The 250,207-nt window shown below is 38.2% G+C and overlaps 4 protein-coding genes across 7 annotated transcripts; all 4 read right to left on the bottom strand.

The window, feature by feature from the left end:
- Positions 1–35,546: 35,546 nt before the first annotated feature.
- Positions 35,547–37,113, bottom strand: kctd12.2 (potassium channel tetramerisation domain containing 12.2). The gene has a single exon (XM_084390481.1). The coding sequence runs from the start codon at positions 36,751–36,753 to the stop codon at positions 35,941–35,943; it is 813 nt and encodes a 270-aa protein (XP_084246607.1). The 5' UTR covers positions 36,754–37,113; the 3' UTR covers positions 35,547–35,940.
- A 17,849-nt stretch (positions 37,114–54,962) lies between these two features.
- Positions 54,963–66,804, bottom strand: slc5a7a (solute carrier family 5 member 7a). Its single transcript, XM_084401769.1, has 9 exons — positions 66,408–66,804; positions 65,883–66,133; positions 65,221–65,334; positions 64,951–65,106; positions 64,648–64,796; positions 64,120–64,269; positions 63,579–63,732; positions 57,253–57,470; positions 54,963–56,268 (listed from the first exon to the last, which is right to left on the bottom strand). Exons 2-9 carry the CDS (start codon positions 66,064–66,066, stop codon positions 55,615–55,617), a joined length of 1,779 nt encoding a protein of 592 aa, XP_084257895.1. The 5' UTR covers positions 66,067–66,133; positions 66,408–66,804; the 3' UTR covers positions 54,963–55,614.
- A 5,239-nt stretch (positions 66,805–72,043) lies between these two features.
- On the bottom strand, positions 72,044–80,636 carry arl6 (ARF like GTPase 6). 2 transcript variants are annotated; one of them, XM_084401770.1, is made up of 8 exons: positions 80,562–80,636; positions 76,153–76,298; positions 75,976–76,037; positions 75,791–75,859; positions 75,576–75,670; positions 75,339–75,468; positions 72,987–73,042; positions 72,044–72,385 (listed from the first exon to the last, which is right to left on the bottom strand). In XM_084401770.1, the coding sequence occupies exons 2-8, from the start codon at positions 76,273–76,275 to the stop codon at positions 72,360–72,362; spliced, it is 561 nt and encodes a 186-aa protein (XP_084257896.1). In that variant the 5' UTR covers positions 76,276–76,298; positions 80,562–80,636; the 3' UTR covers positions 72,044–72,359. The 2 variants fall into 2 exon arrangements, with proteins under 2 accessions (XP_084257896.1, XP_084257897.1); XM_084401771.1 differs by lacking the exon at positions 80,562–80,636 and adding an exon at positions 80,442–80,547 and having other exon boundaries at positions 72,196–72,385.
- Positions 80,637–83,223: 2,587 nt separating this feature from the next.
- Positions 83,224–238,621, bottom strand: epha6 (eph receptor A6). Of its 3 annotated transcripts, none has more exons than XM_084392953.1 (18): positions 237,973–238,621; positions 218,757–218,821; positions 193,901–194,570; positions 120,129–120,284; positions 118,150–118,485; positions 93,621–93,745; positions 93,375–93,537; positions 92,803–92,911; positions 91,292–91,362; positions 91,047–91,172; positions 90,432–90,617; positions 89,120–89,181; positions 86,752–86,961; positions 86,190–86,354; positions 85,214–85,407; positions 84,817–84,966; positions 83,991–84,099; positions 83,224–83,734 (listed from the first exon to the last, which is right to left on the bottom strand). In XM_084392953.1, the coding sequence occupies exons 1-18, from the start codon at positions 238,046–238,048 to the stop codon at positions 83,699–83,701; spliced, it is 3,009 nt and encodes a 1,002-aa protein (XP_084249079.1). In that variant the 5' UTR covers positions 238,049–238,621; the 3' UTR covers positions 83,224–83,698. The 3 variants fall into 3 exon arrangements, with proteins under 3 accessions (XP_084249079.1, XP_084249080.1, XP_084249081.1); XM_084392954.1 differs by having other exon boundaries at positions 86,190–86,339; XM_084392955.1 differs by lacking the exon at positions 83,224–83,734 and having other exon boundaries at positions 83,877–84,099; positions 86,190–86,339.
- Between the last annotated feature and the right edge of the window lie 11,586 nt (positions 238,622–250,207).

The raw sequence follows: 250,207 nt of genomic DNA, 5'->3' as shown, positions 1-250,207 counted from the left end.
TTTTTAGTCAACCTCATGTCTTTACAAACTAGTAGGACTTTCTTTTAACCATGCCACACACAAAGACGAAGGTTTGATGAATATCCTGGGATCTTTTTATTTTATTTTTATAATACACTATTTGTGTAATTACATGAGGACTGGTGCACTGTGGGGGGAGAAAGAAACTAAATCTGGCCAGGATGCCACAGACATGCACACCAATCTTCGGCATGCTTTCATTTAGTTTCCATATGGATGATATCCGACAAAAACATAACATAAAATCAATAAATGGAGCCAAATCGCAGAAACTGCAAAGACTGCCCATTTTCATGTCAGTGTCAGGTAAGAGAAAGATACTTGTCTAGATTTCTCTGCTTATGTATGTTTGTTATAAACAGCCACTGCAATACACTCATGAAGTTAGCTAAAATGGGGTTTATTATAACCAATTAAAATTATATTAATATATAATAAATTAAGACATTCGTCATACGTGATGCACAGCACATGCCCTTCTGTAACGGCCATGACCCCCCCCCCCCCCCCCCCCATTTCTGTAATAAACATGGAGATGTTAGTCCCTTACGAATCGGTACATGAAACCACAGACGTTGAGTGATAAGAATTGTAACTCAAACATCGTTTAGAAAACTAGTCCCGTCCGAATGGGGCAAATGGCTGCGTCCGAAATCCGAAGTAATTACTCCACGGCCGCTAAAAAAAGTATGTTCTATATAGTATGAATGTATGAAATACAACATATCTTCTAAATTTCTCCCTCTTTTTTGTACTATGAAATAGTAAATCATATTGGTTTGGAACAATGAGAATATTTTATATTTGCACAACTGTGATAAGAAAATGCTGTTTTGATGAACATATGGTGCTCTTCCTTCCCTCTCAATACAAACCGCTATATCTTCCCTCAGTAGCCTGTTCTTCCCAGAATTGTTGTGGAAGTTATGACCTCAGTGCACTAGCCGCAAGGGTTCACATCACCCATAAAGCACAGCATTCCGCTCATGCGTGCAACCAAGTCTCAGATGTGTCCTCTTGCTTAGTTAGCCAGTGACTCTCGGTTCGTGCAATCTGAGCTTTATATCTGCTAGCTGAGGTCAACAGATTCCCTCTTGAGAGACCAAGAGACAATTGGTATCATTCTTCAACTGATTTAAATATATCCAAATAACCCTGGAATTGAATTTTGTATATGGGGGATATAAAAGCCAGCCTGGGTCAGATGATGCTAAACAAAAGAAGGCCACTCAAATCGAATAAAATAAATTGTACCATCTTACAATGGTGCCTGCCACGGATTGTTTTTATTTGTCCTCTGTCTGCAAAAGTCTCCCTATTTAATTTAGTCTCCCTATTTTAGCCCTTTTTATTTATTCACGTTGACATTTAATCTTTCTTTGTGCTCAAGACCTGTATATTTTTACCATTCCCTTTAGCCATTTCATAAACAAATGGCCTTTTTTAAGGGCACGGTAGCACTTCTGTGACTTTATATGGGAGTGCATCGAGTTTACTTTTTTTTTTTTTTTAAATCTTATTCTTTGCCTGCATGGCAAATTTCCCACTACCCCTAAAGCAGCATAAGGGTTCTCAGCCAAATGTAGGATGTTTTGCTTTACCTTGCATATCCGCAAACAAGAAGCTGCCCGAGATAGCTTGGGAACAGCCTTTGAGAAAATATAAGATGGTTTGGAAAATACCTCCCACCAGTCTGTGCATATTGTGGTCTTTCTGCATATCACTCCGATAGGGTCTCTCAGACTATCTATTACAGGAAAGTCTGAATCCACATGAAATTGTAGATTACTGTACCACAGAGCAGGAATGAATTGGTCTCGGCGATCACTTTCCTGTTACTGTTTTGGTGCCTTTTGTGAAGAGTGTATAGGCAATTCCTGGAAATCCATGTAAACTGCATTGTCTATGTGGAAAATGCGCAGTACTGAATTTCCCATAGGAATGAATGGAAATTCAGGACACTATCCTTAAACTAAACATGTGCAGTTACAAATGATTAATGACTTTTAATGTCCTGTGTCCTGACAGGGTTTTTTCTCTCTCTCTCTCTCTCTCTCTCTCTCTCTCTCTCTCTCTCTCTCTATCTCTCTCTCTCTCCTCTCTCTCTCTCTCTCTCTCATCTCTCTCTCCTCTCTCGTCTCTCTCTCTCTCTCTCTCTCCTCTCTCTCTCTCTCTCTCTCTCTCTCTCTCTCTCTCTCTCTCTCTCTCTCTCTCTCTCTCTCGTAATCTTTTGGTTGGATCTTAGAAAAAGCAGTCCTGGACTGGGTCTCGGCCTTGGCTGCTGGACAGACCGCAGTCTTACAATCCTGCATCATTTCCAGATCTTTTCTTAAGTTAATATTAATAAAAGTCCTTTTTCAAAGGAATAATTTAACCAGTCTTTCAACAACTGCAGGGATGTCTGAAATCACATATTCTCTGAGTAGGTACTTGTTTTAAAGTACGTACGTACTTTGGTGATCATTAGAAAAGCATTTTCTATATGAATGTTATCTGGATTTATTACATCCACTGTAAAAAATTTCCCCGTTAATTTACAGTAAACTACAGGCAGCTAGATTTACCTGTAGAATGCTGTAATTTTACAGTGGACCTGCTGTAATCTGAAACAACAGTTTATTACTGTAAAAATGTTCCCGTTAATTTACAGTAAACTACAGGCAGCTAGATTTACCTGTAGAATGCTGTAATCTAAAGTAACAGTTTATTACTGTAAAAAAATATTACAGTACTGTGCTGTAGAAAATATAGGCTGCACAGTATAATACTGTCAGGTGTTCAGCTGCATATACACAAACTGTGCATTACTATAAAGTGTATTAAAGTACTCTAAAATGTGATCTTTACATTGTAACACTACTAGAATCTGACAATTTAAAATTTGCATTCTAAAATAAAAAACACTGAAAATTGCTTGCAAACAAATGACTCAAACAAAAGATTACCTTAAAACATGCTTTTATTAATGCTAATACCTTTAAGAACAACACTAGATAAACTTTTAGATTTATTCTCATACAACATTAGATAGACTTTTGCCATATGCCTTAAAACAGGCATACATAATTACATATACATACATACATACATACATACATAAATACATAACCTATTCATAAATTACAAATATACTCTTAAGTCAGGCTTCAGTGAACACTAGCCAATTATTTTATATCAAAACAAATAGTTTATAAAATATATATCAGCATTTTATACTTTTGGACTGATGGTTAAAGTCTTTTTCTGCACAGTTTTCCCAGTTATTTTACACACCTCTTTTCTCTGTGCAGCTTTGGTTCTCTTTTCCGGATTTATTCGAATAAAGTATCTGAAAAATAAGAGGAGAAATTTTTCAATTAAAATGATTTGCAGAGTATAATTTTGATTATCTAAAAATTTCTAACCAAAAACTACTGGATAATTCACTGAAGACTTGGAATTAACTGCGGAGATCATACAGAGTACATTTATAGTCAGTAGATTCTAGCATGAGGCACATAAATGTGAATCTTATCCTGTTAAACGAAAGTTATGTGTCAGTCTGGAGTGTTAGCTTTGTTTTAGAGAAACAAAATGCAGACATGTCTAATATGGCATACTTACCAAGAAGGATCAAACAAGGAGACACAGGCAAGCATTTTCTCAAGGTCAGCAGGTTTGGCAGACATCTATTGGTAAAGAAAACAATTTAAGATGACTGACAGTATTTGTATCTGCAAATAAAAAAATGTAAAACTTAATGTGCTACTTGTTGCTTATATTCTACAGAGGCAATAGGCCTAACATATTCAGAATATGAATGGTTTATGTAAAAATTATAATTTTCTCATTTACTTACCCTTATGCAGATTTAAACTCCAATGATGAAAAAGATGATATTTTAATGGAAAAGCAATGTCTGTTTGTCCCTACAATGGAAAAGAAGAGAATCGGGATCAATAATGGGGAACACCATTAGTCATAGTAAATGAAAGATAAAACTAGCCTAATTTATACGGGTCATATGTTTCAATTTGTTTCACCATACATCTAGCGACTGGAGTCCAGTTTTTGATGCTTTGGTCTCATATCTTTGATATTACATGAAACGACTGGTGACTTAGATTAAAGGGATAGTTCACCCAAAAATTTAAATTAGTCCATGATTTACTCACCCTGAAGTCATCCTTGGAGCATATGACATTTTTCTTTTAGACGAATACAATTATAGTTATATAAAAAAAAATGTCCTGGCTCTTCCAAGCTTTATAATGGGAGTGAATGGCAAGTCCATACAAGTGCATCTATCCATCATAAAAGTGTCCCAAACTGCTTTGAGAGGTTAATAGAGGCCTTCTGAAGCGAAGTGATGCATTGGTGTAAGAAAAATATCCATATTTATAAATTTATAGACTAAAATAACTAGTTTCCGCAATGCAGCCATATACGCATCGATTTACGGAGAAAGAGTAACACTTGAACTTGACGCACGAAGTAATGACGAACGCGGTTGCTCAGCCCTGTTTGTTTGAACTGGCATAAGTCGACTTGCGTATAGACATCTGCCGGAAGCTAGTTATTTTAGTCGATAAAGTTTTAAATATGAACATTTTTCTTACAATAATGCAACGCTTTGCTTCAAAAGGCATTTATTAACCCCCCCGGAGCCATTTGGGACACTTTTATGATGGATAGATGCACTTCGATGGACTTCAAAAAATGGTGCCCATTCACTCCCATTATAAAGCTGGGAAGAGCCAGGACATTTTTTAATATAACTCTGATTGTATTTGTCTGTAAGAAGAATGTCATATACACCTAGGATGGCTTCAGGGTGAGTAAATCATGGGCTAATTTTCATTTTTGGGTGAACTATTATTTTAATGGTACTGTACCTTTATGTTCCTTTTGGAGCTTGAAGGTTTGGTCCCCATTCGTCTTCCATTGTTTGGGCAAACAGACATCATTTCTCCACAACAATATCTTAATTTTTCCTCCAAGAGAAAGAGACAACATAAGGTTAAGTAAATGATGAGAGAACTACCATTTTTAGGTGAACAACTATACAGGTGTTAATAGAAGAAGCAATAGGCAAACTCACAGTTCTTTAAAGAATGAGTCCTTGCTTCTCTACAAAGTTAGCCTTCAGGAGTTTATCTATAATGACAAGATAAACATAATGTAAAGAAGAGATACCTAAAAAAAATTGTCTTAATTAAAAAGAAAAATCTGAAAATTATCGGCATTCCATCCATCCATCTGTTATGCTGCTATTTCTGCAGCGGTTTGAACATGCACGTTCACAGTAATCACGCAAGATTTATGAATTTTGATCATACCTCACCATATCTTTTGCTTCAATATAGATTGGGACATGTGTCCGTTGCATAAACTGTGCATGACGGTAGCAAATACAAACCAAATGCAGTCTGAGTACATGCTAACGAGCTCACAGGCATGCTATCGTTTTACTCGGTTACTTTTCCATGATTAAAACACGCTATCCTGTCATCTAATTACACTTCACTGGATATTTATACTGTATGTTAATATTTAGATGTAGGCCTACTTGGTAACTTACATATCAAATCAAAGAGTAGCCTACTGGTAGTTGCAAATAACAGCAGCAGATAATTGACGGTTTGAATCTCACGTAAAAAATTTAACCACATAAGAAAAAAACCACACAATTTCACTCGGATTTTTACTCGGATAAGATAAGGAAAATGTGCAAGTTGAATAAAAGTTGCTTACCCGTTTGAATGTGATGTGATGACAGTCTGTACAATGGGCTAACTTTCCTGTGGTATCTTCCGGATTAAAACAAAGTCGCTTCATCAGACTTAAATCACAAAAACATCACTGGATGTTTAATATTTAAAAGTAATAGGCTAGATAGTTTACATATAAAATAATACTAGGCAGAGCTGCAAAATGACCTCATGCAGATGAACTAAAATGTCTTCCTAAACTCATGTGCATGGAAAAATATGGTATTATACTGTTAAATAACAGTGTCATACTGTTGCTGGTCAACACGCAATTTGAAGCGACCAAGTTTTCCCATAATGCACTGCAAAAAACAGTAACTTGCAGTTATTACATGAAAACAGCATTTTGCTGTTAAATTTTCATGTAAATTTACAGGAATTTTTTTCCGTCATGTTCTCATTGTCATGTGACCTACCAGCATCAGTTTCATCTCGTCACTACCATTCACAACTCCTGTTCTGTGCCGTGGCCTCATGGGATAGTAAAGCACTTCAGAACCGCACTGGAAGTAGTAGTCCATCCGGGGACTTTTAGCATGCTTTATAAATACTGAGAATGTAGACGTACTACTATTTTCACAGTCTGTTTTTCACCTGTATTTCTCTATAGTAGGGAATGTATCGTTTTCAATGTAGCCTATGACTTTTTTCTTTTCTACCATGAAACACAAAATGTGTCATTTATAGCAGAATGTCCAAGCTGTGTTTTTCCATACAATGACAGCTCAGTCAACTCTGGCTTCCTGTTGTGAAGTAATATATCATGCACACTAATTTGGGCACTGGTGAGGACAGTAAGTATACCCTGGATCACTACACACTGGGACACTGATGACTCAGTTTCTGGTGACATGACAATGTCCTCATTGCACAACATCACTACTGGTTTTTATGAACCGATATCTTTACATAACATAAATTATATAATAAAGTACATTATGATAAATACTTTGCTTTTTAAACATTATATGTGCAACATTTCAGCTGTAAATAAATGTTAGCTAGATTGTTTTACCTGTCTAGTGATGTAGGCTATGTTTATGCTGACATTTAAATAATGGTTTGTATTTAAAAAAGAAAAAATCTTTTGCATTGGCTCACAAGATTTGTTTTGTGCTTCAGAAATTCTATTAAGAGAACATAGTGAGCATTGATGCTCCCTGGTTTTCATGTTGCATTGTGGGACTTTTTAGCAAGCAAATGTTTCACTGCACCAATTTTGCAATTGAGACAGCCCTTAAAATCTAATAAGATTTAATTTGATTGGCTGACTTCTGCGAATAAGGGCACACAGATGTGGTTTATCAGTCCATCTGAAAACATGTCATACCTGAATGCTTTTGAGGATGAAATAAGTTGCCAGGTTAGTAACATATTCTGTTTTGTTTTCTGAGTTATGTATGTATGTGTGAAATAGTTTGTAATTTTCTGTCTGATGTTGTATTATAATAATAGCTAACCTCTCACATAAATGTCAAGTATGAGCAAAACTAACAGATTAATGGGTTCACATGTTATTTGGACATCTTTTCCTGTCTAAGTTGCAGTATGTGTCTTTGTTGTTTGCAGTCAAAGTTTGGGTTACACAAGACTATATTTTAAATGTCTTTTGTCCTAATAAATGGTCTCTCTTGAGCGGTTTCAAGGGTTATTTCGGTCTTCTCAGTTTTGGGGTATATTCCCATTATATATATTTTTTTTAGGTTTTGCAGAAAGTAATGTTCTGATAAAATGTTTTAGCTGTTTGAAATTGTATCAGTTGAAGAGGGCTTTTGGGACAAGCTCTCATTTTAGAGTTAAATCTCTAGGTGAAAGAAGGAAAGCAGAAACAAAATTAGAAAAAATAAATAAAATGGGAGAATGAGAGAAACAAAATCCATTAAATGTAGGACAGTGAAAAAAAAAAAAAAAAAAATGGTGGAAAATTGAAAGGTTGCAGACTCTGTACCGAAAGTAAAATGTAGAATTGACCTATAGGGAGATTCATAAAAAGAGTTTGAGCTTGTTCCGGAGAACTGTTTGCATTCTCATGTTTGTGGTCTGAAGTCATTCTCATTAGCATCTTGTAACCTTTTCCTTTCATTCATTTTCCTCTCAATGTTTTTGCAGAAATTCTCTAGTGTATTTGTGATCATGTTTGACCCTCTTTGTTTGCACACTTGGCTAATATCCATTCAAGAACATGAACTGGTCCATGTTTTGGTACTATGCTTCAGTATTCTCCCATCTCAGAGGCTGATAAAGGTCCATGTCTAAATTGCGGGTACTTGACAGTAACCAACCTGTATGGTATTGTATAACACCTGCTCTGTACGGAGTGTAGGAGGGCCATTCTGCCTCAAAATATGCTTTATTATAAAATGACTCCATAATAATAGACCAGCTGTTCATTTCATGACATAGACAGGTGTGTGGTAGAGAATACAGAACTTATCTGGAAAGAGACTCAGTGGTTGTCATATCCTGCACTAAAATAGAGTCAGAGGACACAATGGATTGACTGTTCACCTTACTGCTTACACTGACCATAATCCAGTTATACAAATCTGCTATAAACACTGCACGCTCTAGTTACTACTCTACTATTATTAATAATGCATCCTCTCGACCTAAAACAGTTTTCTGTAGTTAATAAACTCACCAACCCTCCTGCACCTGTCATAAGTAACTCAGCAGACCTCTGTGAGTCATTCTTGCATTTCTTTCAAAATAAAATTGATAGCATTCATAATAATTTCCCATCCGTGATCTCTCCTGTCTCCACACACAACTTCCCTACTGCTTTTGCACCTGGTGCTCTCACTGATTTTTGTGAGCTTCCCGCTCCCCCCCGCTTATATCTCTGAGCTAATCAACAAAGCAAACGCATCTTCCTGTCATCTTGATACTTTACAAACATACTTTACTTAAAAAAATGTGCACCTATTATTTTACTGCCGATTTCACTTCTCATCTCCCAACTACTAAGTACTGGTGCTGTTCCTCTGGAATTAAAAACTGCTGTTGTCACTCCTGTCCTAAAGAAACCTGGCCTCGACCCCTCTGTATGGCCATCTACAGACCGATCTCAAATCTACCATTCCTTTTGAAACTGCTTGAGAAAGTGGTCACTGCTCAACTTCAAACACATTTGTCATCTAACAACCACTATGAATGTTTTCAATCCGGTTTTCGCACCCTCCACAGCACTGAGACAGCACTTCTTAGGGTTGTCAATGATCTCCTTATGGCCACTGACTGAAAGGCTCCACCAGTATTCTAATTCTTCTAGATATTTCCTCTGCCTTCGACAATCTCTCACAGTATTCTTATCTCACGACTCTCTGCTCTTGGTATTTCTGGAACTGCCCTATCCTGGTTCACCTCCTACCTGTCTGGTCGCCAGCATTACATCTCTATCCTCCAGGCTAAGTCCACTACTGCCTCTGTCCCACACGGTGTTCCCCAGGGTTCTGTTCTTGGGCCTCCTCTCTTCATCATCTACATGCTCCCATTAGGTAAAATCATCCGTCATCATGGCTTTAAATCATGGCTACGCAGATGACACCCAACTATACATCCATTCTCAACGCAATGCTCCTTTCCCTACAAATTCCATATCAGCTTGTATTGATGATATAAATGCTTGGATGACCAGTAATTTTCTCAAACTCAACACTGGTAAAACAGATCTACTTCTTATTGGTTCACCTCAAATTACATCCCGTTTCTGTGTTGACAATGATAATATTACTGGAGTTCTGGTTCAACCTTCCACCACTGTCAAAAACCTTGGTATAATCTTTGATTCCTCTCTTTCCTTCCTTCCACACATAGCTCGCTCACTAAGTCTGCCTTCTTTCACGTAATATCGCGCGCTTGCGTCCGTTTCTGAATATCAGCGATGCTGAGACCCTAGTTCACGCTTTCATCACTTCGCGGCTTGACTACTGCAATTCTCTTTTCTATGGCTTACCCAATTCATCAATAAATAAGATCCAATATATTCAGAACTCCGCAGCTAGGGTCCTCACATACACAAAGAAATCTTCCCACATTACTCCGATTTAATATAATACCTGGGCATCATAATTGATGACACCTTACATTTTAATTCGCACATTAATTCCTTGAAACAAAAATTAAAGAAGCTAGGATTTTATTTTAGAAATAAGTCTTGCTTCTCATTTAATGCAAGGAAGAAGCTTGTGTCTGCGACTTTCTTACTGATTCTTGACTATGGGGATGTAGTGTATCAGCATGCTCCTTATCTTCTTGCTTCCCTGGATGCTGTGTATCATGGTGCCTTAAGATTTATTATGGATTGTAAATTTTTCTACACATCATTGTGCAGTATATAAGTGCTTGGTCTTATCTTGCTGTTTGAAGGCAAATGCATTGGTACTTATTGATATACAAAGCAATTTTCTTCGTTTTTCTTCTTTTTTTACCACCTTATCTTTGTTGTATAATTCAACAAAGCAGTTGGTAACTATTCATTGCGTTCAGTCTTATTACAATCTCTATGTATCTCCAGTACCTAAATCATTTGGTGTCTTTCAGCAATTTTAAAACACTTATGCATGCTCTAGAAAAAAGATTTAGTGATTTGCAAATGCTTCTAAGATTGTACTTTTAATGATATCTTATTGTGTGTTGTATTGTTTTATTATGTGTATTTGTTAACTGGGCAGCCTATCTTGGCCAGAACACTCCTGTAAAATGGAGTTTAATCTCAGTGAGGTTCTCTCCTGGTTAAATAAAGGTTAAATAAAAAAAAATAATTATAAAAATAAAAATAAATATTAGATATAACCTTCTATTTTAATTGGCAAAATATAAAAATGGCCCATACTTTTCATACAAGAGATAAACCGTGCACCCAGTATGTTTTCTCAGTCCCAAGGCCTTCTATGTGCCATACATGTATAGGTGTCTAAATGTAAAACAATCAATAAAAAAAAGCCTGATAAAACATCTGATCTAACCTTTTTTATATTCATATCCAGTTTTTTGGTAAATATTGGTACAATTTCTTAGATATCACTGGCTCTCGGAGCTCAAGATTCCCATCTTTGGTGACTATTTTGAGTGTTTAGGATTTTTTCTTTTACAATGTACTGTGGCTGCCATGATGGAAATGTATAACTGTTCCAAAAAAGCACTGGTAAGAAAATATATTGACCGGACCTCTTGAAACTTTACCCCTGACTTGGAGAATTCATAAAAAAAAAATAAAAAAAAAATAAAAAAAAAAAACATTTTAAAGGATCATTTGGACCTGGTTTGGAGAGTTGACTCTTTTGAGATGGATTTTTTTTTTTTTAACAATTACAATTTAATGTAATAATGAAAAATTCAAAAAGTAATAGGTTTGGACAGTGAATAGACATTTAGATGCCACTGCAGCAAGCACCCACATCTATTATACATGTGAATTGTGTTTTTTTTTTGTTTAGTTTTATTTTTGTTTGAGTGGTGGGAGGGAAATAAAACACACACACACACACACACACACACACACACACACACACACACACACACACACACACACACACACACAAAAATGAGTAGGAATAAATTGAATGTAAGTAAAATGTCATAAGAACTGTATTGAACTGGAAGCTGTTCATAAATTATATTAGCGATCTCATAAGCTGCACTACAAGAATGAAGGAATGAACATCATGATGACATAAAACAGTGGTTCCCAAACTTTTAAGGGTAGTGTACTGTACCCTCTTAACATCTTTCTATGTACCCCCTCTCTTCCACTTAGACTACAGTCACTTTGCCATTAATGGACAATATTATTCCCTTTAAATTGTATTTTATTCCCATTTTTACTTAATGTTGCAACAAGGCAAAGTTTTTCTAACCCTATTAAATGTATTTCATGTTTTATGTCAAATTCTTAAAATTCAGTTAATCAAATTATTAATACAATAATTAAAGCAATAAATTAAATAAAACATTTCAGTCAAATATTCATAAGAAAAATTCATTTTAAAATCGGTATCAAGTCATATTTGCAGTGCAGTGGCACAAGCTACAGATGTATTTGCATTGTATCCTGCTCAGAGATGGCATTAATGCAATTACAATGGCATAAATATGAAAATTAAATAAAGTCCAATAGAGAACTATGAAATGATGATGCACTTTTAAATATTAAACTAAAACTGCTATAGTATAGGTGGTGGTCAGTCAGTCAGTCAGTCAGAGAGGGAGGGGAAGGGTGAATGGGTCATTAAATCATTGACTCTCCCGATTCGTTCAGAGCCGTAGATTTGTTCACTAACGAAACACTGCTGTGTGTTGCTTGAAGATGCACAACAGCTCTAATGTGGCTTTTGTTTGAGCTATTATAGAGCTGACAATATTGTGTTTAAAATGTACGTCACTTAATATTACAATTTAGTTTTTTGAACTGTTGCATAATATCAGTGCCTCATTTGCAATCTTGTGGATATTCAGCATTTTTGCTCATGTTCTGACTGCGAAAGATGAGGTAATTTGATTGGATGTCATGTACATATTTGGCCTTTTACGGCACTACTATTTTCCTGTTTTTACACTAAAAGCAGCATTTTGCATGACAGAAATACATGCTCTCTTTTAATGTTATTTTAAGGTGGGATACAAGTGAACGGCAAAATTCTGCTTTTTGTTCGCGTACCCCCTTTCTCACCTCACGTACCGTTTGACCAGTTTGGGAACCACTGCCTTAAAATCCCGGAATCAACTGAAAAAAGGTTCAATTATGTAACAAATCTGGAAGATATTAAAATACCAGAAGACTTGTGGTCTTTCCCTTTGGTCAGTGTTTATTGGTTTTGTAAAGTTAGTGGGAGTGATGCATGAATAAAAACACACAAAGGCGATTTTCATTGTTGTGTAACATTCCAGTTTTGAAAACTGCAGCATGAGCTGGTTTTATCACACTACAAATAATCAATTGAAATATACATGCACAAGAAATGGAAGAATGGAGCGGCTCCATAACCATGCAGGCTATATTAACGTGAATGTGTTTTGTGTGCATTGAAATGGCTGTGTTTAGCAGGTCAAGTGCTCTGCCATTTCGTAAAGGTCACAAGTTAGCATTATGGATCAGTGTCTTCTGTTGACCTGAGATTGTTGTTCTCACTAGGTCACTGATATTTAGAATGAGAGTGTCACAGCTTCAGCCACGATTGGTTCTCATTTACTCGTGTGTGTGTGTGTGTGTGTGATTAGTGTGCATCAACCCACACAGAGCTCATTTCACACGTTCTTGCAGTGTGGAGGGTTCACAGTGCAGTGCGGCAAGACATTCCAGCCCTCTCTGGTATCTTTAATTGCTCATTTATTTTCTCTCATTGCTCTAAAATATTCCCTGCTATATCTCTTGATTTTAAAAGGTGCTTTTTAATAGGGCTGCACTGAGGACTCCATTAACACACTGTGTTCTCCTCTTATCCGTTTTGAGAGAGAAAATAAGAGAAGGGCCATGCCAAGGGCTGGAGGAGGAGATAACACTTTTTTATACAGTGACCTCCATTAGAAGAATAATTACTTGGGCCCAGAGTCAAGACACTGCGATGCTTGGTTAGATGGTTTATTGACAAAAAGTAAGAGAAGAAAATTATCCAAAGAGGAAAGAGATTCAGAAGCTCAAAATATGCAAAACATTACATGCCCAAACGTGATAGAATGCATTAGTGTGCACTTATTTGTGTTACTTGTGCTTAAGTTGCACTTACAGTGAGCATTAGGATTGCATGGCTTTTTGTGCTCTGCCCATAGCGCTGCATTGGGAATGCATTGCGCAGTTAACTTTCTCAATTCATTAAGCTGTGTTGTTGCTTTCCATTCACTCCTAATGCTCTCCATGAATGAGCCCTGTGTACCATTGCGGTAAGTTGTTAAACAAGGTCAGTTTTTTCACACTGGTTAATTAATCAATCCCTAGTCTCAGCCTATGTCACGTCCACAGACCGTTGGCTGAACGTCTGATGCATAAGGCACCCAAAATTGGAACGACACTCTTACGAAGTCATCTTGACTTGCGAATAAACTACAATGGAAACACATTTACCGAATAAATCCCTCGATGCGCAACAGAAACTCACGTGACTTTGCCTCAACAGTGGATTGGTGATTGGATAACAGGACTAACCAGTGGGCCAGTGTCATTGCACAGCATCTGAAATGTAGATTTGATTTGAATGCCTGAGCCAAAGTCTGTCATCAGAATGATTCGGTATAATGACCTTCCAGAAGTGTCTCGCATGATTGGATTCCCAAACACCAGGCATCCGAACGCAAGCTAACATGACAGCGTTTATTGTGTTTTGTCTGCGCGCTCTGAGATGCAAGTCATTTATGATTAAAAAAAAAAAAAGCCCACAGTGGCTTCCCCCCGAATGCAGCAACTTCCATTTTTGTTACAGATATTTTGCGCCAATTTTCCAGGAAGTGACTATCTTGTTCTATTGGACACATGGGATGGAAACGCTAATGAGAAACATTGCTAATGAGCGCTTATCAGGATCAACTAAACGCTGGATTTTCGAAAGCATGTAAAGTTCACATCGTAGACTCTTTAAAAGACATCCAAGAGGTTTGATCGAGACACTTACTCTGTTAGGGACATTGACTTTACATTTTCACGCCTCTCGACATGACGTTGAACAAAACAAAAGTTTTCATTTTCATTTGTTTAAGTAGGCTAATTTTATGTGCTGTCAGCATTTTATAATTTTTTCCCTCGTATTTGTATTAATTGTGTTAATTTAGTACTTTAACTTCAGCTTATTTTATTTCAGAAAGTTGCCATGGCTAAATTTCTAATTTTCATTCATTTTCATATGTGTTGATATTTTTCCATCTAATATTTTTATTTTTATTTTAGCTTTATTTCAGTTAGCAAAAACAATGTTTTAATAGATTTAGTTTTAGTCAACAATGACAAAATTTTAATCACTTCCACCCTGAACTAGGTACATTAAATTGCTATTTGTATGTGGATTCCCATTTCTAATGAACAGGTTTGGCTATATTTCTGCAGTGTCTGTCAGGACACATCTAATTGCTGTGTCATACATTGACATTCTAAAATACTGTGGAGGGCTTTTTTAAATTATTATTATGTGTCTTGTTTTTTTGTTTTTGTGGCATGAAAATGTCTGCAAAAAGCAAGGCCAGTATGTATAGAAACAGTTTACTGGGTCTTGTGTAGAAGGACATAACAGAACCCAGATCTGGGATTGTAAAGTGCCACATTCTACCACTGGGGCCGTTTACACATCACTGTTTTAACTAAAAATGGTTTTGGCCATTCATTTACACGACAGCAGCTTTTTGCGGGCCTGAAAATGCAAAAAAAATTTATAATAATTTGTTACATTTATATAGCGCTTTTCTAGGTACTCAAAGCGCTTTACATGGAAGGGGGAATCTCCTCAACCACCACCAATGTGCAGCATCCACCTGGATGATGTGATGGCAGCCATATTGCGCCAGAACGCCCACCACACCAGCTTAATGGTGGAGAAGAGACAGTGATGAAGCCAATCAGTATATGGGGATGATTAGGAGGCCATGATGGACAGAGGCCAAGGGCCAATTTTTTTTTAATGACCATAGAGAGTCAACAGGTTACAACGTGCAAGTTTTTGAAAAAGATGCCATTATTGTATATGTGCAAACTACAAAAATCAGTGATGTCATGCGCATATACGCATTACGTCTGTAGGCCTGTAGTTTTTCTTTACAAAGTGACCTTGCCAACTACTGGCCTGGCATGCATAATACAGCATTTTTAGTCGCTTTCGCAGATCCATTTGAACAGGGATCGTTTTGACAACGTTGTCATCTGTACGTGCACAAACGTAAAGGAAAAAACTTTTTGTCGTGTTTATACAGTTCAAACTGGTGTTCAAGATGTTTGCAACATCTGGAAAGCACTGCTTTCTAGTGTAGCCATCTTGGTATACATATACAAACATGGATTCATAAACGTTTTGTGAATATTGCTTGTAATCATTCTATCATTTGACAAAGGATATCACAAAAAAAAATCACATTGTCCAAATAAAAATAAAACCACAGGGTTTGTGGGTTTGGAGCAGGGGATTCAAGTAGCCTGAAGGAATTGAACTAAAAAACAAAAGACGTTTTGTCATTGGTTGTGACCTTGAACCTCTTTGATAAGAGACAATGGTGCAATAAACATGTATCACATCTACGATCACTTTTATGGACTTTTTTTTTAATAACTAATAGATTTCAACTTTGGGTTATATGAAGATCACATCATGACTGTCGTAGAAACTTTTTACCTTGCCTTTATTGTCTTTTCCATCACAACAAACAATTGTGTGAGTAATAAAGATTTATCTCTGTACTTTGAGGAGACAAAGGTGTCAATGAAAAAAGATTGAGAAGAAAATAATGTGAAGAAAAATGCTCATTGTTGCATTAACTATATGTTACCTGATTGAACCTTATTGTAGTGTTGCCAAAAAAATCTCTATTCCTTGTGATATTTGTAAAGTATTGCCATTACACTCTAAAAAATGCAAATATGGACAAACCCAACCATTGGGTTAAAAATGTAATTTAAAAATGTAACCCAACGGCTAGGTTTGACCATATTTGACCCAAATTTGGGTTGAAACAACCCAGCATTTTTTAGAGTGTATAACAAATGGTATTTACTGAATACACATTTTGCTGAAATATTGCTGTCAAATTCTTTGAACATTTATTTTCACTTTATATGATTATCATTTGTTATATATATATACTGTATATTATATATCTGTGTGTGTGTGTGTGTGTGTGTGTGTGTGTGTTCACTTTTGATTGAGAGACTAAACCACAGGGAGTTTACAATTTACACTGGCACAGTCTTCCCATAAGAATGTGAGGGAGTGACACAGAACGTGCTGAGACGACTCTAGTACATGGCCTGATCATGGTGTGCTGTAACATTTCAGTGGTTTAGTGTGGGGTCTGGTGGACTCTGTTGACTTGGGGTCAGTGACCAGCCAACCACAGTCTTGGGTTGTTGTCATGGCAACAACAGCCCGAGAAGGCAGACAGCTGAGGGGAGTCTGGAAAGGTATGTAGATGACTCACCTCTCTGTGTGTGTGTGTGTGTGTGTGTGTGTGTGTGTGGGAGTATTCTTCTGAGATTTTCAGCTGACTTCTCCACTGAAGATTTGGCCGTGCTTCCCTTTGTTTGGTCAAAAAGCCTGCAGGGCTACAGATATCACTATGCAGGGCATATACAAATAATGTTATGTATCAAACATTCCCAAATTAGATTTTCATTCAGCTAGTTCTTTGTCTATCCCTCGATACACGTCATAAGAGACAAACAAACAAAAATATAATGACTACTTTTATTCATAAACATGATTAGAAAATGTAGCTTGTTCCACTGTATTTTAATTTCAAAGTGCAGAAGGAAATAGCCAGGCTCTATTTCATTAGTGTGTCAATGCTGATGAAATCTAATGTAATTGTCTCTTGCGTCTGCCTGTTGCACTGTAATGTTTGTCCCTGCTGTCTCCGGAACAGACAATGGTCAGCTAAACCGTCTGTTGTTATTATTTTGCTCAACCAGGCCCATTTTGACACTTACTGCCCTCATTCATACAGAGTTTTTGTTTTTCTCATAGCAAATCACTGTTTTGGCCTTTTCACCAAATTCTCTACTTGTTAAATTTGGCTCTTTATGGGGACTAACCATGGAGTCAAAGCCAGAACCTCCAAAGGCTTACAGGAAAATAACTCATCTTGCATAGAAATCATGCATTTTTTTTAAGCCACATAATACAAAATGAAGACTAGCACTTGGCAAGCATTTGTTTGTGCTTGGATTCTCTCTCTCTCTCTCTCTCTCTCTCTCTCTCTCTCTCTCTCTCTCTCTCTCTCTCTCTCTCTCTCTCTCTCTCTCTCTCTCTCTCTCACACACACACACACTCACTCTCTCTCACACTCACTCACTCACACACACACACACACACACACACTCACTCACTCACTCACTCACTCACTCACACCCACTCTCATATATTATCTTGTTTTCCCTGTGAATGAGTGTGTGTTTGTGTATGAGAGAGGATGTAATACAGACATATTGCATCTTTAAATACACAAATTGGATAGCTGAGTGTTTTCTTAGAAGCATGCATCTGGAGAGAAAATGTAACCTATTCCTTCTAACTTGTCTTATTATTGTGGCACTGGCATCGTTTACAAACATAGCCAGGGCCGTGCACAGTGGGGTGGCCCGGTGGCTAGAGCCACTGCCCCTCTGCCCTCATCGACTGAGGTGCCCCTCTTCCCCACCGCTCTGCTCCGCTCAAAGCATTCCGCTGATTCCGCTAATCCGCTCCAGGTTTTCCTGCTCGCTCCGCAGCATCACTCACAGTATAGGAAGGTATGCTATACCTTTTACGCATTAAAAGGTAGGCTATGCAAGACAGTGGTTGAATCTGCGAAATTAGTCATTTGTGTTTTTTTTTTTTTTTTTGTATTTATGTTGGTAATGTTTTGCTCTTGGTCTTACTAGTGCTAACAACTTGTACAACATATCCACGTTCTTAGAATTAGCTGCTTGTCTAATCAAATTATTGTACTCTCGATCAGATCTAATACAAATAACAACATTTTCTGTTGTTGGCACACTTTGTAGACAAGGTAAACTGGATAAACCAAGCCCTGGGTATTTTTGAGAAAATGAAAGCTCAGACGGGCGAATCTAGAAATCTTCCCCTTATGTCGTCATAAGGGGAAAGGTCACCTCCCCTTTCTCTTCTTTGCCTTGGCCCGCCCATGAGAAAATGAGCTGCGCGAGCGTGATATTGGTTTTTCCTTGAGAGACATCATGGCTTGCAAACGAGCGAAGCATGGCAGTTGCTCAGTGTTTGGATGTACAAATGAACACAAAAGTATTTTTTTTAGTTCCTTCATCCGAGCCTCTGAAGAACCAGTGGGTTATGTGAATTTCTGATGTGTAATTGTTCAAGCTCAGACAGATAATCTTTCTCTCAAAGTCGTTCAATACTGTTTATGCATCAGTAAATCAAGCCAGTGACTAAACGATCAACTTCACGTCGTTTCTCTTACTTACTTAAACTGTGATTAATATATATACAGAAAGTGATCAAAGAACAATCCCTTTCCAATCGCCCAAGCTGTCAATCACACAGCGCGAGTTTATCTGGACACTTGCCAAAACTCGTTATGAAATCAATTATGCTGTTACGCTGCACAACGAAGCTCTTACTGTACTTACCTCATGTTTGCATTGGTGAAATCATTAGTGAGAGTGCAGAAACTGCATAGCAATGATAAGATCTTCATTCACACGATCAACAGACTGTAATCTGCTCAATGCTCATCACTGCAACCTTTTATGTGATGGGAATAGATCTAAATACTTAAACTTCTCACGATTCGTTAATCTCGATAGCTGTAATAGTAAAAACGTGTAATAGTAAAAGTATTCGAGAGAGTTCCACATGTAATGCTAGATATTTCATATGCAAGCATGTCAGCCAATCACAGCAGTGGGCGTTTACACTGAAGTCTCACAGCAGCCAATCACAGCAGTGGGCGTTTACACTGAAGTCTCACAGCAGACACGCCCCTTCAAACAGAGCGTTCAAATCAGAGGGTAAAATCAGGCTAGGAAATATGTCTTTCATTTCTAAATTATAACAACTTTTGATCTTAAAAACATACTAACATTATAAGGGCACCCCAGGAAACATTCTAAAATAATAAAATAATCCATGCAATGGGACCCTTAAGATCTTTTAGGACATGGTACCAAATAGAAAGGTTTTGCTGTAAAAGGAAAAGGTAAATACCAAAATGTAGAACGGTAAATAGTTTCTGTTATTATCACCAATGTGTAATTGTGAATCATAAAAAATTAGGTTATCAAGATCTTTCAGGACATAGTACCAAATAAAAAAGTGTTGCTGTAAATGGAACAGGTAAATATAAAAATGTAATACAGCAAATAGTTTATGTTATTATCAGCAATGTGTAATTGTGATGTTCTATCAAAACATCTACAATAAAGTCTATAATGTATTTGAGCGTGTGCTGTGTTCTCTTTTAATTGTATATTTTGTAATAACTGGATAATTTGTGTTAACAAGCAACCACCCCCTTAGTGCCCCTTTTTTTGGTTTAGGCCACTGCCCCTCAAAATGTCTGTGCACGGCCCTGAGCATAGCAATAGTGAAATGATAGTAATGCTATTGTGAATCTGAACGCGACGAGAAGAAAAGACACTGACATGAAAGGATCTGAACAAAATCTTTTTCTTTGATAAACTACTTTTTTTTGTCTCTGATTTATATCTCTCCTTGGTGAGTACAAATTTCTTTATAAGAAATGTATTTAGGTAATGTGGATACTGTTTTTGGAATCTCAATGTGAAAAATACATTTGAAAAAGTGATGAGTGATATGAGTGTTTTCTAATACAATCTGTGAGTGCATATAGTTATGTTTAAATGTTTGAAAGACGTAGTATTTGTTGAGATTATATTTTTTCTGTTGTGAACTGTGTGCCATGTGGTGCTAGCTTTGCTAACTCTGTACATAGACTGTAGTGTTAATCAAGCACATGGTGACTAGCATATATGTGTTGCCTATATCCAAACAATTGAAACAGACATTTTGGTCATTTGAAACAGTTTATTTGAATGAGTCACTGATGATTGTTTTGTCTTTGTTTTTGCAAGGCCAGTTTTTTTTCTTGTGTTTTATTTTTTGTCTTTTGTGAGTGTCTGAAAAATTGCTGCTGTGATCCTGAATCCTGTCCTGGATGTGGATTCTTATCCCTGGTTTGGACTGGCGAGCCAAGGTTTCCTGAGATTTCCCTTAAGAATTTTTTTTTTTTTCTTCATGGACTGAACTGCGATCATTTTTGATGAACACTGCTACTCCAAAACATTTTTTTGGAATTTGAAAACAAGACATTGAATTTGAAATTGAGAAACTGAGGTTGAATTTAATTGATATTGGGAAATTTTTACTCTGTGTTTCTGTGTTTATCATTTTTTTTTAAATACTGTGTTACTATTATCTGTTTGTTTTTCTTTTCTTTTTCTTTCATTCTCTCAATTTCAAAAGACACAACTCATGCAAAAGAACAAACAAATAGAAAAATACACTTACCTTTTAATTAATTAGCTGTATTCCAGTGGTCTGAGTGGTTAATTTTTTTTTCTTTGCTAATTTTTGCTTCAGTGAGTCGATCCAAATCTTCTGGTCCATAGTTTTGCCTTTATAGCGACCTAGTAACTGAGACGAGTGCTACCTGCCGTGCGCTACATGAGCAATACATTTTTACATCATTTATTAATCTTTGTCAATGTTAGTTAATAAAAAATACTAGCCTGGTTAAAACCAGACCATTCTCAGTAGTAACTGAGTTATGGTCTGGCAAAGCTTCATTAATAACTAATTTCCAAAGGGGCGTCACCAACGGACGTAGCTCAAATGCCTCTGGGCGCAATTGGATATACCTAAAACCAATCAGAGCGATCGTCATCGTGTAAAGCCATATGCTGCATCCCAATTCGCCTCAGTTACACTATGCCATAAAAGTATGTACTCTTTTTGTGAAGTAAAGGTATTTACTTTTGAATGTGTAGCAAAAAAGTAGTCAAGCTTTGGGACATACTACTTCATCATCTTTATCGGACGGATCTGTCGTGTGCATCCTGTCACTTAAACTGCCCTGTCAATCATCTTGTCACAGTTAAAATCCTCTATTAAATCTAATTTAATTTCCTACCGTTTCGGAGAGAAATGTAGTAGCACGTTCATCTGCCAGTGGGTCTTTCATGGAGACTGTCCTCATGTGTTTGCAATTTGAATATAATAATGCATTTAAAAGTTGGTGCGCTTCACCAACGGACATCGCTCAAATGCCTCGGGGCGCAATTGGATAGACGTTTCTGATTGGTGCCTCGATTTGGACGGATTAGAAATCGGCTTGAATGGGCGCTTTGCCAGACTACTTGCAGAGCAAATCTAAATTTGCCGGAAGTTTGTCTGGGTTTTCCCAGGCTAAAAAAATACAACTGTTCATTGCTGGTTCATGTTAGTTTACAGTGTGTTATACAAAGTTTGATTTTAAAAATAAAATAAATGTAGAAATAAAGATTAATAAATGCTGTAGAAGTATTTTTTTATAGTTCAAGTTAACAAATATGTAGTTAATGTTAACAAATGAAATCAACGTGTTACCAAAATCTTTATGGTCACCAAGGCTTAAAATTCATGTTTGATCATCCATCCATCCATCTTCTTCCGCTTATCCAGGGCCGGGTCGCGGGGGCAGCAGTCTACTGTAAGCAGGGATGCCCAGACTTCCCTCTCCCTAGACACTTCCTCCAGCTCTTCCGGGGGGACACCGAGGCGTTCCCAGGCCAGCCGGGAGACATAGTCCCTCCAGCGTGTCCTAGGTCTTCCCCGGGGTCCCCTCCCGGTGGGACATGCCCGGAACACCTTCCTGGGAAGGCGTCCAGGAGGCATCCGGAAAAGATGCCCGAGCCACCTCAGCTGGCCCCTCTCGATGTGGAGGAGCAGCGGCTCTACTCTGAGCTCCTCCCAAGTGACTGAGCTTCTCACCCTATCTCTAAGGGATCGCCCAGCCACCCAGCAGAGAAAGCTCATTTCGGCCGCCTGTATCCGGGATCTTGTCCTTTCGGTCATGACCCACAGCTCATGACCATAGGTGAGAGTAGGAACGTAGATTGACCGGTAAATCGAGAGCTTCGCGTTGTGGCTCAGCTCTTTCTTCACCACGACAGACCGGTACATAAACCGCATTACTGCAGAAGCTGCACCGATCCGTCTGTCAATCTCCTGTTCCATCCTTCCCTCACTCGTGAACAAGACCCCAAGATACTTGAACTCCTCCACTTGATGCAGGAACTCTCCACCAACCTGAAGTGGGCAAGCCACCCTTTTCCGACTGAGAACCATGGCCTCAGATTTGGAGGCGCTGATTCTCATCCCAGCCGCTTCACACTCGGCTGCAAACCGTCCCAGTGCATGCTGAAGGTCCTGGTCTGATTGGGCCAGCATGACAACATCATCCGCAAAGAGCAGAGATGAAATCGTGTGGTCCCCAAACCTGACACCCTCCGGCCCCTGGCTGCGCCTAGAAATTCTGTCCATAAAAATTATGAACAGAACCGGCGACAAAGAGCAGCCCTGCTGGAGTCCAACATGCACCGGGAACAAGTCTGACTTACTGTAGTCAATGCGAACCAAGCTCCTGCTCCGGTCGTACAGGGACCGGATAGCCCTTAGCAATGGGCCCCGGACCCCATACTTCCAGAGGACACTCCACAGGATGCCGCGAGGGACACAGTCGAATGCCTTCTCCAAATCCACAAAGCACATGTGGATTGGTTGGAATGTGGAACCCTTCAGCACCCTGGAGAGGGTATAGAGCTGGTCCAGTGTTCCACGACCGGGACGAAAACCGCGCTGTTCCTCCTGAATCCGAGGTTCTACTATCAGCTGTATTCTCCTCTCCAGTACCCTGGCATAGACTTTCCCGGGGAGGCTGAGAAGTGTGATCCCCCTATAGTTGGAGCACACCCTCCGGTCCCCCTTCTTAAAAAGAGGGACCACCACCCCGGTCTGCCAGCCCAAAGGTACTGTCCCCGACCGCCACGCGATGTTGCAGAGGTGTGTCAGCCAAGACAGCCCCACAACATCCAGAGACTTGAGGTACTCTGGGCGGATCTCATCCACCCCCGGAGCCTTACCACCGAGGAGTTTCTTGACTACCTCTGTGACTTCAGCTTTGGGTGATGGACGAGTCCACCTCCGAGCCCTCAGCCTCTGCTTCCTCAATGGAAGACATGTCGGTGGGATTGAGGAGATCCTCGAAATATTCCTTCCACCGTCCCATGACATCCCCAGTCGAGGTCAACAGCTGCCCACCTCCACTGTAAACAGTTTTGGTAGGGCACTGCTTCCCTCTCCTGAGGCGCCGGACGGTTTGCCAGAATCTCTTCGGGGCCAACCGGTAGTCCTTCTCCATGGCCTCACCGAACTCCTCCCAAGCCCGAATTTTTGCCTCCACAACCACCCAGGCTGCAGTCCGCTTGGCCTGCCGGTACCCGTCAGCTGCCTCAGGAGTCCCACAAGCCAGCCAGGCCCGATAGGACTCCTTCTTCAGCTTTACGGCATCCCTTACTTCTGGTGTCCACCACCGGGTTCGGGGATTGCCGCCTTGACAGGCACCAGAGACGTTACGGCCACAGCTCTGAGTGGCCGCGTTGACAATGGAGGTGGAGAACATGTTCCACTCGGACTCAATATCTCCAGACTCCCTCGGGATCCGGCCGGGCTCAGCCCAGAGGAGCGACGTGGGGCTGCCCTCCCGTGGGCTCACCACCTGCAGGAGGGACCGTAAGGGGCCGGTGCTTAGTGGATCTGGCGGCAGTCGAGGGCGGGGGCCTCGACAACCCGATCCCTGGATACGGAAACTAGCTCTAGGGACGTGGAACGTCACCTCTCTGGCGGGGAAGGAGGTTCAGAGGTTCCGACTAGAGATAGTCAGGGTCACCTCCATGCATGGCTTGGGCTCTGGAACCACACTCCTTGAGAGAGGATGGACTCTTTACTACTCTGCAGTTGTCCATGGTAAGAGGCGGTGGGGCTGGTGTGGGTTTGCTTATAGCCCCCCAACTCAGCCACCATGTGTTGGAGTTCACCCCAGTGAACGAGAGGGTCGCTTCCCTGCGCCTTCGGGTCGGGGATAGGTCTCTCACTGTCGTGTGCGGCCTTCTTGGGGTCTCTGGGAGGGGTGCTCCAACTGGGGACTCCGTCGTTCTACTGGGGGACTTCAACGCCCACGTGGGCAGCGACAGTGACACCTGGAGGGGCGTGATTGGGAGGAACGGCCCCCCTGATCTGAACCCGAGTGGTGTTCGGTTATTGGACTTCTGTGCTAGTTACAGCTTGTCCATGTTTGATCATGATAAATTAATAATGTTAATTTACGCAACAAATTTTTTTTTATGAATATATGTAGAAATCAACATTTAACCTACATTAATAAATGCTGTTCTTATTTTACCCAATGCATTAAAAATGTAACCTTACTGTAAAGTGTTACTAAATAAACAGTTGTATAAAAATGGAAAATCAAATCAAAACTCAATTCAGGATTGTCTCTATCCTTAAAATCAAAGCATCCTGTGATGCCCATGCCTGCAGATGTTGGTCACTAAGCAGTTATAGTCCCCATAGTACAACCCCATTTCCAGAAAAGTTGGGACATTTTGTAAAATGCAATAAAATCAAGAATCTGTGATTTGTTCATTCTCTTTAACCTTTTTTTTTAACTAATGTGATAGAAATATTTTATGTAATGGGTATTTTCAACATTAAATGTACAGAGAAATGCAGACTAAGGATGCTCAGGTCAAAGGCCATATATAGTTAACCAAAAAGTACTTAACACAGTAGAACTAACAGTCATATGACTAGCTCAGATCATTGCAAACCAATCACCAGAACAAATCACAGTGAAGAAGACTTGAGTGACATTGATTTTTACTCAACTGTATGATATAAATTAACATGTACTGTATCTTTCTATTCAGGAGATTCACTTGGTTGTTGTGACCAGTGATCTCCCGGCTGTGAATAAAACTTAATTTCTACAAAGAGCAACTTGGAAGTCGTGTCAGGTATTTGCTGCGCAGCTGAGAAACAGATTCTACGCTCAAAAGAAAACAAAAGAATATCAAAGTGTGATTGAGGTAGGAATAGAAGTAGGCCTACTAAAGAGTCTACGCTCAAAAGAAAACAAAAGAACATCTACGTGTGATTGAGGTAGTAATAGAAGTACTAAATATTCTACACTTAAAAGAAAACAAAAGAACATCAAAGTGTGATTAAGGTAGTAATAGTAGCTTCATCGACGGGACGCTGTCACCTTACTTCAGGGAAGTATTGTATTGTATTGTATTGTATTGTATTGTATTTTTAACAACTGCAAGTTGTTAAATTGTCCGTGGTAAAGAAGTTCGTATTAAGTATTTCCACGACACTGACAAAAGTACAAAGAAAAGTTTTCCAATGTTTTCACTGACCAACATAATTGTATTTTGTAAATATGAACACGTTTTGATTTTGATGGCTGCAACACACTCCAAAGTTGTGACAGAGGCAAAATAAAAGTGAAAAGATAATCCAAGTTAGATTATCCAAGTCTTTTGAAACAGTCCACAATGAGCAGGTGAATTGGTAATAGTTGAGGGTATTGTGTTTGGGTGTAAAAGAGCTTCTCAGTCTTTGTAAGCAAAGATAGGTCATGGCTCATCACTTTTTGCCAAATATCATGAGAGAATTGTCAGACAATTCAAAAATCACATTTCTCAATGCAAGATTGCAAAGAATTTGTCTTTCATCATCTTCCATACATAATATTGTCACAAGATGGAGGGAATCCAGAGACATCTCAGTCTGTGTAGGGCAAGGCAGGAGACCTCTGTTGAATGTGCGTGACCTTTGAGCCCTCGGATGGCATTGCATGAGAAACCATCATGCTACTCTGTTAAATACAGCCAAATGTGCTCAACAGTATTGGAAAGCCGTTTTCACTTAAACACAGTCTGACACTGCATTAAGAAATGCCACTTGATTCTCTGTTATGCAAGGAGAAAGCTATACATCAGTTCTATGCGGAGATGCTGCCGAGTTCTCTGGGCCCGAGCTGATCTCAGATGGTCTAAAAGACAATGGAAATGTGTGCTGTGGTCAGATGAATCCATTTCAGCTTGTTTTTGAAAAACGAATGGGACCAACCAGACTTTCTTCAGCAAAAGCAAACATATGTCATGGTATTGTTGGGCATCAGTGCAAATGTCATGGGCAACTTGCATATGTATGAAGGTACCATTGACATGGAGGCATATACACTCACCTAAAGGATTATTAGGAACACCATACTAATACTGTGTTTGACCCCCTTTCGCCTTCAGAACTGCCTTAATTCTACGTGGCATTGATTCAACAAGGTGCTGAAAGCATTCTTTAGAAATGTTGGCCCATATTGATAGGATAGCATCTTGCAGTTGATGGAGATTTGTGGGATGCACATCCAGGGCACGAAGCTCCCATTCCACCACATCCCAAAGATGCTCTATTGGGTTGAGATCTGGTGACTGTGGGGGCCATTTTAGTACAGTGAACTCATTGTCTGTTTACGCCAAATTCTGACTCTACCATCTGAATGTCTCAACAGAAATCGAGACTCATCAGACCAGGCAACATTTTTCCAGTCTTCAGCTGTCCAATTTTGGTGAGCTCGTGCAAATTGTAGCCTCTTTTTCCTATTTGTAGCGGAGATGAGTGGTACCCGGTGGGGTCTTCTGCTGTTGTAGCCCATCCGCCTCAAGGTCGTGCGTGTTGTGGCTTCACAAATGCTTTGCTGCATACCTCGGTTGTAACGAGTGGTTATTTCAGTCAAAGTTGCTCTTCAATCAGCTTGAATCAGTCGGCCCATTCTCCTCTGACCTCTAGCATCAACAAGGCATTTTCGCCCACAGGACTGCCGTATACTGGATGTTTTTCCCTTATCACACCATTCTTTGTAAACCCTAGAAATGGTTGTGCGTGAAAATCCCAGTAACTGAGCAGACTGTGAAATACTCAGACCGGCCCATCTGGCACCAACAACCATGCCACGCTCAAAATTACTTAAATCACCTTTCTTTCCCATTCTGACATTCAGTTTGGAGTTCAGGAGATTGTCTTGACCAGGACCACACCCCTAAATGCATTGAAGCAACTGCCATGTGATTGGTTGATTAGATAATTGCATTAATGAGAAATTGAACAGGTGTTCCTAATAATCCTTTAGGTGAGGATTATTAAAGACATATAAAGACATATATTGCCATCAAGATGACATCTTTCCTGGGAAGCAAGACAATGCCAGGCCTCATTCTGCACATGCTAAAACTGAATGGTTTCTAGACTCTCTGCACCATAGAAGAGATGTGCCTGGCGGCCTGCCTGCAGTCCAGATCTGTCTCTTATGGAAAATGTATGGCCCATCATGAAAAAGAGAATCGGGCAACGATGACCACAGATTGTTGAACAGCTGTCTTGCATCAGACACGATTGGGCAAATATTCCACTTGCAAAACTCCAACAATTAGTATCCTCAACTCCCAAATGATTAAAAAGTGTAATTAAAAGGAAAGGTGAAGTGACACAGTAGTAAACATGCCTCTGTCCCAACTTTGTAGTGTGGGGAGTGTGTAGCACTACAACTTTGTTGGAGTGTGTAGCAGCCATCAAAATCAAAACGTGATATATTTACAAAATAAAATTAAGTTGGTCAGTGAAAACATTGGTAATATTTTCTTTGTACATTTGTCAGGTAAATGAAGGTTCAAAAGAATGAACAAATCACAGATTTTTGATTTTATTGCATTTTACAAAATGTCCCAACTAATCTGGAAATGGGGTTGTACTAATATACTGCCTCATGTGAAGCCACTGACAGATGGGAAGACACAGCTGTTATTTATGAAGGCCAGAGGGTTAAACCTAGAATCTTCCCATCTCAGACTCATACATGTCAGATCTCATATCCGTATGCTTATTTAGATCATCCTGTTGTAGCACTGCTTCAGTACTTATCTAGAAAAGATTCATTTATCAAGGCAAATGGTCTTTTTAAAGTCATTTTAGACTAAATCTCTATACGTTCAACTTTAGCTCATAGCACCTTTTGCAAGAATACACTGGGAATGTTTTTGTTATATTCAAGGTCGAAGCAGTGTGGATATATTGCTGTACTGACTGCAATAATTTTAGCCATGAGCTCCAGGAATATCTAATAGAGGCCTTTGTTAACAGAGAGAGATCATATCATGACTTTTAAAGTTGGAGTGCGCTGTCTCTGATTATCTTTTGTGAAATATGATTTCACCCACAAACAAGCGGCCCTTTCACAGATAAGCACTAGCATGAGTAGAACTAATATAAGCAGCATGGCACATTAATTAACGTTGATATGAATAGTTCCTGTGATTATGCAGACAGCCATCATTTTCATCCTAAAATCGTATACGTCACAAATTGCCATGGAGACTGCTGACTGCATAGCCTTTGTGAAAACCTCCATCTCTTGTGATCAGAATTGTTGAGCTAACCCTACAGCTGAAGAAATAAGAAAACTCTTATCAGTGCCGGATATAAGCTACAGCTCTGAGAAGATGTGAGCATCTGCTCAATGTCTTGTGTAGTAGATCCCCCCAGCTAATACTATCCAGACACAGACACATTTGGCATGCTTCATATGATGGTTAACTGGCTTTGCATGGGCTCATGCTTCATCTCTGTTCTGCCACAAGGGTTGATATGCAGCATACTTAGGGGTTTGTAAATCTTCAATGTACTGGCTCTGCGTTATAGAAGAACTTCTGTTGAAGCTGTATTTCAGTCCAAAACAATGCACGATTCATGGCTTTAACAGTCAGACATTAGCCTGAGGTTTCAGCAGGCCTACACTAGGGCATTTGTTTGCATTTATTAAAGTGCCCCTATTATGTTTTCTTTTTCTGATATTCCATTTCTTGCAGTGTGCAATATTGCTGTTTGTGAATGTAAATGTTCTAAAAAGTTGTTAAGTCCAGGTAAACACGATAAAAAAAAGTTATTGTCTCCCAAAAGAAAGAATTCACTCTGAACCTTCTAAACGAGTTGTCTTTAATTCAAATCCCACTGCGTTATGGTTACACGTCACATAAGACATTTGCATAATGCCCGCAAACAACTTGACCAGTCCTCAAATGTCATTTTACTGACAACTGCTTCTCAAATCTCGGAGTTCAACCCGGGATTCGCAAAATGCTTGCTCTTGAAAGATGGGTCAGTACCCAGTTTATTTGGACCAGCTTGCTCCTCAGAATCACAACCTGTAAGTATGAATAATTATTGATGTAGATATTTTCTACCGGGTGTTCAAAATACGAATCACTACAGACAATCAGAGCAGAGTAGCTCACGAAAAGGAGGGATTTAGAGAGATTGATTCATCCATCGAGTCGTTTGAGAATCATTGAAAAATGTGGTGATGTACAATGTTTATTATGAGAAAATTTCAGAATTATTATTATTTTTTTACCTTTGATGCATGTAAACCTGTTTTAGGAGACCTCCAAAACAAAATTCGTAACCTTTAAAATAGCATAATATAGGGGCACTTTAAGAAAGAGACTGTATAGAGAAAACAATGTTTTATTAACTTTCTAAGTCTCTGAAGTGTCTTTTTTCTCTCTTTCAAAAAGGTAACAAAATTGTTTCAGATATCAGAAAATACCATGGTACTTTGATATGTCTGAATGATTGGTCCATTCATAAACTATGGTTTTTACATGATAATCTCCATGATAATTTGGTACTTCAAAGATAATTCCAAAAACTGGTACTTTTTTGTAAGTGTTAGCTCATTTATCCAACTTATTTTCTTTTTAACACCTCTGGTGTCAGCTGCTTCAAGTTATTTTAGCTGTGCAAATTTTTGTTTTTATCATATTTTCATTTATTATCGTAATCGTAATCATAAACAGACTGATTTTGTAGTGCAAGTAGTTTTACCATTTAGTGCACTTTGTTATTCTTCTAGTTATTCACCTATAGTGGCTAATGAATCAAAAGTCTTGCATATTCACAGTAGGTAACCAGTAGGTAACCTTAGTTTTATGACTGAACTATGCAATTCTGAAAAATGTTCACGGTCATGGACTGATGAGATGGCTTCACTCATATCAGACATCTCTTTTGTTAGTAACTTTGGATAAATGCATAAATATAAATTTATTTTGAGAGTTCAACTACTGATTGAACTACTATTCATTTCTTCAGTGTTAAAAAATGAGGAAAAAAAGTCATTTTTCCTCAATCCTATAAAGTTCACAAAATTAGTAATTGAAATTAATTGACATTTAGCACCGGAATCGTTCTCCTTTTTGTCTCTCTTTGCGTGTGTTGACGTGTGAAAAAAAAAAGTTATGGAGAGATGATGAATTATTTGAGAGAGTTATGGCAAGTGTTCCGATATTCATTACTTTTCTGTAATGTACTTCTCTGTGCATGTGTGAATTTTCTAAAATGAGGTAAGGCAGCGTGTGTGCATGTGCATAAGTCCATATCTTTTTAGATATCAACACTCTTGAGTGCTGGGACAGTAGATTTCCTGGCCTTTTTAGAGTCGGCAGGGGTTCCTTTTTCTCCAAAAGAGCCCTGTGTAAGAGCCAGCGGGGCTGCAGGATGCTGGCAGGTGTGCGCCTGAGCTCCTGCTTTTGTTCCTCACCGCTGATTGATGGCGGCGGCCTTTACCACGCTCAGAAAGACCAGCGTGAGACTAACCGGACCTCCACGGAGCGGAAGCTTGACTTGGCAGAAGACACAGTGAGAGGGAAAGCAGCAGCAGCGACATTTACAGAGGACACCAGCACCAGCGAAAAATTCCCATTTGGGAATGGTTTAGGAGCCGATCCCTGTCAAAAATTCAATTATCTATTATATCCTCACACCAGGCCTCATCTATAAAATGTGCGTATGAACTTCCACGCCCATGTTCATATTTATAAAAACAGTCTGAGCAGACGTACGCACTTTTCCTTGTGGCAGAGAGTCGAAGAACTGCAGGTATTTGGAAATCTAAGCAATTCTTGGCAGTCGCGTTTCTTAAGTAAAGGATTTGGAGCTTGACCAGTGCTCTTTAATATGTCAATTACATTAATTAGGCGCCGTTTACAAGGCGGAGATCTGAAACCATTCAGCCATGCACAATGGCGTTTTCATTTTTCATTTGCGATTTATAAATTTCACTTCTGGAAGAGAGGCGTACACAGTTTTTTTTTGTGTGTACGTTTATTCTCAGATCATTTCTCAAATGTGCATACGTGTGATTCAAACACGATCAAACAAGATCAAATGTAGGACGGTTTCTACGCAACATTTTATAAATGAGGCCCCGGGTTTGTGAAGAGTGGAAAAGTCAACTTGCATCCATCTTAGCCGATACCCTCTGCCCTGATGTCTTTTATAACCGATCCCAGGTCAGATTCCTCCTCCATGGTGGATATATACTAAAGACAAGTACAAATCTCATGTCAGCTTAGTAGACCACATTCTGTCCTAACCATCTGTGAAGGAAAAGATCAAATCTGCTCTTTATTAAACCCACAAGTCTATATCAGTGGCTTTATCTCATATAGATTTTCTTTGATGTGCTCAGTGATGTTATATTAAAATGCAATATTGACCTGTTCCTGCTGAACACAGTGAGATGTATTCATCGAATCCACCTCATTTAAACAGTCTGGAATGAAAAAATGCCTGATGCCCTGTGGATTTGCAAGGAGCCTCTTTCTATTGCCTATATTCTCCATAATCTTTGTGTAATAACATAAATGGGCCCTATTTCAAAGCAAATCTGTTCTATGAAAAGAAGGCTGACCAAATTTAGCCAAAGGCAATTATTAGTTAGAGGAAAGAACAAGCCTCCAAATCCTTCCTCCTGAGACTGGTGGATTTAGTGGACTTTGATTCGTGCTGCACTTTATCTAGGGTATAGACCCTTGGCTATGTTCGGCTCCAGAAGCTTTGGGATGTCCCCCACACTGGGACCAGCAAAAGACTCCCTATTTTCCAAGCCTCCTTGTGACGACTGCTATAGACACCCTGCCAACAAAATGTTCTTTAGTCTGCGCACTACTGGCAAATAAGCCTCTGGGCCTGAAAGCCTAATTTTACAGACTCAATATCAGCTCTTTGAAAGAATATGAAATAGACGGTAAACATTGTAAGAGTATAATAGTGCTTAATGCTAAGCACATAGTTTACCACAATTACCATCCTTTTTTGAAGATGACATGAGCCGACTCGTATTCGGTCTGTAGACACGCAAGTAAAGCAAAAAGCTCATTTGAATAATGACAATAATGTCTGCAACATAGCCAATTATTGGTGCTACTGGCTCCTGCTGTTATAAAGCGACTTTGTAAACACACTAAAAGTGGTTGTCATGGTGATGACGTGAAGTCTTCACCATCCTTCTGATTCTTTTCTGTGAGTCGGCTGGAGTTCACCATTACAAGTACCCTCATTAAACCTGGCAGTCTTCGAAGGATATCCAAAGCCTTTTGATTCACAACCCAGGCATTCCTATTTTAGCCACTGACCTGTGTTGATTATTAAACGAGGCGAATGAAGGTACGAGCCTCCTGAGCATGCAGCAGGACATTCGATTATATTGATCTGGGCTTGTCGCTATGGAGTTGGTTTACATAGAGGCTCCCTGCGGTTTATGACAGAGGCTCACGGAGCGATAGGTCAAAATGCTAGAAAGGTTCTCTCGACCGTTCATAACTGTGCACTCAGGTCCTTCTCTAAATAAACAGTATGTGCAAATATGTAATATACAGGAGCTTATTTATATTTGTCTCGGTCAACAGAAGGATAAAAGGCAATAAAATCCAAGCATCCATCTCACATGTGCTGCAGCCCTGCTCCAAATCTGTAAAAGACTATTAGTGCGTGCTGTCATTCATTGAAACGTCTTTCTGATGAGTACTTTCCTCTGTCCATTCATGTATTATGTTTCAGTCTATCTAACTTCCCAGCTATGTTATGTGTTGTGTTCAAGAGATAGTTCACCCAAAAATGAACATTCTTTCATAATTTACTCACACTCAAGTTGTTGTAATTCTGTAAGAACTTCTTTCTTCTGCTGAACACAAAAGAAGATATTTTGAGGAACGTCAGTGACCAAACATTTAATTGGACCCCATTGACTTCCACAGTATATGGCAAAAAAAAAAAAAAAAAAATACTATGGAAGTCAATGGGGTCCATCAATTATATTTATATATTATATTTTTTATATAACTCGGCTGAAAGAAGAAAGTAATATACACCTAGGATGGCTTGAGGGGGAGTAAATTATGGAAAATATATATATATTTAAGAATGTTTCTTCCTGTTTACATAAATGCTCTGGCTTACATTATAAAAACATTTTATTTTCTCATAACACCAATGTCCTGTCAGCGTTCCCTCTGGAATGTTTGTATTCATGTTGTTAATGTACCACAATTGTCCCACTAAGTCCCAGAAAAGGTTTCAAACTTATTTTTTAGACTAGACAAAAGATATGACTAAAGATGCAAAAGGTTAAACATGATTGGACAAAATACATCTATCTATCTATCAATCTATCTCAGAGGATTTCTTTCCCCAAATGTTCCTCATAATCCTCCATCTTTAGTGTTTAATTTTGGATGACTGAAAGAATGAATGAATGCATATGTCTAAAAGAATTCAAGAGAACAAATAGAGTGTCTTCCAGCTAAGGAATGCATTGACCAGGACCATCTGCTGTCTCCTCTATAGCGTATGTCTCCGGTCTGGCAGAGAGAGACAGAGTATTCCTCTGAATTATTACAAGCAGCAAGAGAGTCCCTCGGATACTGTTTGCTTGTACTTCCAGTGAAACTTCAACATGGTAATCTTTTCTTAAATCTAGACTTTCCACATATATCAGTGACTCTGACTTAAGTGTAACCATGATAAAGCAGTCTGTTTTAACTTCTGTGTTTAGAAGTATGGTAAGATCTATTTTCACTGTAGTTAAAACAGAGGGAAGTACTTTTGTGTGTTTTGAGGAACAGATAAAATGTCATGATAGTGTGTCACTTGTGTGGGTGGAATGCACCAAACCGGAACCATGAATTGAAAGTGCAAAAGGTATCCACACTAAAGTTGCATGAAACAACATTTAAAGTCTTCTGTCATTGCAGCATCATAAGTGACAGTTAAAAGTTGCAAAAACAGTGTTGCAATATTGGTAATTGCAAAGTGCTTTATATGTATATATACATATATACATAGCCAGCCTTTTTTAGATTCTAGCTGGAAAGTGCTGGAATGTAAAATGCATTTTATTTTGTAATATTGTAATATTACAATTTATAATTAAATAGATAATAATTCGAATTCCACTCATTAACACTGACACACACTTCAGAGTTAAAGAGAGGGCTCTTTGTTTTCTGTTCTGTGTATTTTTTTTCTGCTTATCTGCTTTCTCTCTTCCTCTTGATACAACTTCCTCTGAAGAGAGAATTTGTTCCCGTCTCTGTGAGACTGACACTCTCCAGGTGGTCCAGCATTGTCAGTAATATACTATACATGATACCTGGCAGTTATAAATAAAAGCATGTTTATGATATTTTGACCACTGCTATTTGCATATGTTTGATTGCATCTATGTAACACAAAGAAGTAAAAGCATATTTTACATAATTCCCTTTATATGGTGTGTGTGTGTGTACACACAGGACTGCTGGCAGACACAGGCCTAGTTCCTGTTCTCTGTCTCCTAGTTGTCCATCTGTTTCCTCAGGCCAGACAGTTCTCCACTCGCATTCACATCTCCTTTTTGGAGCCTGCACTAACCCAGCTCTTGCACCATCATCACCAAAGGTGTTCAGTTAACACACACCACAGTTTCTGTGCTTTAAATCTTCACACTGTAATTTCACACGATCTGTGACAGGATATCAGCTGTGGTTTAATCTTGCACAAGCTAGTTTTAAACTAGTTGCCCGTAGCTTGTTTGTCCATGGAAATTTGATGTAGGACACATTCAATTGGAAAACTGTATTTTAATTATAGAGTGTTCCACTCAAATTATTTATTCAGAGTCTCCATTCAAATATGTCTTTCATGATTAGTTTATTATGTGTGTGAAGCTGACAGACATCAAAACAAAACTGTTAATAATCCCTTATAATCTGAGGGGAAATTGTATATGCAGGAATGCAATGAAATTTTAATATCACAAATTATCAAGCACTTGAGTATAAAGGTTGATTTTGTGCTGCCTCCCAAACCTTTTGTAGTTAAATACTGGGAATTGTATTATGGGAACAGACATTACTTACACACACAAATATGCACAAAACGTCTGCTCAGCGATTGACGGTCCCAAATTTTTTGTTTTTCTTTACATAGAACATTGTGGCACAAAACACATTCGTGGTGCGTAACAACTGGAAAGGTGAGTGTCCGAGAAACGTGTTTGAATAACAGTTCCAAAAAGTGAGTCCACTTCACTCCCTGCTAAAAACGTACTCGGTGTAACTCGTCCAGATTTTGTCCTCGTTGGGGTCGTTACTCGCGTACGCGCAGGTGCCCGTGGAGCTACAAGCAACCATGTGGAAGCCCATCTCCGCCAGCCTGTCAAAGGCTTGCTCCAGGAAATTATACTTCAGGTAATACCGAGACGTGTACCTCTCTGGGAGTCTGTCGGGGTCTCTGCTCTCGTTCAGAGTCTCCCCGAAAACTTCTTTGGCGAGAGACGTTTTGCCGCACACGGTGATTCTCGCGACCCTTCGAAATTTGGCGTCCTGCTGGATGTCTCGTCCTATGGTGTAGGAGCCCCTGTACCCGATGGTGATGTAGCCGGTTTTCTTCGCTTCCAGAGACGGGGAGCGAGGTCCGGTGCTGGAGACACTGGTGCCGGCGTGCGCAGCCTCCTCGGGATCGCTCTGGCACACCTCCTCGCTGACAGAGTTCTCCTTACTGACCGCCGGTCTCAGGCGTCTCGCCAGCTCTTGAAGTTGGAAATATTCCGCCTCTTTAAGAAGGCTCGCCTTCTCTTTGAAGTAATCGGGCAAAACCAGAGTCTGGTCTCGCAAGTAATCCAAAATATATCTGAACAAAAAGCCGTCCCTGTCCAAAAAGAAGCGTCCTTTGCTGTCGGTGGTAAGTTCCGTGGGGGTTTTCTGACTGAACATGGTCCAGAGCAAAGAATTCGGCACGGAGAGTAAAGTTGAGTGCCGGGTAACGTAAACTTGCCCTCCGACATTGAGCTCAATAATTTCGGAGAATCGCTGTGAAGCGTCCGCGCGACTTTTATCCATCTCTGCACAACTGCGCGAGACCTCCGGGGCAATCACGGGACTGAAGAAGAGTGGAAAGAAATATTTCAGCTTTGTTTATGTAGGCAAAACACGGTTACGTAGGAGGAGGAATCTGACGGCTGTATTAACTCTTTACTACCACCCTGTGAGAAATACAATAAAATATTAATATTAGGGCCTAATAATAGCCTAGTAGTAGCATAGTATCAATAACGATAACAACAACAACAACAACAATAATATTAAATGAAACTCCCTGTGATTTGCCAAGAAATTGTAGAAATTTTCTTAATCTTATTATTTTGTATTTGCTTTGTGATAAGACATTCTTGTAGAGGACTTTCAGAATGTCTCCTTTTTACACACAAAACTGTTATTCGGTGTGATTTGAGGAGGTTCCAAAGATCAGGAAATTTACTGTAATGAAGCATTGGATTCAGCGTCACAAATTTGATCCTCTGATTAGTGACAAAGAAATAGGGCAGAATCTGAAATTCCTATTTTAAGATGTCCTCGTAACAGTGAAATTATACAGTTAAGCACTGAGAAATATTAACTAACAACATGTACTTATTATAAGGTTATGATTAGGGCTAGTTGCATGTATTTAGTGTTGACACATATGATTTACACAGCCAACATGTACAGTAAGTAGGCTTACTAGGCTATAACAAGGACGCTGTTAAATAAAGTGTTGCCATGATTGCAATAAATTATGTAGGCTACTTAATACGCACACAGGTGCCTTAATGTGAACAGCTTTGGACTTTTTTTCTTCCCACAATGAGTTGGCATTTCCATCAAACATTCTCTACATCTATAACTATTTATCCAGTAAAAATGCCCAATTGTACATCAAAACATTGTCTTTGCAGAGTGGTTTTCTGATCCATTTCAGCAATATGCCTATACTTATGCTTTTAGTTAATTATGCTGTTCTAAAGATAACTTAAAAAAGAAAAGAAAAAGATATATATATAGGTAATATTATATTTCCTTTAACTCTTCATGTATTATTAACCAAACAGGTAGCACTTTGGTTAATAATTTTGCTGTTTATGCAAAACTTCTAGATAGTGGGAACAGTCAGAGCAATGTCTATAACAGCAGTGCTTCTATAGCGACATCTAGTGGGCAAGAAAAAGAAGCACTTCATTGTGCAAATTACTTGAAACTACTGAATTAATTAGCACAGCGTTGAATTCTTGTTGTTCAGTAATATACATTTTTTAATAATAGTTGTATAAGTTACAATATAATAATAATAATAAAAAAATGCGAAAACAAAGCTTTTTAACAAAGTTACACCTCTGAAATGTTACTTCTAACAGTCAGTATAAGACCATAAATGTAAGACCTAAGTAATAAATAAAATTGTGTGAAAGCTAGAAAATAATAAGCTACAAGACACGTCTGTAGACTACATCATATTTTGAAATGAAAGTAAATCATTTTAAAATGTTACAACAACAAAAAACTTAAAGTGTACACAGATGTATCCCGTAGGCCCAGTCTCACAGACAGGGCTTTGATTAGGCCTTAGTTCAATTAGGGCATTTAAGTGGCTTTTATAAATGTGCCTTAGAAAAAAAGTAACATTAGTGGTGTGCATATTGAGACAAAACAATGACAGTGACATATTTTAATATAAGTCAGTGCAAGTTGCTTTCAGTTAAACCAGCACAAACATGCATTTTAGTTTGAGACTATAGGCTTAAGCCGGGCAGTAATGTAACACACTGGACTTAAGATCCAAAATCAAAAAGATTCAGGAAATACAACGCGTATATGCTGGTTAGCCATATAGTCTCCTGTAAGCAAAACATTTTAAATGCAAAATGGTGTCTAGAGAACGGTCCACACACATCATTGACTCCTAAAAAACCTCTTGGTAAATTTCCCAGAAGGCTCATTCCGTGTGCTGGAGTGTGGGAATAATCCTCCATCATAAGACCATTGAGACACACTTACGACTGTGGGCAGATGGGAAACCACTTTTTGTTTATAAACCATTTCCTTCATCTCAGTTTGCTACAGTTTATGCCTTCAAGCATAACTGAGAGAAAAAAAGGACTTTTTATTTTATTAGGGACCAAGTTAGGCACCTATTTTATCCCCTGGCATTCTTCTTCTTCTTCCTTCTTCTTCTTCTTCTTCTTCTTTTTCTACTCTTGAATCTATGGCAGCCCATAGCATAGATATCATATATAAACGCTAGATGTCTTATGGCGCAGTCACTTCCGGCATCATCGTTCGGCCATCTTGTGACAGTGCTCTGTGCATTAAGGTGAATGATCAGCACGCACACAAATCCTCTTATCTCGCTGAAATCTTGACGGATTTACAAACGGTTTGGTTTCTTACAAACGTTATTAACGTGGCTATAATTCCGAATGCTTGAAAATGTATGTTATAATTTTTCATATGTATGCAGTGTATGTATGCAGTGTCATAACTACATCTCTGACGTTTATAACAAACCAAACCGTTTGAAAATCGGTAGAAAAATGAGCAAGTTATGGTTATTTAAAAGTACATGCACCATTGAAGTAGTGAGCGAGTACACTGTCGCAAGATGGCCGCCACGTGCAGACATCGACCTCCATTGGCCAGCAGTGCGCACGAGACATCTAGCCTTTATATATGATATCTATGGCCCATAGAGCCGCTTATGGGAAATTTGGAGTCTTTAACTCAATCCCCTCTAGCGCCACCAACTGTCCAAAGTTGCACTCATGTTTATGATAATAACTTTTGAAACGTAAGGGCTTCAAAACACTTTTTCCCATTATCCTTTGGCTCAGGTCGATTCAATTGCAGATTCATTTTCATTAATTTTCAGTCAGGAAAATCTTTCCGCCATTTTGAATTTTCCGAACTCATCCTAGACGGTTCATCAGATTTTACCAAAATTGGCTCAGATCATCTTCAGACCATGCTGGCAAAAAGTTATTAAAAGCTTTTTGATAAACTTCTTGAGAATTCAGTGAAAAGCATGCCAAACTGGATGCGAGGCTACATGTATATCTGCAACACTTTAGCGTATTGAGACAAGTCTTGGTGCATGTCATCACAAGCATGACTTGAGGCTCCATGCAGCGTTTCGGCACAGCACCACCTACTGGTGAGGAGATATGAAAAAACGGTTTGCCATAAAAACATAAAACAGGAGTCATCTTCTTAGATTCCTGAATCCTTGCCGAGTCCAAGAATACCAAACATGCTACATTTCACCTCATGGTTTGTCCGATGTTGTGGTTTAGCATTTTGTTTTTCTATTTGTAAGCATTGATATTTGTATGGATCTACGCACCCAAAAAATGGTTGACTTGAGCTCAGTGATTCATACCTTTTTTGACTGGTTTAGCATTTAAAAAAAAACTTTCGTGAATATCTTCGAAACCGTTATTCCAATCGAGACAAAACCACTGGAAAATCGGAAACATTGCGGGTTGACTAAACGCTAATGGCCAAATGTCGAAATTTTGATTGTAAATGGCAAAAAATGCAATCAAAGTCGAATGTGGGTCATTTTTTCTTGCTCATAAATATAAATGTCTGTAACTTCCAAACAAAATTAAATATTTGACTTATGTATGGGGGCACTCTGAGGACACACACAAAAAAGTGGTGGGACTGCGCCACTTGGTGGCTCTATAATTGAACAAAACATGAAATTGGATCTAACATACAGTACCGTTGGTCTGATTGACTTCTTTGTCTCAATTGCTATCATAGTCCATTGTGACACTGGTGTACCTTTATAAACATGGCCGTCATTTCAATTGCAAAACGGCAACAAAAAAAAAACCAAAGCTGTAACTCACCAATGGTTTTGAATATTGACTCTAAACTCTCTGTGTGACAAGCAATTAAATCACATAAAAAATGATTGTATTTATGTTTTTTTTTAACCATTTTGTAAAAAAAAATCTAAAATCGATCACTTTACATTTGGTCTTGATGCTCCATGCCATGTTTGGTTTGCTTCTCATTTTGCCTCTGTTGGCCCCAATAATTGCTGCTCGCAGCTATATTTTAGACATATTTTAAATTTTGTATCTAAATGGAGAACAGAAACTGTCAGGTTTAGTTACAAAAAATAAAAAAATAAATAGGCTATACAGTTTTCTGTTATAATATCCTCTCCATTTTCATTTGATACCAATTCATTATAAAAATATCTCCAAACAGCTGAATATTTTCTTCTTCTCAGTAACAACTGTCAAAACAAATTGAGATTTCAGTGAGCAGAGCTTATTAAGCAAATGTTGCAGTTTGTGGCTGTCTCATGGATCATGCAAGGAAAAACTGTGCTAGTTCACCCCCTTGTGGCTGAAATGGTACATTGCAACACACGTCAACACTGGACTCACATGCACTAAAAAGTAGGTTTAGCTACATTTATGTCCTTGACAGACTTTCTATCACTTGTGCAAACACATCATTGCTCACTTGCAGATCTCTTTCGATTCAGCGCAGCAATTTTGAGACGCCACACACCGTGTCAGAACTGAACCACCAACGGTTCAAAATGGAGTATGTAACCCTGAGATGTCTGAAGAAAGCACACTTAATTAGACAGCTGCCTCCATCTGAGATATGCATGGTGTCATTCTGGTGAGACGGACATAGGAGTGCAGTAATTTCATGAAGCATGTTTCCAGGGCATCTGTGTGAGAGTTGCAGTATTGATCCAATGTCTTTCCTAAGGTCAGGCACTGTTGGGAGAATCAGATAATTGGGCATCAGTGTAGATGAATATCACAGTGATGTTTTCGTTCACTGAATAGTGTCCGGTAAGGTGGATAGATTGAGCATGTAGCACTTAAACCTTAAATTTCCCCTTGTTCCGCCTTCACATTATTTCCTGGGGGAAAAAAAAGCTGTTCTGTGAGTCAGAAATAATGAAGGTCATCTTCAGATTAGCTATTTGCTATAGTGGTACATTACTCATATGATTAAATAATTTGAGCTTGGTGACAGACCTTAATAATTTAAAAGTTTAACAGCTAAAGCCGGATGGTCAGTTATTTTGACTGCAAATTATTAATGTATGGCATTCTAATGTAATCAGATTGACACAACGAGTGTACTGACAAGTTACCTTTTTCAAAGAATGTCCATATCCTGAAGCGTTATATGTAATATATATAATTAGGGCAATTCATCAGATGAGCCGCAAGACTCCTGTACTGTTTTCTAATTGATTTCATTTCTCAGCAGCTGGTTTGTTCCATACAGACTGACAGCCTCATTTGTAAACATAATGATAAGTCAATGAATCACCTTCTACCAGTCTGGCTTTTTATACAGTTTAGTCAATAATTCTTTCTGGAGTTAATTTGAACTGAAACAATGCAAAATAAAAGAAACACAATGATCTGGAGTCTTTAATTAATAGTGATTAAAAATTATAATAGAGTAATACTTATACTATTTATTATTATTATAACTACTTATCACTGATCAATTATTATTTTAATTAATGTTTATAATAACTATAATTACTTTAAGTAATAATATAGTTATGATTACTTATACTTAATATAAAAGACTCATTTTATTGCAAGAAAGGACTTGCATTGCTTAATGTTCTATTTAGCAATTTTACAATTCACTTAACTGTACACCAATTTAAGGGGTAATTAAATACTTTTTTCTTGTATGTTTTATGAAGATATAAATGTAGATTATTAAATTACCATATTTCATTTGTGCTTTCGTGTGTTTTAAGTTAAATATTCACACTATTTGATTTTTGCCTGGAAAATAAAGGTACGAAATGCTCACTGGTCAGCAGCAACCTACTGGAGATCAACAAAGCAGTCTTTTAAAAACTCCCAGAATGCCCTCTTTCTCTAAACTGTCTATCAAACCCTTTTGTCAGGTGACACATAGGACTGTGGGCTGAATTTTAATGTAACTCTTTGCCCTGATATATCAACATGTCAGTCTTTTCCTTTCCGCTCGTCACGGTTTGTTTTTCCCAGTCAAACCCTTGTCATTTAAATGCAAAAAAAATCCCATAAATTTGTTTGTGATTCCCTGTCTAGCCTTGTCATGCACAAGCAATCACTGCTTGGTGTCGTGGTGTGTTTCTTCTGGTTTTTTAGACAGAAACAGTCATGACGTTTGCATGTTCAAAGGCTTGAGAATCTGCAGATTGTGACATGCGTTTGTTGTATTTAATGACATTCGGAATATGTTGTAATATTTTCTATCATATTCTATTCTTGACAGCATCTAAAGCCATAAAATACTAACATGGGCTCAGCTGGACGTACCCTGGTTTTATAGGGGAGATTAAAATATGTTCTCTGTGCCAGTGAATGTGTGAAATATTATCCTTTTATATTCTATGCTCATAAACCAGAGGGCAGCATTGATCAGCTGTGCACGCTTGTCAAATGAAGCCTCACTACAAGCCAAGGAAAGAACTGAAGTTCAGTAAACCCCTTTGAATTACACGCGCACTCTGTTACAAATATCATCCTACTATTTCACTCTGACAGTGTATTCAGCCTTTGTTGGCTTAAAGTCATATTGACCTCTGGCCTTTGAGAAAAGAGCCTTTTCCCCTGATGTCTGCCATTTGGAGATGCCTGTTAATTTCAGCACAGAGAGTCTCGGTCAAGATGTGTTACTGCAGACATATGAAAGTCTAATCAGTCTTGACATTTTCAGTTCTTTATCTGTCTTTCCTCTTCTGCATCTCCTCTGTCTGTCTGCTGCTGTGGCGTGAAGGTAAATGAGTCCTCATTAAGTCAATAGTGTGTGTGTGTGTGTTTGTGTTTTGGTTGGGCTGAGATATGTTTTCGCCAGCATCCCATTTAGTTTTGCTTCGGCTGTTTGAGAGCACTGCATAAAAAGAAGAGAACATAATTTGATGTATAGTCTCATAACTAATAAGCAAGTCCACCCTGAGGTAGGATCTCAAAGACAAGCAAACCACATTATAAATGTGTTTTCACTTACACAAACTGTCAGATTTGAAAAAAAAAATTGACAAGAAAGTCCCTCATGAAGTGTAAAATATTTCTTTGAGGCTCCATTCGCTTTCCTGCATAATAGGTGGTGTTTTCATATACCTTCCTTTTCTCTCTCTGGGAGATGTTAGTCACACAACATTACCTTCCATCACTTCTCATGAGAGTCTTGGCATTTCAGAGTCTAAACTGCTGAAGCAACACAGTGATTAAAACAACAACATAGAAAACAAGAGAAACCGACAGCAACAGAAAGAGTTGCTTTAAAGATAATCTTTATAGAATAGTTTATAGAATAAAATAAAATATAAAACTTTATAGAATACAAATTGCACTCAAAATGTTGCTCCAAACCTAAATGATTTTCTTTCTTCCATGGAACACAAAAGGAGTGCATATTTAATAATATGATGCCTCATTTGCATATTTAAACATTACAGTTCAGAACACTTGTTATACATACATATATACATATATATATATTTAATGTGCAGTTATTAATGCAATCAATCAACTGGGAAGTATGGTGATATATAGTTAATTCAGTAACAATATACAAGCATTAACTTACATTAAATAACAAAGAGCAATACATTTGTTACATTTATTCATCTTTGTTAATGTTAGTTAATAAAAACAACATTTGTGTCTGTTCATGTTCATTTACTTAATTATATTAAATATTAACAGATACAACTTTTGATTTGAATGTATTAATAAATGTTGAAATTAACATCAATACATGCTTTAGAAATATTTTTTTTATTGTATACAACTATTAACAAATGGAACCTTATTGTAAAGTGTTACTGTAATTTTTTTTTGTTATCCTTTTCACCTGGGTTGTCTTGCCTTCTTTTGAGTTTATCAAACAAAGTGATCATATGGCTTCAGAAGACTTGGAATATAGTGCAAGAGTCATATTTAATGATGCATTTATGGTGCTTGTTGTCATTTTTTTGCACTGACAGCTCCAGGTTACTATACTATTCACATTTTATAGAAAAAGCAGCATGAACATCCAACCTGACATCTAATCTACAGTACAGTCTACGGAAGAACGAAAACTATACTATTGTCTACTAAAAATTATATTAACTAACTGTTAACATGATAACAAGACTGTTTGTTTTTGGGTGAACTATCCCTTTAAATGAACAACATCTGATTATGTGTCTAACAGATGTTATGAAATCCTTCCTCCCCTTTAGAACAAGGGTAATCAATAGTGAGACTGATGGCAATGAGTGGTGCAAGTATTTGAGCTATATTAAGAAGATGTCATTCCTTATGCCCAAGGGAGCTGAGGGGAGTCCATCTTGTTTGGCGACATTTTATACAGTAATTCTGCCTGAAATCTGAGACGTTACTAGTTGAAATTAAAGCCATAGCCTATATGTCTCACCATTTCCATTTAAAAGACTGTTAATTCAATTTGGAAAATGTTAAACTTACATCAGACTCTTTGAAAACTGGCTTCAATCTTCATTGATGCTTTTTGAGAATCACTATGAACAAAACCGATTTTATCTAAATCTGTTTTGAACATTCAGATGTGTGCTCAAGCATCAGGCTCTTTAGAATTTTCACCTGTGAAAATCAATACTTTTTCAGAATTTTATGTTTACTCTTGTATAGAACAAAATCAACCAATATTTAAATCTTTTAAAGCGATATTTCACTGCTGAAAAGATGAATGTGTATTTAAATTGGGCCATTTATGTAGTAGAAATGTGAAATTATTTTAGAAGTTGGTGCCTTCTAGACTGAGAAAAGCCAGAACAATTTATTTTTGGCTCATGTGGATGAAAGACAACAACTCCCAGAATGCACTTGCTTCGCTGCCCTATGAGGCCACTCCCAAGCCACGCCTACCGGTTACAGAGGGCAGTATCAGAAGAAATGATACAACTAGGCTACTAGTTGACTCAAAACTGAAAAAAGCGCCATTTTATCGTGAGATCCCACCCCCTATGGGCGGGTTGAAAACATGCGGAACTAGCTCCTACTACTGGCTGTGGTCTCTAGCCTCTGGCCAAAAAAGCCTCAGATGACACAAAATGACGATTTTTGTGTGTAAATGATGTGTGTATAGTTAAAAGTGCTATTTGACTTCCAATACATGAGGATAAAATGACTATACACACATAAAATGTTTCATAATATTAACCAACATCTGTATAAATGCATACATACATATTCCTACCGTTCCATCAATAAAGATCAATACTTAAGCAATTTATCTAATGTACCATTTCAGCTTGCTTTGACCTTTAGCACATTTGAACCCTGATCTCCTGCTTCCTCCATCTTTTCCCATGCCCACGGTCTTCATTCTCAGAGACTGTTCACCTTCTCTCAGGGTTACAGCTGTATCCCTTCGTTTTTCAATCAGTGCTAATGGATCTGCTGGCCTGCGTTCAGCTCAGTAAAAAGCTTCTGTACACTCATACGCACATTCATACACACTCCAAGATGCTTTCTCTGCCCCGAGAGAGTGGGCTAGCATGCCAATGAAGGGAAATAACCCTAAGGATGTTCTCATTAAGTGTTCTATCTCAGTGCGTCATTTCCACTACTACTAAAAAAAAAAACTGTCAAGGTACGCTAGCAATTTTAGAAATAACTTTTGCTGGTTGTGAATATTATGGAAGCCTGCTTAGGGTTTTTTGATTAGAAAGTGCAAATCACTGGAAAAAGCTCTTGACCGTTCTATAGTGTTCAATGTTTGTAGCATTCAGACAACACAAAAGCTTGTTGGTCACATTTGACTGGAATATGCTCATATGTCAGACCCCCTCCTTTTTGAGTGATACGCTACAGAGTGGTGAATAGCGACACATGCTTGTTGCCTTTAGGGGCTTTCTTTGTGGTCCAAGCACAGGGATCTCACAAGAAGAAGGCAAGAGCCCTGCTACTATTGAATTAAGCTATGTGTGTGTGTGTGTGTGTGTGTGTGTGTGTGTGTGCATGTGTGCGTGTGTGCATTTTTCTATCCCGGTGGGGACTTCAACCTGAATGCACACAATGGAATGAATGGAAACAAGCTTATAAATTATACAGAATTAGTTGTTTTTTTTGAAAATGTAAAAATGCAGAAAGTTTTCTGTGACGGGTAGGTTTAGTACTGGCCTTACAGGATTTGTCTTCTTGTAAAAGAGAATCACAGTCTTAAAGATTTAGCTCCATTCAAAGACAGCAGACATGGCCAATATAACAGATGAACAGTCTGTACTAGAGTAATCTGAGGGAAATGATGGTTGGATATCAGTTCTAACTCAAATATATTTGAATAATCCAGCTGGAAATCACATTTTGATCAGTGTTTTTGAAATTTGATCTTGAGGTACAGAATTAGCTATATTCAAATATATTTGAGTTAGAGGAACTGATATCCAGCAGCAGAAGACCACATCGGGTGCACCTCCTGCCAGCTAAGAACAGGAAACTGAGGCGACAATTCACACGGGCTCACCAACATTTGACAGTAAAAGATTCTCGATTTCTGCTGCGACTTTCAGATGGTAGGCGTAAACATCACGAAAGCATGGATCCATCCTGCCTTGTATCAACGGTTCAGGCTGCTGCTGGTTGTGTAACGGTGTGGGGGGATGTTTTCTTGGCACACTTTGGGCCCCTTAATAACAAATTATGTTTTATTAACAAAGTTTGGTTGGAACACGTTCAAATTATCTATCCAATCAATTCCAGTCATCACATCATTCCAACCAGCTGTCAACAATCAGTAATCATCATGTCTACCCAATCAGCATGAGTGGAGGCCTATATACACAGTCGACTCAGCTATGTTCCTCGACAGTTTTCAGCATCCCTCCACCACCCCGTCTCCTCACACTCGCCTGGCTACTTTCCTAACCAGAAATACGTGGGGGGGAGTACTCTGGGTTCGGGCCAAAATACCAAGCTCTGAGCCCTCTCAACGGACAGCACGCCAAATACACATTCAACTTTACCCTATCTGAATATTTGTAAGTGAACTCGTGAATTGAGCATCATTTGAATGCCACAGCTTACCTGAATATTGTTGCTGACCATGTCCATCCCTTTATGACCACAGACATCTTCTGATGGCTGCTAACGCTAAACAGGATAACAGCCAAATCACAAAGGCCAAATAATCTCATACTCATATTTTTTTTTTTTTTTTTTTTACATGACAGTTCACTATACTCAAATGGCCTCCACAGTCACCAGATCTAAATCCAATAAAGCACATTTGGGATGTGCTGGAATGGGAGATGCATGGATCTGCAGCCGACAATGTGTGATGCTATCATGTCGTATGGACCAAAATCTCTGAGGAATGTTTTCAGAATCTTGCTGAATATATGCCATGAAGAATTAAGGCAGTTCTAAAGGCAGAAGTATTTAAAGCAAATATGTATTTATATAAAAAAAAAAAAAAGGTATGCGATTGGCTGACATTTAATCAAACATGCCAGTTCAGTGTCATTAAGATTTTAACAAGTATACAAGATTTTGATAAATCAGGTTCATTCAGCTAAACTAAATAGCTCTTATAGATCTAGTGTCAGATTCTGTTTCTCTGAGGCTATAGCCGAGCATTGTGGAATTGACCCTGTCTCATTTCTCTGCCATGTACTGCAGGGACTGTGTCGCACTGAACGTCTCACACACTGCAATTATTGACTTTGCTAAAGGGGATGAGATAAAGGTCCACTCATCTAATCTAGAACCACTGAGACTTACTGAGAGAAACAGAGCCGGTGGTGTGTGTGTGTGTGTGTGTGTGTATATTTGTCCATATAACTTGCTCTCGCTTTCTATCTTGGTACATTAGTCTCTCTCTCTCTCTCTCTCTCTCTCTCTTATCCCTCCATCCCTTTATCCCCCTTTCTTTCTTTGTTTTCCCTCCCTATTACTCTCCACCCCTTCTCTCTCTTTGGCTCCCTCCATTTTTCAATTAGATGTCCAGCAATTACATTACTGAGGCCATCACTTAAGGAACACATAAATAGTCCTGAGTCGCCCTGCTGGCTGAGAGTAAAAGAAAGAGATGAGATAGTACACTTTCACGTCAGAGATGGAAGGAATCTGCTGCATCATAAAAATTTGGGTTATCATTACTTCATGCACTTAAATATGATTTAAATGCCATAAATAACACAAATAAACTAAAAATGACTATACTATACCTTACAGAAACTATTAAAAAAATATGTTCATATAATAAATATAATATAATAAAGTGCACACTATTATCAGTGTCTATTAATTGTGGTACAAAACATATAATCTCCATAATTGTCATTCACCAAATTGCCAAGATGCCATATTTAATTGGATAAAGGATCTTATTAAAGGATATTTAATAAAGGATGATAGCATATACATACAAAAAAACTTAATTTACTCACCCCCATGTTGTTCCAGACCTGTTTGACTTTCTCTCTCGTGTGGAAAAAGAAGCTATCGTGAAAAATGGCAATATAGAACCTTAAAGGATTCTGTCAGTTGCTTCAAAACAAATAAGTTAAAACAAAACTAAAAATTATACCATGATGGGAACCCCTAAAAGGTTCTATATATGAATCAATTTTATGAATTAAACAGCTTTATCCCTATATAAAAAATTGAAATGACCCTTTAAGCATGAAAGTATTATTGCAATCATTACGAATTTTTTCTTATAACCTTTAAGGCATAAAGCGTTCTTTAAAGGTCAAGAACCCAGGGTTTTATATAGAGCCCCCCCTCAACCTTTTTTTTTTTTTTTTTTTTTACCTTGAATATCCATGCTTTCCCCATTGGAAATTTCTTTAGAAAGACATTTTTGAGTGTTGTACCAGTAACACTTTGAACAGACACTGTGGCTGACAGTGGAAATAAAGAGTTTTGGGACATTGCCTCTGGCTTTTTGGCTTGTTAAAGAGTGTCTGTGACTTTTTTGTTGGTGTCTTATGTAACACAAGTCATGTAGGACAGTCCCATGTGATTGTCCCCAGGGAGGACTGCGTTGAAAAGATTACGTGACTGAGAAACTGCATAATCAGAATGACAGCGGAAGTGGTTGTGACGGGTTTTATCATACAATAGTTTGGTTGTCAGAGATTTTGCGAGTAGATTTTGCGAGAAGAGACATGGAGGGAGAGAGGGGAAGTATAAGTCAATAAAGTGATCCCTGAGGAGTAATACACTTTAATGCCTGGATTCCTCCTCTGGGTCCTTTAAATTCATAGCCGTTGTTACAGATATTGATTCTTCAAAACAGGGACATCAACCTGTTTGAACAGATCTGAATGCACCAGCTAAGTGACCAAGACTATTGGAAAGCTAATGATTGACATTGAGATCTAATCCACTTGTTTTTTTAATTTTTTAAATAGTGTAGTATGGCCAGCAGGACACAAAGCAGATGCTTCTATCGCTGACAGTCACGTCTGATACTGATGTGCCCTCAGGGTCACTTGTTCTAGTCACTCCATGTCAAAAATAAAAGAAGAAATAAAAAAGGGTTACTCCTTGTCACCACCGATGACTTTGCTGTCGAAAAAGAGAAAGAGCGGGCGGGAAAAAGGAAGATATTTGGCCTGCGGGAACAGGATGCACCCATATAAAACATGTTATGATGACATTCCAGATCTTGAGGGAGAAGATATTGAGAGGAGAAACATTCTCAACAAACCCAACGGCATATATTTATATTTCCTTTTCTTTTTTTTTTTCTTTTTTTTTTCTAAATGGTTATATCAGTGTCACCCCATCCCTAACTTGGAAAGATATACAAATTAATGTTAAATTCATGAAACACATACATAATTATTGTGTGTCTGTAAATAGTTTGTAAAGCCTTTCTGACATAATTTTCTGATTAATGAAATTCTTCTCATTTTCAAAAGGTAGTAGGCCTACAATTCTTTTTTTTTTTACGTCTGCTCCCAACCACATGTACTGTGGGTACGGAAAGTATTCAGACCCCCTTAAAATTTTCACTCTTTGTTATATTGCAGCCATTTGCTAAAATCATTTAAGTTCATTTTTTTTCCTCATTATTGTACACACAGCACCCCACATTGACAGAAAAACACAGAATTGTTGACATTTTTGCACATTTATTAAAAAAGAAAAACTGAAATATCACATGGTCCTAAGTATTCAGACCCTTTGCTCAGTATTTAGTAGAAGCACCCTTTTGATCTAATACAGCCATGAGTCTTTTTGGGAAAGATGCAACAAGTTTAAGTTTAAATATAAGCACACCTGGATTTGGGTATCCTCTGCCATTCCTCCTTGCAGATCCTCTCCAGTTCTGTCAGGTTGGATGGTAAACGTTGGTGGACAGCCATTTTCAGGTCTCTCCAGAGATGCTCAATTGGGTTTAAGTCAGGGCTCTGGCTGGGCCATTCAAGAACAGTCACGGAGTTGTTGTGAAGCCACTCCTTCGTTATTTTAGCTGTGTGCTTAGGGTCATTGTCTTGTTGGAGGGTGAACCTTCGGCCCAGTCTGAGGTCCAGAGCACTCTGGAGAAGGTTTTCGTCCAGGATATCCCTGTACTTGGCCGCATTCATCTTTCCCTCGATTGCAACCAGTTGTCCTGTCCCTGCAGCTGAAAAACACCCCCACAGCATGATGCTGCCACCACCATGCTTCACTGTTGAGACTGTATTGGACTGGTGATGAGCAGTGCCTGGTTTTCTCCACACATACCGCTTAGAATTAAGGCCAAAAAGTTCTATCTTGGTCTCATCAGACCAGAGAATCTTATTTATCACCCTCTTGGAGTCCTTCAGGTGTGCTTTCATGTGTCTAGCACTGAGGAGAGGCTTCCGTCGGGCCACTCTGCCATAAAGCCCCGACTGGTGGATGGCTGCAGTGATGGTTGACTTACTACAACTTTCTCCCATCTCCCGACTGCATCTCTGGAGCTCAGCCACAGTGATCTTTGGGTTCTTCTTTACCTCTCTCACTAAGGCTCTTCTCCCCCGATAGCTCAGTTTGGCCGGACGGCCAGCTCTAGGAAGGGTTCTGGTCGTCCCAAACGTCTTCCATTTAAGGATTATGGAGGCCACTGTGCTCTTAGGAACCTTAAGTGCAGCAGAATTTTTTTAACCTTGGCCAGATCTGTGCCTTGCCACAATTCTGTCTCTGAGCTCTTCAGGCAGTTCCTTTGACCTCATGATTCTCATTTGCTTTAGCAAATGGCTGCAATATAACAAAGAGTGAAAAATTTAAGGGGGTCTGAATACTTTTCGTACCCACTGTAAATAGTGCGTAAAGACAACACTATTTTGATGTGCATTTTGATAACACTATTCACCATAATAATATAAAATCTAAATTTAGAAGTTTTCAGAAAGGTCGATTATGCGAAAAAAGAACTCATGAAAGAAAGTTTCATGAATGAGTAATGCAAACTTTAATCCTACATTTCATAATTTTTTGGTTTTGTTTTTGAATTGTCACTTAAATACAAAAATCTTCTATTACAGTTTATTTTAAGGAGTTCTTATTACAGTGTAATTACACAAATAAGTAATGAGCAATATTAACATTAAACTATAATGCACTTATTATAGGGTTAGGGTTTGGTTAGGGTTAGTTGCTTGTAATTATGCATAACTTACTCTAATTAATATAGTAAGTACTTGTAACATGTAACAAGACATTGTATAATAAAGCGTTACCAAGTCTTTTATTGTCACTTAAATGCAAAATATACAGTACATTTCTTTCAGTGCTCAAAATTGTCTATTGCTGTTCAGGATAGTCAAAAAGTTTGTGATTCTTTGCTGACATTTGACCTCTTCTGTAGTCTCTTATCTTTCTCATTACATTATACCTACTGTCTTCTGGTAAGGCCCAGAACTATATTTCCCAGCATGCCCAATTATTCCCCTAGGTTTAATGAGAGCCAATCTAATTACACCTGCCTCCTTCAATAGAGAGAGGATTTCTTGACAGATACATGAAGACCCTGGCATTAAGAGAAGTGCAGAGGAGGCATGTCCTAAGATTGTCTTCTATGGCACACTGGGGACTTATAGCCACTTAACAAAGAATAGAAAGGTAAGGAAATTCTCACTGGGTATAGTTGGTACAACATGATCTGTATCCGTTGCTAATTTGCAGTAAAGGAAATTGTTAAAATAAATAATGACGGGTGTGAATACAAATGAACGCCGCCTGCTAGCTTCCGTCACAGGCTGTGCTTCTAACCGTCGTTGTGGGAGATTTGATCGATTGAAGCATGAGAGAGGACAAATGTCCCTCACTTAGGCTGATTCAATTAGACGCACCATATTTCAGCTGAGATTCTTGAACCTCAAGCATTTCATTACTGATTTGTGAGCAGAGATGTGATCACCAAGAAAACCAGAGTCCGCCCACAAATGAAGTAAGCTAGTGATTTAAAAATGAATATCACTGGTGAGTATTAAGCACAGAAGACATCTGGAAATGACTAAAGTGCTAACCATGAAATGTGTTCAAACTGTGTTATTTGGCGAGTAAGTAGTCTTTGAGGTTTTTCCACACACTTAAGATGGCCACAAACACCTCATCAGTTGGAGGGATAAAAATGGCTTGAATTTTGGCTAAGCTAACAGTACCGCCCCATTGCGGTCATTATTAATCACCACAAGTGCTCTTCACTGTTCTTTTGTGAATGAGATCTCTGGCATATCCAGCCTTGACGATGTAATGGGATTAAATTTTGGACAGCAAGGACAAAATGGAGGACAAGCTCGGGACGTGGTTGGGTGGGGCGAAAACAGCGTCATCGTCCACCCCCAGGACATTGACGCAGTGTATGAAAAGACGCATAAGAGACCCGGCCCAACCCCCGCCTTTACTTCCCTCCTCCTTTTTCACCCCTGCCACGCCCCGCCAAGAGCAGCAGAGCACTTAGAGTAATGTAAATAACGTACTGGCTATTTTTAGAGTGCCTTCTCTTAACAGTGACATTGGAAGTTGAAGAGAGTTAACGTCATAAATTGTCACGTTTTCAGACACGCGTTTTCGTAACTACCCGCAGATCCTACAGCAGTCCGCAGACCTTTTTGGCAGGCGAAAAGACTTAGAAAATGGGGTTGGTGTCACAAACGGGAATAAACATAACGTATTCAAACACAATTTGTCAAGTTTGATGAATTTAAACAAAACGGAAAAAGTCTACTTAGACTTTTCGTGGACTGTAGGCCTATTACTTATAAAGTAATAATACACAACTATGAAAGTCTTAGCAATAAAATTTATTGTCTTTTAATAATTCTATGTTTAATCTGTAGGCCACAATTAATAAATAAATAAATAAATATAGATTTGTGTAGCTGGCTCCGAGCAATTCAAATATATATACTTGTATATAGACAGTAAAGTACTTTACATTAGTGGAATACTGGACAGTTATATTCATTGGAATATAAATACACACATCACACAAATTTCTGTATTGCTAAAACCAACAAAATAACACAGCAGCTGGCTCATCCTGGAACCAGGTACAACGACTTCTTTTGACATCAAATCACAAAATATAACACAGCACAGACCCCGGAGGTTATTATTACATCTTGTAAATCATTTGCAGCTACATTCATTTTCAAGTACAACCAAGTGACGAACTGGCTTTGCATAATGTCCAATTACCTCCATTTAATCCATGTAGCTACAGTAGTTAAGGCTATTGAAATATTATATATATATATATATATATATATATATATATATATATATATATATATATATATATATATATACATATATATATATATATATGTACATATATATATATATATATATGTACATATATATATATATATATATATATATATATATGTACATATATATATATATATATATATATATATATATATATATATACACACACATATTTCCATGTTCCTTGTTTTCTGTTCATCTTAATATTGCACTATGAACATGAAAAAGACATTTGCCACATGTACACTTATGTCACAGTTGTTAAAGGTATTTTGTAGATGGGAAGCACATCACTTGTTATAATATAATTTTGTATTTATGGAACAGCATATAACTGTTTAGCTACATTTATGATAGGACGATAGGATAATCTGCACTAATATCTAGAATGGGAGTTTGACATACATAATGGCATGACACATGGACTTACACCTATTATTTATTCATATATAGCTATAATTTGAAATATTATAATCACTGTTACATTGTTTTTTTTTTGTGTTTTTTTTTTTTTTTTTTATCTGGACTGATCTGTGTCCAGATTCACTGGAATTAAAAGGAATATTTATAGCAAAAATGAAAATTTTGTCATCATTTTCTCACTTTCAATACTGGAACACACAAAGAAATACTTTGAAGAATGTTTTAACTGCTCCCCCCCCCCATACAAAGGTCAATAGGGTCCAAAACAGCCCACTGCATTTAATTGTATGACCACTGAGACATGTTTCTGTGTTCCACATAAGAAATAAAGTCATGAAGGCTCAGAGAGACATTGAGAAAATGATGACAGAACATTTTTGGGTTAACAGTCCCTTTAATAATATCATTTCCCCCGGATTATCACAGTATCTCAACATTTTCTTTAGAAGGGAAAGGAGAGTTACTCAGGTTTGTACATACCAACAGGAGTCGAAGAGCTTCTCAGGGTAAGCAAAACCATCAAGTCAGTTTTTTCCTAATATTACTCACACCACTCGAATCTCTGCTGTTTTCTTCTCTCTCTCCATTTTCAGTTGCTATTCAATTCCCTTCTGAAAGAAGTGATGGCAATTCCAGAAAATTATGTGGAGTGAATTAATTATGTAAATCAAATTTCTTTACTTATTGTGTGAAGCAGTCCTTCACATTATGGAGCCACTAGAGAGTCTCAGGATCGACCATGAAGTCTCTACTCGTTCTCATGACTTGGTGACTCCGGGCTGGAGTCTTCCTCTTCGGTCAGGGTTTCTTTCCTGGCGAAGGTAGCAGCTAAAGTAACACTAAGTCTTGGCTTGACCGGGGCCATTTCATTCAGTCCAATGATGTTCCTGTTCACCAATGTGGTCTTGTCCATTATTTCAGCACTGTGCTTGGACACCACTGCATCCAAGAAATCATATTTAGCCGACAAAGTGCCATTCTCAAACAGATACTTAAACAGGTGTGAGACGGCCACGTTGCTTAAGAACGAGGCCAGCATGGAAACTGTCTTAAAGGGAAACCTTTGCATCACCAGGTATTCCACTTCATTGGTCACATGATGGACCTTCTTCTCAATGGTCCATCCGGGGTAGTAGATGAACGGAGGCAGTTTTAGATAAGGTTCCCCTCCGCCAATGCGCAGGATCATTCCAAAGACGTATCCAGCCACCGCGCCATAGGTGTTTGTGCCACGGACAAAAAGAACACAGATGAGTTGGGGGAAGATGATGACGTAGACCAGGTCAGAGCTCAGGTACCATAAACCGTAGACAGTCCCAGACAGGAGAGCCATGGCCGTCGCTAGACCCCCGAACACAAAAATAGTGATCCGCATGACCCACACAATCTCACGGTCGGAAGCCTTGAGGTCAATACAAAGAGGAGATGAGAATTAGAGGGGAAATAAAATGAGAACTGAGAAAGCTACACATTTCTATTTGATTAAGTTGATTAATATGCCGTTTTTAATCACTTTTTACATACAGTGTCGTTTTGATGCATCCAAACAATACAATTTTGTTTTGGATGCCATTGACTTTCATTATGTGGACAACAACAGATGAGACATTATGCAAAATATCTTCTTTTGACTCTCGCAAAATAATGAAAGTCATACAGTTTTTGAACGACATGGGTGTGAGTAAATGATGACCGATTTTTATTATTATCATTATTAATTGTATTGAGTGACCAATCCTTTCAATTACCTTATTCCTGCATTAGTATGCATATTTATCATTTTTAGAGAAGTCAGTTATTCTGACAGTGCAAAATAAAAAGTTCTTACTCATTACTTCATGTTGTCCATTACAAATATCTAAATATTATTAAATCAACGCCGTAAGATAAAAAATATGTAGAAAAAAATGGAAAAGGTACTGGTAATTTCTACCAATACATCATCTGTTAAGTTTTTTGGACATTTCTTTTAACACTAAAACACAACACAATGCATTACGTGACTCAAAATATGGGTAAAACACCTGTGAAAAATCAATACGGAAAGTTTCTTCTTATTAACAAAGTATATAGTGCCTTATTTTCTCACACTTTTCTTAAGAGTAAAGATACATTTACTTAAGAAGCAAAATGGCTTAAGACATAAAGTAGTTTTCTAAAAAATGGGGTCCATCAACTGTCTGGTTACCGACATTCTTCAAAATATCTTCTTTTGTGTTCATACTGGTTTGAAACAACGTGAACTTTAAGTATAAACTCACTTAATTTTGATGATTTTGCTTCTGAAGTAAATAGATCTTGATTTAAAATTATTTAGATATTTGTAGATATTTCTTTTTTTTGTAGTGAATGACTTAGCAGTTAATGAAATTAGACTGGCTCTCACCGATTGCCGGAAAGCGAGCTGGTAGATGTTCCTAGCGAACATGGAGCTGGCTGATAGGATGGATGAGTCAGCGGATGACATCACTGCGGCAGAAACTGCCCCAAGACCAAAAAAGGAGATATAGGGTGGGCACAGGTGCTGTAGCACGATCGGTAAGATCATGTCGGACTGGTCCCTCTGCATGGGAGGAATTGACCCATAGGTTGTTTGGTTCCAATCTGTGGGGGTAGAACATACTTACTACATACTTTGTGTAATACAACAACATATATATATATATGTATGTGTGTGTGTGACCCTGGATCACAAAACCAGTCACATGTCGCACGGGTATATTTGTGGCAATAGCCAACAATACATTGCATGGGTCAAAATTATCGATTTTTCTTTTATGCCAAAAATCATTAGGATATTAAGTAAAGATCATGTTCCATGAAGATATTTTGTACATATCCAACCGTAAATATATAAAACATTTATTTTTGTGAGTGAATGCAGCACAATCGCGAACATACATGGAAAACTTTAAAGGAGATTTTCTCAATGTTTCGATTTTTAGGCACCCTCAGATTCCAGATTCTTAAATAGTTGAATCTCGGCCAAATATTGTCCTATCCTAACAAACCATACATCAATGGAAACCTTATCTATTCAGCTTTTATATGATACATAAATCTCAATTTAAAAAAATGTAGCCATGTGACTGGTTTTGTGGACTGGACACACACACACACACACACACACATATATATATAGAAACATATATTGTATATAAATATACATTGTTTGCATCATACATAAGGTAATGTATATTAACATTCTATTTCAAATTCTTTTTACTTTCAATCCAAAATCAACACGCCTTGTGCTTGATTAGCCGGTTATTCCCAATAAGTTAAGTAATTTAAGTGACTGGCTGTGTCTTTGATGCTGAAAGTCTGTTGATTAAATCTGGGTGCTGTGTGCCTCCCTCAGATGTAATATTTACAGGGTTCACATCGTTAAATGGATAATCTGTTAATAATGTATGAAGGAGACCAGCTGTTGTTATTTACTCATTTCTTTAGTGATCTGAAGGGAACATGGTTTCCACCCAGGGCTGATACAGCCTGGGGAACACCTCCCACAACACACCATAGCAAATCAGACTGTTTCCCTCAATAATGAGAAAAAAGTGATTACATAATTAGAATTACTGACGGTATGTACTAAATACAGTACATGCTCAAAGGGAAAATGGCTTTAGGACAAGGAAATATTATATACAGGAAACAATATGAAAAATGCTTTGATGCACATTTTTAATTTGGATGAGCTGTGAATAATTATCCAGGGCGAGGGTACAGTATGTGTCATGTTCTGGAGGAGAAAAAACAATAGAAGTGTGTAATTAAGAGCACTTTTGTATTATCTGTTTAAAGAAAAGATTTCTGACTTAGTAAGATCTAAAAAGTCCAATGTTGAAGCCATGCTACAAAGCTTTTATTCCTGAAATAGTGAGCCTTCCCATTTTTTTTTGCACTCCAAAGTCTCAGTCTATTGATCTGTAAGTGGAGACAGCCTGTAAATCAGACTAATTAGACTGCTGGGGTGAATTTGTTTGCAGATGCTGTTTATTTAACCCTTAAATGCATGAAGGTTTTGCCAATCATTATTACATATTCGTGTCTTTAGCGTCCCGGATTGATATCTATCTTACTTGCTCTGCAGTAAATCGCTGAGCCATTTCAAGTTTTGCTGATGACACTTCCTATTCTTTTGTTTTCTGCCTGCGGTAACTATGAGTGAAATGTCACTTCACATATCAGACATTGCCACCTTGGGGAATAAAGGTGAATTGCACTTGTTCAGTCATCAAATATTCAATTATGGTTGTGCAGAAAAAATATACTTACAGTTACACACCTTGGTTGGCAACCCTATCTGATTAAAAAAAATTAGGCATTCTTTTATAATTTAATTTTTTTCTCGTTATATTGTTGAAAATTAATTGATTGAGGAATACTAAGAAGATTGATGTCTTTAAAAAATGAATGAGGAGGAGTGTAGTGAATGATGTCCCGTGTCACTAAAGACCTGAGGTATGCATTTAAGGGTTAATGCAAAACTATATATGCAATAAATGAACTGTTATTAAAGTTGGTATGAAACAAAGTTGCAATAATATTTTATTCCTTATAGCCTGCAACAGTGCCCACCCCCATTTTCAGCAGAAATTATTCTGGAAGTATTTTTTTTTTTTATTAATTATAATTTTTTCCCATAGGGATTTAAAAATATTCTCCATTAAAGAGTTATAAGTCATGAACCAAGCCAATTAATGTTAATGTTGATGTTGATTGAACATTTTAAATGTATAATGAAATTAATTTAAAACTACCAGGTGATGTATTTATTCACCCAAACACCTGTTTGGCACCTACAGATGGTGGACAACCAGAATGAGACTTTTACCGCCGCCGTTCCCGCGGCGGCAAAATTGGGATGTGTATTTGCTGCCTTTTACCGCTGAGTGGCGCTGTAATCACAGACTTTGAAAAGTGTCAGTTTATTCTCTTTATGACGTAATCTGCCGCGGCAGTAATCTGAGTTGAGGCCACAGATAAATTCAAGATAAATATTGTGGTTAAACGAATTCAAATTCATTAAATTTAAACAAAGTAGACACACGTTAACATTGTGTGCCCAGTTTTTCTATAATTTAGAAAGGCTATGTCAATAGGTTACTTGTCATTTACTTACATAAAATTAAAACATTTTCAGGACTTGCAGTTACTAACCGATGTTAGTCGGTTTAAGCATTCTTTGTTATATTCAGAATTAAATAGGCTTACATGTTGTTATGATTATCAATTGAATTATTTAATAAATAATCAACCACAATGCCTATTAGCCTAGCCTACTGCCGCAGCAAAAATAAACCAGTCGAATTTCAAAGTCGTTCGCGAAATGGCAAGTGACAGGGCAAAACAGCAGCAACTGCGGCATTTTAAAAGGTAAGTTTCCTATCTGTTTATTTTAAAAAAAAAATTTGAAAAAAAAAAGAAACATGGCGCAAGATCTTGTAAAAAAAAAAAAAAAACGTTTTTCATTATTTGAACAAAAATGAGACTGATTGAATATGTAAAAATATAAACAAACAAAGCAGAGAATAAAACAAACTTTTAGGGAAAAAATATAGGCCTATTATGCTACAACAGAATTGGTTAACATTAACGAAAGCAAAATATGTAAAAATACATTTAAAACAAAATAAAACAAAACAAATTCGTGGCCGAATTCAAATCGGTTCAAATCCCGAACAAACAATAGTAGACCGTGTAGCCGACAGTGTTTATGTATTTCCGTTCTTGATGCCTAAATATGCATCTGTTTATTAAAGTCAATCGTCTTGTTTAATTATCAATTGTACATTACAACATAAATTTGCAACATTCCAGTTGTGCCGCTGCAAAGACGACACATCTGATGAAGGAAGACTGTGAGCCGATTGCACCAGAAAATGAAGAACACACACTGGAACGTTAGGCTATGTCGCTACGAGTGAATCGTGGCCGAGTGGTTGAACTTACGTTACGATCATTTAGATGACACGGGTTCGAATCCCGAACTAACTTGGACTACTGATATTTTTATATTAGCCTATTAATGCGTTTAAACGACAAACAATAAAATCAGAACCAGTATTCTGTTGCGTTCATGGTTTCAGTGGCAGTAACAAGTAGCTTTTGTTCCTTCAAAGATACAACATGCCTTGCTGAATTCACCTTACAATAAAACGAGGTGGGTCGCGAATTAAAGAGCTCTGTATCTGCTAAATTGAAATTGTGTGTGGAAAACCTTTAAATACAATCAATAAAACTACAATATATAATTTAATAAGATATAGGGCCTACTGTACATAGGCTATGGACTTTTGGAGATTAATCCTTAAAAGAATTTAGCCTTTGCCTGCTCATCAGGCTGGCTCCGACACTCTCCATATGAAAGACGGAACATTAACACCTCTGTCCTGCACCCCCACGATAAAGCAATTGCCTTCTCCAAACCCCCCACAGGCTAGCTGAGTTTGCAAAACAAAACAAAGAGTTTGCCACTCTTCGTGGTGTGCCAAAACACTTAATTATAAACTTCAATATTTCATTCAAAACAATCTCAAAACGCTTTGTGACATTTTGAAAAGCCGTGGATGCATTACTGCCACTGGAACCATGAACGCAACAGAATACTGGTTCTGATTTTATTGTATGTCGTTTAAACGCATTAATGCATTAATAGGCTAATATAAAAATATCAGTAGTCCAAGTTAGTTCGGGATTCGAACCCGTGTCATCTAAATGATCGTTACGTAAGTTCAACCACTCGGCCACGATTCACTCGTTGCGACATGGCCTAACGTTCCAGTGTGTGTTCGCTCAAACGCTCTTCATTCAAATGAACGCGCCGCCGCGTTTGTCCAACACTAATTCAACATGCCAGAATAAAACCTGGCTTTAGAACAATGCATAGCGCCACTCGTCGTGGTGTGCCAAAAAAATTACAATAATTTAGTTTCATTTATTTCAGTGTTAATGTTTGAGTTAAAAAAAAATCCTCTACAAATTAAATTAACACAAAGTCGGCTATAAGAGTCCTTTATAGGCTACGTAAAAAAGCAAAGGGCTTACAGTCTTAACATTTAGGCTACTTTGCTTAAATTCGATACATTTATTTTCAGTAGGGCCTAATAAATTTGTAGGGATGTAATTTCAGTATGCTTTACCAACGCTATGTATTCAGTTAAAGTTCCAAGAGGTCTGGTCTCTATATTTCCTTCCCAGGCCCAGCTGACACTAATATGCAAGTGCACAGCAAAATTCTATTCTAAAAAAAAAGTCTATAGGCCTACTATACTGCCTGAATTTAAATAAGTAAGATAAGCAAATATAACAGACACTAATCATGGAGGCGCCCGCGCGGTCACTTGCATTGCACGTCAGCTGGAGCGCATCTCATCCTAACTTAACGAAACTCAGCGTATGCCTCACACAGACATGATAAATACATCAAATACACAAAGCTTGAAATGTCTTCAAACGAAATAATTCAAAACGAAAAGAAAAAGGCTACTCTCTGATTATGTCTATATGTGCATCTCTAGGTGCGTTCACTACAAATATGGCGATCGTCAACTTCAACTTTGCAGTCGACACTGTCAGAAAACACTAGTTTATTGATAAAAATCAATGCACGCATCACCGTATTTACAAATACACATCTTGCTTGTTGTCGAAAAAACGAAATATTATGTTGAAATAACATTATTATTAATAATACATCTTTTAGAATATTTGATTAAATGCTGATTGTTGCGCTTGTTCAATTTAATAAAATTAAAACTTTAATTGTGATAATTAAAATAATTGAAAATGAAATATTTAGTGGCCAAGTTTTGCTAATTTATTATATAGGCTATTATATGCCTATTGCCTATATTAAGTAGGTCATATTAAGACAAGGCATGTATTAGTTATTTTAGCTGTTATGAGAAAAATAAATCTAACGAAATCTAAAATCTAAATCTAATAAATCAAAAAAATAAATAAATCTAACGCCAGTTCAACATGCCAGAATAAAACCTGATTTTTGAACAATGCGTAACGCCACTCGGCCTGGTGTGCCAAAACACTACATTTTAAACTTCAATGTTTAATTCAAAACAATCTCAAAACGCGTTGTGACATTTTTTTAAAGCAGTAGCCAAGCCTATATACATTAAGGGCATTGAAACCAGGATCTTAACTAAAACGCGTTCCGAGTAATCTCTCAAAAATTATGCCACACTACTCCATGTATTTTTTTTTAAGGACTGCTTTTGAAATCACTATAAATTACTATGCAATTGTATCGCTCACGAGAGCTCTTCATTTATCTAATTCCTCAATAGAATAGTAAAAATATTCCGCGTCATTGCTCCTAATATCGTCTCTATTTTTAACTTTTGATTCTATTTTTTCAGTTCTAAAATTTATTCTATCTTTGGTTCTATTCTGTTGTAGCCTAATAGGCCTATTTATATATATGAAAAATATGCCTATTAGGCTTAGGGTTTTATATTTAACCCACTTACATTTTAAAATACGGCAATTGCTGCTGTTTTGCACAATGTCCCTTTGCGCCACCTGGCGGTCATTTCGGGAACGACTTTGAAATGCGGCTGGTTTATTTTCGCCGCGGTGATTTCGCCGCGGCAGCTGGCGCGGCGGTAATAGGCATTTTGGTTGTCCACCATCTGTATTCACTATTCCACTCTCATTGAAAAAAATGTCCAGTTTCAAATACCTTACCTGTGGAAGCCCCTATGGCTCCGATCAGGACGGAGGGAATAGCCATGATGATACATCCAAAGGCAGCCAGGAATGAGAGGACTTGAGCATAGGTAGCTGAAGAGGCAGAAAGAACCCTTTGAAAATACACCTGCCAGGGAATCCCCCCCAACATCTAAAAACAGAAATGTCATTGTAAATACAGACACCAGACATCATGATACAGATGCATAACATCAAGTGTGTTATAAATTAGGGGAAAAAAATTAACTACAAACATTAAAGGTTGTGTCAGCAATTTCAGGCCCAAAAAAGGCCCAAACATAAATGATCACATTCATCTAATCTTTCCTAACTGGATCGCTGATACAACCTTTAAAGCTAATCTCTCTCTCTCTCTCTATTTTTTTTTTTGTTGGTCTTATTTAGTTTTCCGCCCTACGAATGATTGCATTGTTCAATAAAGTGAGAAATTAAGTTTGGCCCTTCAGAATCAACAATCATCCATCGGCAAAATGATTGTGTCTCCATTCCATCATGCTACAGTGAGTTGTCCACTCACCAGAAGGCAGAAGTTGTCAGCCCACATCCATTTGTCAGCGCTATCTATCTTCCCGAGCCATGCAGTCTGATTAGCATGGAGCTGCTTCACTGCTGTCACTCCGATGTCAGACACGGCTGGATTTGAGAGTGCAAAAGGGACGCTCACCCACTACGAAGAGAACATTTTCCACTCTATTACCATGTAATAGACTATCTATAACATTGTAACACACCATATTGAACTTAATGTGTTGCATGTGCAAGTGCAAAATATAATAGATCAATTTTAATCTTAATTATTAAATATTTAATTTTAATTTCCACAGCAGTGCAATAGCTAATCAGTTGCTAATGTTATATTATAAATTGAATTCAATTAATAATGCAATAAAAAATAAATAAAATACTTGTATCTACGAAAAGTGATTGATGAGTTGTTACTCTCAAAACAGCTGACAGTCACTACTGCTGAAGACATGCAGACATCAATTAAGGGGACAATGACATCACCGCAATGACTTCACCATGTGGCTCTGTGAATCCTTACCAGTCCTAAAAAAATGCAGAAGAGCTGGACAACATCAGTGTAGGCCACTGAGTAGAGTCCTCCAATCAGCGTGTAGAAAATGGCAATAAGAGCCGAAATAATCACAGACATATTGATGTCGATGTCAATGATCACACTCAGTGTGGCCCCTGTGACATAAAGAAATATGCTTTTCATGACGTTTAATTAAGCAGTATTTACAATGTATTTGTGCAATTTGTACAATTATGGTAGAGCCTGCAAAATGTCCTGATTGCTTGAGAAAAGGTCTGCATAAGATATAATTTCCCACTCTATTCTTACCAAGGGCAGATAAAATGGCGGCTGACCAGAACATTTCCCCCATTAGAGCAGGGATGAATAGCAGACCACCCATCCTTTTTCCGTACAGTAGCTGGAAGGGGTCAAGCATGGTGACGTAACCCCGGGAGCGCATGGGTTTAGCAAAGAAAAGGCCACCTTGACATAAATCAATTCATAGAAATTATATGTTTGACAGATATGTTCATGTTAACTTGAAAAATAAAAAATGTCTTTCACCGCTTATCATAGCTGCATAAATACACAACATACCCAAGACAAGGCTGAGTGCATATCCAAAGGGAGCCTGTGCCCATGCCAAGCCGTACCCGGGAAGATACACATTTTCTGCAGTGCCGTTTATATAACCTCCTCCGACCCAAGTTGCTGGAATGAAAGAGGATTTAAAAAAAGAATGGTCTTGAAAGTATAGGTTCTCTCTCTCTCTCTCTATATATATGGTTGTGTATGTGGAGATACCATATTTGGTAACATAAATAATTACAGAATTAACACTACACACTACATGCGCTATATAAATGTAATGAATTATTATTATTATTATTATTATTATTATTATTACATGCACAATGGAACATATACAAATATATAATATAGCGATATAATAAAATATAAGTTTATAATATATTTAATTTAGGCCAACAAATTTCAGATTTTTTTTTTTTTTTTTACTCTTTCAACATACTCGATTTATAACGATAAGGTTCATTTGTCCCCCAATAATTTATTTTGCATGTCTACTTTAATGTGTAGAAAGACATCAAGAAAACCTTTTTACACAGACAGAATATTTTTGTTAGATAACTAAATCTTTAAACTGAAGAATGTAAAAATAAAACGCCAGTCACGTTATATCGCATATAGTCTACATAAAGTAAAATTTACTTTTCTATTAATTTCCCTCTGAAACTCACCAGTCATGGTAAATGCGCCGACAAATAATCCAATATCCCTTCCACCGACCATAATAGTCTCACTGCGATCAGTTCCTTCCATCACGCCGGAATTCTTGTTCTTCCATGCTGCCCAGATTCCCACTACAAGGATCAGCAGGTAGAAGATGACAATCGCCACCAACCCCTCCACATGGATGTTCATCTTCTCTCTGCTAAAGTCGTTGTATTTCTAAAGAACCGAAATGCATTGAGACCTAAGGGAAAGAGACCTAAAGAGATGCATAAGAAGAGAGAGAGAGAGAGAAAAAGTCTACTTTGCTTCTCAACACAAAGAAGATCAGGATTCAGAAATATTTTGTTGTTGCACAGAAGATTTGAAATGCGTAGCATCTTATCTCTTAATAGTCTAAATCAGCAGGTTGTTTCAGTCACTTCAAGCTTTGTTAAATTGCATGCTAAATTAATGGATTTCATGTTTCTTGTTTAGATGGGGGGAAAATGACAACTATATCATAATTGAACATCATATGAAAAGTGCCTCACCTTTGTGAATCAGCCGCTCAACTGCCACCAAGAGTGCGAAAAGAGCCCAACTATCGCCTCAGGAGAGGAGCAGTACAGCACATTTCAGAGTGAGCCAAACTTACTGTGAATCTTATAAGAGCAGGTTTCGTCAGAGGGTCGGTGAACGTCAGAGAGATGTGAATGGGGGCTATTTATGAATAAAGATGTCAGATAGCGCAAATGAGCCGCGCGTCACAGGAGGTTCTCAAGTCAACTGAAAATCGCAAGACGGGGGGGAAACAGCTGTAAATCAAGAGTAGTTGAATATATCGGTTCCATTCATGTTTTTCTTGACTGGTGTTTTAAGGCAGTCTGTTTGAGTTAAGCGCTCTCTCTCTCTCTCAGCAGTAGCAGCAGGTCAGGCGCTGTCCAGAGTGCTGAACCAGATCTCGCGCCAGGGCTTTTAGACGCCACCCAAACTCTCCACATTCAAGTGTATTGGGTAGACAAAATTGAAAAGTCAGGAGGGTGTTTATAGTCAAACTGAACAGCACTGGCACGCTAAATAACGTTGAACACGACAGTAATCTAACGCAATTGTGCGGTTTTCTACGTTGTATAGCCATTTTTTTTTTCTTTTTTTTTTTTTTGCTGTATTTCCACACGTTTACGTTTTCTGTTTTTGACTTTACTATATACAGGCTAAACTTTTTTCATAAAGCGTTAATAAAAGTGCATCTTTGTTCATTTTGTTTCGTAGAGATTTTTGCAAGTAGGGAATCAACGAATTCCTTTTATCTAGGTACCTATTCAAATTATTAAAAGACTTTAGGCCCGTTTTACTCTTTTTGCAGGAGTGCTCTGTTTTACGATTTCTTTTCTTTAAAATCCGTAAATGATATTCTGACATTCTGCCACCCAGTGGCTAAATTTTATGCTGTTGGTGGTTTTCCTAGTGGCTTAAATTGCTCATTTTAGCTAGCTTTAATGCATTGTTCATCAAGGAAAGAAGAGAGAGAGAGAGAGAAAAAAAAGGGTTCCACTTTATTTCCATAGTCCACTTTAGACATTCTACTAACTATTAGTAACTTTGCAACTACATGTCAACTAACTCTCATTAGAGAATTAGTAGACTATAGTAGACTGTTAGGTTATGGTTAGATGTTAGGGTTCGGGTTAGTGAAATAAGTTGCCTTTTAGTTGCCAAGTTACTTATAGTCAGTAGAATTAGGGGACCATCACAATAAAGTGTTAGCAGATATTAAGCATACAGTCAACTAATACTCTAATGAGAGTTAGTTGCCATTAAGACTTCAGATGCAAAAGCCTCTAAGAACGTCTAAAGATTTTGTTTAATATTAACATTTTTATCAGGCTCCTATGTATAGGTTTCTACCCAAGTACCGGCATTTCTGAATGGGCTGAGGCTGGGATTTAGTGAGTTTGAAGTGAAGTATTTGATGAACTATGTGCGGAGAGCATTCACTCAATATTAGTATCTCATTTTTGACAGAGGTGGCTTTTAGAGGCTTTTGCATCGGAGGTCTTCACGTGTAGCTGCAAAGTTACTTATAGTTAGTAGAATGTCTAAAGTGGACTATCGAAATAAAGTGTTAACAAACAAAGGCTACATAAAAATGAATTAAGGAAACGCAGGAGAGCATGTACTTCAAAATCACCTTACTAAGTCAAAGCTACGATTTCTATTAACATTCATGTTTTTGTGGTAGGCTATCCAGTTTGGTCATGAGAGCTTTTATAGACACTGGACATTATTTCCTGAGGACGGGCTTTCCGCAAATAAATCTCCAGGAATCTGAGACTTTTTAGATGCTAATTCCACCTCTGCACGTTTGACAGTTCTGCAGGCTATTCTAAATAAAATCACATTCATTTCCTTGAGAAATAAGAATCTGTTAGCTTTCTTAAAAGAGAGAACGCAACTCTCCAAACGAGCCAATTTAATGGAAAAAAGAAGCCAGATATCTTCTACCTAGCCTATATCAGACAAGTCGACTAATTTAACTGGTAACATTTTGACAGCTTGCCAAGCGAGTCCCAATTATAAGCAGACGGTATACTTCCTGTACAGATGTCGAAGTTCTTTGTAGTTTAGAAAAGGCCTGGTCAAGATCCCTCAGCAGTTTACAACAGCAAATGTGGCACAGGTTCTGAAGATCATTTATGTGGTTCAGATAACATAATATTTTGAGTGTCTGTTGATTAAACCAATCTCCTTCATTGTATTAACTCATTTATTTTTATTTTCAATGAACACAAAATTAAGGCAACCAGGTTAGTTAGGCACCTTTTTAAGTTAAACCAACAATATTTTTTTCAGTGTACGGAGGATGACTATGCGCATTTTAAAATCTCTTAAAATGTTTCTGAAATAAACAGTTGATGTTTTCTTCTAGATCCCTCGCGCCTGGGAACAGTCATGGCGCACAGATTTTGCTCAGCTAATGAGCATACTTCACATCTGTTTCGTGTTCTTTGAAGTGTGTCGCAGAGAGATGAACATGTAGTTTTTCATGGACAAATGAACAGCAGATTTGACAGAACTGTCAGCAATAATAATAAGAAACAACAATACAATATAGGCTATATTAAACGTAAAAATGTACACTTAGGCCTAGCCTACTACAACAAAGTAGTCATAAAAGGTATGATCTTCAAAATGCAACTCGGGTGATACATTTGTGAAAGAAACATTACCTTCATACATGTTTTAAAAATTAAGTTAAATGAATTTATATTGTGTATATTTCAGCAGTTGTTTAACTACCTGTTGTGGCTTTCAAAAGTGAATTACAGAGTAGACCGATGCTGCCACCTAGCGGCAGAAAGTAGCTGTAGTGAGAGCGGGTGCTAATTTCAGTTGTCCGTCTGTAAAACGTCTATCGTTCATTGGAAAGTGCGAAAAAAACAGAGACTACAGCCTTCTGTTCAGGGACCGTAGCTGGAGCAGCGGAGAAAACCCGGTATTTACACAGAGAGATGGAAAGTGGCAAGCAACGGGCACTTACAGGGTCCCGCATCAGCGTCACGTCTGTTACGCATGGCTAAACGAGACGATCTGACTCTGTCACTTCTTCTCGGGGATCTGCTGCACAGACTGTCTCTGGTGCTGTCCCTATTCTCTGGCAGAAGAACATTCTGTCGTCATTTACACTCAAGTTATCTCAAACCTGTGTGACTTTCTTTTTTATGCGAAACACAAAAGAAGATATTTCGAAGAATGATGGTAACCAAAGTTTTTTTTTTTTTTTTCTTTCATTATATCGAAGAAAGAAAACAAAACAAAACACTGGGACATTTCTCAAAATATCTTCTCAAAAAAGCCAAAGAGGTTTGGAACGATACTAGAGTGAGTAATGACATAATTTACATTTTGGGGTGAACCATCGCTTTTTAAATGAACTTAGAATTAGCTTGACTACTAGGCCACATGGGCTTTGCGGTGCACAAACAGACAGCTTTGGTGGTTGGGAAGATTCATTCTTCTGCTCAGACGAATTCAACCTAAACTTTTGACGGACAAAAACAGACAAAGTAACTGCCCATATTGTGTCTAAAAAGTATGCTACTCATTATCTTTTTGTATACTGAACCACAGTAATATCACACTCGCGGTTGGCAACGCTTAAGTCATCCTCATAAACATAATTAAATGAGATGAAACTCCAGCTGAAGTCTCCAATGACAGCACAACGCCATTTGGCACCACTTTAGTATTTCAGTGACTGGAAAAGACATAAATGTGTGCTATTCCATTAAAACGGCAGATGGCTCCATGATTAGATGAGATGCTGCCATTTTCAGTAGCCTACATATCTGTGCTGATGTTGCGGTTCTAATGAGCAAGGGCATTGGATTTTCCACAGCTATAATCATGGACATGGTTCAGCCACCCAATAACAGCTGTCCCTCACACAGTTCAGACTCAAAGAGCTCTGGCCAGACTGATTATTTAAAGAGAAGGATGAAGCTCTGTGCCACACTGGCATTGACTGGTCAGTTGACTACTGAACAAAAATATATATATTAGAGAGAGAGAGATTCCCTTCATACAGAGACTAAGCCCCAGAGTTTCTGTTTATTCTTTAAACATTCTATTACAAGATCCCTTAGTGATGAATAAAAACAGCAAGAAAAAAAAAAAAAACCTTGCTAAATATCAGTCAAATGTTTAGAAAATAAATTATTTTGTGAAAATGTATCATCTAGACAAAACACAGGACAAAAAAATGCAGCAACTATTACTTTACATATACTCGAGAAATATAATAATATTGGAAAATAAATAACTCCAGAACAAAGAGGAAATGTTTCCTTTGTGACGGTTTGAAGTGTCATACTTTCTGAAAAAAAAAAAAAACACTGTCCATTGTAGGCAACATGTTTCTGCATGAAAACATAAATCATAGCAAAATAGTGACAAATCAGCACTGCTATACATTACTACAGTAACAAGCTTTCACAATTTTACATTCCAGAGCAATGACATAAACACTGCACAGGAATGTTTTCTATGTATTGATAAACAAACATAGCTACGATATAAAATATTAGCCACTGTACTTTTCTGTCTGAGAAACAGTAAGTTTCTCAACAGAATTAGTCTACAGCATTGGCAGCCAAGAAGTGTAGTGTAAGTATTTAAAGTTTAAAATATGATGCACTTTGACAAATTTATTGCATATTATATAATATATTGTTGTGGAATATTTATGAAAGAAAATTCATCAAGAAAGAAGGTGCGATGACCTATGACGAATTGTCAGACCACTTTACTCCTGATAACATCATAGCTCAGGTGATCAAAAGTGGCCAGCATACGTATTCAAGTCATGCCAAAAAGATCGTATTTATGAGTTGAACGCACATGAACGCCACCACAAAGTCGTAAATACGAGTGGGAAGCTTGGGATTTTCTTTAATCTTTACGAATTGGGGACGTGTCAGAGAGAAACGTGGTGGAATAGCACAATATTTATAGGTAATTAGCAGTGACATTGTCAGGCTTTTTTATGTACAACAAATTAAGCTAATTTCCTGCACAAAATATAATAGCATTGTAATTAAACAAAAAAATATAATGATAAATTTTACAGTGGCTTCATAAATAATAATAATAAAATAAAAAATTAAAAAGCAAAAAACACCCAATGCACATTATTTGAATTTTCTAGAAGAAGAGTTTAAAAACCTTGCTGTATTTTTGTTGTAGTATGTATGTTTGTTAAGACACCGTCATCTTCCTCAGACGAAAGGTGAACACACCCGATGTCGTAAATACGACTTCCCAACTCATAAATACGAACTGGGGTCAAAATGTTTTGTGATTTGATCGCTCATTTGGAGGTAGTCAGAAATCCATTTGGCCATTTTGGCCACAATTGCATTTTTAGTGGAAATTCGAATCAGTTTTTATGAATCTGCCAATTAATCAATGCGCAAATAGGTTATACTTCACTAGTTATGTGCAGCTTTAAAAAAAAACAACTGTCCGAATAATGTTTGTGGTGAGATTTAAAAAGGAAAATCTCGACTGACCACTTGCAATCAGAGGCCAGTTGCATATATACATATAGCCACTATGTTAAGATTGTGTCTTAATAACTAGTCTGGACCAACTAGCAGGTAGTTAGGGGTAATCAATCTTACTTTTTGGATTCAAATTAAACTAATCTATACTCTTATGTAACTGACTTTTAAAACTTGAGAAAAAAAAAGTTACTGACTAATTAGATGACTAATTTATGAGACTAGTCTATGCAGTTTATGCAACCGGCCACTGATCAACTGAAACAGATGTTCATACCTAGTGCAAACATGGCCATAATCGAAGCCAAACAGTTTATTACTCTACCAATCTAACTGATTTTAAAGTCAGCATAGACAGTAGGTGCCCAGAGGTGAAGATCTGTTTTGTCTGGCTCCGCCATTGCAGCAGGTGACCATGAATCTTTAATTTTCAGGAGGGTTTTACGTTTTCATCGTTCTGATTTGATCTGTTAATGAGAAGGGGGAAAAAAGGAAAAACAGAACAATGATTTAATTCTTTATACATTTTGATAACTGTATATAAATGTTTCCGATGAGGGTGAGGCCCTGAATTGCTGGACTGATTGGGATAAACTACTGGGTAGAGGAAAGTGAGACGTCTGTGAACTTCATTTAATCTTTACTAACTTGACTGAATATTCAAATGCACCTCAAACAACAAGGAGAGGGGATCTGAAATAGTTTAGCATCAATTTGGGCTGTATCTCATCTTTGAGATATACATTTTAAAGGAATATTTGTCTTTGAATTTCTCTCAAAAGGCCACATTGAAATGTAAAAAGCTGCAAGAATAAATACAGCCCACAAGGGAAATCTAGCAGTTACACATAACTGTACAATTAACTAAGAAATCACAACACATCTGCTAATAAGTACTTACTGTGCAATTTGTTCTACGGATGAAACGGAACACAAGAATGGAAATGGCATTGAACGTTTTAAATGGTACAGTTCTTTTGACACACTTCTTAAACAGTATTTGAGCTTATCTCTGAAGAAACAAACAATTTAAAGACAAACAGAAAATCAGCATGGAATGTGCATTACCTTGCAGCCAGTCTACACCCTCCTGAAGGCCTTCTCCTTTCACTGCATCGCTAGCACTGTAAAAGTCATTTATTTCATATCAATTTTATGTATGCTTTGTATATAAATAATATATTCACACAATTCCATTCAAAAGTTAGGGGTCAGTAAGATTTAAAAAAAGAAAAAAAAAAGAAAAAGGAAATTAATACTTTTTTTCAGCAAGTACACAAGTGCTGGTTACAATTTAGATCAAATAAATGCAGCCTTGGTGAGCATTGGAGAGACTTCTTTCTAAATTATTAAAGGGATGGTTCAGACTAAAATCAACCTAGGGTCCTTTGCACCATGACCTCGAGCCAAACACCCCCCAGAAGCCTTTTTTCCCTTGGTTGAACATTATTAAAGTTAGAGCTTATTTAGAGATATAAGCCGAATGGCTTAGTGCAGGCGCTAACGGATCCAAGGATGTATCTCGTAAATTACCCCACTAATAATGCCCAGAATGGTACCAAACTTCTACAGTAGTACAAATAGGTTCTGTACTCATAAAACGAGGCATTGGAAAGTTTGTAAGTACATCAGGAGTTTATTTAAATAACACTTGCCTGATGGCTCATGCTACCGCTAACCCGACACGTCGAGGTCACTTCCGTGATTAGGGAAAAGCACGTAAAAGTCCTGGCAGAAAGCGATGCATAAGGATGTAGTGAAACGATGAATTATAATTTTTTTCCGAAGTGTTGACAACTTAGTGTTAACTAATAATTGTTGCAAACTGGTACTACCAACAAAATATTAGTGCATTCCTGGAACTGGGCGTCGTTACACTACATCCTTATGCATTCTGCCAGGACTTTTACGTGCTTTTCCCAAATCACGGAAGTGACCTCGACGTGTCGGGTTAGCGGTAGCATGAGCCGTCAGGCAAGTGTTATTTAAATAAACTCCTGATGTACTTACAAACTTTCTAATGCCTTGTTTTATGAGTACAGAACCTATTTGTACTACTGTAGAAGTTTGGTACCATTCTGGGCATTATTAGTGGGGTAATTTACGAGATACATTATAGGAGCCATTAGCGCCTGCACTAAGCCATTCGGCTGATATCTCTAAATAAGCTCTAACTTTAATAATGTTCGACCAAGGGAAAAAAGGCTTATGTGGGGGTGTTTGGCTCGAGGTCATGGTGCAAAGGACCCTAGGTTGATTTTACTCCGAACCATCCCTTTAAAAAAATCGTACCGATCCCACATTTATATAATTAGCTTCTGCTTAGTCTCACACACACGCACTTCATGATTTCTTGTGACTTTCCATAGACATAATGGTTTTTAGTGTTCAAACTGTACCCTCCCCCTAAACCTACCCATCACAGAAACCTTTCTGCATTTACATTTTCAAAAATCATCACTTAGTATAATTCATAAGCTGTTTTCCTCATGAGGACCAAAAAAAATTTCCCACAAGGACAAAGACTGGGTATAGTGCCATCTTTGTGTTTTTTTTTGCCCCTATTTAGTCCCTTTTACCAGGACCCCACACACACACACACACACACACACACACACACACACACACGCACGCACGCACAAACGCACAAACGCACACACACACACACACACACACACACACACACACACACACACACACACACACACACACACACACACACACACACACACACACACACACACACACACACACACACACACACACACACACACACACACACACACACACACACACACACACACACACACACACCTCCTCATCAGCTCTATTTGGTTGGGGCAGGTTTACCCTGAGGAGATCACAGATGTACTTTGTGATTGTGTTATTCCCATATGAATTGAACACGTCTGTAAAAACCTCACGCAACCTTTATAAAAATTAAAAAGCAAATTGCCTACCCTGGCTAACACAGGGTTCCTCTGAGAAATCTAATTCTGTCCGGATATGAATGCTTGTCACTGTGGTATGTAAGACTTTTCCTCATTTATTATGACATTTATTGAATACTGTAACTAAAGCTAAATCTCTTAATGTGCTGCAGCCTGCCTGGTTTATTAGCTTGGTGATTTATGTACTTCAGACATCCCATCCAATGTACAAAGAAAATTAAATCAATAATAAGAGTCCCTTAATTGTGTAATGTAATTAAAGAGTTCCTTTAATTACATAATGTTAGAATTATTTCACTTACATAAACCTTGTTAATTTTTACATGACCTTCCATTTCGCCCACATCCAGACAAATAGACCCTTCGAACTGCAGACTTGCTGTTAATAACTAACTCAAACACTAAATCCTGTCCGAAAAGTGCTTTGGACCTATACAAATCATTTCAATGCAAGCAGAACATTTCTTACCAGATATGCCATGGTTTGTCCTTAATGTTTTCCAGACACAAGAGCTGAGAGACCTTTACTGCTGACAACGCATCCCTGAGGTCCATCTTGTTGGCGAAAAAGAGTATAGGTATCCTTCTGTGCTTAATATCTGAGTACACATAAGAAAAAAACATTTATGGGTATTAGGCTGCTTTTAATTCAGATTTGAAAATGATGACTAACATATTGATACATGAAACAGACAGAAAGATATACCAGGGTGATTCAAAAGGGTATCCAATTCCTCTTTTGCCACCACCATTCTTAGTTTATCTCCACTGTCAATCACAAAAATGATGGCCTGACCCTCCCTGAAAACAACATAACACAGAATAAACACAAACCACACAGACCGATTCCAAAGTGGGCGATGATGACACTCCATTAGCTCAGTAAACATAATTAAACAAGCTTGAATAGGAGAAACTCACTTGTAATAGTGCTCCCACAGATTTCTGTACCTTCCCTGTCCTGACATGTCAAACACTGTGAAAGAAAGACTTTGGGGAGAGGAGGGAGTTACTGTGTTAGTAAGATTTGGAAAAAAGACAAATGGTTTTCAGAGACTAACCCCTCACACTTTAAAGATACATAGTTAGCTCTTGTAAATATTCACCTCGAGGTCCTAAACTTTTCTATGCTGAAGCCTATAGTTGGGACAATGTCTTGAGCCTGAGCCTGAAAGGGAAAAAAAAACCTGTGAGCTCACATTTAAAACAGAAAACAAAAAAAAAAAGAGAAAGGAAAATACAAAAACATATATTTTGGGTGTACAGACAGGAGAGTAACATACATTGGATGGCTTTAGCTGGTTGATGATGGTAGTTTTTCCACTGTTGTCCAGACCTAAACACAGCACGTTCACTTCCTTCTTCTTCAGACCCAGCCACCCTGCAAGCTTGTCAAAAAGCCCCATTTGCCTAGTTGGATGGGGCGCTTCTGGAAAGAGATCACATCAAAGACAAGCTCCATTAGATTATTCATTAGATGCATCCAGAGGCCGACAAACACTTGGGACAACAGAAACATCTCTTCTTTTTCACAGTCTACGTAGGACACCAACTGTTGAGGGGAGATCTCAGTAACTCAAACGAAGAAGAAAAAAATATATAGACAGACAGACAGATATATAGATAGAAAGATAGATAGACAATATAGACAGACAGACAGATAGATAGATACAGTGAGGAAAATAAGTATTTGAACACCCTGCTATTTTGCAAGTTCTCCCACTTAGAAATCATGGAGGGGTCTGAAATTGTCATCGTAGGTGCATGTCCACTGTGAGAGACATAATCTAAAAAAAAAAATCCAGAAATCACAATGTATGATTTTTTAACTATTTATTTGTATGATACAGCTGCAAATAAGTATTTGAACACCTGAGAAAATCAATGTTAATATTTGGTACAGTAGCCTTTGTTTGCAATTACCGAGGTCAAACGTTTCCTGTAGTTTTTCACCAGGTTTGCACACACTGCAGGAGGGATTTTGGCCCACTCCTCCACACAGATCTTCTCTAGATCAGTCAGGTTTCTGGGCTGTCGCTGAGAAACACGGAGTTTGAGCTCCCTCCAAAGATTCTCTATTGGGTTTAGGTCTGGAGACTGGCTAGGCCACGCCAGAACCTTGATATGCTTCTTACAGAGCCACTCCTTGGTTATCCTGGCTGTGTGCTTCGGGTCATTGTCATGTTGGAAGACCCAGCCTCGACCCATCTTCAATGCTCTAACTGAGGGAAGGAGGTTGTTCCCCAAAATCTCGCAATACATGGCCCCGGTCATCCTCTCCTTAATACAGTGCAGTCGCCCTGTCCCATGTGCAGAAAAACACCCCCAAAGCATAATGCTACCACCCCCATGCTTCACAGTAGGGATGGTACTCATCATTCTTCTTCCTCCAAACACGTTTAGTGGAATTATGACCAAAAAGTTCTATTTTGGTCTCATCTGACCACATGACTTTCTCCCATGACTCCTCTGGATCATCCAAATGGTCATTGGCAAACTTAAGACGGGCCTTGACATGTGCTGGTTTAAGCAGGGGAACCTTCCGTGCCATGCATGATTTCAAACCATGACGTCTTAGTGTATTACCAACAGTAACCTTGGAAACGGTGGTCCCAGCTCTTTTCAGGTCATTGACCAGCTCCTCCCGTGTAGTTCTGGGCTGATTTCTCACCTTTCTTAGGATCATTGAGACCCCACGAGGTGAGATCTTGCATGGAGCCCCAGTCCGAGGGAGATTGACAGTCATGTTTAGCTTCTTCTATTTTCTAATGATTGCTCCAACAGTGGACCTTTTTTCACCAAGCTGCTTGGCAATTTCCCTGTAGCCCTTTCCAGCCTTGTGGAGGTGTACAATTTTGTCTCTAGTATCTTTGGACAGCTCTTTGGTCTTGGCCATGTTAGTAGTTGGATTCTTACTGATTGTATGGGGTGGACAGGTGTCTTTATGCAGCTAACGACCTCAAACAGGTGCATCTAATTTAGGATAATAAATGGAGTGGAGGTGGACATTTTAAAGGCAGACTAACAGGTCTTTGAGGGTCAGAATTCTAGCTGATAGACAGGTGTTCAAATACTTATTTGCAGCTGTATCATACAAATAAATAGTTAAAAAATCATATATTGTGATTTCTGGATTTTTTTTTTTAGATTATGTCTCTCACAGTGGACATGCACCTACGATGACAATTTCAGACCCCTCCATGATTTCCAAGTGGGAGAACTTGCAAAATAGCAGGGTGTTCAAATACTTATTTTCCTCACTGTAGATAGATAGATAGATAGATAGATAGATAGATAGATAGATAGATAGATAGATAGATAGATAGATAGATAGATAGATAGATAATATAGACAGATAGATATATAGACAATAGACTGACAGACATACAGACATACATATAGATAGATAGACAGACAGACAGACAGACAGACAGACAGACAGACAGACAGACAGATAGATAGATAGATAGATAGATAGATAGATAGATAGATAGATACAGATAGATAGATAGATAGATAGATAGATAGACTAGACAGACAGACAGATAAACAATATAGACAGACAGGCATACAGATAGATAGACAGACAGACAGACAGACAGACAGACAGACAGATAGATAATATAGACAGACAGACAGATAGATAGCTGGATAGATAGACTAGATAGATAGATATACAGACTAGACAGACAGACAGATAGACAATATAGACAGACAGACATACAGATAGATAGATAGATAGATAGATAGATAGATAGATGATATAGACAGACAGATATACAGATAGATAGATAGATAGATAGATAATATAGACAGACAGACAGACAGACAGACAATATAGACAGACAGACATACAGATAGATAGATAGATAGATAGATAGATAGACAGACAGACAGATAGATATACAGATAGATAGATAGATAGACAGACAGACAGATAGATAATATAGACAGACAGACAGATAGAGATAGATAGATAGATAGACAGACAGATAGATAGATAGATAATACAGACAGATAGATAGATAATATAGACAGACAGATATATATATATATATATATATATATATATATATATATATATATATATATATATATATATAGATAGATAGATATATATATATATATACAGACTAGACAGACAGACAGACAGACAGATAATATAGACAGACAGACAGACAGATAGAGATAGATAATAGATAGATAGACAGACAGATAGATAGACAGATAGGCTAGATAGATAATATAGACAGACAGACAGATTGATAGACAATTATGCTTGTCTCTTATGCTCACCAAGGCTGCAGTGCATTCATTTGATCCGAAATACATTTACTACAAAAATAACTGATTTCTATTTTAACATTTTAAAATGTAAATGTACATTCAACTTTTTGTGATGGCAAAGCATAATTTTCAGCATCATTACTCTGATTTGGTGCTCAAGAAACATTTATTATTATTATCAATGTTAAAAATAGTTGTGCTGCTTAATATTTCTGTGGAACCTGTGATTGTTTTTCACGATTATTTAATGAATGGAAAGTTCAAAAGAATGACATTTGTTTGAAATATAAATCTTTTGAGACATTATAAATGTATATATAAAATGTGTGTATTATTTTATGCAGTTTATTTAGTATATTTTAATTGAATATTTGTCATGCTATTTATTATATTTTAATTCATAATGTGTTGTGCATAAACTCACTTAATATGCATAAATATATTTAGATTTTAGTTTTTTTTTATATATAGTATAGACCTTGAATTGTAAACAGTTTAACAATAACACTGATTTGTTGTTTTAATAATAAAGGCTGTTATAATCTGAGTGTTTTTATTTGATGGAGATGTGTTGGCTCTCAGCGGCCAGAGGTCTGATAAGAAAATAAGCTTGTTTGCTTCTTTTTTAATAATCCGATTTAAGTGAATTAACTTGAGCTGCGAGCAGACACACAGCTAGCAAGCAACATGCACTAAAATCTGCAGTAAATTAACCCAATTATTTTACGTGCAAATATTAACGTTACTTGAATTTGTTAACTTGTGATATTATATAGACGTATCTTGAGTCTAAAGAAAACACCCACCTGTTGTGTATCGGTCTAAATGAAAATGACATTTAAGTCGCATAATATTATAGCGTTAACACAACCATCCATTCATCAATGAATTAGTCCACAGACAGCAGCGAAACTGACACCGTTTTATCCGCATCTGTCACAGTTTCGCGGGTCAGAAACACATGAACGGACAAGAGCAACTTAAAAGCGTAATCTACGAGAACAGCCTGTAATCCTCTCAGCTCATTAGCACACATGCTAGCGCTTAACATGTACGAGGAGGATGCTCAAATAATTCTAACATTTCGGTCTTCTGACGCTTGTTTAAACACTCAAATGCATACACATTAAGACAACACAAGGTTGACATATTTTCTTGTAATTCAAGGTTATTGTTTAACGTTACATATCCGTAGCGGACGACAGCTAACTTAGCTGTCTGGCTGTCTGGCTAACCTGCTCTATAAATCTGCTGTAACGTTACATGGGAAGATTTTCTTTCTTACTTTTCTGCTCCGCTCAAGTGTTGTCTGCGTCTTGGTTTTGAAAAGTAATTTCGCATACAAAAATCTCAGTCATCTGATTGATGATGTGTCCATTGCAGATGCAGAGACGTAAACACTTACCTGGCGTCTTGAAAACTCTCACACGCGACACGCCGCTGCTAGGAGACCGATGACGCTCTTTGGCTCGAGTCGTGTTTACTTAATAGCGCCATCCGATGGACAATGTGTTTTTTCTCCTTTCTTTCTTTCTTGAAAATGCATTTTATGATTTAGTTTTCCCTACCTATATTTTCTATTATAAAAAAAATTATGTACTTTTAAAACTATGATAATATAAAATAAGACTGATATAACCATACACTCATTCAGTGTTTACCGTGTGAGAATGGTTATTGTTTGCTATATTTCCATACACCCAACAATTCAATTAGCTATAATAACACAAGACAGCGTTAGTGAAGAGTTTTGCAAGAGACAGCATTAGTTTCAAGAGTTTGAAAATAATATTTAATTTTGCGTATAGGATACATAAAATAGGAGCTGTTTAAATGAGCCTTAGCGAAATGACGAGCCTATAAGCAAATAGAGTGGAAGTGAAATTCATGATGATGTTCATAACTTTAAGAGGAAAAATGACACTTCCATTGCTGGACATTATAGACAAATTAAACATATTAAAGTGTTTTAATAGAGTTTGTTTTCTTCCAAAATTATAAAAGTCCACAGGGCTAAAAGTTCTGATAGTTGAATAAATCCTCATTATTAAAAAAAAGGTCAAGTTTGGTTTATTAAAATAAATGAATAAATGACTGTAACACAGGTAAGCTGAAACAATGCTTGTCTCACAACAGTTATTAATGTGTATATACCCATCTATGTTTTCAGTGTCATACTTAGCAGACCAAAGCAACTCATATATTAATCAGGATATATTGATTTGATCAGATTTTTCATTTCCTGCATCAATCCCATTTCCCTTAACAAGAATTAGTTAATATTTTGATTAGCATTGATACATATATATATTATTATTTAAAATAAATATATTTATGTTAAAATTGTTTTTCATGGTGTGCATGGTTTAATCATGATAATCTCAAATAACGGCCACTATAAAAAAAAAGTTGCTGCCTTCAATTTTTAGTTAAAGCAATGTAAAAAATGTTGTCATAACTTATCGATCATATAATTTTACAAATTAAGTTATGACAACGTTTTTACATACCTTTAACCCATCAAAATAAGTAAAAAAAAAAAAAAAAACTAAAATTATACAAGAACACATTTTTTAAGTCAGTTTAATGTAATTTAAGTTGAAATTACTTAAACATCCAAGTTGATTATACTTAAAAAAATTAAGGCAGCAACTTGTTTTTAATACAGTGAGCCAACTATAGTTCAATATAGAAAGGGGTGGAGAGAGAATAAGAATTGTTGAAAACCAACATTACACTCATTATTGACAATTGTGTCACAGTTGAGTTTCAGCAGACATTTTAAAAAGGCTGTTGGTGTAAAAAATAGTAAAATCTGTCGTTGCAACCTGTTGCTTTGTCAATTTAGGAAGATAACGGTTTACAACAATGGAAAGGAAAAATCTTTGTAGGCTGAGCATGCAGCCAGGTTCAGGTACAACTTTGTTTGTTCCTCAGAACTGTTCAAATGAAACCTGTATTAGAAGTTTGCTTACAAATGACCTAACTAGTGTTACAACTAACTTGAATAGCATCTTTATGATTTCGTTGTATTGGTAACACTTTACAATAAGGTCTCATTATCTGAACTAACAATGAGCAATGTGTGTTTTACAGCATTTATTAATCTTTATTAATGTTAGTTAATAAAATACTATTGTTCATTGTTTATGTCATGTTAGTGCATAGCACATTCAGTAATGTTTGATTTTAAAAATGTATTAAATGTTCAAATGAACATGAATGAAGATTACCAATTGCTGTAGACGTATTGATCATTGTTAGTTAATGTTAACTAATGTAGTTAACTAATGTCATCTTACCGTAACATTTTAGAAAGCAAACCCACAGTTCATATTTGGAATTTTTTTTTTTTTTTGATTGTGATACTCAAAACACAACACAAAAATATATGTTATCATTTATTTTTACAAACATTCAACCTATATCACCTTTATCTCTCTGTACTCTTTATAAATTATAAAAAATAATGTACAATTAGTTTACTATGAACAATACATTATGACCTGATTACCCAGAGATTTCCCTTGCCCTGCTTGAAGTAAGCACTCGGATCTCTTGCGCTTTTGACATTTGCACATTGCAACTTGAAGTTTGTCAAGTGGCCTCAGTGTCCCGAACATGTGTTCAGGTACAAAGAGCCTGTCAAAGAATGGGGGCATATATCAGCTACAGAACATGGTACGGTATTGTGCGTTTGTTTGTCTGGTGGAAGCGAAGGAGACTGCAAATGTGTATGTTGCCATTGAAGTTATGTGTGTATGTAGGCCTGCTGTGTTGGGAAAAAAAGACTTGCCAACATGCAGAGTGCTATATTGTCATGCTCTCTATATGAGAACATTTTACTGCAACCCGTTACCTCAATGTTTCTCCACTGACAAAAGTTTCATAATCGCAAGGCAAACTGATAAAATATCAGAGGTGTCTATAGATACTGTACACCATAGCAGACTGAACAAATGTGTGCAGTTCTCAAATCTCGGTCTGAGTGGATTTGTATAAGTTTGTTCAATTTGACTGTGGTGCACAGGAGTAAGAAAATGGCTTACAGTCTTCTGAAAGGTCAGACTTTTACCACCTCGCCGACAGCCTGAGGAAGTCAATGGTTTTGTGTGGCTTTTTTTTTTTTTTTAAACAGAGCAAGATAAAGCTCTCACTTCCCTACCTTGGCTCTTTTCTTGGTTTTCTAAAGACTGCACATATTGCTTAGAAAAATAACTAAACAAAATGCAACCAAAAAAAGAAACAAATTCACATATACATATAAATATCAGGATAAATATCAGATGTGATAAACAATGTATAATAGCCATTTAAAGCTGAAGACATTCAACAGATCCATAGTCTCTCGTTTTAGAGGCTCAGGAAGAAGCTCGATGAATAAACCAGAAAAAATCTCTTAAGACACATAATTTAATACATTAAAATAGCAAATATACTATTCAAAGTTCTCAGATTTGGAGTCCAGTCAATCACAAAACTTGCAGGATGATTGACAGATGACATCTTCGTAACAAGTAAATGGTGCCATTGTTCCATTGTTTACTGTGGTTCCTCTGGGTAAATGGTCCAGTTTTCCTGTTACACACAGTTTACCAAGAAGACAAACAATTCATGACATTTAGCATGTTTCTTCAGGGTCTTTGAGATTGCTTTCTTATGTATGTGTTTCAACTGGAAATCTTCACTGGGTTTTGATAGAAACTGAAGCTGTGGAGCACTTCTCATGACAGTCAGTCAGCCCAGACCTCGAAAGAGTGTGTGTGAGGTCTAGCGTTGCTGGGATAAGCGTTTGTATGAGTGTATGTGTATGTGTATATGTGTATTTTCATACATGGAAGCCATTCTGTTGAATGTGGAGGAACTGCAGTCGTAGTGCTTGTATGCTGCTCACTATCCTCCTCTGGTGGCCAATCAGAGACACTCCGATTCTTCTTACATCACTGTTTAGAAACCAATGAGGGTGAGGCATTTGAAACTGGGTTACATAATTGGCAAGTTCATGAGATGATTATAAAGGGTGTGAATATGAATATAAAAGTAATTTAATCCATTCAATGTTAGATCTACGCTACTGTCTAGTGTAGAGTGAGGGAGCTTAAAAGGGATAGTTTACCCAAAAATGAAAATTAGCCCATGATTTACTCACCCAGATGCGTACAGCCGTCTTCCCGAAGCTAGTTATTTTAGACGATAAAGTTTTAAATATAGATATTTTCCGTAAACCCCCAGAGATGCGTGGAACACTTTAATCATGAATAGATGCACTTTGATGGACTTCCAAAGACATACAGCCATTCATTCCTATTTTAAAGCTTGGAAAAGCCAGGACATTTATTTTATTTTATATAACTCCAATTGTATTCGTCTGAAAGAAGAATGTCATATACACCTAGGATGGCTTCAAGGTGAGTAAATCATGGGCTATTTTTCATTTTTGGGTGAACTATCCCTTTAATGAATATTAATTAGTTTGTTTTAGATGATTTACCTAGGCTAATCATTCATGTTAGCCGTTTATTATTATTAAATATGATTATTTTAATCCTATAAAGCCTACTGCCTATTATAATACATGAATTTCTAAGGCTCATAAGACTGATTAGAAATACGATGTTACAATGTACAAAGCAATGAACAGAACTCGCAGTAGCACTCACTCAATACTCATGGTGGATATGGAATCCAGGGTTGTGTACCCTGCTGCTATGAAGCTGTTCTTGTATTGACTCATTTTAATGGAATCCAACCAATCACCGATGGATATGAAGAGAGGGTAGTCTGGCAAATCCTCAGGGGATTCCGGGAAGCTGTTTAAACATGCAACAAATTCTGTATGTGAAACAACAACAGTCTGACACGCAAGGAAATTCTAAAAAATCCTTTACAGGCTTTTCCACGAGGCAAGAGGCAACAGTCAAGTTTAATCAGAGTTTTCTGTAAGTAAATACTAACAATTTCAGTTTAAAATGGTCATTTCAATACTGGCACTTATTGTGATTCTAGTAAACAATTAAGTAAAATGTAGATTTTATAATGTTGTTGTGATCGTTCTACCTATTTACATCCTCCACCAGTGTGAGCAGGCTGCTGGGATTGCGGATCAGCTTGTCTAGGAAGCTGACCACGTCACTAAACTGAGGTCGTCGACTGCGTTCCTTCTGCCAGCAGAGAAGCATGAGCTGGTGCAGGGCCACGGGGCAGCCCATGGGTGCAGGGAGCCTGTAGCCCTCCTCTATAGACAGAATTACCTGCAGAAAGATACACAGAACCTTACTGGGATATAAATTCTACAAGTTCATTTTATTAATGCAATTTTAGGGAGGCCATCAGAGGTCTAAAATACTTCAGCCAATTACTGGATCCGCCAATGTTTGGGTGTATAAAATAATTAGCGAGAACAGTAATGAATAAACTAAAGGCATAACACGGTTCCACATGTTATAATTGCACAGAATATGTGTTTTAAATTGAATTATAATTGGCCACATCCCAAGGGAAGATGATTTAAAATTGCAATTAAAACAAATAATAAAAAAAAATCAGAGAAATCTAACAGGAAAAGGGATTCTGGGAGATGAAATATATTTTCAGATGTATTTTAAATATATTTTAAAAATATTATGTGTGTTAAATTATACATATACATAGATATATATATATTTATATTTGAAAATGGCCAAATAAATACATTGCAAATACTAGATCTTGAAATATATTTACATTGTTACATGTCATTTTCTCATTATATTTATATTGTTCAAAATATATTTTAGAAAATACATTTTACATTTAACCAAACAATTTATTTTTACACTGAAAATATATTTTCTGGCACAATTTGAAATATAACATAGGTTTAAATGATTAAACAACTTTGACCTAATCTCCAAAAAAAAAAAAAAATAATAATAATAAAATAATATATATATATATATAGTCTAATTATGGTAAAAACAACAAAAAACAAAACAACAACAACAACTGCCTGCCTGCCTAGAATTTAGTAATAAGAATAGCCCAAGTTACTCACATCTTGATTGGACATCTCCCAGTAGGGCCGTTCCCCATATGACATCACTTCCCACATGACAATACCGTAGCTCCAAGCATCACTGGCTGAGGAAAACTTTCTGTATGCAATTGCCTCCGGAGCAGTCCAGCGGATAGGGATTTTACCCCCCTGACAAAACAAAATCTTTTCTTTTCATGATAATAGCAAGCAGCCAATAGATTTGTGTGTATAGGCAATCAAAGGAGATGCAGATTGCTTGTTATGTAATGATGAATCATAATTGAGTTTTGAAGCAACACACTCAGACCCCTGTATAAAAAAAAGTTCAGAAGTATTCAGACTCATTTAGCATCTTATTATAAATCTAATTACTTAATCACTCCTCAGAATAAGCCCTTAATCTGGTGTTATACTGCTTAGATCAACCCAATCCCATTCAATAACACACAACAAGCAGAGTAGTGCTAAGCTCCAGAGATTTTGGATCAGCTTTGGCTGTCTAAGACGCACAGATTGTTATTAACTCTGAACAGTCCTGAATTTAAATGAACCAATATTGAAGTGGGTGTATGTGGCTTACTGTGGTGGTGTAAGCTGCCTCCGGGTCGTCCTCCAGCACCCTGGACAGACCGAAGTCCGACACTTTACACACCAGGTTGTCATCCACAAGAATATTTCGTGCTGCCAGGTCCCGGTGGACATAGCCGATGTCGGACAGGTACATCATACCGGAGGCAATGCCACGCAGCATACCAACCAGCTGGATCACGGTGAAGTGCCCGTCATGCTTCTACAAAAGGCAAGAAGAGGAGCCAAAGGATGGGGAAAAAAAGAGAGTTGGAGATGTCTATATTTTATCACAATGAACAAAAAAACATATTAAACTTTAACCAGACCTGATTGCAAAAACCAGAAAGAACATTAGTTTTTGTTTGGGTAGTTAACGCATAAAATGTTCATTGGCCTTTTTTAAACATCAAAAAACAAAACAAAAAGGATTTTATAAATAGTATAAAAGACAATATAAAATAGGTGCGTTACAGCAGGTGCTATGAATGGATTAAATTGCCATTTATCCTTGACTATTTCATCTCAAATGGTTCTGCGGTGTGATACATAGCCTTCTGAAAATATAAATATTCTCTCAATAAAAGTTTGGTCATGTAATAACATGTAAATAACTGGAGTTATGAACCGATAACGAAGAATCTTTTTCACAACTGGATCTATTTTTTCAAATACTGAAACCAAATGATTTTCATGATGTTCGGTGTTATTTAAGGTGCGTTTGTGGTGGAATGTGGATGAAGCCATAATGAAATACTTGCTGTTCAACACTACTGAATCTAAAGCCTGGAACATACAGTGAACAATGTAGCCCGATTCCTGAACAAATGACTTGTATTAGCAGGTTTGTTTAGTAAATCTAAAACAGAACCATTTAGTCTGATACACAAACATTTGACTCTTATGAACTGGATATTTAATCTGTTTTTCTTCAAAATAAATAAACTAACTATTAATATAACAGTTAAGAAAACAGGAATCAGAAACAATTATCATACCTACTGTAGTAAAATAATAAGCAAAATGGCATATATACCAGTGGTTCTCAACCTTTTTGACTCCAAGAGCTCACCCATCCAAAACAATTCAAAGGCCCCATGACTTTTCCAGTCATTTGTTATTCATTGGATATCTGGCATAGTTAGAAAAATGTATGTATTCAGCAATATTATTGATTTGACTGTACTGGGACTATTAGATGAGAGCTGAGCTGAGCTGACACTGTTTTCTCCAGAAATACTTATAGTACTGAATACTGAATTTAACTAATTCCATAATTGATGAACTTTACACAGTCATTGAACAGAAGTGAATAAACACTGAACTGACCTCAGTGGAATCACTATTTTCTTTTTAGAGCTGCTTTACAGCATAATTGAACTATGTTTTTATCAGTGAATCATTATTTTCCTGTTTATCCCTGTAAAGCTGATCTGAAACAATCTCTATTGTATAAAGTGCTATACTTGTGACTTGACTTCACTTGACAAATGCTCATTGAGTTATGAGACTTTGACTGCGATTCCAAATTCAGAGGCTGCATCCTTCGAAGGAATCGGACTTCGAAGGAAACGCTTTCAAAGGGCACGAAGGTTGGACCTGTCTAATATGTCTAGATATGTTCACCTTGGTGCATTTATGTACATAATAAAGAGCATAAACTATTTAAAATCACATCTTGGCAAGATGCAAGTCATCATTTGAACTGCTTTATATATATATATATATATATATATATATATATATATATATATATATATATATATATATTTTTTTTTTGTATCATTAGATACATTAGACTATTTGAATTTTCAATTCAAGTTGAAACCCAATACTTACATTTAAAAGTGTTATCCGGCAATTTCCGGCAAAATCTGTCGTCATTGACGCGCGATGAATTCTGGGGTAGAGTAGGACGCGAAGGATCCATCTGTTGTATTATTTATTGCGCTCGAAACGAAGGCCGCATTTCAAGGCCGCATTTGAAGGACCCTTCGAATTGGGACAGCCTTCGTTGCGCAGCGGTGAAGCAATCGGCCTTCGAATCAGATTTTATTCCTATAATGGTGTTTTACAGTTATAGAAATCACACTTTTAAAATTAGGAACCCTGGTTCCCAAAAAAAAAAAGTTGTTGAGGAGTGAATTAAAATAAGAAATATCTTGATTTTTAGTAATTTTGTATTATTTTATTGCTTGTTTTGCCTTAGTTTGCTTTGGACCCCTGTTTAAGAACCACTGTTTTAAACTGTCACATTGCAGGACATGCAAATTTCCAAAAGCATTTCATATCAACAATACATCTGCTGGCAAATTACAAAATGCTCTTTGTAGTTTATGAGGAATGTTGAGTGTGGTATGCCATATTTCTATTGAATGTACCCTCAGAAAAGAGTCCAAGGAGCCATTCTCCATGTATTCCACCACTATCATCACAGGCCGACCTACAAGGAGGAAAAAAGGACACCTGTAAGTAATGGACTAAGTTACAGAGAAAGAAACGGGACAGACATTTGACCACAAGTCAAACCCAAAAGTTCACTTTTGCCTTCATCATCAGTACTTAGTTTCAATGAAATCGGTGTATTATGCTGCTACATAACGGATTTAATATCTAGTAGCATGGTAGTGAATGGTAGAATAGATGAAAGACATGATATAACACTAGACCCTCAGACTGAGAAAGTAGTTTTTTTCTGCCTCATTACGGAGGTTGAAGGCAGTTCGATGTCTGGGGTGAAATCATTGATTGTGTGCGTGTCAGACAGAATCTGTGAGTGTAGCAAACTTAGCGGAGAAACATGTTTGTTTTTTTACAGAGAGAAAACAGCTTTTGGCTGATGATGATCCAAGTTATTCTGTAATCAGTTTCAATTTGTATCTTCCATCAGCAATACACATCTTCACAATTTCCGTATCTGTTTTATTTATGCATTGCCTGCCATGCGTTTCAGACACAGCTGTGTTTGCTGGAGTTTTATTAAACTCATGAATAAAGGGTATTACACTACAGTTAAAAAGCTTGGGGTCTGTAAGATTTTTGTTGAAAGAAATTTATACTTTTGTTTAGTAATAATTCATTCAATTGATCAAAAGTGACAGTAAATGCATTTAATGTTTTCTAATGATTTCTATTTCAAATCAATGCTGTTGTTTTGAACTTTCTATTTATCAAATAATACTGAAAAAAATGCATCACAGTTTGCACAAAAATATTAAGTAGCACAATTGTTTTCAACAAGAAATATTTATTGAGGACCAAATCAGCATATTGGAATGATTTCTGAAGGTTAATATGAACCCGAAGACTGCACTTAATTTAATGTCTTTATCCAATTGATTTGTCCAATGTATACAGTATGAACTGACAAAACTAAGAAATAATTTAAAAAAGCCCATGCAAAATAAATAATTAAAATAAAAAAAATAAAAAAAATGTACACATATTTTTCTTTAATATTACAAATAGAACATTATTGTTATTATTAAATATATTACAATATATTAATGTTTTATTTATTTAATATTTTTGCATTTTTGATGGGGAAAAAAATATAAGAAACTTTTCAAAACCATCTTTTTGAAAAGAAATCTTACGGACTCCAAACTTTTGAACAGTAGTGTATGTTATCAGTGACCTATTAAATAGCCGTTTGCATCTTCAGAATGCAAAAGAAGTCCGAAAGTTCCTTACTCTTCGTGACCACGCCCTCCAGCCTGATGATGTTAGGGTTATCAAACTGTCCCATGATGCTCGCCTCTCGCAGGAAGTCCCGTCTCTGACGTTCAGTGTATCCTCCCTTCAAAGTCTTTATAGCCACGGGAATTTCCTTTTTTCCTGGGATACGGAGACGGCCACTACACACCTCCCCAAACTCGCCTGCAGAACACACTAAAGTCCATACTCACTGTCGTAGTGTTTAGGGTTACCGCTTGCACTTGTATCCACTAGGTGGCAGTCAAACTATATCAAACAAACATGTTCACTCTCTTTTTGACAATTATTTCCCACTGAATTATTTCCTACTTATCTCACAGAAGATTAGATTCTAATCATTTTGTCTTCTGAGAATAACAAAGTGATTTTTCAGAGAGACATTTAAGATCTTAACTGTGAAAATGATCTTAAATATATTTTAATTGGACACAAAAGAGAAACCAAAGCCAAGATCTAGAGACTAAAGGAGAGAAAGATAAATGAAGAAATTTAATGACACATTTTCAGTTTAGATCATGCTGCAAAAATAGTTGGAGTGGATTATGGGCTGCTGAGGCACAGAGTGAAGTGAGCTGTAAAAAGAGCTCTGACCTGCTCCGATGACCCTTTCGATTCGGATACGAGATGGATCGATTTCCTTGGCAAACTCATGAACGGCCTGTGAAGGATCCTCATAAGTGTCTGGGTCAATGTAAGTCTTTAATCCTGGGAATGGCACTATAAACACATGTCAAAGGTTGAAATCTGGATTGTTTTATTTTTGGGGAGAAAATATGAATAAATAAGAACATACGTTCAGTGTGTATGTGAGTGAGTGTGTAATTAAGGTCTCATACCGTGACCATTTTGATACTGCGTTCTTTTTTTGTCTTCTGACTTTATCTTAGATTTGATGTACCACTGACACCTGTTCAAGAAAAGAGAAATGTAACTGATCAATGATTTTGTTGACATACTGTCCACATTTAACACATTTAGAGACTGTCTGTGGTTCTGAAGTCAGTGTTTCTGTCTGTGGCCCTGAATGGACAGCACTCATGATCGGTAACCGTAAAAACTCAAGACATATAGCCCTAACCCTCAAATGTTGAAATTAAAATGATGCTACTCCAGAGAGAACTTCTCAGAAGTGTTCATCTGTAATTTGATTTCTTTTCTCGACAAATGAGGACACTGATTCTGTCCATCATCAAGAGCTCTTGATTTATTTGAGAGCTGCTCACAAATCTGCAGGAGCAGCTGAACCACGGTTCCATCAGCCCCTGCAGCTGTGCGAGGATGTGATGGCACAGGGTCTGGCTGACTGAGGTTTCACACAGCGCGCTGCACATGCTGATATTGCGAATCACAGGACTGTGTGGCATGTTTAAGCTTGCTGTCAGTCTCACAGCAGGCCATTTCATGGCAGCACACACGGCCGCTGCCGGGAGGCTGCAGCATTCCGACTAATTAGGCAGCGACATGGCTCAGCCAATCGGAAAATAGAAAGGTGCTCCGTGGCCAACAGGCCTATTAGGAGATGGATGGATAAGCAAGGAGCTAAATTAAGGGTAAATTAGTGAGTGAAAGAAAATGCATATCCATGACATCCATAGAAAGACAGACAGGCATAGATAGATAAATAGATAGATAGATAGACAGACAGACAGACAGACAGACAGACAGAGATGGATAGATAGATAGAGAGATATATAGATAGACAGACAGACAGACAGACAGACAGAGATAGATAGATAGATAGATAGATAGATAGAGAGATATATAGATAGACAGACAGACAGACAGACAGACAGAGATAGATAGAAAAATAGATAGATTAGGGTGACCATACGTCCTGTTTAACCAGGACATGTCTGGCCAGGATTTCGAGATCGCCCAAAATGCCCGGGATTCGGCTTTTGCTTTCTACAGTCACCATTCATTATGTTTACATTATTTGACACTGACACGTACGTGCCAGCTTTGCAGGTCATGCATTCTTGTTTTCGAGACGAAAACACAGGAATTTTCTTAGCAATGCTAAAACGCACATCAACCGATCACTTGTTTAGCGTTCATGTAAACACTACATTAAGATTCACCAATCGGAATTAATTCAGTCCTACTGAATCAAAAGTTGTGCATGTAAACAAAATGAATGGCGATCTCGAAATGCCATATGTCCTGGAATATGGTCACCCTAAGATAGATAGATAGATAGATAGATAGATAGATAGATAGATAGATAGATAGATAGATAGATAGATAGATAGGTAGATAGGTAGATAGGTAGAAACACAACATCTGTTCATCAATCCTGGAGCATAGAGAATCAAATCTGCCCTCTCATTATTTGCTCCCTAATTACCTGCCAGTGATGAGAAGGAAGAGGGTAAGAATGACGAGGAGAGAGAAACCCCCCACTGTGGCTGTAACAATCACCAACACCTGGCCCTGATCAGCTGCCTCCTCAGAGTCTGACATAGTGAAAGATAGTGAGTGAGTGTGTGCATTTGTGTGCATTTCAGAGAGAAAGAGAGAAGAAAAAACAAAGAAGCACAAAACAATAAAGTCACTTTTTCACACGTTCACGTGATCGGTTTGGTCAGTGGGGTTGTGTGACAGTTGCAGACTGGCATTCATGATGTCCACAAGCTCATTCTATCAGACTCAGAAATAGCCTTAATGCCAGGAGAGAGGTTGGTAGGTGTTTACATACATTCTGTGCACTTAAATAAGCCAAACAGCAGTTGAAAAATATTCAAGGACTGAAATCATAGGGTATTCATGGCAAACAGAAAATGTTCCTGTCAAACATTTTTTTTTAAACTCTACTCACGCAGCTGACATGGTATAACCACAATCTTAGAAAATTGGACATAACTGCAGCATTTTAGGCTAACAGGTATTGAAATGAGGCATTTTTAGAGAAACGCTTACTCTCGTCTCCTGTGGCGAACTCAAACTTGTGGCTGTAACTGCTGAAGCCAGCGAGGGTACGAGCGCGCACATGGAACGCGTAAACCGTTGAGGGCTTTAGTCCCGTCACTATTGCGCTTGGAGATTTTGTGCGTGTAGAGGAGTAACTTAACTGTTCCTGTTCCTAAACATAAAGAGATTTTATTTAGCATAATGATCTTATGTAACGTTTATTATGTAAAGATGTTTTCAGTCTTGGTGAGTTACCTTTTCATAATATTTGATCTCGTAGTCCAGGATGGCAGCATGTGGCAGTTCAGTTTCCTGCCAGGAGAGGGCGATACTAGTTTGAGATGCCCAGTCCTTTCTCACCACACCTACCAGAGATGGACCTGAGAGGTAAAAACAACTAGTTAGTGAGGGTGATTTACTAACTAAAACAATGGGGCTTTCCATACGCATGTGCTGAAAATGGGTTTGTTACTCCAAGCTTTTCTACACAGGTAACTTTACTCCCATCTGGTGCTCAAAAAGATAAACAGCACCAACAGAGCCATTGTCTCGTAATGTCATGGGCTATAGTGGGTCCTTTTACAAGATGCTTTAAAACAATACGCTAGGGTGTCTCTAATTCAATTGTATATTAATCAATGCTGTAAACTGATTGAAAATTTTAAACAGTAAATGCACATAATGTAAACCCCACTTAAATGTCTTTGTGACATATTATGCCCCTTTTCACAAGATGTGATATAAATCAATGGTGTCCCCAGAATGTGTATGTGAAACCATACGGAGAGACTCAGGAAGAGGCTGCAACTTTTAGACAGCACCTGGACGTTTCTGAATGTTTAGTGGATACATTTATGCAGTTGTTGTGGAATTACACTGATTCATCTCATTGACTTGCATGTACCGTCATGTTTAACTTTTACACAAGTTGACATGTTTCCCTGAGGTCTTTATAAGACAGCTGTGTTTTGGTCAAATAGTGTTCTGCACTCGTCTGTGCAGCCAACGACAGAACAGTTTGCATGCTTTGCTCCAACTTTTGCCATTGTGTTAGAACTGGTTACACTGTTGTCGCTTGCGAAACCAAATGGCGGCGGCGCCGTGGGTGGAAACGTGCAGATTAAGGGGCGGTAATATCATAATAAGATCCCCTTCCTACGTCAGAAGGGGAGCGGAATCTGATCGGCTTATTTTTTTGACATGCTTGCAGAGAAAGGCTTACCAAACCAAAGTTACTGGGTTGTCACTTTTTTATGCACAGAGGACCCGATTATAGCATTTAAACATGGACAAAGTCAGTTTTTCATGATATGTCCCCTTTAATCAAGAATTGAATGTTTATTTACTGTAGGTGCAATCTCAACATCTATTAATAAGAAAGTAAAACTTCTAGAACTGCATGCATCTTGAGGAAGAACATTGTAGCCGGAGTTACTTCTCTCTGTTTATGTCTATGACGCAGGTATTGGGCTACTCCGCAGTGTTACGACCCATATCAGTCTAATACACTTATTATAGGTGTACCATTGTGATTCAGGATAAGACAAAAACACGGTTTGAAAAATGGATTCTTGATGTACTCGCTTACTATAATTTTTTTGTAAAAAGTTGCAAATAAGTTGCAGCTTTAACTTTTTGTGCATATAAGGCATCACTTAGGTAATGTGGTTTTCAGCTAAAAAGCTTTGGTTATCATAGCACATTTGATTGCAAAACAAGTCAAGCTCTGATACTTTGTTTCAATTTAAGAGAAATGTGTTTTTTTCTTTTAACACAAGCTTTTGAAACTTTTGCTTTGAAGCTCTGCTTATACTATGTGAAGATAATGCACTCAGTCATGGCTCAGTCAGGTGGAAGAACCCAAGAAAAAAAAAACCACACAAGGAAAATCCATTAAGGCTCTGTGTCTAAAGCCATTTGCAATTAGCACAATTAGTGAAGTCTATAAGCCTCTGCACTTAAGATGATGGTACGTGCACATTCATACTTAAACACGCTCGAACAATCGTGTGCACCACAAAAACTGTTTGCTGCTTCTTTCTAATACTGTATGCTTTAACAGAAACCATTTCGCTTTTTTTCTTCCCCTTTCACCCCATCGACTGAAATGACGCCCACAGGTAGGTGGAGCCCATCTCTAATTGAATCCTGGAGCAGATTAAAGTAGTGGGTGAATGGCATTAGCCAGCTTGATTGAATTTCTCCCAGGTAAATATTCACTCTGGAAGCCCACAGAGACTGCCAGCACGGTAATCACAACCTCTGTCAAAGTAATCAATCTCTCACTGTTAAAACAGCTGGGAAAATATAAGGGGTGGACAGGGAACAGGAGGGTTTTAGGTATAGCAAAGTTGCAGAGAGAGAGAGAGAGAGCGAGCGGATTTAGGCAGCCGGTAAACAGCAGAGAGCGGCGTTCAGTGATGTGCAGTATTGGGCGGAACTGCCTGAGATCCTGTGGGATATCAGCAAAGTGATTTGGAAAGAAAATAAGAGAATAAGACATCGGTTTTGCTAAGGTTACCACCTGTGACACAATCTCTCTGTCTGTTTGTCTCTCTCGGTAACCACAAGGGCTTTATCTAAATGTGCAATGCTGTCTATCTTCCATCTACTACGTCTCTACAAATTTGCGCGTTGGAGATATATTGGAACGGTGTTTGATGAAAACCCCATGTTGTTTGTCTGATTTGACTGCGGCGGGAGAAGCTATACGTGCTGGATCTCTCTCATGAGAGACAGCTCATCTTTTATTGAGAAGGGACGGACAGTGCAGCCTGTGACATCTGACTACTTTAGACATGCGTGAGGAGGAAACATGTAGGTTTGCACAGAAATATTGAAGTCAGAGCGACTGTGGAGAACATGCAGCACCTTAATAAATGATGAAGCTTCATCATGTCTCTATTTACAGAGGTAGAGATTGATTTCAGAATGGAATATTATCCAGGAACAGAGAGGGCAAAAAAAAAGAAAGAAGTATATTTCTGATTCTGTGACTGCCTGAACTTAGCTGGAGTTGTCAGCCAGTGAAAGGGCAGGAGGATGAACTTGGCTGCAAAAACAAACTGACATTATGACTCAAAACAGACCCAGTGAAGGACAGCTGAGGGTTAGTTCACAATTTATTCAATATTTATCTTTATCTATCTTAATCATTCATGGCACGTTGGACAATAAGTCAGAAACCATTCTGAAACACAAACACTACCGTTAAAAAAAGTGGGGTCAGTAATTTATTTATGTTTCGATACTTTTACTCAGCATAGATGCAATTAATTGATCAAAAGTGACTGTAAGACATTTATAATGTTACAAAAATGTTGATTCATCAAAGAATTCTGAAAAAAGTTTCACAGTTTCCACAAAAATATATATATTTTAACATTGATAATAATAATAAATGTTTCTTGAGCACCAAATCAGCATATTGGATCATGTGGCACTGAAGACTGGAGTAATGGCTGCTGAAAATTCAGCTTTGTCATGACAGGAATACAGTAAATGACATTTTAAAATATGTTAGAAAACAGTTATTTTAAATGGTACTTGTAAATTACTGCATGTTTGATCAAATAAATGCAGCCATGGTGAGCATAAGAGACTGTTTTAACATTGACAGAGGTGTAAAGCGTACCTGAAAACCATACTTAAGTAAAAGTAGAGATAACTTGCAAGTCACCAATGCCAATACTAAAGTATTTTACTGGTACTGGATTTAGGCTCAAAGGTCCTCAACACCTAAGAGACATGCCAGTGAAGAGACTGGGGAGAAAAATCACATTGTTTCTGAAATCGAAATAAAACTGAACAACCTAATATTGCAATAAATCAAGCTCGACACAACAGCCTCTTAAACGTCTACAAACACAGTCTCAGTTAAGCTCAAGAGCTCAAAAAGGGCATAAGTAAACCAATATCCTCTAAAAAGGTCTCTTCGGTATAAGGGATAAATAAAACAATATTAAGTCAAATTAAACAGTCAAAGCCAACTTGCACTGGATGTTCTGGTTTCGGCCTCATCACTGGCTGAAGCCATGTCCTTATCTCATATATGCGATTCAGTAACTACCTGCTTATGCACTCACATTCACATAAAGTAGCCTTGTTGACAAGTTTGGCTGAGAAAGGGCAAAATGCACAAGATACAATGTACCTTCAATGCTCTGTAGATGGCGATATCATTTATTTTGTAGCAGAAATGAACTGTTGCAGAAAAAGTTAGGTGCCATGCAAAATGTAATGAGTAATTACAAATTAAAAAATGTAACATGCTGTATACTTGATGAAAATGCAGTCAAGTAAAAGTGGCTAATATCTTTGATACTCAGTCAAAAAAGACAAAAAGATACTTTTAGCGACCCCAAACGGAAGTGTAATTGATATGGACTTAAAGTCTCTTTTTGAACTATTGATTGGTTTCGCATGCAATCCAAAAAGACAATGGTATTATTTTGCGGTACATTATCTTGTTTTTCAAAATTATCACATATTTTGGGGTTTATTGAATAAAAGGAAATTAAACTTCATGTTCAACGTGTCAGAAACTTTCATGCTTACTGCTAGGCCATAACTCTGAAGAATTCAAAAAGTTTTGATGATGTTCCTGACAAAAACTTAAGCATTTTTGTTAACTGAATTGGTCTTTTGCCAGTGTGGTATGCTGAATTGTCATAACAAGCCTTAGTTGTTAATTAGCCTGAAGCACCAAGGATCATCTGAAACTGCAAACACAAACACATCCAAACATATACGTTCAAAAAAGAAGAACTAATGTATAGTCATTATGCGGAGCTGACCTGCAGTTTTATTTTAATTAGCTTTCCTGCTCTGCTAAGGGGATCTCACATTGACTCTTACACCTGCACAATGCCTAAATGATGACTTTCCCTCGTAATCAGAAATCATACCACACTAGTGAAGCAATCATAATAATATGATAATTGGATGTTGCTTGTTTTCACAGGATACATTTTTACCTTGCATTCTCTCAGAGAGTTTCCCAAAATGACAGTAAAAGGAAACATTAAATGCACATGCACACACGCTTGTGGGCACACATAGTGAACACGCAACCTAAATTCTTGTTTTATCGGAGATAGAAACTGTCCTGACACCTATGTCTTGTCGATTTCAAAAGATTTCTTGCATTCATGAGAGGAAACGAGGAGAAAAGAGAGCCCTGTTAATGCACATACTTATTCTATTTCCCATTGCTGTTTGACAGACACCACCCCCCCCCCCCCCTCCTCCTAGAATTATATACAAGATTAAGCAGAAATGCTTCCTATAGCTCCTATAATCTTCTCCTCTAAGTGTATCTCATATAGTCAAGTTACATTAAGTGAACACACTCTTCTGAGAGTGCGAACCTGAGCTCACTACAGCTAAGCAGAAATGTGTAGGTGGAGTTGTGGCATAGTGGTTAGCGCACAGGCTCCAGACATACTGAACTGTGGTGTGCATGTGAGAGATGTAGGTTTGAATCCAGTTTATATAAATAATAGAATACAAAACAGTTGATGGACGCCATTGACTACCATGGAAGTCAATGGGGTCCATCAACTGTTTGGTTACCAATATTCTTCAAAATATCTTCTTTTGTGTTCAGCAGAAGTAAGAAATTCATACCGGTTTGGAACAACTCGAGGGGGAGTAAATGATGACAGAATGTTCATTTTTGTGTGAACTATCCCACCAATAAAACAAGATCAAGTATATGAAGTTCATTTTCTAAGTGAGTCAGGTGTTAACTAATATATTAACAATCAGGGTTAATCAAGTTTTGTAGTGTAAGACTGAATTTAAACATGTGGAGTGTTTGCTTTCTGTTTACAGCAGCTGAGGTTTTATCTCTCCGACTGTGAATGAGTTTACCCGGTGCTCTGAGATCGGGAAGATTCAACACAGAGTTTGACAAGGCCATGTTTGATTTGTTGTCGGCAATGAAAACAACTCCAATTCAGATTCAGAGATGAATAATGAGAGAAGTATTTGTCTAAACACACTCAAAAATCATCCACCCCCAGATACACACGTGGGTCTCTCAGAGGCTCACAAACAGCAGCAATTAACTGGAGAATGAAGCAGCTGCAGTAAATATGCAGTCGATACGGCAGAACTCAGGATGAGTGCCGATCATGTGATTACAAAGGCATGTGAGATGTGCACAAGCTTATTCTTTCTGTAATGACTGTGTGCATGGATGTATGGGTCGGTATGTTTATGAGTGTGTACAGGGAGTATAAAAGTCTGTGTGTGTGTGTGTGTTTGCATGATTTGAGAGTCAGAATACATTTTTATAGGCCAGTCGATATTTGTTTCAAATAAACTGACTTTTTGGTAAAAGCAGTGAGGCATTACTACATCGAACACAAGCAGTTTGAGCTGAAGGGAGTCGGGTCATCATAATCAATATTAATTCACTCTTTTTGTAGTTCAGGGGTAATTAACAAGCTACAGTGAATTAGTGTCCCACCTCTGTCTCTTCAAGCTCATTGCCGGTGATACGTTTCAGAACAAATGTGAAATTTATATGTTTCCGATACCAGTATAAATAGGACAACAGACGGTGCGGCAGTTGTGTGAAATACAATGCGATTGAAACCTGAAAAAGCCAATCAAAACATCAGCTCAGTTCAGCTCCTAAGCCAGCTGTGCCAAGCAAAAATAAGATGAAAAGAGCAAGAGGCTGGAAGTGAGTGAGAAAGTAATAATAAAAAAAAAAACAGTAGATTGTCTCTAGGAATAATTGTTTGTTCCGGTAACAGATTTGTCTTGGAGTGTGGAAAAAATAGATGATATTCTGTTCCCCTCCCCTGTCCAACCAGATCTTAATTACGGGACCTATATGGGCCATTATGTGCCAACACCTGGCCTCATGGGGAAAATTTGTACATTGCATAATTTTTCACTTTGAGCTGTTCCCACTGCCAGGAAAAATAAATAGCTAAATATATAAATAAAATCAGAGAGCCACAGAGAGAAAGTGAGAGAGTGAGGGAAGGAGGTGGTAAAAAATAACATAAATAGGCTCTCTAATCCCCCTTTTCTCTCCGCTCTGGGTAAAGACAGAACAACAAAGATTAGAAGAAAATTGCAGAAGTGTAAATACGTTTGCAAATCTAGATGTCTAGAGAATAAAGCGAAAAAAAGCTTTGAACACCATTCTAAGTGAACTGAGCGAAGAAAATAATGACTTGAAAAACAATGTACTCTACATTACTGTAACAGAAGCAGGATTGCCTTAAACTACAGAGGAAACAACTAATTAAATAAACAATCCCTGTATATTACCCAGGCAGCACTCCTTTGGCCTGCAAGGATTAATATATCATTGAAAGAAGAGTCCAAAAATCCAATGAAAACATCCACTGGAAAGATCTACGTTCTGAATTACATGTCTGATTGTCAGACTAGAAAACATGCGTTTTATTCTGCTGACAAGCCTAAGTCCACCATGACCACCAATGAAAACACCTTACACAACTAAAACCAAAAATAGCTGATGGAAAAGTCCTTCAGTGCATGTCCACGAACAAATGCAAAGTTACTAACGGTAGGCTCACACAGATTTTCTGAGATGATTTTGATGGAAAATTCTGTACAGTAAACATGGTAAAATGTTCTAAATGGAGCTGACAGTACAACAGTAGCTGCATCTATATGGACCCTAACAATCCAATTGTAATCAAACTAGTAGCACAATCAGAATAAAAAGTCTCATGTAAACACGTCAATCAGAATGAATTGGCCAGATCTGATTAAAATTTCATTCAGATTGTAAGGGGTGGTTTATTCCTTTTGTAATCTGATCAAGAGTACACGTAAACAATTGATCGGATTGAAACCCGAAACTGGAAAGTGCAGCGCATGTGCAATGACAGAAATAATGTCATGACGTGTGACGCGCGGAACGACCTGTTCTTCTTGTTGAATTGTGTAGTCTGTGTCATTCTAAAATTCTTCTTACACTCATCTTCTGTGAAGTGGAGCACGACAACATCCCAGCAGTCCTTGTTTCAGACTCTCATCCACAGATGACTGGTTTTGGGTGCGGGAAGGGACTTTTTTGCCGCTTGATAAATATAAGTCTGCTTTTTAAAACAAAGAAAAGGAGAATGGGTGGTATGCAACAACAGCGGGGAACTCTTTATATTCGTGCAGTGTGTGCACATGCCAACAGATGAAATCCAATCAGAAGCTTGTGACATAAATGCACACATCAACCCAATCACTTTTTTTAGCGTTCATGTAAACACTATGTTCGGATTCATCAATCATCATGAATTCATTCAGATTGAAGCAAAAAAAAAAAAAAGTTTCCATGTAAACTTAGCTACTTTTATGTTTAGCTTTCAGCATTAAAGCATTTAGCATTACAAAGTTAATTGGTAACGCATTACCATGTCTTCACTGGGCATGACCGTTGTTCCGTCGCTTTGTGTTGTGTCACAACAGATTAAGGCTGTCTACCAGTGGCGAGGCCAAACATTTTAAAGTGAGTGGACCTTGGTGAAATAGGGTGGACCTCAATGCCTACTCTCAAAATTACACAATTTTACAATAAATGGGATATAAATAATTTGACAGTTAAAATTAGTTAAAATGTTATTTATTGTCAGCCAAAAGTTTTATGAAACAACAAAATGCATTTATACATAAAATAACCAATAACCTGCTTCTGATTGCTTTTAGAGGGAAAAGCTGCATAGACTGCTGGTCTAGGATCAGTTTTCTCTGTAATAATAGCATATTGGCGATTTGGCAAATTATCTAGTGCGTAGCCTTAAACCACAGATTGGTGGTCTGTGTTTGCACTCTGGAGAGCGCCAATGGTTTCTATTCACAATGTGTTTTTGCAGCGTATAGCAGTGGCCAATTAGAGGTGTTTAAGTTAGAAGCCACTCACCTCTCAAAGCCGAGTCTCAAAGCCGAGCCTCCCAAGGAGTTTTTGTTCAGTGCTGAGTACTGAGGATTTCGTTCTCAAATCCTCTCATTATAACAAAGTGTAAAAAAGGCTATTGTTTGCTGTCACTCTAACCTCTCTCTTTTAAATCTCACCCTCTGTACATCGAGGCACACGCATACGCAGCACCTTGCCTGAGCCAATCAGTGTCCAGAAACCTTGACCACGTGATCTTAGTGATCTCCACGTAGTTCAGTACAGCGGTGACAGCGGCATAATAAGTGTTTATATTTCACCTAACTGATGAAGCTTGTTTCCGCCACAGAATAAAAAGGATTTATTTTAAAGGATAATTGTGCCATTCTATCTCACGATTTAGAGACTTTTTTTCTCAGAATTGCGAGATATAAACTCGCATTTGCATGTTATAAAGTCAGAATTGCGAGATATTAACTCGCAATTGAGACTCAGTTATATAAGTTTATATCTCACAATTCTGACTTTATAACTCGCAATTACGTGTTACGAAGCTTTCTTTTCAATAACTGCATAGCAGCGACTCAATTTTTCCAAAAAGACGCTTTGGTAGTATGCTAATGGAGGTTTGGGCTGTTAGTAAGATCCGAAAGTAGTTGTTTCATGTCGTGGCCGCACTACCACCTGGGGTGTGCTTTTTTATTCCACTTCTCCTTATATTTTTTATTCTTTTATTAATTTTACCTGTCAATGCTTCAGAGTGTCTTCACTCACCACCATATTTTTTATGCCGTGTCCGCTGCAGTGTGAGAACTGCGCTCAATACATCGCTCAATTCCGCTGTAAGTCGATGATGGGCGGGAAAAGGTAGAACGATAGAAATGATAATGCACCAATTCAGCAAAGAATCGCGAGTTTACACCACCCCATTGGACACACAGTAAAATGGCAAGCTACCATGACAGTAGATTACGGAATTTCGAAACCAAAAAAACCCCCAAAAAACGAGTATACAGAAATCTGAAAGAGATCTATGCAGGGCTCCGGCTTTGTGCGGGTCTGCTCACAGAAAATCGCACTGAATTACAGAAACATCTGAAAAGGCACAGACTGAGGAGGCCAATTTCACATTTTGATAGACTAGAATCAGACAGATAAAATCATTATGATGTCTGATAGGATTAATCTGGGCTTATTAAGTTCATAATTGCATATTAATATGCCATTTTGCCAATGCTATCAGTGGGCAAGCAAATACATCTTTATTAGAGTTTAAACAGGTGACTGCCATTTCACTCTTACGGTCTGTGTTGTTGACAGAAATTGAACAAGAATTGCAATCCATCCATCATCCTCTTAAATTCGCAATGGAAAACAAAAACAGAAAAATTGGGGAAGAGATAGAGAGAGAGAAAAAAAAGAGAGAGAAAGACAGATGGCACCGAAATTGCAACCGTTCGTCTCTGTTCTCCAATTTATTGACAATGCCCAGCACATATACATTAGCATTCCACCATTCAAACAATATGTGTGCAATCACCATCAGCCTGCCACTCACTTGCAAAGACACAGTGCAGTTAACTCTCCATTATAAAGCCCTTCAGGGGAGTAAGAAAGCTCTGCTCAGTCCCGAGTGCTTTCAGGACTGCCGTGGGGGTCAGAAGTCTGGATGTCTGTCTCTGTGTTCTGTGGCACACAGTCTGTCAAAATGGAGGCAGTCACCCTCCTCTTTCCCCTTTCCTTGTATCTTTCCGTCTATCTGTCTATCCCTGGAGGACTGTGAAGTGTCAGTCTATGTCTTTTCCTCTGCTCGGCTCAGTAAGGTCTATGGACATTTTGGCCTCAGATACATTCAAGACATACTCCTCACCCCCTCTCTCGGTCCCATACAGTCAAATATATTATTTTCAATCAATTATGAAACTGATACTGACATGCGCGTGCGCACACACACACACACACACACACACACACACACACACATATATAGGCCCTATATTAGTTTGAGTTATTTTAGTAATAAAATTATTTATTATGAAAATACGATTTTTATTTATTTTGGCAAATAAGGTTAAATGAATTTACCTTGGAACGCGCAGCTTTGTATGATGCATTGATGTAATTTCCACTGAAACAGGAAGCTAAGGCGGAACATATTGAATGGCTCCTCCCCCTTTTCAAATAGCCAATAGCATTTAGTTTACCTCACAGACTGCACGTCGTACTTGACAGCACCATGGAAGCGAATCCGAGCGCTGATGATATGTTGGATTCAATAGTAGAGGTGTGAATAAATTCTAGCCATTTCATTCTTAACCAACGTACAGTTGGAAAATGGAATAAAACTCGAGCGTTTGAGCAACTGAACACACATCTCCAACCCATATTGCTCTGTGACGTGTCAACGATCGCTTTGGCCAGGTGGTATTTATAGCATAGGGGGCGGGACGCTTTAGATTCTAGAAAACATTTGATTGGACAGAAGATGTGATGAGAAGCTGAAGTCCGTGGTGATGCAATAAAAATCCGTGATCCATTTTAGCGGAAGTGTGAGAGTGTAAGTTTTGAATGCTTATATCTCCTAAATGCGATGATTAGGGTTGGAGCTAAACTCTGCAGGGCAGCCACACCATCATTGCCCATCCTTGCCCGACACTAACCCTACCCCTAAACCTACCTATCACAGGAGAACCTTATGCATTTTTACATTTTCAAAACACTTCATTTTGTGTGATTTATAAGCTGTTTTCCTCATGGGGACCAAAAAAAAAAAAAGTCCCTACAAGGGCAAAATCAATCCTTGTGGGGACATTTGGTCCCCATAACATAAAGAATACCAGGTGCACACACACACACACACACACACACACACACACACACACACGTACGCACACACACGCACGCACACACGCACGCACGCACACACACACACACACACACAGCCCAACCCCCTGTCACTTATCTATCCCCTACCACTGGTCTGAGGTGCTCCGAGCCTCCCAGCTCTGTCTAAAACTGACAATGAAGGGCTCCGTCGAGGCCACTGCAGCTAAAAGCCCCTAAAACACACTGGGATGTAATGTTAAATAAATGACAAACGGCTCAGGGATGAGGGTGTTCGGTCAGTACTCAGGGGCCATATTGTCTGAATGAGGACAGCTTGAGGAAGTAGTGTAAACATCACAGCATTAAAAAATCTAAATTACTATGGATCTAAATAAAGTAACTTATCTTACAAGAGATTGCCGTCAATTGCCAGCATGCAAAATGCAATAACTTTCAATTTTGCTATTTATTTTCCCTTTTCTTTATTAAAGTTGTGTCCATTTGGAATAGTGTGTATTTGAATTACAATATCATAGAGCATTATTTGTCATTTTTTTCATGCGCAGTCTCATCGCTAAAGTAGATTACGGCTGGCTGAGTAATTTTTTTAAATGAGATTTGGCCAGCTAGTTTAATATCTCAGATTGCCATTTTATTTGTGTGGGTCTCATTGGTGACGTACAAAGCTTGAATAATTTACGTTTTTGTACACATTTTTCTTTATGAGAAAAGCTTTTTATTGAATAACCTCTATATTTCAGTGCAACTGACATTTTTATACCAGAGCATCTGAGAGTGGTACTTTCATTAAAAAATAACAGTCGCCGCCTAGAATTGATTTGGTATGAAATTCTACAGATCAGTATAGACAGATGAGAGAAAATGAGTAGGCTAAAGATATAGACGGACAATCACACAAAGACTATAATTCCCTATACTTGCTATTGCCACATAAGTTAGTACAGCAAGACTATAGCATTACAAACATTTACCATGCATGCTGGTAACAACCCTACATGGAAAAAAAAAAAACCATGTGAATTAACCATTTTTTTTTAAATACTGGTTTATCTTGGATAGTGCCAGGCCAACATGTCCATTCAGCCATGTTCCACAAAAACAGCTAATGGAACTGATTAAACAATTAAATATTGTCAGGTTCAGCTAGTTAAAAAGACAGTTGGGGAAACCAGCAAACCAGCATCCCGAAAAGCAATATTTGCCCATTTAACCTTTTAATCTTTGGTAGATTTTCCACTAAAATACATAGTACTAACATATGCATTATTGACTAATACCCCTTTATCACAGTTTTATCATACCAGTAACAGCAACTATGGTTTGGTTATGTGAAAAATGTTGTTGTTATAATACATTTTTGGAATCCCTGCTGGGGAAAAACAATGCTGTTGGCTGGTTTTAGAGGGGTTTTGTGTGTTTATCAGCTTGACCAAGCTGGAAAATCAGAAAGACCAGGAAATCTAAGCTGATTTTTTTTTAGCAGGCATGGTGTGGGAAAAAGGTTATGTAACTACACTGTGGGAAAACAAAACATTAGCACCCCAAGGAACAAGTGGTAGCATCGGTTTCAGAGAATTAACCTGTTAAAAACCTGCACTGCTGCAGTAATGCTTGTGAGTGAACATTTATAAATACTGGAGGACTCGAGGGAAATGTGTGTGCGTGCTTGTCTTGTCGGCCTGCCAACGTGTCAGCAGTGTGCAGGTCCACATGGATATGCATGCATATATCAATGTGTCCAAGCATGTGTGTGTGTGTGTGTGTGTGTGCGCGCTTTGTGTAATTTAGAGTTCCTCTGACATTATGCAAGCCGACAAACATTCTGACACCTTGCTTTTGACGATTCAATCCAAAGCCTAAAAATAATAAATAAATATATAATTCAGAGTTACAGTAGGAACTGCACAACATGTAGCCTCTCAGTCCCTGGAGAGAACATTTTAATTTGATATGTCTCACACACACATACTCATCCACTCTTCAGGAATACCTCAAACACACATATCTAAAACATGCCATCCACCCACCCATTCAAAAGCAACAGCAGCACAGAAACAGTGCTCAGCATTAATGTCTGTTTCACTTTCAGCTCCCCACTAGTATTTCTAACATAACATTTCAGTCTGACAGTATATTTGTGCTGGAACTTACTCTGGCTGTGGGTTTCTTCTTAAAGACATGGATGGGTCAAACAACATCTGCCAACCCCAATATTGCTTTATGTTTACAGTGAATGACTGCACAGTGCGTTGACCAAAAATGCATTGAAAACTTCACCATAGAGCTTAACACATTCACATTACTGTACAGTTGCATCATACTGTGAGCTTTAAGCCCCTATTGGCTGAGCTTATTTAAAGTTGCAAGTTTGTGTCATTAGCAAGACCAAAGATACTTGCACAAAAATTACGGACACGGCTTTGATTAAGCCAGCATTAGGCCATAGTAAGTAGCTATTATAAACGTGTCTTAGAAAAACAAAACAAAAAAAACATTACTTTTGAGGCAAAACAATGGCACTGACTATGTCAGTGCAAGTTTCTTTCAGGTAAAACAGCTCAGACATGCATTTTAGTCAGGAACTAGGCTTGTCTGTGAAACCGGGGTATAATATTTTAAACATGTCTCCCCAAGCATCAGCCATTATTTGAAGATGAAGATGTCCATTATTTTTGGAGGAGCGAGGAGGATTTTTCTTGAAACCCTCCCAAACAACATGTGGTTGTGTAGGGGTTGTTTGATCATTTTTTTTAGGCTTTCTGACCCCCAAGACTCAAGTAATCTCTGCAATTCTCTATCTGTGATCATTGGAGAGTCTTTGGCCACTCAAACTTTCCTCCTCACCGTGCATTAAGACAATATAGACACACGTCCTCTTCCTGGCAGATTCGTAACATCTTTAGTTGATTATAACTTCTTAATTATTGCCCTGATGGTCAAAATGGGGATTTTCAATTCTTTAGCCATTTTCTTACAGCCACTTTCTATTTTGTGAAGCTCAACAATCTTTTGATGCACATCAGAACTATATTCTTTAGTTTTACTCATTGTGATGAATGATTAAAGAAATTTGGTCTTTGTGTATTCGTCATATTTAAACTCCTGTGAAACAAGAAGTCATAGCTGGACAATTTCATGTTCCTAGTCACCCTGGTGTGCTAAATAAAGGTAAATATTAATGGGAATATACTTCAGAGATATTTTACTCGTAAAAGAATCTAGGGGTGCCAATAATTGTGGCCGACGTGTTTTGGAGAAAAACATTTATTTTATAATGTGATTTCCTCACCGCTTTCAATTCTTTTACTTAAATGAAAGGTTAGATTTATATATGTGTGTGTGTGTGTGTGTGTGTGTGTATGTGTGTGCATCTATAATGTAAATAATGTGTAGTTATGTAACCTTTTTCCCACACCATGCCTGCAAAAAAAAAAAAAAAAAAAAACTTAAATCAGACTAGAATTTCTGGTAATACTAATACTAATACTAATACTAATACTAATAATTTAATAGTGTAACAACTCCGGCCCTTTTAATTGAAGTTAAAATTATAGGAATTTTATTGTGTGCTTTTGTTAAAAAAATAAAATAAAAATAAATAAATAAATAAATAAATAAATAAATACATAAATAAATAAATAAATAAATAAATAAATAAATAAATAAATAAATAAATAAATAATTTTAACATAAAAAAAATACACACTGTAGTTTTAAATGGTATATGAAACACTTTGACAACTTGTGCACATTAACTGAAGACTTTTGTGTTCAACTAACCAGTTCGGGTTAGTAGGGGTTCACAGAGGCATAAAGAAGTTTAAGATCTATTAAACATGCTTCAATCACTCTGTGAGAAGCTGAGAGTCTGATATTTTTGATGTAATATGAATGTGTCTGAGTGGCAGCGAGAGTTCACCATTAAGGCTTGTTTGGATCTCTTGAATCATGATTCATTGGCTCAGCCTTCTCCATGGCAAGAACCGCCAGCTCATTAATACTGCACTGGTTCTGGAACTGGAGGTTTGTTGGCCCCTTGCCCCATCATCACCCTTGTGGGGTTCTCCGCAGAGCCCAGCTCAATCCCAGGGTCACTCCCCTCAATCTGACCTCTATTAACATTTGATGTATGGCTAAATAGACACAGTGGAGAAAGATTTGCTACTACGAATCTTACTGAGATATATTGTAATGAGTTCCGGGTTTTAACTTCGGCTACTTTGATGTGATTTTCAGTACAGGTTGTTGTGAATTTATAGCATTAAGCATTTGTACAGATGTAGAATAACATACAAGTACTGTGGCAAGCTATTGCAAACATGCCATTGAATACTGCAAAATTATGTTGGAATTTTACGTATGATCAGGATCACCTTGCTTACTCTAACCTAAACCTATACTTATTGCACTAAATAAAGCCTTAAATCAAGTAGTATTTACAGTATATTAAAAACGCAGACCTTTCCGATCTTTCAAGGGTTTAAGTTAGGTTTTAAATGATAAAACAACAGGTATTCTCTTCAGAATGACAACATGTGTTTGGACACAATCTGTTTTCCAAACCTAGTGGAACATATTCATAGTTAATTAGATTTTTAAATAAATAAATAAATAATACAATGTCAGTCATTTGATTTTGTACATCAATCATAATTCATTTAATACCTTTGCAACATAAGCATAACTAATTATGTAAATACATTAAATGGATAGTTCACTCAAAAATAAACATCATCATCATTTACTCGCCCTCATGTCATTTCAATTCAAACCCATATGACTTTCTTCTGTGGAACACAAAATAAGATATTTAGAAAAATGTATCCATCAATAGCCGCATTTCCACTGTCGGGCCAGTGCGAGCCAGGGCTTTAAACGGGTCGTGCCGGGCTAAAAGCCCAGGGCCTGTAGCACCGAGACCAAAACACCTGTGTCCCACCTATGTCTAGCTTAGTTCTCTCTGTGTTTATACTCCCTGTGTCGTACTGTTGGTTGTAGGTTATTGGTGTTTCTGAAGAATCTCCTTGTATTTTGGATCTCCTTGTCCCTCATGTTTGGATTGCACAACACCATGACATCGGCCAGGACACGAATAAGCTGGTCTCAACTACAATACTGTTAATGATTTTTTTCATAAGGGCAAAAAAAGCATAAACATTCTTCAAAATATTTCTTTTGTGTTCCGCAGAAGAAAGAATTTAATGCAAGTTTAGAACGTCATGAGGGCGAGTAAATGATGACAGCATTTAAAATGTGTGTTTCTATCCATTTAGGGGTCCCTGATCTAAATCAGTGAAAATCGTGTATTTTAAATCCCAACTTCATCGCACTCCAAATGATTCTGAATATTTTAGATGCTATATATACACTGTGCTGCTCCATTTCTTCAGTAAAAATCTGCATCTCCTTCCCCCTCCACAGGTGGTAGATTGAGGGCTTGAAGGAAGGGTGTGAAGCTCTTAACTGTGATTACACCTCATGGGGGAGATTGATCATATCAATCAATCAGTCTTTTTTTCCTCACTGATATTGATGCTGATGAGCTCTTGTCTTTACAACAGAGTATAAGACCACCTGGTCTAAATATGACTTTTGACCTCTAACACTTCTCCAGACATAAAATCATTCATCATGTTGCAGTACTTCATGCGACAAAACAGTTGACTATCTCTGCTATTCCAAAGCACAATCCAGCCAATGAATGTGAGTAGTGAATCATCAGTCAGAGCACAGGAAATGGCCACACAGAGAGAAACTGATAAATACGGTGTGAGAATAAGTCCTGAGGTTCGAGAGAGCTGTCCTGTGGAAACTTGGAGAGATTCTAATAATGAAGTTTGGGCATATCTGCGGATACGGAATCCAGATAGAGGAAGACAGCAGGCTTTTAGATAAAGCTGTGTGTCTCTATTAGTGTGAAACTGAGCTTAGGCCAGGAGATATCCCACATTTGATGTGCTGAGACAATGCCTCTCCAGGATGAAATGAAATTTGCAGTTATCATCATCATGATGAACGATGAGAGTCTGGCCAGGATGGCAAAGTTATGAATACGTTGTGCCAATAGTTTTTTTTTTTTACAGACAGGGGAAACATGCTAGTAGGTCTATGGCTCAGAACATCAGGAGATGGAGGCTGGAATCAGCCCCCAGTCTGTGATTTAACCAGTCAAGATGCTGAATGCAAAAAATTATCAAAAACACAGCAATATTGTGAAATATTTAATAAAATAATTTATATTTTTTATATTTTAAAATGTAATTTATTAGTGTGATAGCAAACACTTTCAGTTGTGCTCCTTAATATTTTTGTGTAAACTGTGATACATCTTTTTTTCAGGATTTTGTTTTAAATCGAAAGGGTAGAAAGTTCAAAAGAACGATCCGGGTTACTTGACTGTAACCCTGTTCCCTGAAAAAGCGGAACGAGATGCTGCGCTGCTTAGCGCATTGGGAACGTCTTTAATCGTGACCAGCTGTGAATATTGTGTGTAACATGTCAATAGAATTGACCCGGAGGTATTAATAGTCTCGGTCGGTGACGTCATTGGTACGCACCCGCGACGCGAGGCTATACATAGATGAGCCACAGGTGCATCATCAGGATATTTTGTCTGAAGAGCAGTCCCGGGACATCTTCAGCACGGCAATGTAGCGCAGCATTTCGTTCCGCTTCTTCAGGGAACAGGCTTACAGTCAAAGAACCCGAATCGTTCCCTTTCAAAACAGAGCATGTGAGCGGAGTGGAGCGGTGAGAATCTCCGCTCATCGCTCACTGAACGGTTCACCCCTCCGCTCCCCCGCTCAAAGCTACATCAGGCCGCTCCGCTCATTTTCGCTCAGCGCTCAACCCAGTTTGCTTCGCGCTCCACTCAAATCACCCCCCGCTCGCTCCAAAAAAGGAAAAAAAAATCTACATGTATATCACTTGTAGCGGTCCCCAACCTTTTTTGCGCCACGGACCGGTTTAAAATCAGACAATATCAGACACGGACCGGCCTTCAAGGTGTGTGGCGGATAAATACAACAAAAATGATTAAAATGATAGCCTACGACTGGCATAAAAACTGGGGTATTTTTTTAAATAGCCTATTATAATAAACGTGAATCCAATGTGTAGGCCTACTCGCAACTTTATTAACAGCGTCCTCTAACATCGCGCAGGCAAATGAGAAAGTCTGAAAACAAACAAAATGCCCCCAAAAGAAAAAAAATCTCTATGTTTTCAGTGCTGATGCGTTCACGTAACATGTAAGGGCACCTAAAAGCTGTCACAACGAACCGGCAAAATGATTATGAATATGTAAAATATAGCAGAAGACATTTTAATTTTTTTTATGTCTGTCGGCTGGAAAGATGCTGACTCGTGATCTTCGCAGTAGTGAACGCGCCTGAGAGAAATGCACATTTCATACGGGAGAGCAGTCTGTTTTCTTTCGTTTTGAATTGTTCTGTTTAAAAGTAGACATTTCAAGCTTTATATATATGTCTCAGGTGTGTGAGGCAAGTAGGCTATACGCTGAGTTTCGGTTCATTCATGAGACAAACTCCAGGTTCATGCCGGCGCCTTCGTATCGTGGTTATCTATTTTCTAATATATTTACTTCTTATTAAATCCAGACAATGGTTGACGAAACCTTGATTAAAATTAAGATACAATTAATACAAAACGAAATTAATTTTAAAGACAGGCTTTGTGCTTTCTGTTTGAGGTCTGAGTGAAAGTTTTAAGCAGTCTTAGTGCCGCTTTCAGAGCGCTCACGTCCGTAACGGAGAACTGTCCCGTCCAAAAATTTTTTTTTTTTTTTTGTATAAATTTCTAAATAAATGTGACTTATAGTCCAGTGCGAGGCTAGGCCTATGTTTTTTCTTCTTCATGGCGCATTTTTTGACTGATGCGCCTTATAGGCTACTCCGGAGCGACTTATATTGATAGGCTACACCTGTATGAATTCTCATTTTACTTTTTGAACTCCATTATTGAGCCGAGTTTTGCCTGAAAATAGTCTACTGTTGATGACTGTGCAAGACAAATGGATTCAGGGTCAGGCTTGACTGAGCATGCTTCAGACTCGTGGTGTGAGCGGAGCGGAGCGAAATTGGAGCGGGAAATGCGACGCTCCGTCCTTTTGAAATTGCCGCTCTGCGCTCTGTCCAAGATCCGCCCGCTCGCGCTCCCCGCTCGCTCCCGCTCCACTCCGCTCACATGCTCTGTTTCAAAAGCTACAATTGATGCTGCACTGCTTAGCGCATTGGGAACGAAACTACCACACCGCCGTGCTTGAATGTGTCTGGACCCTTACGGTTGTGTAGGTGTGCTCACAAGAATGCAAGAAGGCCTCAGACGTTAGCTTGTAATGTCGACTCAAGGACGTGAGAGCCCGGAGTGGCATGAACATCCAAACTATAAAATCTTATGAATGTGTACGGAGAGGACCAGCCAGTCGCATTACAAACAAGTTGTAAGGGGCCACCCCTTGCCAAAGCACTAGAGGAGGCGACCCCCCTGGTGGAGTGAGCCCTAAGACCCGTTGGCAAAGCTTGACCGTGCGCATCATTAGCAAGAGCAATAGCATCCCTGACCCAGTGTGACATGGTCTGCTTGGTGGCGGCCGCCCCTTTGTTACGGCCCCCATAACAGACGAACAGTTGCTCTGACTTACGCCACTGGCTAGAGCGGCGGATGTAGGCCTGTAAAGCACGGACTGGACACAGTCTGTGAGATCTCTCCTGCTCCGGTGTTGTGAATGGCGGAGGGCAGAAGGTCTCGAGAGTGACCGGATGTACAGTCGAGAAAGGAACCTTAGGCAGGTATGAGGATGCAAAATCACTTTCACCATTCCTGGGGCAAAGTCTAAGCAGGATGGCAAGATCGACAGAGACTGCATATCCCCGATTGTTTTTAAAGAAGTTATAGCCATATGAAAAAAAAAAAAATTTGAGTCAGAAGTTTGTCAGACGCTGATTCTAGAGGTTCAAAGGGGGTCTCAACCAGACCCTTGATGACTATAGCTAAGACCCATGAAGGGATCTTGGTTCTTACGGGAGGCCTCAGTCATCTGGCCCCACAAATAAAACGAGCGAGCAGAGGATGTCTCCTGTGTGGCACCTCATCAACCAAGGCATGGCAAGCCGAAAAGAGCGGCCACATAAACCCTGAGAGTGGCGGGGCATGTGCCTGTTGATAATTTTCCTGCATGAAGTCCAGAACTGAAGCAATCTGGCAGTTGACCGGATCTGCATTATGTACAACACACCACCTTTCAAAGACACTTCATTTGCTGGCATAACTCTTTCTAGTGGTGGAAGCCCTAGCACTGAGAATGGTCTCAATAATGTCAGTATCTCTGACTGCCGCTGTGTTGTCAACCCACACTAGGACATGACAACCTCTCAACTGAGGGAGAAATCATTTCAGGGCCAGAAATACAGTCATCAACTCGAGGCAGTTGATGTGCCAATCGAGCTGATGACCCTCCCATTCCCCTTGAGCTGGATGACTCCCCAGCCCATCAGGGAGGCGTCAGTCGTTAACAGTTTGCGACGACAAGGCGCCCCTAGAGTGGGACCCAAGGCGAGGAACCGGGGTCTGAGCCACAGAGATAGTGTACGAAGCCCGTGGCACGTCACTTTTATTTGCCTTTGAGGATTGGCCCTTGGATGAAATCCCCTGGCTTTTAGCCACAACTGAAACGGTCTCATGTGCAACAGCCCCAGAGGAATCACTGTAGATGCTGAAGCCATGTAACCTAAAAATTTTTGGTACTGACGAACAGTGCGATCTTGGACTAGCCTGACTTTGCTCATGGTATGCCGAATGGTCTCGATTCAAGCGGGAGACAGTTGTGCCCACATCGTGGTCGTTCACAAGTCGTTCTCTGGGCAGGAGAAAGAAAGCTTCAAGTCTCAACCCTAGAGAAACTAGAAGAGCTAACACGATGTCTCTGTGTTGAAGCACCATCTCTTGCGATTGTGCTAGTATTAACCACTCGTCGATGTAATTCAAAATGCGAATGCCCTGGAGTCGTAATGGAGCCAGTGCTGCATCCATGCATTTTGTGTATGTGCGGGGTGTCAAGGCTAGACCGAATGGAAGAACCCGAAATTGGTACGCTTTGCCTTCAGATCGATCGTGACGAACCAATCATGATGTTGAATTTGCGACACGACCATCTTGACAGTTAACATCTTGAGCGCTTTGACTGTACGGTTTAAGCCTTGAAGATCTAAGATTGGACGCACCCCCCCAATCTTAGATCTTTGGACGCACCCCCCCATCCTTCTTTGGAACCAGGAAGTATCTGCTGTAATAGACTCTCTCTCTGGAATAGAAACATGTTCTATGGCCTCTTCGCTCAGAAGAGTTTGTAGCTCTTGTGACAGTACATGCATCAGCTCCGGTCTCACGGAAGTGGAGACCACGCCGTTGAAACGCGGAGGACGACAAATAAATTGGATTCTGTGTCCTATTTGTACTGTGCTTAATACCCACGCAGAAATGCCTGGCAGAAGTTTCCACGCTGCCAGACTCTCTGAGAGTGGTATCAATTTTAACACTTCCTTTTGAGGGGATGTTAGATGTTCCGTGTCCTGACAACATCTAACATTTCGCTGGAAACCGCTGCCCCCCGAAGCACCAGAGGCAGCAGAGATGGAGAGGTTTTGTGGGGGTAACGAGAGGGGGCAGTAAGATGTTGTAAGCGCCCCGTCCCGCGGGGGGGGTACCATCAGGACTTCCTCTGTTTATTGATGATAGTCCTGAGGTCTGGCCTGGGAGGTTGTTGAGTGTGGCGAGCCGGTCCCCAATCTTTGCGAGGGGGAGCGCGGTTCGCCACACTCTGCTTTTTAACATCCCTAGCTTTTGAAGGACCGGGGAGAGGTTGGGTGGCCGATGGCCCCTCCCCTTGAGTGAGGCGAGGAAGGACTTGGACAAAAGCTTCCTCATGCTTTTTAACCTCTCTGAACCTGGTGACGACTGTGTTGATGGAGTCGCCAAACAGGCCAGAGGGTGAAACTGGGGAGTCTAGTAGAAAGACGCGGCCTTTATCTTTTATTCCAGTTAGATAAAGCCACAGGTGCCACTCCGTGCTAACCAGCGCCGACATTGAACGGCCGATTGCACGGGCCGTTTGCTTGGTAGTACGGAGAGACAGATCTGTGGCTCTACGCAGTTCAGTGAACGCTTCCTCATTGATGGTACTGCCCGCACTCAAATCCTTCAACAGGTCAGCCTGGTACGCCTGTAACACTGCCATAGTGTGCAGCACAGCACCAGCCTGACCTGCAGCTTGATAAGCTTTTCCCACGAGCGCCGAAGTTGTTCTACATGGCTTTGTGGGGAGGGTAGGTCTCTTTAACGAAGATGCTGAACAAGGCGAGAGATAGCCCGCGAGCGTCTCTTCAACCTGCGGCATTTCCTTATACCCCCGCGACTTCGCACCCACGATAGTCAAAAAATTTGACGTCGAGGACACAAAGACGCGAGAAGTATATGGTTTACTCCATGACTTTGATAGTTTGTCATGGAGGTCCTCGAAGAAGGAGAGAGACTGGTGTTTTGGTCCCTCTCCCCTGCCACCGGACAGAAACCTATCCTCTAGCTTAGATTGTTTGGGGGTCTCTTGTTCGCGTGGCCAGTCAAGCTGTAACCTGGCCACCGCGCGAGTAACCACCTCGAGCAATTCCTCGACAGATTTATTTTCACTAGAGGAACGCTCAGAGGTAGGCTCCTCGTAGTCTGTAGAACCAAGAGATATATCATCGCCCCCCGCGTGAACTGAAGAAGCACCGGGCACGCTTCGAGATCACGCGATGGTAATGTGAGTTTTGATGCACACATGCACAGAATGGCCTTTGAAGACAAAAGACCTGACGATGCACCTGTGGCTCATCTATTTATAGCCTCGTGTCGCGGGTGCACGCCGATGATGTCACCGACCGAGACTATTAATACCTCTGGGTCAGTTCTATTGATGTGTTACACACAATATTCACAGCTGGTCACGATTAAAGACGTTCCCAATGCGCTAAGCAGCACAGCATCGATTGTAGCTTTTGAAAGGGAACAGAATTTATTTAAACCAGTAATCTTTTGTAACTTTACAAAAGTGTTTACTATCTCTGTTGATCAATTAAATGTGTCCTTGCTAAATAAAAATATTAATTTCTTTGAAAAACAAAAACAAAAATCTTACTGATGCCAAACTTTTGAACATAATACTGTTTCTAGCATGTCTCTCAGAAGATTTTTAGCATGGTAATGAATATGACAATGTCAATGTATTTGGTCTTGGCAGAAAATATCTGCTATGATGCTGCTGCCGCTGATGTTGCTGCTTCTACAGAGTATATGAACAGAGTATAGGAACTTGCCACTGCCAATACATACACCAATACGCTGCTGTGAGCATGTACACATGTAAGACAAACTGCTTCAGCACATGTATGATATAAAAATTACCCATAGCAGATCTTTAAAGGTGGAGCTGGGGGAGGTGGAGGGTTTCAGGGGACCTCTGAAAGTGCACTGCAATCTGACTGCTATAGTGAACGCTAACCAGCTATTTAAATGTTGAGCAGCAAGGTCATTGGCTGCAGATGTGACATGAACCAATCAGCTTGTGCCATGAAGGTAAATATGTAAATATAATCAGTTTGCATTTAAGACCCATCAGCCAGCGCCATCTAGAGTTTCATTATAAAACTTGTTTATTTATTTATAAACTTGTTTAAGTATTTTCCCTTAATAAATACTTTTTTTCATGAACAGTTGGAGGACTTGTCACAGGCTGCAAAACAACATTTTCAGTTTTCCTCCCATGAAGCCCTCCCTACACTATACCAGTTATAACTTTATTAAGGTATTAGATTTCTTTTTCATTAGTGTATTATTTTTAATGCACCGGAATCACATGCACAAATCTATTTAGTCCATTCCTATATTCCTCTGTAATATGAGCCTTGTATGTGATCATAATAACATAACTTTACACATAAAAAAGCCTATAATTTCAATGATCCACTGATGTCAGTTCAGTGTTAAAACAGCTCTACTCACCAGCCTGCTCTGTGCTCACGGTGATATTGGCAAGCTGTCTCATGGATCTTCCCAAGCCTGACACTCCATTCAGAGCCTCGATTTGGAATGTGTAGTTGGCATGTGCCACAAAGTCCTGGACCACCACAGAGGTGCTTGCGAGGCCTGTGGGTCTGGGTACGAAGCGCACATTGCTGTTGCATGGCTCACAGGCCTGTCCATCAGCTCCACATCGAATGCATAAGACGTTATAGGTTATATCCTTCCGACCACCTGTGTCACTGGGCGGAGTCCACTCCAGGAAGAGGGCGGTCTCATTGATGTTAAAAACCAAATTTCGAGGAGGTGAGGGCGGTCCTGAAAGGAGAGACACCTGACACATTAGCAACCATAATTGTCATGCTGGGAGAAATCCATCTGTGAGAGGGGGGAAAAAAATGCCTATTTGTGCAAAATATTATGCAGATTAACAGTTTTTAACTTTTTCCCCCTCTCTCAAAAATGTGCTTATGCTTTAACTAATGAATCCCTCTAATGCCTTAAAAATCATGCGAGAGCTTTTGTCATCTCTCTTTCCCACCCTCCCTCTGGTTTAGCTGATATACAAATGTCTCTGCTCTAGTACCCTGGTTCTGTTTCCTATAGAACCCCGGCTCAGAGCCAGGTAGAGGGAAGTCTGCGTTTATCTTCTGTTTCCCAGACTCAGCTAATGATGATAATGAGAATATGTCCTAGACATGATTATCATAGTTAATGATAATTGCACCCACTCGTGAATAACAAGGAAGCAATTATTCCTCCTCTCCTGTTTTTAATGCAGATTGCTGCTGGTGAGGAAAAGATTGAGTTTGGTGAATAATTCGAGTAAGCACTATGATGGGAGGGAGGGAGGGGAGGGGAGTAGAGGGGAGGAGAGGGGAGGGGGGGATGAGAGGAGGATGATGAATCAGAAGACTGAAATAAGAGAAATTCTGATCAATAGAATCAGAAACAATAGAGGAAGAATAAACAGAAAAGAGAACGAGAATGATGAGATAATTAGAGTGATCTGACATGATCTGTGTCTTTCTTGTTTTGCACTGATACTCATCTTTACCTTTTTGAAATCTTATTTTCCCTATTTATTTCTCTTCTGGGTAACTGAAACCGGTGCCATGAAAACTTTCACCCATCTTGTATCACATCGCAGGCTTGTTCTCTCTCATTTCATACGACCACAGCTGGAGTCATCCTGTGTCTCAGTTATAGATGGTATAGAAAATAACATGAGAAATTTCCCTTGATCTTTTGACATATAAAAGGTATTTGTACCATTAAAACATCCTCCTCATTATAACAAAAAAAACATTTATCTAATCAAGCTCCAAAAACAGCTTGTTTTGAATTGTGGGATTTGTGATGTCACACAGGCGAAAACATATGCTGCTTCCAAAGCAAGACATCGACGGATAGATCATCACACCATAGGACCCGCCCACTGGCATTCAGTCGCTTAATGGCTGACATTTTCCTACACTGGATGTTAACGCGACAAAAGCAAATACAGCCCATTATAATGACTGACGCTGTCCACACTGGCTTCAGTATACAGGTACGAGTTCAGTTTCTGACATGCTTGAGTCTGTCGACAACAGCACAAATGAAAGAGTGCAAGAATACTTGCTTTGATACATCCCGTTTAAACAGTTCATTTGTGTCTCTGCACAGACTTCAGAAGGATCCCAGTGTCGGAAACAAGTGGATGGTTTATATTAACGACATCCCTGATCGCGTCGGAGGATTGCATGTTTGTTCGGAGCATTTGACTGCAGATTTTTTTTTACTTGTTGCAAAATTCAGTACATTCACTGATATTCATAACAAGAATGCTCTTGCTTGTGTCAAATTTCTTAAATATTATTTGTCTATTTAAACTATCTGTGTTTTTAAAATGCTGTAACCACTTTTGAAATTCAAATGTGTAGTAAAAAAAAAAAAACGATAAGAATGGGCTGACTAACGTGTACAGGCCATGGTGGGAGGGTCCTTGCTGGATCTGTAGTAGCTCTTCTCGCAGTGACACTGTGGCGAACCATCGGAGTGGCTGGAACTGTGCGGAGGGCACTTTGAACATTTGATGTTTCCTGCAAAGGCTTTGTAGAACCCAGGTCTGCAGGCTGTGTGGAAAACATAAGAGAAAAGTTAAGGTGGTGCATTCCAGGGTTTAATGAAAGTACAAACAGACATATCTGATTAGGGCTGTCAATCAAAAACATTTTACTGAAATTAATTGCCAATTATTTAATCAAATGAATCACAATTATTCGCATTTATCAATATTTGCTGTATACTGTATATACACCCCCCCACCCCCCCACTCCCACTCCCCACTCCCCACTCCCCATACCCTTACTCAATGAATGAAATTGATCAAAAGTGACAGTAAAGACATCTATAATGTTAGAAATGATTTCCATTTCAAATTAAATATTTTTAACAGTATATCTTTTTTTTTATTTTACATTACATTATATTTATCAACCGTGAAAAATAAATATCATGGTTTCCACAAAAAATATAAAGCAGCACAACTATTTTTAACATTGATAATAATAAAAATGTTCAATAAAAATGCAAATCTTCACATATTAGAACGAAGAAGACTGGGATAATGGCTGCTGAAAATTCAGCTTTGCCATCACAGTAATAAATTACGTTTTAAAATATATAAAAATTGAAAACAGACATTTTAAATGGTAAAAATATTTCACAATATTACTGTTTAATTGTATTTTTGATCAAATAAATGAGGCCTTGGTAAAAAAAAAAAAAAAACTTCTTTCAAAAATCGTACAGACTCCAAACTTTTAAATGGTGGTGTATAACAACGCTTTGCAATCATGTTCACACAAGACACACAAAACCACGGGTATATTTGGTTCACAATCACAAATCACAAATCGCACGGGTATATTTGTGGCATTAGCCAACAATGCATTGTATGGGTCAAAATTATCGATTTTTCTTTTATGCCAAAAATCATTAGGATATTAAGTAAAGATCATGTTCCATGAAGAAATTTTGTAAATTTCCTACCGTATATAAAAAATAAATAAATAAAACATTTATTTATGTGAGTGAATGCAGCATAATCGCGAACACAAATGGACAACTTTAAAGGCGAATTTCTCAAGATTTCTCAACACCCTCAGATTCGAGATTTTCAAATAGTTGTATCTCGGCCAAATATGTCCTATCCTAACAAACCATACATCAATGGAAAGCTTATTTATTCAGCTTTCAGATGATGTATCACAATTTATAAAAATGGACCCATATGACTGGTTTTGTTGTAGGGTCACATTTTAGCATTCCATCTATGTGAAATTAATTGTCTTTTTATCTGAAATATTATATTGTATATTTTATTTATATAAATATTATATTACTTTAAATTGATGCTCAAAATACACATGCAGATGAATAACCCTAAATACAACCAATTACAATATGGACACGTGAGGCAGATAAAATGTGAGGTGATGTTTTCAATCTGTCTGTCTCCATGGAACTGCTATCTTAAGAGAGACATTAAAAGCTTCTCCTTCTCCCTCTGTCTCCCTCCAGTGTGCAGCCTAACTCATTTGATCTTTTATATGCTCCAAACCATAGCAGTTCTTAAACACTCCCTGTCTTGGACTTAGACTCCACACTAAAAGACCCGCCAAGGCCCAGGAGAGCAGCCAGACGAGACTGAGTTAAGTGGTACACACACAAGCACACATACTTACACACATCATAAATGTAAGATAGCAGATCTCTTTCTGAAGTCTCTCTCTCTCTCACACACACACACACACACACACACACACACTAGTTTTACTTTTATTTAAATTTACTCCTCAGAGGTTAGTAATTCTCTACAGCCACAACATTACAGGCATTGATCTGTTTCTCTCTGACTCCAGACACCTTCTCCAGTAACAGGGCCATTCCCAGAGAGCTTCGAAGCTTTCCCAGCAGCCTTTTGTCCTTATTGTGATGCAGAGAAACAAGGTCTGTGCGCAGGACCTCTGTTAGCATCTTTTAAAATCGGTAAAGGCGTTTGGCAGTGTTCCTAGCAAGGAAAACAACTCCAATGTATAAATCATTAATGGGTTGTTCTTACTTTTATTTAGATCTGTTGTAAACAAAGTCAACTTCTATTTTACGGAAATGGAGAGCATATGTTATGGAAGCACAAATTCGACAAGTACTCAAACAAATTAGCCACCATCCAGATCTGAGAATGTTTATAAAGGAAGGAAAGAAAAAAGGGATTTGCTCTTTCAGGATTTGCTCATTAAAGTCATTGGAAATGCTAATTGTATAGTCTAGTTTAGTTTGTGCCAACCCTTGGTTTTAGGCACGATTGAGAGTGGTTCAGCTTTGAGCGGTTTTCATCGCCATAGTAACTTACACTCCACAGCTAACCTGCCCCGGGGCAGGTTATGTTCTGAGTAAGAGATCTCAAACCGAAATTGGACCAATCAGCTGTAAGCAAAGTGACACATGTCTGATGTAAAAAAAAAAAAGCCACTCCCCTAGATTATCTTGCTCCAAATTAAAGGTCACCATAGTAACAGATTTTTAAAGACAAAATTGTCTAGCAATAATTATTTATTATAATTATTTTATATGATTTATACATTATTTATATTATTATTATATCCCTAATCCATTAGACATGAACAATTTTAGTTTAACAATTATTTTTAAGCATTTAGTTAAATGAATAATATACAATATAAATAAGATTTGGAATCAATAGATAAAGCTTTTCAAAAAATGACTAAATGTGAACTTACATATTCCAGTCTCTGTATGCCTAATATAATCAACTATATAAACTAACTTCACAAGTTTCTTCTTGCTGTGTAAATGTATTTATGTACTTCATATTCTTCCATCTCGTTATCTTCGGCAGAAGAGAGAGATGAATGTTGCTGATTCTCTTGCAAGAAGTGAATTGCAGTTTTGTTAAGTTTCAAGGCATGTGATTGGCTGTTCACTACTGAAGTCACACTTTCATGTGCACGCGCTCCATGAATTCAGGATCAAAACCTGAGTTGACAGAGAAAGTTGATGATCAACGTCATGGTACAAACAAAGCCTGAATTGGTTTGGCTTTTTCAATTTTAAACTAATCCTGTAACCCTGAAATTAAACATTTCATTTGTTCCCTATAATGTCTGACAGTGAGAACACATTCTCCATACGTCACAGGAGATTTTTTTTCATAAGTCATAAAAACATTTCCATAACAGTGTCTTGTCCACCACATCTCAAGTAATGTATTGTGTTTAGACGTTTTGTAATACAATGCCCGACTCCTTTGTCTTGTTAAGGCTAATTTCACAGCTAGCTTTTTATGATCCCAAACAAACACAACTAAAATATACGTTTTTTTCATAATTTGCCAAAAAAAAAAAAAAAAAAAAAAATACAAAAAAAAAATTCTAACAAGTAATATTTACCTTGAATTTGTAATCTAAAGCATGCTCTCCACTGACACTATCTTCTTGGTAAATAGGTATAGTAACTTTTGAAAAAAAAAAAAAACATTTTATGGGAAAAATGATTTGATGTGGTGGAAATTATGCCACAACTGTAGGGCAATCATTTTTTAACTATAACATTTTTAAACATGTTATAATTATTTTTTTAATGGTCAATGGTCAAATAATAAAATATATACAGACATATATACAGACATATAACAAAAAGAGAATAATAATATTGCAAACTTAAAAAAAAAAACATAAAAAAATAAATCAACCCCTGGGATATAAGTATCCAAAAAAAAATAAAAAATAAAAATAAAAATCCAAAGTTGAAGAAACATCTATTTATATTTATTTATTATTTACCAGTATTGCTCCAGCTATTTATGCTTTTACTATCTGACCCGAACCACAAGTATTGACATTTTTACAAGGCCCATAGCCGCTCTAATTAGGCCGACAGAGGAAGTAGATCTGCCTCAGTGAAGTGAAGACCAGTGATACCAAGAACGGTACGATTCTGCAGCATTTACCTTTCCCCAGAGGATTCACAGGCAGCCATGCTGCAGAACGGTTCAGCTCTCAATATCAAAGGATGCAAAGCAGGATGAGGCAGCGCTGGAGGCAGGCGTGATAACAAAGTGGTCGTTTAGATCTAGGAAATTAGTTCAATTTTAATTTGCTCACATTGTAAAATGACTCCCGGTGTGGCTCTTTGTGGAGCTTGTAATTTCACAGGGGGAGAGAAAATAACATTGGTATGGGTGCACTGGGAAAAAAAAAAAAAAAACAAAAAGAAAAAACATAAAAACAATACTACATTCACCTTTAATTAAGCTTCATTTTCAGTACAGTTCATTTGGGTTTTTTTTTTCAAATGATTTCTGTTGTTTTTGGAACAATTAAGACTCATTTATATACCACAGTCTCCACTGAATTTCAGGTGCTAAAACAGTAGTTTCTTAGACTTAGGCGATTTGATTTCGTCCTGCAGCTCAGGCTGGAAACCTGTAAATGTTTCAATCCTGCGTCCGTTACTGCGGGGACCAATCACAAACTGACTTATCCACCTGGCGCGCTATTGGCTCTCGCACAACCGTCAATCCAATTCCTTTTAACCTCTCGATGATGCTCAATGGCTTCTTTAGTTTAGCAAACAAATCGCTTGAGTGGGTGTAAATACCACTCACTTTCATGTTTTGTTCACATTGCTCGATGCCATTGCTGCTTCTGCAAACCGCTGATCAATGCTACAAACCAACACGTTTGTTGACACGTTTCCTGCCTGGAGTTTTCGCATCGCTCAGCAAAGTACATCACCTGGATCTCTGGTCTGGTTGAAGGACTATCCAATTGCGTACAGAGTCATTTGAACTATGCCTGTTGATTACGCCTCTTGGGCTGTAGAAAATACAGAGCTTTAACTACTATACAGTAGTTTCTGCTACTTTCACCTCAAAGCAAGCCAATACCTTCTAAAAAGCCAATTAAATACAACCCTCAGTGCCAGTTAATGGACTCCGTAATGGCTATGTCAATATGAATATATATATTTCCCCCTCAGACAGACATGTATTGAGTATCAGCTGACATACTGTCTGAGCAGGGAGTTAGAACAGCAGGGAGATGAACAGGAGACAGTAATTTAGAAAATTGATCCAATTCCCTGCAGCCACGCTTTAAACTTTTCTAGAAAATGGCCGTGGCTTTGGGAACGAACCTCAGGAAAGTTGTTCGGTTGCCTGACCTACAGTTCAGGTTTTGCCTAATGGTTATGTAGTGCATAATAACAACATCGAGGAGGTTTAGGTGGTCCATTTGAAAGAAAGTGAAGGGTTTTATTATTCTGAGTGTGTCTGAATTGTTACAATGACAGACAGCGTAGAGAGTAAGTCGCTCTCTCTCTCTCCCCCAGCAATCATCACATCTCAACGGCACTTTTCTTGCCCCCGAGGACAAGACCTTTATGACAGGAAGACAAGAGAGTGTCTGTGTGGAAGATATAGTTCTAGAGATTCTTTCTCTCCTCTTCTCTCTTCGTCTTTTCTCTGTGTCTCTTTTTCTCCTTTTCGATGACAGTTTTGGGGCATTTTCCAGCGCCGCTGTGTTTGTGTGTATGAGGTGTAAGGGTAGGAGGACACGGGAACTAAGAGAAAGAATTTTAGGGGAGAGAGAGAGAGAGAGGAAGAGATGTAGTCCCACAGGTAAACAATTTCATCTTTAGCACAGGGGACTGCTGGTAAAAAATGTAATTATGATTTGGTATTCGGTTTAAAATTCTCATTCGCCTTTAATGAATGTTCTCAGAGCTAGTGACCTGACGGTGCAATGCAGTCTAGGCCTCATCATCTCTCTTTTCTTTCTCTCTCTCTTGCCTTTTCTTGGTCCCTTTATCTCTTTCCTTCATTCTCTCTCTTTGTCCCTCCATCCGCCCACCTCCCTCTCTGTATTTCTGTACTCTCTGTTGACAGTCTATCTGGGTATGGAAATAGGCAATGGAGATTGCCTCCAGCAGTATGTCAGTCCCCAGTGGAGGAAATAGACCCATGATAGCACAATTACTTAATACACAAAAAAAGCTGAAAATAATAGCTTTGGTGTGTGACGGAAAACAAATCGGAGAGCTTTGATAGCAAAAAAAAAAGAAAAATTCAATCAGAGGTCCATTTCGGGCAGCCCCGGATCCTGCTGATTCCACTAATTTGTGTTATTCCCCACCCTCAGCATTTAGATATACAAATCCTACTGAATGGTCTTCCTGAATGCTAATCATAACTGTCAGTTAGCAGTTGGCAAACAAAGGGTAGAGTGACAGATTGCTGGAATATACTCAATGCTTCCTCACATGACAGTTTTACAAAACGTAGAGTATTAAGAGTCATTATTCAATTTGGAAAGGCAGTCTATAATAGACTGCTAAATGTGCTGCCGTCCTCCGACTCGCTGCCCGAAGCGAATATTGAACAAAGAATTATAAGCATTGAGTTTTAGGACAAATGATTCATTTTTAATCTCCGGTTGGTATTTAAATGTTATGAATGTGATTTTCTACCTCTGCGAGGGAAGAAGCGTGTGTATTTTCTGCCTTATGCGGAGCAATAGCCCTTATTGAGCGGAAGAGGAATTCTGCTTTCCATTTATCTGTGTCAATTTGATGTACATTTAACTGGCTGCTAATGCAGCAGTTGCAGTTTTGGTTCTATATGAAATGTTACTGTGGAGTTGTTGATATAGCAATCTTTCTCTATCAACATGTGCTACTGAGGAAGACACTTAACCCTGGGTTGCTCCAGGGGGGCTATATGACTGCAAACAGTTTACTCAGTAGTACCATAGGGTGGAATGATATATAGGGCCCTATCTTGCACCCAGCGCAATTGACTTTGTACACCGACGCATGTGTCATTCCTATTTTGCACCCGCGCACAGCGGACTTTTCCCTCCACAGACGCACGTCGGTTAACTAAGAAATACACTTGCGCTCCCCGGGGCGGTTCAGCCCAAAGAGGAGGCGTGTTCCGGCGCAAACGTTTCCTGGTGCTATTTTTCAAGTTTAGAAAACAATTCCACCACTGACCAGGAAAAACCTAGTTTAAAGTCAGTGGCGCGTTGCGCATGTTATTATATGCTATTTTAAGGGCGCATGCTTGGCCATAATCAATGTAGCGTGTGCACAACGTGCATACACTTCGATTCTCTCATCTACACAGAAGCAGCAGTTTTCATTTTTGCAAATCATACATTATTACGATAGATAGATAGATAGATAGATAGATAGATAGATAGATAGATAGATAGATAGATAGATACACAATTTATTATAAAAGCATACATCTAGCTTACACATTTACCCAAATTATCATACGCCTGTTTAACCGAAGTTAATTTGGGTGTGTTTCTCCATCCCCAACGTCACTTCTCTGTGTTTTACGGCCCTGACGAGAACGTCGGTCTCCTCGGCTGTGAACCGCTCCTGTCGTGCGCCTGGCAAATCTGCCGTTATAATAGGAATCCGCTATAGAACAAGCGCGCCTGCTCTTAAAGGGAATGCGAGATGACGTTCTGATTGGTTTATTTCACGTTACGCCCAAACCACACCTATGAATAACGAAGCTACTTCAGACCAACCCATTTTAGATTTGCGTCGGGCGCAAAAGTCATTTGTCCCGCCGGGAAAATAGCAACAGCGCCCAAGACCCGCCCACAAAGTTACTTGCGTTTCGCGCTTGATACTTGCGTTTCAGATCGTTAAAATAGGGCCCATAGACCTATAACATAATAGAGTTATGTGTCAAACGGTAGAGATTATGCTACAGTACAAATAACATTTATTCCATAGCATGTCTGCAGCAAAAAAAGTAATAATCAGCAGTAATAATAAATAATTAAAAATACTAAATTAAAAATAAATTAAAATAATAAAGAAATAATAATAATAATAAAAAAAAAGCATAAACACAAAACATTAGCAAAAAGTGTAGACAAAACTTGATTTTAAAGGGAGCAAATACATGTTGGCATATCATGCCACACTGCATCCCATAGATACAGTATAACAGCAGGTTGTTTACGGTTGACAAGTAACATCACAACTTGCATAATATATTAAAATAAATTAGAAATAGAATCCAATTATCTGTTGTGCAACCCATGTTTATTATTGCTTTGAGTACTGTCTGTAATTTGAGTTATGAATCTCTTTTTGTACTGATGCCAAAGTTATTAATCTATAATGCATTAATGTGTGGATTGTCTATCAAGTAAAAAAGGATCAATCCATGATGAAAAATAGACATTGCTGAGTGTTTTTGGAAAATATGGTTCGACACTTAGAAATACATTTACACAACTTTTTATTAATTCATGATTACTATAACGGTGGCTGTAGTAGTGCACGACGAAGAGGGAAATAACAGTATTTCATCAAGGAAAGCAAGAGAACACAGGATACTAGAGGGTAAGATACTAGAACTAAGGGTATAAATACACAGAGATAACAAGGTGAAATCAGAAACTATAGAAACTAACTAGTAAACAGAACTCATGTGTCTCCCTCATCTACTTTGCGATCTGATCAACCAAAACACATCTTAATACCAGGTGTAAACAGGGGCTAAAGGAGGTGAACAAGGAGTCTCGGTCATACACTATCCAATGCAATGGGAGAATATACAGGAGGAACCGATGCCACATCCTTCCTGTTGCAGAGCCCCCTCCATCATGGCTTAACCCCGAGAACATTGGCTCTCAAAACACCACTACACATACAAAGGACTTTGATCTCTCAATATCACACACCACAAACTCTCCATCCACAACCAGAATCCACACAAAGTAGTCCCCCACTAAGGTCAGTTACGCACCTTACAGAACACGGCCAGGTCGCATCTGTAAGCCGAATCCATGGTATGAACAGTGAGCTTTTTGGCACTGATTTAATTGACACTTTGGTTCTTATTTTGAATGCCTGTTAAATGTGTTTATTATGGTATTTTCCATTTTGTCAGTATCATTTTCTTGTCAATGTTTTTTCCTCATTCATACAGAGATCACTGTGAGATCTGTTATCGTTCAGTTATTCACTGCAATGGATAAATTGTTATAACAGAAGTCATTCTATCATAGTTCTATCAAGATAATGTCATACCCTATAGCATTGTTCATTGTTAAGTATGTTTATTTCTTTTGATAGGAGATAAATGTGATAAATGATCCGTACAGAAGTGCAATATGATTTGTGTATTCTAATATGCTGCTCTCTAAAAGTGTTGGGCTTTTTAAGAACGTCCTTGTCCCTTCAGTGTGAATGTGCTAGGAACACACAAGAGCTATGTGACGTGTCGTGTTTGCGACACAAGCTCTGTTAATAAATCATCATCGGCTTCACATGTGGTGGCCAGAGTTCATTTATGGAACGTACAAAATAAAATAACTAGCAAACAGAACTCATGAAAAGCAGCACAGGAACAGAATGAAAAGGAAACCAAAACAGACCAAGACCTTTACAATTACTAGGAAATATTTTTGCAGAGCAAAACTAAGAACATTTATATTCCCTATAGCAATTTGCATGCATTTTAAAAATGCTTCCATTACTTTACACAAATGTTAAAATGGCCTGATATAGGTTTGCATCTTTTTAAATTATTATTATTTTTTTATTTATTTTTATTTTAGTTTTCAATATCATTGTGTAGATCACCATGTATTTAAAAAAATTTTTGATTTAATTTCCAGCAACTGGATTGTATTGTATTTCCAGCAGGTCTTGTTTGTTAACATTAGTTAATGAATTAACTAACATGAACAATGAGCAACTTATTTTTACAGCATTTATTAATCTTTGTTAATGTTAGGGGAGAGCCGGGACGATTGAAATGCGGGACGGATGAAACACTGAGATTTCCTTGAAAACCACTCACATGACGTGAGTCAAATTTCGTCAAATTTCGTTAGCACGTACAGCACGCAATGCCTACCATACCTGCGAAAACATTTCTTCTTTACGTCGTGCCATTTTGGAGTTAAAGCCGCAAAGCTGGTTTTGAGTGCTGTAAGTGAATTCTTTCGTGCGGTACTTTTTTTGGACTGACAAGTTGAATTTATTGTTTCATGTGCTATTGTAATGATAATACGGCAGGTGTATTAGTACTGCAACACACCCTTAAGTGTGCATTATCAGAGTTTTTTAGTTTAAGGGCAAAAGAGGTTTAAATGACAGGAGGCGCTGTCGGGACAGTTGAAACGAGTGTTTCAACCATCCCGACCGCACCTCCTGCCAGTTAAACCTGGTCATAGCCTATACTGTTCATAGATTCATATACTGTTCTTAGACTTGTGTTTCTTTTAATGCAAATTCATTTTCAATTACGCAACACATATTATCTCTTTAATAATCATCAATTGTCCAATCTTCAATCAATTTCATTTATTGTCTTCTGGTTGACCTTGCTTTCTTCATTTTAACAGGCTATTCAACTAGCAAACACTCAATATGACTCAAGGAAGAAATGTAAAAAAAATAATTGTGAACGGATTTGTCTGTCTTCGTCAAAATAGCCCATTAGAAAGATTACAAAATGCGCATAGGCTTATCGCCTATTGTTTGTTGGGCGACAGAACAAAAATGGTTAATATGAACCTTTAAATAAAAATAAATTACAAAATATGTTTGTAACAATATGTACATAAGTTACTTGTCAGGTTGTTCACAAAAATAAGCATTAGATGAATAGTTGCCGTTTAAACTGTTATGTTTCATCCGTCCCACCCCTGTGTTTCAACCGTCCCGCTCAGGCGGGACGATTGAAACAAAGCACAACTCCCGTTCAAAGTCAAATTTTACTTAAATCATTGTATATATACCGAATAACACATGATACTAAGAGAACACATATGTGAGTTGTTAATCACAAAAAAATAAAAAATCTATCTGTAACCTTATCTTAGAAAACGACATTTATCTGAAAAGTGTTTCAACTGTCCCGGCTCTCCCCTACTGTGAATTCAGACATACTTGTTTTGTCACATACTGTTTTTGACCTACTATATAGCAAGGAAGTATCCGATTTTGGATGAAGTCTAGGGAAGTACAAGACATGACCACATAAGGTCAAGGAAGTCACATGACAAGAAACCAGGGCCAAAACTTCAGAATAAAAAACATGAAACATGACCATGAAACAAAACCCAAAACTAAACGTGACATTCATGTTAGTTCACAGTGCATCAACTAATGTAACAAATACAACTTTTGATCTTAGAGTTAGGTTAGGTTAGATTAATAAATGCTTTAGAAGTATTGATTATGTTAATTCATGTTAACAAATGAAACCTTATTGCAAAGTATACTTTATATACCATCAGCCTGATATAAAATGACTTAATGGGCCCTATCTTGCACCCAGCGCAATTTACTTTGTACACCGACGCATGTATCATTCGTGTTTTGCACCCGCGCACAGCGGACTTTTCCCTCCACAGACGCACGTCGGTAAATTAGGAAATGAATTTGCGCTCCCGTGCAAACGTTCCCTGGTGCTAGTTTGCAGGTTTAGAAAACATTGAAAACGTTGCGCATGTTATTCATATGCTATTTTAAGGGCGCATGCTTGGCCATAATCAATGTAGCGTGTGCACAACGCGCATGCACTTTGCTAATCTCATCTACACACAGACGCAGCAATTCTCATTTTTTTAAAACCATACATTAATACACGGAACAATATTAACACACAAGGGAAATCATTTTTGTGTCCATGAAGATGTGAAAAAATAGGCATAAATCTAGCTTACACATTTACCCAAATTATTATACGCCTGTTTAACCGAAGCTAATTTGGGTGGGTTTCTCCCATCCCCATACAATGTATTTTACGGCCCTGGCGAGAACGTCGGTCTCCTCGGCTGTGAACCGCTCCTGGTGTGCGCCTGGCAAATCCGCCGTTATAATAGCAATCTGCCATGGAACAAGCGCGCCTGCTCTTAAAGGGAATGTGAGATGTCGCTCTGATTGGTTTATTTCACGTTACACCCAAACCACACCTATGAATAATGAAGCTACTTCAGACCAACCCATTTTAGATTTGCGTCGGGCGCAAGAGTTATTTATCCCGCCGGTATAATAGCAACAGCGCCCAAGAACCGCCCACAAAGTTACTTGCGTTTCGCACTTGATACTTGCGTTTCAGGGGCCGTATTCACAAAGCATTTTATCTTACCACTAGGAGTACTCCTAAATCGCACTAAAAGATTTTAGCTAGGAGTTTTCTCTTAAAAGTTATTCACAACGCCTTTCAGACCTACTCTTAATAAAGAAAAATGACAACTCCTAAACTAAGAGTGAGTCTTCGTTGCTATGGATGACGTCATTACTCATGCACGAGCTTGACTGAAGTGACCACCTTGATTGGCTGATGATTGTAACGCGGGAATGATTCCAAACACCTCCCCTACGATGATGATTGACAGGTGACAGGTCTGAGAATGCATGCGCTACACAAGTAGTGCGAAGGACGGAAGATGATGAATAACTGAATAAATAGCCTAAATGAATAAAGAGTAAGGAAAAACAAATAGCCTAGTAGCCTAATGAAACATATGGATTGATGCAATATCTTTGCAACATTATTGAATTAATCTGTCACTATATGCCTCTGCCTACGTTTGCAAAGAGAAGAACATTTTAATTTGATTCACAATGAAACGTTACAATTAGTTTACATGCAATGAGTAGCCTAGTTTTGCTTGTTGTTGGTGGCGTTATTGCATCCCTAGTTATGCCTACAATGCAAAATTGTTCCCTCGCGATTGGAAGCTCCTGTAGCCGCTGTATACGCATTTCAAAACATCGCAACGTGAAATGCCACAAAAAGCGGTTTGTGAATAGGTCTTAGTGAGTTAGGAGTCCTCTCGACTTCTTTTAAGCTGTCCCAGGCTTAGGTGCTACTTTTAGGGCTAAAATGCTTCGTGAATTACTCTTAGTCAAAAAAATTAGGAGTCCTAAAGTTACGAGTGACACGCCCATTATTTTTAGGAGTTGCTCCTAAATTCGCCAGTTAGGAGCTACTTTTAGCCTTAAAATTCTTTGTGAATATGGCCCCTGGTCGTTAAAATAGGGCCCAATGGCTTTAATGTGTATGAATGGATGAAAAAAAGTAAATCTTCAAACTACAATGGCCACATCCACAATTCTCTGAAACCACATTTGACAGATGCTGATGGACAATGCTCTTGTACTCCTTCAGCTCATAAACATGTCTTCGCCCTTTCTCTAAATTTGTATTCTGCTTTCTCCTTGGTTCCTCCTTTTCTACCTCACTCTCTTCCTCTGTCCCTCTTCTCCTCTTCTACCACCCTCACCCCACTCACCTCCCATCAAGCATAGCTTTCTTTTTCTCTCACCGCCTTTCTCCTTCCATCATTAAACTTTAAGCTCTCATTGTTTTTTCAGCCCTTTTTGACCATGAGTCCATTTTTTTTCTGAGTGGAATAAAGGAGAGGAAAAACAAAGTTAATGAATTCATAATGAGAAGCACCGAGGCTGGAGGTGACACAGGGGGAAAATACTTCCCTCCCCCTGATTGATGATCATAAAAGCACATTCAAATAAACCAAACAGAGTGATTTATTTCCTACTGTGTAAGACCTCAGCCACTGGCCTATACAGGAAACGTATTTGACAGACACCGAGAGACAAAGCGCTCGACTGCAGCCATCAGTTAAGGCTTAACTGCAGGGTCCTTAGGCTGCCGTGGATGGACATTTGCTTTTGACAGTTCAAGGAAGTGTCCGGTCATATGGGAGAGCCAAGACAGCTTCAGGGGTTTGAAAGATGGATACACACAAGCCATGGGAATATAAGTGCACTTAAGAATGTATGACAGGGTAAACGGCGACCTGATGCATACCCTAGGTAATCTACATTGCTTAGCAGTCTCCACCAATTAGTTTCATTATCTTAGTGGCCATCCTATGACCTAGTAATAAAAGTGCTATTCCAGAGAGAAAAAAACTCTACAGCGCAAAGTTCACCCATCTGACAAGCTTAATTAACATGTAACAGGCTTAATGAGCTCCTCTACACATACTGGCATTCAATCGATTTGGATTCAATTATCATTTATGGTGCAATCAAATCTAAGCCTGCTTAGAGAGTGTAATAGGTTCTTAATTGAGAATGATAGTATTATGCATTGAGCATTTTAACTTTATGCTGTTAAGAAATTTAAAGGCACCATTAGACATGTAGAAATTAGCAAAATACAACTTAAAATAAAATAAATCTGAATGTGTGAGCATCTTGACGTTTGGTCTCGACACAATATTGCACTGTAATGTCAGCTTGTTTTGTGTCTTGTGGTTGCTTGGGGTGAACTTTTACACAGCTATGATATTTGATGCTGTTCCCTAAACACGGTACATTATCTCTCCAGTATACTGAATTCTGCATTACTGTATTTTTAGAGAAATGACATCCTAACTGTGGATAATGAGATGTATAATTGTTGTATAAATTTGCAGACTTGTCTGAATGGCCCCAGGTTTCAAGCCCGGTGCTCAGTACGCTTTACTGCAGGGCTCAATCCATAGAGAACAAGGAGAGAAACAAGATGAGGATAGCAACTGAAATGAGTCCAAACAAATATCTCTTCCTGATGATCTGTAAGGTTCTTTCTGAAAAAAATAAATAATAATTGAATAAATGAAACAGAAATGTTTACCTCTAAGCACAGCAAGCTTGAGATATTCCTAGATGTTCAACCTCTTGTATGTTGACTGTTTTAATTTAGTTGGAAGCAAGAAAAAGTGGTTAGAGTCTCTGGATCGTCCACACAGAAGGTGGCGTTAATGCGTGAGATTTAGTCAAATCCGCCAATAAACTGAAGATGATGTAGAAGAATCTGACTAAAAAGCCTACATGTAAACATCTCAATCGATCCAATTGAGCTTGATTTAAATGACCATCTTCATCAGATTGAAAGGGGTGGTGTACACCTGAAATAATCCAATCAACAAGTAACAACAATAAAAAAAAAAAAAAAAAAAAACTACAACATGTAAACACCTGAATCATATTCAAAAATACCTTGTGCACGTGCACAGTGCCATGACACCTATGTTTACATATAGTAAGTTTTACGCCATACGAACGTGCATATGTTTATTTAGGTCTTACGAACTGGGCAGTGGATGAGCAGAACATTTACTAAATATTATTTCTTAAAAAAGCTCTTTTCACATATTTATCATCTTTATTTTAGATTTGTCAAGGCAAAAACAACGCAGTAGCTCCAATGAGATTATCACAGTGTCTTTCTCCAGTTCTGAATGGGGCAACTGGACACTACACACACGCTGAAATTTGTGATTGCAACATTAACGATTTATACAAACCGAAATCTGATTTTCATTCCGATTGACAAAAAATAGTGCTTGTAAACATACCTAGTGTTTTTGTAAATGCTGGGAAACAGTGGCACTCTCTCAGCATCCAAATATGCCTACTTCCCTAATCCCTACTGTCATTCAATCATACCTTTAGCAACCAAACAAATGTGTAAAACTTTTCTCTCTATTTAAATTCCCCCTGCAGTCAATAATTGTATCCCTTAAAACTCATCTTATATCACCAAAATTACATATTTCAAAGTATTAGTAACATATTTGTTTCCTTGAAAAAAAAAAAGAAAGTCTTCATTCCTTAAAATAGTTTTAATGTAACTCTACACCCTTGCCTCATTTAGTATATGCCATTCAATGAAAATGCCAATTAGCCCCGCCTCCACTCACTCACACCAGCTCAGAGATCCACTCGTTGACGATCACACTTTGACTTGATTGATTACAAGGTAGTTTGTGACGTCAGAAACACCAGCGATTTCAAAGCGCAATTTTGAGACGGTCTTTGGTTCACTACAGTTTTAAGGAGAAAATACTCAGCAATGGTGGTGACTAATGGTTTGTCTTAAAGCACATTAAAAACAACACATAGACATTTAAACAACATTAAAAGCTTGGCTTTCACCACAGAAGGACTTTAACATGTTTAAAAACAGAAACAAAAACAAAATATAAATAATGTTGTTGTCCATTATTTTAAAAATAGAGCCAAAGAGCAACTGTTATAGGCCTATGCTAACAGAGAAAGAAGAACGTGTACCCTCTTAACACCAAATCCATATCCACAGTCTTAAAATGAAGAACGTGTACCCTCTTAACACCAAATCCATATCCACAGTCTTAAAATGTTTTTGTGAATTAAGGGCCTGTCTGATGGATGGACAGGTGTAAAAATAATCCCAAGTGCCCACAGGCAGAACGTATAATAAATACAGTCTTAATGACAATTATGAACTAGAGTCTGGATGACTACTTAAAAGTCAGCAACGTGTGTAAATGAGAGAGAAGTGGAGTGATTTTGCCCAGGTAATGCTGGGTACACACCAAAAGATAATCGGGCTGATTTTGGGCCGATTTCCCCCCTTCCGACAATCCTAGCTATGTCCCGATTATCTTGATGGTTTAACAGATTATTTTATCAGATTTTCCCTTGGTGTGAGGTGTGTTAAGAGTGTCCGAACCTGCTCGGAAGAATGTCGGAGCCGCTCCGATCGCGAATCGTAAATATTAAACATGTTTAATATTTACGATCAGAAATCCTGATGTGTGGGGGGAACCCCGAGGACAAACGCGCGCACGCTCTGGAGATTATCACGTGAAACAAAACAATATCCAATCAGAAAGCGAGATGATGGAAGACACGGTCATTCTCTCTCTCTCTCACACACACACACACACACACACACACACACACACACACACACACTTGCAGGAAGCTTAATGTTAAGATTTAGTATTCATAAGTGTACATTTCGAGGAAACAAGCCTTTGTTTTTCATTTTAAGTGCAGAAATTTTACAATACCTAAACACAATTGGGTTTGAAAAATAAGAAAGCTGCAAAGTGCGTTTCAATCTGTAAATATTTTCAAATTTTTGTTTAACTTTTAAGTTTGTCACTGTTTATGTATTTGTCTTTTTATGTTTGTTTATCGGCTTTACTCTTTGTACCCCCCTGACTGTAATTGTAATTCTTAAAATCAAAAAAAAAGAAAAAAAAAGATAAAAAAAAAAAAGAAGATGCTGAGTGTTAAGGGTTCAGTGAGGTTCTATAGACTAGAGGGATTAAATAACTTTTTCTAAAGAGACAATAAATCCAATAAAGAATAAATAAAGACAATAAAGAATGAATATATTTCTGTATAAAAGGTTATATACAATGGTAGGTACAATGGTTTTTTCACGTGAATTTTCTGTGAAAATCATTCCAAACACTATCGCAATTTCTTCCTGCATGTTGTCCGTCATGCTTATTCTGAAGTCTCACGATATTTTGCGAGATTTCCTGTGTTCACAGTCGAGACTCTGGTTGAAAATCTGTTTGTGTGTGGTGTGCTGTCTTTGTCACATCATGGCACACCACACACTATAGGAGCAAAACGCTTAAATCTAGGATTTTTTTGTCCTCATGTTTGTGGTCTGTCACATTTTGAAAATCTTATAAGATGTCAAAAATCTTTTGGTGTGTACCCAGCATAAAGGTATATGAGAAGAGAGGGAGGCAGACATAGAGATGGGAATGCCTCTAAACGTAATCATTTCAAAACGATGAACTGCCACTCAAAGGAGGAGAGAGAGGGGGGTAATTGGGTGTCATTTGCAAGTAATTATGTGAATCTGAATGTGTGAACTCAAATGTGTGCAGATTTCCTCATTAACAATTGTCTCTGAAAGTGAAGAGCTCACGGATTCAGCATTGTCTTTGTGGTTTATAATCTTTTAAGCAAGATCTAAGAGCCCTCAACCATGCTAAATACCACACATGAGGTACTGTAATGTGTTCTCTCACTTCCTTTGTTACTATAAATGTCTCTTAAAGGGCAGAACTGGCTCATCATTTGTAGTGGGATGCGAGCATGCCAAAAAAAGAACAAACAAATAAATAAACTTCAACTATTTATTTATAAATTATTGATGATAACAATAAGACCATGGTGGGGATATGCCTACTGCAAGTCTATCATCACATATGTATGGGCTATTGATGATTTGCTGCTTAAAGGGACACTCCACCCATTTGCATTAAGCTTTGCATTGTTAGAAACCCAGTCATACTATTGAATGGTCGTGCAACACTCTCTCATTTTCCCCTGAGACGGGAGAAATCCGTTATTTACCTTTTACACTTCCTCCTACAATGACGCAAAAATCGTCATTTTGCCTCATTGTAGGAGGAAGTGTAAGAGGGGGGGATTTCTGTTGAGACTACAGACACTCGTTCCTCATCTTTCCCAGGGGGCGGGACCCGCTCACGCTACAGACCTATTACAGATCAGTGGGTGGGACTTTACTCTCTGAAACTGAAAGCAATATCCTCCATCTTGTTTGAAGCTAAGCTAACAGGCGCTGTGGAGACAGATGTAAAGTTATGACAATAGCGGAGGAGAGTACTCAAATATGATATAGAAGAAGAGGATTTCGGAAGTCTGATGCTTGAATCAGGTGTTTGTGGCTACCTTTACAAGCCGCATTATAGCGAAGAGCAGCCGAGGCAGAAGACCTGCCTGCCGCGGACGAGGAGCCCGGACTGACTCGAGTTAGGGCGGACTGGTGGCGCCGGTGATCTCACTATGCAACTCATAGACTGTAAGATGCAACTACGAACACAGAGATAGAGTTCGTCTGCGGCAAAGAATTTCAACGATGACAATTTCTCCTGGACGAAATCTCTGAATCAGACGAGGACACGGACGTTTGTGTTGAGAACATCCAGGTACCATGCAATAATTCACCTTTTCGAAAGAAATACAAACGAGGAGTAATGAGTTCGCCAACTAACTAGACATTTTGTGTGAATGTGAAATGAATTTCAAGCTCTGGTGGTAGCTAGCCTTGTAGACGGAAGAGTGATTTCTGGATTAGTGGGAGTGGCTTGCGGAGCTGTGCAATGTGGTGCATTGTGGGAGTTGTTGTCTTTCATACAAATGCGTCTTGAAGTTATTTTTTGTCTTTCCTCGGTCACGAAGGCACCAAATTCAAAATTTATTTTACATTTCGACTACATATATGACCCACTTTAAATAAAAAACAATGTTCAAATGGGTGGAATGCCCCTTTAATGATTCAAATTAGTCAATTGCATATTTCAATATCTGCTAAGAAAACCCCACAAATGAAGAACATTTAAGAGATTACACCATTATGGCAGACAACTGAATATATATATTTTATATTTCCATATTATTAAACATAAGTCCACAGTATATTTTTATACCATTTGTGGTATTTTCAGTGGTATTTTCAGTTTTACCATCTTGTGTCAAAGGTGCCACAAAATGTTACTGTAAATTTTTAACACATTATATATTTCAATTTATTAGATTCATTATTTAACTAAATGAAAATGTTAAAGTGACAATTCTAATATTTATACTTTTTTTCTCCATTTAGTCTTAATTGCTAAGACACAAGACAACACAAAGCTGTCTTAAATTCTAGGTGCTGATCCTGTCTCTGGACTCTTCCTGTCTGACTTGGTTACCCAGTAAGCCTCCCCATCAAACCCTGGATGCATGCAGGCATACACAGGGATCATTTCAGCTCCCATCTGCTTTTAGTATTGCAATATGAATTCTAAATATTGCCTGGCCAGGAACAATAAGAAGGGAAAAATCGTCTATATTTACATAAACAGCCTGGACCCATCACATTTCACAATCCAGATATATATTTTACAGAAAGCAATTCCATTTCTTCTGAGAACAACATTAAGGGAAAACTAATCCAAAACCCTACATTTTAGGTTGCACTTTTTCTAATTTAACAGTTTTAGAGGAAGGGAGGTGACGCAGATGATAATCATTGCTTATTTTGAATATGAGTATGATGAAAGTTATGCATTTAGAAATTGCATTTCTTGTTTATCTTTCCACCCGAAACTCACAATCATCAGTTTGAAAGTCTGACTCTGCGGCAATGAGGGAAGGCTGAAGCGAAGCCAAGGCTTCCATCCGGAAAACAAAGAGAACATATGGGACAAGAGGAAAGAGCAGATCGTTCATCAAGAAATCCTGATGTATTCTGAGGAATATCCATCATAAGGACAAACTGCTGGAAAGAAATAAATGGAAAGAAAGAGGAAGGTTGCATTTATCTATTCCATAGAGGAGATCTCCCAAGGACATACCTATGGATGTCTCTTAATTTACAGATCTCTGATTCTGATGACAGCTGGATGATTAAAAAAAGAAGGAATAAAATGGATCCGAAAAAGCTAGGAGATTGTTCTTTGGAATGCTATTTACAGAACATGGGCATTTTTCCGTCATGAACAGGTCTGCCTATCAAAATAGTTTGTCTGCTTTTATCTAATCACATGATCATGTAAGTTTGTCTTTGTCTATACAAACATGAGTAGGTGCATGTTATCACAGACATTTTCTTAAACATTACACAACATATTAGGGGTATCGCAACATACCTGTCACAGTTATGTTGAGTTAGTTTGTTTTCATGGACATCAGTTGGTTTTCAACCGTCACACGTGTTCCTTTGTTTTATTTTCCCACCAGTCATCAGTTGTCATGGACACTCATCCAATCATCACACCTGTCCGTTATTATATCATAATCACTGTTCCTCCTTGTTCACTCTTAGTTGTCGATTATTATTACTGTGTTTTAACATTTAACACTGTTATGGATTTTGGACTATTGGAGTTGTCTAAATAAACCTTACTTACTTTTCATTCATCTTTGTCTTCCTCATTGAGCCATCCGTGACAATACAGGTATTGACATATTTAACCCTTTTGAACCTAAGTTTAAAATATTCTAGCTGACCCCCCCTGCATGTCACGTGACACACCGCAGCCACAACAGCACTGTATGACAGATGTATCGCTTTTATTTTGAGTTCAGAAAATTGGATCTGTCGGATTTATAACACATAAATTCATTCACGTCTCATGAAACACATGAAAGCAAGTGTTAACTGGGAGAAGAATAAAGTAAACTATACATTTACCTATACAAAGCGTATCTTCTATGAATAAAACACATCGCCATTTTATTATTGAAAGCATTATCATTTCTGCTTCCTAGACATCAGTGTGTATTTAACAAACTTTAAATGTATTTTTTTGCTAGTGCTTATGTGTATTTAAATGTCTGAAACTCAAAATAAAAATTATGGTCGAAATCATTGAATAGTTGTGATATATGACAAGCGCGTCCGTCTCTGATTGGTTCAGAGATGGCACAGCTCGGGACCAACCAAGATAACGGCAGAGGTTGTTTGATCCCAAAACAACGATCTAAAACAGACCACCTTCTTCTTAAGGACCTCTGAATGACCCCAGAGTTGAAATCTCTTAAAACCACAGAGACTGAGACTTTACATATCAAAATACATAAAATCATCCCAAAACAATTTTTGATGGACTTATAATCAAACATCGTTCAACTATTATCCTATATCATGTCTACAACCTATATATGTGACTATTATGCTTAGATCACATAAGTCAATTGTTATAACTATTAGATGTTCTCTCTGCTAGAGCTGGAAAGTCAAGAGATCACAGATAACGCATTATTTACAACTAGAAGGGAAGAAGATGCCACCTCTGAAACAAAGACAGTGTCTAATTGGTCAGAACTCATCCAGGAGGATGGACAAACATTTGAGTTTAAAATCTAGGACACGAACAAAGCATTAGTAGATACACTGAGTAGTCATGGAGAAGCCATGACGGAGTAACCATACAGACGAGTAAAAATGTAGACGAGCAGACGAACGAACCCAAATCAAGATCAGAAGAACATGGGTTAAACAGCTTCATTCAACCCATCTAACTACTCTCGTCTCACTTTTCTTTCTGTCATGTCATATTTTACATTGTTGCAGCACCACTCTTGCTAGTCTGTCTGTAAATCTCTGTTTAGTTCCTGTCTCTATGAAGCCCCTTCTTCAGAAAAGCACAAAGTGCTCTGGGGTGCGTTTCCCGTACAACAACGTAACTCGCTGCTGTACTACCATAGTACGATGAATCGTTGAAGAAATCAACTTGCTACTGTAGTCACAACTGTTTCCCGAAACCGTATTGTCGCAAATTGGTTGTTCAACCACGCTGGTTAATGACGTCAAGCAGGTTGTGGAGTATTAACTTATTTAATGAATCTGTTTGAGATCGAATCAATGAACGATGTTTTGCTATAATGCTGAGGACTATTTGTCATTTTTCTCAGTTATTATGCTTTATTTTCAGATTCAATCAAAGGCTCATCCTTACGTACTAGAGCACATTTGCACATGCGCACTCTTCAAAAACACTGCTTTAAATCACTTTACAAACTTAAAGAAAGACGTAAATAACATTTGTATGTATAACAAATAAAAGATATAGATTGTTCTGAATGTCATCTTGTTTATTTGGCTCAAGATAAGGATTTATTGAGTCCACATGTCATGCAAACAAGAAACTATGCTTCTAACCACAGGTCGAGAGCTGTCGTTCCAACCATGCAACTTTGCAATGCTGTTTGCGAATGTTCGTTAGAACGATGGTTTCGGGAAACACCAACTCGTTGAACTATGCAGATAACAACGGAACTTGCAACCATAGTTGGCTAACGATGCTTTTTGGAAACACAACCCTGATCGGCTGGACCAGTCTGTTGTGATCGGTCAAATTGTTTCAGAAATGTCACACCCCTTACCATAACCGTGTTATATATACGGGGCGGGGGAAAAAAACAGCATCTCTTCGACATGCCAACAACACACTACTAAAGCAACTCAACCAGGCCTTTTTTTTTTTGCATATGCCAGGTGGGAATTGTTTAAATGAGGAATACTGTGACATGTATTATCCTGGAAGTAAACTCAAGACTTCAATCGAGGCGTATCAGGGATTTCAGAAACAGTGCTTCCTGATATAGAGAATATCTCCCTTTGGAGTGAACTTTTTCATGCTCAAATAGCAGAATTACATGCTAAATATAAATATAAAAAAAAATAGGTTCTCTTAAAAAAGAAATATATATATGTATATATATATATATATCATATTAATACTAAATACATGATAGTATCATAACCCAGACCCAGTAACTCTGGTTGACACAACCTGGAGCTACTACTGCCACACAACATCATGTCTGAGGAGATGACAGATAAAAGCAAGATACTATAGGCTACCTGAAAAACGTTTGCTTGCCAGTGAGGAAGATTTTTGGATTCCGTAAAAAAGATGGGGTGTTAAGGGGCTTTCGCACCGGGTAGATCTAGGAACTAGCCACCAGGGTGGTTCCCCGCTAACTAATGGTTCCCCTAGGAACGTTTTCCTGGTTGTATTCACACCGCCAGTAGGAACTCTGAAGTGACGTAAGCCACGCTTGATGTTGTGACTTTTTTGACAGCGCTAGCCAGAGTCACACAGTGCTCGCATTCTCCATGTTCATTAGTTTAAGATCTGTCATGTCCTGTCTAATACACTATTAGATAGAACTGTTATACATAGAAAGTAGACAGTATGTTAAAAGGTATTAGCGTATGCCGTGTGGTTGATGTGCAGTGTCGATAGCTGAGCAGAAATAAATAATCACGTGTACCACAGTTAGTTGTGGGAAGAAGGAGGTGGGACAAACATTTAAAGACTTTTAATAATCATAAAAATAAACAAATACAAAACAAAAGTAAGGGCAGCAGTCCCTCACAGATGACTGCTGCTACATATAATAAAACAGAAACAAAACAAAGTCCAGGCCTGTCCTCTCTCGTTCTTTACTGTTGTCACTCCTTTTATGCTTCCGCTCCTCCGTGAGAAATACCAGACCAGTGCGTCGCGCAGGTATCGCTCATCAGTAATCACCCTCTGCCTCGTCCTGCTCACCACATCATGTTTCTCTTGGATTTTCTCCTCAGCATAAAGGTTAAGAGGACCACAAGAGGACTATCACGCTTGGGCTGCGTGAGGCACGTTCAGGAAGACCAGGAAGACGGATAACGATTAAACTCTATTTATTATTTATGAACAAGACACGCACCAAACATAGCAAGCAGTAAAGATGTAGAACCAACCAGGAAGAACTGAAACTAGGAAGACTATATACACAGACAAATGACCAAGGCTGAGTCCCAATTCGCCGACTTATACTACGACCTAAAGTATGTACTTTTTTTGTGAGGAAAAAGTACATACTTTTGAGTGTGTAGCAAAAGAGTATGCACGTTCTGGGACATACTTCGATGACGTCATGCAACGTGAACGAGAACGTGGTTGCCTAGTTACGCACACCGCGACTGTTAACAAAACATTTTACATTTCATTCATTCTTATGTCCAATATAATTTTATTTACTATTCCCATCTTTTTTTCCACAATACATTTACAATGTGTTCTACCAAATTGAGGAGTGAAGCAGGGCGTCGTCGTAGATCAACCAAACGCAGGTCGTTTGTGAGGCGGCTGGTTCTGACGTTCATGTGCAATGTGTGTAACGAAAGCTACTTATTTTCTGAGTTAAAATATTTAAAGTTTATAGTATAACTATTGTTTAACGTATTTTATACTTAATTTTATACTTATGTATAATACTCAAAAATACCCCCGATGAAAATGAACCATGCTTTTACTATAGTAAAAGTGTAGTAACCATGTTTCTTTGGTTGGACTGATAAAGTTAACATTTGTACAGCCACAGTATTACTACAAATAAGTCAGTGTGTTTAAACTATGGTTAGTGTAGTAAAAGGTGTTTATTTTCATAAGAGTTTATAGTAAGGTATAAATCTAAGACAGAAACATCAAAAGAAATTCATAAAAAAAGACACTTGCATGACACTGTACTAGAGCCTTTTTATTTACCCTACAAGATAAACACGGTACTTTTTTGGCACAACATAAACCCATTGATATTACGATACAATAAAATATAACTTTAATTAGGGTTAAACATTTTAATTGTTACACTTAAAAACTGAGGGCGCATCTCCGCTGCTGCATCCGGTGTGTTAAAAATACAGTCGTATTTTTAAATTTCCCGGTCTTTCTCCTCTGCTATTGACGCAGCTCGGACTCATCTCTTCAATCGGACTCGATTGTTCACCACACCGGCTGCCATGTTTACATCACCACCATCACCACAAAGCTCCTCCCTCCCGCACGCAATGGGTTGTGGGCAATATTAGCCGTTAGAGTGTGCATTGATCTGCACTTCGAATTCTAACCGGAAATAGTAGGCCATCCGGGTATCTTTGGAATGCTCATTTCAACATACTACGATTTGGGACATACTAATTCTAGTTTCGCATACTATTTAGGACGGATAGTATGCAAATTGGGACTCAGCCTAAGTGAAAATAGGTGCACACGGTGAGTGATGATGACTGATGTGGATGATGACAGGTAACAGGTGAAACTGATTAACAAGAAAACACTTGGTGCACAAACACAGAAGGCAAAACAAAGTCCAAGACAGGTGTCACAGTGACAAGGACATGTTCGTAGAGTTCATTTCTGGAGTAAATATATAGGCTATAATCTGTGTGTTAACACAGCCTTTTTAAAAATGGCAGGTGCTGGTGTTTCGCATGCGTTCGTCCAATCAGCGTAAACTAACGTCACGGATAGCTCCTATAGTGCTGGTTTTGACCTGACTCTGAAGTAGGAGCTGAATTAGTTCCTCCAAAAGGAGTTCCTAGAACTAAAATTGTTCCTAGTTCCTGCAGGGCAAACACGCCAAAATCTGGGAACTTCTGCCAATAGTTCGGGGAACTATGAAAAGTTCCTCCGGTGCGAAAGTCCCTTCAGACACCCCAGTCAGCTCGTCCTACTACAAATACGACATATCCATGCAGATAAAGAGTTTAAGCTTCACAGAATGTATTTATTTTAAATCTGGAATGTAAGAGCAAAGAGTCTCAGTTACATTTCTACATTGAAAGACTTTCTTCACCTCTTAATAATACCACTTTGTTATATCTAATTTGTCTTGGATCTCTGGTTTAAGCTTCACTGATTTAAACTATGCTCAAGTATCACCCTCAGCATTAAAACAGTGGGAAATTATGGTGACGTTACTCTAATCACAAGCTACATTGACTATGCAGCATAATCAAATGCTTTTAGAGAAAAGGTGACAAAAAAGTTACAGTTCATAATTATATTCTGATCTGCTGCTAGTGAGAGGCTGTAGAAAAAAGAAAAAAAAAAAGTCAAAAGGAATATCCAAATAAGCCTTCAACCAAATCAGACTAAAGTACCCACATAAACCATCTGACAGGAGACGTAATGAACAGCAAGACAGTGAGCGCCAGTGATGCTTGCAGCTCTCCTTTTTGCAAAACCACAATCCGACTGGTTTTTGAAGACAGTTGTGAGGTATTGTTCAGAAACTATTGAAATCACAGAGAAAGACATAAATCCTTTTTTTTTTTTTTATGAAAGTCATTAAAAGTAAGAAAGACCATTCTTGTGCTATCTTCCCTGTCATAATCCACTCTAGAACAGCCTTGATGCCCAGAGTAGCTGTTAACATCTCAAAGGACAAAAAAAAGTGTGGTGGTAATTAGGCACCGTGCTAATATCCATTAGTACTCGCTGTTTCATTACAACTTCGAAAGGAAAACAAACTGAAGCAGTTTCATGAAGCATGGAAATTTAAAGGGACAATGTGTAGTTTTTTAGGTATTTTATTATCTAAAATCAATATTTTTATTCTTAAATATGTCCTCAATGGTGTACAAATACCTCTGCCAATGATCTGACTTATCCTCGTAAACGAATAATTCATTATCTTTATATACATGGGACGGGTAGGTCCACGGAGGCTTCCATGTAGTTCCGCCATCTTGAAAAACTATAATAGCAGAGAGTGACAAAAAGTACTAGGCCAACGTGTTTCCACAACGCGTTTTCGTTCAGAGCCAGCCAGTCACGTGGCGTGACTGAAACCAGCAGAAGCGGAGGAGCAGAGCAGTGAGAGGCACTTGTCACTGCCCCAGCAAGTTTAAAAGGCTCCACTGTACGGTTATTTATAATGGAGGAGGACCATACATATGCTGAGTCACAGGATAAGGAGTCCTCGTCGTCGAAAAAGTACAAAATAGACCGTAAAAGGAAACGTGACCGGAGATTACAGAACGACGCGCGTTCACGGAGATGGATGCTGGCGTATGACGTAGGACGTAACGTAGGAAGCGGCGTGACGTAGAACGAACGTAGAGTTTTGTTTTGCTCTGCTCTCTGGCTGCGCTGTCACGTTCGTTCTACGTCACAACGCTTCCTACGCTACGTCCTACGCCAGCATCCATCTCCGTGAACGTGCGTCGACCGCTACCGGAAGCCAGTTATTTTCGTTTATAAAGTTTTAAATATGTATATTTTTACGACAAAACCGCACGGATTACCCTCAGAAGGCCTTCGTTTATCCCCCTGGAGCCGGATGGATTACTTTTGTGAAGGATGCATGCACATTTTGGGACTTGAAGGAGGTGGACCCCATAGCTTCACATTATAATCACTGAAAGATCTAAGACATTTTCTAAAATAACTGAAAATGTGTTCGTCTGAAAAAAAGATTGACATATACATCTCGAACGGCTTGAGGGTGAATAAATCATGGGTTAAATATAATTTTTGGCCGAACTATCCCTTTAATGTCGGGATAGATTTTTCCAGGTGGAAAGAGCTAATGCAGGAGAAAGCTTTCAAAAGAGCAATGAAGTTGCCTGCTTGCTTCTCGACAGGTAAGTCAATGTTACGGTCTAAATTACAAGCTTTTTTTCATTGCTTGGTTGTGTACTTTAGACAGACAGTAGAACTCGATGAAGTGCTATTAGAAGACATCCTGTCATAGCTTTTTGGTACACAACGGCTACCGTAGATGCAACACGAAAAACAAGTAATAAAAACTCAGTGAGTGTTTTAGCGCAATTTTCGTCATGGGATCACAACACTAAGAGATAGTAAATGAAAGAGAAAATAAGTTGCTCGAGAATATAACTTTCTCTTGAAATTCAAATGAACTTTCTGAAATCAAATCAGCAATGGATAATAAAAAAGGCACAATCACTTGGCTAGTTGAACATCATTTTTTTTATTAGCTCATTATTTTTTACATCTTGTGTTCACTCAATATCCTCGATTTTCTCTGTATCAGCTTCCTTTTCTGCTTTGTCCTCTTCAGATTCTTCCTTCTTTTCTGCTTGACTATTGGCTTGTGACTTTGTAAACTCTTCTTCTGCTTTCGAGATATTTGCCAAAACATCCTCTGAAAGCCACGAGTCATCGTAGAAATCAGATACGCCTGATGAGGAAGCCGTTGGTGTGGATGTCGCCATCTTTTGTCGCTTTGCTGAACGTTCTTCCATTTATTTTGCAACAACCTCTTGTCGTTTTCTCATATATTCTTGCTCCTTCTCCAAATCTTGATCGATACCTTCATTGATTTCTTGCCGTAATTCAGTGGAATTAATTGTGCTCATGACTCTTGTGAATACCTTCTTTACGTATTTCTGTGGAACAATAGTTTTATAGGTGAAAAGGCAATATTTTTCTTACTTCCCTTCATATAAAGTTTTAATAAATTTTTGAAGCATAAAGGAAAGATTTTTGATCAATTCTTTTTTTCTAATATTATTGTAAATTTTAGAAGCTATCGATTGCAATTTGTTTCAACTCGATAGCTATTATGGTTGCAGAGAAATTTGCAAAAAACTGATTTTTTTCTGGAATTTCCAGGAAATCCAAAATCTTTTCCTGGATTTTTTTTGTGCGTTCCCGAGATTAGAGCTTCCTTAACATAATGCCGAAAACCCGAAGTCTCTAGGTGGTCTGGTTGAGGAGTAGATAGAAGTGCAAGATTGGCAGACAGAACAGAAATCATGAGTTGTTAATCGCAATTTTGTCCGGTGGAAAATTGCGCTAAAAAGCACGGCGCTGGAGAGCACTATTCGTTTGAATGCAAAATACAATTTCACCACTAGATGGGAGAAATTCCTACACAGTGTCCCTTTAATCCTAACAATTTTGTAGTAACATCCAATTTCTTCAGTAAAAAAACTAACAGTGTAGTCAGTAGCCTTAGCTCAAGCAATAATATTTATTGATTTTACATTTATTTATAGCGTTTTATCCAAAGCAAGAAGATACTGCAAAAAGACAGTGTTTGTGTCATTCCATTTAATCCTCAAAACATGTTTATAAGGGGACACAAATCCTCCTTAAGGGGACACAAATTCACAAATTTCCAACACTAAACCAATTCTTCATGGTGATTTAGACCAGTCACCAAAATAGATTGAGAAAAAAGAAAGTCAGCTTTGATAATTTCTGTGGATAGGACAACAGTGATGCAAACTCATCAGAGGTGTAAAAGGTGACAAAGATGTGACATGAAAACCTCTCAAGAAGATAATATTTAAAATACCTGCTTTAAAATATGGGTTTACAGTACATTTTTGCATGAGGATATAGGGGAAAAGTCTTGGTTATGACTGTAATCCTAGTTCCCTGAGAAGGAAACAAGTCTTGAAGCACGTGTGAAAACAGTCCAATGGCATGGCAGGACGTCATCCCATAGAGGAAGCTAGAAACGCTCCACTTCAAAGGCATATCGTTTCCTTGTGGAGGAAGCTCTAGAGTTAAGGGTGGTCAACCTCAGTTGACAGACCAGAGTTCAGGAGTTAAACCATCAGGGGCTAAACCTACATTTTCCACAGGTCTGGGCAGAGGTGGAGGATAGCACCTCCTACCTGAGACAGAAGTTCCCTCCTGACGGGAATCTCCCAGGGAAAGTTGTTGAAGAGATACATCAGGTCCGAGAACCATACTCTGGCCAGCCAGAACAGGGCTACTAGGAGTAAACTGATGCCGTCCTGGCAAACTCTCTCTAGAACTCCTGAGAGCAAAGCAGGGAGATAAATGCGTATATATGCAACACCAGACAGTGTTGATGATTTATGTATGAGACTGATGGATATGTGAAAGTATGTGTCTTTAAGATCTATTGTGACAAAAGATTTGAGTCTTGGTTAACTTCAGAATTAACATTTTGAACCTGTATCTCCTCAGAGACTGATTCAACTGTTGTAGATTGTAATATCTCTCTCGTTTGTAATATGGGACGCAACCCCACATCCTTCTTTGGAACAATGAAATACTTGCTGTTAAACACAGAGTCTTTCTCTCTGGGGGAGGGACACGTTCTGTGGCCTCTTTTACCCCCCCCCCCAAAAAAACAAAAAACCTTGACCTCTTGTCCCATCACCTGAGCCTGCTCGGGACCAGCCACTGTATGTAAAATCCAGCTGAATCAAAGTGGACGAGAACCGAACTGGATTCTGTAACCTTTCTGTAAAGTCTGCATGACCCATTGAGACACATTTGGCAGAAGTCTTCAAGCTGCCAGATAATCTACTAAGGGAACCAGCCTCTCGAGACTGGTCTCTGGCGTCTTTCGAGTAGTCTGTTCGGTGCCCTGAAGTGGACGACCGGCAGGGACCAACCGAGCTGGCATCTATAAAAACCCTCCTCAGAGGGGACATGTCTCCCATTGCTGCAATGTATCTGGGCAGACGCTGAGACATGAACTCGCTGGAAACCACTGTGCCCTAAAGCACCGGAGGTGGCAGGGTTGGCAGAATGGCTCCCTGAGGGCACAGAGAAGCAGGCACCCATTGGTGTGGTGTGAGCCACTTCTCCCCAGAGGAGCCTGCCGCCAGAGGCCTGATACTCTTTGGACATAGTATCTACTGGACATATACTCTATGGACATAGTATGCATAGCATTGACATAGTATGCCGGCCATTTGATATTTAACTTGGCCACAGCTCGAATAACAACCTCCACAAGCTCCTCATAAGCAGGGGAAGGAGTTGGCGAGTCCTCTATCTCCCCTGCCTCGACACTAAGCACATTCACCTCCTTGGAGCTGGATAGTGTCAGTACTGGGTGTTCACTTGGGGCTGAAGAAACCGCAGAGCATTCTTCCACATCCAGAGAGAAAGCACTGAATATAGCGGGTGATGGCAGCATCGGGACCAGAGTGCGAGGAACACGTGACTGAGCACCCCCCTCAAACAATGCCAGGCGGAAGCGGATCGTCCGCAGCGGCAGACGTTCACAGTGAGCACAGTCCCCTCGAAAGCTGACTGTGCGTGCTTCACTCCCAGACAAACAACACATAAATCATGTGTATCCCCAGCCGTTAGATAGCATAGGCAGGGAGGAACACACGATTCGAATTTCTTGCTTGCCATTCAAATACATTTATATGTTCTACGGGACAAACAAACAATAAATAGGACAGACAATACCCATAGAGTGTTTGCTGAAGGCACAGAAGCTGACATTGTTTGGTCAAGGTGTGCTTTATAGCTTCCTGGTCATGAAGTCACATGCTACGGGATGACGTCCCGCCATGTCATTGGACTGATTTTACATGTGCTTCAAGATGCAAACACACAGAGGCATTCCCATAGCGTCAACATCTGACGCAGTGTGGAATTTCCTCGAAAGCGAAACTCACCCAAAATGTATTGGGGGGAAAAATATGATATAAATATCACAATGAGATAAATAAGTTGTCAGACACATGAAGGAGGGTGAACCAATAATACTGATGTAGGATGAAGATCCATAGTTGCCCTCCTTGTGATTCGCAGAGGAGTTTGAGAAAGCGAGTCTGAAGGACATGAGATGAGTTGAAGTAGGAGCATCAAGTGAATATCAAGATCACAAAGAAGGATGAGTCTTCTGGGACGAGGGTAAGAAGAGTATCAAGTTCATCTATAATGTATGGCCACAGCGTTAAATTCAAAGGAGTGGATGGTTAGATCAGGAAGGGGGAGATATGGAATTTCCAAGATGATGTGATAAGACCTGCACCCTCTCTATGACCTAAAGTGAGAGGCAGTGAGAGGAAATGCAGAAGATATAGTATTGCATGCAGTAGCCAAAGTGACTTGACACTTCATTCCTACTAAAAAACAGAAACAGCAACCTTGCACTGTGGTGAATCTCTGTTTCTCAAAGTAAAAGTATACACTTATTCTTCTGTTAGAACTTGAGTATTAAGTGAGCTGGAAAGTGTATTTTGTAGTTGAAATAACGTTGCATGTAACTTTACACATGTTTTTTTTTCTTCTTCTTCTTTTTTCACACTTATATATAATATAATATAATATAATATAATATAATATAATATAATATAATATAATATAATATAATAACCTGCATATCTTTTTTTTTTTTTTTAGAAAATTCATTGTTTTTTGGTAATCAACACTGTCACAATTGCTGTTTATTAAATGTAAAAAGATAGCCAACTATTTTCTGTCATCTTCAAAATACAAATGAGGATATATTTTTACTGAAACATAAGAAACTTCTGTCTATCCTTTAAAAGATTTTTCACCCAAAAATTAATAGTTAAAAAGGTTCTTACAGAGATCATAAAAGTAATCCATATGAATCACACATTTTACACCAAGTCTTATGAAGAGACATTATCACTTGATGAACAGATTTAATAGGCTTTTAATAACATATACATGATAATGCTAAATGATAATATAAGTAAAAAGGAATTAATTTTGATTTGGTGTTGATGAAGGGATACTTGAGCCCTCCTCAATGGACTGTGGGGGGTACATAAGACAAAAGGGTTGGGAAAAACTGTTTTAGGTTTTGGCATTTTAAAACAAATTCTATATACTTTTTTTTTTTTTTTTTTTTTTTTAGCTGTCATGAGACATTTTATCTTAAGCAGCATGCCAATTTATGTGTTGTACACGGTTGCATCTGTAACACATGCACATAGGCATGAAAGAATATTCAGCAAACAAACAGTCAACAAACATTCCCTATATATAACGGTATGTTATGTGTTCCACTTTCATCTCACTTCTCATATCAAACCCAAATTCAGGTAGTACTGACTTGATTCTCTATACTTTTTAAACTTTGCCCTCTCTTGCCACATCATTTCATATTATGTATTTGATCACAAATTCCCCTTGTACTAATTCAAGTTACTGAATCTGAAGTTGGAGTCGTTAGGATATTGTTTTCCCTGCACTGTTTCTATAGTCGGCTCTTTCTTTCTTTCTTTCTTTCTTTCTTTCTTTCTTTCTTTCTTTCTTTCTTTCTTTCTTTCTTTCTTTCTTTCTTTCTTTCTTTCTTTCTTTCTTTCTTTCTTTCCTCCAATGTGTAGCAGTTAATCCTAAGTCACCATGTGCATGCACAGAGCCAATTGTATTTTTTTTCTACCAGCCTCAGCTGTTTTTACTTCACAATCACTCACAAGCTTATTCTGCTAAGGCTGCATGAGAACAGAAAAAAAAGAGAGAGAAAAAAAAAACAATCCCCAAATATCAATTACTGGTTATAGATGGAGAGGGAAAAGGAGGGAGGGAGGAAAAGGGAAATGGAATCTATTGGCTCCGTGTTAAAAGGTCTCCAGCATTCTATGAGAATGATACAGATTTATTGGGTTTAATCCTCAGCTATGAGTTAAGGAGGCATTAGTGGAATTATTTGGACATTAGTGTTAATGGAACAGGAGTCTGAAAGGAGCTGAACTTGAAAAGGTTGAAATAACCTCTACACAGATAGAGGATAGAGGTGGGGCCAGCGATCATCTGGCTTTGCACTGAGTGTATTTCTTTATTATAAAGTCAGTGTCCCGTTACATTCTCATATGAGTGTGTCACATTGTACCTTTGCTTTATAGTGGCTTTATTTTTCTTTTCTATTACATCTTTCTATATCCTGTACACTTCAGTCTATATATCATGTGCCTTACTCTATCTCTCTGACATACAGTGTAACTGTAACTAGCTGAGTAGAAAATTAAGAAATTGCTCTCTATCCCTATTCACTCACGCTCTATCTCTTAAAGGCACAGGAAAATAAAATGTCTACCATCATTTATGTGTATGTTGCGTTTTTTTGTTGTTGTTGTTTTGAAATTAAAAGCAGAAAAATGAGAAATATATGGGATGAGTTGACCTTTGGTTGACCAATCAGTGAGAAGGGGTCATGCCTGGTGGAAAATGTAATAAAAAAAGTAATAATAAAAACAAATGAAGCTCAATTATAAAAAAAAATTTAAATTAAAAACCCTTATGATATTCTTTCATTGTATGGACACGGCAAAAAATATATAAATCTAAATATCTTCTTTTGTATTACACAGAACAAAGAAATAAAAGCGTAAGTTCTGCCAGGAAGACTCAATTATTACGTCACTTATTACCTTATTACCTTACCTTATACCTCATTACCAGTCATGATCTAATACTCGTAGTATAAAAGATCGGTACTTACACGTCTGAGTTTGCAGATGCTGACGGCAACATTCACCTCCATCCTCCCCACCACCACCAGGATGGTCCCTTCCCCTACATCCTCCCCACCACCACCAGGATGGTCCCTTCCTATACCTCCCAGGGGGTCGGCTGCGCCCCTGCCTTCGTCTTCAGGCAGGATATGCAGATTCCGTTACCCTTGGATTGCGAGCTACGGACGGGGCCTACGCCAAAGAACTGTATAACTCAATATTTGCTTGCTGGGCTGTTAATAAATGTATGCTTTGCTACGTCATTTTGCCTCCCGAGTCTTTCTGGTAGAAATGCAAACAGGTTTTTGATGACATGAGGGTGAGTAAAAGATGAACATTTTTTAAATCAATTTTGGGTGAACTATTTCTTTAAGTAGCCTAGTTATCCCTTTCACTCTTCCAAAGGAGAGTAAAGAGAAAGAAAGAGACCTGAGACCACTGAATCAAGCGATCAATACCTTAGTAAATGAGAATCACATGTTCACAACAGGCTTATTGGTCAGGTTCGTGCAGGTGACCCGTGTTTAGTGATTCTCCTATAACTGTCTTTCCAGGCCTCACTTTACTCTCAAGGGGCCCGTGAGCCTTATTTAAGAGCCCTGTAGTCACAGATCTCTCTGTGGTGCTTACCCAGAGGGAAAATAAAAGCTGTGTAGGCGCTTCCATTTTAGGTTTTTCGTAGGCTGTAGTAGTTCCAGTTGTTCTTATTTTACAGTATATTTCACATTTACATTTGCAGTAAATGTGAAAACAATAGTATTTCACATAATATAATAATATTTTACATATGGCATTTCATTATTTTGTATACAGTACACACAAGTATTCATGTACATTTGTTTACTCAAACATGATATGTGCCTTTTGAGGATTATTGATTATTTCTTAATTAAAAACATGTCTTTCATAAATGTATTTCAGAGAAAGGTGGGGGATTCACTAAAAATTATACTGGATCCAGGATGTTCTAGCACAAGTTCAACCCTGGAAACAGGTTATGGCAAACAAGGTCTCAGTGTTATGGAGTCAGTAAGTCAAAAGATAGCCCTACTACCTGTAACTGGGTCAAAGCCAACAGACAATTCTGGATCAGTTTAATTATGAGGAATTAATCTGTGCTACTGCTTAACAGAAAACTAAAGGATACAGTTCAAGTCACAATGAAACAATGACAGATATTTTCTTCTGTATTGTAATGTACATCCGACTGTAATGGAATATTGAAAAATGAAAACAAGTAGGATGGAGACTTCTATCCATCGGTTGTTGATTGGATTTTTTGATGTGGGTGTTGCACTCAATGAATGCGAGCTCGCAGTCGATAGTTGAGGGGCGGGGTTTAACCGGATAGTTCATCCAAAAATGTAGTCTAAAGCGCAACTTATGCGAGTAAGGCAAAGTACTGCTGATATTTACGCAACGCCATGATGCACTACGCTACTTTCGATGTCACAGCACTGCATATGGCTGTTTGGCCGGAAGCTAGAATTTTACTTTGTAACATGAACTATCCCTTTAATTACTCACACTCATGTTGTTCCAAACCCGCAAGACATTCGTTCATCTTCGGAACACAAATGAACATCTTTTAAATGTCTGTTTGGGCAAAAAACATAATTTACCACTTTATTTACAAAATATTAATCTTAAACACAAATTTACTCAATAACGTTTGCTCTCGGGTCAACACAACATGCATGCATCATGGTGCTCTCGTGAATGCACGTTGAAGATTAATATTTTCTAAATAAAGGGGTAAATTTATTATACCCCTAGTATAAAGTATACATTTTTTTTGTGCAAAGCACTCATTTCGCTTCATAAAATCGAGGTTACGCCACTTGGGCCTCATGGATTACTTTTACGATGTCTTTACTATCTTTCTAGTATGAAGATAAAACAGTAGCAAAACCCGAGAGCTTGCTAATTTGAATGTGAGAACTTGTAAAATTAATATTTGTATTTGTAAGTTGAAATTTATACTTGCAGCTCTGATGTGAAAAGCTGCATCTATCGATTTGCACACACAGACAATACTCAGAACACCTGTGTTTTGAATTCGAAGTTGCAGATTAATAGTTACAAATGTGTAAAGTGTCATTTACATAAACAAAATGACAGGCACAATTGTGTACTACACATTTATCTTTGTGCTTTAGTTCAGTTTCGTTGTACAACCACAAGTCGGCACTCACAACCTCTCATATCTGGCAGTCCAGCTTCAAATCCTAGCGCTTTGACTTTTGCTACTCTTTTTGCGATATGCCTGTAGCAAAACTCACTCGTGCACTTGTAAATGCAGACTTGAGAGAGCAGAGTCGGGGGCGGGGCTGGGGTCGGAATGAAGTCATTTTATTGGTCGATGCCTCACCAATGAACAACGCCAGCCACAATGCAAACATTTGTATGCATATGTATCAGCTATTTTTTAAAACGCTTGGAAAATATTTTTATGAAATATCATTAGTCTTACTGGAATAGTTTTACAGAATATGAACGCAACCCGTTTAATTGAGACAGTGGTATTAAAAGACCAAACAGGAAACACCATATAGCCTATACAGAAAAAAATTGAGCACAGAATATGAACGCAACGCGTTTAATTGTACGTTTTCCTCGAAACCCAAGAAAACGCTTAATGAGGCTTAATGGACCAACAGTTATAAAATAAAAATTAAAAACAATAAAAAAAACACATAATTTGTTACTTTATTAATAAAACACTAGGCAGCAAGTTTATTTGCACTGAACACACATTTGCTTATGAAGAGTTCAGATGCTCGTATATTTAAATTCAATAATTTCACTTAAATGGCAGTGAAGATTACCTATTAATTATCATTCAAGTGAAATTACTGAACTTAAATATACGAGCTTGATAAAAATGATCATTCTATAAGAAAATTTCAAATGGCATTTAGAGGCTTTTGCATCTGAACTCTTCATATATATATATATATATATATATATATATATATGTGTGCCAATTCCATTGCAATATGAAAATGCACCTAAATTATCTGATAATAATGTAAAATGTATACCTTAATATGCAATGTAAGTCGCTTTGGAAAAATGTAAATGTTTTAAATATTCACCCTAGCCTAACTGTTGGACACACAAAAACAAACGAAACATAAATAAATTATATATATATATATATATATATATATATATATATATATATACGTACGTGTGTGTGTGTGTGTGTCTTTTACAGTCTATGGTATACATATATATATATAGGGCATATATATATATGGCATACGTCATATGTTTTACGTCATATTCTGTGCTCATCTGCTTTTCTGTAGTATGCATTAGCATTGTGTCTACTGAGTTTGATAATTTCGTTTATTTATTTTAATATCAGTCTAATGCATTAAGCCATGTTAGTGTTTCAGTGCACGCGGGTTTCGTGACATCATCGAACTCCCATTTCATTGGCTAGGTGCCAACCAATAAAACGGCTCCTTTGACCCCCCCTCCTCCCGCCCCCCTTTCCCTCTCACCGCCTCTGAGTTTCAAGTGCACAAATTAGTTTTGCACCTAATAAATCGCGAAAAGAGTAGCAAAAGTCAAGGCGCGAAATTTGAAATTGCAGTGACAGATTTGAGAAGCTGCAAGTGCTTAATTGAGGAAGTACCGCGAATGTGAACGTAAGATTAAACGCAAAATATATATTACAAGTTTGTGTCTGTCGGTGTATTTCTGTGAATGGCATTTTACACATTTGTGTCTACTTGTCTGCAGCTTCAGATTCAGAATACAGGTTTGTGACTATTGTTTGCGAGTGCAAATTTCAACATTCAACTTCAGATTTTTATTTTACAGGTTTTCACATTGGAGCTGTGAGTGTAAATGTTCATGTACAAGTACGAATATTTATTGTACAAGTTCTCAAATTCACATTTACATGCTCTCGAGTTTTGCTACTGTTTTACCTTCATATTCTAGTGCTTGAAAGTGGTAGTTGCGTAGGCTGTCAATGGAGGGACAGAAAGCTCTCAGATTTCATTAAGAAGATCTTAATTTGTGTTCTGAAGATGAACAAAAGTTTGGAACAACATGAGGGTGAGTAATTAATAACAGAATTTAAATTTTTGGGTAACCCTTTAAGTCTTATGGGTTTGGAACAGCATGAGGGTGAGTAAATGATGATTTTCACGTTCAATTACTAAATTGATGAATTTTCATTTTATACTGAATAATTGCAAAACAAAAAATAAATCAGGTGCTTATTGTGATGATGCCAAGTCAAATAAGCATAAGCCTTTAGAGACAAAGGCTTAAAGACAACATTCCACAGAAAGCATATGCTTTTCTTTTCAAACACATGTACATTACCATAAACAGTGACTCATAGCATTCATGTCAGGTCATAACATGAGCATTCTGTTAGGACAGTGGGCTGGGGAAAAAAACACAGGCTGTTCTGCCAAATAAATATTTTCATTTACCTTGAGCACCTCATTATCACAACACTCTATAGAGCTCAGAGTCAGATGTGCTCCTTTAAGAGCACAACAGAGTGTCTTAGATCCCATGTTAATTGGCTGCAATTTCCTTCCTATAATCTCGCACAACAATAGTCATACATTAGTATTCAAAGCTGCCTGCGGTCTTTCTCGCCTTCTGAGAATGAAAATAAATCAAAGACATCATGACTGTTCAAAGCTGTCAGCACACGTGTTCAAGAGAGCAGAATATAAGTGATATTGTTTGCAAGTATAGTTTGCTCCTATTTGTTTTCTTAGTCTACAAAGAAGCAATTGAAGGAATACAGCAGTTTGTGTTTTAAATGTTCTGATATAGTTATAATTTTAACACTTTTGCTGCTGCTTGAGTTTATATAATTAAAATGAGCCAATTCAACTCAATTCATAGTTTTTGAACTGTGTGCAATCAATTTAAATATTAAAAAAATAAAATTTGCTTAATTCATTTTGACTGCAAGAACAATTTTCATTGGCCATAACCACATTAATGGAAAATCAGTTCCAGACCCAACATGTACACAATGAAAACTGATTTGAGCATTATTTTTTATTATTTTCATAAACATTGTAAACTATCAGATTAATGACTACAAAAGTGTTAGTGTTGTTGTTTTAACTAAATTGCACTCAACAGGTTTCCTTAAATGTTTATTTTTTTGTAAAGTTTGCTAAAAGTTTTGTTGCTTGGAGTTATATATTTTTAATTAAAAAGTATCACAGATTTCAGCATAATCAGATTTATTATCAGAAACCTATGCAGCGAAAACTTATATAACATGACACTTGTTTGTATAAACCTGCGCTTCAGTGTGCTGTATAGCAATCAGTGAGGAACGAAAGCTCCCCTGCCATCAGTAAGCACAGTTTTCCCTCATTTTTAAACATCACAAATTTATCTCTACCACGTCACAGGCAACATGATGTCTTATTTGGGTCATGATAGAGCTTCTATATTATGCACATGAGCTTGGGGGTCTGAAATTGAATTGACAACAGGGAGAGAGAGAGCGTCAATTGAGATGTTGAGTTTGTCTGACAGAAATTTTGCTCTGAAGAGAAAAAAGAAGGCGCGAATTTGTGGTGCACTGCTTTTGTTTGTGTAGACAGCCCTGTTTGCGCATTCTTCTGTTCGTTTGGGAGTTTTCATTCGTTTTTTCTTTCCCTGCCTCTGCTTCCCTCCCTTTCTCTCGCTCAGACTGCTTTGATCACTCTGGCCTTTGAAGCAGCGCTCGGGAAAAAAAAAAAAAAAAAAAAAGAGGAAAAAAAGAGGGGGGAAGCAGAAGTCATCCTAAGTTCAGGCTTCAACTTGGTGCGACGCAACTGCTGGCAAACTGCAAATCTGCATAAGCTGAATATTTTTGCATATGTTCACCTGGGTGAAGGAGGAAAAAAAAAACCTGTTTGCTCTTATTAAACACCTTAAAATTAAACACATTATACATCGGTTTGTCATTTAAATCAGAAGCGCACAGGCTCAGGTTCCTCAATGGCGCTAAACGTCTGGGTTTTGTCTTGTTTTAGCATTTGTCTCTTGCAATAAATGATACGGTTTCTTCCGCTCTCTTGCATATTCACCTGTCAAAAGACTTTAAGATTATTTGCAGAGGAGCTCTGCAGGAATTGAGCTACTTGCTGAGTAATTCCTCCACTTTATAGGCTAAAAACTAGACTTCACCCAGCTCAATTAGAGCTGTAGAGTTCTCTTCATTCCTCTGCCTGACATGTGCACAGGTAACTTGGCTACTGAATTATTCCACACCTCCAATTACTGCACAGCTACAAAAGACTACAGCATTCCTTAACATAATAGTCTCGATACTTGGCTTTCGGACTCAACTGATGACAAAAACGAGGGTCTTTCTGCACATCCTCCTTATTCTGCTGGTTCTCACGAACCATGAAAGCATGAATCACTCTAAAGCTTCCTCCATTTATCCCTTCACCTCTGTCAATGTCATCTCCTCAGCAGAGGGATGCCTGCAGTGTGCAATTATCACATTGGAAAGTTCTCCAGCTCTACATCTTCATTCGCAGCTCTGAAGAGTCTGGCTGAGCTTAACGAATGAGTAAGCCGAAGTGAGAGGATTCTTCCGCCCCCGTGCCGCCTGAAGGAAACAGGTGCCTTGTAAACTGAGAGATTACTCAGTTAAAAAGGGTTTTGGGTTCTGTCAGATGGAGGGAGGATCTGGAGCTGCGGGCTGGCATGGTGGTTTGAATGCTATACGGAAGCTGAAGGGTCGAGTGGGGAGCGCAGATCCACTCACAGGCATGAAAGCTCTGCAGGGGCAGCATGGAGCGGCACTCCAGCTTGTTTGTGCAATGCAGCGCTGCCTGTGATGGATGGCCCTACAGCAGAGTGTGCAGAACAGGTACAAATGGTGAGAGGAAAGCAGAGCTTTGAACACTATACAGAAGGAGAGGGGGAAAGGAGGGTAGGGACACCGCCAGACAGTGCAAGTCTATCCGGGAAACATATCCAATGCTAAATCAATCCATACAAGGTTAAATTCACTCTCGTACACTTTTATTCAGTTAAATTCTACTCTAAAGAAGTTAATTTAATGCTGGTACATTTTAGTATGTAGACTCAACTGATCTAAAGTCTTCTGTTTCTCAGTTAAAGGTTCTCCACAGCCAGACTGATTAAATGCAGGATCACCTCAATTGGAGGTTAACGCATGTGCTCCAGACATGTTGAGCTGTGTTGATTTTGTGAGTTGGTTTCAGGCTGGCCTATGATGTGTCCTAATCGTATTCCCCCTCTGTCTACTTAAACAGCTTCCCATACTTGACCTACTGGGTCACTGAGGATTTTAAAGATATAAACTCATGATATCTAATGGAACAGCTTATCCTCCACTAACTGAAGATTATACTAATAATACAATAAAGCTTGACACGCTTTAAGCTTGCTATTAAGAATGGAAAATCACAAGTTTGTGAGAAGTCATCCAGCTAACCAAGTAAGCATTTAAACTAAAGTCTCTTTCAAAGCCCTCTTGTCGTTACAAATCTGTATGACTTTCTTTCTTCTATGGAATGTAAAACAATATATTTTGACAATTGTCTCAGTGTTTTTGTATACAATGAAAGTCTTTGGTCACCGAAACTGTTTGGTTACCAATCTTTATTTATTTATTTTATTATTCCATAGAAGAAAGTTAGACGGGTTTGGAATTACATAAAGGTAAATGATGAAATAATTAGACATTTTTGGATAAACTATATACTTTAAAGCTAAAGACTCTTTATATGTCATACGGTGTAACCATCAAGTGAAAAGTAATAAAAAAAAATCTTATTTTTTGTACACCTTAAGCCCTATTCGGATGGGATTAGTTTTACGCAGAGAGGTGGGGTAAACTAATTATTACCAGAGCTTCTCAGTGATTTTAGTCCCTCCGAATGTGCCATCCCAGTAATCATTACGGACAATGTCAGTAAAGATACTGTGATTCTGTAAAAAGGTCCAGAAAAATGTCATTAGTGGTCCAGTGATACTAATCCTGTCCGAATGTGAATATCTGTGATTGCCGATGTTGTATTATGTTAATGCTTATCATGTGCTACTGTTTCAACAACAATCTTCAGCATGCTTTCATTTCATTGCAATATGTATGCAATAAATGAAAACATTTTATTATAAAATGAACAGACTTTGCCAAAAAACAAACAAAAAAAAACAAACAATAAGAGTAAGATGCTTGTCTTGATTTCGCTGCTCACTTATGTGGGTTTATTATTAACAGCCACTTCTATAAACTGGTGAAGTTTACTTAGGGTTTTTATAATACATTAAAATGATATTAACAAATAATACATTAAAAGACATATACGTCATATGTGATGCACACTAGCACAGCACATGACCTTCTGTAACGCCACATTTAGAAAACTCAACACTCCCACCTCTGTAATAAACACAGAGATGTTAGTTTAGTCCCGTCCGAATCGGTACATGAAATCACAGACATCAAGTGATACATTTTTTTAACTCAAACGTCGTTTAGGAAACTAGTCCCGTCCGAATAGGGCTTTACATAGCACCGCTATAGGGCAGGAAGCTTGTATGTCCAAAATCTATACTTTTCAGAAATTGGAAAAAACTTTTTATTGATTTTTATTGATTTTTACAAGAAAACACTGTGTTGTAAAAGTTGACATTGTGGCTTTATATATGGTCAGACACTTGCAAGTGTCATTATATTTTCAACATTTTATCAAAATCAAGCTCAAATGGAGTTACGAGGTTTTAGACAAGCAACTTTCTGAGAATTTCGGACATACACGTTTTAAGTCCGTCATTAGAATGGCCGCATCTAAGGTAATAAGTGGATCGCATTATGTTTTCATCAACTTATAGGTTATGCATTTTATTGTAGCTATGTGACCATGTGAGTGCCCACATCTTAATCATTCTTTTCTTGTCATAAAATGGTCAAATTGTCAAACTGACATTTTTAAAGACTTTTAAAGTCAAGTCTGCAGGGATCCTCTCTCTGCGATTTTCTTTTCTTTTTCTGGTTGCAACTCATGACACTGATTTGGTGTTTTTTCAAATATTTATAATATTCTAACAAAACTGCTTGACAGATTTTTTTTCTTTCTTCTAAGAAACAGAAATACAAAATGCAAAACATAAATAAATCATAATGCACAGCCTCCTCCAATAAGTCTCAAACCATGTTTTGTTTCTTGAGTTTCTGTCTTTCTGTCTGTCTGCATCTATGTTTATCTCTCTCTCCTTCCTGATGCTATTCACCGCACCAGCTCTATCCCTAAACACTGCTACTAATATTTACACATCAGATCAGCATGATGAATGACGCAAGTTTGACGTGGCAATAATGGATGGGCGAGCTATGATGGCCTATGGCCAGCCGTTTATCACTCTGAAGGGACTCAGTGGGTCTTCAGAATATCAACACGAGCAGCTTTGAAAGGGAGCAGAACTGCTTCACATTCTACGTCAGATGACTATATGGATTTATACAGGATTTATGAGAGTGGCTTCAACAGGATTTGGTGCACAATGTGTAGGAGTCTGAGGGGGGATGTGTCGAGTGCACAAGTTGTGGGTATTTATGCATGTCGGTATCTGTATATAACTGGTTTCCCACGGAGGTATTAGATAGATGAGAAGAACAAAAACAAACAAGTTATTCTGTAGCTACTGTGTCTGGTTAAATATAAACACACACACACATACACACACAGTGCTTGTGGGTAAACAATGTACAAACAATGTCTGAGTGCTGATTTCATTTCATTCGCATCACTCCACTTGTTGAGAATTAAAGAGTCTGCGTAGACAACAGACAGGCATCCTACGGCAATGATATTTCATTAAAGGTAATCAACTTGTATTTTTTTAAACAGCAGGCCAGAGGGAACATTTACCATCACCTATAAAACATGCCAAGATATCCTCTCCTCCTCACTAGGGAGTACACAGCCGGTCGAAATTTGTTGACAGCCTTTTGAAAATAAATGAATCCTTATGTAATTTGCATTTCCACATGCAAGTGCTCTCCTTACAACCTAAACCTGTGATCTATTTTCAAATATCGCTGTCTCTGTGAAAACCAGTGTTTGGGAATAACTACTGTATATGACTAACTGCACTTGACTATATGACATTTCTGTGATCATTTGCTTACCCTCATGTAGCTCAGAACCTTTCTTTGAGTGTCTTTCATCTTCAAAACACAAATGATGATATACTTTTTAGTGAAACCTGAAAGATTTCTGTCCCTCCATTGAAAGTCCATTCCACCAAAACTTTGACACTTTAAAAGTGCATAGAGACATTTTAATAGTAATATTATTTCGATAGTCTACTTCAGACATTCTACTAACTATAAGTAACTTTGCAACTACATGTCAATTAACTCTCATTAGAGAATTAGTAGACTGTAGTAGACTGTCAGTAGACTGTTCGGTTATGGTTAGATGTTAGGGTTCGGGTTAGTGAAATAAGTTGACTTGTAGTTGCAAAGTTACTTATAGTCAGTAGAATGTCTGTTGGGGGACCATCACAATATAGAGTTAGCAGATATTAAGCAGACAGTCTACTAATACTCTTATGACAGTTAGTTGACATGTAGCTGCAAAGTTACTAATAGTTAGTAGAATGTCAAAAGTGGACTATTGAAATAATGTGTTAACATCCATATGAATGCAGTCGACTGTGGAGGGTCGGCGTTTAAAGGGATAGTTCACCCAAAAAATGTACGCACCCTCATGTTGTTCCAAACCGGCTTTGGTTAGTCTTCAAAAACACAAATTAAGACATTTGAAATGAAACCGGTGAGGTTTCTGTAAAGTTCAGGTAACCAAAACCAATAATATCCATAAAATGTAAAAACCATCATAAAAAATATAGGCCATAAAAACATTGTGAAACAAATCTATATAAATCAAGCAATTTAATTCAATTCTCGCTTTATATGATCAACATTTTTTATTTACCTTTTATACACATGTAAACATTGATCAAAGCACTTATATAGAGCACATCAAATATGTGACCAGAGCCCGTCTACGGAGAGCCTGCCCACTCCCTATTAAGCTCTATTGTACCGAATTTTGGTTGCAGTTCCACCAGAGTTCCACTGGGGGCGATCGCCATGAGTGCAAAATGAATGGGAGTCAATGGGGCTAGACAGCTAAATTTGTCTCTTTCACCCGATTGCCGTTGAGAAATCTCAGATCTGATTGTAGATTTTGCAAGTTCAACATGGGTTTTAGGTCGAAAGTTGAATGAACGAGTACTTATGTCCTTTTGATTTCTTACAGGTTGAGTTGTTGTTGCCCATAACACGCTAGCATTTTGCTAATGAACGCTGATTGGTCAGTGAAGGACTGATTACGACCAGAGATACCGCTTGATGGCATCGTGTCATCCGCAGCGGGACCAGAAACAAACAAAACAAAAACTCTTCTAGCATGTGTATTTACCTGTGTCAGCGGTGTTGTCGATGCCTCGAGTGAAAAGAAAGTGCAGAGCGCGAACGCACCAGAGTGAGTGAAGGATTGCCGTTAAGCAGTATCTCTGGTCGTACATGTGTATGACGTCATTGACACTTTAAAAGACTTTTTAAAGCAAATAAGTGACTCAAAAAAATCTAACACCCAGCAATGTGTAATTTATTTGCATCTCCTTTCGAATACAACATTCAAATTACTAGACAAAAAATTATATCCTGAGAAAAGTGGATTTTTATTGGTATAGCACCATAGACCTCCATTCATTCTGCACTCGTCCTGTGAGCGCCCTCATATGGAATCAGAGAGGAACTGCAACCAGTTCAGAAGCCGGAAGTGTACTGAGAGTGAAACTTCTCGCCATATTAGACATTCTCTGATGTGACCCTGGATCACAAAACCAATCACAAGTCGCACGGGTATATTTGTGGCAATAGCCAAAAATACATTGTATGGGTCAAAATTGTTAGATGTTTCTTTTATGCCAAAAATCATTAGGATATTAAGAAAAGATCATGTTCCATGAAGATATTTTTTAAAGTTCCTACTGTAAATATATAAAACATTTATTTTTGTGAGTGAATGCAGCACAATCGCGAACATAAATGGACAACTTTAAAGGCAATTTTCTCAATGTTTTGATTTTTTTGTACCCTCAGATTCAAATAGTTGTATCTCAGCCAAATATTGTCCTATCCTAACAAACCATACATCAATGGAAAGCTTATTTACTCAGCTTTCAGATGATATATACATCTCAATGTAAAAAAAAAAAACAAATCTCATTGGTTCTCGCACATCAAGCAAGCACATATAAGCTTTCATTTAACTAGTGCTGGGTAGACTACTTACAAATTGTGGTCCGTTACGGATTACATGACAAAAAATTGTAGTTCGTGAAGATTACTGTAAAGGTTCCACTGAAGTTACCTCAGTTTTCTGAACCCAAGTGTAGTTTATTCCATGATTCAAAAGGTTTAAAAAACAAAATGATACATTGAAAGAAAACAACTTTAACATACACTTGACTTGGTAAAGTATGGGGTGGCCAGGACATGAAAACCACAACAGTGAACTACAGCATCAAATGATGACAAAGCTAGAACAAGACACATGGCAACATAAGGGCTATAAATACACAGACTACTGATAAGCAAATGAGCAAGTCTTGAACGCAATGAAACAAGCAGCCAATGATAGCAAAATACAAATGAAAACAAAACCACATACATAAGTCAATGTCCGCCACTGCTTTTGGATCAATCTAAAACAAATTGGGATTGTACATTTACTAATCTGCAAGTATATACTTTTATCTAAAATAAAGTAATGCATGTTTATGCATTAGAAAAGACATGGTAGCCAGCATTGAATTGCATGCAACTGCTGTTTATTGGTGAGCAGGGCTCACCAAACCCACTTTTCCACAGTGTAGCATCATGGCTACAAACTTGACCTAATATAAGCAATAACATTTTGAAACTTATTAAATACGTAAAAATGGCAGATAGCAATTAGTTTACTAGCATACAGTTATGAAAGTAATTTATTATTTGCATAGAAATACAGACCAACCCAGCCATGCAATTGCAATATCCACTAATAACCTCCCCGGGTACCTAAACGACGAACCATGATGAGTACATTTTTGAGACAGTTTGACTTGCTTCAGCTTCACCAAAGACAAGAAAAATGTCATCCACATGGTATGAACAAATGTTGCCAACCTTTCCGCTAAGAAAGCACAGACCAGGCACTATCAGCCAGATAATGATAGATGTCTAGATAAGATACTTCAGGTAAAAACGCTTGTTTTGACAGATCTGAGATTTAAAAATGGCACCACCAGAAATACCTCAAGACCAGACATGTGCTGTAGCATTCAGAAACTTTTGTTATTGTTCACGTCCTTCAAATGGTCTATAATTATAAAAGTGTCACAGTCATGTTCTGTTTCAATGTCTTGTTTAAGTTCTAGTCTTATGTTTCATCTGTCTGTATTTGCCTCTTTGAATCAATCATTAGTTGTCATGGTTTCTACTTAGTTCTCACCTGTTCCCTGTTCTGTTAATGTTCATTCTCCTGTGCATATAAGCCCCCTGTGTGTTCAGTTCATTGTTTGGTGTTAAAGTTACATTGTCATGTGTATGCTATCACTCACTTTGTGTAAGTCTATTATTATCGCTCATCCTGAGTCATGCATCATTCTTGGATTTAATTACACACAACCCCTGACAATAAGGCTTTCTAATATACAATTGTTTGTAAATATATTTTTCTTGTATAAAAAAAGGTTTGTTAAACTTATGATCAGAAACAAAAGATTAATTAGTAGACCACAGACAAGAAACATGTCAGGTTGGCTTTGATGTAAAGTAGTAATACAATATGTATATATATATATATATATATATATATATATATATATATATATATATATATATATATATATATACAGTATACACTCACCTAAAGGATTATTAGGAACACCTGTTCAATTTCTCATTAATGCAATTATCTAATCAACCAATCACATGGCAGTTGCTTCAATGCATTTAGGGGTGTGGTCCTGGTCAAGACAATCTCCTGAACTCCAAACTGAATGTCAGAATGGGAAAGAAAGGTGATTTAAGCAATTTTGAGCGTGGCATGGTTGTTGGTGCCTGACGGGCCGGTCTGAGTATTTCACAATCTGCACAGTTACTGGGATTTTCACGCACAACCATTTCTAGGGTTTACAAAGAATGGTGTGAAAAGGGAAAAACATCCAGTATGCTGCAGTCCTGTGGGCGAAAATGCCTTGTTGATGCTAGAGGTCAGAGGAGAATGGGCCGACTGATTCAAGCTGATAGAAGAGCAACTTTGACTGAAATAACCACTCGTTACAACCGAGGTATACAGCAAAGCATTTGTGAAGCCACAACACGCACAACCTTGAGGCGGATGGGCTACAACAGCAGAAGACCCCACCGGGTACCACTCATCTCCACTACAAATAGGAAAAAGAGGCTACAATTTGCACGAGCTCACCAAAATTGGACAGTTGAAGACTGGAAAAATGTTGCCTGGTCTGATGAGTCTCGATTTCTGTTGAGACATTCAGATGGTAGAGTCAGAATTTGGCGTAAACAGAATGAGAACATGGATCCATCATGCCTTGTTACCACTGTGCAGGCTGGTGGTGGTGGTGTAATGGTGTGGGGGATGTTTTCTTGGCACACTTTAGGCCCCTTAGTGCCAATTGGGCATCGTTTAAATGCCACGGCCTACCTGAGCATTGTTTCTGACCATGTCCATCCCTTTATGACCACCATGTACCCATCCTCTGATGGCTACTTCCAGCAGGATAATGCACCATGTCACAAAGCTCGAATCATTTCAAATTGGTTTCTTGAACATGACAATGAGTTCACTGTACTAAAATGGCCCCCACAGTCACCAGATCTCAACCCAATAGAGCATCTTTGGGATGTGGTGGAACGGGAGCTTCGTGCCCTGGATGTGCATCCCACAAATCTCCATCAACTGCAAGATGCTATCCTATCAATATGGGCCAACATTTCTAAAGACTGCTTTCAGCACCTTGTTGAATCAATGCCACGTAGAATTAAGGCAGTTCTGAAGGCGAAAGGGGGTCATACATCGTATTAGTATGGTGTTCCTAATAATCCTTTAGGTGAGTGTATATATATATATATATATATATATATATATATATATATATATATGTATATATATATGGCGTGCAGTCCCTATATATAAGCTGCAAATGCTCTGCATACCCAAGCCATTCATGGACTCGCTGATTAGTATTAAGTTAACACTATAAATTACTATAAATACCTTTGTTTAAGGTGTACCATAAAGCTTACATGATAAAATGTTAGTAATACGTATGTAACTCCCAGTCATTTATTTATTTGCAAAACGACGATAATTTTCTTCAAATCTGCCACTCAGTTGGTTCCGGGTAAACTGATTCACAGCAGTTTTGCCGCGTATGCTCTGTTGTTATGGATCGTCATCACATCCCGCATTCTCATTGGTTTGGCATATACATTTGAATTGACGCCTGCCATGGTGTATTTGTCGTCTATGATATTAGATGCGCGTCGATGCGCATTAACGTTTAGTGCCACCAAGCGGAATTACAAAAATACAACACTTTTTGTCTTATTCTGTATAACCTGAAATACTGTCTGCTGCAGATATATAGAGTGATGGCACTTACTAAAATGGTAAGCGTTTCCTTATTCCCCTTCACCTTGGCTGCACTGCTTTTAACAAAGAAAAAAGTTTAGAAGAATATTTGAAAAGAAAGCGTCCCCACCTTCAGATTCTGAGCAGCGTTTGAAGCTTCATGTGCCTGATATGACTAAGCAAAAAGAAAGGAGGTGGAAGGAAAGGAGAGAAACACTATAGGCATCTCCTGCTGTGCGGGTGTCCACTCATCTGCTGTTTTGGTAATATATAAGAAGAGAAAAAAAACAGCAAAGGGGGACAAAAAGAACAAATAAAATAGGAATGCCACTCTTAAGTTGCTCTCTGAGTGGCATTAGTTGGTAAGATTCTGAATTGTCTCTATAATTGGGGTAAGACAGTATAAAGAGACAGAAAGTTTAAAGTTTCAGCTTTGCTTCTGTTCTGCTGTATAATGTGGAGTAGTGTCCATAATTCAGAGGTCTGACTGAGGCCTGAAAGAAAGAAAGAAAGAAAGAAAGAAAGAAAGAAAGAAAGAAAGAAAGAAAGAAAGAAAGAAAGAAAGAAAGAAAGAAAGAAAGAAAGAAAGAAAGAAAGAAAGAGATGCAGTGAAAAGAAAACAAAAACACAATTATTATAAAAATAAAGCGGCCCCAGATGACTGTGGCAAACTTAATTAAGTGTATTTTGTACAATTCATCATTGTGTCTTTAGCCTCAGTGACCTCACAGGGAGAAGAGGGACTGAACATTTGATGCTGTGAAAACTACACCAGAAAGAAAAAAAGTGTCAGCGATAGCTTGCTTCTGCAGAAAGGATTCAGAGCGCTTAGGGTCAAGCTTGTGTGCTTGAATGCCAGGAATGGCTTTATTTAGCAAATGGTTTAATTAAAATGCACAATGAGGGAAAGAGAGACAGAGACAGACTGGCAGAGGAAGAAAGTTAGAGGGAGAAGGAAAGAAAGAAAGAGGTAAATTAGCTGTGAATCTAACAAATGACTGTAATTAGCTGGTAGCTGCATGCCGAGATGCAGAAATGGGGCCAGTTATAACTGCAGCTTAACTGGAACACAACAATTCTGGAGTCCATATTGAAAACAAATGGATTGAAATCTTTCCAAACAGTTGGATGTCTTTGGTGATCTGTTCAATGCATTTTCAAGGAATCTGGTACAGTCCAACATATGGCCCTAAACTAAATGAAGGAGTTTTTTTTCTTTTTTCTTACTCAGCTAAATATAGCTGGTTTAGTTTCCATTCATTGTCTATGTGCTTTATTGCACTTGTTACATGTTCAGCAGCAATAGCTGCAATGTATACATTAAGCCTAGACGCTGCTCCAGCAGTAAAACACTCCTGCAGAAATTCCAGCGCTGGACCCACAAGGTAGTGAACTGGATCCACCCTGTGTTGTTTGCACTATAGAAATGAATGCCACATCGAAGCAGAGAATTGTGAGATTTTGTTATTTTCTAGTAATTAACATTAAATAAAAATCAAATGTTATCCAGTAACAATTACAAATGAAGCAATCATTTGGTAGGTGTTAATTTGGGACCAAATTATGTTTTGTTGTTGTTTTTTGCCAAAAAATTGAAGAAAAAATATGGATTATTATAATACATTATTACATGTTTCTGAAATTAACTTTTTGTCCAGTTTTACAGCAGCCATTTTTTTTTTTTCAATTCAAATACACAAAATAATTCGGTATACATGGAACTGAAGAAACATGCAATAACCTCTATAAAAAATAAAACACAAATAAAATAAAAAAAAACATAAAAATGCCTGTTACGATGTAACCTTTTGTCAAAAGCCCCTTTGTCAGTAGCTGTGGGAACTATGTGGAACTATAGAAACCCTCTGGTGTAACTATTGCCTGAAGTCGGTATAGAATCACACTAATTTATTGGAAAATAGTGCTAGCACCACAAACTAAACAAAAGGACCAAGGGTTCATATGTAACTGAGACGTTCCCATTTATTGGTTTATTTTGACACTGTGCCAGTAGCTGATGCTATGGGAGCACTATACCATCATGCCATAGCTGCCAATTCATCAGCCCAATGATACTCCTTTGACCAAACCTTTGATGATGCAACACTTCTTGCAGAGCATGCACAAATGCTTAAATGCATAGTCAAGCGTAAGCCTCGTAAGCCTTTGATATTGCATTCCTCACTCAATGTGACATCCTCTGCTTCAAAACCTTTGCCATCGAAGCAGACAAATAACTGGTCAGATTTACACTGCTGGCTTGTACAGTCAAGGTAAATCCTCAAAACTGTAACTCTATGCAACCTCTCTTTCTCCTGCAAATCATAGGGATGAGGAGAGACTGCAAAACAGTCTGTGAGTGAAACAAAGAAACTACATTGGGAAGATAACCACATCTTGGCCTCAGTAAGACTTTAACGAGACTGGGAGCAAAATGCAAACAGATAGGGATCAACAACAACGCCTGCAAGCCCCTAATGAGCGCCAGCAAGAGAAACTTCTTGAGAGTCAAAAGGTAATTTGAGGCTGACTCTAATGGCTGATTTATAACCGATATTCTGCAAGATGGTTTCTCCAGAAGAGAGACCAGATCAGAGAACCACACATGAGAAGGGCAAAACGGGACCTCTAAGAAAAGATGGACCTCTTCCTTCCAAACTCTACACAGAACAGCCAGAAGTAAGCACACTGGTGGAAAGGCATACAGATTGCCCTTGGGCAACACCTGCACCAAATCATTTATTCACAGAAGTTCTGAAGGAGACACAGTGAACCAGTTCTGCTCTGCCAAACTTTTCAATTAGGTTGACAACCTGAGTGTGCAACCTACACTACCAGGGCCAGGGCGTTTTGTTACCAAAAACATGCTAGAACGCATCCCTCTTCGGTGGTTCAGGTATAAAACCACATAAATATTGTCCATCCGCACCACAGCAAGGCAGCCTTTCAGGTCTGAGAGAAAGTAATTCATCACTAGGCCGAATGGAAGAATTTGAAAGTGAACCTGAGAAACTCCCTCCCTTGTCTCTGAATGATCTGAATTTGAAAATGTGCATCCTTTAAATTGATTGTAACGAACCAGTCTCTGGATAAGTTTAAGCGTCAACATATTGAAACTGCAGTTCCTGAGAGTTTGAGATATGATGTAACCCTCTTTCCTTTCTGGCACCAGAAAATACCGTCTGTAAGATCAGAATTCGCTCTGGGAAGGAGGGACCACCTCTTTAGCTATTTTTTCCAGAAGGAAACATATTTCCTGACTTCCCAATCTCAAACTAGTGTGATGAGCACTCCACTGAAATGAGGCGGACAATGCCAAAACTGGATAGTATACCCACCGTTATATGTTTTTCAGAACCCAGCTTGATATGCTGCCAAGTCATTAGCGAGGCACATCAAACGCTACACTGAGTCGAACTGAGTCAGACGACCATTTAGACCATCATAAGATTTGACTGCCTGAGGTCACGTCTCTGAGCAGTGCATGAGATATGAGGGGCATTTAATTGTTTTGTGGCAGACCTTCTGACACTGAGTCCTTAAACGACATAGCAGCAGGGAACATCCAATTCGGAAAATATGTGGTTTGAGCAGATGCAAGGGACCCTTCGTAAAAGACTGCGAAATCAAAGCAACTAGCAAGAATGTTCCTTTTCATGGATGTACGTCAGTTTCAGCCAGAAATGGTGTTTGGTTGTAACCAAATTTGCCATTGCACAACAAATACTGTAGCACGAGCCGTGTGTTTGATAGCACAAGTGCTAAATCATTGCCCTCCTCAGCTATTTGACTGCCTCAGGGGTCAAACCCTCACCCTCGTTAGAGATGCGCGGATGGGCTATTATTTCATCCGCAACCGCATCACAAAAATCATCATCCGTCCGCCATCCAGCCGCACCAACGTTTTTGACCAATTTTCAAAACCGCACCCGCCCGCCATCCGTTGATTTGTGTATACATATATTTTTCATTTGATTGGTTCAACCGCCCGCCACCCGCCCGAATTTAATGAAAATATTATTTTTCGTCACGTCATCCGCCCAATCCGCGGTTTATCCGCGGAGTCCGCGGCTGTAACCGCCAACCGCGCATCTCTAACCCTCGTCCATTTCCTTAAGGATATCCACCTGGAATGTCTGCAGAACCGACATGGTGTGCAGCGTTGATATCCTGGAAGAACGGCAGCAGCCCGCAGAATACTTGGACTCTGGCTGGACAGCTTAAGCTTGTCCACAGCACAAGAAATTACATCCAAAAGCTCCAAATAGGCTACAGAAGGGCAAGTGTCCTGACGACTTGGGGGAAGCTCGTCAGTCTGGCCAGCAGTGATCTCCTAAGAGTCAGATGTGGCGGTGGACAACACATCATTAAATTCAAAAGAGATCGTTTTGTGAGCTTCTGATCTCGGAAACAAATCCTCACGTGCAAACTCCACTGGACTCATATTCAGCACACAATAAGTAGAATGTGAAAGAGATACATTTGTAGACTCAATCCCCATAACTTAAAGTTCAACATCAGATTGACCGGATGCAAGCCCATGTGGTGCAGAGCAAACAACACAAGTAAGAGTCAATTTGTCTAGAACAAAGCATCTTCATCCTAAATTATTCATAGTGTGGGCAAGTGTTACTTGAGCATGACTGAAACCAAGTTTCTTGTCCTCTTTATAATAAAATGAGAACACATAGCCACAGACTTATGCCATCACCATCACATACATCACATCCACCATCACATCTGACATTTCCATTATACTGTGTGGGGTTCAGACAATTGTCACACCAGAGGGTGTACTCATATCTTCAGCTACTGACGCAGCATCGAAGTGAGTCTATAAAAAAGACATCTCTTTAGCCAAGCATTCACATAATACATGTCATTACCTTGTACTCCAGTTATATCAGATCAAATGCACATGATTATATTTCCTTGAAAAGTTATGAACATCAGCAAAGCTAATTATTTTCCATTTGCTTTTCTGTTTTATCTCAGGATGCCCATCTCAAGGTAACTATACGCCAGCTCCAGTTTGGATCCAGCCTCTTACGAAGACTTCAGATGACCCAACACCTGTGAAGAGATGAATCCAACTCCTGCTAGGACTTCAGATAACGCAAACTCTGAATCAACAGGCACCAATGCTAAATTTTCTATATTGTATTCATTATATTCGCAGCTTGTAATAATTATTTCAGTGAGATTATTGTTTTTGCCTAAAATGAATGCATCACATTAGCTAACTGCATAATTTGTATATGTACATTTCTAAAATACATAACTCAGACACAGTCACCTCTGATAACAGATCACTCTGAATTGTAATGTAGACATGCATTTTCTGTAAAGCTGCTTTGAAATATGTATTGTGAAAAGCGCTATACAAATAAATGTTAATTGATTTACAGATTTAAAGTAAACTAAACTCAAAGCACTGAGATGGTTTATTTGGAGTGTTATTTTGAATCTTAAAAAAAAAAAAACGTTAACACAAATAAAAAAATCCTTACATTTGTTCGTTCTACGTAAACAATAGCATGCTTGAGCAGCAGAGCACCACTGAATCCTGCATGATAACAGGAAATAAGAGATTGATGGCTTTTGTTTTGTATGCTCAAGATATGATCAAATGTGTTTCTTCAAGCGTGCATCTTTGTGTCGATGCAAAAGCAATTCTTGTCAAATGTCAATCTGAACTCTCTTAAAAAGTCATCTGCCACATTAGATTAACTTTGACACGTGGTAATAAGAGAAATGGTGGGATGCTAATGCTTTGCTGCTGAATTTGAATAAGCTATCTGGCATTTACTTGATTGGTTCGATATTTCCGTCTTGCCTCTTTCAGTCCTGGAGCAAAGTAAACTTAAAGGTAGAACACACACATTCAGTATGTACCTTTCCAACAATCCCTCACAGCTGGCAGAACAGATCATTGATGCAACACAGTGGAGAATCAAAACACAGCAGGAAAGGAGAGCAAACGGCAGACAAGTGTTGATATAACGGATTAAATAAAAAAAAAATGGTGCATGTTGGAGACACCTGGCAGAAAAAAAAAAATATATATATAGAGAGAGATATGCCAAAGGAACCTAGTGTTTATGATCAGAGGATAAAGATACAGGAGACCAAAGTATTAATGCAATACAGATAAAACAATATTTGCCTTGCTTTCCGGTTGCAGTCACCGCTGATTAGGATCAAGACTGAAGAAAAGTCTTCCAAGGCCCAAGTAAACAACAGGCTTTGGGGACAAAGCGCCTTTTGCAGGCTTAAGAATCAGCCCTGCTTGTGTTTTCCATCATCCATATCAAAATATATAAATCCAAAAGCTGGTTATTACATTTCCCAGACATCTGTGTACACACAATTTGGATAATTGCACAACCTGAGTATAGATTAATGTGAAAAATCTGACAGATTGGTATATTTGCTAAATCAAAAAAAAAAAAAAAATGGCAGACTATGTAAAACATATTTTATACAGAACCGACAATTCTTGATTTACTGGTGCAAAATCAATAAGAGAACCTCACGTCATGGTCAAGGTATTTCACACACTCAAATGAGTAATAAAATAAATAGGCGCATTAAAAAAAATTCATAGCAAAATTGTAATATGTTCATTTTAAGTTCTGCATGTATTAAAGGGGTCATATAATGGTACATGCACTTTCACAAGTTGATTGTACTGAAATGTGTGTTGGCAGTGCCTGTACACAACCATCATATAATGATAAAAATCCATCCAGTGTTTTTATTTTTTTTTTATCTCCTTATATGTTTTCCCCTGTCTCAAATTGAGCCGTCTGACCGTGTGACGTCACACGGTCGGACGCCTCTCCCACGATTGTTAATTGACAGCAGCGTTTCAACACAGACCCGCCCTGAGCGAGCTGTCATCATAGTCCGCCATTGTTGATACGCTGGAGCAGAATGGCGTCTAAGCGATTGTGGTGTTCTGTTCTTGGATGTAATAACGAACACAGCAGTCATTTTGATGTTCCTAAATCCGAACCGCTGAAGACGCAGTGGCTGAGTTTTGTTTTCGAAGGGAATATTCCCCACGATCAACGTCAATGCTTTCATGTTTGCGCGAATCATTTCTTACCAGACTGCTTTATAAACGAGGGTCAGTATAAAGCTGGTTTTGCTAAGAAGCTGCTCCTGAAAAAGTGCTTCAGCCCTGACAGTTGTACAGTACCTAACACGGCAGAGATAACGTTACGCATCACTGACAAGCCTTCATTTACCGAACAAAAGTTTTTCATGACCATTAGCTGTAACATCAATCTGTCAATGAACTAATGTATACATCAGTAAACACATAGCGTTCGTATCTCACTACTCTACCCTGCCAGTAAGTTACATACAAAGATAGATCAAAGTAACATTACGTTAACCAATCATTCAGAAACGTCCTGTTCGAGTCTTAATTGTCTAACTTCTTTGGGGCCGTCTTCTTGTTCCAGGTCCGACTCTGGTTCAAATTGATACGGTTGCACAAATGTGTCCTCAGAGACTCCCGCTGCCATTCTTTCTCCAAAATATACCCTCAACTGTTGTCAAGGCAACACTCCACGTGTGTTGTGTCAAAACGCCCCACAGAACAGAGAGGCGGTGTGAGCAAAGCTCATTATCATTTAAAGACACATGCACTTAAATGGCGTGCTGAAAACAGAGCTGTTTTTGACCAGGTAAAATTAGAGGTTTTCTTACAATACTAATATATAAAGTATATTTCAAAATTTTAATTTAGACCCTAAAGAATCATATTAACTTGTACAAAAATGGCATTACATGAAAAATGTCATATAATGCCATATTATAATGGCATTATATGACTTTATTGTATTGTGTTAAAGGTGAACTGTAATTACTTCGCTATTACAAAACCAGTCACATGTCGCACGGGTATATTTGTGGCAATAGCCAACAATACATTGTATGGGTCAAAATTATCGATTTTTCTTTTATGCCAAAAATCATTAGGATATTAAGTAAAGATCATGTTCCATGAAGATATTTTGTAAATTTCCTACCGTAAATATATAAAACATTTATTTTTGTGAGTGATGCAGCACAATCGCAAACATAAATGGAAACCTTTAAAAGCGATTTTCTCAATGTTTCGATTTTTTTGCACCCTCAGATTCCAGATTTTCAAATAGTCGTATCTCGGCCAAATATTTTCCTATCCTAATAAACCACACATAAATGGAAAGCTTATCTATTCAGCTTTTATATGATGTATAAATCTCAATAATAATAATAAAAAAAAAAAATACCCATGTGACTTTGTGGTCCAAGGTCACAAAAGTGCAATTTCTTTATGTATATAATAATAAAATGTGCAGTATACGACTAGAGCAGGGGTTTTCAACCAGGGAGCTTCAGGAAACTTCCAGGGGGCTCCAGTAAGCCTTACAATTATTTTAAAGTAGTTATATTATAATCATTTAAAATAATGAAAAAATTACAACATTAAACTGACATCATATTGACATCGTACGTACATATATATATATATATATATTTCTTTTTTTGATTTTTTTTTTACAACAGAAGTATAAACTTACATATCATGGCCTTCGAAAATTGTCTTGGACAAAAGGGGGCCTCAATGTCAAAAAGGTTTAGAACCACTGAACTAGAGCACTGTAAGGAATACTGTATCCCACAATACAGTGCACAAATAATATCAACTTTTCCTATCTCTTTTAGGACTCATTATTTGATTAAACTACCAAGAATAAAAAGCTAATTAAAATGCTAAATATTTTTTTTAAATCTTTTCTTATTGATTGCCTCGCTACATGGAACAGTGATAGTAGCAGTGGATAAGGGAATACTCATGTTTCTCTTCTTTATCTAAAACCTCCTCTCATATAGATTATTTCTTAATTTATGTTTCTTTATTGCCTAGTGTAGAAAGTTGTATATACGATAATGTGGTTTTGTCGGATCATTCCCCCACCTCATTATTTTATTTAGACACTCAAACATCTAAAAGTTCCCCTAGATGGTGCTTGCAGCCTAGATGGTTGCAAAACTCTGAATTCATTAAATTTGTTGGTGAACAGATAGACCTGTATTTTACAATACAGATCTCAGCAGCCATTAGATGGGAAGTCTTTAAGGCATTTATTAGAGGCCAAATGATTAGTTATACTAGTTCCAAATTTAATAAAGATAGACAAAAGCTGCTTGAGACACTGAAATCAGAGATTTAGAGAAAATAATAAACCTAGATAAATTTGTACGAATTAAGCAAACAATTATTAGCATTAAAAGCTGAATATGAGGAACTTTCAATGCTAAAAGCTGAAAGTAGTGTATTAAGACTGAAGCAAACTTTTTATGATCAGGGTGAGAAACCCAGTAAACTGCTGGCCTGGCAACTTAAGAAATTTACACCAGAAAGAGCTATTAATGAAATTAGTAATGGGAGAGGAAAAATTACAATGGATCCGGCTGAGATTAACTGTACATTTGTATCGTTTTGTATCAAGCCTTTACTCAAAACTCATTTTTGAATGGGTTAGATATTCCCTCTATCTTCGAAGCGACAAAACTTAAGCTAGATAGGGAACTGGAATTAGAAGAAGTTTCTAATGCTATTCTTAAAATGTAGGGCGGTAAGGTGGCGGGTCCGGATGGGCTCCAAATTGACATTTATAAGGAATTCAAAGATAAATTAATAGGCCCGTTACTGGATATGTATGTAGAAACTTTTCGGTGAGGATCTCTTCCTCCCTCGTTGATAAGTGCCCTGAACACTCTTATTTTGAAGCCAGGAAAGCTACCTGTAGAATGCAGGTCATATAGACCAAGTTCACTTTTGAATACAGATGCAAAATGTATTGCTAAAGCCTTGGGGATGAGACTTGAGAAGGTCCTGCCTCTGCTGGTACATTCAGAGTGGCTTTGTTAAGGGTTCCACAATGTTAGGAGGGTACTCAATTTGGTACATGCCGGGGACGGTGCCCCTGTTACGGCCATCCTGTCGCTCGATGCCGAAAAGGCATTCGACAGACTTGAATGGCCATATTTGTAGAAGGTTCTTGAGCGGTTTGGTTTGGGTGACAATTTCCATAGATGGATGGGAATTCTATTAGTTGATTCTACTGCGGAGGTACTCACCATCAATCTTATCTCACAACCATTTAAATTAAGTCGTGGTTCCTGACAAGGCTCGCCGCTTTCGCCTCTACTCTTTGTATTATCCATGGAACTGCTAGCAATAGCAATTAGATCACACCCTATAATTCACGGTATTCATTCAGCAGTTTTAGAACACCATATTGCCTTACATGCTGATGATACCATAGTGTTTCTATCAGAGCGTGAAAAATCGATACCTTCCCTTTTAAAGCTTATGGGCACGTTCAGTGTTTTTTCTGGTTTTAAAGTAAATAAATACAAGTCATCAATCATGTTTCTAAATGAGTAAGAGAGAATGGGGGCTACAATTACCAAATGTATTGAGGTTGTATTGGGCTGCTTAAAATATCGCTGCAATGTTCTGGTTCTCTAGAGATACGAATATGCCTTGGTTACAGGTTGAAATGTTGGCTGCAAAAGGCTTGACACTTGACCGCTCTTTACATTCAGCACCCCTTAAAGAACTAAAAAGAAAAACAGACAATCCATTTGTGAAGAATACCATTATGATCTGGTACTAAGTTCATACATTTCTCGGAGAGGCCCCATTGTTGTCTTGCTTCTCCCCGATTTGGGGGAATGAATATTTCACTCCAGCTAAAAATTATATGGGGTTTAACTATGGTTGAATAAGGGAATAGTTAGACTGATGGACTTATATGAAGACAATATTTTAATCTCATTTGACAATCTGGTATCAAAGTTTCATATACCCCGGAATTTATTTTTTAAATACCTGCAGCTTAGAAGTTTTATTTTTTCGAAACTAAATAATTTTGTGCAACTCCCTTCATTATCCACACTGGTAACCTTTTCCAAACAAGACTGTTTCAGTAAAGGGCGAATTACCTAATTATATAATATACTGGTACAGAATCATAAAGAAAATTCTGAAAATAAAAGACGAGCATGGATGCAGGATTTAAATAAAGACATTTCATTAGATGAGTGGGGTACAATATGTTTAAAAGCACAGACTCAAACTATAAATACTCGTTTGAGACTCTTACAATATAATTGGAGAATGAGAACTTATATCACTACTAGTATCCCTGACTTATGTTTTAAATGCAATCATTTCCAAGGCAAATTTTTTCATTGTGTGTGTGAATGTGGTGAGGTGCAAAAGTTTTGGAGGAAAGTGGCTCAGTATGTATCTCAATTTACTACTACTCCTATCTCTTTAAGCCCGGTAATATGTGTATTGGGTGTCTATGTGGACAATTGCTTTCTGTCCGTCAAAGAGAAAAAACTGGCGTATTTGTGCCTACTACAAGCCAGGCGTTCAATTGCCCTTTGCTGGAAGAATACAAGTTGTCCTTCCCTTGGACTTTGGCTGATAAACTTGATATCCAGTTTGGCCCTTGAGAAGCTTACAAAATTTGGGAGATGTTCTTGAGATTTGTTAAAGAAGGAGATATTGAAGAGGCTATATATGTGTGAAGTTGTAGTATATGCTTAATGCTTAACAGGAGTGTGTGATATAAAGCAGCACTGTATGTTTAAGGATTTTTTTTTTATTTTTTTTTTATTATTATAATTATAATTATTTATTGTTTTACCAACTGCCAGGGTAATTGTGGAGGGGGATGGATTTGAGTAAGTTATGTTTGTATTTAAGTGTATGTTATGATTCAATAAAAATATGTTCGCAAAATGCAAAATAATGATACGCATCTCCAAGATGACAACTGGACTACACTCACTTAAAAAATCCAATGTTGTGAGTTACAACAATTGTCATGTGACAAATTTGTAGAACAATATAGCTTCTGAAATGGTTTGCTGTCATTGATACTGCATATTAGAGTATTTAGCATACTTAAAATAGTAAACAGTTTACAGTGTGCTAGTGTCCCATTTCAAACACAGCATTAATAAAAATGTTTCTGAAACACTCATACCTTTTGTTCATTTACATTTATTCATTTTTAGCATTTATTCATTTATTTGTAATAAACATGGGCTATTAAAATGATTTATGTTTTATGTATTTATTATTTATATTTATTTTGAATTATGTTTTTTTAAAACATACGCACATAGGGTTACATCATATCAAAACGTGGATTACACCTGTGGTGGGAGATCACACAAATGGCTCTTTATAAATAGGCCTATAAATAACTCTGAAAGCACAGTTGAATGACTTAACTGAAATCGAATATGGCACTATCTGTCCATCGTCATGTGCACACTGATCAGGACATCTGCAACTTTTAAACCATCCAAACTGCACTCTACTCGTCTCTGACAGCTGCCGAAAGAGGTTTGAATCAACAATTAATCAGTTTTGACTGTGCTAAGTTCTGCTCATGTTCTACAATATGTACTTCACGAAAGATGTACTGTACTTCTATCGGAAGTCAAAGCACAACACAAAGGTGAGCACAGTATTGTTGTTCCAAAATTTCAGTTTGGCTGTGGTGTGTGCATTAATGTGTGTGAAATACCAGCTTATTCCGAAAACTTACATTGGGCACTTTTTGCACTTAAATTGGCTTAATTTTTACTGTTGACATTCAAAATTAAGCATGTGTTTTTCCGAGGGTTAAAGTCATCGGGTAATTTCTTTTTTCGTTTTGACCGTTTCCACCTGGGCATTTTATTTGCTGATTCTCTTGAATGTATTTGTGCTGTTTTGATCAGTTTTCCTGGGAAATGTATTTATTTTAATTTTATTTTGTCATCAGTATTTTGTTTTAAGGAGATAAAAATGGTGCTTATCAACCTTGATTGACATGGCAATAAAATAATATCTTATTATTTTGACAGTTTTCTTAGACTTGGAGTGGGCGGGTTTTGGTGAGCAATCTGGCAACACTAGTTATGTAGCCTAAGGTATAGGCAGGTTTTTAGTGTGTTCATTTTTATTTCCCTAAACAGCATAATAACCCTTTTATTTAAAGGCTTAATTTATGTCCTCTAGTCTGTTGCATTGCAAATGTCCCGGTCTGTGTAAATCGTTTAAACGAGTGCTCTCACTGATACACTTGTTGTGCTTTGTGGAGTTTTGGCGCGTTTTATAGACTCGATATTGTTTCTTATTCAAATGTGGTGTAGAGCAGTGGTTCTCAAGTCCTCGTGACCCACTGCTCTGCACATTTTGTATGTCTCTCTTATCTGACACACTCAGTTCAGTTCATGGAGTCTCTCCTAATGAGCTGATGATCTGGTTCAGGTGTGTTAAATAAGGGAGACATACAAAATGTGCAGAGCAGTGGGTCACGAGGACTCGAGTTGAGAACCACTGGTGTAGAGTATTTTAACATAAAAAAAAAAAAAATCACACACTTCATATTTAAGAGATTAGAAATGTACAATGGAACGACTGACTTATCTATAGGCTTTTAAGTTGAACAACTTGCTTGGCAAAAAGAGCAACACACAAAGAGAACGTGACAAGCTTTTTAAACCCTTACGGCTACAATCTCTACTAGCAGAGCTGTGAAACACAGGCTGGCAGCGGGCAGTGAGATTCTAAAGCGCCACAGCAGTGGGAGGCGACCCAGAGCATTAGCCCAGCAACAGTATATACAGTCTCTCCAGGCACATGTCAAATGAATAGAATGTAAAAATCCTTCATGATACATTAGGCAAACAATATCAGGATGATGTACTGCATCTGATGGGATTCTGAAGTGTGCAAACAGTGAACACTTCTGATGTCCCATAATGCCAAGGGAGCTGAAGAGCAAACAAATTCAGAAAGTTGGCAGAGAACCATGTGAGGAGTGTTTAAGAGCTACTAAGGAAGTTGTTCATTGTGGTTAAAAACAACTTTTTTAATAGGGATGCACAGTATATCGTCACCATATTGCTTAGCCAATATTGGATTTTTTTATTGGCATTCTCTAATATTGAATATTTAATTGTGCATGCTATCCCAGAGGAAAGAAAAGACAAAAATGAGGGTACTTCAACATCAAATGGAGACGTTTAGTCTCCTGTCTGACTCTCCTGAGTCTCCTGCTTCTCACCCTTGGTCTCTCACAATTGTCTCCTTTTAAGTTTTAGAAGGGATCTTATCATGTGCTCAGATTTTTCTCTTAAACTAAAGACCCCAGTGGTCTCATATTTGTCCCCTCCTAAGTTTCTGACAAGATCTCAACAACATCACACATAGGCTTAGACTTTCTCAGCTAGAGGAGCTCTCACATTTGTCTCATTTCATGTTAAGAAGAGACTGCAACGACTTTACAAATTGTGCATTAAGTCAAGTATTTTAAATGCACCAAAGTAAAAAACAATACATTTAGAGTTTACGCCTATATTAAGAGTGAAGTTAAGCAGAAATAAGATTAAAGTCACTCTTAATTGCTGACACACAATAAGAGAATAGAGATGTAGATTTAATGTGATCATTGACCACTTTGATTATTGATATATATTATATGGTAGCAATGTTTGAGTTCATACTGAGACATTTGATTTGTAAAGTTGTTGAGAACTCTTGTAAACTTTAGAGGAGACAAGTGTGCTACCAGCAGAGTCTCTAGCTAAGGAGACAAATCTGAACATAGTCTGTGATGTTCCTGAGATCTTTTCTAAACTTTAGAGGAGACAAGTGTGAGAGATCAGAGTCTCTAAGGAGAGAACTCTGAGCACTGTGTGTGATGTTGCGGAGATCTCTTCAAAACTTTAGTAGGGTGCCATACGTCCTATTTTTCCTGGACATGTCCTCTTTTTGGACCTAAAAAAATGCGTCCGGACGGGATTTGTAGATCGCCCAAAATGTCTGGGATTCGGCTTTTGCTTTTTACAGTCGCTGATTTTGCATTGCTTTAGGTCCCGCCTTCTCTCACGCCACCATTGGTCGGTCGGTCATGTACGTAACGCAAACTGCATCTCAATCATTAGTCATTACCCTCAGCACCACGGCAACAGCCAAGAGACAGAGCAGCGCTTGCTTGTCAACAGTGGCACATGGCTCCTGAACAGCGTTAAAAAAAAAAAAGCCCAAATGTGAATTCACAGATGATTTACAGAGAAAATTCCTGTGGTTTCGTCTCGGTCGGGATCCGTGTGAAGCAGAATGCATGACCTGCAAAGCTGGCACGTACGTGTCAGTGTCAAATAAAGGTGCTAGCGACCTAGAAGCCCACATAAGGAAAGTATACAAGAGAACATCAAGAGGACTGAAATAATTTTTTACTGAAATAGTGTAGATTTTTTATTTTATTTTAACCTATGGTCATGAAAATAAACTTTTGCGGGCCAAAAGTTGAATGGAAAGGACTAATTACTTTATGTATTAAAGTACAATAACATAGTTGCAAGGTTGTGAATGCATTTGTCAAGTATTTGTATTATTATTATTTATTTATTTTTGTCTCAGGAGACAAGTGTGAGAAGCAGGAGACTCAAGCAAAAGTCTCCATTTGATGTTAATGTAACCTCATTTATGTCTAGCAGAAATATTTGAGATGTGAAAGAGAGCACTTTTTCTTCACTATGGGTAGCTTCAATCTCATTCATCCACATCATTTAAGTGAAACACAATACACATTGTCATATTTGAAGTTGTTTAGTGTAGACAGTGTTTTGTTGCACAATGATTTAATAGAGAAAATCATGACCTATATTCACATGTATCCAAAATGGGTTGTTCAAGACAAAATGTTCAATGATAAACAAAACAAAAAAGGTTATGCAACAACAATGAAGTACTGGTACAATAACTGGTACAAAACACTGGTAGTGTTACTTTTGATTAAAAAAATTAAATAAAAAATTATATATTTATATATATATATATATCAGTAGCGGTTTTAGGCACGGGCGAACCGGGCAATCGCCCGGGGCGGCATTTTTGGGGGGGCGGCGCCGCCGGCACGAGAAAAAAAAAAAAAAAAAAAAAAAAATCTGCGCCGCGAAGCGGTTTTCTATTATCTATCATTTCACTGTGTGGGGAATTGGCAAATTTGCGCCCCCTGCAGCTGCAGGCGCCCCTGCTTGCTGAGAAGATGCCGCGCACAGAAGCTGTTTGTTTGAGAAGGGGAAAGGGGAGGGGGCGCGGAGGCGCGGGCGCGGATGACAGTTCACCTCTGGGTCTCTCTCTCCCAAATGGAACGGACAAGGGGGGAATCCATATAGTTATCTAAGTCAGTCACACCTCGACTTTCTTCCAAATAACGCACATTTCATTCATAATATTATAAATACAGGCCTCTATATTTCGTGCACATTTTTGTTTTTCTGAATGGTCTGAATAAAAATAGGTAATACAAAACGATTACTTGGTCACCACCACCAAGGTGAATTGGTTTAGTCTTGACTTCTGGTCGTGACTCGTGAGTGACAGTTGGTATTGGGGGTATCAGGGGAAATCTGTTGATTGTCGATGTCGAGTGCCAAATAAGAGATGGACAAGAAAGGTCAAAGCCATCAGGTGTCCAATTTAGAAACGAGCGAAAGATAAAGGTATGCAACTATGTTTTCTCTGTATGATTACGGTATCCATGTCATGAATGAAGGGGCAATATTAATTGGTGGGTATAACTCTTATTTGTTATCCTTTTTGCTATGATTCTTGCTATGCTTAACAATAATTCGGTTTTAACTCAAACACAAGATCTAATTTCACCATAATATTGTGCTTTGCAACAAAACTGTGACAAGTTCAGTTATTACACTGCAAAAAATGCTTTTCTTAATTAGTATTTTTGTCTTGTTTCCAGTCCAAATATCAAACATTTCTTAAATAAAGATGCATAACGCTAACAAAGTGGTAAAATGACATAAGATATTAAGTCTTGTTTTCTGGGGAAATCATTTTTTTATTTATTTCCCCAGAAAACAAGACTTAATATCTTAAAATTGAGTGAAACACTTAAAATTGAGTTTTTGCTTAAAACAAGCAAAACATGATGATCTGCCAATGGGGTAAGAAAAATGACCCGCTCGAAGGGGGTCTCGCCCAGGGTGTAATTCAATGTAGAACCGCCACTGATATATATATATATATAATCTTGTCTAACATCTTATAAGTAACTAATCCCTTAACTTGTATGTTCGGCAAACCTGCTACATATAAAATGCTGGACATTAAAGATACATTTAAACTAGTAACCCTTAATATTCTGAAACGTATAATGGTATTTAAATAATAGTTTCAGTATTTACGATATAAAAATTGAAGACATCTGACGACAAAACTGATAGATAATGAGACATATAAGAGAATCACCACTTAGTATCTTGAGCTTAGATAAACCTCTGTCAGAGCCATAGCCTTGTAGCCAGCACATCGACATCGAGACACAACTGCACCTCAGACAGCACGAGTTTGAGTCCCAGCTAAAGGCACTTACCTGCTCCTGTTCCCTTCTCGCCTTTCCCATTGTTTCCTGTCTCTCCTCCTACTGTCCTGTCCATTAAAGGTGAATAACCCCAATGGCATAAAATAATAATAAAAAAGAGCAACCTTTGCAAGACAATATAGAGATCTCCCACGCCACAAAGCCCATTCTCATTTTGGACTTCTTTTTCTCAGGACTTTCCCATGTCTCAGTTGTGTCTACTTTTATTTCTCCTAAATAATTTTAGGAGAAACATCTGAGACACTACTGATACTTAAATTAGATATATTTGAGAATCTCAACTAAGTATCCTAAGCTTAAAAAGGGAAACATCTGAGCAATAAAATATTCCTATAATTGAGTCTTGAAAGAGATTGCAGCAAGACAATAAACAGATGTCCTATGTTTCTTCTACCACATTCTGTTTTTATTCTTTTGCTCTCAAATATTTCTCATGTCTCATTTGTGTCTATTTTTATTTATCCTAAGAAATGTTAGGATAAATATTTGAAATGTTATTGATACAACAATGAGAGATATTTGAGAATCACAACTAGTCTCTTGAGCTAAGAAAAAACAACTACTGAGCAATACATTTTTCCTCTGCTATTTTCCCCACATTACCTCTGCCATCATCTAACACTTATTTAAGGCTAACCTTTAGCACTGATAATTTAAGAACACTATTACATGTAGCCTACTCTTTAGCAAAAAAATTCTAGTGTCCATATATGAATATATTTTTCATCTTTTATAATGCTGCAATGTTAAAATTCACACATCTGATTTTAATTTTAATTTATTTACATAAAATAATATATAATCTTTATATCTGCCATTTATCAGCTAAGATTGTGTCACATTTACTGCTGCTTGGCAAAATTTTGCATTTAAAACATTTAAATAATTTCATAGGAATCCACATGAACAGGAGTTTCGAGTGAGTGGAAAGACATTTTCTAGTGTAGATTTTACACCAAGTTCAAGTTGGTCACATACATTTGCCGCATTGTCCAAAAGAAAGCTGCTTGCTTTAAAAGTTTAAGTATTTGTGAGCAGTGCCTCATGCATTGCTATACTATTGACAGTGGAATATTATTATTATTTTTTTTGTCCAGGAAATTTTGCACACATTTTGGTAACGTGGCCCTGCACCTTTTGCAGTCATAACAAAAAATAATAATTATCGGCTTATCAGTATTGGCCAAAAATTTTACAATCATTGCATCCCTACTGTTAAAAAAACACATGAGAACTTTTTTTTTTTCATGATGGTTATAAGAACATACAATACCAACCTGGAACTTACACAGCTGGATCCCTAAAGATCAAACTTCACCAACAGTTGAGAAGTTTTTTTTGAAATTCAGTACATACTCTGAAAGTCTGTCTCTCGATTTCTCAGCTTCTGTCCCTGACTCACACAAACACACAAACACCATGCTGAGCAAGTGGTCTCTGATGGGCAGGGGAGAGCTGATTATGGATTCACTTTGCAGCGGGAGCCGCCCTGACGCTGGGGATTTGATTAGGGCTTTGACAGGTGCCAGTGCGATTGCAGCCTTAATCTGAGGAGTGATCTGCTTAGATAATGTGCAAAATGGAAGAAAGAGACAGAGGTGGCAGGAAACGGGGGGAGGCAGGTTACAGAGATGCACTGAACAGCCCCGTGACAGCAGAGCTTTGCTTTTGATGTACTCACTAAGTCTAAATCATATCGCAGACAGCATGCTATCTTGAGAGTGATACTTCATCTGGTGCATCTAACAAATCCTGAGAAAGAGACTGAAAATGAGTGCATCTCACACTACAGAATTTTTAAAGCACTTGAAGAATGGTTGAAATGCTCAGTTACTGTATGATAATGAGGGGAATGTAATGATGCCTCTGACTGCCATTGCCATCTCCTATTCTCTCACATGTACAGAAAACCTCCCCACAGGCTGCGGCAGCATGAACCGGGTCAATCATTGATGTCTCTATCATGGCTGTCCCTTTTCTCATCTACTTTCATCTGCTGTCAGAAATGGGGCTTTTCTCAGTCAATCAAAAACAAAGTAGAGATGGGCGGTGTGACCAAAATCTTAGGTACGAGTAATTTTATACCTTGTTAACTGTAATCAATGTCCCACCAGCAAGTGCTGTTGTACGGAATATCACTTTGATGTTGCTTTCATATACTATATACAGGAGCTGATATCGACTGGCACCCATTTCAGAAAGAATATGGCCTGTTAGTCCTTATACTTGTTCTCCACCAGTTACAAGAAGAAGAAGAAAAGTAAAGTCTCAAGCTTTGCACATTGGCAAGCAACGTTTAGACTGGAATACAATATGCGAGTGCAATGGAGTGACAGTAATTTTCCTTCCCGTCTGAAATTATTCTTTAATCACTTCGGTTTTTACTCAAGGTTGCCCATTTCCGAGCGAATCTGAAGCCAAAGAAAAAATACACTGCATTTGCTCCTGGCCCCCGGCAAAATCACAGCTCACATACCCTGATATGAATTATACACCGAGAACACAGGCAAGCTGAGTGATCAAATGAAACAGCCCAATGGTTTTATACTTAAAAGTGCCCCATTATGCTATTTTAAAGTTTTCTAATGTTGTTGTGGAGTCTCCTACAACATGTTTACATGCATCAAAGGTAAAAAAAAACATTTTTAATGATTCTCAAACGACTCGTGCTTGAATCAGTCTCAATCCCTCCTTTCCGCGAGCTACTCTGTTCTGATTGGCCAGACAGCTCAGTCTGTTGTGATTGGCCTACCGTGTACAACGCGTCGAAAACAAAAACGCCCATTGCCATAACAACGTCAGCTGTCCTGAGGCTTCCTACACTGTAAACTAAACACAGTAACGAACAATGCAACGATTTGACCATATCAATACGAGCGCAAGTCCGATGATTAAACATTGGAAGAACTAGTTGTTTAACCCGAACCTCCATCAAAAGGACGACTCGAGCAGGACTCAGTGTTTCTCAGTGATACACTACTCAGTTTGAGGTACATTATGAGATGTTGCAACTGTAATTCCTCACCATCATTAACATTAACAAGTGCATGTCCATCAACAAACCGATTATTTTACTTGTACTAATTTATTTACCGAGTATTTTTCTAATATATTGCGGTGAATACGTGGAAACTGTATCAATAGCAGTGCATGTATGCAATGTATACATTAGCCAAGCTCTTGAGTGAATGATCTGATGTAACAAACGTTGGTAAAACAAATATTTCCTCAAAGTAGTGAGTAGTGAGAATGACAGACAATCTGCATTAATAGACACAGTTATACAGGTAATCGTGGCCCACAACTGATTAGCAGAAGTATTTCAGTAAGACAATGATAACGTGAGTTAGCCAGTTAGCAGGAGACCTACACAATATAAAACTCAAAACTACGTTTTTTGAACACCATCTTTCAAGAGTAAAAACGGTTTGCGAATCCTGCATTGAACTCCGAGATTTGAGAAGCAGTCGTCAGTAAAATAAAGGGAACACAGCAAAGGTTTAGGATTATACTGCTGTGACATTGTGGTAAAGATGAATTTTAACCACTTATCTTAACTATTCACATGCTCATCCTTGGGCAGTGAAAAAAAAAACAAAAAAACAATTGGCTTTACCTTCACATTATAGAGCACAGCACTGTCTTCTTGACATGATGCTATCCAGTATCCACAGGAATCAGCTGTTGGTTTGAGGTTCAAGTTTTCCCTGGTGTCTGCGTGCAATAAGTGGGCGGGCAATATACTAATGTTTCGTCTTGACGTCACAACGAAACGGCTTATGACTCGTTTAGAAAACGATTCATTTAATTGACTCAGAGTCGACTCTTACTTTTGAAAGACAACAACTTTATATATGGAGTCTTGGAAACACACTTGACTAATCAAGGGTAATAGGGCCAGAGGTACCAGAACTACTATAATCATGATAGAGTTATTTTTTTTAAATTATAGCCTATATGACATAGTTATTTTTCAAAACGTGTTATATATAGCAAACATATTTTTGGATAATCCAATGAAAGACTTACTCACTTAATTACTATTTAATCAATTATTAATTAATTTACAGTTGTGGTCAGAATTATTGGCACCCCTGGTAAATATGATCAAAGATGGCTGTAAAAATAAATCTGCATTGGTTATCCTTTCGATCTTTCATTCAAAAATCGTTGTAGTAAAATAACTGAAATCACATTATGAAATTGGTACCCCTAGAATTTTTATGAGTACAATATCTCTGAAATATATTCCCATTTATATTTACATTTTTTAGCACACCAGGGTGACTAGGATCATGAAATAGTCTAGCTATGACTTCTTGTTTCACATGAGTATAAATATGAGGAAACACAAAGGCCAAATTCCCTTAATCATTCATCACAATGAGTCAAATCAAAGAATATAGTTCTGATGTGCAGCAAAAGATTGTTGAGCTCACAAAATAGAAAGTGGCTGTAATAAAATAGCTAAAGCATTGAAAATTGCCCCATGCCCACGGTTAAATATACAGCTGGATCTTTAATGTTGGGGGCCTATTATTTTGCTGGAGGTCCATGGACATGGTTCAGATACATGGTATCATGGATTCTTGCAAATACCAACAAATAAAAAATCAAAACCTGACAGCCTCTGCTAGAAATCTTATAATGGGCCATGGTTGGATCTTCCATCAGGACAACGATCCAAAACAAACATCAAAATCAACACAAAAATGTGTCACTGAGCACAAAATGAAGCTTCTGCCATGGCCGTCCCATTCCCCTGACCTGAACCCTATTGAAAATGAGTGGGGTGAACTGAAGAGAAGAAGCACCAGCATGGAGCTGGGAATCTGGGAATCTGAAGGATCTGGAGAGATTCTGTATGAAAGAATGGTGTCTGATCTCTTTTCAGGTGTTCTCCAAACTCATCAGGCATTATAAGACAAAACTCAGAGCTTTAATCTTGGCAAAAAGATATATTTTTATCTATTTAATAAAAGGGTGCCAATATTTATGGCCACCGTGGTTTGGAGAAAAGCATTTATTTCATAATGTGATTTTCCCCCCACTTTCAATTATTTTACTTCAATGAAAGGGTTAGATTTTTTTGTGAATTTTTTGAATGAAAGATCAACAATAAACAATGCAGATTTATTTTTACAACCATGTTTGATCATATTTACCAGGAGTGCCAACAACTCTGACCACAACTGAATTTAATTGACCTTGATGGACCCAGACCAAAATTTAAAATTATGCATAACAAATGAATAAAAAGTCAGGCATTAGTACAAAAACAGTGGCTTTGCAATAGGCTATAATACCACTGTTAAGGTTTCAACACAATCAAATTCTGAGTCACGTAAAAATGTATTGCAAACAGATATGCACACCTGTGACCACACATCAGTTGAATTCTATAATAATGTGACAAGTTGCCAATGCCATGTTGCTTGGTAAACATTGGCAACATTACACCACATCCATACTGGACACGAGTGGCATGTCAAAATGAATCAGTCCCTTCATAATCAATAAGGCTGCACTGGAAGCACTTGTCCACCATACAGTTTGCAGACAGAGTAAACTTTAGTTTTCTGCTTGGTGACATATTTTTTTATTTAAAACCACAGATTAGATTACAGATTCCTGCGGTTGAAAATTTTATACATATACATACACTACCATTCAAAAGTTTAGGGTCAGTAAGAAAAGTGACAGGAAATGTTTTAAAAGATTTCTATTTCAAATAAATTCTGTTCTTTTGACATCACATCAAAGAATCCTGAGAAAATGTATCATGATTTCCACAAAAATTATTTATCCGTTTCTTAAAAAGAGCACCAAATCAGCATATTACAATGATTTAAGGATCATGTCATGCTGAAGACTAGAGAAATGGCTGCCACAACAGCTTTGACATCACAGAATAAAATATATTCAAATAGAAAACCTATTTTAAATTGCAATCATTTTTTTTTTATTTTTTTTTTTATCAAATAAATGCAGGCTCGTGAGCATAAGATAGTCTAGGCCTACTTCTTTCAAAAAACATTTAAAAATATTACGACCCTAACCTTTTGAATGTAGGGTATATATACAGTACATATATGTATACATACATTACTGGCTAACCCTGTAGCGGATAGAAAGAGATTTAGAAAGCAGGATTTAGTGTTAGAACTTACCAAGACAGAGACCGTCACTTTCCTCATAGCCAATGCTGCAGACACAACGGCCCAGCGGCACCAGCCAATCACCATCAGCGCCACAGTACAGCTTGGGTGTGTCACGTTCTTCTGCATTCTCAACACACGCCCCCCTGACCTCCACCAATGAAGAGGAATCCACCCGCGGGACAGTGTCGGGAAAGGCGGCAAGGTTTCTCAGGGTAGACGGACATTTTTTGTAATAAACTCTCACAGACACCAGGGCGATACATGCGCCCACATCCTGGAAGGCCAAGTAGAAACCCTTACGAGATATTGGTCCTACTTCCCGCACTTCGGTATTCAGCCTCAGAACACGATCGCCCAGATCTGTCTGTGTGAAACTCTCATCGGCGGCAATAGTATCGATTTTAGCATACTCGTTAGGATGAAAATGAGCATTGGCACCATGTGGCTCATCTGTCTCAAAGTAGTGGAGGTTAAAAGTCTCCTTACAGGTGCCAGAGACCCAGGGGATGCTGTTGCAGTCCCGCAGAGTGAAGCGAAGCTCTACATAGATCTTCTGTGCAGCCTGACGGGGTATCCAGTTTGTACGGAGCCAGTTGTTCTGGTTGGGTTCCATTACGTGGCACACCTGGAAGGTGTGGATGGGCCGGTTAAGCTCATCCATCTCCGTGATGGCATCCCACTGTGGAGAGCAAAGGACAAAGGAATGAGAAGATAGATAGTGGGATAATTGGAGAAAGCAACATAAAGTAGTGAATGCTCAGGAAGGCTACTCTGCTTATTGAGATCTCTCTCCCAGAGAAATCAACTTGAAGTTAGCGTCATACAATTAACATAGAACAACTTTTGTTTCACTGTAAAATGAAACAAACATGGAATCTAATAATTCATTTATTTACTAAGGTGATAACTAACTTTTTTGACATACACAATATATATTTTTTAATAATCATATATATATTTTTGTCCTGTCTTATATTACATAGAGAATGTAGTTATGTTATATATTATTTAAATTATATATATTTATTATATATGTATTAAAATCAAAATGTATTAAAGATATTTAGTCAATATCCAGTGGACTTTGAATAAAATGTAGTGTCCCATTTTTTGCCAACCATATAAATGCTATTATTATTGTATACATTCACTGTGTTACTTAAAGCTGCAGTCCGTAGTTTTTCCTCTTTGTCGCCATCTCTGTTTGGAATCTGCAATTGTAGTTATTCGCGGAATTATCAACTTTACGTGGGTTGTGCATCGGCACGGCACAGCGCGGATGAATCCAATGTTTTGAGGAGAATGTGCGGCTGTTAGTCACCGCGCCGGTGTGGATACTGTCATTCGGATTCACAGATTCTACTTTTTGGAAGTATGACCAACATAATGATTTTCACCGGAAAATGTCAACTGAACAACCATGAAGTAAGTAACATCCACTTTTGTTCTGACCAACTAAGGGAAAAAAGGCATTGCAGTAAATCGCACTGATTAAATCTAACGATTGCTTATCACATCAAACCGTGCAAATTATACTTTGTTCTCAAATTGATAATGTTAAAGGAGAACTCCGGTCAATTTTAACATTGAGCTAATTTTTTTGTAAATTTGGAGTGCTGTCAATACAGAGAACAACGACAAAAATCGGTGTTGCCTACACCATGTTATCCTCTTTTTAAAATTTGCACCCTGTTGACTTCAATGGGGCAAGTTTTAAACCTGCTTTTAGCCTCTTAACATCCTTGATGTGTCATTACAAGTGCACAGGTCATGTGAGTGGTGATTCCTTCAGAGTGATCACGGGTGAATCTGACTGCAGTAGACGTGAAAGATATTAATAAATATGATGTTATTTCAGCCAGCGCACATACCTGTATTTTCTTCCTGTTTTCGGTCGAAGTCCATAGTAATCGATTGTCGAGTTCACGCGCGTGATCATAGGTAACTAAACCTATGCGTGTGAACTCGACAATCGATTACTATGGACTTCGACTGAAAACAGGATGTAAATACAGGTATGTGCACTGGCTAAAATAATATCGTTTTTATTAATATCTTTCACATCTACTGCAGTCAGATTCACCCGTGATCACTCTGAAGGAATCACTCACATGGCTGGGCACTTGTAATGACACATCAAGGATGTTAAGAGACTAAAAGCAGGTTTAAAACTTGCCCCATTGAAGTCAACAGGGTGCAAATTTTAAAAAGAGGATAACTCTGTGTAGGCAACACCGATTTTTGTCGTTGTTCTCTGTATTGACAGCACTCCAAATTTACAAAAAAATGAGCTCAATGTTAAAATTGACTGGAGTTCTCCTTTAACAACATCAGCATTGCGTGACTGCATTTAATGTGTATTATAGCTACCTGTAGTTCAGTTTCCATTTCTATGCAGTCTAATTTCTAATTGTCATACCAACAAATGAATGTTCCTTAGAACTGGTACTCTTTGAAATAAAAACACACGTATCTGTAATCAGATGCATTTATCCTTGTTTTCACATGGGCCCGGTTGCATTATTAGCATTATTAGCATTATTACAAGCTTACCGTTTTGAATTGAGCTAAGGCAAGGAGATAGTTTTGAACACTGGCTGGTTATGTACTTGCTGAAAAAATTATTTTGGATACTTTTTAACCCATAAAGTTACAGACGGGAGCTTTAGATAGCTTGCTGATAATCCTGGAATGTCAGTCAAATAAATTCTGATTTCCCTATGTGTAAAATACAGGCTATACAAAATGCATAAAATGGTTATTTATATATGCATGTTTGCTCCTGAATGTTTCTCTGTGCGTGCAATCTTCACGTGATGTGCGAGCTACTCTCTGTACAAAAATAAAGCGGACATACGGCGGCCCGCCCCCAGACTTTATTCAGCCCCTAGTCATTCAGGCTAAGGCATGGGAAGTAGGTACAAAATGGGTACTGAACACAATAAGACCTCCGCGCTTTCATGCCGTGGTCAACACATCGGTAAGGAGCAACCGAAGTGCACTTCCTCCGCAAACGAAGTGTTAAACCTGCTAGCAAAGGGGGCTGTAGAGACAGTTCCCTCTTCACAGAGCGAGTCAGGTTTTTCCACCCGTTACTTCCTCGTGCCGAAAAAGGATGGCGGTCTCAGGCCTATTCTAGATCTCAGACACCTGAACAAGGCCCTCATGAGATGGCCATTCAGGATGTTAAAGGGGTGGTTCGGGATTTTTGACATCGGACCTCATTTTTAAGTCAGCCTGGTTGTTATTCATCAGTGGAGACATTTTTTTTTATTTTTATTATCCAGTCCTTATATTTGGATAGTTAGCCGATGCTAGGCTAGCGCGAGTCAATGGTATATGTTAGCCAGCCATTAAAAACCGTTTTACCCACTCCACAGAGCTCCAAACGCAAATCAATTATAACACTAGACTATCGATGCAAATGTCCGTTGAGAGAATAATGTTAGAAATCAAACTTACCTTTCATCACATTGCATTAGTTATAATTTGTTCCCTGTAATCATAAGCCTTGTCTACAGCAGCAGCGGAGTGATATTGATTACCTAGGCAACCGAGTGAGCTTCTGTTCTGTGTTTACTTTTTGCCGCATTACTAACCGGAGCAAAGTAAAATTCCGCAGCTGCTGAGAAACTAGTTCCTTTGGGATCATTGAGATGAAAGGTAAGTTTGATTTCTAACATTATTCTCTCAACGGACATTTGCATCGATAGTCTAGTGTTATAATTGATTTGCGTTTGGTGCACTGTGGAGTGGGTAAAACGTTTTTTAATGGCTGGCTAACATATACCATTGACTCGCGCTAGCCTAGCATCGGCTAACTATCCAAATATAAGGACTGGATAATTTAAAAAAAAAAAATGTCTCCACTGATGAATAACAACCAGGCTGACTTAAAAATGAGGTCCGATGTCAAAAATCCCGAACCACCCCTTTAACGACCAAACAAATCCTCTCGCAGATTCGCACAGGGGATTGGTTTTTGTCAGTGGATCTGAAAGATGCTTACTTTCACATCCAAATAGCCCCCCATCACAGGTCATTCTTGAGATTCGCCTTTGAGGGGCAGGCTTATCAGTACACAGTCCTGCCATTCGGTCTGTCACTGGCACCTCGTATGTTTACGAAATGCATGGATGCAGCTCTCTTCCCCCTGAGACAGCGGGGAATGCGCATTCTGAAGCAGACATGTTCGCTTTAACAACATATTATCAGTTCACTTCTGGCATTGCTAACTTGACATCGCAGCTTGTTCATTATTAAAGGGGTGGTATAATGCCCTTTTCACAAGATGTAAAATAAGTCTTTGATGTCCCCAGAGTGTGTATGTGAAGTTTTAGCATAAAATACCCCACAGATATTTTTATATCATGTTAAAATTGACAATTTTTGAGGGTTATCAAAAATGCACCGTTTTGTGTCTGTTCCTTTAAATGCAAATGAGCTGCTGCTCCCAGCACAGGGGGTGGAGCATCAACAGCTTGTGTCCTTTTACCTCACACAGACATGCACTGAAAATTTCTAAAACATTTAGCCTTTTATGTTCAAACCGGATTCAGACAATGATGGAGAGACTCAAGAAGAAGTGACAACATGTAGAATGCAACAGGATGTTTCTGAATGGTTAGTTGATGAATTTATGTAGCTTAAGTGTAGTTATCTTCTAGTCAATGATTAGCATATTCTATAGTCTTGATAATCTATAAATCATGTTCCGGGGGCGGGGTTTATGTAAATTGTAGGGTTGGTGATGTCACTAACCCGGGAGGAATGTCGTGTAGTCCCTATACCAGTTTGTTGTAGTCAAAAAGTGATTTCTTTAAAAGCAAATATCTCCCTTTGCTTTGAACTTTGAGCATTGTAACTTTGCAGATGTTGTTTATGCTCAAACAGCAATAATACACACTAACTAAAGTTAGAAAAGTGAAATCATAATCAACCACCCCATTAAAATAAAACACAGTCAACCAAACAGATAAAAAGTTATTCTGCTTAATTGAATTCGTCTGTTGTACAATATAAAGACTGTGCCATCAGTCACCACCTAGGTTACTTGCTGTTATTCCAAACTCATTTCCCTTGCTGTGAAGATGCTGATTTAGCCTATACGTGTATATTGGGACTCGACTGAAGTACGAAGCCTTCTTTACATTAATATAGTTGTTACATTGCAAATATGGAAATCACCACTTTTTGCCAGGGTCGATATTGTCCCACCCACTTTTTAAAACAAAGTTACGCCACTGATATTAACCCTGCATGTCCTGCTTGTCTCTGTGTGAATGAATGGCGCAGACGCGCGGTTTCATTTACCTCAAACACACACACACACTGAAGCACGAGTGACGCTCACGGCGCTGTTTTCAGTCTCTGCTGCCTCACGATATGATGACATGATGAAATTCATTTCCAGAGCCACTCTGAGAGTCACTTCATGAGCATTTTACCGTTTCATTTGAGAAAAAACTATTGTCATATCATACACACACAGAAACTCAAAGGTCTTCACGTCAACCCATCAAAATAAAAGTTCGGTTTAACTTGAAGAAATTGACAGAAATAATTATATTAGGCTACTGTACAGTAGGCCTAGATTTAGCTACGTCTCCATGGGATTTTTTTATAAGCAATATTTACGTTTAAACAGCATGTAGCCTTTAATGCTTATGTATTGTTTACTTATGATTACCATCATAAATAAAGTAATTGAATTTAATTTAATATTTTTTTCAAATAAAATAGAAAAATAGTTCCAACAGATTTGCTGTGGTACCGAAATTGGTACCGAGAACCGTAACATTTTAATGGTATCGGTACCGACTACTGGAATTTTGGTATCGTGACATTCCTATATTGATTTATATCCTAATTTATTATTATTATTTTAAACTTACTGGGCGAGGGCGACCACGGTAGGCTAACAGCCGTCATTTAGCTGATGCAAAGCGTATACGTGAATTTACAGTATATCAGAAGAAAGCCCTGTCTATGCTCTTCGGTACGGGTTGTGTCAAGCCATTTGTTAGTCTGGTTGTTTGATGAGAAAAAGATGAAAATTTGTTGCAATAAATGCGTTAAGAATCCCTCTATCTTGTGATGTGCTACACATAGACTATGTTGGGTAATGCTGAGGCTGTGAACACAGCAAGGCAAAAAAGGATAGATTTACTAAAAAATAGATTTACCAAAGCCACGAGCTACAGCCGAATCAAACAGTAGTGACAGGACGTCTAGCCATCACATACTGCTCTGCTTTGAGCAACTTTCTACATTGGTCTCTCTTTCACACTTCTTTTTCTTTCCAAACACATTCTTTTGCCAACTTTTAGTCTGCTTTTCCAAACACTTCCAAAATCTTGTCAACATGCTCACACTCTCTTTCCCATGTTCTCACTTTCTTTTTCACAAAATCTCTCTATATGTTATTTTCCAACCATTCACTCTCTTTTCTCTCATCCAGTCTTTTTCTTCACCTTTTACACTTTACTCTTTTATTTACTATTCCTTTACTACAAATCTCTATCCTCCAATCATCTATTTCCTCTTCTATGTCTTTTTATTACTTATCTCCCTAATCTTTCTCCCTCTGATAATTAATTAGCAAGGACGCACTTCATTAGCACTAAAGCCTTTACTTATTCACTTTCATTATTGCAGTGATAAGCTAAGCCTTCCCTAATAGCCTCTCAATCAGAAGCTTGCTGTATCATAGCCCCTGATGTGTGCCGATAGATCCTCACAATAGACCTCTGTTTGCAACCATAACGTTTGATTGAAAGAGCATCTGTAGAGTTACATTTCACAACACAGCAGGTCAAGTCAAAGTTTACTTTATAATGTATGTCATTTGCATAGCTTAAACAGAATATACTAAGCATTAAAATGCTTGTGACAAGGCCCAGGTCCCAGACCCACAGACATAAGATATGTTAAACAAACAAACAAATAAATAAATAATGTACAGTAAATAGTGTAAATATTTATTTACTGTCAGACATACAGTAGAAGTGGTCACAAGGGATAAATCTAACTACTGTACACTGTAGATATGTGCTATACAGGTATGCTTTCTTTCTTAAAATATAATTATTTTGGTTACGTCCTCCAAACTAAATTCCAATGTTTTCATATTTCTTGTACTTAAAATTCCAATTTTATATTCCTTGTTACACCTGACAGATGAATTGAGAAAATGAAACACCCATAAATGTCTTGATGGTCATTAAAGGTTGTGTCATTGATTTCAGGCCCAAACATAAATGATCACATTCATCTAATCTTTCCTAACGATCCGCTAGCTGCCGGCTGCCTATGACGGCTACACGCGAAAACCCCACAACACCCACCCCTGTCGGTGATTGGTTGGAACACTATTTATTTTGGTTTTGAGTGGTGTTGAAACCAACTGTTTATGTGTGCAGATCTCAGAGCCTAGGCTGCCTACAGAGACGCGTTTTTTTGACGGCATGCTTATGGGGTGTGCAGCTAGCGGATCGTTAGGAAAGATCAGATGAATGTGATCATTTATGTTTGGGCCTGAAATCGCTGATACAACCTTTAAATGGTACTTTGCAAATGTATTAATATTAGCTGTTATGTCTATGTCTCTTTTTAAGTTGTTTTTTGTTCCAAACATTATCAACATCATACAGTATGTGAGAAACTGCAGATGTCATATGACCCATTGTGACTTTGTACTTTACATTTCTGTTCAGGCAACTTTAACGCAAGGAATATGTTCCATTTACAGATACCAGCCAACTGGCAAGTAACTGATTTATTTACTCACCACAGCCAATTGTTGCTCACATTTGACACTTGTTGAGTGTTCATTTTGGACTCTGTAAGTAATTATTATCTATTGTGCCCTTATTTTTTTCAGTAAATGTTGGAGCAGAGGAATTCTTAGTTTATCCTGATTCTAGTAGAAGCTATTAATAACAGATATACTGTAATACAAACCAGGGCTCGACATTACGCCTTTTCATGTGTCTGTCATTTATTTGTCTGAGTAAAACAGTTGCCTGTCCAGAATTGTTTTTTCTTTTTTTCTTTTTTTTGTGTGTTGTCCGGAATGTTTTTGTTTTTGTTTTTGTGTGTGTTGTAAATATAATTTATTCTGAAGCAATATTCTCATCAGTGTTCAATCAGCTTTGATATATTTGATACACCCCCCCAATTTGATCAATAAATGCAATTTTTTAGAATAATAAGACACTATAGGGCTCTTACCCTAGGTAGGGCTTATCAAATAAAATAATTTACACTGAAAAATTACAATTGCATTCAATAATAATATGAGATTGTTTTAAATATACAAATAAGAAACGTTGGAAGGAATGATACTTTTAAACATAACACTAAACCGCCAGTAGAGTCGTTGAGTCATTTATTCAAACGACTTGAATGAGACAGATGTTTATGAATGGGTCATTGAATCTTTGACTCAACCGATTCATTCAAAATGCTGAATCATTCAGTTATGAAAACACGGTTGATTGTTGCTGTGAGATGCGCTGTGGGTCTGCTGTGATCTTTGGAACTATTTCCGCTGCTGAAACAGAACAAAAACAGTCAATATTGCATCTAAAATGTAAGTGACTTAATTTTAACTGTTTATTGAACTGTTGTATGAAATCAATGTCACATTTTCAATCGTGATGGTATTCAGGAAAACAGCACTCGTCGTGTGAGTTTGCTTAACTGTATCATATGTTAAAAATATAAAAAACTCCTCATTTAGATTTTTTTTGTATGTTGTTAACTGAGTTTCTTTTGTGTGTGCTACCCTCATTTGTTTAGATTTCTCCTTGAGAGGCTGCGCGAGCCTCAACACCTTGTTATCGTCAGTAGGCTAATACATTTATTATCCACTATCGATCGCAACTTACAATAAATATAATATTGTATTATATCGTTTTAGCTATTCCCTAGTTATTTTTATTATTATTATTATTATTATCATTATTAATATTTTTGTTATTGACGTTCTAATCAAGCTACTTGTCCGGTAGGGCAAGTCAAATAGTCTTTCACTTGGTATGCAGTCTCCATTCCCTGGGCCTCAGCCCCTGTCTTGACAGGATGTCTGCTCCCACATTTAGATGGCCCAGAATATAGATTGCTCTCAGCAAGAGAATCCTCACTTGGGCCCATAAGAGAATCCTTCCACAGACCCTGGGTTGACCGGCCCTCCATCACCGTCCCCCACCCTGTGCAGGACACATCTGTCGACAATATCTTGCGCTGACATGGTGCTCCTAACACAGGACCTTGGGCTAAGAACCAAGCTTTCTTCCACATGGCCAAGGAACGAAGGCACCTGCGCGTAACCTTAATTATGTGAAAAGGTTTGCCCCTCGGGGAGAACCCCTTGGTTCTGAGCCACCACTGTAGCTGTCTCATATGCAGCAGGCCAAAAGGTATCACATTGGACGCTGCTGCCATGAGCCTCTGGAACTGTTTTACAGTGATGCATTGGCCTAACTTTATTCTAGACGCCATGGCCAGAATCGACTCGATACGTGCAGGAGACAATTGTGCCCGCATCGTGACCGAGTCCACACTACTCCTAAATATGTCGTCCTTTGGACAGGAGTGAGCACGCTTTTTTTCACGTTGAGCCTCAGCCCCAAACACCTCATGTGGTCAAGCATGACATCTCGATGCCGTGCTGCCATTTCCTGAGACTGAGCTAGTATCAACCAGTCTACTATATAGTTGGGAACTCTTATACCCTGCAGTCTGAGTGGCGCCAGGGCTGCGTCCATGCATTTCGTGATGGTGCATGGGGATAATGCTAGGCCAAACGGAAGAACCCGATATTGGTTTGTTTTGCCCCCGAAAGCGAACCTCAGGAAATTCCTGTTTTCCAGAAGGATGGAGATATGGAAATACACATCTTTTAGATCTATCGTGACAAACCAGTCCTCGACCTTGATTTGACTCACGATAATGGGAATCATTAGCATCTTGAACTTGAATCTCCACAGAGATTGGTTAAGGTGTCGAAGATCTATAATGGGACGTAACCCTCCATCCTTTTTTGGAACTATAAAATATCGGCTGTAGAACCCGGTGTTTCTCTCTGCAGGAGGAATGAGATATATGGCCTCCTTTGCCTCTCGAGGCTGGTGTTCGGTGTATTTTGAAGAGCAACTTCGGTGTCCTGAAGCAAGCTAACCGACTTGATTTTTCTACAGGCCTCTCCGTGGAGAACGAACTCCCCACGACCGCTAGCTTGACAAGCGGAAGTCGAGGATTGTGTTCGTCAGAAATCATTGTGCCCCGAAGCGCCGTGAGCGGCGGGGTTGACAAATCGATTTCCTGAGGGCTCCGCAGAGGAGTGGGTGTAATTCGCTGCCTCCTGAAATCTCGCGACGACAGAGCTAACAGCATCGCCGAAGAGACCAGGAGGCGCAAGCGGATGTTGCACCAATCAGGATTGGACTAAGTTGCACATGTGACTTCAGGAGCGCTGACGCTGAAGGGATTCCCCAAAGTGTCGTCATTTCGACGCAGCGTGAGTTCCCTCGAAAGGGAACTACGTTGTAGAACAAAACATCGAAGTATTGTAAAGTTACATTATTTCACTCATAAATTGAAAAACCCCATAGGAAAATATAGAGGGAACCAGTGGCAAATTGGTCGTCTGGGTTTTAACGTCATCCCTGCAGCATTCTATAATTTAGTATTGGACCTTTATTTTTTTTGGTCTTAAGTAACTGAATTGGTTTTGTTGTGACCAGGATTTATGGTCAATTTACTTAAGAATATGTGTTTATTGTCATTGTCTTGTACATTCGTAGGTTTATAAAATACCCTGGAACCTGCGGAGTGTGAACGAACATTATTTTATGGTTGAAAAAAAAAAAAAGAAAAAAAAGAATAATACTTCAATGCTGATGATAATGTTTAGCAAACTTGTCATTATCCCCTGACAGGTCTTATAATGTTATTCATAAAGGCAAGAAAGATATAAATTTATCTCAGTGAAGCACACTGACTGTGGGTAGTTTGATATATGTCCTGATACTATAATCTCCTCTCACCCTGCCACTGCCTTCCAGCCTTTTGTTTCTCATCAGCTTTTTTCTTTGTGGTAAAATGAGGCATTTAGAAGAACGGGGAGGCAGCAGCGTGCTTTCAATCTCCTGCTAGAAAGTGACCGGATACATCTAGGAACACTGCGGCGGGGATGAGATATCAGCACACGGCTTAAGATGCTACACGCACTGATAAAAGTGGCTGAGATGGATGAACCTAAAATCGCTGGCTACACATCACATTAAGTTGGCAGGGGTCCACAGAGGAGTATTCTAAAACGGCACAGATCGGTGTGATAGAGACAACATGGAGGAAATGCATCTTGGGGCTGAGGGGGGATTCATTGCTTTTAAAATGGTTTAAAAATGGTTTCTATCAGCAGATGTCTAAGATGCCTGACTCTCCTTTGATATCTGTCATCATTATACCACTTGGAAACTGACTGTGAAAAAGGTATATAGCTTGTGCAGCCGCTGACTAGAGCCCACACGCAATCATCAAGATACTGTAATGCATATGAAAAGCAATATGCTTATAACAACACACACATAAAAAACACAGTTGAATCTGTCAGTGGTGGTCCTCTGTTTGGAATACAGCTTGTTTCTGACTGTATTTGACCTCCCTGGCTGTAAATTAACCTTTTCAGCAAACGGCTCTGAACTATCTAGCATGTCAATATGCACGCTCAATAGCTTAAAAGCACCTATTATTACCATTGATTTCTGTTTGTCAGATCCAGCTTAGGATTGATCATTTAAACCTTTGATTTTTCTGCTCGTCTTGCATTGAAAGTGCACACTTCAAGACTCCATAATAGAATTTATACAACCCAAATAAAGGTCTTCTATCAGGGGAGTTGTGGGGGTCTATCAATTGCAAACGAGCCCTGGGCAAATGAAAATACAATTAGGTTTGAGTGTGAGTTTAATTATCTTTTAATTATTAAGTACACATTAACCTTGGGTAATGGAATTGCTTTGTGAGAGAGATAACAACACTACCTTTGACTCAATAATTGATTAATTGACTTCCTCTTCAAACAGCATCAATGAAAACCCCAAGTGAATGACAAGCATTCATTTCGGTGTCATGGATCTCTTAACCTTGTGCAATGCCCATAGCTCAAACACTGTATTTATATATTCATTTGCTTGTTTGTATAATCTATATATTGTTTATTATTTATTATTGAAAGTTATTATACAGTGTAACCGACACAAAAAGTCAAGTCACTCCAAAATTAAATTAAAGTGGTTTACTAGATCACATAGAGAAAAACAATATATATATATATATATAAGAATGAAAAACAAACAAATAGGGCATGGGAAATGAAAAATACAGAAACTCATAAAAAAATCAAAAACATATCACAAAGGTTGAATACTATAATTTTAGAATCTCACCTACTCCTATATATTATTAGTTTCAGTAATTATAATACTGATTCTTTTGCAAGATATCTGAAGGTGGTGAAATCTCATTTTGAACATGCAGTCTGGATTACAAAAAAGGACATGAAAAATGTCTCATTTAGCTCTGTGTAAAGTCAGACATACATCAATATGCCTTTAGGTCATTTCCTGTTTAATTTTTCTTTTGTCTTATTTTGCTTTCATTATCCCAGACTGTTTTACAACCTAGACTCAGATACAATCTCTATTCTGATATGACTTTATTTCCGAATGAAAAAAAAGGAAGAGCAAATAAAAACATTGTTTCTCATAAGAGAAACAAAAAAGGAGAGGAAGGGAAAAATAGTAAGCGAGTGATAGAGAGAAAGAGTGTGAGATTGTGAGACAGGAAAATGTCATCTACCCTTAACAAAGAAAGTAAGTAAGAGGGACAGTGGATAGAGAGATGGAGAAAGATACTGTTCAAATCTAACATCTAGAAGCTGCAACACAAAAGGTGGACAGTGATGAAAGACTGCATTTATGGCCTGTGTATGGCCCAACAAAAAAAGGTTTCTCTTCCATCATGCACCAGCAAAGGACAAAGGGAACAAGAGCAGGCCAGGCCAACGGGACCTGTGACATTAGGGTCACTCTGGACAGTCCAGAACAACACTACATTATGGCCTACTTCCACCCTGAAGCCTTCTGCACAAAGAAATCTCTACATTCTTTTGTTAGTATGACTCCAGTACAAGAAACATCCCAAGAAAACACCAAAGGGACACGTTTGACATTTCGTTCTGTCTGTTATCAAGGTTCTCCTCCCTAGTGACAACTGGAATGGCCACAGCCAAAGTTTCCTTTAGGAAACACAACATAATGGGGGGAATTCCCTCATAACTCTGATATTCATGCACACTGTCTGCATTGTTTTAGCAACCAATTCGCTACAAAAATTATGCAAATACATTATTAGCGCAAAACCATCCAAAGCTTTTGCTGAATGCAATTTGCATGGAGCATTTCCTCATCTCGCTGAGCTTTGTAAAAAATCGCAATCTAAAACAAACCTAATCTGCATAGAAAGAAGGTATGCTGTCTTCAATTAAATACTCATTTAGCACCCGGTTAAACTGGATTTCAAGTGCTTACTTAAAGGCACTTACACATTCAGGCACTTGTATTCAGCACAAATCAAACAGATTGCTCAATGTTCAATTTATTGTATTACCTGAAAAGCATCGAACTGTTCTTGAGAGCAAATATAGGATGTGTCAAGGCTGACCAGGCATGTAAATGAGAACCAACAGCAATTTTTCACTGTCTGTAAAGCAGAGGCTGCGTTCAATTTTGATGTCAAACTCAACACTGCATCTTGGATCAACGCTATGGGGAAAGCCATCAGCATGACTGGTGTCTGAAGCACGTGTAAACACACTCAGTTTCATTTGCTGGCGACAGCCCGTGATGTCATAAGCAGAGTGCCAAGAAGTATAAAAGGGTGCCCATGGCACACGCCATCAACCTTTTTTGTCTTCAGGAGATGCTTGTTTCTATGTGCTTGTAAGGCAAAAGCTACTGGTGGAGCATGTTCGACTCCTCAAGGTAGCTGGATGTGCTCATTATGGTGCATTCGCAAGACTGAAAAAGACTGATAAGCTTTGTTCTTTCTTGATTCTCTCCCGAGGGAGCATGGGAGGAGTCTGACGTGAAGTCCTTTTACTTACGTGACTCCTGATTAGGGATGGGTATCGTTAAGGTTTTAACGGTATTACTACTCTTACCGATACTCCTTATCGATCCGGTACTTTAACGGTATTCTTATCGGTTCTTTTTGTCATATTAAAACAAAGGAAAAAATAAAAATATTTATGCTCCTCTGAGGCCTAGGTCCAGGGCCAGATTGATAGATTGTAGAGATCCTTGATGTTTGGACCCTACATCACCATCATGGCTCCCTCCTGTCCAACCATGCCAAATTGGTACAAAACTTGAAACTACTCTTTCTGTCGCCTGTTTCATACAGTATGTGCGCTATGTAGTGCTTGATTGCAATACATGCATACCAGCACATTTTCTGCAAAGATACTTTAGTTTAGATAGGAGAATGGGGACATCTCTGAGGACATCCTGCCCCCTTCACATGCCCCACAAAGTAAGAATGGCATGGTTCAGTGGCTGTGGGCGGAGTTTGACTGTGTCTGTATTTTCCTCTATGTTAGGATTTAAAGTAAAATTGCATGCTCCCGTGCGGATGGTTGCTTGGGAGTTGATACCCCCTTAGAGTTGATTCAGGGTGAATGGAGTATGTAGGGCAATTATTTCCCCCTACTTCATTTACCTCAATTCCCAACCATTGTTGGGCCTTGAAGTTGGGATATATGCTCCCCTTTGGGTGGATGTTGTATAGGCCTCACTAGTTTGACCCATGTTAAAGCGCAAGCTATGGCGGGTCCTTGAGAAGTGCCTTTATTTAAGTCAGGGTTGAGCTGCTCTCCCCCAGTGTACTGAGATTTTTTCAGTAGGGCATAGCTCCCCTACGGCCTCCTTGGGGTTTGGAGTATGTGAATGAGAGTTACTGACAACCTGTAGCTTGCCTTTCTTTTGTTTGCCTGCCTGTCTGAGTAATGACAAGGGACATATTTCTCCTTTGGATGGCAAACTAATCTGTTGAGTCAAGGTATGCTATGCCCACTATGTTTGTGCATATTCTCACCTAGTGAGGCAGGCATCCCCACGGCATGGTGGAGTGGGTAATTTTACCCATAACGCTGATCCAAGACGCAGTGTTGAGCTCCACTTCGAAAGGGAACGTCTCAAGTTACATCTGTAACCATGGTTTACTGAGAAGGGAAAAGAGGCACTGCGTCTCTTTGCCACATCATTTGGTCTGCCTGCACATCTCCTTCAGACAATGAAGTTGATGACATGTGCTACGGGTGCTCTTATACTTCCGGACACTCCGCTTATGATGTCATGGGCTGTCGCCAGCCAATGAAATTAGAGTGTGTTTACACGTGCTTCAGACACAGGTCACCGATGTGGGTGTTACACTCAAAAGTGGAGGCAGATGAAAGTGAGCTTGCAGGGGTGAGTTTTAGTGGACTAAATGATTGAAAGAGTCTATTTCACTGGAAGGCCTAGTTATGACATTTTGATTAAACATTACAAGGTCAAAACATTTAAAAAAAATAAAAACACTTGCATGGATTAAATGGTTCACAATAATATCTATGACATGCATTTAGAAAATATATATGGTCGATTTGAATTTCATGTACTGATTACCACCATAATAATACATGACATAAAAAATAAAAAAGCCACAAGATTAAAGGGATAGTTCACCCAAAAATGAAAATTCTGTCATCATTTACTCACCCTCAAGTTGTTCCAAACCTGTATGAGTTTCTTTGTTCTGCTGAACACAAAGGAAGATATTTGGAAGAATGTTTGTAATCAACAGATCTCGGTCCCCATTGACTTCCATAGTAGGAAAAAAATATACTATGGTAGTCAATGGGGACCGAGATCTGTTGATTACAAACATTCTTCCAAATATCTTCCTTTGTGTTCAGCAGAACAAAGAAACTCATACAGGTTTGGAACAACTTGAGGGTGAGTGAACAATGATAGAATTTTCATTTTTGGGTGAACTATCCCTTTAAGTGGCCTGTCCATACAACTTGGCCAACGCTGATGTATAGACGTGCACATAAACACAAAAACAAAACACCTTCAGTGTTAACTAAAATAATTAAATAAACATTACCAAAAAAAAACTGAAAATGTCACATGAATCATTCTAAAGATAGCAAAATAGGTAACCAAATTGAGAAGAAACAAAAATTGTATATAAATTATAATCAAATGTGATTTGTCATGCAGGGACTTATGGGAAATAATAGGGTAGTTTTACTTGCAAAACCCATACATTGAAAGCAGATTTTCACATACTATTTAGGGCTAGTGGTGGAATCAGAGATGTAAATTGCTGATGTTATATGTCAGTAGAGATAAATTCAATTCAGTCAGCTTACTTAAACCTCTAAAGTATATTAACCTGATTTCTGCATCACGCTAACAACCGTCCGACGATTTTTTTTTTAATTACTGGCACACCTGTTCGATTACATGCTGTCTCAAAGAAAATATACTGGAAAAAATCAATGCTGTCATGCCTGCTAAAAAACTAGATGTACCGCATCGCGGTACAAAATATGACCGCCGCTCAGGCCTGCACTGGCTTTCCACAAAAATAAATGACGTGGAGTAATTTGGCTGTATTGCGTGTTTATGTATATACCTAAAAAAAGTAATAGTATGTGCATGTCTGTCTGTGTGTGTGTGTGTGTGTGTGTGTGTGTGTGTGTGTGTGTGTGTATGTGTGTGTGTTTGTGTATGTGTGTGTCTGTGTGTGTGTGTGTGTGTGTGTGTGTGTGTGTGTGTCTGTATGTGTGCGTGTGTGTGTGCGCGTGTGTGTTTGTGTGTGTGTGTCTGTGCATGTGGATTTGTATGTGTGTGTATGGGTGTGTGTCTGTGCGTGTGGATGTCAGTGTGTGTGCATGCTTGCGTTTGTTTGTATTCCTGCATGTGTGTGTGTGACAGTATCATCCTAAACCAGCAACCCTTCGCTCAACAGCACCATCTACAGGCCGATGAGTGTACAGTCACTAAATGTGCACATAAATGAATTTATTTTATACCCCCCCATGGATGAAATTCTACAAAACTTAGCAGAGGATACCCCCAGAGGATGTCAAGTTAATCATACACATGAAATATGGTGCAGTTCTGAACATCTCCACTGAAGATAGGGGCGATTAAAGCAGAATAATATTGCATTTTCATTTTTTATGGGAGGGGCGCAAATCACAAATGAGTGATTATGGGCTAGGTTGATGTGGGCCCTTAAGAGCAACATACCATAAAAATTTCTTCATCCTCGGTGCCACGGTTCAGGTAGTTATTTAGGAAAAACTGCATTTTTTTGGGTTTGGGGGGGCCCAGCGCGGGGGGGGAGTGGCCCCCGGGGACCAAACGAAATTTTTCCGTAGAAGTGTAGTGGAGCTACATGCCCACCAAATTTCATGTTCCCCGGTGTTTCGGTGTCCCTGGTATCGTTGACGAAAAATTTACGGGGGCCCCAGCGCGGGGGGGGAAGTGGCCCCCGGGGACCAAACGAAATTTTTCCGTAAAAGTCTAGTAGACCAACATACCATAAAAATTTCTTCATCCTCGGTGCCACGGTTCAGGTAGTTATTTAGGAAAAACTGCATTTTTTTGGGTTAAGGGGGGCCCAACGCGGGGGGGGGGGGGGTGGCCCCCGGGGACCAAACGAAATTTTTCCGTAGAAGTCTAGTGGGGCTACATGCCCACCAAATTTCATGTTCCCCGGTGTTTCGGTGTCCCTGGTATCGTTGACGAAAAATTTACGGGGGCCCCAGCGCGGGGGGGAGTGGCCTCCGGGGACCAAACGAAATTTTTCCGTAAAAGTCTAGTAGACCAACATACCACAAAAATTTCTTCATCCTCGGTGCCACGGTTCAGGTAGTTATTTAGGAAAAACTGCATTTTTTGGGTTTTGGGGGGGCCCAGCGCGGGGGGGGAGTGGCCCCCGGGGACCAAACGGAATTTTTCCGTAGAAGTCTAGTGGGGCTACATGCCCACCAAATTTCATGTTCCCCGGTGTTTCGGTGTCCCTGGTATGGTTGACGAAAAATTTACGGGGGCCCCAGCGCGGGGGGGGAAGTGGCCCCCGGGGACCAAATGAAATTTTTCCGTAAAAGTCTAGTAGACCAACATACCACAAAAATGTATTCATCCTCGGTGCCACGGTTCAGGTAGTTATTTAGGAAAAACTGCATTTTTTGGGGTTTGGGGGGGGCCCAGCGCGGGGGGGGGGAGTGGCCCCCGGGGACCAAACGAAATTTTTCCTTAGAAGTCTAGTGGGGCTACATGCCCACCAAATTTCATGTTCCCCGGTGTTTCGGTGTCCCTGGTATCGTTGACGAAAAATTTACGGGGGCCCCAGCGCGGGGGGGGGAAGTGGCCCCCACGGACCAAACTAAATTTTTCCGTAAAAGTCTAGTAGACCAACATACCATAAAAATTTTTTCATCCTTGGTGCCACGGTTCAGGTAGTTATTTAGGAAAAACTGCATTTTTTTGGGTTTGGGGGGGCCCAGCGCGGGGGGGGAGTGGCCCCCGGGGACCAAACGGAATTTTTCCTTAGAAGTCTAGTGGGGCTACATGCCCACCAAATTTCATGTTCCCCGGTGCTTCGGTGTCCCTGGTATCGTTGACGAAAAATTCAGTAAGGTGACAAAAAAAAAAAAAAAAAAAACCTTTGACAATCCCTATATGACCGCTTTCGCTAGCTACGCTAGCGGCGGTCATAATTATATCAGTGAATCACATCATGAAAACAGAGATTTGTGTAGAGCACATCAGTCACTTTTAGATCAGGACTGTGAGTGCGAAATGCTGCAGCTTTAAATAGCTAAGGCTGAGTAGAACAGAAGGAAAACTTGCTTGTGTTAATAGAGATGTTCTCAGGATGTGGGCGAGAGTTAAAATCAAGCTTTGTGTTTAGTGTCAGTTGCAATGATGAAAACAAAAGTTCCTCTAAATCAGTGGGAGCTCCTGTTTTTTTTTTCTTTCTGCTAATTAGAAGTAACACTCTATGAACTCAATCAAGAACCACTGAATCAGCCGCAGATATCAGAGAGCACATGCTGGTGTTACATCAGCAGACTAGTACTATGGTGTTAACATCTGTTGTATGGACTGGAATCCGGGGAATGCAGTCCGGGCCAGTTGGAAACTATATGTAAAGGCCCCAATATACTCGCAGCAAAGTCCTTTTTGTACACTACACTTTTCATTCCATTGCCTTGCAATCAAAAAATGTGGGAGACTAGAAACGCAAAAGTTTGATGAACTCTGACCTGCAAATCTGTATCACGTAAAGACGCAAGGCTAATAGATGATCAATATGTCACAGTGTGACCTCTTAGCTGAATTATAAGAATGCAAACTTTTGCAGTAAAGTGAAGTAGATTGTGTGTGTGTATATATATATATACACCACTATATTGTTATATGTTGAATTTATGTTTTTAAAAAAGATGCCACAGAGTGTGGCATCATATCACATTGCATTGTCCATGGAAATTTCGTGTGCTCAAAGTCTAGCGTGACCTCAACTTAAAGAGAAGTTTGAAATACGTTTTTAGCGATATACCGTACTGTTAGTGAACATCCTGATGCTGCCCACACTGTTGGGAGCGGCGTTTAGATGAATATGTAAATATGTTTTGTGTGCTTTCCTATCAATAACAAAATAAACACAACAAAAATTACAGTGGCGAGAAAACAGCAGTTAAGAAGCATCTAATCATAGCCATGTGGACATCTTTGCAAAAGCTCTGCTTTAAAGTGTTAAATATGAATAAAACAGTGCCAGTATTGCTTACAGTTAGAATTACAACATCAGTTTCTACTCTAAAGCAGCTCTCCAGTGTGATCATATGTTTACTCAAGTCTGACCTCGATGGACTGAAAAGAAGAAATGGATCGGAGAAAATTTCAGCCTCAGAGCTCACCTACCTACTAAGTAATTGCATGGGCCAATGCTAGTTTGGAGGTGTTCATAGGCCAATATTTTCAGAAACTTCCCTTTGGCAATCTGTTTCAAACTATCAACCTATCTCCAAACAGACTTTGTTTAAGCCTAAATTTGTTCTAAATGATGTCACACAAGTTTATTCTTCGATTTTGTCTGAAGTATTTCAGAGCCATAAAGTGGAAGCATAATCCAAACAAATGTATACAATTTTATAAAAAATGTATAAAACTATATACTGTAATCAGGATAATAATCAGGAGTTGTTATATTTATCTTTTTGTAAATGTAAAAGTATTTTAATTTATTGGCAGCCCTATAATTTATCAATTCTTTTATTTTATTTTTTTATAGGTATAACAAAGCAAAATCATAGTATGCCCTTGAACCTGCGTGGGGTACCCTGGTTGAACTCGCTGGTATAAAACATCGACCAACTGAGCTTGAATGGTTGAGGTCCAGATTCCGTTGTGATCTATCACTAAATACCAGATCTGTCCTACTGAAGGTCACTGAAAGTCCCATTACAGATAAGGAATTAACACTCAAAAGTGTGGCTTTCTGTCTCATCTTGACACAACTTCTAAAACAGCATGTATTAATCATTCACGTCCCAGTGCTGTGCTCTCTTTGAAAAGAGACGGACAGGCCTTTTTAGAAAAGGTCAACCTTTCAAATGGCCGACCGGGAACGAGAGAGCGTTAAGAGATCATTAATCACTCTTTGATTGACACAGAAGTCTTTGTATCGTAACTACAGCAATGTAACCATGCGGACTGTTTTTTTTAATTACACTCATTTAAAATGAATTGACCATCTTTGATGATTGTCACAGCTTTTTCATCTTGAAAAGAACAGCAGGACCAGAGCAAAGCTAAATGAGGTCAAAATTCAGCAGTTTAAAAAGAAAAGAAAAAAAGAAAAATAAGCCTAACTTACAGCAAAAACTTATTTTGTCAAAAGTTTTTTGATTTTGCACTTGTGATTTTTTAAATTATTTATATATAGTAAAATTCAAAAGTATCAGGTAAGAAATAACAATAATAATAATTTTAAAAGAAATTGATGCCTGTATTCAGCAAGGATGCATTTTGATAAAAAGTGACAGTAGTAACAGTAAATAAATGTAAATGTATGATGTTATATTTTATATTTAAAATATATATATATATTTTTTTTTTTTTTTTTTTTATATTCATCAGAGAATCCTGAAAATCATGTATCATGGTTTTCACTAAAATATTAAGCCTCATAATAATAATAAATATTTATTTAGCACCAAATAAGCACATTAGAGTGGTTTCGGAAGGATCATGTGACACTGTTAACAGTAGCAATGAGTGTTAAAAGTTCAGCTTTGCCATCAAAGGAATAAGTGACATTCTAAAATATATTAAAATAGAAAACTGTTGGTTCAGTGGCATTGTAAAATTGTAATAATATTTCACAATATTAATGTTTTATTGTATTTTGATCAAATAAATGATGCCTTGGTAAAAATAAGAGACTTCATTTAAAAACAATAAAAAAATCTATATTTAAATGTGAATCTTTTTTTTTCACAGTATAGTGGACAGAGTGGGAAGATTTATAGTGCATGTTTAATATTATATTATATTATTGTAACGGCTTGTAGGTGGTTGTTGATGGCACAAAATGATGATGAAGATAACAATAATATTTATTTAAACAGAAACAGGCAGAACAGACACAACCACGTTCACACATACGAGAACCGACAAAGGACTGAACAGAACAGGGAGTATAAATACACAGAAGGAAACTAATTAGACAGGTGAAGAAGGTAAACTAATTAGGGACAAACGAGCACAGGTGCGGACAATCCATGACAAGGTGAAGACATGGTGGTGACAACCTACATCAAGATGTTAGGTCTGGCAACTCACCGTAGACACGGCTCAATCCGAGGGGCGGGATAAATGGCTGTCTTTCAAATTCCCTCTGCACGCAATAGGACAGCGCTTCAACCAACCAGAGCGTTTTCCCAACAGCGGAGCTAACGTTAGTTGATAGATTCAACTTTTGCCATATCTGGCCGACAAACCTACGAACACATCTTCCTTTTTTAAAGCGATAGTTCACTTTGAAATTAATTTTTGATATGTTTTAGCTTACCTCAAGGGCATCCAAGATGTAGGTGTCTTTGTTTCCGCAGTAGTTTCAATTTTGATATTTTTAGGTCAAACCGTTCTTGTCTGTCAGTCATATAATGCAGGTCGATGGTCATTGTCTCAAAACACAAGCACAGAGTCCAAATTAAAACAATTCCCCATCGTCCAAATGAAACAATTCCCCATCATAAGTACACATTGATGGCCTAAGACACGAAACGAGCGGTTTGTGTGAGAAAACGAACAGTATTTATATCGTTGTTATCTTTTGAAAACAGCACACGTCCAAATGATCTGACGGCGCCGGCGGGTATAGATATAAACATAGATGTCGCCTTGGCTACTGCAGTTCATTGGAACGAAACCGTAGCCAAGCGACATCTAGTGTATATATCTATACCCGCCTGCGGGCGGGTATAGATGTATACACTAGATGTCGCCTTCGCTACTGCAGTTCATTGGAACGAAACCGTAGCCAAGGCGACATCTATGTATATATCTATACCCGCCGGCGCCGTCAGATCATTTGGACGTGTGCTGTTTTCAAGAGATATCAACGATATAAATACTTTTCGTTTTCTCACACAAACCGCTCGTTTCGTGTCTTAGGCCATCAATGTGTACTTATGATGGGGAATTGTTTCATTTGGACGATGGGGAATTGTTTTAATTTGGACTCTGTGCTTGTGTTTTGAGACAATGACCATCGACCTGCATTATATGACTGACAGACAAGAACGGTTTGACCTAAAAATATAAAAATTGAAACTACTGCGGAAACAAAGACACCTACATCTTTGATGCCCTTGAGGTAAGCTAAAACATATCAAAAATTAATTTCAAAGTGAACTATCCCTTTAAGAATGACTTAAAGAGTCATTCTTTGTTCTTTTCTCAAAGAAAAGCTTAACTCCAAGTCCTCCAGAGTCGCGGCCAAAGCCGATTCGAAAGACCGCTGTTCGTCGTCAGCCATTCTTTGTTTTCAAGTAGCAGGGAATTCACACGGAACCGTCACAACTCTGTCATCATTATGTTTAGCCCGCCCACCGACTCTATACACGATGTGATTGGCCTGACCAGAGTTTGGTTTTTCCAGCTCAAAAGTCAACGGAGAGTTGCTAGACTACCCTGGAAGCAAAATAAATTTTGCTGCTGCTAGGGTGCGTCTAGATTTCTAGGCTAGGTGACGATTATATTATATTATATTATATTATATTATATTATATTATATTATATTATATTATATTATATTATATTATATTATATTATATTATATTATATTATATTATAATGTATCACTGAACTGTTGATGGGGGTTAGCATGAGCATTATATAATACTTTCACAGTGGACACCAGTTCTCTGTGACACACTCGGTTATTACAGCACAGAATCTGCAGAGCTTACAGTGGAGGGGAGCCAAGAGAATAGTCAACGAAACAATGGAACAGCACAAACTAACCTGTTCCTTCAAACAGAGAAGGTAGAGGGGAGAGAGGCAGAGAGATAGGTAGAGAGATAGAACCCCCATAGGATATGTCTGTGCCAGAGTAAACAAAACACACGCTGGTCTCCTAATGCTAGAAAACAAATTAAATGGCGGGTAAAGTCTCCCCAGACTGGAAAAGGTGTGTTCCATCTGGCTATGGGAGAAGAACGAAAAAGTATTTGATTAACATTACATACCCTGACCTAACAGAGAGAACTAGGAAAATACATTGTGGTAAATACTAATAGGAGAGGTATGTAACCCAGGATATTATAGCATGAATTATTGATTTGATCGGAGGTATGCACCAGCCTCTTACTGCAGGAAAAAAGAAACCCCAACTGGTGTTTACTGTTGAGACGAACTCGCTTTCTTTGACATCATGAGCACCTGTGTAAGAGCAGAACTAATATGAAGATGTGCACAGCAACTCCATTGGGAAATCATTTTATAGGCTATAGGTCATTTTACACAACCTCAAATAAATAAATAAATGATAAAAAAAGCCAGTCAGCCTCTATGGGCTGACTGGTTCCTCCACTACAACACTTCCACTCTAGTACAGCTCAAGACAGGACTAGTAGTTATAGTCAACCTCAGAAAAAGGGCAGTGATTGAGCATCAGTCATTCTGTTCTTTATCATGAAATTGATTTAATAATAGTAGCTCTACTATTAGAAGCTCTTTTTGGGCTGCGAGATCACACTTGGTTGCTTTATTCAAATTGCTTCTAGCCCTTTGACTGGTTTTAATGTCTTGGAAAATCCCTCTATAGCACTCACGAGAATGAAAGGAGGTGAAATTGAATTATTAAGACCTGTGTTAATAATTACCTTCTAAGAAATTCTCTGCATGTACATTTCGGAACACTAATGCCATCTTAGTGGCTTGTTTTTATTAAATTTAATTATAAGAATTTTTTTTTTTTTTTCACACGAATCATGTGGATTGGATTAAGTTGAGATAAGTAATGTTTGAATGGGTATGGTGGGAAATCTCTTTTTAAATAACTGTATGCAAGCCCATCCTTAGGGCCTAAACCGAACGGACTGAGGGGTGGGGGTTGCCCGCTTCTGCTACCTCGTATGGCCCTGATGGTACGTTTACCTTATGTACATAGTGCAAGGGAAATTATGTATAAGGTACAAAGGTCACAGGAAAATATTACTTACCCCATTCATTGGGTAGGTCTTCCAGCTTAGTTCTCCCAGCACAGCAGTAGTGTCCAAGAGAACGACTATAGAGAAAAAAAGATGACAACTAGGTCAACTATAAAAGTCTCAAAAAGCACAATGAATCAATGGACCAGTTGCATAAACATATGAAACAGTTTCTTAAGAACTAGTCTGACCAACTAGCAATTATTTAGGGCTAATTGGGCTTACTTTTCGGATGCAGATTAGACCAATCTACCTTTTTATGTAACTAAAGAAAAAAAAGAAAAATTAGATGACTAATTTGTAAGACAACTGGCCACATATTAAAACACTACGGCCACATATAAAACAGGTTTATGTAGAACATTTAATTAAAAGAAGTATAATATGTTTTAGAATTTATTATAGAATAATAATACATGCTAAAGAAACAGTTCACCAAAATTTAAAATTCAGTCTGCTCAGTGTTCAGTCGGAAATTTTAATTAACAGAAAACAGAAAATGACAAAAATACACCACTAATTATCATAAAATAGGTCCATGGAACTTGTGCGCTATATAAGAAACATAAGAAATAAGAAAGTCATAAGAAATCTAAATATATATATATTTTTTAATTCATTTATTTTTGACATTTTCACTTCATGAAAATTCACGAGGTAACTTTGTTTTATTTGTGAAGAAACAGATAGTCAGATAGTTTCAATGAATCTGTTGAAAAAAAAAGCAGCCTAAATGATTAGTAAAAAAAAACAAAAAAAACAAGCTATGGCATATAGCTTCAGAAGATTTGGAATAAAAGTTGTACGTGTAACGGAGGCCAGCTATAGTAAGAGCTGTGTGAGTAAACCTCACAACCTCACTCAAGAGGTGCACTAGCGACTGATGCGGCCCTATAGCGGCTGCAGCCTTTAGTGTACGCCAGTTCGAATCCCACCCGGATGGGTGGGAGTAGAACCGTAGGGGTTACATATGGACTACTTCTATGATAATTGTATGGTGATACTCTTTTTAAAGTTTAAGTCTCCAGTCTCCTTTCACTATGCATGGAAAAAAGTGGCAGTAAATTTTTCAAAAGAAAAGAAAAAAATTAACAAATTCAAAACAGCGTGAGTATGAAAATAAATTTCAGCAACAACAAAAAAAACAATAAGCAGCTAAAAAAAAAAAGCACCCAAACACAATTAAGGTGTTGATGCCAACTTAAAGCAATTGATTAAGATTCAAGAAATGAGACTTACAAGATTAAAGTACCAACAATCAGGCAGTAAGACTCTTAATGGATCCCTTGAGTCTGACATCATTAACAGATACAAAATACACTATGGCAAAACCCACAGCAGAAGAATACAAATATTACAAATACTGCATTTAGTCTGCATGCTTATAAAATTAGCTCTTTGAAGCTAGTCACATCCACTGCCCCCAGCAGGTGATTCATCTGTTCAACAAAATAAAAAAATTGCTCACCCACATGTGCCAGTTTGATATGATGAATGTGCAATTTCCTTTGTCTCAACACCCAGGACTTAATTACAATGTCTATCAATAAGACTGTGTCATGGGCGTCATATTCTCATCACACAAAGTCTGGGTATGTGTCATTCTCTCTTCTACTTAGCCAAAATTCCATATTTAAAGTTTAAAACATATACTTCAACAGTAAGTATGTCTTTTGATTTTGGTCTGTGTACAAGTGATCATTATTCTCACTCAGCACAGCGGTCTGTGTGTAAGACAGCTTCTGAATATGTGTTGTAATACTGAGTTAATAATCAGCTTATCCATCTGTGTTGTCAAAGAGTTAACGTAATGATCCTCGAAGAGTGCCTGTCTGTAGAGAGTCTGCAGACAGGCTGAGCACTACTGTTCGCCCTGATCAAATTTGCTTGACAATCCCTGATAATTCTGCCTGGAAGTGATGGATCTATTCTACTAACACACCCAAACAGAAAAATGTGAATTAGAGGATTAGGCACTTTGGCCACTCATTCTAAATCACATTACACCTTTGTCTAGACCCAGTGTCTCTGTCTTGAGTCATATTATCCCTAAATTTCCGCACTTACTTTCTCCCTTACAATGAAGGGAGATTAAACATGTCTGCAAGCATAACGGGACAGAATGATCAATTTGTAATGACTTTATTAAGAGATATTTACCAGATTAGGCCTAAAGCCAGTCAATGATGCACATTGAATTGGTGAAAGGTAGGTCTCAATTCTTGAATATGAATTAGACCCTTTGATGTGTTTTTTTTTTTTTTTTGTCAAACCACTTATTTGACATATAAAAAGAGCACCCACCCATGATCCTTTGAAAATCATTAAGAATTCATAATTGGGAAACAACGCAGTTAAACTGTAACCCTTTCACACACACGTTTAAAATATTTAATGTTTTTTTACGTGACCATTTTTTAAGGAATGAATCACATTCTTCTTTTCATGGTGACACATAAAACCTGTCCCGAGATGCTCGTTTTAGTTTTCATTTAATTTTTGCTTTATTCTTATTCAGCAAATTCATACATTTCTTAAACTAGTTAATATTATATTGTGATTCTCAAATGTGTAAATATTCATTTGTTTTGGGTAGTCATTTGTGTCAAATAATTTAAATGCATCTTTCAGTAGCATTTCATCATCTTGTCAGAGTATGTTGGATATGATAGAAGTAAATTCATCCACTTCTCCCAAAAAACTAACATGAAAGTGAGTGGCTGGTGAACTGAAGGAAGAATAGAGTGACGGTCATACTGTGTTTGATGTGATTCTTCTTCTTCTTCTTCTTCTTTTTCTTTTACTTTTAGCATACATCACCATATGATGCACCTGGACACATCACTGATGTTTCCTGGGGTCATCTGTGTTTTGGGTCTTTCAACTATCAGACACCTGCAGGCCACCCAGCCGGGGTTGATCAAGCCCTGACTTGTGTCCAGGTAACACTAGCCCATCCACAGCTCTCCTCTCCTGATCCATAGCCATCTTGAAGCAACTTCCGCTGCCTCATTGGCAGACTTCAGGCCATTTTGTTTCCTGCCCCCCTTGATACCCAGCATATTATAGGCCCTGCTGAGTTACTGGGCTGCGAACCCTCTGCATCCCACCTCGATGTGCTCGCACCTTGCTCGCCAGCCGTTACTTCGACACTCTTGTACCAGCTCGCTGTACTAAGTTCTGTTCCTCTCACTGGCCTCCTCGATACGGTCCTCACAGGGAACAGTAAGTTCTAAGAGTATAATTTACTTGGAGGATTCTGAGATATGAACCATATCTGGCCTTAACGATGTTATTGCAACAGTTTCTGGAAACTTAAGCTGCTTTCCCAGGTCAGCCTTCAGCTCCCAGTCCTGTGCTGATGTTAGCAGGCCAGATGAGGTGGTCCTAGCTGCTGGTGTTACCTTCTCCCCAACACTGACAAAAGTGATGGTCTCCTTCACTGGGTGAAGGTGCTTACAGTGGGAAATTATGCTGGAGATGGTGTCTGCTATGGCCTTCAAGACATTGTCATGACACCAAAGATAGCGCCTCTCACTCAGTCCTTTTGGACAGCTGCTAAGGACATGTTCCAGGGTGCATTTCTTCAGCCACAAAAGGCAAGTTGGTCACTCTGCCTTCCCCCACAAAACAAGTTTGACGATCTTGTTAGTACATCGTAGACAGCCTGGATTAAGCCCAAGTAAATTTACGCTCTACTACTTGTTCCCACCTTGTCCAGGCTCCCTGCTGCCACATCCCGACCATACTGCTGGCTCCCACTTCCTCGAGCAATGCCCGCATCTCATCCTGGAGCTGAGATCTCATGTCCTTCCTCCATATCTTGCCGTAGCGAGATGACGTATTGCTACCCGGGTCTGTTCTTCCTTGAGCCACTTGCCCACCAACCTAGCCCACCAACATGACTCAGCATCATCCACAACCTCAGATGCCTTCCATTTCCGCCTTGTCCTGACCTCAATCCTAGCCTGAGAGACGTTTGGGTCACCGGACTCATGGTATTACAGCACCTCCCTAGCACAAGTCACCAAGAATTCTTCATTTAGGCTGCTGCGGGGGAGTTTCAGTTTGTTGACTTTCCTGTATAAGGCGATGCTACACAGACTTCGAGGTCATCCCAGCCACATCCTTAAGAACCTGCTGATTCTCTTTTTAAAGCCCTCCACTGTGGTGATCAGGACCTCATAGATTAGATGAGGCCAGAGAATCATTGGTAGGATACCATGCTGATATATCCAAGCTTTGAATTTGCCAGGTAGGCCTGACTTGTCCACTGCAACTAGCCAGGCTTCTAGCTCTTGGTTGGTGGTTCGGATGGCTGTCGTGTCTCTCAGGCTACAGTCAAATGTCTTCCCCAGGCTCCTAACTGTTTTTTCCATAATATAATACCTGAGTGTTGGCAAGTGTAAAGAAGAACTTCTCAGTGACCTACCCTTTCTTCAACACCAGGGATCTGGATTTTGCCAGCTTGAAGCTCATGCACGCCCAAGTCATCAGCTCATCAGGGCCCTTCAGGATCCACCTACTCCCTGGAACAGATGCTGTTGTCACTGTTAGGTCATTCATGAAAGCCCTAATCGGTGGTTGTCGGATGCCAGATTTTGAGAAGGGGCCTTTACACTGCACTTCAGCAGACTTCACTAGCATGTTCATGGCAAGTGCAAAAAGGATCACTGAAATGGTACATCTGGTGATAATTCCTTTCCTGAGCTCATGCCACTCCAAGATAGTTCAACACTGAGCAGTGAGATGGTCCTGACTTGATCGATGTTCTTTGACTCTTCCTCCTTCTGAATCCACACCCCTTCTGCATACCTCACTGGTAGGCTACCTTGTCCCTCCTCCAGATCACCTTTAAGATCCACCATAGCCTGTTGAGTAGCCCCGGACAGTTTTTTATAAACCGTATAAGGTACCCCACTCTGCCTTGGGGCTGAGCTTGTTCTTGCTTTCTTGACCCCCTCCTGAGCCTCCTTCCAGCTGGGCTCCTTACTGTCAAATTCCACAGTTGGTGCCGGTGGAATGATCAAGGCCTTACAATGGCCAAGGTCCAGATCCCTGGCTTCATCACTAAAGGTTTCTCTAAGGTGGTGGTCAATCTCATCTTTGGGTCAAGTAAGGTGGCTGCTCCGCTTCTGCCCTAGCTGCTGTTTTGTAAGTCCAAATGGATTCCCTAGAAAGCCAGCTTGCTTCCTAGCTCTCTCTTTCCTTTGCCACTTATGCCACTCAGCCCTCCTCAAGGCCACAAGCTTCTTGTGGAAGATGTTACACAGCTCTGCAAGAGGTCCATTCTACTCCTCTGTCGCTGCCTTGAACCTCCGCCTCAGACTCTTCAGCTCCTGCCTCAGCTGATAGATCTGGACTGCCCTGTTGTTCTTAATATAGGGGTGTTTTACTGCTCCCTTCTCCTCTAGCCCAAATCTCTCAGTTGCTAGGCTGACGATAATAGTAGTCATTGTCTGGAGGAGTTGATCAGCATCACCCTTGGTAGTTGCCTTCAAAATGGTATTGGCATCTTTGTCAAACTGGAGCCACTCCTTCTCCTTGTAAGTTTAGGGCCACTTAACCCATCAAATTTCAGATGCTCTGCATGGGTCTGGAGCTTGAGTCACCTGGAGGTTCAGAGCACTGTGGTTTGACTCCGGGCCTTGCTCCTCCTGCGTCTCACCAGACATAGTTCCTGAGCACTGTGACTCTTGCACCATCTGCACGCATTTCATCTTGGCCTGATGGATCTTCAGGCCACGCAGGTTCTTGCACACCTTGCGGCACACACATTCCACACTCGTCATCGTATGTCTGTTATCATGTTATCACATGGTGTCATATTAAGTTCGAAAAGTTATTATTTTGATTATTATTGCCGCTTGCGTAGACATCAGTGTGTATTTTTACATTTACATTTACATTTTACATTTAGTCATTTAGCAGACGCTTTAGCGACTTACAAATTAGGACTAAATTAAGCGAGTCATCGTGAAGAGGCAAAAAAACAACTCAAGAAGTGCTCAAAATACGAAATACGAAGGTCAGGCATTGGTCAGAGTAGCATAAGCCCGATAAGCGAGGATTTAAAGGAAAAGGAACGTTTTTTTTTTCTTTTTTTATGAGGTTGAGTGCTCACGGAAGAGATGGGTTTTCAGTTGTCTTTTGAATGTTGCCAGGGATTCTGCATTCCGGATGAGCATTCCACCAGCATGGTGAAATTTTTTGAAATGATAAATGTTTTTGATATTTTTCATGTGTATTTAAGATTTTTTTTTTTTTTTTGCCTTTATTATAATAGGACAGTAAGCAGACAGTAATTAAAGCGGGAGAGAGAGGGGGGACGGGATCGGGAAAGCCAGGACTCATACTCAGGTCGCCCGAAGCGCAACGGCATTATATGTTGGCGCACTGCCCACGAAGATGTCTCCGCCAACGCTTATGTGTATTTTAATGTCGGAAAAATTTAAACAGAATAAATATAGACCCATATTGATTAAATTAAATAATTTGTGTGAGAGGGGATTTTGAAAAGGGACCTAGATCATGTGAGTCTCAGACCTCCACAAGAACTAGCTACAGTATGTGCAGTCACCATCATTTATGGGCATATTTCAATCCCTGTCTCATCCCCCTCCACAGGAGCGGTCATATGATCTTATAAGCAACTGTCTTTAACCCACAGGCATATTTAGTACCTGGTATTCCTGTAGCACAACCACTATCAGAGCCTCAATGATGGACATGTTAATTGCTTGTTCAACATAGAGAACCTAAACCTATTCTTCCCAGGTTGACAGTGATAAAGAGTCTGATTTAGCCTTGCTGAAAATGGCTCTACATTTGTCTCTCAGGGGTACATGTTCATCTCACTGAGCAGTGACTACAAACTAGCACATCGTACATGCATGAGCCAACTCCACAACAAATACAGACCATTTCCAAAAAATTGGAATTTCATGGAAAAGTTTATTTATTTCCATAATTCCATTCAAAACGTTAAACTTCCATAGATTATAGATTCAGGGCCCACAACTTAAACGATTTCAAGTATTTTGTTGTTTATTTGTACATAATTTGGGCTTCCAGCTCATAAAACCCAATAAAACAGGATTTAAAAAAATAAGAATATTACATGAAATCACACAGTAATTACACAGTGATATCATGGTCATTGAACCAGGTTTTGGTTATTTTGGCAGTGTGGGCAGGTGCAAATCCTGCTGGAAAATGAAGTTTTTTGCATTATCTGTAGCTTATGTGTATAATGTGTGTATCAAGAGAACAAAAAGAAAAGTTTACATATGTATTTTCCCACATTATATGTAAAAAAATAAAATAAAATAAAACTTGCTGCAAATGCTGCATAGCCTCTTTTAAAGCCAAAATGGAAAGGCTTCAATTGGTAATATGTTGGTAACTTTTTAATTAATGGTTCTCAACCAGGGGTCTGGGGCCTACCAGGGGGCTATAGCAAACTTCCAAGGGGGCCTTAGGATGACAAAAGAAGCATTTAAATTGAAAAATTATTATTAATAATATATATTAAAAAACTCTAATCTGAAATAAAGAGCATACAGCTCCTGGAACTTGTGCTTAAAGACCCCCTGTGGTAAAAATTAAGTTTTCAATGTTGTTTATATGTCTATAGGCCTATTCACACCACACAGACAAGCGCCTGATCAGTGTGTTACCCGTGTCAGCGTCTGTTGGCGTTGGTTGGAGTATGTTTTCACCTGACTGAACATATTCAATCAGTGTTTGTCGCTGTATTTTGGGGCAGGGTTAACATGACAGTTATTTTTCATAAAATTCTAAATCCAACGGCCAACTTGTTTGTTGGTGTTTGTTGGCGTTTGTCTGTGCGGTGTGAATTGGCCGTATGTGGTGTTTTTAATATACTTTAAGACAAACCATGTGCAAATTCATAAGTCAACACCATTGCTGAGTATTTACAACTTAAAACTGAAGTGAACCAAAGATAGTCTCTAAAAAGCGATTTGAAATCGCTGGTGTTCATTACGTTAAAAACGACCTTGTAACCAATCACGTCAACGTGTGATCATCAACGAGTGGATCTCTGAGCTGGTGCGAGTGAGTAAAGGCAGGGCTACTTTGCATATTCATGGTACCGCATATATTAAATGAGGCAAGGGTGTAGAGTTACATTCAAGCTATTTTAAGGCATTTTTTTTTACAGGAAAAAGAAAACCTTTAAATATGTAATTTATATGAGGTAAGAAAAATAAACTTGTTTTCCCTTTGAATTAAAGGTAATTTTTCTGACCCCATTGACATATTGACATATTGATTGATTGATTGATTTTTATTTAATTACATTTTTTGTTTTATTATTTCAGACTAATACATTAAGAAAACTATTTCAGTGTGAAATTATTAAAGTGTCCATAAAATCACGATAGACTATTCTTTTTTTTTATGGAATATTCAACCCGATCTAACGGAAATGACGTACGTATTTTATGAGGTGGCTAATTCGTACGAATTCATACGACCTCACTCGTATGAATTCAAATGATTTTTTTACGTCATATTCATATTTTCCGAGTTGCCCAATTCGTATTAATTCGTACAAATGACCAACCCCTGGCCCCGCCCCTAAACCTACCCATCACTGGAGTTTAGACAAATCATATGAATGAATTTGTACGAATTAGTCACCTTGTACTCACTCGCACGAATTGGTCATGAGATAGCGTTGGAATATTGCAGTATTTATTTTAAATATATATTTTTTTTTAATCAAAATAACTTTCCCTCTCTCTTGCATGAACTTCTGATGTCGTATTTGCTGGCGTGTTACGTTCTAGTTCTGTTTTGGCTTCATTTTTATTCTTTGCCATTTGAGTTCAGGTTGCTAGTTAGTTTCTATCATCACTGATTGTATTACACATCTGTTCTTAGTTCTGTTAACCAATATTTGTGTATTTAATCCCTTAGTTTCCTCTGTTCAAGTCTTGTTTATGTTTGCTCTATGAGTTTGAAGTAAAGACTTTGTTATTGAATTTTCTGCATCGTGCGATCATTGCAGCCACACAACGTTACAGAGTGAGGACAGGACAACCTGTCACTCACATCACAGCAATAGAAAACCACAACAATCCACTGTAAAAATCAAATAAAATCCCATACCTATTACCTATTTCTATTCCTATTTTATTAGCTATTTTAGCTATTTTATTATTTAAGTTCAGTTGCTCTCTTAAATGTTTTAATCTAATAGGCTGTTCAGGTCATTTCAATCTAAATTAAATTTAAAATAATGTAAACAATCAAGTTGAATCTCATATAAATTAAACGTAAAAGTCCTGGCAGAAAGACAGTACTTTTTTTTTTTTTTAAGTGTTGACAACTTAGTGTTAACTAATAATTGTTGCAAACTGGTACTACCAAAACAATGTTAGTGCATTCCTGGAACTGGGCGTCATTACACTACATCCTTATGCATCGCTTTCTGCCAGGACTTTTACGTGATTTTCCCTAATCACTGAAGTCACCTCGACATGCGGGTTAGCGGTAGCATTAGCCATCAGGCAAGTGTTATTTAAATAAACTCCTGATGTACTTACAAACTTTCCAATGCCTCGAGTACAGAACCTATGTGTACAACTGTATAAGTTTGGTACCATTCTGGGCATTATTAGTGGGGTAATTTACGAGATACAGTCTAGACCATTAGCGCCTGCACTAAGCCAAATACACACCATAATAGGGAAGAAAAGACTATCACAACTTCCATTTCATGCCGACTTTGTTTAAATGAATTGTGGTTAATTAATATATTGTATCTACACTCCCAGTTTCAGATAAATTCAATTAGAAATACTAGAAATATGCATATTGTAGGTGGGCCTTTAAATATTGATAGTGATGGGCCAAGTCAAAATGGTTGAGAACCACTGGTTCTTGATGCCACAAATTCTGGCTCCCCATATCAAAAACTATGTGGTTGTGGCGAGCAGGACGAGGCAGAGGGAACGTGAGAGAGCGGCGTGAGGCCGGTGGCGTGATTAATGATGAGCGACACCTGCGCGATGCACCGGTCTCGTATCTCTCATGGAGGAGCGGAAGCATAAAAGGGGGAGCGACGACAGTGGAAATCGAGAGAGGAACAGGCCAGGACTTAGGTTGTGTTCTGTTTATGTTTTATTATGTGACAGCAGTCGTCTGTGAGGGGCTGCTGTCTTTTACTTTTGTTTTGTATTTGTTTTATTTTTGGTATTAAAATCTGTTTGAATGTTCCCCAGTTCCCGCCTCCTTCTTCCCATAACATCTAACCTCGTTACATTGGTATTTATAGTGAATTTCGTAATGAAGTCGTTTGACAATAGAAAGAAGGGGAGAGATGTTCATTGAAAACTGTACAACAACTTGAAATTAAGATAGTATAGTAAATTCAAATGACCAGCCATTAGAAGTAGATAATAGAAATGGCAAGGGTAATGCTGCAAATGGCAAAGATGCTTTCCAGATGGGGCAATTATTGATGGTCTTATTAGAAAAAGCAGAGCGGGATGTCTTGCTGCAGCTGAATCTTTATAACTGGTGTTGACAAGATCCGCAAGCTTTATTTCAAACCAAATCAGCTGCTGAATATTTGTTGTCTCTCTCCCTCCGCTTCAGCAGGAAGAGTGAGACATCAACAGAGACACATCAGAAGTGGCAGCTAGCGCCTATGTCTGTCTGTAAAAATCTGGAGTCCCTAAAGTAGGCCACATGGAAAGGAGGAAAGTATAAAAAAGAAAAGACGGATAGAGAAAAGCCTTGAGTATCTGGGCTGCCTCTATAGTTTAGATGTTTCTTTGATGTATCATGTCAGAAGATCTGGATCTTGATGTTTTTAAGCTCTATGAGTTGTTGAATGGATCCTAGTAGAACATCCCATAAAGTGACACATTTAAATGTAAAAACAAAATCTAAACCCGTTCAGAGTGAATTCAGCTTTATGATATGCATATAAATAATATTTCTTCCGATCTAAAATGATTGCAGTGAAGCAGATCTACAGGATTACCAATGAAAGGCACCAAAGACATAAAGTTTATTGTTGGATTATAACTGAGGCTTCTCTATTTACTGTCTGAATCAAAGAATGGAAGGGAAGATATTTTCAAATGATCAAAAGTACCAAACACTGATATAAAGAAAAGTATTTATTAACAATTAGGGACAAGTTGGGATGTAAATATTGTTTTATTCTGGTTCCTCTTAACAAGAGTCAGTAGCTCCACTAATTTAAGCATCATACTTAGTAGAAAACGTATTAAAACGTATTCTTAAATTTAGTGAAAAAGCAGCAACATCAAACATGGAGTCTGTAATGTTAGCTAAATGGGATATGATTAGATTGGCATGCTTGTCAATTTCTGCTTTTGGTAGCAATGATGTAGTATTGATTGGTCATTGATCTTCAGTCAAGGGGGAATGAATCCAGATAGCATGGTGTAGCTACTGCCATTTGTCCTTATATAATCATGGCCATGAAGACTGATTCAGGCTATAAATCAAATCATTTTCGTATCCACTATTGGCCAATACTGGCAGGGACACTAGAAACTAAAACTTTTTAAAACAAAACAACCGCTTGCTATTTAAATGTATTTTAAAATGTAATTTATTCCTGTGATGGCAAAGCTACATTTCCAGCATCATTACTCCAGTCTTGATCCTTCAGGAATCATTCCAATATGCTGATTTGGTGCTTATAAAACACTTCTTCTTTTCAGCATTTGTGCTGCTTAATATTTTTGTGGAAATCATGATACCTTTTTTTCAGGAGACTTTGATGAATATAGCTTTCTTCTGAATACATAGAGTTAAGTGCTTTACTTAAAGTCACAATGGTGATAGTGAATGTCAATTCTCCAGTTCATGGGTCAATCCCACTTGTCGAAATATTTATATTACGACATTAAGCTCTGGACTCTTTCAGTGGCAAATCAATCAAGTATGCACTGGCATACTTTTTCATAGTACTGTTGAAGTACTCTTCACTATTATCATACTTACACAATAAGAATGAGTATGAGCTCATGAAAAAAAAACAAAAAAAAAAACACTTAAGTGCTTTTTATCACTGCATGGAGATTTGTTCTTTATTGTATAAAATTCAAACATCAGTCACAATAAATTAATTATATAATACTCTGGACTAGAACCAACAGTGAACTGGCTTACTAAGCTCTGACATTTAGCCCAACGATCTAAACAAACTCCTTTGAATCTTGGATCAAGGAGATAATAATGGTTGGAAAGAGAAAAAAAGTGTGTGCATGTGTGAGTGTGACAAGAAAGCAGAGATCCATGCAACTCATGTTCTCTCTTTTTTTTTCTTTGAGATGAGAGATGAAGACGAGAAAGGTGACATTTGGAATTTGAATGTCACAAACAGAGAAAAATGGCCCTTTGTCGAACGCTTGAGATAAATTGATCTGATAAGGACGGCACTGCATGCATTAGTGGTCTTTAGACAGGCATTTAGTGTGTCTGAGACGATGTGGAGGAGTAGGAAAAGGAGGCGCAGGGGTTAAGGCTAAGATCACATTGCACAGGCAGGCCCTGGAAATGTCAAGGTGCAATTTACAAACTGATTCCAGCGACAATAGAAAGTCAATGGAGAGGCACGAGCAGGTCTGTGTGCCACAGTGCCCAAAAGAAGCTCATCTCTTCCGTCACTTACACTGTAACAAATCGTTATGTTTTATTCAGCTTTTGTAAATGTAATCTCTGAGCAAAAGGGTGAATCTATCAGATTTCTTTAAAACCAATACAAAAACGACAAAATAAAATAAGGTGATTTCTCTATGACCTTGATATGATGAAGAGAACAAGAAAGCAGGCAGACACACATAAATACTGCTGCTGCAGGCGGCACAAAGCTGTATCCAGCTTCTTTCTCTCTCTTTGAAGAGCCAATGAAATGTTGAAGGTATAAAGACAGACACCTCAGAGGTTTGGCTCCACGGTGTCTATAAAATCAATAAGAGCACTCCACGCGGCAGCACAAACAGGGCACTGGCCATTAACAGGCCTCTGTTACAACACACAATTACTGTTTACATAGCACTTTTTCTCAGTCGCTGTAACACACTTTAAACTGCAGCTCCCTGGAGAAAGGAACGTAGAAGAGTATACTTTAACACAGGGCTCTGAACAAAAGAACAAAATTCGAACCTCCTCAAGAAAGTCAACTGTCTGCATCAGAATAGAGGCCAGACTAGCTAACTTTCGCAAACTTTGTTAATGAAAACTGTAAAGAAAAATGTTCACTGACAACCTTTTTTCCACGATCAAGATGAGACGACAATGAAATGACACCGACATCATTAAACTCTAACTGTGTCTATATCGACATACAAAATTGCTGGCGAAAAAAAATACTAAAATGTAAAAAGTAGAGCAAAATCTCTTTATGATTCCTTCAACAACAAAGAAATTAAACCTCTGTGTGACAATACAGTCTTTTTTGTTCTTGTTTTAATATAGAAAAACATAAGCAATTTAGAATTATTGGAATTGCAATTAGGGATTTCACTGTTTTAGCTTTTGGGAGAAGCTTTTAAGTTTTCCCAGTTTAACTATGTACAGAGTGTGTTAATTCATATAATAATATTGGGTAACAATTTATTTTGATGGTCCGGTTTGAAAATTCTGTTGACTATAAGTAACTTTACAACTACATGTCAACTAACTCTTATTAGAGTATTAGAAGACTGTCTGCTTAATATCTGCTAACTCTTTGTTGTGACGGTTCTGCAAAAGACATTCTACTGACTATAAGTAACTTTGCAAGTACGTGTCAACTTATTCTAAACATAACCCTACCAGTCTACTAATAGTCTACTAACACTCTAATGAGAGTTATAGGCAACATTTCTTACAGTCAACAGAATGTGTTAAAGGGATACTGTAGGAAAATAGATGAGCAAATGAGTAAAACAAACCATGCATATGAGTTGACATTCTCTTGATTTGTGCTTATAGGTGGAAGTGCAAAAGTTCTGGTCAAATGTAAAAAGAACTTTCCCAAATGACAACAATCTATAAAAACAAGCTGAGCAAAATAATTGTGATTATCAGTTTAACCATTATATTCTCACTGGGTTGGTTGTATAAACACACAAAGATGAAGGTAACTTGGTAATATTTGAATAAATCCACACGATAATCCACGAAAACAGGAACAGAGCTCAGCAACATATAACACATCCACAATAGACAATACCGGACACTGAACTGAAACAGAACCGAACATATAAGCAGGTGATAATTGTAACGGTCAACAGCTGGAGTGCCCTTGAGAGCCACCAGAGGGCACTCCACATAAAACTATTATCACTCACAAACTACATTTCCCATAACTCACTGCCCGGACTCATCATCACTGATCACATTCACCTGTACCTCATTCACTGATTGCATTCACCTGTGTCTCATCCTGTTAGTCTGTCTATTTATACCTTGTTCATTCACTCACCGCGAAGTCTTGTTTTAGTGTCACGCTGCAATTCAGAGCATTCGCCCTGGTTTCATGTCTCTTGGTTTATTTGGATTTCTTGCCCTGTTCCCTGGATTACTCTTTTGCCTCTGGTCCCTGCCTGTTTTGTTTGTTTCTTTGTTGGTTTGTTTGGACTGCCTACCTGTTTCGATCATTGCCTGTTTATTGGATTTCGTCTTTGGATTACCCCTCATTAAAGCTGCATTTGGATCTCTACCTTCGTGTCTCGGAGCAGTTCGTAACAATAATGATAGTGATTGACGAGGGCACAGCTGTACATAATTAGTGTCCGTGACAAAGGCAGACGATGACGAACATTACGAGTCCAAACTAACATAATTGTGACATATAGCATGACTAAAATAATTGAATTGACTAAAACTTGACTAGTCAATTAAAACTGGACTTAACAAAAAAAAGGATAGATTGACTGGTTGACTATAGGATGAATATGATTAAAAAGAAAATAAAAAGGAAATTTAAGGACCAAGACTAAGACTAAATTAAATAAATAGCTGGCACAATGAACACAAGGACAAACACACATTCAGCTCAAGTAGGTTGGTACCAGGGTGGCGAGTTATTCAGAACTGAATCAAGAATGCCTTTTAAATTCCCCTTCAATTCCTGAATTGGAAAGGAGGTAGCAAACAGAATGCAGAATTCGAATATGAACGCAGGGAAGAAGAATTCAAATGAACTGAAAACAAACTGAAATAAGATCAAGTTGAAGTACTAGAATTACTAAAACTGAATAATAAAATAAAGCTATATATATATATTAAATGACTAAAGCACAGAACAAAATGACTAAAAATTTAAGTTTTTACATTTTATGCATTTAGCAAACGCTTTTATCCAAAGCAACTTACAGTGCAATTCAGGGTATACATTTTATCAGGTCATGCATTCCCTGTGAATCGAAACCATGACTTTGGCATTTGCTATTGCCATGCACTACTGTTTGAGCTACAGAAAAGATAAACGACAAATAGTAATACATTTTTTTATTTTTTTATTTTAACATCCTCTTTCCCCACCATTGACAGAATTTTCAATCATTTATGACACAACGCTTCCCCACCATTGATGGAATTTTACGCCAATCCATGTTTCCACTGTTATACGGTAGGGGGCGCTAGTACGCATCTTCTGAAATAGTACAGAATCTCTGGATCAAAACACAGGTGAAAAATAATCAAAAACAAGTGATAGAAGCATTGTGATCATCAGCATTGAACAACATATAAATCAAAACTGCCTAACGTTACCGAATGAAATGTCGACCCAGGAAGGGTTAACAACTGTGAAGCTTTGGGGGTGTTGATGGAAGTGATCTACACCATCTATATTTTGATAATCGTTCTGAATCCGATCCGAATGTTATTTTTGACAAAAATGCACTTTTCTCAGCTTTGTGTTCAAAATGTAGCTTTTTTTTCTTGAAACTTGCATTCAAGTGTTGATTTATTTTTATATATATATATATATATATATTAATGATCAAAAATGCTGGCGGTGGCTGGCAACTTTCTAAAAAAAAAACACTGGTGAATTAATAGACTAATAACAGTACATCAAGCATACTAAAATAACACTGTTTGAAGACAAACTTTTGATTGCTGGCATGACAAATGATTGTGTGTAAAGTTGTGGAAAAATAAATTCCAATTCAGTCATGAACTAAAACACAAAATTCTTACCTTCAGAATTGTGTTCAACCCTGTTACAGGAAGCTATACAAAGCAATATACAAGTCATACGAATTGTGCCCATTTTAGACTGTCCAACATCAAAATGGATTATGCACACTTTATCTGTTCACAATTTGAAACGAGGAAAAGGTGGTTAAAAAAAAAAAACCTTGTTAAACACTTAAATACCACTCTGGACTGATTAGAGTAAGGCTTGAGAACATTTCTATCTTACAGTGATCTAATACCCATTTTCTAGTTTTTCTTGGTTTGAGATGACAGTTGAGCATGATCGGCAAGAGCAGCCCGTCAAGCATCAGTGCAAAAAGGTGGTTTTAAGCAGGGCTTTTTACAGACCTGCGCTTAAATAGTGACTGGTTTTACAAGGGGGTCAAAGAGGCATTCGAGATTCAGCTACGAGCATGAGGAGGAGAGAAGACAGGAGATTGCTTGACAAGCTTATTCAGAGAAGCTTATTCAGACTTGTTTTAAATGGATTTTTAAGGGCTTTGAAGAGTTCTACAATGAATGCCCTGCAAAATGTTCCTTTTTTTCTTTCTTTTTTTGAGGTAAAGAGAAGCATATGAAATACAAAACCATTTGATTCTTGTGCTACAGTACATAGCAGCCTATTATCATATGGCAGTACAACAGTTGCATTATATTGCGAGGTCATGTAGGGCCATCTCTGCATGCATACTAACTGGATATTATCATCAGTGTTAATCACAAATAGGGATTTATGTTCGAGTGTGCAGCAAACCCTCAATTTACATTTTTTATAGGCACTGGAAAGGACTGTATCGATCTATTGTTTAATGTGTGATGGTTTAAACTGAGAAAACAGTGACCTGTTAAATAACTGCTTTTCATCCCAAGCAGCTCAGGAGAAATAAGATGACTCATAACTGGGAAAAAAGTTTTTAAATGCCGTGCAAGCCAACTCAGATGGTTTGAGTGTTCTCTTTCTATCTTCTGCACATCCCACACAAATATGCTCCCTCTTTCACAACACACAGACATAACATAAGAGTCACTTGTTCTTGTAATGTTCGTATTCAAAATACTGCCATTTACCTAATGACCACTGCGAACTGCAAGTGTAAACAGAAGGGAGGAGTAAGGAGAACAAGCAGGGGGGAAAGGGAAAATGAGGAATTGCCATCACTGCAATTCAGTACTTTAGACAGGTGAGACCCAGGAGTGTTGTAATACAGGGTGAGCTGTAACACCATCAGTTTAACTAATTATAAATAATATAAATTAGGGTGACATCACAGTTATACATGCCCATCACCCTCCTGAGGTGATTGTAGAAGTTTATGTGTAAACATATAAAAGATTTACTGGACAAAACACAATTTTGAGGTAAGAAGTTAAATTTCATGTCTGGTTTAAAATTTGTTTGTGATTATTTTAATTCATGTTAATGAACTGTCAGAAAAAAAAAACTTACCTTTAGTTGCCCTTAAATGGTTAGTTCACCCAAAAATGAACATTTTGTCAGTAATTACTCACCCTCATGTTGTTCCAACCCCGTAAGACTTTCGTTCTTCTTCGGAACACAAATTAAGATATTTTTTATTAAATCTGAGAGCTGGCTCACTCCTTCATAGGCTTCTATGTTATTGAAACTTGCCGTCCCAGAAAAGTTAGTAAAGACAATGTTTACAACACAACATACAACACAGAAGCGCTGCACTGTTACACTACGTGAACTAACTCAGAGGCCTACAAAGAAGAAAATTAATAGTTGAATAAAGTGTTTTGTGTGTGTGTGTGTGTGTGTGTGTGTGTGTGTGTGTGTGTTTTTTTTTCCGCACAAAAAGTATTCTCATCTATTGATAAACTTAAGGTTGAACCACTGTAATCACTTGGACTATTTTAAACATTGTATTTACTAACTTTTCTGGGCCGGCAAGTTTCAATAACATAGAAGCCTATGGAGGAGTGATCGAGCTCTCAGATTTAATCAAAAATATCTTAATTTGTGTTCCGAAGATGAATGAAAGTCTTATGGGGTTGGAACAACATGAGGGTGAGTAATTACTGACAGAATTTTTCATTTTTGGGTGAACTAACCCTTTAATATACTAAATACATTTCAGACTGATGTACTGCCCCAGTAACAAGCTGTTGTACTCCTTTTTGGACTTTTTCTTCCTGGCAGTTTATATTAGAACCACCAGGTTCTCTTTTTGTAACATCAAAACAAGCTTTTGACAAGGAAGGCAGCACTACTTTTCATTGTATTTCTACTAGAAGCACAAAGATTGCACAAAACGAGACAGCATCACAGTTGTGAGAGTGACTAACATGCACTCACAAACTGTTTTAGAATTGTTAGCATAAGATTTTTATGTATTTCTGTATTGGTTGCAGTTTTATTTGCTGTTAGTATTGAAGTAAAAATGTTTCTTATAAGCCTTTGTTTGCAGTTTTGAATAATGAAATGTATAAAATGAAGCAGGTTGGGTTGGAGGTGCATTGTAGATCCAATACATTTTATTTGCACAAATTCATAAATAGAATTTAAAATTCCTATGTTTTCAATTAGTATAACCCACTCAGGAATAGTGTCAAGAGCACTCTTTGTACTTGACCTTGATTTACAGAGTTGTAAATGTATAACCTACTTTAATATGACAGACAAATGTGGGAATTTCCAGTCAATGTTTGAGAGCGCAAAACACACTGAGTTTTAGGCGTTGCATGTGTTACAACATTCCCCGGTCTTCCCTATCTTTATACCCAATTTGAGTGATGCTGAGCATATAAGCCTGCAGAACTAGAGAACGACAGTGAACAGTGCGTTTATTATCTTTCCTGCACTGAGCTGAAAACCAAAACAAAGTGCAATGTTCTGAATTGGGTACAAGTGTCATTAGCCCAATACATATTCTGGTCAAATTGAAAGGCTGAATGCGATTTTAGCATCTCCTTTGCACACAATACGCACAATAAACATACGCACTATGCATATGAATAGGCATTACGCTAAGATATTATCAACCTGTTCATTATAACTCACCTTGGTTTGGATGGCCGGGGTCCGACAACATCAATCCCGGTAAAGCGAACACGAGGAAAAATCTTTGAAAAGTCATTTTTTTTGTATCCAGTTGTGGACGCAAGTCGGTGAGAGTTACTAAAGAAAATAGTCCACGACAAAATATCCAGTAATAAAATTCATTTAACTATTGTACACGATTGTGCGCGTCAGCCGCCTCGTTCCCCGCATCGCGAAAACGCGGACACAGAGCGACAGAAATGCCAGCCCATTACGCACAACTACCAGCGGCACTTGACAAACTTACAGAATTTACCCATTAAATAGGATAGAGGCTGTGAGATAAGTTATCATTAACGATGTCTGGTTGTCAACACTTGAGATAACGATTGACTAGTTTTGTTCTCCAGTCGTCAATATCCATTAACGGGCTTTCCCCTTCTCTAAACGTTAATACGCGGGTCTCTTCTTGACTCTACGTGCCGTCGACACGAGCCTGGCGAGTATCACGCGCATAAACTTGTCGAATCAGTCTCGCGCACACAGACAGTCCTGGTTGGAACGAGAGCTTCCACGACGCTTTCAGTCTCGGGCGCGCGAAACGCGATCCTGAGGTGAAAAGCCCAAGTGAGTTTTGAGGATCTAGACGGAAGACCAGCTCATCAGCACTAGAGGGTGTTCGTTTCCAATCTGTGCTGTCTGTGCCGTCCCGCGGTTCTTTCAAGGCTATAGGGAAGTCCGGCTTGCTTATTTAAAACATGGCACATAAACAGCAAATATTTGGTCTGCATCTCCTGTAAGGCAGACGGAACACCCTCAATCTTCATAAGTTAGGCTAGATGTAATTCGTTTCCATCATGATTGGCACAACTGTGGTGTGTGTAATTCTACTTTTAAGATGTTGAAACATTTCTTCGTTTGAACATTTGCAATAACAGTAAGCTTAGCTTCCTTTACTATATTAATGCATGAAACCCATGGTAAATACCAAAATAATATCTGAAAGATATTGTGCACTTTAACATTTTGGCAGAATATATTTAGCAAGAATATGATGTACAGCAATTAATTACAACAAAATTCAGAATTTTAATATGAAATCAATGCAGCCTAGATCATTTTCAGTCAGAACACAACACATTACTGTAATAATAATAATAATAATAATAATAATAATATATATATATATATATATATATATATATATATATATATATATATATAAAATATTTTTAAATATATATTTTTATTTTATAATAAATGTATGTTTGGATACAATTGCAAACTTGTTTTGTTTGAAGCACCAATATGGTCATCATTGTTCATTTTGGCTGGAAACTTTATTCATTTTAATATTAAATTGTACAAAAATGCAAGACCATAATTTATTCATGCCACAATGCATGATGGGAATCTGGGCATTGGCGCAGTGTTGTAGCCACTTTACAGTTAATCTGCAAAAATAGTAGCAGCATTGTATTAGATTAACTTAATTTAATCATCTTCATCCCCTGTGAGACATTAGGCCTTGTTTCATTACTAGTTTTAATTATGCAACTGCATATAATGCAGATTACTCTGTGCAATGTTTTTTACAAAAAGTTCACCTCTGAATAAAAACTGGTTATAATTCACACTTAGAGCAACTGTGCAAATATGTGACCTGATTTATCTATTGTGGTCTAGATCCTATTAATTGCTTGCTGATATCCTGCTTGTGAGTGTCCACTGCTTGTCATGCCTGTGTAATTCAGACATCTAACTGGCGTCTAATGGTCTCAGATGTGAAAATAACTCCCTCCTTCCCCCTCATATCCCCACATACAATCCATTCAGAATGGTTATTTTTGCGCAGCCATTTAAAGGTCATCCGATGCCATCATGCATACACAATATGCTGAATGTAATTTATTGATTGACTGGAGACATGAGGTTTTGCGGAAAATAGGTTTTTAATATAGGAGCTTGCTTGAATTAGGTTATGCTGGCTAAGCAGTAGTAACACACACAGTGTGTGAACATCCGATATGTACTGAAGGCAAGTACAGATGTTGCCAGTGTAACTCTGCAGAAGTTTTTTACAGAAGATTTAACAGTAATTTATTACAATAAAATACTGAATTTTACTGTGAAATCAATATAAGGTTGCAATTTAATAAATATTATATTTTATAAACAATTAATGTTGGTTGAGTGTATGCAATGCTATCGTGGTGAGCTAAGTGCTTAAAGGATAGTTCACCCCAAAATGAAACATAAGACTTCCATTCATTTTCAGAACATAAATAAACATATTTTTTAATATGGTCTCATCAGTTTGTACATCATTTGAAAGTTGTATGTACATTTTGAAGCAGTAGTTTAAAATAAGCAACTTTAATAAACAATAGAAGAATTGACGCAACAGTGTGCAAGTTAGCACAAACAACACCAGAAAAAGAGGAACTGAAACAGACAGCATATATACAAAGGATATTGAACAAAAGTACAGACAGGTGTGTGCTAATTAATGATAATGAAAAACAATGGTAACTGATAATAAACGGGAACATAGAAACAGGAAGCAAAGTTAAACATACTAAAAGTCCTTGAAAATGAGAGCAAAACACTTCAAACTAAGAATAACAATCTGCTACACCTGGCCCTGCTTGCAGTAAAATATATAGTATATACTTCACAGTATAGTACTTTGTACAGCAATTAGAAGTCAGGAATACAGTATACTGTAAATTTGACCTACATTTTTTGCTATGGTGTTGTATTATTGTTGTTTTCATCCTCTCACAAAAAGATGAAAGCTTCCACACTCTTTCTATCCACTGGCTGCCAGAAGAGCACCATTAAAGGGTTAGTTCACCCAAAAATGAAAATTCTGTCATTAATTACTCACCCTCGTGTCGTTCTAAAGCCTTAAGACTTTATTTAATCTTCGGAACACAAATGAAAATCTGTTTGATTAAATCTGAGAGCTTTCTGTCCCTCCATTGACAGCTACGCAACTGACACTTCGACGCTTCAAAAAGTTCATAAAGAGATCGTAAAACTAATCCATATGAATTGAGTGGTTTAGTCCAAAATTTTCTGAAGAGGCACAATCGCTTTATAGGATGAACAGATTGAATTTGGCCTTTTATTCACATATAAACATTCATCAATTCACACATCAGTTGTGGTAAACGGAAGCTCAAGCATGTTCGCTTGACGTGCAAGAACCAATGAGGTTCATTCTCGTGTTACGCAGCACATTTGAGCTTCAGGATGAGGTTTTTGCTCATCAGTCAGGTTCGGTTGAGCTTCTGTTTATGTTCACTGATCAATAAATGTGAATAAAATCCTAAATTAATTCTGTTCATCATATAAATTGATTGAGTCTCTTCAGAAAATTTGGACTAAACTGCTCGTAAAGTTTTACGATCTCTTTATGACCTTTTTGAAGAGTTAAGGTGTCAGTTGCGTAGCTGTCAATGGAGGGACAGAAAGGTCTCAGATTTCATCCAAAAGATCTCCATTCATGTTCTGAAGATGAACGAAAGTCTTACAGGTTTGGAACGACATCAGGGTGAGTAATTAATGACAGAATTACAATTTTTGGGTGAACAATCCCTTTAAGCTTTTAGACCTTGAGAGATATTTGTATTTGTTGTAGTGGGCCAGTATTGAATTAAGGCCAAATGCTTATTTTACATGACTCTTGTCTTTAAATGTGTTTTCAACTGAGAGTATAGTAGTTAGTAGTTAAGGATATACTGTGCATCTGAGATACACTGTGTGTGACTTATTCTTTTTTAATATTGTTATTTTCTTCAGAGGTATAGACTTTTTTTCAGATTTAAGAAACCAAGCAAAATATTATTTCTGTCAAAAAGCACAAACTATGGGAATATAGTGTACAGCTATAAATGCTTACACAGTCACTACCCATTAAATACAATATTTCAGTACAAGTTTGGTTATTTTTGATTGGCTTTTGTAAGAATATTATGTGTAATATCCACTCAGGGAAGCTCATGACAGAGGGTCGGTATGTGCTGCAATCTCATTTAGCATGCTGTCAAAGTTTATCAGTAAATATGTAAAGAGATCTGACACACTGTAATTGGCATGATCACCTCATGATAAACAATCTAAATACCCTATCATAATCAAATGTGTGTTCGTTAAATAATTTTAACTAGTATACTGTATTTACTGAATGCCAGATTTTATATAACATGTATTATTATTCTTACAATATTAAAGCTGAGCTGTTGTCATGGCTGTGTTAAATTGTTTTTCCATCTGTTTCCATTTATTGTTTGGAAAAGAACAGAGCTAACACAGATCTTCTGAATCTCTTCAGCAGAAAACAAAAGGACATATACAGTAAATGCTTCTCAATAGTCCATTGTACAAGTTAAAGGCTGTGTGTGTGTGTGTGTGTGTGTGTGTGTGTGTGTGTGTGTGTGTGTGTGTGTGTGTGTGTGTGTGTGTGTGTGTGTGTGTGTGTGTGCTGTTTGTGCTTTTGATTTCAAGAACATCATACCTAACATTGAGAAGATGACAAGATTCGTCTCCTAGTTGAAAAATGGATGATTGGCTGGGAAAAGAAAACGTCAAATGATGGTTAAAAGGAGCACAGCTGTTTGGTTTTCTCCACACCACGAGACTCCCGGACTCTCATCTATGAAGCTGTCACTTCCAAGATTGATAATGTACATGCACTGGCAGTCTCTTTAAACCTGCCAGAGTTTTCACCCTCTTACAAAAAGATGAAAGCCTCCGCGCTCTGTCTTTCCACTGGCTGCCATAAGAGCACCATTAAGCTTTTAGACCTTGGGTCCTTTAAAAGAGACATTTGTATTTGTTAGGGTCAGTATTGAATCAAGGTCAAAATGCATATGTCACATAAAGTTTGGACCAAATGGGGATTATATATTGGTACTATATTGTCTTTGAAGGTATTTTTGTGAATTATTTTAACACATACCCACTCTCATATTCAGAGAGAGATAGGGAGACACTAATGTGAAAAGGCCTCTTAGGTCTATAATAGCATGGGTCACGGCACTGAATTTGACCACATTCTTCTATACGATAGGCACCGGTGCGAGCTTAATTATGTCTGATTACCTTTTATAAGTCTCTGTGCGCGGGCCTCTGCTCTCGTAATGAACCGGCATGAAATCGTTAAAAAGTAATTGTGCGTTCGTCCCGGAGATAAGCCGCCGCGGCGGGACAAAGCGATCCTGACACAAAGAAGATTTCTCGGCGCGGGATCCGCGCGCAACAACCCACCGTGACTAATGGCGTGTGAACTCTAATCTGCTGCAGCAAAAGAACGAGAAGGGAGGAAGTGCAAATAAATGGAGAGAGCGTGTGCTTGGCATCATTGGACCAAACTCAGCCCACGGGGACAGCGTGACGATGTTGATTAAATAGTCTATCGGTCAATTATTAGCACCCCTACACAATCAATGTTCATTTAGATCATTACAACCGGTCGATAAACAGCGATCTGAATGTGATTCTAACTTTTCAGTAGCTCACTGACCTCCCGTTTCCACTGTGGCAGGCTATCACTTCAGCACCACGGACAGCGACACTACACTCATCGGCCCGATCAAGTCACTCTTTTAGAGGTATTGCAGTGTCGACACATGCAGACAAACGGATTCTGACTTGCTGTTAATTAGGTAATTCTTGCCTGAATGTGTTTTTTTTTTATAATTTTTTTATGCAAACATCTCACTCATGCCCATATCTAATCAATCCAACATACAACAGCTGTCAAGTGAATGAGAATAATCTATTTTCTGAGTCACAAATTTTCACACAGAGTTACATGGAGATAAAACAAAGCCTTGAACTTCCCCTCATGGTTTTCAGCTCCAGACAGAACACCTGGCGTGTTTGCATTAATTACCGTATTGATTGATTTTGTGGCCTGGTGAAGTGTGGCTAAGGGGGAAGATTCACTAGAAGAGGTGATGCACTGCTCAAGGGGTGGAGGGAGAATCAAACGCACTTAATGAAACAGACACGGGCGGGGAATTTATAGCCTTGTGAGCGTATTGATTGAAAGTCCAAGAATAGAGTTCCGAGAGGAAGACTGACATGTAACAACAAAAAGGGCATACCTGAAACCAAAGGATTTGTAACGAAAGCAGCTCTGTCAGTATGTGGTGGCTGTTGAGGTCAATAAACCAGTCGGAAAACTGACAAAAACAACCTTGTCTCAGATAACCCCTTGACCTCTGTTAAGAGATAATTGTGTAATTAGCTCAACCTTGTTTTGATTCCAATTACACACACAACACTTTAACTACTTCATTCAATTTGAGTATTGATTAAATGTGGGAGCTCCTAGATTTAAGGAAGCCAAAGTAACAGCATGTGATTTTCTCAAGTTGGCCTGCTGTTTAAAGAATAGTGGTGCTGATTGACGTCTGACCGGCATGTTATTTGTTCTGTCTTTCACTACCAAAGTGGCATTGTAACACACTGCGAGAACAGCAAGTAGGAAAGTGAGTATGTTGTAGCAGCATTAAAATTCTTCCTTAGATAGTGTAAAACTCTCACCATATCTCACCATCTGAACCAGTTCTTTGCATCATCATTAAAGCATCAAAGGTGTTTTATATGCACTGTTTCCACATGTCAGTCTATATTTATACTACACCTGTCAGTCCACCCACTCACCTCCCATTAAAAACAAATTATTGGACATTTTCCTTTGTCCATTACAATACTTACCACTTTAAACAGTGTAGATTTGCGATGACTAGCTCTTGAAATCCACTCTCATCTGAATGTGCACACACTCATCCTATCATAAAACAAACACTCCAACATAATAAACTTATGGCAACAGATTTAAATTGCTTCCCTCTCGCTGTCCCCAAAGACTACTGTGCAATATGTTTCCGCAATCCTTCGTGTAATCGCAAAACAATTTATTCATGCACACTCTAACGCATGTTCACACATATTTAGAACATTTTGTACAGCAGTTTGCACACCTTCAAACACGCACATTGACACATCCCTATGCATTTTGACATTCATATTCACACAAATATCCACAGTCACTTTGTCATGTCCACATGTTTGACTGTGTTTATATGCATGATGCAACTCCCAATTTGGTGCTGTAGCCATAACAGCTGGACCCGCAGCTGTGGAAAGAACTAGCCACAACATCAGCACCAAGAGGAACGGCTGACTCATTTGGACATATTCTCCCATGATGCACACGTATTCTGGAAGCGCAGCTGACTAATGCAAACGCTAATGCAGATGATGCTTTCTTATATTCATTAATCAGCATGCATCATTCAAGATGTGTGATATCTAATGCATTGGCATTTCGAGGTGGTATGAATTGAGAAGATGGCTTGTAAATTAAAACAAACAAAGTGGTTCGTGAGGGCAGATATATCTTAAGGTCAAGTAATGGCACATATGTGTGTGTTGAGAATATGATAACGAACACACAAGTGTTCAAAACTGTTCTTTTTTTTTTTTCTTTTTTTTTTAAATAAGTCTCATATACTCACCAAGGCTGTATTTGTTTGATCAAAAATACAATAAACAGTAATATTGTGAAATATTATTACAATTTAAAATTAATGTAAAGAATAATAATACTTTATTTAGGGGCCAAGCACCGAAGGTGCGGAGGCACCTATCGTATCTGTTCCCGTTCTTATTCTTCTTCCGACTGGGAGTCTATGGCAGCCCATAGAACCGCTTGCGGGAAAGTTATGAAATTTGGCACACTGATAGAGGACAGTCTGAAAAGTCACCATGGCAAATTTGGAGTCTCCAACTCAATCCCTCTAGCGCCACCAACTGTCCAAATTTTCACTCATGTTTATGCTAATAACTTTTGAACCACATTCAAAAACAAAATTCTTTTTTCCTCTGAATCTTTGGCTCTTGCCGATTCGATAGCACCCTATGACGTAATTTTCCATCATGGAAATTTGTCCGCCATTTTGAATTATCTGAAAAACCTACTTTTTCGAACTCCTCCTAGGCTGATGCTCCGATTTTCAGACCATGCCGACAAAAGTTATGGAATTCATAAAAATTTATCAAACCGTTCTCGAATACCGCACAAATTAATTTTATGTAGCGCTTGCGAAAACAGACATAAGGCTGTATCTCCGCAACGCTTTATCGGATTCAGACCAAACTTGGTACATATTGTGACAAGTATGAACAATGTAGCAAGGCTACATGCTGTGTTTCGGCGCAGCGCCACCTACTGGTCCCGAGATATGAAAAATGGCTGTTTTTGTTTATAACTTATGAACAGTTTGTCCAAAAATCAGAAAATTGGTCTCGTTAGATTCAGGGCAACATGCTGAGTCGACTGATATCCAATTTTACTATATCGGCCATTTTGGCTGTCGGACATTTTGAATTTTGTGCTAAAATGCTGTATTTTAAGAACGCATGAACGGATTGTTACGAAACTTGGTATGGGTAATCAGCACGATGCCCTGAAGGAGTGTGAGAAGTTTCGAAACAGCGCCACCTAGTGGTGAACTTTTTTTTTTCAAATGCTTATAACTTTGGGTGTGGTCGACTTATTTTTATGAGACTCATCTCATTATACGATACCAAACATGCTAGGTTTCGCCTTACAGTTTGTGTAGCGTTGTGATTTAGCGCTTAAAAAACATTTGCCGATATCTTAGAAACCGCTAGTCCGATCGAGACGAAACCACCATCAGAAGTTTGGAAACATAGGTCGATAGCTCAAAAACCAATGTCCAAATGCGGAAATATTGATAGTAAGGGGTAGTAAAATCCAATCAAAGTCATGTGTCAGTCATTTTTTATGTGTTTTTCCATATAAATGTCTATAACTCCGAAGCGAATTGAGATATTTTCACCAAAATTGACACACAGATGTATGGGCTCACTCTGAGGACACATAAAAAAAATAGTGGGACTGAGCCTCTTGGTGGCGCTATAACAGAGCAAAACATGATATTCCCATTGACTTCAATACAGTTTTGTGAAATAAAATGCTATACTAAACAAATGCATTGGTGTAATATTACGAAACTCAGAATGTGCCATCAGCACCATCCCCTGAAGGTACCCAAAATATTTTGAGACAGCGCCACCTAGTGGTCAAAAGTTATAACAAAATTTCCAAAAAGGCTAATAACCTTTGAATACATCTGCCTATTGGAATGCCACTGGTCTTAATAGATTCCCTGGGTCAAGCCGAGAACATAGATACCAAGTTTACCTTATTTGGCCGAACTTCCTGTCCGCTATCTTGATTTTCATTCAAAACCTACTTTTTCGAACTCCTCCTAGATCGTTTGTCCGATTTTCACCAAAATCGAATCGTATCATCTCCAGACCGTGCCGACTAAAAGTTATGGATTTCGTGTCGATACACAAAACCGTTTTCGTATAGCGCAGCAGCAAATTTGAGGCATGATGCCAAAAGCACTATTCAGGCTTTATCTCTGCAATGCCTTGACATATTGACACCAAACTTTGTATGTGTCATTGTCACTTCACTCTGACCACATCACATCAGTTTTGTAACTGCGCCACCTATTGGTCGAAAGTGATAATCAATTAAATCATATTTTTAATTACTGTTTCTATGATTTTTCAGCCATTTCTTCTAAAATCCTCTTTAAATGCTCATTGTTGCAGTTGATCTGACACTTTCAGCCATGTCTTGTCGTCTTATTCTGCTTGGCCCCGGTAATTGCTGCTTGCAGCTATATTTTAATATTACTTTTTTTAATAAAAGTTTTAATATTTATTCATTCATGATCTTTTGTAACATGATAAATGTATTTACTGTCACTTGATGATCAATTTAATGCATCCTTGTTAAATACAAGTATTAATTTGATTTCTCTATAAAGAAATTGAATCCAAACTTTTGAACGGTAGTGTATATTTAGGTATGTTTTAGTCGCTTCTCATGTGGTATTTATTATATTCATGTGTGTGTTGCCCTACATTTAATCCTCAACAAATACATAAGCCTTAAACCCCCAGTAAATACCTAATCTAGCAGAAACCTTCCTAAAACTACACTTAATCCTGCAGACATCACTTTCTAGCTAATATTGTTGTCCCAGGAAAGATCTAGACACACAAAGACGGTTAGAATGTTGTGGAAATAAATTCTTTATTGGAGAACTGTCCCATAGCCCCCATACTGTCTATAGCTGGCCGCCTGGTCAACCTTATTGATGGAGGACAAAAATCTATACAGTGATGATCAAAATGCATAGGGATGAAACATATCAAGACTGTAGACTTTCAAATCCTGAGGGGGCCTGAAATATATAGATTTAATGCCAAGGTTAAACTTTTGACTTGCTGCTTAAAATCTAGTCCTCACTGCAGCTCATTCTGGCTGAGAACTGCCCACTACAGGAAGAGAAGGCCTGTTAACAAGAATTTAATAAGTTAACCTTACTTAGTAAGTAACCTTACTTAACTTAGTTAAAGGTGCAATGTGTAATATTTCTGAGGATCTATTGACAGAAATGCAATATAAGATCCATAACTATGTTTTCAGTGGTGTATAAAGACCTTACTTAATGAACGTTATGTTTTTATTACCTTAGAATGAGTCATTTATATCTACATAACCGCGGGCACCCCCTTCTATGAAGGTCGACATATTGTGACGTCATGTTTCTACCGTAGCCAACAGCGCTACAGAGTGCGTTTCGTCACTAACTTGAATGAGAAGCAGCAGAAAAAGACGCAGCAGAATACTCAGGTTGTCCCTGACTCTGCAAACGTGGAGAAAAACATGTTGTTTGAACGACGCCTCGGACATCGTAACGTTAGCTATTTCCCCTTACCTAGCTGCTTTGATGCTCTTATCCATAGCTCTTATCTTATACTAACTTGCATGGAAACAAGCTATGGTAAAGTCAGTGAATAAAAGACTAACACAGTGATGAACAAGTAAAAATAACAATCGCAATAACATGTGGTTTTACTGAATAATTAAGTAAATATAATTTAATTTAAAATATAATATAAAAAAACCTCATTGCTCGACTTGCTACTCTCTGCTGACGATGACTCAGACGACGACATCTTCCGATCCTACGTCGGCCGCCGTAGCTTCTCCTTCGAGTTTGCAAAGGGAGGGATAGGCCATGAGTGACTGGCTGTTTGCAATTCGCAAACCTCACCACTAGATGCCGCTAAAAATTACACACTGCACCTTTAACCTATTGGCTGTTCAGCTTAGTGAACGAGTCAGTGCACGAGAATAATAGCAAAACAGCGAGCAAAGTCAAAACGGTACAGATAGAAGTATGTGCAGGCAGATCAACGTTCCAACACACAGTTTACTTATAATCCAAACGGGTAGTGATCCAAACAGGTAGTAGAATAGCACACACATAGGTATAACGGTGAATGGACAGGGAACTCAGGATACGTAACTATATACTAAAAGATAACAAGGTGATAAACTAGACACAGCTGAAACACACAATCTAATATTGACGGTAACCAAGGAGACAAACGAATAAACACGTGACAAATGAAAACAAACTGAAAGTCCATGAAAACAGAAACTAACTGAACATAACGGTGACATAAGTCCAAAAGTAATATTATTTTTTAAACAATATTGTTTAATATCAGTGTTATTTTATTATTTTAAATTAGCTTTTATTTTTATATTTTATTATTATAATTTTAATTTTAGTTTTAGTAATCTTTTGTTTTTGTCATTTTTATATATTTGTTTATATTACATTACAGTTTTAGTTTTAGTAGTTTTAGTACTTTACTAGTTGCCACGGCAGCATTTCTAAATTCTATATATGCTTTTTTTTTTATCTAATATTTATATTTAATTTTATTCCAGCTTAATTTCAATTACCAAAAACAATTTAACAGTTTTAGTTTCAGTTTTAGTAAATGATAATAACAACACTGTTTAATATTATTATCATGACCTAACAGTAAGTAAACAGTAAGTAAACATTATTTCACAGTTTTAACTAAGCTGGGTGTGCTTAGACCTTAAACTTTTCTTTGTGTGTGAATAGACCTCTACATTGAATGACTGCAGACTCACTTGAATAAATGGCTGATATGGAATGAATAAGACTACTGTGTGTCTACAAGACTACAAGATCTATTTCATGATGACAACATGTGTGTCATTTTGTAATATTTGTGCACTAACCTGTCCTGGACAAAGGCAAAGACCTTGAGTCTAGCCATGTTGTCACTATAAAGGCTCAATGTC

The sequence above is a fragment of the Rutilus rutilus genome (assembly GCF_951802725.1).
Source record: "Rutilus rutilus genome assembly, chromosome: 2".
Lineage (NCBI taxonomy): Eukaryota > Metazoa > Chordata > Actinopteri > Cypriniformes > Leuciscidae > Rutilus > Rutilus rutilus.
Note: the sequence above shows the minus strand (reverse complement) of the source record. Positions and strands in the feature narration are given on the sequence as shown.

Coding starts and splice junctions, on each gene's coding strand:
- kctd12.2 (XM_084390481.1), bottom strand. CDS start 36,753: ATGGATAAAAGTCGCGCGGACGCTTCACAGCGATTCTCCGAAATTATT.
- slc5a7a (XM_084401769.1), bottom strand. CDS start 66,066: ATGAACATCCATGTGGAGGGGTTGGTGGCGATTGTCATCTTCTACCTG. Junction 64,797..64,950: donor CGCCATTTTATCTGCCCTTG/GTAAGAATAGAG, acceptor TTTATGTCACAG/GGGCCACACTGAGTGTGATC. Junction 56,269..57,252: donor AGCTCGCTTTCCGGCAATCG/GTGAGAGCCAGT, acceptor ATTGACCTCAAG/GCTTCCGACCGTGAGATTGT.
- epha6 (XM_084392953.1), bottom strand. CDS start 238,048: ATGACTTTTCAAAGATTTTTCCTCGTGTTCGCTTTACCGGGATTGATG. Junction 89,182..90,431: donor GGAGGGCGTGGTCACGAAGA/GTAAGGAACTTT, acceptor TCCTCCTTGTAG/GTCGGCCTGTGATGATAGTG. Junction 86,962..89,119: donor CCTTGGACTCTTTTCTGAGG/GTACATTCAATA, acceptor TGCCTTTTGTAG/AAGCATGACGGGCACTTCAC.
- arl6 (XM_084401770.1), bottom strand. CDS start 76,275: ATGGGGCTTTTTGACAAGCTTGCAGGGTGGCTGGGTCTGAAGAAGAAG. Junction 76,038..76,152: donor ACCAGCTAAAGCCATCCAAT/GTATGTTACTCT, acceptor TTTCCCTTTCAG/GCTCAGGCTCAAGACATTGT. Junction 72,386..72,986: donor GGGTGTAGACTGGCTGCAAG/GTAATGCACATT, acceptor TCTCATTAACAG/ATCAAATCAGAACGATGAAA.